General features: G+C 38.9%; 3 protein-coding genes and 1 long non-coding RNA gene across 8 annotated transcripts; 1 reads left to right on the top strand and 3 right to left on the bottom strand.

The window, feature by feature from the left end:
• Nucleotides 1–55,860: 55,860 nt before the first annotated feature.
• Nucleotides 55,861–152,936, top strand: RAP1GDS1 (Rap1 GTPase-GDP dissociation stimulator 1). Of its 4 annotated transcripts, none has more exons than XM_050338509.1 (15): nucleotides 55,861–56,020; nucleotides 90,821–90,931; nucleotides 109,327–109,449; nucleotides 113,303–113,428; nucleotides 126,891–127,037; nucleotides 134,830–134,958; nucleotides 137,287–137,412; nucleotides 140,109–140,252; nucleotides 140,526–140,657; nucleotides 141,061–141,195; nucleotides 142,784–142,909; nucleotides 143,858–143,997; nucleotides 146,503–146,629; nucleotides 148,056–148,184; nucleotides 152,269–152,936. In XM_050338509.1, exons 1-15 carry the CDS (start codon nucleotides 56,017–56,019, stop codon nucleotides 152,394–152,396), a joined length of 1,827 nt encoding a protein of 608 aa, XP_050194466.1. In that variant the 5' UTR covers nucleotides 55,861–56,016; the 3' UTR covers nucleotides 152,397–152,936. The 4 variants fall into 4 exon arrangements, with proteins under 4 accessions (XP_050194466.1, XP_050194464.1, XP_050194463.1 ...); XM_050338507.1 differs by having other exon boundaries at nucleotides 55,862–56,020; nucleotides 90,824–90,931; XM_050338506.1 differs by lacking the exon at nucleotides 55,861–56,020 and adding an exon at nucleotides 90,587–90,619.
• Nucleotides 152,937–153,781: 845 nt separating this feature from the next.
• Nucleotides 153,782–240,236, bottom strand: TSPAN5 (tetraspanin 5). Of its 2 annotated transcripts, XR_007631850.1 has the most exons (9): nucleotides 240,092–240,236; nucleotides 179,834–179,884; nucleotides 168,825–168,971; nucleotides 166,844–167,014; nucleotides 164,867–164,992; nucleotides 161,773–161,820; nucleotides 161,520–161,636; nucleotides 157,890–160,944; nucleotides 153,782–155,345 (listed from the first exon to the last, which is right to left on the bottom strand). XR_007631850.1 is itself a non-coding variant. In XM_050338510.1 (8 exons), exons 1-8 carry the CDS (start codon nucleotides 240,170–240,172, stop codon nucleotides 160,879–160,881), a joined length of 807 nt encoding a protein of 268 aa, XP_050194467.1. In that variant the 5' UTR covers nucleotides 240,173–240,236; the 3' UTR covers nucleotides 155,664–160,878. The 2 variants fall into 2 exon arrangements, 1 of the variants encoding a protein (XP_050194467.1); XM_050338510.1 differs by lacking the exon at nucleotides 153,782–155,345 and having other exon boundaries at nucleotides 155,664–160,944.
• A 2,078-nt stretch (nucleotides 240,237–242,314) lies between these two features.
• On the bottom strand, nucleotides 242,315–250,437 carry LOC126652009 (uncharacterized). The gene is made up of 3 exons (XR_007631851.1): nucleotides 247,177–250,437; nucleotides 244,587–246,391; nucleotides 242,315–243,495 (listed from the first exon to the last, which is right to left on the bottom strand). It is a non-coding gene; the product is annotated as an uncharacterized LOC126652009 (long non-coding RNA).
• Nucleotides 250,438–264,493: 14,056 nt separating this feature from the next.
• On the bottom strand, nucleotides 264,494–288,222 carry EIF4E (eukaryotic translation initiation factor 4E). The gene is made up of 7 exons (XM_050338511.1): nucleotides 288,175–288,222; nucleotides 279,123–279,232; nucleotides 277,420–277,515; nucleotides 275,388–275,451; nucleotides 273,378–273,491; nucleotides 270,724–270,863; nucleotides 264,494–269,637 (listed from the first exon to the last, which is right to left on the bottom strand). Exons 1-7 carry the CDS (start codon nucleotides 288,190–288,192, stop codon nucleotides 269,523–269,525), a joined length of 657 nt encoding a protein of 218 aa, XP_050194468.1. The 5' UTR covers nucleotides 288,193–288,222; the 3' UTR covers nucleotides 264,494–269,522.
• Nucleotides 288,223–288,358: the final 136 nt, after the last annotated feature.

The following is a 288,358-nucleotide window of genomic DNA, read 5'->3' as shown; positions in this document are numbered from 1 at the left end:
GACAGTAGGGGGTTCCACAGTGGGACGACTGAACAAGACCAGCCAGTTCAATCATCAGCAGGCAATTTAATCTAAACTACCAAATATCTTCGGAATAGCATATCACAAATTTAATACACATGGGACCTGAACAGAAACAGGATCGTCCTTCTGCAGATTCAGGTCATTTTTTGTCAGGAGTATTTAAATAGAAAAATAAAAATTCTTACATCTGCAGAAAAATTTTCAGGAAGCTGGTAAACCATTTTTCCTCATTTAAAGAAAAAGAGGTCTGAATAAGATCATAATACAATATAAAATTGTAAAAATTGGTGAAGTGCAACTCACAGCTACGATACAAGCACTTCAAGGAAACAAACATCTAGAGCATATTTCTTGGCCAAAAATAACATGCAATAAAAAAATTGCATAAACAAGAAGATATGATATCCAGATACACTGCAGATTAAATACAGAATTGTGACAGTGGTAGTTCATTTTAACAGCATTTAGTGCTGATATCTAACATGGTATGCCACCCTACCAAACCTGAATGAGAACCTGATTAAGCAATGATAAAAGTAATTAAATGGCAGCAAATAGTATTCACAACAATACCTTTTCCAGGAGGCCTTAGGAGCATGTACTTAAATGAACTGACAAATATCAGCATATAAGATAACTAAAAGTCATCAGACAACTCGCTTTCAGATAATCACCATCTGAAAATTACTAGGGTCTACTATTTACAAGGCAATAGAAAGTTCATTAATACATAATTATTAGTTTCAGTAACTAAATTCATTACAGTTTTACTGTTAATACTGAGGCATTTCAGGTTCTATCAAGGGTCATTACAAAGCCTTTAGTTGGCTTCCAGATTTCCATACCTATTTTTCAAATAGTTACTTGATAAAAAGGCAAAACGTAGAATTTTTTTAAAAATTAAAATTACTGTTGTCAATTTTACAGTCTGTAAAAAGTGTTCTGGAGATACAAACAATGATTAACAGAACTATAGCACACAAGTTATTTAAAACTAATGTTACAGTTGTCAAATACAGATAGCTATAGAACTGAGATTCTTAAATTTCTTAAACACTGAAAGGTAACTCTGAATTTCTACATGCCATTATGAAGCCACTGAAAAGTATTTATCATTCCACTATCCCTTAACTATGAATTACCATGCTAAATGTAAGAATGTTGTCAACACAGTAGTAAAGCACTGCCGTTCTTTCTATTGATATTAACATCATAACAGACGGAGTCAGTGGTTTTAATCAACGTAGAGAAGCTCAAAAGAATGTATCCCTTTTCCCATATTTAAAGAGCAGAATAAAAATGACTTATAATTTTCACCTCTATCAGAAAAGCTGGCTGTTGTAAGGGTAAAAAAAAAAAGTGTTTAATGATGAAACAGAGAATCAGAGATATACAAGGAATGGGTTTAAGAATGAAAGGTCTAATGTTAGTTACCAAAAAAAGAGCAGAGGACTGCAGCAGTGAAAATTAACATGACTAGGAGTCATAGAAAGATGGCACATTTTATGCTTGTATAAAGGTTAAAAAACCTCTACAACAAGCAGCAGAGGAATACTAGAAAGGAAATTAATCACCTGCATTTCAGAACATGGTAAAGAGGATGTGCCACATATAGCATAGAGTTCATGCAGAACAAGGAAGATAAAAAAGAAATAAAGAAAAAGCACTTCACTCAGTGAACACTGTCTATTCTGTATACCCTAAGGCAAGATTCTCTGGAAAACATAGTGTCATCATATAATTAAAGATGGTATCACAAACTACAGATACAACATTGCAGTATTGAGGTTACCTGCACCATCTTAAATCAGAGCCTCTCAGATCATTTTAATGGCTTTTGCAAACAATGTAAATACATGCAAATATTCCAGATGGATACTGAATGTCATCTTTACTGCCAGGTAATCAGAGATTGTAAATACATAGAACACACTAACACAGAATGCTATTTCTCAAAACCTGAAAGATGAATAAATGTCAGTATTTTCCTTAAGATACAGCAACAAGCTTCTGCCACCTCTTTATCATGCACAACAAACACATGAAAAAAATTGATAGAATGTAGCTACTGCAGCAAGATACTGCACTTCTCACAAGAAACTATTACTGCTCCCTTCCATGCACCAAGAAGAATTAATCATCTCTACTGTAAGTAGAAAGTATGTTTTTTGTTTGCTGTCCAATTCATCTGTTACACATAAAACTTCAAACTTTACAGCTTTTTCATTCAAGTGCATTACTTCACTAATAGTATCTTCCACTAAATATATAACATTTGTTTTATTTTACAATTTATTAAACTAAAGTTGTTCCTAATTTTTAACTGAAGAAGATGATTATATTATTTTAAGTTTTTTATATATATAAACAAAAGAGGCAATTCTTATTCTTACATGAGATGTAACCATGGGACGAGATCATAACTTCCTAAAGAGGATGGTCTCTGTTTGTCGCAACAACAAGCACAAGCTCCAGACATATTTTTGCCTTTAAATTCTACTTTGAGTGCCACAAAAAAAAGCATATATTCACACTCACCCACACGGAATAGAAAAAGAACTGGACAACGTTAATATCTATTCTAAAGATATAAATATGAAGAGAGAAATAGTATACTTATTTAAACTTATTTATACTTATTTAAAAACAGCAAACAACTTCCCAGTGAGTAGCAGCTTATTACAAAAAGCTAAAGAAACAAAAATCTTTTGATAATAATTGAAGTACTTCTATAGTAAATACGCCTAAGTGGGGGGTAAGGTTTTTCCAGTAAAGGAGGGAACACATTGGGTACGTTTTTTTAATACAGCAACACTTTCTTAAAGTGGTAATGGGAGCCTTTTTTCACTGGTAAAGGTAGTTCTGGTTTCATTTAGGAGAGCATTCCGGAGAAGAAGCTGGAGGCATAATCAGTCTTTCTAGCTATAATCAGTTTGTTTCACATTTAAGAGTGCTTTTCTTAAACACAGTGATGAAAGGAATTTTCTCAAAAAAACACTCAAGTGGAATATCAGTTATAATGCTTCTAACACTGAAAATACATGTTTAACTGCTTCAAAATTTTTGTAAAAAGGTAACCCATAATGAATAGTTGACTCATAGGGTGGAGTTTTATTCAAAAATGTTTTTAACCATGGTGGTAAAATAGAGTGTAAATTCATGCAGTGTAAAGAGCATGATGAAGTAAGGAAACCAGGCTTTTACTTTTTACTCCTGCAATAGGATTATGAATGCATTTTACCTTCAGCCTTACCTCATAGAGGTCTTTCCAAAAAAAAAAAAAAAATCTTAATTTTTACAGAAAATATCTCAGTTCCAGAAAAAGAAAACAAGATTCTGAAATTGGCACCTAAAGCTCAAATGAAAATTCTAACAGTTCAGCATTGTTATATGCTGTATTCCACACTATTTTTTTAAGAAATAGTCACGCATAATTCAAGTCTATTTCAGTCATACTTTCTTGTTCTCAAAGCTGGTATGAGGTAGAATAAATAATAATAAAAATAAAATCACTAAGCATAAGCTAGCCAGTCTAAAGAAAAAAACCTAAAGTTATTAGACTTATCCTAAATATGTTGTCCCGTTTCTATGAAGTAAATACGCATCTGTGTCCTGTACCAGACGACTTTGCCCGTCCTCCAGGTATGCCCAAAGGGCAGTGTAGGCTATAATGACCCATCTGTTCACTACTGGCAAGTAGCAAACTTCTAATGAAGACAGATGTGGGTCACCCTGTACAAGAAGGCTGCAGGGTGCTAATGAATCCACCTAATGGTCACTACCTGCCACTGCTGACTGATGGATGAGCAAAAGGTTTAAGCTTCAAAAGCACAGACAAGTATTTCAGGTAATCATTAGTCTTACTAGGATATCTCACACACACACTTTAATGTTGTCTTCTCAAACTTAAAAAACCCACACACATTCACAAAATAAGAAAAAAAAAAACAAAACAAAACACACTAGTTTCTCTTTTACTTTAGACCTGAAATAGCCTGAATGGCTGAAACAAGGATCTCATGAAACACTCACTACTGTCATTACCCAGAAAAACCTATTCCTCGTAGTTTATAAACACATGACCTCTCACACTAACAGTAAAACCAAAAAATCTTAAAGGAAATAGCTAGTAGTTGCAAGACCCTACAGGTATTCACACTTCCTAAATACTACAATCTGAAATCTGATAGTAGTATATGAAAGAACCTTTAACAGTGAACTCCATTCACAGAGACCTCAAGGTAATGGGTTTTTTTTTTAATAAAAGCAAAAGCCAATGAGGATTTGAGTCATTCTGACAATTTCTACATGAAGGTGATGGCACCACAAAAGCCAGCTACTCATGACAAAATATTGATTCAAATCCAACCATTCATCAATTCAAGCAGTGAGCAAATGTCAGGAAGAGTTACAATGGGGAAACTCCAGAGAGTGAAGTTCTCTAAGGGGAAAAAAAAAGGAAAAAGAAAAAAAAGGAACAACAACAAAAACACCAAACACACAAACAAAAACCCACTCACCACACCAAAACAATCCTATAGTGAAAAATGTTATGACTTTGCGCTAGTGTGGGGTGAAACCTGCAGAGAACATTACCATCTGCCAGGGTTCACCAGGATTTTTTAATAAACAGCTGCAACAAAGCAAAGTCACAACACTATCCAAAAGTACAGAGAAGTAAGAAAATTATTCATTATTCATGAAGTTAAAACCAGAAATAAGTATTTTTATGTTACAGTTTTTGAGGAGAAGTAGCTCTCTTGCTTTTAGAATCAATTAGTATCTTTTCAAAACACCATGCAAGAATCTACCACCTTCATTTCTGATGTAGCTCTAACAGATTCCTTACCAGATATACCATAAAATACAATAAATATACAATAAAAAACAATCCTGTAGTAACATTAAACCAATAATATGGTGCATCAACAGCTGGTCTTATAAAAATGTGAAAGACATCCTTACTGGACGTCAACATTTTATTCCTTGCCATGTTCATCTGTTGACTAATCCTTAATATACCCTGTAACCTCATTGGGCCCCTACACTCTTAACTGTAAATTGAACATCAGGATCCCAGCACATGAAGTTTTCAAGGTTCGGGGGGGGAGGCCCTGGCATTTTACTGTAAAACCTATTTTAGAAGTAAACGGTATTGTTATATCCTTATCCTAAGCTAAAAATAAAATGGAAGTTTTGTTCGATAGAAGTCATGTAATTTTTACCTAAGCCATAACCTAGTAAAAATTCTCAAAGTTTTGACTTTCAACTTCTGTCACAATCCAATTTTTTAACAGAATTCGACATAGTTGTAAATCTTGTCTGTGTGTTGAACCTGTTTTTTCATCTATATAAAACTAAGGAGCTGGTGACACTCAGAAGCTTACCTTGCATATAAGGCAATGATTTTTAGTAAATATAAGGAAATTTATGCCTACTCTGTGAGGGTATAAATTGCATTTTTGCCTAATATATGCCAAGAGAGACTCCAGTGTAAGTTACCTTTTCAAACAGATTTAAATTCACGGATGATTTACTGTTGTTCCCAGAAGAGAAATGATTAAGCAGCCTCAGAATTTTGCCTGAGGCAACAGAAGCTCTTCAAGATCCAGTAACTCCAATCTATATGATCCTGAGAATTCACTTTTGCAAGAAGCTACTAACATTACACACAAGATGAAACTAACTATGTATAGTCAATTCATTTATTCATTTACAGGTGATTTCACTGATTTATCCTATGAGAGCAAATTAAAAGCAGCAGGGGGTAAACACCGAAACAAAAGAAACCTTTGGGAATGAGAGACATCAAACATAGGTGAAGTGTTGCAAAAATACAGCAATTGTGCCTTCCTGGGACTAGTCACATTTTCACTGGCAAATAAAAGCTATCGTAATCTAGAAATATGTCTTTAATATTTAAAAGGAAACTCAAGTGTTAATATCATCGTAATAGCACGTGTGCAGAACATTTTGTAGGGGACTGCTTTGTTTCCACTCAGCTCACTTGCCATTTGAGGACCTGCAATTTATCAATGAGGAAAACTTATAATTCCAGTCAAATCTTGTTGTTAGACAAACATTGACCTGTGTTCTATTTTTATCCATAATATCCCACTTTCCTTTAAATGTATAATTACAATTGAGAAAGTATAAGATAGTTTTAAAAATTTACAGTCCATACAGAGAAGACATTCCTACCTTGTTGTGTTAAAAATGACAGCAACACAACAGTCTAATAGTATCTACCAATTAAGTCCTCCCATCATCACACTTTTTTTTAATGTCCTCTGGCCAGAATCTCATTTTCCTACAGATGCATCCTTCACCCATGAAGAAAAGAGACTCCCAAATAAGAAAAAAAAAATGCTGCTGTATACCTGAATAGTGAAGCACAGTCATTAAACAAGCACTGAAGGTTAGGAGTACTTAGGGAAAACTCATGTGAGTATTCATGGGTTCACTTGCAGACTGATTAACATATAGAATTCTAAGGTAAAACATGTAATTACAGAAAGGAAGAGTGATAAAAAAGTACCATGAACAAAACTTCTGAAATATGTGGTTACACATCATCTGAAAAAAAGTGATGGTTCAAAGGACACAGCTAATTGCACATACAATGTGGGAGAAGAAAATGCTCTCTCCAAATCTTAATTCATTTCCTTACATCTTCAACTCATATAGAAAAAGCCATTACACATTTCCTACCATCCTTTCACAGAGACCTTCACAGATCCAGAGGAATGTAGTAGATCATTAACTCCTGTCACAAATAGTAACATTGCAGTACATAAGGTACTACTTTTTTTCCAACTATTTTAATTTGAGAAAATTAATCAGATATTTACCAGACTGGCAAAGGATATATCTCCAACACAGAGTCAATTGTATTGGAAGAAAAGTTCAGCTGGGAAGGAGTGTTGTTTTACTCAGTGTGGCAAGTATATTTTTAAACTCAGGATCTCCTGAATTTCATAGGATTATATACATGTTGCAAGTTCAATATATACATATGCATAAACCCAGTAATGGAATGAGAACTAAACTGACAAGCTTCAAATTTTTAAATTATTTTCCATTAAGGCATTAAAGCTAATCAAATGCAAAGTCAGAATTTGCTTTTGTTTTTGCTAGTGACAAAGTATATCCCTCCTCACCTGAAACGTCCTTCTGGATGTTCTTCAGGCATCTGGCCATATTCCCTTTTTCATAACAATGCCACAACGTTGACACACGTACAGCTTAGAGATTGTTGTTCATTGGCATTCTTCAAGGTATTTGGAACAAAGCTACCTAAAAGTCATCAGTGTTAAGGAAGAAACTAGAAACTAGCAACTGCTGTACACGTTTTTCTTTACATTATATTAGTAACACTACCAACTGAAAGTGGGTCTCCAGTCGTTTTTCTGAAATTATTCAGGAAAACATTATTTTGCACTTGCTAGTGAAAGTTATTACAAGAAGTATCTTTAAAAGCCTAATTTCCTAAAGATAAAGTGTCATAGTGATAATATAAATGAAAAAAAAAAAAAAACAAACACAGTTTTATGGACTTTTCAACAAAGAATTCGAAGGTAGTAAGTTTTAAAAAGCATTCAGGTGAATGCTTCACATTTTTAAATCAACTCCTTTTTTTTCTAAGATGGTATGAGCACCTTGCTTCATTTCCTACTTCCTAGTAGAGGAACAGCCTACACATGCTTTTTAATTTATAAGCTATTTCATTAATTCAAAGGTCATAGCACTTTATATAAGCACACATTTAATGAAACAAAAAATTGGCTATAAATACATTAGGATCAACAAACTATTTACAGACTAAGTACTCACAACAAACATGTACATACCTTTCTTGCTGCATAATGATTACTTTCTTGTAATGCAAAGAAATAAATTATACCTCATGAAATGCCAAAATTAGTTGTCTATCAAAGTTTTATGTTTATACCTTTACATACATACAATATACATAAACATTCATTTTACCAAATTCTACATGGAAGTTCTCTGGCATGGTTAGTTTGGGTACCTCTCCTCTCAGCCCTGCACATGGTTTTAGTGACCAAAGTCTGCAGCAACTCTAACTAGGGCATTAACTCTGTTTAGGGTAAGGGCTATGTGGAACCAGAGTGTCTTCAGTGAAATACTGAAGCTAGTGAGTGGAGTGTTCACAAATTTCTGCAGCAACCTACTGAGCACAAACCCTAACATTGTATTTTAAAACACCACTTCTCAACAGCTTTTAATTCAGAAACATCAGAATTTGCTTTTGTTTTTGCTGGAGGCAAAGTATTTCCCTCCTCACAATGTATATCCTTCCCTTTGCTGAGACAACACATTTTCTACCAAGCTCAGCTCTAGGCTTTGAAACATGGTAGTGCCTTGAAAGAAACATTATTTAACAAAGGTAAACTACTTGTATCTTACTTAATTCTTCAGAAAGACCCAGTCTACTTTTACTGAAGCTTAAACAAAGCCAAGGCAATACATTTGCAGCTATTTCACCTTAAGGCACTGAAGTCAGACGTTAATGTCCAAGGAGCAGTCTCTCTAAGATGCTACCAGTTCCATCATACACTGTGATGGAATGCAGCCTTTGTTCAATTTCTATTGTTTTTTCCATACTACATCATAGGATCCTGTTTTGTAGTATTACACAGCCCCTGCTTTATCACAAAATCACAATGCACAATTGCAGTTAACTTTGGTGTAAGTACCATAATTACAAATCTTCAGAAACGTAGCAGGGAAATATTTTGCATGTAAGAATTGTATATGTTCTTAGAACTGCAGAATTCATTAAAGCACATTCATAAAACATTTTAAAAAATTAAAATACTATTTACTTCTTTTGTATTGTGGATGCATTAAAGAAAATATATGATGTCTGCTCTTTTAAAATACATTTCCTCTTCTTTTCAGGACATTATTGGGAGCACAGAGAGTCAGTTAAAATAAGATGAATGGACAGAAGACACTGTAAAGCATTCTATAGTTTGCATCTGCCTATTTTTGTTATTCTTTCGCTCTAAATATAAGCAAAATTAACTTTACAGGTCACTCCATACTTTGAGAGATTTTTTCCCAGCACTTTCAGCATGGCTGTTACAACTTTACCTGTCGATAGATTTCCTACACCAGCAGTCCTACTCTATTTTTAATCTGCTTTAGCTAAAAGATCCAGTTCCTTATAAAATTTGATCTTTATTTTTCCCCTTAAGAAAGCTGAGGGGCCAGGGGGAGAGAAGCAGCTCATTGTGAAACAAAGTTATCATACATAGTTATAAGTTAGCAGTAATTACATTCCAAAATCAGAGACCAATCCCAAAAACCTCACTGCCTCCTTTTATTTTTTATGCATTAAGATATCTATATTAATTTATTAATTAAAAAAAGGAGGCAGGGGAAATAATTATTGACCTTTAAATAAAAATACAATGCATCACAAAGGCATTACACCAAAATCAAGCATTGTAACCTCTGGAAAAACTAATCAAAGTTCAGCTTAAGAAAAAAATAATGCAAAATTTTGAAGACATCAAAACTCTCAATAAGGTAATTTAGGAAATCATTGTCTTTTCAGAAGGGGTACTATGTCAAATACATAGTTACAGCTGCACATTTTACCATTTGTGAATCTAAGTTAGAATGAACTGGTGATTTCAATTTGCAACCTGGTCTTTAGAGGAAAAATCAACATGCTTTTAGATATAAAAGTCAAGTCATCTTTTCTGGTAATTTTGAACCCTTTAGTCAGTCTTGACCAAATTTGACTAAGAACTTGCAGACTCGTTGACATAAAATTCTCACCAACTTTGACAAAAAAAGGGTACTACGGAAGGAGATTGTTCTGATTAATAAACTGCATTGTAAGCTCAAGTTTTATCAGAAATCTGTAAATCCACAGCAAAGTAAGTACTATGAATGCCTTTACAGAAAAAAACCACATAAATTAGCATGTAATCTTTCCTTGACACTAGCAAAATTCAATCCCAATGCTCAGGGTTGTTTGATTCCAAGAGTAAGGTTTCTGGTTACTGCATTCAGTCCCAAAGCACAGGGCTGAGTTCAGGTGAGTGTTCACGTGAATATTTCCCACACACCCACTCTAACCACATGTATCATAAGCTGGTTTTTAGACACTTTTTTACCCAGTCGTGTTTTCCCATACCATGAAGAACTGAGATCTCTTTAAGGTAATTACAACACACTGTCCATCAACTTCAAATTCTGGGATATACTCTCAGCTTTAATTCTCACTTAACACATCTTTTCTCTGATAATTTTTTTTCACAATAAATTTGCATGCATTAGCACTTAACAGAAATCTGAAAAAGAATACTGTCATCAGACATTTAATGTAATTAAAAAATAAACACCATTCATTCATCAATTCTTTTTTGAAATTTATAATCAGATATGGGAAAAAAACAAACAAAAAAACCCAGAAAAAACAAACAAACAAAACCAAAAAACAGTCTCTGTCTCTATCAATATGCAATAATCACTTCCCGCCTAGAAACACCAGTTTTGCCCTCCCTCCTGAATCTATCTGGTTTTCTACACTGCTTCTTCCTTAGTAAAAAGAGTGCTAGGTCATCTCAACTCCTCTTTTTTATCTCCCTTCTTATGTATCCCTTTACATCATTGCTTCTGTTTTCCTTTTGTGTCAAAAGCAGCTTTACACGTCAAAGGAAGACTGAGTTAGTCTATTAGGAGTTAAAAAATGAAGCATAAAGGAGCCAATAAAGTAAAGCCTTACACTTAGACCACTCACCAGAGCATGTTTGATCATATGCCAAAACAAAAGCTGCCTCCCACTAATTCAGTTCCCTCCATTCATGTCACTGTTCAGTCCTTCAGTCTTTACATGAGATAAGGTAGTAATTTCCTCATTAATTATCACCTGAAAGTATTGTAAATAAGAAACCTGGGTTCACAGTGTAGATTTGAAAGACACCCTTAATATTTCAAGAAATCCCATCAGACAACTTTTGCAAGTTTATGCCATACTAATACAGGTAATTTCAGGATTCTCTATATAGTGATACAACAGTCTGGGTTAGAACAGCTTTCAGTCACAAGGTTGTGTGCCAAAAATAGTGATTTTTCTCAGTTTTGCACCTACATACAAAGATTTTCAAAATTCACAAGTCTCACAACTATACTGAAGTTCCTTGAACTTTAAGACAACTTTTCACGTGCACAAAATTAATTATTTGTGGTTTTTTCTCAATACTACAATGTTTCCATCCTTAGAACCAGTAACATCAGTTACTTTTTTAATACAACCCTATTAGCTACTTCTAGTGCTTAAAATTCAAAAATGATCCTTGGCGTTCTATCATTTAAATCACCTTAAGCCGGTAGTATCTATCCAATTTACCTTACAATTCTTTATAGTGACAGTGAATGAAAGTAGAAAAACTAAGAAGGTACAATGACAAGAAATTTTATACCTAGAACACATTTTGCTGGAGACATGGAATATTCAGTCAAAAGAGAAAACACAGTTGGATGTAGTGAAGTATTGATTTTTTTTCAGATTTTTTTAACTGCAATCTCTAAAAATATGAATATCTCAAGTAAACTTTATTTTAAAGTATTTTTTACATAAGAAAAAAAAAAACAAAAACAAAAACAGAGAAGCTAAAGCAGTTGCCTGTAGCTGAAGTCATCTCTTCCCACACATGCCCAAAGGCTCCAAAATTCCATGTTACATAAACGGTCTGAAATATTTCATTTGTTCAGTTTAAAACATAAAGCACTGTTCATTTAGAATAAATATATTTTAATGTATATTTACTGAATTTTGATGAATTCTGAGAGGAGTTACAAGTCATTTGATTACAATTTTGACATATCATTCCAAAAGTTGTGAAAACACAGAATTACAGAATGGGTCATCTATTCTAATCCCCTTGCTAAAGCCAGTCCACCCCAGAGCATATTGCACAGGATTGTGTCCAGACGGTTCTTGAATATCTTGGAGATTCCACCACCTCTCTAGACAATCTGTTCCAGTTTCACAATTTCTACAGAGTGTAAAGAGCTTATGCTCTTAAATTATTGCACAGGATTTACACTGAAGTAGAAGAGGAAAAATAAAAAAGCTCATGAATTTCCATTCTTAATTAGTCGGGGGTTTTTATTATTATTTTCAATGTAAATAGCAGTCTTTCATTCTATTATGAAAGCCTTACACCTGAAGTCTGGGTAAAAATTAGTTTTCAAATAGGAGGAAAAAGCTGAAGAGCCATTACCTCCTTTTCTTCTGTAATTCTATTACTGTGGGAAGAAGAGGTCATATTTTTTCTTGCCTCTTTTTTTTTTTTTTTTTTTTGCTGTTGACTTTTTCATAATGCAGTGCAGTTTTGCTTCAGAAAGTTAAAGGAAAGATTTATGAGTCTTCACTTTTAAATGCTTATCTAAATACATTTAGTGAAAGCCTATTCTATTACAAACAGCTGCTATTTGCAATAAGTAATGAAAGCCAAGATTCCTTACAAATAGGAGGAGTCCCACAATATCGTACAATTATGCAGTAAACCCAAAGAAGCAACACAAGGCTTGTTTCACAAATGGTAAAATTTATTATCACAGGATGACTACAACAACCATTCAATGGAGAAAAAATAAAAAGTTTAGAGAAAAGACAGTGTACAATCTTCGAGGTGTTACCCTAATCTATGTCAAACAAATCTTCAAGTGAGGTATGATTCTCTAATGCTAATTATGAGACCTAACACTATAATTCCCCAAAACAGGTCTAGCTATATCAGAAATTTTTAAAACTCTTGGTAGAAACAAGTCTCTAGAGAGCCCTTTTATTACTAATTTTAGGAAAAAAAAACTTCAAAGGAAATCACTAAAAATACTCACGTAGCTTTTATGACCACTTCACATGTCATTCCAGTAAGTCTGGCCAAGACACTGGAAAGGATTTAAACCATGACAGATACTCACACAGCAAATTAAGACCAACCAATCAACCAGCATGCTGAAGTTTATTTTAAAAACTTGTTTTTCCAACTTCTAATGAATTCACAGCTGCAGTCTGAAAACTTAGGTCAAATCAGTTGCTTGGCTAAGTATACAGATATAATTAATCCTTATTTTTAATTTTATCCAGAAGTGCTATAGGCCTAAGCTTCTGAAATACACATAGAAATTGCTCAGGCACAAACATCAACACTTAATTAACATTATGCTTAAAAAAAGTACTTACAAGGCTTGAGACCCCAAAACTGAAATAGGTGATTCAGGCATCAAAGGTGGGAATCACAAAGATGCAAACTGGCAAAGCTCTGCAGTCATAGGTTTGGAATTTATGCTTAAGTGCCGCTTATAACAAACACAAGAGCATTACTTACCTACATGAGGCAGCATATTGACCATTTTGCTGCTTAAACCAACCAGCAGAATCACCGAAAGAGATTTTAGAACCTTGCTTTTCCCAAACTTTTCCTACTAACATCCTTTTACACTTTTAGTTTGATAATAGGATGCACAATCTGAAACTGGAAGCCTTTTTTTGTTGTTATTTTTAGAAAAAAATTGAGCTGGTCATTTATACTTTTAAGTCACACAGAGGAGGAAACAATGGTCACACACACATTTCCTAGTATCTTAATGGCCCCTCATACAGCAGTAGAAATATATAGTCTAGACTACCTTAATGAGCACCTCCACAGGAAGTTACACACATAAATGAGCTGCCTTCCTCTTCACACAAGGCTACCAGCTCAACTAGGGAAAATACTTTCTTACATCCTTTTTAACAATGAACCACTTGGAAGTCAAGAGAAGGGGCTAAATTAAGGATTAGTGAAATAAGGATTAATTTTACTATTTGCCTTACACGCTTTTCTTGGGATCCTAAATTCCACCATCACTTTGACCTTCAGAGCCCTAAAGAATTCATCCTTTTTCATCTGTAACAAGCCCTGCAGGGCACCCATCCTAGCTCTGACTCACTCAGAGATGTGTTTGACTCTATCCCATAGGGCTGAATGGCCAAGGGGCTCAGGAGAGTTGAGCTGATTGATATTCAAGAACATTCTTTTCAAAACACATTCTAATGTGCAAAAAAGCTATCAAGTGTGGCAGAAGACCAGCCTGGATGAACCAAAAGCTCAACTATGTTACTGAAAGTAGATCATAATTTTTGCAAGCCATCAAGTATAAAGAAAATTGGCTTTCAGTGAAGGAAACCTTTAAAAATGTGTTCAGTGCTCTGAAACCACAGCAAAATTAATAACTGTAAGGATTACATTTCCAGTGAAATGAGCAGAAATGTCTGTGCATATGAAAGGAAAGACTCCATGAAGTATAAGAGTTCAGGAAGAGCAAATGTGCCTTACTGCTGCAAACCAAAAGGCTAAAAACATAAGACAATCAATACATAGTAGCACAATGGAAATAAAACCAAAAAATACAACAAACCAATTCTTAAGAATAAATACACCAATTTTTGAATAAACAGATTAAAAAATTAAATATCCTCATATATTGTTATTTACTGAGTTATATCATATTGCCCAGCCCTGACCCCTCTTTAAAGTTTAAACTCACAGCTTTTTCCATTTAAAATAGGAAAATATATTTCTTTATATTTCAGGGCAGAATAAGTAATGGAAAGAAACATGAGACAAAAAAATAAATTTAAATTCAAAGAATTTTGTAATTTCTTGACCACATTTTTGCCCTATCTACAAAGTACAGCTAAAATATATAATAAGAACCAGCCAAAATCATTGTATAAACATCACTTTGATGCTTGTAGTGAATCTTATCCATAGGGATGTTTGTTGTCCAGGGTTTCTCTTTTATTACTTACACCATAATTACAATATAAACCACACAGCAGTTTAATTTTATTACATTACAAAGGCCTTCAGGCAGATTTTCTCCTTACTATCTCACTCACACATCTCCACCCTCAACCTCCTCAGTCTCACTGTTCTCTGCAAACAAATAGCAGTTGTGAAACTAACAATTCCCTAATACTATCACTTTGTTTCACTAACACCATTGTGATGAGTAATGCTGGCACTACAGAAAACAGTAACTTCACTTCTCAGCTAAGGGGGCTTTGAGAATTCACAAGTACAGAGCTGTCCAGCAGGGAAGCAGCTTATGATTCCAGACAGCTTATTTCACTGCAGAAAACAAAACTTTTTTTAAAAATTTTTTTCAGTTATTCTAATTCGATTTTTCATTATAATCCTTATCCAGAGCTGCTTCCTAAGTCATACACAACACAGAGCACAGATGTGTCTCCCAGAGATGCACTGATGATTGTCCATATCAAGCAGTTAGACCTTAACAGACCACTCATCTATCCAATTACACCTCCTGCACACATCTGCCTAGTCATCTCTTGAGCTGTCAAGCACACATCCAGCTATGGTCTATTCAACAGAGGTTATGGAAGTTAGAGAAGCAGAAACAGTTTCATTTAATGTGAGGTATATAAAAAAAATTTACAAACTTTATGTCCATGGTCTGTTATTTAGTTCTTCTATATGCTTATGTCACCTTTCCCCCCTCCTCAAGTTGAACCTAAATTGTTGGTGTCCAACATGAATACTTTTATATAAAGGCATGAGTTGTTAATGCCTGAATTAAATGTACTAAACTGGATAGAACACACCTACCTTGACTCACAAAGGTCTGTACAAATATTTCCTTTCTTTCCATTACTAACTTTTCAGCTCTACACATAGAGATGAAATTCAGTGGCCTGTAGAGAGAATGTCTTTAAGCATCAGAAAACAACTAGTTCAGTAAACACATTACATATCTAAAGTTTTACTCACTAATTCTAAATCCATCAAAATTATTCACAGCAAATTTTACATGATTTCTAACAAACCTGATACATGGACCGCAGAGAGAACATTCTCAAAGTCACATGTTGTGAATAAGACTGGTTATCAAAGAGTATCATCTTCATAGTATTTTGAAGAAAGGAAAAAAAAAAACATCACCCAAAACCAAAAGAACCCACACTTTGCTCTCAGTAACAGACTGTACATCCAGGATCAGTATGCACATTTCTATAATTAAATAATTTAAGCATTGAAGTCAGTCACATCTCAGGAAAAACTACTCAGTCATATTTTTCCTTCATTATGCAGAAGAAACCAGGATCCTGAAAATATCAGCTAGCATCTTCTTCAGATTAGATTTCTTTTTTACAGATATGTGTATTCCCTATATCCAGTATATGCCTTCTCACAAGCTCACATGAAAAAAAAATAAAATAAAATCACAGGCTAACATACTTCTTTCTTAAAGTGTTACCTTTTCCTAGTCACAAATAAAAAAAAAAAAAAAAAGGTAAAAGTAATATTCTTGCTTATACAATTCCTCCTCCTTCACTACTTAAAGAAGTTTAAGATGGTCATTATTATAAAGGAAGCATAAGAGCTAAACTGAATTTTCAGAGTAAAAGAGTGACAGCACCATCAAGTGGTTCTGTAAGGCACTATTTACTACTGGTTTACTACACAGAATAAAATATTATTGTTCAGATATGTACAGAATGGACTTCTTAAAATTAGTTTTGATTGTGACAGATTATGATCCTGTAGAAATCTAATTTATTTTCAAGTCTATAATAAGGATAATCATATTGAATTTTTATACGGTTAATTTTGTGGAATTACTTACATATGATTACAACACTAATAAAGGAATAGCACAATATTATTATTATTATTAATGAAACAGAACCTTGTCACGGCAGGAAAAGTCTTGTACATTCTAACCACGCTGGTGGGGGTCTTCAAAAGTTGAATGGCCTTGTTCTCTAACATGTCCTCTATGATCTGGGAAAATGTTGAGCTGATAGCAGCCTCACGTCAGTTAGACTTCATTTCTCTGGCAGCTAAAAATGTGAAATGAACACCAAACTGAATCACACCCAGAGGGCATCAGCTCTGAAAAAAGAGAAGGGACTTATACACATAAAGAAATGAGGTTAAATTACTAACAATAAAATGCAAAAAATATAAAGCCCTGCTATGCAGAATAAAATGTGCAGACTGTCATCTTACTATGAGTTTACTTAAATATACATACAATATCTGTATTTTTTTGCTTCTCTTTTCTAGGGGCAACACTTGATAAGTAAATGAACTTTACATAGAACAAGGGTAGTACATTTAGAAACATATCTTTAACAAATTAAACATTTTTAATGTCATAACATTAGTTTCTGTAATAATGAAAAGTATACATTTCACAGGGTATAAAATCTTCTATGTTTTGCAAATCTAAATTAAAAACCAAAAGCAAACAAAACCAAAGTCAAGCAGAGTCATTCTCTCATTTTATGCAGATGTTGCTTTTTTGTGTATATACCCTATTACAGAACAGTAAGCCTTCCGTGACTGAAAAAAACCATTTTGAAATTATGAGCAATTTCAAATATCGCAGCTGACTGCACAGAAGAAAAAGGATTTTCTGATATAAAAACTGAAATACTGAACAAAACATTAGAAGTCATCTCTGCTTTTAAAACTCAAGTCACACGCTACAGTCTTAAGGAAAATCAATTATTTCAATCCCTTTCTAATTCAAATGAGCATATGTTTCTAAATAAAAATAATATGAAAGAAAATTTTGCTCTATAAATATGTCATCCAATCAGGTATTTCTAGCCATATTCTAACACCTATAGAAGAATGCTCAGCACATTCTTACTCTACACTTACTCTACATACTTTAAATAAATTTTCAATTACAAGAAATCATTTTTAACAGAAAGAGATAATGATAATTTGTACACTTAAATTTGTGGATGTGATTGAATAACTAGACCTGAAATGTGTGCTTGCTCCTCCCTAGCAAGCTGTGTACATACATGCTATTAGTGAACATTTTGATATTCAAAAGAGCCTAGGCACCTCACAATCTCTAGATTGAACAGCCCAAAGCCTGTATGATATTTTATTAGGCATGATACAGGAACTGAGAACAGATTTACAGTGAAGAAAGAAACAGATTACAGTAATTAGATCGTAAGGTTTCTTAGTTACAGTTTTGCACATAGTGATGACTCCATTAAAGTAAAATTTCATGGCATAGTAACTCAGTTCTTGAAGGTAAAACAAAAGGAGCATATTCTTAAAGATCTGCTTGAGGGAAGATGGTAGTTTGATCACTTGCTTTTAGCTAGCACTCAGCAAGTCATATTTTCAGTGTATGGAACTTTATTCTTAACAAGTAAAATGTAATACAATTTAGGTGCATCAAATCAGAACATGAAATTTATCACAGAATATTTTTTAAAGTAATGATATCCACTTCCTTTTAAACTCACTAAGATTCTTTTTTTACCCCTTGAAGACAGGTATGATATTACATAAAAACATGAAGAAACAGGAACCAATGATAGTTCCCAGCAAATAATGTGCTTGAATTGGTAGTGTGATTAGGTATGCATCTGGATTAAAAGAATATGCAACATCAGCTTCCAAAAAGACAAAGATGATAAAAACCTAACAAACTGAGAAGTTCAGGGATACTTCTAGTGACAAAACAGATTTCACTACTGCGCTCATTTGTATTAAATACATTGTGGGATTTAAAATGTTCAAGCTAGTCTGCTGTAAGTTATATCTAAAAGCACAGGTGTTTCATGTTATTGTATTATTGTTATTACTAAATTGTAATTATGAGGTTCTAAACATTTCTAAACTATGTAAATTTAACTATTCACCTTCATTGTAGATTACCAAGAAGCATTCATAGAGAATTAATACCTTATTCTATTCAATGATACTAGCAGTGAAATACTAGGGAATGATACAGTACAAGTGATGTTACTAACAGTACAATGATACTACAGTGAAATGAATTTAACCACAATGAAGTGTAAGTTCTGAAACAGTAAAATTCATTATCTAAATATTTATAAATTTCATCATATAAGTGACTTGCAGGCAGCAGCAATGTTACAGTAATAAATTGCATTTCTAGCTATTAAAGCTATTCAATTGTAAAGATGATCCAGTCAAGCACATTTTTGCAAACTTAAAAACAGTGAAAGTGTTGTCTTATATATACATCTTTAAAATCTGCAGTAAAAATAATATAAATTGACTGTTACTTAACTTCCTAACCTCCACATTATTCAGGTAAAGTATCCCATCTGTAATGGAATTAAAAATCTTTTTAAAAATACTGACAAAGACTGAAGAATATATGGATGCACTCTTAATAACTCTAAATCATCTAGTTCTTTATGTCAAGAAGTGTTGACAATACCAACTTCAAGGTCATTGTCAACTTGCTAAGTCATTAGCAAATAAAATATGGCTTAATTGGAGCAAACTCAGCAAGGAGCTGCATTATTTTAAGTGAACACTGCAATATAACTTGAAGAAGAATTACTAATCGCCACTCCCGTTGACAATGAAATGGATGAAGAAGGTGCTTAGTAACTTTTTTCTATGACTTTCCCGTAATTAAATATGGAAATAGATTCCGTGAAGAATTAAAAGTCCCTGAGTGCATTAATTCAGGCACTAATGGACTGCCTTCCAGTGTTACAGCACACAGGTAGTTCCCAGCATGCTACCAACATTAGCTAATGTATCAGTGTCAGACTCCAGCAGCACCCTTTAGTTTAAATACCCAACCTTGTAAAGTAGATTTAGGCCGATTACACACGCTTTTTCAAAAGGATGTATTTTTCATGTTCTGAAATACTATCTGAAACTTTAAGTTTATTGATGAAACAGCTTGAGGAAGACCTGATATACAATTGCTTGAAGATGTATGCACATGTATTACCTACATACAGGGATTATGCAGGCTTTATAGTCATCTCACTAAGCTCTAGCATAACAATTGTCACTAGTTTGAGTTTTAATACTTTTTTTTTTAATATAACACCTTTCAAAAATAACCTTATTTGCATATTCTTCATCTTTCCCAGCACAAACTCCCTTACATAGTCATACAATTGAGGGTTATAATATTTAAACTCAGGCAGTTCCTCTCAGCACAGACCTTTTAATACTGTTGCTTTGTTCACACACTGTTTTCTCACATTATGCCACAGAATTATTTGTTTTCTCCAGCTCTCCTTCCAAACCATATTTTAGGGGCAAGTAGACCTAAATCTGCAGAGCTCCCTGGGTCCCAGTCTGATACACCAGTCCTTGCACATTTTTAAAGTAGCTGCCAATCTTATCAAAGCACAGCAATAACTCCCATAAGAGTAAGAGAAAATTAACAGCTGGTTTTTTAAAAATAATTCTGTGACATTTATAGAACACATATGCTACAATGCAAATATTTTAGCTATTTAAAAATAGGATTTGAATTTTCTTCCCTTTTTTTTTTTTTTTTATTGAGGACTTTGCAGGTCTATCTCTGTACCAGAGGACCTAGCTCAGTAACATCATGCAAATTTGTTGCTCTTCCTTGGCACTGCATGTGGGCACCAATCCACTGAAGCACTTCCATATGTCCATAGCTTAAAATATGTAAGCAGTCCTCCTTGCAGAAAATGCAACAGCTAACTATGTATTTAACTATTAACATCTAAGTGCTTTGCTGGACTGAGGCCTATGTTTGTTTCACAGGTGAAAGTGTGCTTTGGGAATTCATGGCTTATCCAATAGATGTACCCATAGTAAGAAAAAAGCAGCAACTTGGGGAATCTTAGATGTGTGGCTCAAGCTTTGAAGGAGTTCTGACCTAAAAACAGTGGTTGTGTAAAATAAAAATAAGGATTCAACCTGACACCTGCTACACATACTGTCACTTTTCCAGAGAAAAAGTAAGGTCAAAAGTAGCAAGTGCTAAAAGAACACTCAAAATAGTTTATTGTCCACTTAAGGTCTTGTTTATTGTATCTGCTTTTCAGGTTCTTCTTGTTGTGCTATTATATTTTAGCTGTGAAAACTCATTAAATTATTTAAGTTTATGCACTGCTTTTATTTAAGCAAATTTATATTAAACAAATAAAAACATGTGGTAAGGTATGTTTTCCTAACAAGAAAGCACTTCAAAACCCTTCAAAGACAGAATTGTTTTCAGATGGCTCTTTGTCTCCCGAGGATCATAATGTTTTGGTTGTGTGTTGTTGGAGTGTGCCTCTGATACCCTTGATGGCTATTATTGCAAATTATATTATTTATATTTTCACACAAAGTATTAACTGATCCCATTGATACCGTAATGAGTATTATGAGCAACATGCATCTGCAGAAGGTTTTCTGCTAAGTATAACCTTGCAAACAAGTCCTTAGAAATAATGAAAAATTGACCATTTCTAAGAGAAACAGGAAGATGAAAAGCCTCTGACATGATTATCTCTACCCACAGTAGAATTAGAAACATATCAAGAAAAATAAAACATTTTATTAAAATCAACACATAAGTACAGACCAAAATGTTCAATATATGAATAGACTCCATTGAACCACTTAAACATTTTCCATTCTAATCCTAAGTTATGACTACTTTAAAAGTAAGATCTTAAACTAGATCATGATTTCTACACTGAATCAGCTCTGAAGGCTGATTGAAATGGGGCAATGAAACTGAAGTGCCAAAAAAACTATAAAAATCTACAAAGAGAAACCAAGAGGAAGTAGACAAGAAACACAGGCAAATCAAAAATAAACAGGACCATGCTACATTTCTATAATCTATTGATAAGAAAAAAACAGTAGTTAAAGGAAGGACAATATCTGCTAAGCTAATCTACAGTAAGGACCTGTCTTAGAAAAGTACTGACCCACTTAAACACTTTGGTCTGGTTATGGGTCAGTTCCGCTAATAGAAAGTAATAATAACTACTTCAGAAGTAGCCAAAATTTCTTAAATACCACCATTCTAGAAAATAAATCAAATGAAAACTGTCATGGTGAAAGACAGAGATACCTTACAGTGCCAGTATTGGGTAACATCTCTTCCATAACAACATTAATGGTAACAAAGGAATTTGCATTCATATAGAACTCTCCACCAAAGAACTATGAAATTCTTGTGCACTCACATACGCCAGAATACGTAACAAAATACTCCAGTTCATAGATTTTTAACAGTGATTAAACAATCAACATTCCTTAAAATACAGTGGTTTAAATTCCTTTAACATCAGCAGTTAATTTCAAAAATTATTTCTGAATAGATTATGTAAAAGAAACACAGATTTGGAATAAAAACTCCAGTTGCACATTCTGGGACTTCCCTTGACCATTTGTCTCTCCTTGTCTAAAGGATAAAGCATACAAGTAGCTAAAATACTACCTGAAATCATCCAAATCTAGAGATCAAAAGCTTAATTCAGACTGAAATTCTCACATTCCCAACCACATTTTCAGTACACCACTGTTGTGGTTTAAACCCCAGCTGACAATTAAGTATTACAGAGCTGCTCACTGACTCCCCCACCAGTGGGATCAGGGAGAGAATTGGAAAAGTGAGAAAACTCATGAGTCGAGATAAATGACAGTTTAATAGGGAAAGCAAAAACCAAACACACAAGCAAAGCAAAGCAAACGCAGAATTAATTCACTACTTCCCACGGGCAGGTAGGTGTGCAGTCAGCTCCAGAAGAGCAGGGCCCTACCACGTGTGGGAGACAAACACTTGGGATGACAAACACCATCACCCCAAATGTGATAGCTGCACATGCAGAGCCATGTAGTGTGGAATACATAGACACCATATAGTGTGGAATATCCCTTTGGTCAGTCGGGGTCAGCTGTCCCATCTGTGGTCCTTCCCAGCTTCCTTGTGTGCACCCCCAGCCTCTTCACTGGAGGGGCAACAAGAGCAGCAGTAAAGGCCTTGACTACGTGCATGTGCTGCCCAGCAATTAACAAAAACATCCCTGTGTTATCAACACTGTTTCCAGCACAAATCCAAAACAGCCTCATACCAGCTACTATGAAGAAAATTAACTCTTTCCCAGCCTAAACCATCCTAAACCACAACCATTTAATCTCCTTGTGTTAGTTTTCCATTTGTACAATACAATAATTACAGATAACTTCCCAGATTCTACTTTGGATTACTTCAAGACTATGCATTTTACTTGTTCAATGTTGAGAAAACATGAAAACTTGTATTTGTGCAACAGCAGTCACAGAAAATATGATCCTAACAAAAACATGGAATACTAAAGCTCTGGCATCGAATACTTAGAAATGCTTGTGATCTGGGTCTCCATGTGGCTCTGCTGCCCCCTAATGCATTTCTTGGAAAACTAATCATAGGAGGAAAGAGTAACCAAAAAGGAATTCATTATTCCCTCCCCTATGTTGGTTAATGATGAACTATAATTCACTCCATGCAATTAGCACTACTCAAGCATCCCCTCTGTTATAAATGCTATCTATAGCTGATGTTACTCGTGAACAGTAGCTGTTGAGGCCTTTCAAAGGGAAGACACGTTTAATCTGCAATTTATTTGAGAAGATGGGACAGAGACATTAAAGAACACAGTTTACTAAAATATTGCAAAAATACACATCTTGAAACAGAACTCAAGACTTATAACCTAGAGTTTACAGAATTTCAATCTGTCATGTCTCAGAATGGTTTTAAAGTAGAGCTGTTAACCTATAAAAGTTCTCTTAATCATGAGAACATTTTTTTTTCAGTGTAGACTTGACATCAGATTTACAGCATTTCAGCTTCAAAAGTGATTTAACAGTCTAAAAAAAATTTAAAAACATGATAAATTCTTCGAGAAAGCAGTAAGCTGATGTAGAACTAAAAAATTACAGACAGTACAAAAAGACTTTGGAGCAAAGATAATGTGGCAGTCTACAGACTTTGAAAAATAGCCTTTTTTGCCACAGACTGATATAGATCTGTCAAGTGCTTTACTAGCAGGAGTCACACAGTCTAATCCCAGTACCTTTTGAAAAAGATATTAATACTTTACTGACCTAACCTACAATGATACACTTCTAATTAAAGATGAAAATGTCAAGAACTATGCAGAGATAAATATTATAAACAGGAAAATAATCACTTAAAGGTTTTTAGCTGTGGTATTAACAACTCTGCAGGCAGATTTCTTTGCAAGATGCCTTAGATGTGGAACATGTATTTTTAATATTATTAAATTGCACTAATTGTAATTATTCTCAAAAGAGTCAGACATTACAGTAAAATATGGCAACTTAAAGATACTGAAAACATAACAGAATTAAAGTTCATTACTTTTTAAGTCATTACTTCCCTAAAATTTAAAAATTATGAAAAAAATATTTAAATAATTCAAGAATGTCTATGATTCAACAGGTGTCATATACTGTGTCCTTACATGAAGTCCTAGAACTTCAAGATTTTCCTGCAAGAGTCCTCCTGTAGTTCAGAAAGCATATCAAAGAATTGCATGACTTCAAAAGAAATTTTATATTTCACATGTGTAATACATATATATTTCTTCATATATTATTCCCCTTCTTATGAAGGGATTGAAGGGGGAAAAAACATATCTACACCTTGAAATTTTTTGTGAGGTATAGTTAAGAGAAATATTGTCCAAAAAATGGGAAATTTCTCTCAAATATTTTTTGCAAATAAAACAGAGACAAATATGTATTTATAAGGTAGCACTGAGAACATATTCAATATCAGAATTGCATTCTTTCTATTCAGTTTTGCCTGTGATTTTAGAATTCATAGACATATTGGGATTCTTTGAATCAATTTTCTCATGGTTTTGTTATTTTCAGAAATAAATAACTGCAAAAAAGCATAAGTGGGTTTCTTGCAGCCTTCACACCCTAAGTTTCTCTTTTATCACTTGCAGATTATTATATGCCCTTTTTAATATTACCTTTCTGCCCAGGAAGAAAAGGGAATGATTACTCTCTTTCAGAGATACAGGAGGTTTTTCCAAGCCTACAGAAAAGCCTTTGCAAACAGTAAAGCAGGTACTACTTCACCACAGTACTATCAAAACTGCATTACATTTGCATCCATAACCTTCAGAAACATTCTGCATAGCATCAGAAATCCAGTGGCAGCTATTTTATTTTTGTTGTTCTAGAAGAAAGGAGAGCAGAACAGTTTTGGAGGGTTTTTGGAGGGGGCGAGGGCAGAAGGGGTAGAAATTGTTTAGGTGGTGTCATTTAGTAAAAAAATAAAATACAGCACATTATGTACTGTTTTCTCTTCAGTGATGTGCGAGTCATTAAAAGTTACATACAAATAGCGTCTGATAGTGAGCTGGACCCTGGAATGGGTACTGTTCTATAAAAGTGCCATACTCAGCTTCTTCATATTCAAAAGCCAGATCAGGAGGAGGAATGAAGTGGTCATTCTCCTTTCAGCAGATTTTTATAGAGTCTGCAGGTCACTCTCTTTCAACAATTAAAAAAAATATTAAAAACATACAAATATAAATATGGAAACAGAGAAAAACCTTAGAAGATTTCCAAGCAACTAGTCATTAGTGCTGCTACTGTAACTGTCAACCATTGAAAATGCATTTTCTGCATACTTTTAAACTAAGCATCCTTGCTAAATGTAAATTTTTTCAGAAATCAGCTTTTTTTTTTGACCAACAATATCTCACACTGTAAAATATTCTTTATGCAGCTTTACTGTAGATGTGATGGAAAACAGTGTAGCACAAGAATAAATTAACAGAAGTACATAACATATCTCAGTTGCAACATGAAGATGCCATTCCACAAGGCCTGTCATCTGCCAACATTTGTAGATATTGTCCTCCCACTACAGTCTCATAAAACATTGTGATGATCTGCAGCTTCCACTTCAAAGAACTGATAATCCAATAGAAGTGCCAAAGATAAGCGTAGGTTATGTTTACATCCCCAATTTCAAAATACTATGCCTAAAAACAGAGTAAAGGTTTTCATATGTAACATCATTACTTAGTTATTTGTTTTCTTTTTCCATCATAATTTAAGGTTGAGGAAGATTCAGGAAAAAAAGAAAATACATCCTCATTGTTCATCACTGTTTATGATACAGTGTGACTGATTTTACCATTCCAGTACAAAATTTAATACAAACAGCTTTATCACCTTTTCCCACTTGGGAATGTAAATAGTTGTCAACTTGTCTTAAATGATTGTACAGTAAGGAAATACATGACATACATAGGTATAATATGGATTTTTTTTTTTCATTATCAGTTAGCCCCATGCTTTAGACAGTCTAATTCTTTCTGTAGTTTTATTTTATGTATTTTGTAGCTGTGGGCAATGACACTACTGCAGTCATGCTGTGCTCTTGTTTTATAAGGTTTACCCTACATATTAAAGTTCAAAAAGCTGAATTTACAGTTTTCTTCTTGTTATAAGGACTTAATTATACATCTAAAGACGTGTTCCATTTCAAGTTCTAAGTATCACTCTTCTCTGAGAGTAATAAGAAATACTGCCTCAGGCAAACAGCATCCCTGCTCAGCTTCCAGCAGCAAGAGACACTGTTCCCACACATTTATCTTTACTAACAGATTTGAAAAAAAGTGTCAAAAAATCTCCCTACAATGCCTAGAAGTACTCAAGAAAGCATGAGGAAGATCAGACTTCTGCACCATCCCTGGAGGTATTTAAAAGATACGCAGATGTGGCACAGAGAGACATGTTTTAGTGGTGGACCTGGCAGTGTTAGGTTAGCAGTTGGACTCAGTGACATTAAAGGTCTTTCACAACCCAAATGATTCCATGATTCTAAGAACAGGACTCCAACTGCAGCACTTCGTGGCGCAAGGATGCAGAAGTGAGCAGAACTTCAAGTCCACCTCCTTCCACAGATTACACAAGAGTCACATCCAATTCTGACTTTTTCACATGATCCCCACTTCATGCTCCTTGCCCAAAATACCCACAGTCCTTATGGCACTAATCTAAAATCATAACCATCCTTCAGTTTTGAGACCTCACATAAGTGCCCTGGGCAGCTCAGGACCCCAAGCAGGAGAGGGGACACACTGTGCAGCAGCCATGGTGGAAGCTCCCCTACTGCATGTTGAGCAGTCGTACAGGAAGGCATACAAGTATCTTCTGCAGTCTCCGACACATGTTGTTCCTATCCCTTAGAAACACAAGAATGACAAAATTGGATCAACCCAGAAGTCCACATTGTCCTGTATTACTGTCTTCCCTGATGATCTGCTCTAGAAGGGTAAGCAGGCAGGAATATTTATCCTAATACTCACTGCTAGATTCTTGAAATCCACAAGAAAAGCACTTCTTACTAAGGTACATTTAATATCTTTTCAGAATTTCTGCTTTCACCGATTTGTCTAATCTTTGATCACGTCATTGTATACCCTTTTGTTGTGAACATTCCACTGCATAATTTCACATGATACCCCTCATTTTTTGCCTCATAAAGAAAAAATAAATCATGAACAGTCGTTTTCATTCATCTGTTCTATGGAAATCAACACTACGTAGAGTTCCATTATCTTATTTATAACCTTGCCAGGATGAAAAACCTTAATCTGTCTAATGGTAGCTTTAGAAAATGTCCTTTCATATCTATGATCATCCTTGTCTTTCTCTGTACATGTTTTAATTTTAAAATACACTTTCAGAGGAGGGGTAATCAGAACTTCAGGTAACAATGAATCTGCAGGCAAACTATGGCATTTGTACAAAGGTATAATAAGGTTTTATGGTTTGTCTTACACCCCTTTTCTAACAGTCTAATTGCACTAATAGTCTAGTTACCCACCCACCCCCTTTTGTTTGGCCAGTACTGTACTTTGAGTTGACATTTCCTGAGAATGAACTACTAAAATTATAAGTTCTCTCTCAAGCAAAATGTGTCATTGATTTTAATGTGGAAAATTAAGATTGGTTTTCCCAAGTGCTTTTGAATTGCACTGAATCTCACATGCCATTTTATCACTCCATCATGAATTATCGTAAACTCTTTCTACAGTTCCTTGCAATGAGATTTCATTTTTGTTACTTTGAATAAAACAGTATTGTACAAAGTTTACCATCTCTTTCATCTCCTTTTTCCAGATCACTTATGGAGATATTAGGCAGCAAAGAACCTAGAATAAATTCCCTGATTCTCCCTTATATAGGCAAGTCAGCAATTGTTTCTCATCGTGTTTTCTATTTTCTTGACAATTATTAAACCTTGATACACAGAAGTTCAGTTTCTTTCAACTCACTTGGTGACACTAAATCTTATAATAAATCTTATAAATGCTTATAGAATACATCAATTAAATCAAAATTACTTCTTGTTTTTGCTAAAACTCTTCAAAAACACGTCATGCACATCATCATCTGTTCTCCTGGTACTAACCAAATTGTAGTAATTTGCATACCATAATTACTCAAGGCAGTGGTTTCATACATAAGTTTCATCAGAACAAGTTCTGTTTTGTTGGGGTTTAAGGTGTTTTGTTTTGTTTTAGAGTATGTGTAAAACAAAGCAGTAAAAATCTGCACACCTTGGGAAGGTCTCTCAACAGTAACTGGTTTCACTTTTCTCTCTCAGAGACAAGTATTTTATACTTACACATATTTATACTAAATATATATTTATTTTTATTAAAGCCAACGCACAATTCTTCTTTCTTTAGAAATTGTTCTCTTAATATTTCATTAGGCTATAAAAACACTTTTAGCTACAGCATAATCTGTGACTTTAAATAAGTAGCAAAAAAACCATTTAGGAAATATGACAGCCATCAAGAAAGACATAGGTAGAACTCAGATTTTTAAACACCAGATAGCATTCACCTTCAAGGTGTTACATTACAAGAATCTTACTGCAGGGAAAAAAAAAAAAAATATCTATGAGAAGCCGAGAGGATACATGAGATTAAATAATAATTGTAACAAATTGTATCTTTCCTTTTTTTTTCTGGTTTTGGCCAACTTACTTGAAAGAAGAGGTTACTCTAACCAAATCTGTTATGAAATGTCTGCTGATTGTTGCCATCCTGAGAACAAGGTTTCAAACTTCACATCTCCAAATCCACTCTCCCCTACTGTTTACCTCTAAAATTGCCTCCAGTCACAGTAAACCAGAAACAAGTATGGTGATGGTGCTTGGCAACAGCCTCATTCTGCTGGTTTTAATAGGTCTTACCTGGTTCTGTGACCTGTTAGCAATAGAGTAGTGACAGTAGTGGAAATCCCTCAGCTGAAATACCCCATGACCTCCAGAAGCTGCAGGAGAGGTGAGCAGAAAACACCGACTTCTGGGAGATACGTAGCATACCTGGAAAACGCAGCAAAGCTTTCCTCCAGGAAGCCTCAAAAGAAGCCCCTGGAATTGCTAATAATCATAATAATTATTATTACATGTTGTACTCTTTCCATCCTTGTTTCCCAAAATAATCTCAAGTGACAAATGTTGATCATGTAACTTATTTGCTTCCCCACCACAGTGCCTGAGCTACACGGACAGTTTCTAGTCCTGCACAGCACTGATTTGCAAACCACTGACAACTAGCCTCAGTGTTTACTCTCAAAATGCAGTGCTCTATTTAAATATGCCCTCTTTCTGCCTTTATCCCAGGAGCAGCTAGATAAGTTGTTTATTTGCACTAGGTTTACCATTATAGAGCATAGATTATTTCCTAAAGACATTTGATACCACATCTTGGTATGTAATTTCAAGCCATGGAGAAATATGGGAAGATAAACAAAGGAGCAGATGCAAAATGATACATGAGCTGTTTCCCACTGCTGAAAAATGGCAAGCATAGGCAAAGGAGTCACCTGCAAGCAACCAATCATTCACAACCTATTTCCATCAACCCACACCTTCTAGCAAAATTGTATTTATGGAGGACATGTTAAGATTCCAAGTTCCCTATTTAAACATACCTCAGCCTATCCAGGAGCATCTTTCTTACATTCACCCAGAGCACTTTTTAAAAAATGGTGCCAATTCCTAGTGACTGCAGCAGGCAGTGAATTTAGTCCCCATCCTAAAAACACAGTAATAAAATTTAAATGCAGTTATTTAATTCTAAATAGAACTATTTTTCCTTACCATTAGGCAGGCATAGGTGAAAAAATTGGCAATATACAGAGGGTTAAAAGTATTCACTCCCCTTCATTATTACCAACAGGTAGAATTTCTTGATATGGTTTTCAATAATAGGTTTGTAGAAAAGACTAAAAAAGCAGCACACAACCACAGAAAAGGAATACTACAGAGGTAGCTGTAGATGGCGTATCTCCCCTATTTTTCTCAGACTATATGCATGTAACTGAACTCTGCCCACTTCACCATTGCAAACATGATGCAGCAGAAAGCTTTGCCGTTTCCAGTGCTTTCACAAAAAAAAAAAAAAAAAAGTATTTATAAGCAGTACCTTCAGGCTACTGCAGCTCATACCCATACCATACTATCTACTCACATGAAGATATCATGCTCCACTGGCATCCATTCCAGAATAACATGCAGTAAGGATGACTTTAAAAAGCTGCTACAAGTGGAGATCAATAATAGAAGTCTTCTATCATAAGTGATATTGTTCCTGTTTGGGTAAAGTATTCATGACTTTTATTCGGAAACGGGAATGGAAATGGAGCTCTCCCATAAACAAAGTGTTAAATATGCACGAGAAAGATCAGCATTCAGCCAGGTATGGGCATCTGGTTCAGGACTGACAGTGACCTTTGCACCATTAATTGCATCCAATATATAGAAATCTCTGCTTCTCCAGTCATTTCTGGAGCAGGCTTCATGCAGCAAAAACTGCAGAGTTCTGTTCCTTTCTTTTTCTGGTATCATCCTTATCTAAACTGCACACAGACATATATCCCCATCTGAAGCTGGAAAGGAATTTCTCTAGGATAAAAACCTTGTAAGGAGAGTAAGCCAATAAAAATAGATGCAATTATTGTCTCCAGTGAAAATTTAGAAAACTCACACAGACATCCCCAGAGAAAAGCAATCGCACAGCATGAAACTAACAGATAAGAAGTTTGCCAAAATACCAGAATAAAGAAAAATAGCTGTATTTTGGGGTGCATACATGAACAAAAAAAAGGTGCTTTAATAATGCTGTATTACTATTTCTGATGCACCTACTGCCATTTAGACTCTGAATTTAATCTACTCTGAATTCCACTATACAAAGATGCTAATTAAAGACGTCAGTGATAAAGGAGTACATTTTAATGAGGGGGGGGGAAAAAAAGGAGGGGAAGACAGAAAAAATGGGCTTATTACAAAAGAAACACTGATCAGGGAAGCTGGAGATCATCAAATCACCAACAGAATAAATCATAAATGTTTTATGATAATTCAGATGAAATAGTCCAGATTTCTAATCCTAGGCCAGATGTTTTTCTGTTGAGAATATTCCCGAGAGATGATTCTCCTTACCCTAGCATTTCTTTCTACATCCTGCTGCAAATTCTGCATGTTTCATTTTTCAAGCCTGTCATGTGAAAATATCTAACCATAGCTTTCCACCAGAATTCTTTCTGCAGCTCAGACCTCACTCTGCTTGCATTATCTTCTTTGAGTCTGCTGTGAGATTTTTTGATTCATTTCCTTGTCCCATTTCCAAATAGCTATACAGGCAGCTGAAACTGCTCTTACCAAGTGGGTTACTGAATGGACAAATTGTATGTACGATGTTTGTCTGGAAAAAAGGAGATGCTGGTCTGAAGACAGGTCTTGTATAAAGACATACTTGTTGCAGTTGGTTTCTTTAGTTCCAATATTGTCCTCTAATTTTTCTTGCACCGTTTCTATTTATCACTATTTATACGTATTTCAGTTTCCTCCAAACCACCAAATTCAGGATTAAATTTTCCACGCAGTAAGTACAGTTCATACACATGAATATATATGAAGACTTCTGCAGACAGACAAATGCCAATGCCATCACTAGAAAAATTTTAAAAATAAGCAAGTTGCTTTGATAAGTGTGGTTCCAGATTTGCACCTCATATTGCCACAATACATTAGTAACAACTGCACAACACCTAAGACAGGCTGTACAGGTTGAGAAAGGTAGCATATTGTGTTAATGAAGCTGAATATTGAGTGGAAAAAGGCTAAAGAAGTGAGGGTTTTGTTTTCACTTATTTTAGAGGTTGTTTTTCTAAGCATAATGATTCTATGAAAGAAGCTGATATTAGAAACAAAAGCATTATATTACAGCTGTGATTCAGGAGATGTTCTCAGCTTTCATGCCATGTAATACAAACACATTACATTTCGTAATTCTCCTCTCCAAAGGGGTGATTATTACAGATTAAATGCTTTGGAAGTTGCCTTTAACTGCTTAGTATTTTTGACTAACATATGTACTGTGTGCATCTATGTACCTTTGCTATCAGATGAAACACCCCTTGAGAGGAGCTGATTAAAAGCTGGCTTTGTGAAGAATAACCATTTTCTGCTACGGATCATCATTATAGCTGGCTTGGTCCTTTGGAAACAAAATTACCTCAGCTATCTCAAGAAGCAGAACAGTGAACGCTATCAGCCATGGATATATTCTTATTAGTTCAAAGTTTCTAATTATACCCCTTATACTCAACCACGCATATGAAAAAGAATTGCAGGGGGTTTTGCTATTCTGTTATCACATGAGAATTACCAGAAATAACAATCTGTGACTATAAACTGTGGAGTCTCTGATAAATAGCACTGAACTTGGAGTCATATTTAGTAAAAAAACAAAAAAAAATGCTTAGTGGCATCCAAGACTGTCATAAGTACACCCTTCTCAAAAGAAACTGCTTAAACAGCATAACCTACACAGTTAGCTAAATTTATTATGTTCTATCTTTTTTTCCATTAGGAACTGGATAAGCAAACATATACTGCTGATATAAATGTGGTAATCTCATTTGTAACATATTTATTTTGTTCTTGAACTGGTGGCATTTTTTCACTTGCCAGATGAGAAATTTCTTTTTCAAGTTAAGCTTCATACTTCTACAAAAAGGACAAAAAATATTAAAAAGCTACGTTTGGAATATCACTGTATTCAGTACCTCAGAATTTTTCTTTATTATGTTAAAACTATAGGCATTCCAAAAGAGAAATCAATTTATTCTTCCAAATACAACTATTACTGAGTTTTATTAGGCACAAAGAGATTGAGTAAGACCCACTGAAGTATAACATGGAGACCACACAAATAGAGTGTTGAAGACTTTAGTAAGGTTGACCAGTATAGGGGGAAGGGGAAGTCAGTCTTGTCTAGTTCATAATGCAATTAAAGTGAAAAGCAAGTGCGATGAAATCAAAGCACAATTCCATATTCATTGCTATAAATGAGACCAGGATCAAGTACCAGCAGTTGCAAAGTACAGGTAATGGGATCCAAAGTCATTCCCGATCCCATACAGCCAGAAGAAGCCTTAGCAGAAGTCAGTTTCCCCTTGACAACTTTTTAGCAGCTTGTGGGAACTGAGAGCACGGTGCTCTTACTCCAGGTGCCAGTGAACAGCTGCCTGGCTCGGCAAAAAGTAGCATCACAAACTGTCAGGAAGACAAATCAGCAGATTCAGCAGTTCTGTCTGTATCTTACCCTGGAAAAAGCCATGTGGCTGCAGTGTCACACCAGCCCTGAACTGACAAGCCCTTCTGAAATTTCAGCAGTAGTTTAGCTCAGGACCTTAGTGGTACAATCATGTAACTTCAGGTCGGCTTTAAGAGCAAGTTGTGCTTGCCCATGTTTGCCTTCAACACACCTGTATATACAGTGCATGTGCCATTCTTGCCCTTCATCACCTGCCATCAAGAAATCAATGAAGTATATAGAGCATTTTGTTCATTAACCCTTCTGCTAAATGCATACCCACAAAGTCCTGGATAACTAAATCTATCTCCTGTTAAATCTTGAAGTTACCAAACTGAGGCTTTAATAAATCCAAAGCAGGGCTTTTTCTAGTAAATTCTTACCACTGGAGAAACACAAATCTGAGAGCAAGACAGGAGAAAGAAGGAAAATGACTCAACCTTCCAGCTCCTCAGTGTTCTGGGCACGCAGAGGTATCGCTTCAGTGCCACCCAAGATCCCACCCACGTTCAGAAGCAGAATGGATTGCTGAGCCTGAGCTTGGATGTCTGCATTTCTGTTACATTCACCAGCTGCAGGTTTGCCAGGCTGCAGCTTTCATCAACCTTCAATTTGCACTTTATGTGATCGTTCACACCACCTCTATAAATGGCCATCAGTGCAGAATACCTGGGCTCAGTGTTCATGTTGCCCAGCTGAAAACAATCACTCAAACTCTAAAGCTGCAGAATACTTAGGATGACCTGTTTTCAATGGAAAAATTGGATTTTGCCTCAGAACCGAAGCAAGCTGAATTGAATCTTGTTCACCAGGCCAAAAAAGCCTCTTGTACAAGCCTGTGCAAATGAAAAAGAGACCAAGACTTTCCCCTAATAAAGTACCATCAAACCCGACCTTACAGGGCCACCAGAATTCATACTTTGCTGGGTATGTGTCCTGGACAATTAGAGTGTGATTTGCTCTCAGTCCTACACTTATTATTCTATTTTAGGAACTAAAAGGCTTATCCCTTCTTCCTTGTCTCATCAGTGGCTTCATGCAGCCTGTGGCAGGTTTCCATGGTAACTACAAAGACAGGTGGAAGTGTACAGATGCCACAAAGAACTGCACTTCCAGCAGCAGACAGCAAGGGGTCAAGGTGAAAGGACTTCATGGATATGTATTTCTCAAAGCTTTTAGAAGTTAGATCAGCGCTTCAGGGGGGAAAGGAAAAGGCAGGGTCCAAAGCTAAACAGAAAGTGATTGCAAGAGGAAAAAAAAAGACAAAAGATTTTGAAAACTCAGATCCACAAAAGTGAAAAACTAATAGGAGCATAAGGTGGAAAGCTGCAAACCATCTATAGGAACAACATTTGCATCAGCAAAGCCCTGTGTTTGTTCTTTGCTCTGCAAAGACATGTACTTAGTGAAATAAGATTTTCACAATTTGGATTTTGTTAGGTTCTTCCCCTCTATTTATTGTTGGACAAGTTTTTATTTTTAAAAAAGCATTGGTAATTATACAGAGAGGCTTTTACTGAAGTCCCACTGCTAATACTCTTTGGGATATTTGATAGCATGCCAGCTGTATTGTGAGCTCAGGGGCAAGCAATGTCGGCAATTTACACAGCAGGCACTATAGGCCCTACAGCTGCATTCCCTAAATTCCCCCTTCCTCCCCCCTAATATGCAAACAGCACTTTTGGAGACTTCTTTTCCTCTGGGTGGGCCCCCTCCACCTCATTTGTAAATGCTGAGCTTCTTATTCACATTTGTGAATGTATAGCACCATTTGCTAGTTCAGCCCTTAAGTAGAGGCAAAAGTTATATTAGAAATTACCCTTCTGGAAAAGTAATACAAAAGAAACAGCAAGTCAGCACAACTTGCCTGTTCACTGTGGGCTTGAGAGCTCAAAAACCTTTCAGTGTGTTCCAGCTAATGGCAAAGGAGTCTCTATGAGAGCTGGCATGAAAGTGGAAATAGAGTTAGGGTGAATCCAGTGAAATGGTGAAAGGTTGGTAATTGTTCCTCTGAGCTCCTAGTTTTTGCCCTGCCCACACTTACTTCCATCCTTTCCTTCCCTGGAAAATAAAGTATAAATCCTTTTTTTTCCTTTCAGTTTAACTCAGATCTCTCCCAACCAAATCCCAGTTCAATATTAATTAATATAGAAATAAAACTGTAATACACTGTGGATGTATCAGAACATTTACCAAATAACATACTCTGTTATTCCACTAGTATATGTACAAAAAGATACACAGAAAGGAGGACCTACCATATTAACATAAATGTAAATTCTTGAGGGAATGGAAGACCTTAGCTAAGATCTATACATGCTGCTAAAATAGCTGCAATGTAAGCAAAAATAAAGACACAGCAGTGACACAGAATTTAAGATCTAGCCTATATGCCTGCAGACATCTGATGAAATGGGAAAGGAATATTTCTTTCACTTTAAACACACTGTTATAAAGGCCAATGTAAATGTAAATGTTCAAATGTAAAACCTGAGGAATGACTGATAACTCCAATCAGCACTTTCCAGAAGATTGTTCCCAAAATGCTGAGGAACGTTGTGCACTTACAGTGTTATGCTTGGAAAAATACATTATGTAAATATTTCCTCTGACATGAGATCAAACTTTTACAAATATTTTCTGAATTACTGATGTTTTCTAAAAGACACATATGTTTTGCAAAGTGGCTGACTTAATATGATAAAAGCTTTTCTGGATTCTTCCAATTTTGATCTCAAATCATACCTGCAGCTGTTACATTTGTTTCACTTATTTCGTTTTCAGTAAAATGAATGGACTTCTACAGACAGCTTCAGAAACATATCCAACTTAGTTCTGCTTCATTATTTATAAAAATAAAAAAAAACCCCTCCAAAATCTTTTCAAATTCAAGCATAAAAAGAGAGCAATTTTAAACATTGTAAGGAGACGAATGTCCCAGTGATTAAATATGCCTTCATGTTCATGATTTCTTCTCTACTTCTTACTTACTTTTTCTGACTTCTAGTTACCTTCTATGTTTAATTTACCATGGACAACCACAGCTGCAACTTAGCCTGTTCTGGAGTCTGTTTTCTTCTTCTCAAACTAAGTTTCACTTCCTCCCATGCATGTATTCATGGCATGGGAACCCAGGCAAACACTTTTGAGTTTTAGCCATCTTATTAAGTAAAGTAATTTGAGTGTCTCTTCCATTTAGCTTTTAGGAAGGATGTCTGTGTACTTGAACTCATCTTGAATGAAGTCCACAAATGCTTCCTAGTGCCTGCTCCACATAATGCAGTTCCCTCCTCTGCTTTGAGATTCTAGCTCATAATTAGTAAATCAGTGAGCAAAGTACATACTGCTTAGACTCATTTGACCTTTTGCAAGACCTCTGGAAATGAAAAGGATAGTGTACAAACCATGCATATTGTGTCACAAGTCATTAAATGTTACTTTACTCCTGCCCTGAAAACACAGAAGCCAGCTGACAGGCATCCTATCAACAGTGTACAACATCTGTGTTAATAATCTCGACACAGGACTCGCACGGGCAGTTTTAGCATCTGAATTATCTCAAGTGCCCAAAGGCTACTTCAGCTTTGACATTAAACACAGTGAATCAAGGAGTCCTCAAAACTTGCTATGCCTTCCAACTGCCTCCCTCATATGGCTCCTTCCTTCTCCAAATCACGAGAACAGAACAAGCTTCCAGCACTTCCTTGTGCAATGTAACATTACCATCTCATCAGAGAACTGAAAGCAGTCTTCAGCCTGCTCCCAAATAGAAGCTGAACTCTAGAGAAAGTGCTTTTTCTGGGTTGGCATGCATTCAGCAGAACAATTATGGAATGAGAGCTCATAAGTCTAGCTCTTTCCAAACTAATTTCTTGTGATGAGCCCGAGTGGCATGTTCCTTGGGGCTCTGTGCCTTATAAAAGCCTTTACCCGTGAGGTGCATTATGGTGCAAAAGCCTGCAGTCACCTTAGACCCATCACTGCAACCAAGCTAATAAGGTCTTTTTTAAAATCTGAATAGGGAAGTCTGATATTTGTGCACCTGAGCTGCCTGGTAAGAGACAAGAGGAAACCTGGGCAAGGTTTCACAAGCTTTGGTTCTTTGCCAACTCTGCAACATTCTTCACTCTCTATATTTCAACCTTCAATACCTCAATAAGCCAAATTTTTTTTTCATTTGCAAAGTTATACTGGTTCTTTACCAGTATACTATACCAGTATAGAACTGCTCTCAGAAGTTGAGAGCAGTCTGTGCAAGAGATTATAGTCTGGCACACTGTTGACAGGTGACCATGCCATCAATAGAAACAGCAGTTAACAGATTCACATCCTTTTATTTCTCTGTTGACTGGAGAAAAGTGCTAGAATGGCTGACATTTTAATCTTTTTTTTTTTACCTACTTAGAATTAAATACTTTTAATTCAGAACCCCAGGAGCAATGAAGAATTTAATCAACAGAACACCTGAGGTACTGTTACAGTATTTTGGATTCCTTACGGCAGGATTTCCAACTATTTTATAAATTACTCTGCCAGCCCTGGTATTAAACACTGACATTCAGACTCAAGCAAGGCCATACCACATCAGTATTCATACAGACAAAACACTCTCCTTTAATACTCTCACTAGCAGTTGCTTTGTCTTATGTTGGCACTTTTCATCTTTAGCCCTAAATTCCAGTGAACAAGAAATTGGCATGCTACCAATTTACTCTAGAATGCCTCGAGTGGTTTTAGCTATGTAAGGAAGAAATGTCGTTATCATAGCTTTAACACCTGAACTAAATGGGTTTTTTCCTTCTTTCTAGTTCTGAAGTATCTCTTGGTGAACTGAGATGGATGGGTAGCTCTTTGGTGCCTACTACAGACTTGTTTAAGCTTTGGATGATGAGATTTCTTTTCCTGCGCATAAATTCTGAGGCACCCTGAGATGTGGGTCACCTAAGCTGTCTGCCAAAGTTCCTCTTTTTGTCCATTACAGTAAAATAACAGTCACAAGGAGTTTTCTCTTCAAAGATAATGTCTTTTAAACTCAGGCAAATCCAATTTTTTGCCTCTGCTTTCTGCAGATTATGAATAGGGTGTAAAATAGGAGCAGGCTGGGAAAATACCCTTTCTTACCTAAGCCCTTTGGATGTTCAGCATATCTTATGCAGACAGCTAGCTCCTACTACAGTCCAAAATGTTTTTGTTTCTTTGCAAGCTAATTATTTAGTTCCTGCACTACTTACAGTATCTTATCTCAGCATTTTTCAAGTTGACCAGTAGCTTCCATGTCTCTTCCCTTTCCTGGAAAACTTTCTGAGTCATGACAGCCAGGTCACTGAGCACCTCATCAATCTGTCTTGCTCTTACAGACAGAGAGCTCTGTGATTTGGCTTCCACATCACTCAGACACTTTAAACTGCATGGTTAACAGAGTTTTTATCTCCCCTGACAAAGCATTGGAGATCCCCGAGAAGAGACTGGGAAATAATATCTTAATTCATTTTTCAAAATTTCTAGTTCTTTTGTCCCTTTACTTGGACTTCTTTTAGCACTTTTTGTTTGCCTGCCAATGCCCTCATCATCTCTATATGAGTTCTGTGTGGGCTTACTGGGAATATCACGTCAGTAACTTTCTTCCTGGAAACTGATTTTGACACTAGTACATCAAAGTTTAGCCTCCATCTAATGTACCTCCTGTATGGCACAAAGCAGTGGCTGCTCATCTGCAGGGCAGCATTTCTGTTTGGTGTCAGATAAAGCAAGCAAACAACAAAAAAAGAACTCCACACACCCCACAATCACGCAACACTGACCTGTCAGCACGCCTAGTTAAGAATAAAAATTGTATTAGTCTAAGGACTAGTTCTCATCCCAATGAGTCTGGATGAGTGCCACAAGATATTAAATGTTGGAAGAAACTAACTGAATTCTAGTAGCTTACCATTCCTGTAACGCTACAAACTCCAAAGCACTCAAAACCCTCACTTTTCTAATGCTGATATGTTGTTGGCTAATTGCCATCTATATGCAACAGTGCAGGTTATACTCCACTTTTAATATAGATACTCCATTTTCCTGTAAAGCAAATTTGAATATGCCTTTCCTGAACATGGGTAGTCCTAATTATATAGAGATCCTAAATAAGACCTAACCACTAAGAGGCATCTTACAGCTTGAATTTTCATGCTGGAAACAGATCAAGACATCTATGAGATGCTAAAGAGGAGGTATTATTAAGGATCTGTATATTTACCAGCCTAAGAGGAGATAAAGCCCTGGATTAATGTACTTGTCTCTCTTAATTGAAGTCTCTTAAGCCCAATGTTATTTATTGCAAAAGTAAAAAGCAGATCCTTGATCCTTGCACTGAAAGGAGTGCAAGCCCACATTTATTCTCTTGTTTTCACTAAAATAGCAAGACTGGTAGCAAGGCTAAAGTAGTTGTTCTTTGCCACTACCTTCTTATTTAACCCTTTACTGCTAATGGCTTCTGAAATAATTTTTTTGTGACATTTATTTATACTTATTTTTCATTTCTGGCTTGTCCACGCAGATTTTTGTGCTGCTTTAACTAAGGACCAACTGTAACAAAAGAGATACAAAACCACATATATTGGAGGATTCTACCTATGCCGGGGCAACATCAAGCTCTAATGCCCCTAATCAAAATTAATGTTGTCAGAAAATTTACACCGAACTAGTGAATAATAAACAGTACTTACTACTGACACAACTGAACTGTCACACAATTCTTTAGCTTATAACCATTGCTCCTACAAAGACAAATATTCAGTTTCAGCAATCACCTGCCAAGTAACATGAAAATTGTCTTCATTATCATCAGTACCAGAGTCCTTGACATCTTTTAGATCATTTTTCTTCTCAGCCCTAGCTGTAGTATTCAAATAATTTCCTCAGTGCTGTCTGAGGGCCGTAATTATGCTCTGCCTGTGCCTAAAACCTCATGTCCAGTCCATCTAATTTCTCTGACAATCTCTCATGAGGCATAAGTCTGTTTCCCTTGCTGAGCTCATTAGTATCTATTCCTGCTCCAGCAGGTAGATCTCAGACTTCCAGGGTCTTTTACTTGAGAGACTATTTTATTGGCAACTGTATACAAAGAAAAGGATTATTATGAATAAAAGATTAAAGGAAATCAGTGGTTATCGACTATTCACTAAAAGTAACAACACCTATGCCAGCAAAACTTTGAAGTACAGATCTGCTTGACCAAAATGAGTACTACAAACAAATTTGAGAAAGAAAATTGGGTTTACATCCTAAAATGCAATTGATATAGTTAAACAATATCTATTTTACTGGCACACTGATAACAGCATAAAGGTGATAGCTACTGCTAATTATATATGCTTAAAGTATATCTTCCCTATAAAATTGCTTCTACACCAGGCATTTTATCAGTATGCCAGTTTTATATATAAAGAAAAAAAAATCATATATTTATTTACAAGATCAGAGTTACTACTCATAGCACCACACAGTGTTAGGATTTGTTCTTTAAAGGTTTGGGTAAGACATAAATGAAGCACCTAGAAAGACCAGGAAAAACACACTTTCCCTCAGCTACATAACCCTTAATATTTTCCAAGATTTAGACATGCTTTGCTAGTTATTCTGTTTCTGCCCAGAAAAATAACAGAATTTCTGACAAGAGATGTATTTGCATCTCAATATATGTCCTTGATAACACTTGGTAATCCTTTAGTGAGTTTTTCTAATTGAGTTAAAATTCTATGTATGTCTCAAAAGTATGGCACACTCTTGCATTTAAATGTTTGTTAAGTAGTATAATATATACACTTCTGTCTCTGAATTGTAAAGCATTAAAAAAAAGTCTCACAGAGGAATGGAAAAGTCAGACTCTGGGATGGTTCTAATTCATACAGGAAGAGGAATTACTCATCTTTTGTGAAAAGTTATCTGAATGTACTCAGCCAATACCAGCTTCATATCTGTCAGGCTTAGAGAATTTCTGGGAATCTAAAGAGCCTGACATTCTTGTCAGCTCCAACAATGTGTATCCTTAATTAAGATATGCATACATACATTGATGAGACATCATTCCTGTCAACTGATCTGAGGGTTTGTCTGCAGAGAGAAGCTATTCTGGAACACACAACAGTGTGAATATAACCTGTCCACACCAGAAGCTTACATTGAATTGGTATCCTGTGGTAGTTGTTTTATCCTGTTTCCCCTTTAGCCACAGACAAATATGAAAACAATTGGTATTTTTGCTCTTTTTTGTGAACTCGCAGTCATATTTCATGTCTTGTTTATGTCCAGCTCTCGATTCCAATAGGATGCTTCATGTGGTACATAGGGGAAGAATACAGCACTTGAACAAAAAAGGCAAAAAAAAAATCATTTGTGCAAATTAATTAAGACAATAGATTTAGAACACTAATAGAAGTGAGAACACAAACGGATATGTTTAATGGCAAACACATATCACCCCTGGTATTAACTTAAAGACATTTGCAGCAGTACAGAAATCAGTAAATCAGTTATTGAAAATCAAAGACTGGGAAGTTTTACTTGGAACAGCTTGCAGACTAGTCTCTTATATATCTTTTGCAACCATTTATTTTGGATCATTCAAAAAATAAATCTTTTACAGAAAAAAAAAATATCCTGTGTTTTTTTTCCTGGAGTATTTCTTCTTCATTGAACTCTGAGAACTGGAACATGGAAGAGAGTAATTTGATAACCTGAACCCGTAGGTCTGGATTTTCTTCCTCCAAAGAAAATTAAAAGGATAGAGTGTATTTTGTACATCCCTCCAGTCCAGATATTTCTACCTGTGGTGCATGCTCACTCTAAAATAGAAGCAGATGACACAAAATGCCTGGAACACAGGCTGTCTGTTCTTTTTTCTTCGTAATTATTTTCTTGCACTCTCTGTGACGTGATGCAAGTGACAGTCTCAGTTTCAATCTGGAATTTCACTTGAGAAAGCCCAAGCGTGATAAGTGAATTCTGTTATGCAGAATGTTTGCAAAATTATGCTAACTGCTCAAAAATAACATCCTTGATGTGTGCCTTGGCATGGCAACCAGGCAGTAGCCTCCCCTGGCAAGACCACCAAGAGCACAACAACAAATACATACAACAGGCATTACTTTGATGAGTTTTAGAAGGAGAAATGTAGAATGATAAACGCTAACCATCCCTCTCATCTTAATAAGTTAGCTCTATACTACACAGTGAAAAGTATAAGTTCCTTACATATTTCAGGAGTTAAGAATCACTTCTTTTCCTCAGACTTGTTCATCACCATTTTGTTCATTTTTCCCCATATCTAACATGCCTTACAGAAATTTAAGCCTACATGATGAAAAATGATTGCAGTTCTTACCCAACAGGGTGAAAGTACCATAATTCAGCAATGGCACTAAAGAATAGGAAGACAGATGAACTACTATGTTCAATAAAACAAATACAAACTCAAAGGCATAGTAATCACAAAGAACAAGATAGTGAGCATATCATAATGCATGTATCACTATAATGCTGTGTCATTATAAGGATCCTGTCACTTAACAATTACAAGTTTCAGTCTTCAGTAATGAGTTTAAAGCACTGCTACATTAGATTTAATAGCAAATCTGTGTCCACTCTTCCCTGAGCACATTGCTTAAACCACCTAGGATCATACAGACCAGCTACACCTGAAGATTATTTAAAACCAAAACCACAAAAAACCAACCAAACAAAAAAACACAAATCAAAAAACCCCAAACAAACCACACAACCAAGATTATTTCTTGTGCAGGGTTTAAATTAGGAGAAGGAGGGGGAAAAAAAAAGAAAAGCAGGAGCTGATGATTCTGAACAGCATGGAAGCCAAGTAAATTGCCATTTTTTCCTCAATCTCAAGATAACACCCTCCCACCTACAAGGTAGAGATAAGTTCCTTTTATATCGGACTAAAAGGAGATATGCAACCTCTAGTTGCAGGGCTTGGCAACCGTGAACAGAGTAAAGTGTTACAGGTGAGGATTCTGCAGAGAGATAAGACAAAAGAGATGGTTGGAAACTTCCAAGAGTTGAAAAAGTTGACAGAAGAAACAGTTGTAGTTTAATGTATTTATAATTTCAGTATGAAATGCCAAATTTAATGTATACACTTTTATTTCCCCCAAGATTCTTAAAAGAAAAAAATTAAAAAAATCAAGAAGCAATTCTAAGATGTCATGAATGATAATTCATGCAGCTTTTATACACATCAGGTTGGATTCTTGCATTCAGGCTTTTCAAAGGATAAAAAAGGATTTTTTTTTCTTGTCCAAAAACATCCCATAAAATATAGCCTCTGTGTAGATAAAAGGTAACCTCTCCAAAATTACAAATATAAACAGTATGACATCAAATGTAAAAAAGCAAAGTCCATTTTATTCCTAGGCACATCATATCTATTGTGATTATTTCCTTTGATTTAATTGGAATTGTATCATTTTCACTGAAATTAAAACACTGGAAAGTGTGGCTAATTGTCTTTCAATTTGTCTAAATTTTTATTGTGATGCCTTGTCAAACCAAAAATCAATGTCTGCAAACCTGGAAAAGATTAGAAGTGTTCATTCTCCTTCCAGACAAGATAAATCTGAGTCAGTAAAAATGCATGGAAAGTTACAGCAGGTTATAAGGACTCTATGAAGGGGTTATTTGAGCTCATTTTCAATATAGAAAGTGATCATTTTTCACATCACTGGCCAATTAAATGAGTTCAAACAAACCTCTCATGTCCTGGGGCAATGTGAATTTGCAAGAAAAAAAAAATAGCACTCAATCTTAGAAATCCAAAGTAGGAGATCAAAGGAAAACACATAACAATACCACAATGCAAATGAGGTTTTGCCTGGGAAAAAAAAAGCTCTGCAAAAGAGTCCACGACAGCAGAATTCTTAGAGCTCAGGGTTTTATAAAGCCAGTTAGCAAGGTTTGACTCATCTTCTTCGAGAACAAGAGTCTGACCCTGAGGAAAATATCTATGCTGTTGGAGAGGCAGTTTCAGCTCCCCAAAATTTGAAGCTTTGGAAATGCTTAATTTCTGCTAAATATTATGTTGAATTAATTTTAAAGTCATTATATCCTATCTGCCCCGCACAACAAAAAAACTTCGTTTAAAATAAACAAGCTAAGGGACAGTAGAATTTTACAGTCTGAGAGTAAAGACCTAGGGGTCCAAAAGCCTACAAGAAACCACAGTGCAGTATTCTCTTATTTTAGACTCCCTCTCCGACAACCACCTTAATAAATAATGCTTCTAATTTGGTAGAGTAAGACATCAGGGAAAGTGGATCAAATATTCCATTGAAACTGAGGCACAAGTTAGAGTTATTGAAGGCTCTGTTTATTTATGTTCACTCCTTCCTGTAGAACTACCCAAGGACTTTTTATTTTCAAGCCTTTCAATTTATCAGGGTAATATGTTATCACTGTGTCTTTCACCAGTTCCTGCTTGCTCTCACTTCCAGATATTTTATGTAGATAAGCCATTTGTAATTCTGAATTCTGATAAGCCTTGGATCCCACAGGAATCTGTGTATGAGCCCATATGGGGCCTAGGAGGCTCAGCTTAGACTTTGGTGTGCATTGATGTCAGAATGCACAGCTGCTTCAACTGAGCCATGGGTCTCATTGTTATCCTAGAGGAGACACAGAGGTCACCTGGAGTTAGACAAACACAAAGAGAAGAGGTTTCCCTACTAAATGCACAGCCCTACAGAATCTCTGTGGAGAAGGTGAACTAAGGAAATTACAATATATATTAGACAGTACAAGGGGCTGGGAGGGCAGGCGCAGGAGAAGAAAAGGGAGTAAAAAGATGAAGCTGTCTCTCTACACAGTGACGTAGGCACAGATCTCTAACTGTGCAGTTTTAAGCAAGTTTTGCAGCAGAGGAGTTTTCATTTTTTCAGTCCTCCATCTCCGCGTAATTTGCAGGTGAGAAATGTACAGATTTTATTTGCACATACCTCATAGTACATGTGAATTACACTTTCAAATCTACTATTTTCACAGTATTAACATGAATACACAGGTGTGCCCATAGGCCCAGCTCCAGCTAATCCCTGAACTATTCTTGACACCTTATCAAGCAGCAGTGACTATAACGAGTGACAACAGCAAAGACACGATAGCCTTATCTTTCTGGCAAGTGCACTGAAAGCTCCAGAAACTCATCATCACTAATGCAAACCCAAGAAAGGAGGGAAATATGCTTTCACTAAGCAGCAGTCTCACGGGGGCTTCCACTTAGGGTAACATTCACAGGAGTTTAGAAAACTTCCACTAATAAAATAGGCAGTAACGATTTATGCAGGACAAATGTATCAAAGCAAACAGAGAAGCAAATAACTTTTTATTATTTTTTTTCCTGCTAATATTTCATTCATTAATTAGGATTGTGAAAATAAAACAGTTTTGGGGCCTGTTAATTAAGAATACCAGAGACCTTAAGCTGATTTAAAATTTAAAATTTAAAGCTTGGGTAGTTACCAGTTTCATACACAAAGAAAAAAAAAGACATAACCTCAAACTTTTCAAAAAAATCAAAATTCAGCAATACAAAGCAGCATGAGATTACTTGAAACCCTTCCTTTATTTAAACATTCCTGCAGTTCTTATCATCAGGAAGTGCAAGAAGTGCAGCTGTGGTCAGCCCTGCAGCAAGAAGTTTAAGACTTCAAAGATAATTTTTCAAAGGCCTCTCTGTTTGTTGTTGACAACAGTGTTTTTGTTTCAATTCCAGAGTTCCTTAATGACTAAAAGTATTGACATATGAGTACATATATATGGGTGTCCCTGAATGCAGACTAACATCAAGAGACATTTTTTATACAGTAACTATTAACAGGCAAACCACAGTATCATTTGGGGTGCTGGGGAGGTCAGAGCTATAATGTGTATCTAGGAAAGGCAATAGTACAGCCTACTGAAAAACTGCCATTTAAATGAGAAATGTCTCTGCAAGGCTAAAATATAATATACTTCTCATAAAACTTTCGGTTTAAAATTTCCTTCTTTAGATGCCCTCCCTCCCATCACCTCTCCTCCACTTCCAGTTTGCACCCCCGTCATTGTTGAGGGGCTGTATTTCCTCTTACAGATTGCAGGTCCTGTGCCACTGCAGCTCTTCCCACCATGCCAAAAACCATTCAGAGTGCACCAAGTCAGCACTGCAGGCTCTGACTCCTACCTTCCCCTTTTCCCCAAGGGAAATCACTCCAAACCACAATCTCCATTGCCTGAAGATCAAGATATGTGGTAATTACCTTTGTTGCGATTTCCACCCCCACTTGCACTGTTAGGGATGAAGTCTTCAGACATGACAAGAACCTGCACGGTCTTGCAGCGTGTCACAGTGCCTGACAGGCTAAATTAGCAGCAGTGGTGGGAAAAATATGCTAACAGAGACATGCAGCACTAAAATAGGGCAGCTTCAAATCAGCTCTAAGCTTTAAAATTAGAAAGCCTGATGAGTAAAACCAGCATATTAATACCCACTATTAGAAAAAGCGTTGTATCCAGCAGTTTTCAGAAAATAAAGCTGTTACTCTGAACACAAGTGTATGTGTTACTTTTACAACACATAGCCTTCATCTACACTGTTAAATGGTCATGCTCAGCATGCCTAGGAGTGGTCCCAAACATTAGAGGCATACCTGTACAGTTAGTGGAAAATGAGGTCCAAGTTTCATCACGTGGACTCTGAATGTGAATCTGTCACAGTCTCGCATCTGTCCAACAATATTCGTCTCCATAAGGACAAGAACAATGAAAATTCCCACTCTTGAACCTTCCTGTGTTGTGCCAATTTTGAGTTTTCCATACAATGAATAACCCAGACTTTGCCCACAATACTGATGGAAATAATCATTAAATGATTCAACAGTCTAGATTTGATTTCTTTTAAATTTAATTTTATTTTCTTTTTTGTTTCAGTAGCTTGTTCAATAGATAATGAAGACATGGAAATATTAAAGAATCTCTGCATTTCTAATTGCACTGGCATTCAATTCTGTCTATGGTCTGATCCTTTCTTATTGCTGCTATATTGCTGCCAGATGTCTTCTAGCTTAGCAGCTTTCCCTCCACGTCAGAACACTACAGTTAACCACAAATCCCTTTCCATTATGCAACGTAAATGTCAGATTTTTTGTCTCTCTATTGCATTCTTTTCTCTTGATGCATCAGATCAGCTTTCTCTCACTACTTGGAGTATAACAAATAATACTCTTTTTCCTGATCTCAAGTGTAATTTTACACTACATTTGTAAACTCTTTCTGTCTGGTCTGTCTTACTCCTTAGTCCTTCCTAGTATGACTGCTGCATCAGGCCACTGTCATATATACCTGGAATCTTCATCCATCAAGTCCAACCATCCTCACAGCCCTTTCAAGTATCATTCTTAAAGATTCTAGACTAAGCACCACCTCTCCTCTTTCACATTCATCAACAATCCTCATGCCATGTATTATTCATCTGCTTATTGTAAAATTTCAATCTTTCTCAAGGAAGACACAAATCTTACATACAACCTGAGGAACTCAGAGGCAACTAAACATGTTCCCAAAGGCACGATTTTTAACAACAATATTTTCGTATTTCTGGTCCCACTAGGCAAACTAAAAAAAATTTTTGAGCCCTGCAATATCATTATGTTTACTTTTTAGCATGGACCAAAACTTACTAAGGCAAACAAGTGGGAAACCTGGTTCAGTGAACTTGGTTTAATAGTACTTTGTGGGAGATACAAAATTGGCACATTTGACAACTTCTGAGATGTCCTGCTACTGTATTTAGATTAACGCCCCTTTTGAGGAAAAGGAAAGAGCATTAAGGAAGGAGAAACTGACATCAACATTTTGAAGTATCAAGCCCTCTGTGTATGTAAATCCCAAGAAATTTGGAGCATCAAACATCTAGACTTAACTTATCAAGTAGTTACAGACAGAGTGAAATGCTTCGACATCCTGAGAGTAGCTCAGAATTGTCTTTCTGTAGTTCTCAGCACTCAGTGAACAGGAAAGCTTGCTAAGCACTTCTAAAATATTCTGAGGAGATAATCGCCTCACTGCTGGTGCCTAGGTGCAGATTTTTCCTAATTTTCTAGTTTTGGAAGACACTGTCTTTCTATATATATATATATTGCTACAGTTTATTCTTGATGCTTACAATGATTGTGGTTTTTACTGGCAATATCATTGTTGGTACCTAGATTTCAACATTAAAAAAAAAAAAAAAAGAAATGCAAAATTCACAGCTGAGAAATCTGAGAGACACTTGCCAATCCCTTCATGAACACCAGCGTCTTCATTGCCTAAAGCAGCACTTAAAGTTGTTGCTCCATTATGCACCTTTTATACACACCCAGACCCATCCCCTGCCTTTGCTGTTATGCATTAATCACTTTCACAGCATAAGTTGCTATTCCACCTCAACTTCCTGAGCTGCATGGTAGAAGGAAATAAAAGGAAAAGAAGCTTGAGAGCAAGCAGATCAGAACTCAACATCTATCTGAAAATTCAGTCTTCTTCTTGGGTTTACTCAACCCCATGATTTCAGCTACAGAAATCACAGATGCTATTGCAGGTTAAGTTCCTTGCAGAATCTCAGATACACTATGAATTTTGAGAGCTTGTCCAGGAAAAATGACAACTCAAAGAGTCACTTCAAATCCCCAGGTTGCACCTGGAGCTGGCTGGTTGCAAAGTGGGCTCCACCTCTAAGACCCAGGACAACGGGTACAACTAATTATTTGTGTCATGGTTTGCAGTCAGAGAGAAATGTAAGTTGCAGTAGCTCAAGGGTAGAAATGAAATTTTAAAAAAATAAATAAATTAAAAAAAAAAATCACAAAACGCCAAGGCAGGGAGAAGGTAAGCAGCTGCAGCAAAATGCTGCTTTCAGTGGTAATGTGAAGACTGTAACTTACTTGGGAAAATGACTATTTCCACAGTGTTCTAAAATTAAAGCCTAAGGATTTTGTCTGTGGTATTCAGAGTTATTACTTCACATTTGCACAAATGCAAAAAGACCTTTTTTCAGTTCATACACAGTTTATATTTTTTAGATATCCCAGAAATAGCTATGTATGTATATATATTTGTGTGCATACACATAGGCATATACATTAAATATATGGGAAGATATAGACATGCATACATTTAGTGCAAGTTGTTTTTCTGAAATTCAGTAAAACTTTAGCCAGTTTTACAGTTCAGGAATAACAAAACATAGAGGGTTCTGCATATATAAACATACTAAACAATTTTTGCTACCTTAAGATATAGCCTGAATCCCTGTACTAAGGAACCAAAATTAAATAAACCAGAGTTCATATTTCATCTGCTTCAACTAAAGACAGGCTTTAAAAGGACACAGTCCAGGCAGCTGGATATTCCTTTCTCCAAAGTAACACTAGCATCTTGTGGGCAATAATGAGGCAAGACAGTGCCTCAGAATTCCTCTGAAGAGAGTCATCTGGCTAGTACTATATTCCTTTCCTAACTTCAGGCAGAATTAGTTCAGTTGTCACGTGTGGCAAAATTATTTCCTGACAGGCACTAAGCAAATGGAGTCAAAATAAAGAAAGAGCTAAAAAGCACTGGGGAAGCCCAAGCTCAAAAAATTGTAAGGTTGTAAAAGGGTAGAAAGATTTAAATAAGAAAGGCTGACATACACATCTCTGGAAGGTCTTATTTAAATTCTGAAAGCTTACTGATGTTATTAAAGCACTGCAGTATTTCATCTGGCACTAAGGAATACACTATGTGCTAAAGCACTGTGGTTTTTTTCTTGGACTTTTTTTTTTTTGGCTATCTGATTCTAGCAGAATACATACAGTGAACAATAGACCAATTGTTACCCCTCAGTTGTATGGTCATTCTCATAACCATACAATCACAGACTAAAGTTTAAACTTGCCTATACCACCTGGGAAATATAAAAGGTGAGATTTCAAATCGGGTCTTTTTTGTAACTCTACCCTCAAAATGTGCTTTTCCTTGTGCTTCCTTTTAACTGAGATATCACTAATGGTTGAACACAGTGGCATTAGTTAGCTACAGCTTTGCTCTTGCAATTATCACTGCTCAGGTAGAATTGAAATTATCTCCATTAGTATTATCAAGTCAGAAGCTGTTTTTACAATTAGAAGTTACTTCAGACCTTTTATTTGCACTAAGGTAGAGAAATTGATGGAAGCAGAGAAATAAATAGGACATAATTATCCCACTACTAGAGCAGTAACATTATTTATGTAGTAATAAAAGACATTTAAATATAAAATGCTCCATAATGCCAAAATAAAACACACCATAGCAGACTCTGCTGCAGATGTGGGCCCTTCACTGGGTTAAGTCCAAAAACATGTGATTTACACAAATTAAGATGTACTAAAAGCATACAACTAAAAATAAAGAGCAGTGTATAATTGCTTTGTACATCTAACAACCCCAAAATAAACCTTTACGCAAGAATGTGATCACTTATTAGCACTTACTCAGAAGTATTGTGAATCAATAAAAGGTTTTTTCCAATTTATTTCACACTCCTTCAACTTAAGTAAGAAAATTACTAAAGAGATTATATTGGTCAACATTGGGAAGAATATACTTACAGAACAGCTGGTGACATCTGCAGACGAACGCTCTCTGGGATGAATATTTTAACTTGTATCATTTTATAGTATTTACATTTGCTGAAGGAAGTTGAGTTTTCACTTACCTTGAGGGGATATAAACCAGAAAGCTGGTTCACCCTTTTCAACTTTTTTTTCACAGCCCTCTCAGCTCTCTTGAAATTACTTCCCTAAGCATAGTGCCAGCAGAGGCCATTAGGTCACCAGTGTATCATGGGCTAATAAATTTAACCAAGGTATTCCATAATTAGTCTGACTTTACTCACCTGAGCCCTAATAGGATTTAGTCAAATTCAGCTGTGTAACATGACTGAGGAACAGCAACCACCAAGTTCTCCTATCCAAGACAGCTGCATGATTGGATGCTGGTTAGGTGAGATTTACATTGAGTCCAGCTGGCAAACCACCTCCCATAGAGAAGGGAAAGGCAAATAGAGGCAAGGCCCCTAACAGTCTCACCTGGAAGAAAAGTTTTTCCCAAGCCCAGACCTTATGACTAGGTCATCCACATAGATTTTGTACAGACAAAACAGTTTTAGAGCAATTTTCCCCTCCATTTTCTCTCCTATCTCTTCTTGAGGTCTGTACAAAAGCTATAATAAATATAAAACACTAGCAAAAAACCCCACAAAAATAATAAACTACCCAGTCAAATTTGAGGGCAAAGAGGAAAAAATTCCCTTCTGACTGTGTAAGAAACCTCCTTCAGCTCTGACCTGTAAGTCAAGCATACAACTACTGTCTTCATATGTTATGAATGTACTAAATACAATATGCCATTTTTATTCTCCCCATGGAGAAAGTAGGAGATACTGGTCATTAAAAAGCCCCACATTTTCAAGCCAGAAAGGGTTACTGTATGTGTCTTGTAGCATGACACACAGTGCATACAAATTCACATACAGGTGGTTTTTTTCTTCAGCTAGATTAAAGCTTTGTTTTTTGAAAGGTTGGGATTATACAACCTAAAAAAACTCATGAGTTTCTCAGATTTTACTTTCCCAGGTCAGCCATTCTTGTATTTAAATTACACTCACAGATAGAAAGGTGTACCTTAGCTTGGCATTTTCTAATTTCAACTTCCAGAAAGGCTTTATCATGAATACTTACACAGCAGGTATGGGAACATGAATGAATTATAATAGAACAAGGTCAGGTGTTCACTTCTGTATCAATAACTGCTCTTATCCCATGGAAAATCTGAGGCAGCTTGCCTTCAGGGAGAAGAACATCGAGTCAACCCTGGCAACACTCTTCCCTCTACACACTTTTATTGTCTTCCCATTCACATATTAGAGGAAAGTCTCAAGAAGCTTGTCCTATTTTCCATGTGCAAGTTCACAGATAGTTCTGCACTATTTCCACTGCTAGTTTTACAAGAACAGAGATTTCTCAAGGTGCCAGGACTTGAAGGGTTGCCTGTGCCTCTAATAGGAGTAAAGCACTACCCACACTTTTGCTTTCTTTGCCCTTCATTACTAACAGAACAAGTTCTGACAGCCAATTCTCATCAGATTATCTGAATTCCACTAAATTATGGTACTACATCATATTCCTGAAGTATTCAAGCATCCTAGCATGCTCCTGTTGCTCATGTAGATTTCTAACATCAGTACAGAGGCAATTAAAAATCTATTCCTTACATGCGCCTTAGTGCCAAGCTAAATGACATAATGTATGCGAGAAGCTTTTCGAGGAGTTGCTATGTCAGGTGTGAGGAGATGTGCTGAGAATTTGAAACTGGTGCAAGATCTGAGAAAGAAAATTCATAAAGTAGTAAGCACTGGAAGGTCAAAGAAAATTTTCCATTTTCTTGCAGGACGTCAGACATAGTCAATGTTTGGGAGTGCAGAGATAGCTCTTGTTAATAACATCCTAATTTCTGTAGTTTACAATTCAATTTCCACAGCTGCATTAGAACTGCATTAAAAAAGCAGGCATAAGCTGTCCTAAAGGATATTTTTATGAGCTGATCTTTTAGTCTTTTCCCCACTGCTAAAATTAAACATCTACTGAAACCCACAGAATACACTAATATGTGTTTCTACCTGATTTCTATTGCAAAACTCACCAGTAACTCAATACAATGCTCCTAGTTGCCAGTTTTTCTCAAAAACTTGCTTTTTAATTATTTTTACCTTGATGAATACATCAGGGACAATTGAGTTATCTGGATCTGGAACATCCTAAATTCATTGGTTTTAATGAAATATTCTCACAGGTATCATTGGACCACGCTTCGTAGGTGCTGATCACTTTAAAAAAGTTCAGCACCACTGATTTTGTGTATTATCTTGTACACATATGACATCTATGCCTAATGACCCAAAGCTCTTCTGTATAGTCTCTTGGAGATGGACATTCCTCTCATGAAGACTCCTCTCTCTTTTGCACTGTTCCATGAGTAGCCATACATAAAGGATATTGCATTCAACTGCAGGAATGGTAAGACTTCTATTTGGATTTTTTTTTTTTTATTTTACAACACCCCTTTGTTCTGTTGTAAACTTGTACCTAATGAAGAGACTGACAAAAACCAAGTCCTCAGCTTGTTTGGAGCTTTCTCTTTCTCTCCTAGAATTAATTCAGTCAAATGAACACAAGCTCTCCCTAGTTTTGCATGGTTCTTTCGGATCCACCAAAACCAATTACAATCAAAGATGTTCTGTAGTGCCAGGCCTCTTTCTCGCAGTGTTTTGGAAAGCAGAACTCTTTGGAAGTCACTGACCTCAAAATACTTTCTTGGAGCAGGTAACAGTCTTATCTTTCTGGGTCATGCAAAGATACACATGTGCATTTCACTTAAGACATGCAAGTAAACTTGAGAAGCCTGTGTATTTTACAGGTTGCTTTGATTTATCCCAGGTGGGACTTATCCCATATGGAATACTATGTGGAATATCTCTTCCATGATCCCTCAACAACAGATCAGTTGGAAGAGAATTTCACTGCCTTTTTTTTTTTTTCCCAGACAAGTAGAGGAAACATTTGGGACACAGCTATAAAGTCAACATAAAATTTATTGCTGAGTGAAAGAAATAAGGAGACAAAAACATAGGACAAAGACGAATTTCAGACAAGATTTGGAGATAGAAGAAAGTAGAAAAAATACAACTTTTTACCACTGAGACTCATTTAAGAATCTTGTGTTTTATAAAGTACTGAGTTAGACAAAACTCTGCATGTTCTGGTTTGAATTTTCTGCAGTCTCAGTGCAATGAAAACAAAAGTGGTTTAGTTGTCTAGCCAGCATACAAACGTACTGATTTACAGTAACAGTTGATAATAAAATTATATATCTTCAGTGCCAAATTCTGCCTACTGCGGTTAACCCCACTGAAGTCAACTGCAAAAGTCTGCTATGTCCTAAGGAAAGAGCTGGTGAATCAGGGCCATGCCAAAGTAAATGGATAAACCCCATGTTCAGTCTGTACTCTGCAGAAGGACTGATGAATTATTCTTTGCTTGTCACATCATACTGCCCTTTTATAGGCATGAAAGCTCATGGGACCTGTTCCAGAGAGGAAACCCCTGGCAGCTGCTGACTGCTGGTGAAAGGGACTACTGGTGTCACTTGTGGAAGCCACTGTGGGGGATGATTCAACTGAAAGTTCTTTTTGCATCACTCATCTGAATTGTACCTGGCCGATCCAGCTTTATAGAGCAAGGAAACCCCTCTATCACACTGTTCCTACGCTATTTAATCACACTTCAGGATTTACTCAGGTAAACCTGTGAATATACAATGGAAATAATTGAAAAATGTGAAAATGCCACAAAAAACTACTCAATAATTTCACCACTCCCCTCCGCCCCAAATGGTTTGCAGCGGTATGAGGAGAGAGCTGTAACAGCAGACAGTTCCTTATTGTTCCCTGCTATATAGAGACTCAGCACCCCAGGGCAGAACGGAAGAGGCACCACTGAACACGGAGGTTTATCTTCTTGTTAAAAATGCCTTCCACACAGAACTACCTCGTGCCTTTCAGTTTCGAGTGTAAAGCCTGTAACGCCGGTTCAGCAAAACACGCAGCACTCGGACTTCACCTGCAGTTTCCTCCACCGATCCTTCTCCCCACGCAGCACACGTAAAAAAAAAAAAAAAAAAAAAAGCCACTAACCCACCCAGCATAATCCCCTCCTTCTTGCAAAACGCTCCTCCTCGAGTCCGTATCGTTGATTCAAACACCGCGCTCGCCGTGTTTAAAGCACCCCGCCTGCTCCCCCCGGACCGAGGAGCGGCGCGGCGTGACATGGGTGTGGGGATGCGGTGGGATGTGTTGGAGGGCGCGAACCGCAGCCGCGGGCGTGGAGATGTGGTGGGTGTGGGAATGTGCTGGGGACACCACGCCGGGCCGGCGCTCCACGATCCCTCCCTGCCTGCCCGCCAGCCGCCCCACAGCCAGGCGGGCGGCCCCACCCCAGCCCCTCTAACAAAGGAGGCCCGAGGCCGCGGCGAGGGGCGGCAGCGACCGCTCCCAGCGGGGACCCGCCCCTCCGCCGCCTCCTTCCCGGCCGGGGGCGCTGCCGCCGGCCCTGCACCGCCTCCTCCCTGCGCGGCTGCCCGCCCTTCCCCGGCGGCGGCGGCAGTGGCGGCGGCGGCACGGTGCTGCCCGGCGGTCGGGCGGGGTGTCTCCGCGGCCGTGCCCGGATGTGCTGCCCTGACTCATAGCCCGCCGCACGCAGGCTCCGCGCCGCTGCCGCGCCCCGCTCCGCGCCCCCGCCTCCCGCGCCTCCCTCCGCGCCGGCGGAGAGGCGGCGGCTGCAGGAGCAGCAGGAGCAGCAGCAGGAGCAGCAGCAGCAGGAGGAGGAGGAGGAGGCCGCGGCGGCACCATGGGTAAGTCGCCCCAGCCCGGCGCCGTGCAGCCCCTGCCGCCGCCCCTCTGCCCCCGGGAGGCCGCCGCCCGGTCGGCTCCGGCGGGCGGGGAGAGGTGACCGGTGCAACTTTCGCTTCGGCCGCCGCCCGGGAGGAGCCTCCCGACGAGTGCCCCCGGCGCTGCCGCGGCCGCTGCCCGGCCCCTGCGGCGCAAAGTTTGCGCGGGTGCTGCGCCGGTGCCGCCCGCCCGCCGTGCCCAGCCCAGCCCAGCCCAGCCCGGGTGGGCATTCAGGTTAGGGGAAACACTAATTCCCCCGGTGCCAGGGGGGGAACTCTGAGCAAGGAGTTATATAAGGCACCCCCAGGACTCTTTCTCAGCTACTGTTTGCATAATGGAGACAAGTTGGGGTAGTTCGCTTAGGGTGTTTTGTAATCTCTTGCTCATTGTTTGTGGGAGACGAGGATCTTCGTATTTCTCCGGCTTTTAGGGCATTAATCATGCCTAGAAATGCAGCCATGTTACCTCTTCCTTTTTTTAACATAAGATTGTAAATTAAGTAGTTTCACACTGATTGACACTTGTACGGAGTGTCCAACAAATGCCACGAGTCTAGGAAGTATGGTATTTGGTTTTTCTTTACAAAGCTGTTGGTGAATTTGTCTTGCCTTGCCCTCCTCATCCTCTTGCACAAAGCTACAGCTCTCCCGGTCTGAAACAGCCACCACAAAACAGATTTTCCAGAAACCTGGCAGTAATGTAGATCCCAGGAATACGTAGGGGTGCCCACACTGAGCTGCCAAAGACCCAGCCAATCTGCCAGATGTGATGGTGGGATCAAGGTTGTAGGTCCAGAGGGCAAGGAACTGTGGTTTGCAACCAGCGTAAGGAGGTGGCAGTTCCTGAATTCTGCTCGGGGGTTTCACATCAGCACTTCCTGTGGCCTTAGGTATATCAGTACTTTGTTTGCAGATCACATGTATCTTTCACTTTTAACTAGAAGTTTCTATGGAAAGAAGCAGTTGCAGTGCCTCAGTTTTTCTGGTTGTGAAATGAGGTTAAATACTTATTTAACTCCTTTAAAGCAATGGAGAACCTTTGGAGAATGATTCAAGCTAGAAGCTGACAGGGTCAGGCGTAAGGAATAACTGTCAGATTTCACCAGAATTAGGTAAAACTATAACAATGTAGTGATGATCTCTTTTTCAAGACGAGACACCAAGATACAGTTGGCATGTGTTTCCTGTCTACATTCACAAAGTAAGACTGTTAATCTCTTCGTTCTGGTCAAAGCCTGGTTATAGCTCTTTCGGCTTGCAAAAATAATAACTTCAGGACATCAGCTAAAACCTGTTCAGAAAAGCTGGTGCAGAATGAGCGCAGCACTCCTTTTTAGATGGGACTACGCTTCACTTGAGGGCAAGTTTGTAAACAGCTTGAGAAGCTTGAGAATCTGCTACAGCTTGCTGCAAAAGTAAGAGTAGTTATAAATATTTTCAGGAAGAAGGAAATAATTTTCCTGTAGAATGTGTCAGCACCTGTCCATAACTGCCCAGAGATACAGCTTGTGAAAATAACTGAGGAACCTTTTTTTTTTTTCCCCCCTTCTTCACATATCGGGGCCTGATTCCACTGTCTTCAAAATCAAAGCAAACTTTAAGTAGCCTCTGTAGCAGCTCTTGTGAGTGGCAAAGACAGAAATCAGTTACACCTTGGCTAGCAACTCTAATGACTTTTCACTTTTAAGATCTGTGTTTAAACTTAAATCGAGTCAATTTACTCGATTCCCCCATTCAGCTTATAGCTTTCTTTTTGGTAATACATTGCATAAAAGCTGAAAATCCTTAGAATTAAATCAAGGATGAATTTTTTTTTCCAACAGCTTTTATATCTCTCCTGAAATCATGCTGAACAAACAAGTGTTTCTGGCAGAGAGTGCATTAATGTCTTACGGTAAAATATATGGTCTATTCCTTATTTGTGAATGTTGGTGTAGTATTAACTGGTTTCTGTACTGGAGATATAACATGGAAACCCAAGCAGGTATATTCTAACTCCAATCAAAAGACTTCTGTAGTTAAAAATACTTGTTATGTATACCTGGATCTGCATTATCTTTACAGTATAGAAATATCTCTTCTGCTACACTGTTTCCAAGTGTGTAGTTCCTCTGAAGACTTTATCATGGTAGTTGTTTCCTCCTGGAGAAGAGCTGTTTTCTCCTCACTTTTTTCTCACTGGTTCTTTCCAAAATTGTAACTTTTGTTGCTTGCATTTATAGTTTTTAGAGCTGTGTCTGAGTATAGTTTAAACAGTATTCAAATTCTGGCTTCGAGAGGCAAGTTGCCTTGAGTACTGCTCTCAGTTGAGAACTTATAATACTTCAGATGACGTGCACCACCAATTGAAGGCTTTTACATTTAGTAATTTATTAAAAAAGCAACATTTATGGATGTAATGCTTCAGTTTCACAATGAATGGTCCCTTTCCTCAGTCAATTCTTATAACCTCGAAAAATACAACTGGTATACTCATGCAAACAGACTGTATCCAAGAAAATCTTTCTATTTTAGAGCAGTGGCCCATGGAGTGTATTGTAAACTGTCTGCAATTATTCCACAGACATAAATTAATAAAATAAAAATTAGGAACTCAGTTACAATTTGACCACTCAACACTAATCCATTGAACCCAAGTGAGGAGAAACACCATATAAAAGTGTTTGTATGCAGAACACAAATACAGGACGCAATTTTTTTTTTTGTGGCACTTAGAATTTTGTTTGAAGTGTCAGTTACAGTCTGTAATAGTGAAATCTTATGAAAATATTCTTCCATTTTGAGAATACTGGTTTTGTTAGCAGGGAATGGAAGGCAGTGCTCTAGCTTAGGTGTCTAGTTGGGCAACAAACTGCGAAAGCAGCCTGCTAGACTCTTTACAATACCTAGCATTAAGAGCACAATGACAAGATACGTAAGATTCCCAGTCTATAGTGTAGATGGATTTATTTAAGTACTGTCCATTTAGCTACACTGTTGTCAGAACAAAGATTTATATTGCCCTTCTCTGCCAAATATACTCAATATCCTCTCCCAGTTTCCCTTAAGAATTAGCATATGCAACCAGCTCTGAACCACAGAGCAGGGTGTAACAAACCTTCGCCTGTCTTCAGGATGTTACTTCATGAAATAGAGGAGGCAGGAGGGTGTGAAGCTTCAGGCATGGCTGTGTACAATAATGCTTTCAGGAAGATAGGGATAAACCAACATGTTTGTGATTATAAAATTGTAATCAATAGCCTCAAATGAGAGAAATGAAAGCTAATGAGAAAAGTCTTCCATTTTGAGAGCTCTTTTGCTAGTTTTCTTACAAGAAATGCAATTCCAACTAATAAACTGCTTGGAGAAGAGATATGCCAATTGCACAAAAAGATAATTTGTAATTCTTTTGAAGGTTTTGCTAAAACAGCAGGGTTTCGAAAACCACCAACATATTAGTTCTAGACAGCCAGAATACACCAGTTTAAACCAGTGTAACATATTGCATTAGCATTTCTGAAAAAAATAAGGTCGATTTTGACAAAAGTCTTCTCTTCAGAACATGAAGGACACTGCATTTAGAGTGCATCTCTGTTGCTTCACTAATGTTCCTTGAAGTGTAGTTCTGAAGCAGCAGAAAAGTTAGGTTACTTCTGACTGACCTTCCGCAGTGAATAATTGTTCTTTTGTTCAGGCCAGTGTTTGTGATCTTCTGTTATTATGTGAGATTGAAACCGACCAATTTTGTCTTTAGCTTTAGGTTAAAGGATTCTTTCCCAAGTATGTTTCCTGAGAACAGAATATCCAGAGGTAGTTTCAGAAGTCTGTGAGGAACATCCTTAGCATCAGACTAAAAGTGGAAAGAGAAAGGGCAAAAGAACAGCTGAAACCTGAAGGAAACAAAGCAGTAATAATGGAAATGAGAAAGCTAACAAGACAAGAATAGAAGGGAACAAAAATCCCTGAAGGGAAATGTGTGAAGGGAGAGAAATACTAGAAGTAGAGGAAAGATGAATTAATAGAACAACAGAAGACAGAAATAGGAGGAAGAAAGGAGGAGTTCTACTCTATGCCCCTCCCCCCAATATTAAGAAAATAGCTGGGGTAATATAAATAATCAGATAATTTTTACTCTTTTTTTTTCTTTGTAGTAACAATTGTTTGCTGCTGACAGTCCTTGAGAAGACTCATTGCAATTTTCCATCTTCCTCAAGTAAAGCTGAATTATTTCTGAAAGTTCTCAGTATTTAATTATTAATAAATACGTAAAACAAAAAGAAGAGATTAGCATAAACTAGCATTTGCTTCAATAAACGAGAAAGTAATGTCATTACCATTTGACAGAAGAGAAAGCTATGGAGAGTCATCTGTGGCATCTGTCAAGGAGGTTGGTCATTATCCCTTCTTAACTCTATCACAGGATGAAGTTCATGTTTACCATATCAAGGGGACATTAGACAGTGACCCAGTTACTTACATAAGAGAAACCCCACTTTCCACTGTTGACTAGTCCACCTGGGTCTGTTCACATGATGTGTTTGAGAAAACGAGCATTCCTGCTGTCTTGATACTATGGAAGGCATTACGTTTCAGATTCTAACTTGTTTCCAGATTAAAATAGATTAAGAACTCCATCTAAGCTTCTGGAAATTAGGTGTCTTAAAATGTTAATATGTGTTCTACAGCTAATGGAGAATGTTTTTTTAATGGCAGTTTTATTTTAATTAGACAAGGAGCTTTTTCCTAGTAAGGGATTTTATAAGTAGCAACTTTCACTGAAAGGACAATCTCCCAGGGCCTCTTTTTGTTAAATACGGTATGGAAAATTGTTTCTATTTACAAATTTTATTACAATAACAACTAAATGAAACTTGTTTGGGTAGAGTAAAATGACAGGGTTTTTAACTATATTTCTGAATGTTGAAGTTCCTTTTAGTGCAAAAAAAATAAATGATGTATATTAGAATTTACGTGCGCTCCAGATATGCCTAATAGAATTTGTAAACCCTCTGAAACAAATGGCTGTGGTTCAAGGAGCCTCAAAGCTGTGCACATAGCCTGGCGACGTTTGTTCAGCCTGAGAACTGCACAGCTCTAGCTTAGGGAGCTTTGAAGTTGTGCAGAAACCCTGGTGATCTCATACTGTTCCTAAGCTATAGTTCAAGTAGATTATAAAGCTGGCAGATATCCAGAAGAATTTGTCAAATCTATAAACCAGATAACTGCTGTTCGTTTGACTCCAGATAAAGGACAGAATTTAGTGTGTGGTGCTCTGGGACTTGCAAATAAGTACAGCATGCCTGAGCTGTACAGGTGTAAGTGTGTGCGGGCATGGCATGTGTCTTAGAAATATCTCTGACTTGAAGCACTTTCAGATATATCTTCACAAATTACAAGAAATGTCAGGGAATAAATGTGTATACATCTGAGGTAGATGAAATTAACAGTATGCATTAATTGAGACAATGTAGATGCATATGTAAAGTTGTGTTAAACTTTGCAGTTTAAAATAAATTGAATGCTTGCATGATTTTCATTTATAGGTCAGGCAGAAACCTCTTACAGAAATAACATTTACACACTTAAAAGTCAGGGAAAACAAAAAAAATCACACCCTTGTAAAGGAAGTATCTTCAGTGATCCATTTCAGTATTAGGTCCCATTTCCCTAACATTTAACAGCTCCTACAAACTTACTGCTACGTAGTCATGTATTATAGCAACATCTGAGGCATAAGCCAATTCTGAGCTTCTGTTAAAACACTGAGCTATTAATTCATGTTAGTGATAACTCAGGTAGGTTCGTGAAAGTTAATCAGTGTTTGAATTTGTCACTTGGTTCCATCCACTGATACTTACTAGCCTGATGGACACATGATTTTGGAGACATATGCAAAACTTGTGTATAATTTAATTTTTTTGTTGACCCTTCCTGTCAGTTGGCTCAGGTTTGACAAGTCATTTCTGAATAAATCCAGTTAAGCAGGTTGTTAAACCCACAGGGTGAATAGCAGCCTTTTTTTCAGCCTGTGCTCTGCAAATGTGTTTGGGAGTAAGGCTGGACTGAGTGATGGAGACTGAGTGAGAAGACTGTGATTCATGGAGGAGAGCAGCTAAGCAGCATAGGATGGATGGCATGAAGAGAAAGAACAAAATCTTTGAGAAATTTGTCAAGGCTGCCAATGAACCTGTGGGGAACAGGCCTGTGTTTGGGAGACATGGGGATATGACAGCTTAGCATCTCCTGGTAGTCTTGAGTTCTCATATCTGCTGTCAGCTGCCTGTGCATGTGTGGCCTTCCTGATGTACTAACATGGAGCAACCAGGCACAAAACCTGCAGTCGAAAACCTTATCCTTATTACATTCTTTACCTTTCAGTAATTGTCTTTACCTCTAGAATACATCAGTCCAAAAAGAACGACAGATACAACAGAACACTCATCTTTCTCTCATCCTATCTTCTGTACAATCGAGGTCTACAGATGGAAAAGAACTCTTGTACCCAGCACTTCGCAAACTCTGTTCTACCCCTTTTACCCTTAATTATACCCAGACGGGAAATAAAATGGCATTATACCACATGGATTAATTCTATGACAGTGCTTTGTGAATGGAAGCTGAAAATGCTGCAAGCCTAGCTCTTTTTCATAAATATCAGAGACATACCACATGAACATATGCAAGCCTTTATAATCTCTAAGGTTGGGAGATTGTTTAGCTGGGGAGGTCTGCCTCTTACTGATGGTGGCCTGCCTTCTGGCAGCTAGGAAGTCCTCTTGGGAGCATATATAGAAATGCGTCCTATCTTTGACATTGGATATGACAGTCCAGTGATTTAAGTTAATTGGAGTATTTTAGCTCTTCCAACCTTAAATGCTACCTTACACATACATGCCACTATTTACAGGACCAGTATCATACCTTTTCCTTTCTCCAGCCTTGCTAAGTTCATTCCTGTATCCCTTCTCTATGGAGAAATCCCATCGTGCTCACTGTCAGCAGCACCCAGTACCCTGCAGGCAAAACTTAAGTTCAGTTCTGCCAGAAAGCTCTTTGTGCTGCGTGAAGGCAGTGGAACAATTTCCTTAAATCAAAACACTGTTTTATCTTGACAGCAGGAACAAAGCAGGGGAAGAGAAAAGGGTTTGCAAACCGAAGCAGGATTGTACACATCTTTCTTATCTAAATCTTCTCTGTCCACAGAATGTTTAAGTTACCCCTCTTGGGCCTCAGGAGGAACTGACTGAAGTCAGTTTTCTGAGTCTGCTGTACTTGGTAATAGCATCTTACATATCTGGCCACTGTTCCTTCAGCAGTCTTTCACTGCACACACTGGATGTCACTGGATTGCTGGCCATTTTAGAACCCTGCTGTACAAATACCTAAGACACCCTGCCTGAACTTCAGTGAGCAAATTAAGGGGAAATGCAGTGAGTGAACGTGACCATCAAGAGGAGCAGCAGTGAATAGTTAACGAGGCATTTTCATACTTATTGTTCTCTCTTTTTTCTTCTCTCCTAAGTAACTAGTAGCCATTATTTTTCCTCATTCTTCTCCCTTGCTTATGTGTCAATCTGACTTTAGGATCAGGCTGTTGATCTCTGAGAGGGTAGAAAAAAAGGACAACCACAACAGAAAACTAGTCTGTGAACATGTTCATTGTAAAAATGTCTGGTATGATCAAATTAATTTAGAAGTCCATTACTACACTTGATACAAATATATTTGCTCTCATCCTGCAAAACGTAACAGGCTTTCTTACTCAGTTCTCTGCGAAACTCAGCAAGAATATATAGACATGCTGGCTTCTGCCATATGGAATTGGGGAAGAGCAGGGAAACATTGGTGATTGAGAGAGAGAAGGAACATGTTCGTAAGGGATTGCTCACAGGAACCAAGCAGGCTTATGGAGGGTTTTTTGGCCTTTTTTTTTTTTTTTTAAACTTTTACAATAAAAATCCATTACTTGTTTGTTTGCAGGACAATGGTGCTTCAGTCTAGTTAAAGATACTAATCAATACAGTAGTGTCCAAAATACAGTATACACTTTCCAGGCAAAACCCACACTTCTCTATCTTATGTTCCATATACTTACTTTCTTAAAGCTTTTTCTATTTTGTCGAATAATCCTTTCTTACTCTTTGCACTCTCTTTCACAGCTGTCTTATTTCTTCAGGCTTCTTTATTTTTTTGCCTGGTTTTCTACAACAGCTTCCTTCCATTACTTGTTCTCTTCCATCTTTCCTCCCATCTCTCTTCTCCTCAGGTTCTATCTTTATCAGATAAATATATGATAGCTTCTTTTATCATCTATGCTTTTTGCCATAGGGAAAGAATTGAAAAACTGATGCTCAACTTTCTAACTTCAAGAGCTGAAACAGTTTTCTATAGCCAGCTTAAAGTCATGCTCCAGTTTTGCCTAATGCACAGTAAGTGAGAATATATGAAAGAATGTATCTTGGAGGAAAGAAATTGTACAGAATTTGACCCTATTTGTATAAATGCTATTTATACAGCATTCTTGTACCCACACAAAGCCCACAGTAAGTGCCACTGAAGTCACTGGGTTCCTGCTTTTGTGACTGAGCTGTAGTACAACTTAAACTGCCTTGTTTTGGTGAAACCGTGTAAAATGGTGTGTGTCACACAGTAATATTGGCTTTCTAGTTTATACAGTTGGAGAAAGAGTGACAGACATTGAACCAATTTTTACCATCAGAAGCATCTTTTACGTGTCTTTTATTCGTAGGTATGATGCTATACTGATACATGGCATCTGAAGGAAGTTGCTAAATGGAGAAAGAGCCATATTCTGTGGTAAAGAAAATTATTTGATTGACTTGATTTTTTTTCCTTTAAAATTGGTGGAATTATGTAGTTTGTGTAAGTAGTTAGTATAATTCGTTACTTCAAAGGAGAAACCGATTTAACATGAAGATCATCGTGTTAGAACATCCTCCTGTAAAAGGAATAATAAGCACGGTGCCATAAGCTATTAATATACATACAGTGACCTTTGTTCTGTCTTGTAGCAGCATAGGGGAAAAGGAAAAATTGAGTTTTCGGAGCTCTGTTTCAGAAACTCGCTTTGTGGTAGCCATTAGATGATGGCTTTTGATGCTTTCTGATATTCCTGGAAAATGTTAAGAATTCCTTTTTGCAGGAATTTTTTACGCATTATGTTTCTAATCACATATATACTAGTGTGGACACTTAGTTCACCAAAGGTAGGAATGGTGGAAAGAAACAAAAAGCAGTTCAATACACTTCTTCATAATGTGGCTTCATCCCAGAAATGATCTGAAGTGCTTGCATATCCTTATGAAGGCCAGAACTTCTCCCTTTATGAGGTGTCACTGTTCTTTTTTTGGCTGTTGAGAACAAGGTAGGATCTAAGACTTCTCATACTGTCTCCAAAAGAGACAGGTAGGGTTCTCTTGTGAACATAAAATTTGAGTTCTGTGCATGTACCCAGCTCAAAACAGATGGCTGGAGAGAGAAATGCCCTAGATAATACAGCACTTCACGTTAGCAAGGGGTGGCCTGTTTTACATTTTCTTTTTTTCTTTAAATTGATATTAAATAGGCTTTCTGATAAAAAGCAACAGATGTGGACTACTGGATTGTTTTTAGCCTGCTTTTAGCTGTTCTAGTTCTGAACAGTTTTCTGTACTTTGGTGGTCACAACAGTGAGGTATGTCTTGGAAGTGAGCATACTTAGCTAAACTAAACTGCTTTATTTCTAAAATCAGAAGTGGTCATCAACAAAATAGCATCTTTGGCTGTACATAAAGAACTTGCTGGATTTTTTGAAAGCTGGTCAATAGGCGCATTTTAAAAATGACTTAATCTTTGGCAGGTTTTTTGAAACAGGCTTTTCTGTTTGACCCTTTTTATTTCTTAAAAAATAAATAGATGAGCCTATTAATTTTTTTTTCCATTACCAGAAATTTATCTCTTATAATCGAAAATATACTGAGGAGCCTGCTTACAATTTAAGATTGAACTCTCTTTGGGCAGAGATGTAAATCTGAGATCAAGGAGTAGATAGATATCAGACTTGAAAACTTGGGAATTCTTGAAAACTCCTCATTTTTTAATTCGCTTTTGCTCCACAGCTTTATAACAAAAAGGCTTCTTCTGGGTTTGATCACAATTTGGAATTATAATATTCGTATTTTAACAATTTTTGTTTCAACACTTACTTGCTGGAATCTCAAAGAACAATCAGAATAGGGTTTTGATGTCCATTGTGGTTGTTGTGTTTACGTAACAGATTCTTTACTTCTTAGGCTTTGATCTTGTAGCATATGTTGGACTTTCCAAGGCTCAGTTGTTTAGAAGCCCAGTTCTGCTTGTTTAGATGAGCATGCTGTTCTGCTCTGTATTTGAAGAATTAATTTGTCCCCAGAATTCAGCATATCATGTGAATCTTTTAATTTTAGATGTTTCTGCTGCTTCATCTAATGCAATCTAACGTAAAACCATCAGACAAGAAAGTCTGGTTGCTTTGACATGAAAGATCTGCATGCTCAACACAGCTTATAAAGAGGCATTGAGGCATTAATTTAATGAAAGTAAAACTTTTTATTCAGTGCTGAGACATGGCTTCTTTAAATTCAGTACAGCAAAGTCTAACAAATGACAGGTTTAAGTGTGTGTTGTAGACTTAAATGACACTGTATCGGAGTGCTTTAAGTGACCTGGTTGCAGAGCATTTAGAAAAGGTAATCTGTTGAAACCAGCTTTGCTGCTGAAGCCTCTGTGTAGTCAGATTGTAACCTCAGTTCCCCTTTGCCCTGCATTATGCATAAACAGACTGCAGATTTGATTGAAGATGGTAATTGGACCCAAACTGTAGCTTTTATATTCTGCTTGGACATAAATTACCATAGGATAATGGGTAATAAAGTGATGTGCAATAAAATGATGCCTGTGGTGCCTTCAAATTTGAGATGACTTGACGAAGTCTAATGTTTAAATACTCATCATGGTTTAGTAGAATTAACAACTTTAAGACCTGCATACAGGGGTTTTTGCAGTGAGTCACATCTGTGGAAGCCAGAAGAAGTTGCACATGTTTAGTACACTGGAGAATTTGTGGCACAAGGGAATTAGGAGTTCTCAAAAGGCTAGTCTAGTGTATCATGATGTCAGATAAAGATGGAAAAATCTGATATCTCATGCATTAGAGAGAAAAGGTAGACATGCCAGCAGTGGGTGACAAACAGATAGTTACTGAAAAGATAAGAGCACTGAGCTCTGTCATTAAATAAAAAAAAAAAATCCTCTCAGAGTTATCTATAAACACCAATTCATCTAAATAGCCTTTTAAGTGCAAGAGTGAAGATAATATTTATATACAATTTTATCTACATAAAAAGTGAAGCAGGTAAATAAAACCAAGCTCAAATTTAGCCCCCTCCCATCTGTTTCTTTAAAAAAGTGAAAACAAGAAGATGAAGATAGTGGCTTGTAAAAAGTTGCCTTCCTCTCTACTCCCACCCTCATGCAGGATGTAAAGTTAATGTATTGCGCCCAGATGGGGAAATAGAAATTAGGTGAAAACTAGGTTTTTACCTTGAACTCTGAAATGTGAAAGTAAACAAGTAGCATAACAAATGAAAGGCATGCTGTGCAAAAAAAATTGGGTTTATATACGTTAAAACAATTGCTCCTAAATGTAGTGTTCTAGTGTGATATTACATCACTAGAAGAGGTATCAAGGTGTAAAATGTACTGTAATAACACCAGCATTTTCAAAGGCCTATGTTCAGACCAAAACTCCCTTTTCACTTTAAAATCTAAAGTGTATAGGTATTTTGATAATTACTTCACTATATACGTATCACCTCCTAACAATTAATAGTCTGGGAAGTTCCTAAATGCTTGTTTTAATGGAAATGTGGAGAGTTAATATACTTTTGCAGCTCTACTAATAAATAGTTCACAAAATCACCTCTGTGGTGCTTGTGTTCCATTTGTGTCATATATACTGTCATCTCACATATTTTGAGGGTTTTTAAAGCAGAATTTACATTTTTAATACATTCTTTTTCTTCAGAGATAGAAATAATTAATCTTTCCTCAGTATTAAGATACTGTTACAGAAGGCAAGCCTAATTCAAGCTCCTTTTATTTTACCTTTACAACTGAAGACCACAGTGAAAGTGATGAGCCATCTTTTCTATTCTCCAAAGTTGTGCTCAGATCCTTCTGGAGTAATATGAAGGACTTACTAAGTCAAGATAATTTTACAGCATACTCAGCAAGCTGCTTTTTCCCAATAGTAGGACTTATCTTCCCTGGTATTTTACAATAAAGTTTATCTTCATATATGTCGGAATTAAAGCAGTACCAAAAATACGCACACTGTTGAGTAAATGCAACACAAGAATCTCATAATAAAAATTAGTTCTATTAGCAAGTGAAATGGAATAATTTTAGATGTAAAAGGAGTACTTTTTACTTTTGTTTGAGACTTTTCCTTCTTGAGACCCAAACCATTGCCTGTTTTGTAGAACAAAAGGGTACTTAACCTGTTTGGAAAGAAAAGGAAAAGATTTGTTGTTTGAGAGATAGAAAGCAGGAATAGTCAGATCAGGAATTTACCAGTCTGTGCTCTGCTAAATTTTAGTTAGACCAAGCAAGTCATACAGCAAGACTTAACTGTACCTGTAATAAGCATGCCCTACTTGGAGGCACTGTAATAAGTCCTGTGGTAGAAAGAGTGAAGTTGTTTTGAGCTGAAATTTGAACAGATTCATAGAAGAAATACAGAATCATCATTTGGAAAGATTTTGAAGCAAGGCTGTTGGCAACACTTGAACCAGGTCAGCTATGACTTTGTGTAGCTACTACTTGAAGTTTCTGTAGTTTTTGCAAAATCCCTTCAGGTAGCTTCAGCCCCCCCACCCCTTAACCTCCTCTTTGCCAGATTAAAGAAGTCCCCAGCCTGCTCTTACCTGAAGTGGAAACGTGCCCATCTTGATAGCTCTGTCCTAGACTGTCTCTAGTTTTTCACTATCCTTCTTGATCTGGGACATGGAGAACCAGACAGAAAGAATTGTGGGAGACACAAATCCTTGCAGGCATCAAGCAGAGCCTCGATCTGTTGGTCACATTCCTAATATAAGCAATATACACTTTGCTTTATTTACTTTGGGAGCATGCTGCTGCCTCATGTTTTACTTGGCATCCACTGTAACCCCTGTGTCTTTGCAACAGTTTGTTCCCAGCCTGCATTGACACTTGGGATTATTTTGCCTTAGCTGTAGAACTCACCCCTTACCCTTTTTGAACTTAAGGAGACTTCTGTTGATCCAGCCCCCAGGTTTCTGAATGGTGCCTCTGAATTCCTATTTGGTATGCCAGCTGTTCCCCCAAACTTAGTGTTGTCTGCAAGGATTCCAAATGGATATGTACCTTCAGGCTATACTGGTTTTAAGCACGAACTGCATACTCAAAATCTGTGGTTTAACCTGTCTGAATAGGGCTGGTGGACTTACATTTGACTTCTTGATAATAAGTCAAGCAGTGATAAACCCTTCATAACTGTGACTCTAGGAAAAATAAACTTTTTTAACTTATTTTATATATAAAATATAAAAGTTATGAAATTTTATTTATAAAGGAAAATCAAAGTCTGCACACTTGAAAAATTGCCTAGGGGATTTCGTTAGCCTACAAGTAACTGTAACATGTAGTAACTGCACTTAAAAGTAACCACGAGTTACTGTAAGTTAATGCAAGTGAATAGAGGATGTCAGACCTTAATTTGTACACACCCAACAGGCTTAATTATGCAGAATCACAGCGGGGATGAAAGATGGATTATCAGGTGTAGCCTAAATAGGATTTCAGCTCTTTCTGTGCTGCGTTAGATATTTAGTTGGTGAGAAATGCATTGAGATTGACTTGCAGCAGTGATTAATGGGAAACCAATGGGTGCAGGTCTTCATGTGAAAGCCCTGCTGATCGTGCCGTAGCTCCCACTTTGTCTCCATGTTGGGATTTCAGGACTGGTTATATGATTTTATGACATGTCCATATTCCTTTCCAGCTAAGCAGAGGAGAGTGCATACCTTGAGCTTTCTGATGAACCAGAACCCATACTTGGAAGCTCTCTTGAGTCCTGCAGTTTAGTCATATCCAAAGTCAGTCTGTTATGGCCCATATCTATATTAAATGTAGAGGTAAAAGCCTCTACCTAAATTAGGTGAATTTACTTGTGTATTTTTTTTTTCTGCTTTGGTAATAAATTTTTATCAACCTGGAGCAAAAGCAAGCTTTTCCAAGATAGATCCTAACAGAGTTATTTGGTAGTGTCTTCCACAGTTTTTATACTTCTAGAGCACCCGTGGTGTAGACCTGTAGGACAATGAAGACTTCAGCTCAACTAGATCAGAGAATAATTCCTTTTGACAGAGGCATTTAATACTTCCATAGTGGGACATAACCACACTGTTTTTCAAGAGGTTATCACAGTGGATCGTACACAAAGGGAAGACAAACTTCAGTATAAAAGGGTGGTGATGAACAGAGATGTATTTCCTGGGGTATTTTAGATTCTTCAGTGTAGAGTTTTTAGTTCTCTCCCTCTGGGCCTTCCTGTAATCTTTTACATAGAGAAGTCTGGCTCTGATTACACATGGAAGTGCTGACATAGAGTAGGAGAGTGCTTAGTCTGAGAAGGCCTGATGTCTAGATGAGATATAGAAGGAACTATGTGTGTCCTGTCATCTGTTGGATTTGTAGCAGATTTGAAGCTACCAGCAGTGACCAAACTACTATTCATTGTGCCTAGCTGCCTGTTCCAATGGGACCTGAAGAAGGAGAATGACTTTTTTTTATCTTGTGCTTATAGCTAAACCATTAACAGTTTTCCTGATAAATAATGTTTTTTGGATCAATTGCTGACTGTATTAATTAATAATACCTCAATAATATTCCATATGAGGCTTTCATGTGTTTTTTAAAATGGAGAGAAAGAATATTAAACTTGATAATGCTCTTTTAAATTTTTATTTTTATGTACAGCTTCTGGGAGTAAATGGAATGTGGTCAGCAACAAAGCTGTACTGTTTGATGCCTGCTGATCCAGAAGAATCCTGGTCTCTAAGCTTTAGCCCTGTAACGTGTGATAAGTTTTGAGCTATTCTTCTATCCACTTCCCATTTCTTCCACTTTCAAGAGACCAATTATAATTGAAAAAAATAAAGTTTCAGGAAAAAACCCCAATATAATCAGAAAACTTAATAGGAGAGAGATTCTTTCCTCAACTGTGGTCCCTTTGTGGCTGGCGTCTGTGGGAGTTACATATGCTGACCGAGAGGAATTTCCTTGACCTGAGCACTATGAACATATGATATAGAGAGGACTGGGCTGTTCCTTCATGTTGGTGCAAGATGCCTAGTGGAGGATGGGCTAGGGCACATTATTGACATTTTTCAGACTATTGACAGACCATTGTGAAGATTCTTAGTGTCTCTTGGCTGTTAAGCAGTCCATAAATAACTCCTCAGTGCGCTCAGTTATGCTGAAGGCTGCGGCATCATTGTTACATGTAGGAGCTACTTGGGAATCGTCTCAGAAAATCATGCTGAGTTTTGACTTCTGTTCTGTATGTCTCTGCCTTCTGAAGTGTCACTGCTTCTTTCATCCCTAATGGCAAAAGGAGTGGCAGTTGATCAGAAGGTCAGGCCTTCTAAGAGTCTATGTAAAATAAATAACATGAATATCCTGAAATCACTTACTGACTTACTGTGGTGGTAGTTTCTCTGTGGAGGCATGGTTAGGGACAGACTGCATTACACATATGCTCTGGTTTTGATGTGCTGGTTTCCAGTATGGCATTCAGAAACCTGAGCCAGGAGTTTTGGCTGTCTAAATAAAAAATACCTGGAGAGTTGAGAGTAGGATCAGCTACCGAGCTCAGCAGGAAACCACCCATAATTAATATGCATATCATTTTCTGATCAGCATGATTTCTGCCTTAAGCCCAGGACTTGAAATTATTTCTTAGAGGTGGATATTTCTGAGAAAACTTCAAACCTTCTTTTCAAATGTGAATGGAGGAAGAGGCACAACTGAGTTACCACCTTAACCCTCCTTGGGTAAGGCACATGTTTATGCAGGAAAGAACTCCAAATAGCTTTAAAAGTCTAAGCTTTTTCTCTGCCTGAAATTAAAGCTATACCGTCAAACAGACCAGTGTATCAGGCCGGATAGTGGTGTGTGTCATAGCCTGTTAGTTAAGGCATATTTTTTTGAAAGATGGAGATTTTTCATTCCAGCAGTTTTTCCTGTGACTACTCATTTTTTTTATGCATTGATTGGTTAACATAGAACCACAGAATGGTTTGGGTTGGAAGGTACATTAAAGATCATCTAGTTTCAAACCCCCTGCCATGGGCAGGGACACCTTCCACTAGAACAGGTTGCTCAAAGCCCCACCCAATATGAAATATACCTCAACAGAAGAGGTAAGAGGTGTTCCGGTCCTCACATGAAAAATAGGATTCAAGTATGTTTCTGAGAAGTTGTGTTTAAATCCTTTCAGGTAGAGGATAGCATTTGGTTTATTTTCATGTTCAGGCTAATGTGCAAAAGGCACTTTGACATTTTTGCCATGCTCTTTCTGTTGGATACTGGTGCCTTTCTCCAAGAATTCCTGTTGCCTGTGTGTATGGGGCACATTCAAAGAAGGGCCAAGAAGAGCCACACCCTCAGAGATCCCAGTAAGACTAATGCGTGAATTTGGTTACGAAGCTGCCTGAGAGGACTAGGGGAGTTCTGCATTTGGGCTTAAACTGGGTGCATGTGGACCTTCAAAGGAAAAAAATTTCTCCAGAATTTGGTGTCTGGTGAATGGAAGCATGGGAGGTAGGCTTCCTTCAGTCATCTCTGCATATAAACCTGATTTTTTTCCTCCGCTGTGATTTAAGGGTCAGTCAAGATCTGTTTGGTCATCAGAGGGATACATATCTTTGAGAGTATGGTGGGCATTCTTGATTTAAGGGCATAACGTGTGCAGCTGTATCCAGCTGTATCCTGCATCCCTCTTGAAACATAAGGACTTGTTTGTCCTCCCCATCTGCTATTAGCTCTGCCCTTCATCCTTGAGACCTGCAGATTGTATGCAGAGCCTGACCCCTTTCAGTTTCTGTCAATATGACTCTTTACTTAGTCTGAGAGATGGTTATTAAGCAGTGAAAGCAAATCACTCCTCCACTTTGCAACACACTCAGATCCTGCTTGTGGGGGAAGCAAATGACTTGCAATTCAATGTAGCAAGTGGCATTTTGCAGAAATCTTTTGTCTTTAACGATATATTTCTTTTTGAAAAGAAAGAAAGTCCTGTTGCCTTTTTCATTGAGCTTCCTGTAAATATGTGTCTCTTGGGAGCATTTCACTTGTTTTTGGGATGTTGTCCAAACACAGCTGATTGAATAGGGGATTAAGAGTTTAATTAAGAGTCCTGAGATTTAAGACATATAAAGTAGCCTTCTCTTTTGAAGATTTTTTTCCCCGTGATTTGTACTGTCAGATTTTCTCTCTCCAAAGACATATTTTTAGTGGATACATGTTGTCCTATCTCACTCATTCAAATGTTCATCATAGTGATTTGAAGTAATACTTGAGGACTGTAACATTCGGATTACAATTTACCCAGCTGTGCATATGTACTGTAATGTGCTGCCTCAGAACATCAGTATCGTGTTTACTGCATTGTCACTGTTGTATAATTTTTACTAAATAAAGCTCTTAAATGCTGTGCAGAGGTTAATGATCACTTGTAACTGCAGCAACCAAGCAGAATACTAATGGGTTTTGTGGACATCTTTCTTTAAAATAAGGTTATATTGAGCAGTTTGTACACCATCTTAGTTTTGCCATCCAATTCTGCAGTTTCATGTCAGTCTTACGTGAAAACTCAGTTGCTGTTCTACATCCTGTGCATTCATAAGTGAGAACAAATAACTGCCATAATAGGTAAATATTTATCACTAGAGGGATTAACCACAGATGTCTACTAATCGTGGTAACACCAGGTTTAAAGCCATACATGATACCTATAAAAACAAACTAGAGTACGTTTTGGCCCTGTAGTTTTGCTGACAACCCAGTCTTCGGTTTGTGATATGTGGGCACCACAATCTGCCTACAAAGTGCATGTGGTTGATTTGGGGCCATTTTAGTAGTTTTTGCTAAACTGCTAAATTGAAGGACTAGTGGCACCAGACAATCTCACTAGAAGCCTAGAAGCAGTGCTTTCTGGAACTGACTTCATTTCTTTTGGCATTAGAGAATATTAAAAGCCTTTTTTCTCCGTGGCATGAGGAAACTGTCACACTTCTATTATCCCTTCTGTGGTTAAAGGAAATTTTTTAATTACGGGTTTTAACAGTTGTGTCTTCAGTTGGAAAGGTGCATTTTTATGTGACAGTCTTCCCCTCTCTTCCCTCCTTGGGACAAGAAATGGTGAAAGTAATGTTAGTAGGAGAATACAGGCAAACAAGTACTTAGAACCATATGACTTTTTAATTGTAAGATGTTTGTAAAAAGGGGATTCAGAGTCTCTCTATTAGAGTTGCAACCAACCTATTTCTAAGAAACTTTTACTGAAAAGCAAACAATAACAAATGGCAGGTCACTTCCATTATGAACTTGTTTGCACACACTCATCAAATTCAAACAATGTATTTTCGGGGCTGAAAGCTTTCGTGCATGGTTTGTAATTATCCTGTAGCTTGCAATTAAAAGCAGGGACTTCTTTTGTAATTTTGGGGAAAAATAAATAAAAACAAAAGCAAATTTTAAAGTCCCCTGGAGAACAAAATAAACCACCATTAAGACTTCATATCTAAGGAATATGTGTGCTTTGGAGCATCATTGTGAAGTCCCCCAGTCTGACAAGATGCAGAGGCTGCAACTCAGCCTTCTGCTGGGATAGAGAACTGGGGGAAAACTGTATGTTTCCATAAAAAGATAACTGCAGGGATGAGTGTAGTAGATCAGCTGGTTTAGGGATATGTATCTTGTCAAAAAGGAAAATGGAACTTGCATGAGTGTTGTTGTATAACAGAATGCCTTATTTCTTTTTAATTAGGAACCGCTAAGCTTATTTACTTACTACGATTTTTTAAAATTCTTTTATTTTATATTAATATTAAATGTAAAAGAATGGAATACAAAATTGCCTTTATAATTGTATCAGGGTAAATATTTACTTTTCCTTGCTGAGTTTTTGTTTATCTGTGTTGCGTGACCCTCAGCCTTTCAATATCTGTTATTTGTTCTGTGTCAGGTGTCAGAGGTTTCTCGCAGAGCTTAAATGCTGAGGGAACTATTTCAGCACAGGACAGTGGTAGCAAGTGCCATGGAGAAACTTAATTCAGTAGTTGGACCAGGAGAAAATGGGCTGCTAGAGTGCTCTGATCAACTTTGAATTAAAAATTATCTGCTTGAAGATCCAACAAACAAAACAATTTCTTCTCTTGGAAAAGGACTGGGACATACAAGTCTCCCTACTTTAAGAGCTTTCAAAAGGGCTTACCATTCAGAAAGATGTTCAAGGTCCGAACTTCCTTCTAGAATGGTATGCATTTGCAGGCAGGTACAGCACTTCTTTTTCTCATAATCATATGCAAAAAAACCCAGTAGCAAACCAAAGATTTATTAATTTATAAAAGTGTAAGATTTTGGAACAGGACTACAAAAGCAAGTTACATAAATAATTTTTTTCAATGACATCTTCATTTAAGGTGCCAAGATACCTTTAAAAATAGTAACTATGTAACTATAGAATATGTGTAAAAACACTGTTGCATTCTTAGATCTTTTATAGTCTTTCCTTAAATCTTCACAGTCTTTCCTGGATTAGTCTCTATTTTCCACTGCTCAGACCCATTTTATTTTCTGCAGTAGATTGGTCTTTGGACCTCCAAGAGTTTATGCAGACATGTAAGACTACTTCCAAAATACTGCAGTAAGAATTAAAGAGTCACACACTGATAAATAGTGACAGAATCGGTCCCTTATCTCTATATTGAGTTCTTATCTTACAGAGATTTAAGATATAAATTAATTCTCTTAATTTACAGATTTTACTCTTGATTCAGTTAAAAGATGTTGAGGGATAGGAATGAGGAGGGAGTGTTACTAAACCACTTCTTGTAACTGAAATAGCAATTTTCTCTCACTGTGTATTTCTCACATCCCAGACAATTGATTCTCTAGCTGAGAGTCTGGTGGACCGTTCAGTGTTGTTTTACCCATCTGTTTTGGCTCAGTGTAGTGCAGAAGTGAATGACCTAGACTACCTCTGCCAGTCTTGCAACATTTTGAATCCTTCCTGATAGTTTGGCAAGTACAATGATTATTGAAGGCAACAGACCAGGCCAGGCAAGTTCAGTGCTATGTGTTTGTGATGTATACAACCTCATCACATGGAACAGTAGCTTTACACAAAAAATGAAGTCACTGGGGACATCACCTAATACAGCCTCCTGTGCCAAGCTGGGAAACTCTGAAGCTAGATCAGGTCACTCAGAAAGTTTTTTTTTTAGTGGGGGGTGAGGGAGAGGGGTTGGCAAACCAATTTGAATATAAATTACAGTGTGGAATTTATTTTTCTGTATTAAGTACACGTATTTTATCACAGTGACTAGAGAATAAATTTAGAACTGCTTTTGGCACTAAAAGATATATACTTAATATACACTGAGCTTATTATCCATCTGCTGCTGAAATCTCTCTTGTTGCCCAGAGCGGTTCTTGGGATTTGTTTCCCCTGTGAAGGTTTTCATCAGTGAACATTCCTTTAACTTGCTGTCTACTGAGACTTCAACTCCATGTACCTACTCCCATTCTGTTGACTCTGAGCAGGCTGAGCAGATTCTTACTATGTTTGCAGTTTTAGAAAAACTAGGCCCCAAGTTTTCACTTTCGCTTTGTATTTGCCTAATAAGGAACTTGGAGTAGCAGTAGACTGAACAATCCTAAATGTTAGAAAAAAAATGTATAACCCAAGCAACAACCCAAAGCAAAACCTCAGCAGTTTACTTTCAAGGTTAGTTTCATGTTTACATACAAGTAAACTTGTTAAAACCTAGCCATCTGTACACTATTAGGTGCATATTTGACCAAAAAAAAGGTAAATAAAAAAGCTGTCAAATGACTACTGAACATTCAAACAGCTTAAAGGCTCTTTGTGTGGTAATGTTGGCACAGCTCCTAAGTGACCAGATGGAATTTTATTAACACCCAACAGGACAAGGGCTGAGGTTTTGTTTCTTAACTTACTATATTTGAAACGCTTGTAGAGGATGTGTCAGAAAGCTTGATATATTTTCCTACTACGCAAAATTACACATAAACCTTCCCTTAATGCAAAGATGATGACTGCTTCAGAGGTTGTCATTTCTGTAAGGTGGGTAAGAAAAGAATTATGAGATGTGTGGTAATTTAAGTATCACAACCGTTTAGTGAATTTTGAAAAAGTGATTTTATATACACAATTGGTGATCATATTAAAAGCAGAATTTAGAAACTGGCTTTTTAATAAACAGACTTAAAGAAGTATTTTATAAGAAAGAATAAAAAGTATCTAAGTATTAAAATGAAGTTGATTTCAGACATCAGTAACCACTGATAGTAGTGATGTCAGATTTCCATTTAAGGATTCTGGTAAACATATAAGACCATGCAAATTTATGTGACTCCTCCATTGCTATCATCATCATGGGTTTATTTATTGTCAGTAAGAAATATCTGAAAACTGGAAGTCTCCACTGTCTCCAGTAAATTGCATGATGACAATTAGTCCTGGGGAGCAGTGAGTGAGCTGTGTTGTTCAGTCCAGTTTTCAGGAGTGCTCAGACTAGCCCTTATCACTCTCAGCAGCTGCCTGAAAGGAGGTCATTGGAAGGTGGGGGTCGGCCTCTTCTCTCAGTTAACTAGTGACAGGACAAGGGGAAATGACCTCAAGTTGTGCTAGAGGAGGTTCAGGTTGGATATTAGGAAAAATGTCTTCACTAAAAGCAGGAACAGAGCTCCCCAGAGAAGTGGTAAAGTCACCCTCGGAGTGTTAAAAAAATGAGTGGACATGGCACTTTGCAATACTGTTTAGTGAACATGGTGGTGTTTGATCAAAGGTTGGACTCGATGATCTTAGAGGTCTCTTCCAGCCTTAAATGATTCCATGATCCTATACCTTCAAACCAGACAGTTTAAGAACCAAAGAAACAAAATCTGTAACACACTGTGGACTCATGGTTAGCCCTATTCCTTTCAAGTTCTTCCTTTCTATATTTAAGGTTTTCGGGGAACTCATAATAGCTAGAAAAGTGCTGTGTTACAGATCAGCATTTCATAACATCTGACAGAAGAACAGTGATGTGACATACAATTAGAGCTAACAGTACCAATTTTGAGCCTGGGTGTCTTATGCAGGCATAATTCTCACTGTTGCTGGTGAAAGATCTACCTGAGGGCTTTGTACAGAATCAGATCCCATATTTGTTCAGTAACTCAAGCTGGTACCGTAAGTATAGTAATGACAGACGTTGTACTGTGTGCATATATTGTACAATTTATATGTACTTGCATAGTCTAGGCCAGAGGCCAGAATCAGAGCTTGTTGAAGTCTAAAGTCTCAGCTTCTTCTTCAATACTGCCAGTCCTCAGCTTTGTATTGCTTGATTTTAATTTATTTATGTATTTTATTTTTAGGCTGAGTAAGAGGAAAAAGCAATTTTATCTTGTTTATTGAAAAGGCTATCAGTAGAATAATGTTGTTAGATTGATTAGGAACGTATACTTCAAGCCTAAATTTTTGTCCCAATTTTAACATCGTACAAATGCCCATTCAGACTAATTTCTAGCTGTACGTATGTGCTATTTTGTTGCTTAAGAAGCCATATTTTGTACATAACTTGGAAAAAGTGTAGACAATTGGCAGCCCCATCAGATTATGCAAGAAAAAAAATGGTGTTTGTTTTAATAAAACATGTATCTATAAAAATCAGTAAGGGAAATAATTTAACAAAAAAATTAAAAATCTCTATAGGAAAGTGTTTTCCTCTTACTTGTTTGAGTAATGTCTAGATTGGTGTTTGTAGTCCACTAACTTGAATCACAGTAGGATTAAGACTTTTGGAGTAGGTACAGTCAGAAAAGGTAGCACAGGCAAAGATCATCCCAAAGAAAAGGTAAAACTTAAAGAGCTATCAGTTTCAAATGTGCTGTTTCTAGACTGTACTGTTTCTGTAGTTTAATTTTCTTCTGTGTGTTTTCTCTCACCTCTTCTCTGTTCTTGCTGTCTTGACTTGACAAAGTGACTCTTGCTTGCTAGATTAAAAGTGCATCAGGCAGAAATCATCTAGAGGAGCAGAAGACAAAGACAAAAGAACATAATAAAACACCTGAGATTAATGAAAAAATATCTAGGAGAGAGATGCAAGCCTTGCTAGTTGTGTGTGTGTGCATAGACTCATGCACACATGCAGCTTGTCTTTTCTATGCTGCTCCATGTGGTTGCCTATTTATATGTAATATAGCATTGTAGAGAATGATAGATTTGATCATTATTAAGGTTACCTTTTTATTTACGAGATCCTGCTTCAGTCATATTCTTCTGGAAGAGCTGTGTGCTATACCAAGTGCCTGGTTTAGGCTGTCCATTTTAATTTGCTTGGTGGGTTTTTGATTTAGCAGGAGCAAGAAACAGGTTTGGACTATTGTTTGAAATATCAGTAGTCACTTAAGAGACCATTTTGGTCATGTTGGTTTTCCCCTCTAAATTTTTTTCATTCTCTGCGTAGGGTGGGCAGTAATCCAGAATAATCTGGTGGTGGAGACCTTCTGTTGCTTTTTACATTGCAGCACTTTGAAGCTGTGTCACAAAATAAGGAGAGGCGGGCATGTATACAAAAGCACTGGTCTGACAGTTTATAGTTGAGCATTCCCACAAAGAACGGGATCCCCCTCTGTCCCATGTCACATAATTCCAGCAGGAATTCCTGTAGGAAAGTATGATAGGCAGTTTTTTAAAATATAACCCTGGTAATCTGTTATCATATCTCATGCTTTCTTGATACCTACCCATGAAGCATCATAGTCTGCTTTATAGAAGTGCTGAGAGTAATCTGTACCTGCATATAAAGAAAGACTCTGAAAGAATCCAGGCTCCTGAAAATCAGGAGCTATCTCGTTTTGGAAACCCCAAATTCCCACAGAGATACTTATGACCTTAAATTTTTCAAGTTTCAGTTCTCCCATTCACTCACACAGTATATTGATTCTCTCTTGCCTTATAAATACCCTGTGAAAGCAAGCACATTAATATCTTTGAAACACGATGACATAATGTAATGATACTAACTTTATAACTGTCAGTGAGAAAGGAAGTGATCCTTCAGAATACGATTTTTTAGTAGTATCTGGGAAATAAAACTAGAACCACTTGCCAAGAAGGAGGATATGAGAAGATATTAAGTAATTGTTCTTTGACAGAACATCAGTCCTAAAAGAGATAGGTATCCCTTGGATAAAACAGTATTCTTCACATGTACATCATGACTTTATTGTCTGTAATGCGCTGTATTGTCTGGTAAATATTTTACATGGTGAAATATATGTGGGTTGATTTAATTCTGGAATTTTCTGAGTTTTTAAAACCTGAGTATGCAACCTAATATCACTCTAGTAATATTTTTGTTTGCAGTAGTGTGTGTATATACTATATGTATTTGTGTATACACACCTATCTCTAAGATAAAGGAAATCTGGAGATCTTGTAATATGGAAGTCATGCAACTTTGGCACAGATACGTATTTTACTTATTTGGGGAATTATAGTAGTAGTAGTATTTGTGTAGATCTGACCAATGTAAGGCAAAGAGTAACAAGTATGTGTATAATTGGAAAAAAACAACAGTGAAACTTGAAAAGCTCAAATGATGAGCAACATGAAGAAAGTAATTGAGATTGGCTTACAAAGGTATTATTTTGTAAAGGGTAAGCCTTTGGGTTGTTTCTGTTTACTCTTGTAATATCTAGTTTATTTTTTCAAGTTGTTGGGTTTTTCCCAAATGTGAAGGCTAAAAAATGTGTATCGAGGAAATGTATCCTGATATGCTCAGATATTTGAGACTCAGAGAGAGTCATGCCTTTGGAGGAAAATACCAGCTCTTACATGATAATATAGTAACAACTGATTACTTGGGAACTGCATAATATTAGCTGTTCTTGAGAGCTGGTGTGGTAGGCTGCCTAAACCAAACGATTCATTCCCGTAGTTTGGGTTAAAAAGTCGGAATCTGGTTGAAAACAGAAAGAGAAAACTGAGTAACGTGGCTACATATGGTGGCAAACTGGTTGGCTCATTCATCAGGTCAGTTCGTTGCATCCCGTAGTAGCTTAGATCCGGGAAGAAACCTCCTTACTTCTTGATGGTTGTTCTCTTGTCCTTCAGCAAGGACTGATAAGGAGATGAGCAGTACTGAAAGCAAGGTGACCTGCAGCCTGCACTCCCATCTCACGAGCATTTCATCACGTGAGCTGTCACATATTGCATTGCTGCGGATCAGAGGCAGGAGGAGGAGGGAGTGTAACACCCACCACACCCAGCAAGCAGAGGTGTAGTGGTGCTCTTAGACCTTTCAGTGCTTTCAAATCCTTAATTGGATGTTTCTTTTCTTTTTCCAAAGAACCTGTTCAGTGAATTTGTCTAGAGACAGCAAAGCCCCTGACCCTTGTGCATCTACTCCGCAGCGTGACCAGTAGCGTAGGTTTTGACGCAGTCCATCAGAGTGAGAACATTTTATCTATTTAATTACATGTGTTTTTGTTAGCCAGTTACACAGAGTAAGGAAAATCCACATACACCATGATGCACAGGTGTTTCTTGCCTGCATTAGATGTATTCTCAGGATATTAAAAAAATGAGCCCTAACAGAACTTGCTATTTTAAAGCTTAAAGTTGTGATATCCATTTTATAATTTTCTTTTGGTTTTGACATAAATCTATGCCTCAGCTCTTATTTCTGATGATGGTGTGTTTACATAAAGATTGTCTTTATAAAACTTGCCATAAAGTAAGGGAAAAGGGTAAGGTCTATTCTGTAGGGTGACTCTGAAGAAATTAATGGTGATATGCATTAATTTATGAAGTATATTTATAAAAAGAGTCATATGAACATATGAGAATTAAAACAGAGGGCACATTGAAGAATCATGTATTACTTAGGGTGGAGACTATAAGAGATTTTTCTTCCTTTCAGCACCCAAACCACTTGAGATTTGGCTAATTGTGACACAGCACATCACTTAGGATAAAACAGGCATCAACATTCTTTATTATCAGTTTTATAACAGAGCATTGAATAAAGTCACTGAGGTGGATTCAGTTTTGATTACAGATGATGTTGTGTGTTTCTTGCTCACTAAAGCCCCAGTGAGAATTTAAAGGCTTGTGTTTATCAAAAGTCCCAATTAGTATTTTCTGTTATGCCCTGCGTGTCTCCTGGGTTTTCATAATGTGACTCAGTGAAGATCAGGCACTTGGAGAAAACAGACTATGTGAAAATAAAATGTGCAGTTACCTGTCAATTAAATGTAATTCTCTACAAATTGGTAGCCATCTTGTGTATGATTTTTTTCTACTACTCCTAGTAATAATCTTCCAGAAAAGATCTTCCCATAAACTGAGAATGTCTTCTTATTTTAATTAATTACTTTTGTTGTAATTAGTTGGTTTTTTAAACGAAATTTATCCAGTACAGATTCCCTTGATCAAACAAATTTTTTTTTTTTAATTAAGACAATTTATTTCATTCTTTTTTTAAGACTGATTTTAAGCAAGATCTTTTAGGGCTGGTTGTAAACCAGAAAAAGTTATGTTGATTTCACTGAATTTTGTTCAGTTTCTTTGGACCTTAAGATAATTCCAGATCTTCAGTGTTTAATTATGAAATATAAAGATACCTAAATCTGTACCACATTTTCCTAAGGAAGAGACAAAAATCCTCTAAGATCCTGCAAAATCTTCTGAAATGTCATTCTTACAGTCTAGTCTTTGCAACCCATGATTGAAATAATAGGGAAAGGATCATTAGTGTTCAGAAACCAATTACAGCAGCTACTATACCTTGCCATAGTGTAAATATGTTTGTACTACTATCTGTTGTTTATCTGTGACTACAGTAAAAATAATACATGAAATTATTTTCAAACATCCTTCACATTTCCTACAAGGCAGAAAAAAACCCAGAAAACAAGATCAAAAAAATTAATTTTAGCTAATCTCTGTTACTGAGAGAGTAACAGTTGATTCATTTTAATTTTACTCATGAACATGTTATTGAGGGAGTTCAGAAGTAGTAAAAAGACCCCAGCACCCCATCCCTCTTTTTGCTTAAAAATAACCAGAATTCTACAGCAAAATGAAAATTTTGCTTTGGCAAGAGATTCCAAATTTAATTGAATGCTGGCTGATGTCACTTTGCTCAGGTTTCTATGCTGATTTTGAATACAACTGACTAAGTAGTTATTAGTGTGTGTAGGCTCAGCTGATAATTACAAAAAACAATTAGGTAGCTTAGTGCTCAGGTGGCAATGAATCATTGCGTGTCAGTATTTTCAGGTAATAAAAATGAAGCCCTGTGTCAGAAGAACAGACGCAGAAACAAGTGGATAAATGAAAGAGTAACAAGTTTCTAAGACCAGATGGTATATAGCTAAGACTCAGAAAGTGTTTAAGAATGAAGCAGCTGAACTGTTGACAAAAATAAGCACTCTCATTAAAATTAGCTACTATGCTAGAAAAGTAGAGCAAATGTACCTAAGTTAAAGACAGGTTGCAGCAAGAACCCTGCAGTTGAAGATCTATCAGTATATCCCTAGAACTAGAAAATTTGTTGGGGAAAAAACCCATTAACCTATCTCAATGGATAGGGTAGGACAGAAACAAATAAACAGGATTTCTGTTGTGTTGGTTTTTTTTTTTTGTTTTGTTTTGGTTTTTTTAATGTTCCTCCCTGATTAAGAGGTTTGGATTCTTGGATTTAAATGTTAATCTGGTTTAGGGCCAGGATCAGCCTCAGAACCTGTTCAGCACAAAGGGGCAGCTGATAAACATGGGAATTACCTAACTGGCTGTAGAGAAACCACAGAACTCAAAATCTTTTCCAGCTTGCTGGAGCCAGGCAGATGGCCCAGTAAAGTCCAAAGGTATCTGGGTAGGTGTTGTTTGAGCAGCTTCTCTTAGTGAACCAGAGCACTGAGGTGCAGTGTGACAGTGCAAATGCCGTGCCACCCACCTGTAGCCAAAATTCAGTGCACCCAATTGTTCTGTTTCTGACAGTGAATGACCAGTAGCTCATGCCTGGGAAAACAGTGGGCAGGGCAGGGACAGGAGTAGTGCAAGTACAGGGAGGTATTCTCCCAGTTTCCAGTAATCTAGCATGTAGAAATTTCCTAATCCAAAATTGTTACACATCTCATAGTATTAGTAGCCATGTATGGAGTTTAGTTTTCTCATAATTTTTTTAATAACTCAATAAATAAAGTGAATCTGTTAATAGTTCAAGCCTCTTAACTTAAAGTTCCATGCTTTCATTACGTGTGGTGTAAAAATATACTTTGTCCTTTTTAAGTTTGTCACTTGATTATTTAATTTTGATATTTTAGTTGTTGTGTTATAAGAAACAGTAATTATTAGCATTATTTAAACCAGATTAACATTTAAATCCACAAATCCAAACATCTTAATCAGACCTTAGTCCTGTTTCTGATTCCACCCATCAACATCATTTTTTTACCCTGTCATCTTTTTTTATACAGAATGAAGAGTCCTTATCTATTTAACTTCTTGGGGAGCAGTTGTTCCTTACCTTTGCTCAGGCATACCTGTGCCTTTCCCGCAGCATGTCATTTGCAGCATAAGGTGCTAGGAGATGTATGCAGTTAATAATTTAACAGTGGCAGAATAGTTTTCTGTTTCTTGATTGTTTCCCAACAAAGCTGTTGACCCTTGCATCGTCAAAGACCATTTGGTTTTGTCTGTCCTTATAGGTCTCCAGGCATTACTTACCGAAAACTAATTCTTTACCACTGCCGCTGCCCTCTGACAGCATATAGGTACCTCCTGATTAGATGCCAAGTTTAGAAATTTCTTGGATGGACTAAGAACAAAGAGTTTTTATAATGATGGATTTGTGTGGTTTGAGAGAAACCACTGCACACTTGGGAGCACCTGAGTGCAGCTGCTGCAAAGACAGGAGAAGATGGAGCATTTTTTTACGGTAGACTAAGTATGAGAACAAAATTCTTTTGTCCTCAATAAACTTTGCATTTGGGTTATTTTGCATGTCTGTGTGGATGAATGGTTGTATGGGACTAGGTATCTTCTGATAAATTATCCAGGGAGAAGTGTCTTAGTTTTTCTTTATATAGATGCATAAAGGACTCATCCTGTACATTTCTACCAGCTAATTCAATTTCTTGGGAACTAAGGGGCTCTACTAATTTTGGGCCAGTCTTCTGTTTCCTTTGGAAAAGAAAGGGAAGCAGCACCTTGGGGTCATTAAAGACCAAAGGCATGCTGCAGGTCTCACCAGTTGTTGGGCTTTCTGCTCCAAAAAGTAATTCAGGCCAAATGTGCCTACTCTTCAGGATCAACAAACCACCACCACCCTGTGGGGGGTTATCAGGGTTGGGGCACTTGTCAGGTAGTTGTTACACATCACAGGGCACCTCAGGCACCACTCAGTATGGTTTAGCGTGGAGTACTCTGCTAGTGATGTAGGGTCTGCATTAGAGTAGAAACACTGATGGTATCGGAAGGGAAGAGCTTGGCTTGGGAGCTGGATGCTTGCCTAAATGTGTCTGATCTTCATGTCAGTCCCTAGATTCTCAAACAATATAATCTCAGAATACACTTTTTCTCAAAAAAACCTGTGGTGAGTCCATGGTGGATTGCCCATATAGGTTAGTTTGTACTGAAATTCTAGTAAGTTAAAGTTCATACAAGAAAATGAAGTAGTTTCTGAATTCTAGTCCATATGGATGTCTGCACTCAAATTTGTACGAGATTTATGCCATTATAACAAGGAGACCCATAAAATGGCACATTCCTTCTGCTCAGTTTGATGTCTCATTGTTTCCTGAGAGGCAGTGAAACAGACTGAAAAGGCTCTGATGTTAATACAGCCACCATCCCTATAATAGCAGAACTGCTTGAACTTCTTATCTGATCAGCCTGTTTCAGTATGTCCCATTTCAATATCTATTAATTTTGAGTTCCTTATCTGTTAAGTTACATGTATAATGTGATAGTCTCTTTAATAACAACAGCAGACTAAGTGTCAATCAAAAGACACAGGCAACGTTAGTGATATGTTCAAAGTCTTCATTTTTTAGAGAAAATATCTTTACTGGAAAAGTAATACAAATATATGAAAAACAAACAGTCCAGACAAAAGGTGCCCATTTAAATACTCAACTCAGACATTTTAAATAAATTTTTTAACATCAGTCTTTGAAGAGGTCTTTTTCTGTGATTTGGGTGAAGTTGATGTGAACTTACAGCAAAATTAGCAAGTTGGTTCTTGCCCACAGAAGCTACCTGCTGGGTACCTTGTCAGACCTTTTTGTAGTCTAACCAGCACTCCTGGGGTCTTGACCCTGAACAAGGTTGATCAACTACCAGGTTTTTACAAGATGAAAGAATAGTTCTTCTGTATGAAACAAGTTAGTGATTGAAAATAGGAATGAGTCACAGAAAAGCTCTCAGAAAAATAGAGTATGGTGAAATGAAATGGAATATTAAAACATTCACTTATGTTAGTTTCTGACTAATTTTTTTCTGTAAAAATGCCTGCACAAGAGATAGCAATAGTTTGCAAGAGATAATAGTAATACTGTGACAACAAAAGCAATGTGGGCAACCATAGTGTTTAAACCACCTCATTTTTTATGTGTGTTCATGCAGGAGTAGTTATGGGGGAGAAAAATGGAACAGTAGGTGGAATGGGCAGACAGGTCTGACAGCTCTTGACAGACTCCATTTCCTCACTTATCAGTTTGTATCATTAGGATATATAGGATTAAGGTCTGTGGGATTCAGAGCTTTTTTGTCCAGATAACTAATTCTTCTGAAAGCAGTGCAGTAAACCAGATGTAAGTATGAGAGACTCCCTGTGCTTGGGGTCATCAACAAAATAGTTGATACTTCTGTTAAACTTCAGAGTTGATGCCTCAAAAATTCACAATCTGATACCAGATTGTTGAGCAACTGTGCCATAGGGAACATTAGTAGCCTATTTTTACCTTTCCCATCCTTATCTTGCCCATCTTGCATATTGACAAAATCTACTTATTCACATTTCTCTGATACGAAAAGATTCTTTATATTGTTTTTCTCCAGTGAGGTTTTGTTGCTAAGAATCTGATCAGCCCATGCAGTAACAAGCCTACTGGAAACAGCTTCTCTGGAGGAGAGAAAGAGACATTAAAATAAGCAGGAGATGATCACAAGAAAACAACAGGGGTTTTGTACCTGGACGACAAGCATCTGCAGCTTCTTCCCTAAATGACAGGTTTAGGGCAATTGTGAGACTGCAGAAGTCGGGAAGCCTGGTGTGATTTTATGGTGAGAGCCCTCTAGAACACGACAGCCCATTCTCTCTGAATGTCCCTGTCAGTGTCATCTCAGACTGTAAAGGTTTGTTCTTTTCAGAACAACAACAGAAACAAAAATTAAGTAATAACCAAACTCCTGTACCTGTTTAGGGTGTATTTGCATATGTCCAAGATTCTCGGGTTTTGACAGTAACTGTATCTTTCAACATATTGACTTTTGGGAAAGGAGACCGGCTATGACAGAAAGAATCAAAGTGAGCAAATAAATTCTTTCTCAAAGGATGTTCTCTTTCCCTCTGTGCTCTTGACCTTCTGACATTGTATCAAAAGGTTTGTTGTTTCTACGGTATTCCTACTTATGTTTTCTTCTTTAGCGCAGAGTGATTAAATCCCAAGCTGCAAAAAGTTTAGAGTTGTAGGCTTATTAAAAAATCAAGATTATTGTAATTTATTTTAGAAACACACTTTATGCATATGGTTTATTAATTAGTTTCTATTATTATTTTTAAAGTACTTATAGCATCCAAGTATACCTAGTGAAATGACAAGTTTGGCAGGTAGTGCATCATGGTTTCATAAGGTATTTTAAGGGTAATATGGTATACCAGTGCTACAATTGTCCATTGATACTTGAAGTGTGTCTTAATTTGCAGTTTAATGTTTGTGTATGTCAGTGGGATGTGCACATGCTTGGTACCATGAAAAATTGAATTGTTTTTCCTAGGGAATGAAACATTTGACAATTTGACAATTTTGCCCTAAATGCATCATTCCGCATGTCATATGCAATTGGGTAGTATTAAAATAGTGGCCTTCACTCAGAGAAACTTGACATGGCACTGAGCAGAAAGGGGAGATAGGAAGAACGACTGGGGAGACTTTTCCAACTCTATTGCAGGTTCTGATGTGGCGTGAAGTGGAAGAAATTACAGGTATTTGAGATAAAGCATTCATCTCTGCACACAAAAATGAAATAATAAGTGGGATCTTGTAATTTATTGAGTGTGTGAGGTAGAAGAGGCTGTAAGAGAAAAATAAAGTCTGTGTGTGCTCTCTGATTACAATAACCTCTCTTCATAGTCTGCAAAATCTGATGTGAAGGTGGATTTCTTACCTATGCATTTTCTTCTTCCCCAGATTGTAGGAGCCCCTGGTTTTTATATATACAGTAGATTTAGTCCTCTTACTGTAAATGTTGCTACAGTTTCAAAGTTAAGTGTGTGAATATATGGGGAGATGAGATGCCTGTAAGGACGGAAGAGAATTAGTGCTATATTAGCAGAAAACTGAAGATAAGAATATGAGATGGAGGCAGGTGAAGAAAGTATAAGAGGATGTGGAGTGCACAGTGTTAAGTTGTAGTACTGTGGCTGGTCATTGAGTGCTCTACACCTGCATCTCTTGACAAATTCCAGTGTTATTTCCTGAATAATGTATTTAACCAGTGATACTTTGCCGTGCATGGTCAACTTCACTGTTGGTTAAATGTCATTCAAGAAAGGTGCTGCAGTAAGCCTGCTACAGAGTAACGTGAGTATGAAGGAAAATAAATTTAGGGCTTTTTTCCCTTCTAGCTTGTTCCAGGAGTTGGAACTTCAGCATAGTGAGGAGAGGTGGTAGGGAGGCAGGTTTAACATCTTGAGGAGAACAACCAAGTGCAGTTGCCCTAGAGCTGCCAGTACAGTGCTGGCTCTCTGCATTTAGGAGTAATGGGAATCCTGGCTATAGTGTTGCTAAGAACACGTTAATTAATTAATAGACTGGTCATAGAAACATACAAACAATTTCATATATAAATACTGAGCACTTTAAAAATTAAGTACTTTATCTGTATGGGATATTGAACTACAAAAGCATGTGCTAATAAAAAATGGACATGGAACAAAGCCACAGCTTTGGCTGAGAAGCAGAGCAGTTCCAGGAGTGAGATTCCACTCTCTTCACGGGATGCCTGCTGTGTTTCCACTCCTTTCCTTTGCACCATCCCATATGTAGGCAGGTGAAGAGGAGGCAAAGCACAGTAGGTGCCAACCTATGAAAAAGGGCTTCCTATGTTGGTGTTAAGCTCTAAGGCAGCACTGGCTGCCGTTCAGGCTCAGAAGATACCAGTGATGCTTTGCCAAGAAACTGCACCTATAGTTCGGTTGGGTTTGGGTCAAGGCTCTTGGATCGGCCACTGGGAAACAAGAGACAGCTAGACACTATTTAACATTATTTGTTTTGAGTAACACTTTCTGCTTACTGTCAGAGTTGGCATGGAAACTGAATCAGCACTCATTTTTAAAAGAATAGTCCATTCAGAGTGAGGTTAGTCATCAGCAAGCTTACCAAAGAGACTCAGGCTGCAGCTGCCAGCACTTAAACCTTGCTCCTGAATAGACAGAATATTCAAAATGGTGACAGTTCTACCACCCCAGCCTTGATGTGGAAAAATGTGCATCTTTTGAGAATAATACTATGTCATTTGCATTTGGGCGGTGTTTTTTTTAAAGTGGGAAGGGTTAATTATCTGAAGTCCACAACAGAACTTTCTTATTTCAGGAAGATGCCATCTGTTTCTATGGATCAGTTGACTTTAAAGAGTTAACGCAATAAAACACATATAAATATAAGCAATGATACTTGTAACATTCTATTTGGAAAATGGCAAAATATTTAAAAGGCTATAAGCTTAGCACTAGGAATCTGTGAATGTATAACCAAGATGAAAGCCTACACAGCATGCAGAAATGGAAATTTTCAATTATTTTTCCTCCATTGATTAAAAAAATCAACATATGCTTATTTTCCTTCTATGTTATTCCCACACACAAAGATAGATGCAAAGACATGGCTGATGGTTTTCTGCACCAAATAGGATGAGAAAATACTGATGGCTAAATTGCTGTTCGGTGGCATTTCATAAAGTGCCTGGTGACATCTTTTCTCAGATGCAGAATGGTAAATGTATATATAAACTTGACAAGTTTAATTTCATCTATAACCTTTGACTCCTGTCTTTTTGTATCCTCAGAACACAGACCATACATGCCTTTTCATTGATACAGAAATTCTTTATTTTACACTATTTACATTCAAGGCTTTAGTGCTGTTACCAAATTGATGAGAGCACTGATTTCTCTTTTCTTTGTATTTACCAAGCAGATAATTTAAGTGATGCCCTGAAAAAGCTGAAGATAACAACCACTGACAGCACAGCAGATAGCTTGGAGGGATGCTTGGACTGTCTGCTTCAAGCTCTGGCACAAAACAGTAAGTTGTATAAACCTTTCAAATTTTAAATCATATGAGATCACTGAATAAAAATGGAGGTATTAAAACATGGCAGAAAGGCTGACTCAAGCAGTAGGCTGGTGGATTGGCTGTTCTGAGGGGGTATTTTTAACTCATGTATCTGTAACATTCAGGTAGCAACGAAGACAGTGGCAGGTAAATACCTCAGTATTTGGAAAAGCTGTAGTCCAGTCCTTTGTCCAATATGATGAAGTAGCACAATTACTTTTCTAATTGATCATTCAAGAGAAAAAGAACAGAGATGGAGAAATAAGCCTGATAAGATGAGGAGAGGGATAAGGGAGCTGCTTGCTAATTCTGGTTGAAAGAGTATAATTTCCTATTTGTGATGTATTTTGCCTCATACTTCTGATCACAGATGTCTTATTTCCAGGAGTTTCAATCAGCAGAACTAGGCTGGATATCCAAAGATAGTACAAATTTGATATGTAGTATGATAACAAAAATAACATTGGAATGGAACAAGATGTCTTTTTCACCAAAAACTGTAGAATGCATGTCCCCACTCTTAGTAGACAGTAAGATAAGGTAAATGAAGATGACAGTTTATAAGACTTTGCTGAGTTCAGCTTTCTTAGTGCTTCAGATTGTGGCAGAATTAAAATACGTGTACAATTTCAGGTTGAAAGACCTCTCGGGATAGATACAAGCCATGATTAAAAATTCTTTATTTAAAAATAAAAAATTGAGTCCTTTGGAAATATCAATACACTCAGAAGTACATACTATTAATAAGTCTTGTTTTTTTCCTGTGATAGTATTCTACAAATCACAGCCTTTTGGCTTAGTTGGTGTAAAGTGCTTCATGAGGTTTTTCCAACTGAATATAAGCACCATCCATATCAAGTAAAAATGGATTATAACAGCCTCTGCATTTAGTGATAGTTTTTAATTATGATTATTTTGTAAGGGAATGTCAGCCAGGAAGTAATAAAATATTTGGGCTTTAGAATAACCCATTTTTTTGAAGATGCTGAATCATTTTTCATATGGATTTATTTATGAGGTATATCCAGTACTTTAATCCAACCTCCAGTTAGCTTTGGTATTTCCAGTACTTTTATGTCTAATACTTAAACAATAAGTACTAAAAGAAGATGTCATGAAAAGTGAGAACATACTTGTGTAACTAACAGAGTTTACTCTTTTGCCTATGAAGGTCACATAGATGTGTCACAGGATAAGTTTGGCAGAAGCACAATAATTTTGATTAATGTTTGGAAAACTTACTGATGCTTTCCTTCAACCGCATGACTCTCTATCCTTCTCAGTTCTAGGGCTTTGCTCTTCCTTCCAAAAATATTTTCTCTTTTAGTCTTGTAGCTGCCAGATCAGATAAACAGATTATTAGGATTTTGACATCTCGCTTTTGGGTAGTTTTAGAAAATTTAATCCCTCCATCATTTACCAGGCTCTTTGCATGTGAGTCAGTAATATGAATACAAACCTGCTGAGCTGCTATATGATACACATCTTCACATATTTTCAGCTGCCCAAGATTGTGGGCAACTAAAACAACTGACTCTGGAAACTAGATGGGTTAGATAGGACCTTTATTTCAACAACTTCCTGGTAATTTAGGAACCAGTATATTGATGCCCTTTCAAGGGTATGGGATACTTCCAATACCGAAGTTTTGCCGAGTCTCTTTGAACAATGGACATTATTTCTCAAGGTGGTCTGATTATTTGGGGAAAAAAAATCCTCATAGAAGACAGACTCCTGGTCTGGGGTAATTTTGTGAGAACAGCAGTACATTCAAAAGACTTCATAGATTATGAGGTCAATTGCATGTAACAGATTGGTTCAACAAATAGATATAGAATCAGCTTTCTAAATGCTTTCTTGTAGTTCTCATCCATCCAGTTAACATCTTAAAATAGATTTGATTGATTTTTAGTTACAGTCTTTATTATCATATATATGATATATAGGTATGAGACACACACTGTACCTCTGTGTCTGTGTATAAATTATTATACAATAATTAGAAATCGATTTTAATATGAAAGAATGTTAATTGTAATGCAGAAATAATTTAAATAATATTTCTCAAATAGTTATTCTACTCTCTTTTATTATGTCTCCATGTGTATGGTTATATTAATGAAGTATACATTCTGATTATAGTTCAGTAAGTTATCATATTAGAGTAACGCTAGAGAAATAAGCCATGCAAGGAATAGAGTTTATTTGAAAATAATTTTATAGGACTGTGATTTGATTGGGAGTTCATGGTGGTATTGTAACTCACAGAAGTTAGTTTTATTCATTTCATTAAGAAGACTTGGAGACAAAAGTATTATTTTATCTTATGTAAAGTTTAGTACATTACTAGTACAGTAACGCAACCCACTCCCATCTACTGCCAGCCAAGATCAGCAGTTAAACCCAGTGTTAATACAACACTCAGGTATCGCGGGTGGGGTTCGGTCCCGCGACAGACCCAGCGGCACATCTTGTATGGGGGACAGGACACACACACACACAAGTGTATGTGACCCACAAAATGGCGTTTATTAAAACAAGAAGACAGTTTATATACAGGGGGATACAGAAGGTTCAGGAATAGAGGTGGGTTTCTTGCTGTGGAACCTCGAATCCCGTGAGCTAGTGATAAGTGAACTTGGAGGGATAGGCTGCATAGAATATGTCTGGTCACGCCAGGGGAAGGGAGAGCTTAGGGAAGAATGGAAGGATTGTCCTGGGGGCAGAGACATGGGAATCTGCAAAGGCTGCAAGGCTGCGGCCTTGTAGCTGGGTCCCAAGCAGTTCTGCGCAGCTACAGTTACTAGGAGACTTCGATAGAGATCTCTTCCTCTGAGCCTTCTTTGTAGTTCTTTTGCATCTCTCGCCACTCTCTGTAGGCCTCTTCTGGTCCACCCCTGACATTTCCCCCTTCTCTGTTTTGGAAGACTGGAAAAGCTTGGGAAAAACTTTTAGTCATGGATTTTTTAACACAAAAAATTAGACAGGGAAGGAAGACAAGGATGGAGAAAGTGATAATTAGAAACAAAATGATTCCTTTAACAACCTTGTTGGCCCAATCAGAAAGAGAAGGAAAGTGAAGCCAGCTAAAGAGACCTGAAAAACCTTTGTCTTGGTTTATGGTGATGTCATTAACCAGTTGTTTTAGAGTGTTGATGCTTTGGAACACACTCTCAGAGTGGTCTGAGAAGTTCAGACAACACAGCCCTTCAAATTCTTGGCAACCATGGCCGTGGGCAAGAAGTAAAAAGTCAATGGCTGCTCTATTTTGGAGAGTAGCTTCTTTGATTTTCAGGGTGTCTGCTAGCAGGCTCCCAATGGCGAGGGAAGTGGCATTGGCTTCACTGGCCATCCAGCAGGCCATGTGGGCTAGAGTGGAGAGGGCTTTGGCTGCACCAATGCTGGCGAGTGGAAAACTACCCCAGAATCTCTGAGTATGGGACCAAGTTTGAAATTTGGGGTCACAGTCTGGTGGGACATGGATGTTTAGTTTATCCTCCTTGGCTGGATTGTTTTGAGGGGCCTTGCGTGCCCGTGGTTTAGAATCAGGTACGACTGGGAGTGGTCTAGATTTGGTGCACATTAAAATGTAGGATCTTTTGTTTCGAATGAGTTTGGGTTTGTCAGAAATTTGGTTCCTGATTATTTGCAATTTAGCTGGGTTGTACAGAGTAAGTTTTCCAATGGTACATGGCCCTCCCACTGGATTTTTCGGGATGCTTTGCCACGTTCTATTGCCACAGATAAGAAAGTAGGTGGAAGGCAGTTTTGTGGGTCTAGAGAAACGTTCAGTGGGAAGAGGGTAAGGTTGGGAGTAATTGCACCATGCGGTGGTGTTAGTATAGATGGAAGAATTGGGGGATATGTTAGGTTCTAGGGTAAGGCGATTAGTAGTGGGTGTGAAGTTAAAGCAAGTGGTAGCTACAGATGAGCCTAAAAGATCTAATTCTTGGGGATCTGTATCTAGGGTACCTAGACGTAGGAGAGTTTGGGAAATAGTGTCTGGGGAAGGAAGGAAATTATCTACAAGGGAAGTGTTTTGGATAAACCTGTTCCACTCAGGTATACCCATGAGACAGCTTTTAAAAGGATGACTCATGCTGTCGAGGGAAAGGCACATTGTGTCTGTGTTGGTGGCTTTGGCTAAGGTGATTGTCATCCCTTGGCTCGGATGGGCTCCCCATCTCTGTTGAAAATGGAGCGGCAGTAGCGTGCCCAGTGATACCCCTTCTTGCATATGGGACACAGGGTCTTAGGAAACTTGGGTCTAGGATCTGGGTTAGGGCAGTCTCGTGTAAAGTGTCCTGCCTGCTGGCATTTGTAGCACACACTATTAGCTCTGTGTGCTTCCATGATTGCTTCTGTGATGGCTTGCACTCTGACTGGTTCTGCTTCAATCAATGCATCTGCTATTATTTTGCTTTCATATTTGCTTGAGCCAATGTCTTTACAGGCTTGTATCATGGACATGGGTGTGGGGTTCACCAAGGAACGGAGAACAGGCTGACAATCTTGGTTGGCCTGTTCTATAGCTAATCGGATAAACAGGGCATCTTGGGCCTCTAAAGGTTTCACTTGCCGAGCTATTGCTTCCCTCAGCCTGGTGGCAAAGTCATAAAAGGGTTCTTTAAGGCCTTGCTGTATGTGTGCAAATGAAGGAGAAGTGGTGGTGGCCTCTGCCACAGCCTTGATGGCTTCTAAAGCCAGGCTTTTCGTTTTATCTAGCCTGCCGAAGGGTATCCTTGCCTGCATTCTGCTGGAGGAGTAGGGACCCTCCCCGTACAATTCATTAATTAAATCTTCCACAGGCACTCGCAGTGCATGGTGTGAGTTCTCAGCATATTGCCTTATGAGTTTTTTCCACTCTTGTTCAAAGAGGGAATACTGCATTAGGTTTAAAATCCCCTTTGTAATTACCCGTATATCAGTTGGTGTCAGGGTGTATGCTGCAAACAAGGAATCTAGCATTCCAGAAACAAAAGGAGAGTTTAAACCATAGTCTGTAACCGCTTTTTTCGCGTCCCGTAGGATGGGGTATGGGACCGGTTCCCATTCGGGGTCCCGATTGCTTTCTCGGAAAACCGGGAAAACTTTCAGCAATTCCAAGTCCCCTGCATCTTCTGCCTGCTTTCTCGGACCCTGCCACTTATTGGTTGCGGTAGGGGAGTCACAGTCTGTGTTGCTACCGGCTGGGGTGTCTGTTGTTGCAGGGTTTTTACTCGCGGCACGGGATCCCTGGGCGCAGTCAGAGAAACGCAGGCTCCGGCTCCTCCCCCCGGGGCGGGCGCTGCATGGTCTCGGGGAAAGAGGGGGCGTGAAGTCAAGGCTAGAGTCACTTTGTGCGCTGACCTCATCCCGGGGTGGGGGCGTGCCTAGCTGTTTCACGCGCTTTAGGGTAGGGGGGTGGCTCTCGGCGTTATCTTGTGAGGACGGTGGGCGGGGTTTGGTAGTTTTTTCGGGCTTTTTGGACGGAAGAGTCGGGCTTTCGTCGTTACTTTTGGCATGTCTCTGGTTTTTCAAATGTGGAAGGATGGCACGCCACGACATGAGAGCGAGACCTGCATTTTTATCGCCCTGTTCAAAGGCATGTCCCAGCGTGTCTCCTAGCTTGTACCACCGCCGATAGGTTAATAAATCTGGGGAAATGAGCTTGTTCTTTGAAAGCCATTTCGTTAAAGCTTTGAGGGACTTTTTATCTATGGGGTGACCCTCAAAAAGTAGTATGGCTTTAATGCTTTTATAAAACTGCTTTTCTGAGTTGGAAAGTGTGTTGCCCATATTGAAAGTAAAAGAAAAGGGTTCTGGGATCACTCACAGGCTATCTTCAGTGAAGCGGTCCTCCAAACGCCGTCTGACGCTGGAGCGGGCTGCGACTACGATTCCCAGCGGCGTGTGCGGGGGCGCGGGGATCGCGGGAGCCTGGGCGGTTCCGCTGAGGTGTTGCTCGGGTCCCGGCGCGGGGGGGTTCTGTGCGCTGGTTCCCGGCGCGGTGCGGTTCCGCGGCGGCTCGGCGTGGCGGTGCCGTCCGAAGCAGCGGCTGCCCGGGCGGCAGGGAGGGGCAGCTGCGCTGCTCGGGTGGCGGCGGCGCGCGGTCCCGGTTCCTCTCGCTCAGTGCGGGTTGTCTCAGCACCGGGGTCTCACGCAGCTGGTTTCTCGCAGTAACAGCGGCTGAAGACTGAGTGGGCAAAGCCCACTGGTGGCTTCTGTGAGTGGGGTCTTTGGGATAGACTGGACTCCGGAAATCCAAGTCTATCAGTAGCTCACGGGAGCTGAGATCTCTCTTAATATAAGAAAGATGAGTTCGAGCCCCATGTTGGGCGCCATTTATCGCGGGTGGGGTTCGGTCCCGCGACAGACCCAGCGGCACATCTTGTATGGGGGACAGGACACACACACACACAAGTGTATGTGACCCACAAAATGGCGTTTATTAAAACAAGAAGACAGTTTATATACAGGGGGATACAGAAGGTTCAGGAATAGAGGTGGGTTTCTTGCTGGGGAACCTCGAATCCCGTGAGCTAGTGATAAGTGAACTTGGAGGGATAGGCTGCATAGAATATGTCTGGTCACGCCAGGGGAAGGGAAAGCTTAGGGAAGAATGGAAGGATTGTCCTGGGGGCAGAGACATGGGAATCTGCAAAGGCTGCAAGGCTGCAGCCTTGTAGCTGGGTCCCAAGCAGTTCTGCGCAGCTACAGTTACTAGGAGACTTCGATAGAGATCTCTTCCTCTGAGCCTTCTTTGTAGTTCTTTTGCATCTCTCGCCACTCTCTGTAGGCCTCTTCTGGTCCACCCCTGACACTCAGGTTTTCAGCAAAGGAAAGAATCATTTGCACAATTTCAGTTCTGGCATATTGCATATACACAGGAACATTTCAGTGACCATTACACTGCTTTTAATTGGTACCTATATGCATAGGGTTGTGGTTGCTGCAGAAACGGAAGTTCCACTCTAACAATACAGTGACAATTATAGTTCCATTTACTTTGCATGCAATCTTTTAAATTTTCATCATGTTAAAACATTACTTTCTTCTTATAATGTCTACTGTGTAGAAAGAGATGGCAAATTTATGGTGAATATTGGAACTTTTCATTTCTTTCTATGCAAGCTGATGCTTTTTCTTTTGTTTTTCATGCTCCTTCATCCTAGACAGGATTATCAAAACATGAGACCTCCTGTCTGACTTTACGAGGTATTATGCTATTTGTCACGCCAATCAAGTTAAGCTGTATGCACACACACGCTGTACTACACAAGGATGAGTCAAATAGCCGAATGTGATAACTGTTGGTAAATATTTGGCAAACCAAATTCAAATTGTTTTAGCTACTCTTTGTCTAGGGAGATAGTTGTGTAGCCCTTCACATTGCAGATGGTTTCCTTAGGAGACATTGTTTGGAAATGTGTATATTCCTATTTATGTGAGTATTTTAGTTTTTATCTGTCACCAGCACTTCTGGCTGAGGCCAGTCATGTATGGCCTAGCTTGAGGCACTAGGTAAAACTGAGGAGTTCAAGATGAAAGAGGCAACGATGACAGAAGAATAGAAATTAGAAATTATTTTGGATAATAAGAACATACCTCATTTTGTGTGGAGTTCCTTCAGCATTCCCAGTAAAGTTAAGGAATATTTGATGTCTCTCCACCTGCCATTCACTCTCTCTAGATTGCTAAAATTTCCGTAATTCAGATTTTTAAGAGAAGGCTTGGGTACATGATCCATAAGTAATTTTAGCAGCAAAAAAAACCAATCAGCCTTGCACTGAATGAAATACTGGCTTCTACTGAATCAAGAGGTGAAATTCATATATGGCATTTGTTTTCTTTTACCAACTGTATATATTAAACAAGTTGCTCCAATATCTGCTCCACAGAATTTGGATTCTTTCTATACAGACATGGTTTGATTTGTTATTGTAAAGAAAGAATTTTGCTGATCTGGAAGCAGGCTGTTTACGGTGATATGGAGTGTAAAAATAAATGCTTTATTTTGCATCTCACACCAAAAGAAAAATATGGGTATGTACTATTGGATATTGAGAACAATTGGTTATCTTGCATAAGGAAATGCAACAGAAAACAATATTGGCCATCATTTTATATCAATAAACATGTATACAAATTTATACCTGTTAAGAGTAATTTCATAAATACTGTGTCTATCAAAAAAATACCATTATCCTAAGACCCCCAAATAGAGGTCTACAAGAAAGGGCTGCCTGAGAAAAGGAAAACAAAAAGGAAATAATAGAGGTTTTCTTTTAAACCACAGACTTTCTAGGACATAACTATGGCAATAACAAAAAAAAAAAAAGTTATTACTAGTCCAGACATGCTTTGTTTCAGATACAAGAATTTATAGCAGACATAAATAACCCAGTTTTGATAAATGAGAAATCTGAAAAATCTGCTGAGAGTGATATTTTTGGCTCTGATGTACTCAGTGTGAGAGGCTGAAAATGCCCACTAATCCCAGCCTTCAGCACCAGGCTATGAAAATGTCTAAAATGTAATTGAAGTGCGAAGACTGGCACATGCATTTGAAACATTTTTTTACTTATACTTTTTGGGACACTAAGAGTATGAGTCTACATTTTATGTGTAAAAATGGTTAAGCAAAATCACACCAGTAAAGAAAAAGTTAAGTGAGAAGGCAGGGCCCCAGTTTTGAGGGGGATTTAGAAATGTTGGAAAGCTTTGAAATAATACACTTTACCTTAAAGATGTGGTTGCTAAGATGCCTTATTTTCTATTTGTTGAGCTATACTGATACCTGGTAACTCAAAGAACCATCAGATGACCCATGAAAATTATGAATCTATGTTTGAAACTGGAAATCTCAGCATTATTCAAAGGCTACATTAGTATGTTACTTTTCTCCCTGTAATGAACACAGTTTCTTAGTAGTATTTTGTTTTGCCCCAGAATGTGTTTTGACTGTATGCTGCAGCCTGGTTTTGTTCTGAATATACTCATTGTGTTGTATCAGAGAAAATATTCTTACAAACTCAGTGAGCAACTGCTAATAAGCCTTTGCCATCACTTCCCGCTGTTCCAGCTTTATGGTGTTGGAATCATGGACTCAGCCCCTCCTACCTTAACCACCTTGTAGGTCTTTAGTGACTAAGCAATAGTCACTTCATCTTTTGTTTTCACAATCCTCTTACATGTTGGCATGAAAGTAAGACATGCTTTTACCCACCCCAAACTTAAGAAAAATTAAGTTGTAGAAACTTTTGTCTTAGCAGAGTTATTCTAAGTCACAAACATTCCTGAAATCGCTTTCATTTTTTCCCATTGGCCAGGCATTTTAAGCTTTCTCCATTCCTTTTCATAGCATGGAGAAGGAACTCCACATTTCACGGCTTGCTCGAACAAAGATATCCTTAAACACCACCAAACTAACCTTTCTCTCTTTTGAAGAGGCTGTTTGAGCAGAATAAGAGTAAAAGCAGGTGAGCGTAATTTCATGCAGATCGTGGCCAAGTAACAATGCTTACTTGATTTTGAGTGCTTGCATAGCATTATAGCTTAAAACAAAGTATCTTAGGTTCTATTCTGACCCTCACACGTAGGATTAACTTTTGGCTACAGTTGTTTCATGTAAATGAAAAACCAGCTTTCAGCATCCCCACAGCTTTACTGCACTTGACTAGTATGTAAGCTGTGACAACACAAGCCAGTGCAAAAGCACATCACGATATCTTAGCACAAGTAAGTGGGTAGAAAATGCTACTAATCGGATTAGCGGCCTATTAAAACAACTGACAGCAAGTAGAACTAAATTAATTGACAAATAGCATTTCCCTGCTTTCTTATTCCTCTTTGATCTTCAGCATCTGCCTTTGTTCTTAACAGCATTCTCTCATCCAGGTGGATTTTTGATCCTCCTTGGATCTGCCCTCCAGTGATCCCTAGTATATGCCACCCACCTGTGATCTTAGAAGGAGAAGGAGGCCAGCCATGGATGTATACTCAGACACAGCAGACACGTGCCTGAATGTTGGTCCTGACACCTAAGCATCCCAGCTTGAATGTTCCAACAAGCAGCAGACACATATGGTGTATACCCACAAAGTGGAAATATGCAGATGAAAGTTAGAATATCCTCCTCCAAAAAGATAAAACAACAACAGTATTATTGCTAACTGTCTGCTAAAATTTATAGTTATCTGCTGAAATTATAGTATTCTTTAGGAAGACAGTGGTCTTAGCCCATGACAAAGATTTTAATACTTCATTATTCCTAGTTTGTCTTGGAAACTACAAAAATATTAACAGCAGCACTGAGCTACCCATAGTACCCTGTATGATTTGTTTTCTTTGCATATTGGAGACATGAACTGGTGTCTGTTTAGCTTCTACTAAATCTTGATCCAGCTTCTTTGAACTTAAATGGTGTGGGGATAATGCATTTAATGCCTATTCAGACCAAAGGAGGGAGAGGCAATAGGAATGAAAAAGAAAGAAACGAAACTAAGGGGAGGAGTAACAAGGACCAAAGTAGTGCATAAGATACATTTTTCTAGAGGAATGAGAGAAATGGAAGAAGGGAGAAAAAGGTTTAAAGATAACATTTTTGAAAGAAAAAACCAAGCTAAATGTGGGTCCCTAAGTGGTGATGGATGCCATCTCTCTGTGATTCCCACTGCCTTTTGCAACAGCTGCTTACACTCAGATTTCTGTTGAGAAAGTGAAGACAGTACATAAAACGCTGACGAAGGTTTTATGTTCTGCTGCTAGGGAAGGCTTAGGCCTGTTTTTGCACTAGCAGGAATGGAAATCGTCTTAGTACAGTGGCAGTTTCTGCAGTACCTTACACCATGTCCCTCAGAAAGAACAGACTTTTATTATTTTTATAGGTTTTGGCAATATAGCTGCATCAGCAGTAAGGGTTTTCTGGTAGGAAGCCATCAAACCAAAACCCCACATCTTAGAAACAGTCTACTCATACAAGCAAGAATTTCTAGTCTGCCTCTGACACAGATAATCTCTTGTAGCAGAGCCAGGGGTTCAAACTGAATTGGGCCAGCTCAGTCAGTCAAACTCATTGCAGGTCATTAAGCTTACCTGAGAAGACTTCTAGTCAAATGCCCAGCTAAAAGTTGGGGATCCTGATGCATATTTTTAAGAGGGAGTTTTGGCTCAAATACTGTGTTATGAAGTGTTCCTTCTCTTTGCTGAAGAAGGATGCTTCTTTCATCTTAGCTCATGGAGCTGTTGCCTTGTCATGGTGCTGTATACAAATAATCCAGAAATGTTTCATCATAAGTTCTGTGTTATTACAATGTAATACACTATACTAAATCGAGGTGACTGCTTTTTATTGGACTGTCTCCCAGTAAACTGGCTTACCCTAACGATACCGAATGGTTAATCATCACCAGTTAGTGGGATTATACTTTACATAAATTCCCTTTAATAGTGATGTATTTAGTTAGTGCCAGATAGTTAAATGTTTATCCAAAGGTTAAGTTCCAAGTGCTATTCATTAAATACACAATGTGCCAAATAAAGATTAACTATTACATGTTTTTTCTTTGCAGAAAGCGTCAGTGAATAGCAGTTCCAGATAATAGAATTGACATATCTTTTTTTTTAGGTTGTGATTTTGAAATGCAATACAGAGGCAAAGGAAACCACCTGCTTTTTTTAAAAAAAGAAGTTATATTTAAACATCATGTAATTCACAATTTCAGGTCTGAAATTTCATTCTTAGTTTTGCTCCAGTCACTTACATCTTATAAATGTGATCTTTTTTAGATAAGGCTTTCCTTCAGCTACTTTGACAGCAGAACTTATTAAAAATATCGGTAGCTAAAAGATTCCTTTAAATATAGACCTACTCTTTCAGTAAGCACAGGATGGAATTTTACATCAGGCATTTCAGCTTGCTCAAGAGCACTCTTAAGAGATTGCTTAAAAGGACCATGAAATGTTTCCTGCATATATAATGCTCAGCTTTCAAGTTTGATTTGATGTTCAAACTAAATCGAGTTTGGAAAAAGGATTTTACACTATAGGCCTAGTATTTCTGTTACAGACTTTGAAAAAAATAAAGCATCATGGTACCCTTGAGTACCAGAGGAGGCTGATGAAAATGTCCACACAGGCTGAGTATAAAACATAAAGATGCTGAGGCAGAAATGTCAACCTCTTCTGTCAGCTTTGCTACTGAAGTGGTTACATCCTGCAGAGGGTGAGTCAGAAAGAGGAAGCAGGGGAACAGGTCAGATAAATCCACCAAGCTACATGTCAGGGTTCTAAACTGGATCCAGTTCTGAAACATGAGGCTTCTGAGCTGCCTAACTTTAATATTCTGCTTTGCACTGTGACATATTTGTGAAAGTATTGATATGCATATTTCTTCATTGAAGGTAAAGGTGGCAAGTATATTTATTAAATTACTTCATTGCTACCTGCAACAGGCTATTCGAGGGGTGGAATCTCATCCTGAAATTCACTTTTTTACTTTGGATGTAGCTTTTGGAGAATTTAATCAGTGGGAATCCTGCAGCTAGTTGATTGATGAATCTGTCTCTCCATCTGTCCTTCCTTCCGTGTTAGAACTGAGATTTTAATTACAAACATCTGTGTACTGTCTCTGTTTCTTCATTAAAAATAGGAATTGAAGTTGCCCTGTAGCTGCTGACAGAGACAGAACAGAGCAAACACCATGATGGAAACATTTGCACAGCTAAGGGAGAATCCTCCCTCCCTGCCTCATAGGTGTCTAATTTGAAGGATAAGTGAGCAAGCAGATTATATGCTGGGTGATTTTCCCATGTGAGGAGGAATGTGCCAAAAAGAACCCAAACTTATACAGTTATTTTTATATATAAATTGTTATTAAAGGACTTTTTTTCTCCTGTAAAACTAACTCTTGGTGACTGGAACAGCCTGTTTGGCTAAGGTATGCTGAGCAAAAGCCTCCTTATCAGTGGTGCATTCTTTGTTGTATGAGAGCACATAATTTTACTGAGGTTCTTTACAACTTACTTTTTGTGCTCTTGTAGTCAGACTAAAATCTTCATTTTATGGTTTGAGAAATACAGTAGGAGGCTATGGAGAGAGACGATATTTCTTGAGGGAGGCTGTATATGGAGAGAACATCACTACTTACTCTTGGTTCTTGTGAACCTTTTTACTGTGGTGGTTAGGAGGATGTGCCAGTTTGAAAGATATCCCTTTTTCCATCCATTCTCTTCCCTTCTGCCTCCTGAAAGTGCAGATGGAAGGTTCCTTTCATGATCTGTGTGGCTCATCATTTATTCATGTGTTCATCTTTCTGATGAGAGTACCTGTAGGAGGAACATTATAAAGCCAAGGTAATTTTCTGCAGTAGTTTCAGTAGGTTTATAAAACATCTTTGCAGCTAGAAAGACATATGTTTTTCAAAAGAGTATGTGGCAAACATGGTTTCTTTAAGAAAGAGGACACTCACAAAGGTGTTTATCTACAATTCTGAGCTAAGCCTCATTCGTGGTGTGAAGCTCCACAACATGGGAATTATTGCAGTGCTAGCCATCACTACTGTTAGGTTACTAACAACAGTGTAACTTAAACTTGTTGTTTATAGAGAATAGTAGTGGTGAACCTATAGCTTTCTTCTGCTAGCAAGGGCATAGAATAGCACTTCTGACAGATGCAGCTTACCTTTCCCTCCTCTTCCCCATTTCTGCTTTTTCTTTCACTTGAAGTTGGACAAAATGATACAGAGAGGAGAAAAGAGTGAATAGAAGGAAGTGAAATTTCAGAGGAATTGGGAGAAAGTGTAGGATTTAACTGGGACACTCATTGAATTTTTTTTCTTATACTGATTTCTGCTACTTAATTAAGCAGTCTGATAGCCACGGTGCTCGGTTCTCCAGCTCTGATCTATGGCATTAAAAAAACTTCCTGCCCACACGCTTTTTTATTCTGACTTCAGGCACTGCAAAAACCACGAAAAGCAAGGCTATTGACATCTTAATCACCCAGCTATGACATTAATAAGGTTTTGACACTACGTGATCCAACATACCCTTTGTCTTGATATCTAGTGATATAAAGAGACATCTAAAGCTACAGGTTTAACCTTAGAGGGTTATTCCCCCAGTTTTGCTTCTGTGGCACATCACTATTACATTGTGTGCAGAAGGGCTGTTTCTAAAGCAACATAGTCTTACAGTTTCATTGCTTTAAGACAGGGGACAGTGGGTGCTCCATGGGTGGGCTGGTGCAAGCAGGCTGAAAATCAGGCTTTAAAAGAGAGCATTTGAAATCTGGACGCCACATAGAGCAAAAGGATTTTGAGGTGTAGCACCCTAATGTCAGGCTACCTAGATTTCTATGTTTCTTTCAGACACAAAATTAACAGATTTGAAAAGGGATGCAGTTCTGCTAAAGGAATGTTGGCTCTAATTTCCTTTTAGGCCAGTACAGAAAGCACAGAAGGAGAATGTGTGGTGGAGATTTTGCCTAGATCTTTCTTGCTCCTAGAGAAATTTTTTGGTTTTATTTGCTCCTGCTACAGTGCACAATATATTGAAATAGCAATTCTAAAGATGACAACTGAAATAAGTTTTCAAAATAATTTAGCCTCTAATAATTTACTAGGAAGCCCAGAATGAAACTAGCATGCGGAAGATTCATATCCTTAATAAATAATACCTCTTTCATGCATACATACCCACAGAAACAGGGAGCCAGTCAGGCCTTCTCCAGCCTCTGAAGAGAACAAATGCAGGCAAGAATTGAGGGTTGCCTTTGCTAAAGACACTAGCAATTTATAATTCTCTCAGCAAACCCTACAGTATTTCTGCCAGGGCCAGGCAGTGGTATGAGCACCAGCCCTCTGGCAAGCATTGGTTTGTGCTCTTTCAGCCTCAGGTTCTGTAGAAGAAACGCTGACTCATGGTTTTTACAATCATGGTGATTGCCTGTAAAGTCTTCCTCCTTGAACATAAAAAAATAACAAGCAAAAATGCTATATTTAACAAGGCAATTAACAATTTAAATAAAAATTTAACAAGGTGTATATGTAAGACATCTTGTTCCAATTAAAATACCCTTCCTTGTGTAAGCATTTCAAAGCTCCAGAAAGATTGGTTTACTATAACTAAAATATCTACTAATTATATCTGACTTAAGAAATTAATTTGAATATTTCAGCACAGTCTTTTTTTTTTTCCCACCTTCTTTAATAGAACTCTCATGTGATGAACACAGAATCCCTAGGAGGGAAAAAAAAAAAAAAGGATTTATTCTGCAGATACAAAACAGAGTAATGTGCCTGAGGATGTAACAGTAATTTTCTTGGCACATTCCCTTAGGATGCCTTATATGGAGGTTCTACTATAAACTACTTTCAGAAGTTTAATGTCATACTGTCATTTCTTTATTTTGAAACTGGATTAATTTGTATATTACACCAAGTGTAAATGGTAATGTGTTCTGCAGAGGAAGAACTTAGGTAGGGCTTAGGTAGACTTGGAGTAGACAAGCTGAAGCACCCTGTGGCATTTTTCACACCTAAGGCAATTCCTGGCAAAAAATGCCTCAGAAAGCACTGTGGGCTGCATGGTTAGTAGCAATTTTTCTGCCTGATGCCAAAGTAATGTGCTTTTTCCCAAAAATAATTATGCTTAAACACACACCCAGGGTAGAGCAGAGGTAAGAGTGTCCCTGCCCAGTGACAGGTATACTCACTCACTGCTGGTCAAATAGATCAGTCTTCCCTCCTTTATGACTAGCAAAAGTTTGACATTGGTACTCAATTTGGGTAACAAGAAACATTCAGATATCGGTTTGAAGGGGAGAGTGTATGCAGGTGTGCCTCCTCTATTGTATAAGAGTAAGAAAAGATTCACTGGTTTGATTTCATTCATGTGATCACACCTAGCTGATCTCCCAGTTTCTGACAGGCCTGTTGAGGTCTGTGCTTTTATTGGTGCTCACTTGCTTATCTTAAGAAAATAAATCAGGGGGTATCTGCTACACACCACTTGCCTGGAAAAGCATTTAATTTTATTTTCCCTCTTCTTGAAGGATATATTTAGTTCTACTTACGTAATTTATGCTTTGCACAGTAATGAGTCCATCAAACTAGAGATTATAAAAATGAGACTAGATACTGTATATCTCAGCAGCATGACAGGAGAAAGTGCAGTAATGTTTCCTGCTTATTAATACAGGTTCACAGGTACCTGTATTTTGAATTTTGAATTCTGTACTTTGAGTTTTGAACTTAAGGGAGAATAGGAAAGCTAAGATGAGCAGACAGCTAAGATGTCTGGACCAGTCTGTAGTCCTGATATGATTTTCTCTGAATTCAAACTTTTCTTTCATCTGTATATATCCACAGAAGAATATAGCTTCTAAATATATGTTATATGTCAGAACCTATAAAAGCTTCCAAATAAGCCATAAGCTTCTTTACATTATATCTTTTGATAGTCTTTCTCAGTGTATTTCAAAAATTGCAGTTAAGTAAATTGTAAACAGGTTAATAATAATTAGCTCTTACATTATGCATGAGATGTTGAAATTAACCTTTATGGATACCTAATCTGTTTGTAATCAGATGTCATCAATGACATGCTGTAGATGAGCGGTTCTAGCCAAACACCAGCATCCCCAGTTGGAACTGAATACAGAAATAGGAGGCATAGCAGCAATCCAGACTTGAAATTCTCTCTTTTTAGTCTATTTTCTGGCATCTAGACATAACCAGCTCACAGCCACTGAAGCACGTACATACGGTATGTGGGCCTCAAAACCCACGTGGGTCACCTCTGCCAGGCTTGTACTGGCTTCTCTTTGGGGTCAGCTTGAGTGGATCTCTCCCATCCTGGGAGGCAGCAGGATGGTTCTGGGCTGCCACAAGTCAAAAATCAATTGCAGCCTTGAGAGTGGGGAAAGAGAGGAGGAGGAGAGAGGGAGTGGTGAGTCCAGGGACATGTTGTTACCAGTTCATAGGTGAAGCACAGCTAAAGAGTGTTTGCAAACTGCTACTCTCTGTAAGACCAGCTGGTTGTGGTGCACAAAATATGTGTTTACTTGTTTAGGGGGAAAACAGAGGATGTTGACTTGAAAAAGCTGTTGGATTAGTTTAAGGTTCCTCCTTTGCTGTTCAGGAGTATGGAGTATCCCTCACTTTTCTCACAGACTTGAAAGATACTTTATAAAACCAAATTCTGTTGATTTCTAGTATAGCTGCCCGCCCTGCCTTGATTCTCTTGATGGCTCTTACACCAGAGTAAGGGTGCTTCTAAGAAGCTGCAGAGAGTGGTGCTCAGAGGACTGTCTGTTCAACCCTAAAAGGTCTATGTCTGGTTCTCACCAGTACTGGCAAGCTTAGTGGTATTTTAAATTTTAACTTGCACTTACTCTCAACCTTTAATTTTAAGTGATGCGAGGGGGTTTGCGCATGTTGTACTGCTTAAAAATGGCCCTGTGAGACAGGGTTTTGGAACAGCAGACTTGCATTCAGGTGGATTTGTTTTGCTTTGTGAAAGGCATCAGTTGGAGCTTCTCACAGTCATTTTTGAAGAATGCAAGCAACTTCCACTATAAATGGCGTAAGGAGCTATGCTGCTTTCTGAAATGACAGTTGGCATCCAGTCATACTGTTATGTCACACTGATATTCTTCTTGAATATGCCATTGTTTAAAGCATTAGCAAAATGTGGTATAGCATCTAGTACCTTGTCTTTTATTGCAGTTGAATCAGTGTTAATTTTCAGTTTGTCACAGAACTGTTGGCCAAAAATATTAGGTGGGGCCTTGTTATGGAGCAGCTGTACAAATTCTCTGCTACATGCAGAGAGAGGAAAGGTTTAGTCCCAAGTCTTTGATTTCTGCTACAGGAAACTCAGTGTTCTTTTCCCCTTTCCCTTCCACTGATTCCACACTGGAGCTACTCTTCTCCAGTTTCTGATTCCTGCACTGCATTAAGCTGTACCCTCAGCTGTAGGAACGTCCCCCATCATTCCTTGAACATTTTCAATAGTTCATCACTTCAGAGTATCAGTCCTTTTACAAAGTACCTTAGTCTGCTGCATATCACTCTGTGACCTCTAGTCTTTCTACGAGTCTCTCCAGTACTTTCCCCATATATGCATAAGTTTGTATCGTATTTACTGATATAGCAGTCACCTTATAAAGATCAGTTGGCTGGGAATGGCAAAGTATTAAGTTCTAAAAGCTCATCAGATAAAATAAATATGGTTACTGAAATAACAGTTGGCTTCTTATATGGGAAAATAATGACTTTAATAATTATTTTTGAGAAGACTTAACTTCCCTTCTGCTTTTCTTTCTTTTCGTCCCCGAAGCAAGTTGATGCACAAGTCATTTTTGTGTCATGTGTTTTTCAGATATGGAGACAAGTGAAAAAATCCAGAAAAGTGGAGTTCTTCAGGTGTTCGCGAATCTGTTGACGCCACAATCTTCCTGCACAGCAAAAGTAGCTAACATCATAGCAGAAGTAGCCAGAAATGGTGAGGTTTTCTACAAGAACTTTTCTGCTGGAACATCTTCAGTTTTTCACCTCACTTGTCAGTATGTTTTACTTCATTTATGTTTTCATTTTATAGATTAGACACCTTTCATGTCTCTCCCTTTCACTCCTTTTGTTTTGTCAAATTATTTTTCTCTACTTTTTAATACAGTCAAAACAGCATTTGGCCTTCTGGGATTTTTTTAGCTCTTCCTTTCAGGGTATTTAGTTTTTAAGACAATAGTGCAATTTATTGGGCAGAAATAGCACACCACTGATGAAATGCATTTCCATATGCAATACATGTAGAAAAAAAGAAATGCACCATTTGTGCAGCCACTTATGCATAGTGCATGTAGTTACAGCAGTAGCATGTGTACAGGTAGTTAAGGGGTAGCAGATTATTTCTTTGGTCTGAGATTTGTGATAAGGTTGTTGCCTTTATGAGGCCTTTGATACCACACCGAAACCAGTTACTTCTACCGAAAGAGCATTTTATGTGTTAGAGTCCAGGGTCCCAAATGAGAATCAGGGGTCCATTTTGGTAAGTATTATATACATACAGTGTATGATATTACATAGGAGATAATCAAAAACCATTTAAATTTTTCTTTAGAAAGAATTATCTTAAACTCACCCAATGCCCTGCATACCTTGAGCTCAGAAGAATGGCCTCATATCTGCAGGCAGGCACTATGGGCAGACCCTGTGGTGAGGGTAGAGGCCGACTTTTCTCACCCCTGGACTTGCTGCTGTCCCAGCAAAAGAGGCAGAGATTGCATTTTGGACTTTCCTTCCAGGGAGGCCGGGTAGAGAAAAGTAGGATGCCTCTTAACTGCTGTCCAGGCAGCCTTATCTCTCTACCTTTGTAAACTCTGATGCTGATGCCTCTTCAGAGAAAGGGATACATTACTGCTGACTATTTCCACATTTCCATTTCCACCTTTTCTTTGGAATCACAATTCTGCAGCTTGTTACTGGTAGCCCCATGGTGACCTTCTCCACACGTTTTATTTTGAGACAGTGCTGTATATGGACATTCTGAAATGACATTAACAAGAAAAGAAGATATATATGTTTAGTTTTTAAGTGTTAAAATTATTTAGATAAATAGCCAGTAAAAAATGTAAACATAGAAATTTAAACTTAGAAATGTTTCAGAATTATAGGGATTTATGGAACAGTATTACATGTTTTTTCTGTAATTAATGAATTCTCAATAAGTGTATTTAGAATATCATAATCAACTGTGTATTCTCATAGTTATTCCTTGTAGCTCCTACCTGAGGAGTAATAATCAATATTCACAGTAGCTAAACTGATTACTATGTATTGTTTCTTGAGATCCTCTTACAGAGCATTTTAGCCAGTACCTTTCAAATCTGAAATAATTCATGAAATGTCTGAAGTTTCTAATATATCATTTTTCTTGACAGCTTTTAAACTGGTGTTATACGTACACTCTTCAGAAAAGCTGGCATTTTACCTGGTTCATCATACAAAATAGCTTTTGTCTTTCTTTTAGTCATTAGCAGGTGTAACAGGAACCTGTCAGCCAAGGTTAAAGTGATAGTATTCAGAAATTATTTAAGGTAACCAGTGCTTTCAAGACCGAGGTCATCTGGGTATTTCTCATTGTATTCTAACTCTGTTGAAATAGGTGCTTAGGCAGGATAGCAAGGAATACCTCATTTGAATTCTGTTTTTTTCTTTATTTTATTACATAAAAATACAAGAGTTTAATGCTTATACTGCACCTGTTTTCAACAAGCTTCAGGAAACTTTGAGAAATTTGAGAAATTTAAACCCAGGCACTTGAGCTCATTTCCCTATGGTCACGCCTTCCAAGACTGACAGAGCTGGGAGTAGACCTCTGACTTTGGATGTTACTGATAAAAGAGCATCTTTTCCTTCCTCACTTCTTGTTTTCCTTTTGTATTCCCCTCATCTGGTCTTACACACACACAGATACATACATCTGGTCTCATCAAATCCCTCTACTTGCCTTAGTGGTTTTGTTGTGTTTCATCTCTTTCTTTCAACCTCTTGGTGCTCTTGCTGCTTCACCTCTTCAGCCCACATGACTCTTCCTTCTGCCAGCATGACCTCATGTTCGTCTCTGCTGTTTTGAATATCCAAACACACAAAACTCTTGTTAGTCGTTCTTATTTCTCCAGCTACAGCTATCTCCCTTTCAATTGTGAGCAATCTGAAGGCTCAGATTCACTTGTTACATGGAGTTTCTCTCCCCACTGTGCACCTTTTAAACCCTCTTCCAAGGTCGTTAGTCTCATCGGTGCAAGAATGAGAACATCGTCTTCACAGTCTGTAAAACTAGATCACCATCACATTTCGCTTTCAAAATCTTGTCCTTTGGTTTATGTTACTCTGTCCTTGGTGCTTCTCCTCTGAACTTCTTAAGGATTCTTAAGGAACTTCACAGGATCTGCTTCATTTCCCTGCCACGGTAGTGGGAGCTTTCTAAATGAGTCTGCTCTCGATTACTTTCTCTTTCTTCTATTGCTTCTATGTAGTGTCAACTGCAAATGTAGTTGCAGTTATCATATTTTTTTCCTGTTTCACAGATCTATTTTGCTATATATGGCACCATTTCTTCTTGCCCTTACGTGACCTTGGTAAATACAAGTTTGCTCTGCATATTGCCCAGTTATTCTGTTGCTGAATGAGAACCTGAAAACTTCTGCGCACTCCAAATGGAGTGAGGGTGGAGAAAGGGCTTCTTACTGTTTTTCACCATGTGAGGAAGAACCTAAACAAACAGCAGAACAGACTGAGACCTCTCAATCTTTTAGGAGAAAAAAGGTTTCATTTCCTGTTACAGACTAGGAGAAAAAGATAAATCTGAACTTTGATGATGTAGAGACTATGGTAAAGTAGCGGGTGTAAAAGAAAGTGCTTCAGGGAAAGCTGAGGAACAAAGAAAAGCTTTTACAAGCAATTGAGAGGAAGAGGCTGAGGGGACACAGAAGATAGGAGGAAAATACAACAAACATTGCAATGAAGATGAAAGTGGGTGATACAGAAATAGATTGAACATTACAAGGACATGGCAAGACCAGTTTTAAAGAACAGATATGCCTGATATTTGTTATGTTCATTACAATGGATATCATCACACTATAGGATCTGAATCATTCTCTGTGACTTGTATGGGTGTGAAATAATACTTTGGTTCTCTGTGACACAGCAGGAAGAAAGGGCAGAAGGGAAAAGAGCTTCCCAAGGGATGGGTCCTGTACCTTTTCTCCCATGGTGGGTGTCAGTTGGATTGTGGAAAGATACATGCCTTTGGGCTCACAAAATCTCTTGTATTTCTCATTCTTTCTTTTTCTGTTCCTTTCCTTACCTTCCTAATAAAGAGCCTGTTACTGAGCCTTAATTTAATTTTTTTAAATTGTTTTAAAGCAAAAGCTTTTCAGGAGTTCTGATTAAGGAAATAGAGAGTGAAAAACACTGCTCTAGAATACTAGTTTTAAGTCAGTTTTTGTGTTATTTAGTAATTTTAATTTATGTTGAATTTATTGTGAATTCACTGTTCTTCTCAGCACTTCTTTGTGATGCTAAAAATATTCACAGTCTGAACTATGTTAAATTAGTTTCCATGGAAGTCAATTAAATACTCTTAATTCCTTTTAAATTAGCAAATGATGGAAAGAACTAAGCCCTAATCCCGATTTGGGCTTATTCTCTAGAAACTTTCATGAGAATTTACATTGTTTATCTGTGCATGTGTTTATTCACACAAAAGGCCCAGTTGCCACGCCAGTGTAAGTAGAAAAAAATGAAACTGAAAACAGCTGGCTCGCTTTTAACAGGCTTTGTGTTACTTGCAGAATTTATGCGGAACCCATGTGTGGATGCTGGGTTGATCCCTCCTTTGGTGCAGCTGTTAAACTGCAAAGACCAGGAAGTGTTGCTGCAAACAGGACGTGCCCTGGGCAATATATGCTACGATAGCCGTGAGTGTTGAAATATGCCCTATCTTGTAGATGCTCTTGTAGAAGGGAGGGGAGTGTTTTGGTGTTCCATACATTATGTACTAGGGGATTATTTTCCTCTTTTCCTTGATTTTTTTTATTTGCCACATGACTCTTCTGATTTTTTGGGAAAATTGAATGTCACACTTGGATTATGCTTTTGTGACAGAAAGATTAAAAAACCTGTTTCAATATTGTAATACATCTGGATATAAGAACAGAAACGATTTGTGATTCTGGGTTTGGGTTCTTTTAAACACAATGAACTAGGTTTTCAAGGAGCAGGTGCTACATATGCAGAGGCCTGAACAGTTAATTTTTCCTCAAACAGAATGTCTTGGAAGGGACCAGAGTCAGAAGCAAATATTCATATTCTGCCAGTCCCAAAGCTGTGAAGAGCTGCATATGTGGCTGAAATGGTGCCTGAACTATGTTGCTGATTCTCAGTATTCTTGTGTGGCCACTCAATTGCCCCAAGATTACATATTGGTATTTTTGGTAGTCAGGAGTGATGGAGGGGGGAGTTTGGTGAGGTTTTTTAGCTTTTTATGGGTACAATAAATTTTAAACTGAGAAGTAATTGAGTTTTGAAATGCAGTTGTGACTCCATGTGTTGATTACACACATGGATGTGTCATCTGCAAAACCAAACCAGTGGTTGCAGTGTTTTGAAAATGTGGCCTCATTATCCCTTACTTTAAATATTTTGATAAAAGCCAGTGCACAATAATTATGGAGCAGAAGCAGAGACACCAGGAACATTTTTTCATGCACATAAAGGATTTAGAAGGCTATGGATGTCTGCAGATGGGAAGTGAGATGAAATTGTGAAAGCATTTTGTTATCTTGAGTTTTAATGCCTTATTTCATATGGCAAGACATTTTCTGTGTACTGTGTTGTAGTTACTAAAAAATTTGCTGTTCTGAATACTGTCTGTTGAACAAAAAATTAATTATTTGTAGCCTTTCTCCTTGCTCCTATTTTTTTTCATCTGAGTTTGAAAATTTACATTTTATATTGTTTTAAATTACCTTACCTTTGACCTCAGGGAAGTTAATCGTATTTTCCATGCTGGCATTTCCATTTACAGACAACTACTCTTGAGGATGTTAATGTTTAATTCTTTCATTTAGGATTTTCTTTAAGGTGACCAATCACTGAACAACTGCTTCCCCATGGAAACTTCCAACCAGAAGCTGTTGAGTTTTTCTGTAACATAATTTATTTACTATATTTTATTTCAGGATCATGTGTGACATAAAAGGTCACTCTCAAGTGTACTGGTTTATTTCATATAAGTATATGTAATCTATGTAATTATTCATGGCATTGTTGTCCAATTCACATCTCTTTATGAAATACAGTAAAGGGCACACAAAAATGGTTTTGTAGTATTAGGTATTGTTGACTACTGCTTTTACAGTGCAGGATTTATTCTGTACAGAAAAGCTGTATTATTCACCTTCTGTGGAGCAAAGCTGGCACTGACAAAATCTGCAGTAGGGCAGCGATGTGTTCTGTGTGCCATGTGTTGCTGTGCTCCTGTGGGAGGACAGTCAGTACCTTCCCTGTGTATTTGAGTAAGATTAATGATTAAAACCTTGATTAAAAAAAAAAATCAAGATTAGCGTATTGTATTTGAGTGGAAGAGGCTGTTTACAACACCTGGTTATCACAGCCACCCTATCTGACATTATTTTGTATGTTAGCTTAATATTTATATTAAGCTTAATTGTGATGTACCCTATCCTAAATTCTTATTTAGGACAAATACTTTCACTATGTTTATTACTAGAATATTTAATATGTCTTAATTTATCCCTATTGTTTTTCCTAACAAGGAGCTATAAAGTACAACAAAGACAACATGTGGAAGCCAATAGTTCTAATTAAAAATGCTACATATTGATATTATTTTTCTTTTCAACTGAGACAAACTCAGCTGTTGCCCTTCTGAAAACTGGGATTTATATAGGAATCTGAAATACATCAGTGACTATATTTTACCATATAGATGAGCATTTTTTTGCTTACACAGTTCATGTAATTATACTATGCAATAATGAGGAATGTCTTTAAGTCCTAAATCAATGTTAGAATGAAACTATGAAGTAAAGCCCATATTGGATGGCTCATAGCAACTTTTCTATTTACTGAAAGCCCTGGTTGTCCTGTATTACCTCCCAGCAAGCATGCATCACTTGATTTAGTGACAGTTTGTACAAAAATGAGTTAATTGAGTCTCTGTTTTTGAGAGAAGTTTGCATGGTGCAGAAGGAAAGTTGTGGGACAAATGGCTTTTTCTGCAAGGAAGGGCCCTTAAAAGTGGCCTTGAAGAAGAGAAGGATTGCCTGGAATTTTTTTCTTGATTAAAGGAAAATAGCAGTCGTTTTTTAGTGTTGACAGATCCCAGAGTTGCTGACATGAGGACAAGACCATTTCCACAGAAGTTCAGGAGGGGGCTAGTCCTGGTACACAGCTGCTGTGGAACAGTAATTCATAACGCAATCCCAATGCTGAAAGAGGTTTAGTACCTTCCACAAGGTAAAAGCAGAACTACACATTTGCTGGCCAAAGACCTCACTGAACAGATTCATCTTCTCAGAAAAAACATGAAATGAAAACCTGTTGATTTACTGAAGATTTTCTTCTCTATTAAGTTTGAGGTACACATGCCACAGTGTTTTTGTCTGGGTTTTCATCAGTGTTAGCCCTCTAAAATAACACTGAATCACCTATTTGAGTATGGAAGAAAATACAGAGAATTAAATGCATTTCATAAACAGTTAAAGAGGAGAAAATAGGTCAAATTTATAGCAAGCAGCCATAAGAACATCCTTTTTAAAGTATTTGTATTGTGAAGAAATCTGCATTAGGTGAATCTCTGAACATCCAAGAATACAGGCAAATAGAATTACAAAGCAGAGTAGAAGGAAGATTTGTAGTAGTGATGAGTCTTCTAGTCACCCAGCCTTTTTTATGTATGCAGAGGTGAAAGAAACTGTTGAGGCAGATAAAAAGATCTGAAGTCAGAAGCAATGAGTTGCAGACTGTCAGAAGCAACAGTATGCAGACTGTTCAGAGCAGTCCTACAGTTTAAGAACAGATACATGACTGCATGTTCTTGTACAGCCTGTAATTGTTTTACATGCATGTTCTAGTAAATGGCACACACACCTCAGCCCCCAAATTTTTGTCAAAGCAGAAAGTGCAAAGTAAGGAAATGGAGACATGATCTCTCCTCCTCTCCCTCCTGCTTTCTCCCCCACTGTATCTACAGCCTGTGCCAAGTACAGCTGCTTGTACTTCCATATCCCCAGACAGTGGGTTCCTCAGCCTCCCTCGGGGGCAGAATTGTATCTGAACTATAGGACTAGATGCAAAGCTCCTAACCTACTCTTTCCTTTTAACCACCAGTTATGGTTTTTTGCTTATAGTCAAAGCTAAATTCTTAGGCATTGTCCAGTCAGAGCATAGGAGCTGTCCTTCTGCCTGCTTCACCACTCTTGGTCCATGAGCCAAACTATAGCTGCCGTCCTACTGTATGTCTTTCCAACCCCTCCTGTCATTCTCCTCAGTGTTTTTTCTTTAGTAAGTTTGTTCCTTAAGGGCTGTTACAGATGTACAAATGTTACAAGTAAAGGATACCTCCCTGCACCTGGGCTCCACATGCATCCTAAAGATCTCATCTCTATTGTTTGGAGAAGGTTATGTTTAACCTAACATGTTTCTTGCTACCAAAAGCAGTGTCTTAAGTCAGAACAGAATGGCTAATTCTGCTGTAGCTAAAGCCTAAAAATTACTTTCTCCTATCAGCTCTGGCAGTTGAGGTATTGAGCTATAGAAAAACATCCAAATAGCAGCTTGTGATCAATTAATGAACAACCTGGTGGCTAGTACACACCTCTCCTCTCTCTGTGGGCTTCTTTCCCAGTAGACTGGGCAGACTCTGGTGACTTGACTCATGTGGCTGATTGAATGCCTGGGGGACAGGGAGATTGAGACACAGTTTTCAAGTTAGGTCTGCCTTCTTGCAAGACCTATATGACAATGTGGGAAAAAGACAAAACCTTTCTGTAGCCAGGTCTCTATCCTACTCTGACACCGCCCACACCAGTGCAGTTTGTGTAGATGAAAGATCAGGCCAACCAAATAAATTTTATCAAGAATTTTAATGGAAAATGATGCTATATTAAATTAGTATTATTTTCTTAGCTGATAATAGCCTCACAGTACTTTTTGTCATTGTTTGTGGTGCACATGCTATCTTAATCTCAGTGATCTTTCCACAGGTAATTACACACATCAGTTCTGAACTGACTGACAAACTGCTTTCCTGTGCTTTTGTATAGCATTGTGCATACGATAGAGGCTACCATAATTATACTATAAAAGTGATAATTCTAAGAGGAATCAAAAGGCTGGGATATTTAGACCCTGGTTCAGAAACCATACAGACTAGAGGCAGTCATTCTGATTGACTCATCTGAGATTAGATTAGACTCTTGCCCATTAGTAAGTAAGTCCTTCTTGCTGTTTAGAGCATACGCATATCCTGCAAGCTGACAAAGGGACGTAAGCTCTCTATGTATCTTGTAACAGAAGTGAAAAATTTCCCATTCTGCCCTTCCACCATATTCCTACTAATGGTAGCATGTAGAGACCTCGTTGAGGAATCTCAAAGCCATTTCTTTTTGCTCCACAACATTGTTTCTTCATGAAACCACCAGCCTGGGTACGTGTCCTCAGCAACCATACGTCATGAGATAAACAGCTATAGTTGGGAAGAAGCTAGAAACGCCAACTCATTCTGTGAAGGCTCTCCTCTGACAGCTGCTTATCTACCTTTCTCAGCAGGAAATGTGTTGGATCATTTTCTCATTTCCCAAGCTGTATATTTTTCAGTTATCTATGCAGTGTTACTTGTGTTGATGGCAAGACACCTAGCTGAATGTTGACTGTGTGGCCTTTCTCAGGCTCAACACTGGAACATGAACATTATACCACTTCTTGTTAAAAAGATTTTACACATGCTATAAATTCTGAGCTGCCCATCTTATAAGGATGTACAGACCTCTTGCAGAGGTCTGCGAAGAAAGGCTAAGCACAAAAATAATAAACTACTCAATTGCAGTTAAGTCCGTCTCCTCTCAGGAGATAAGATTGATTTCAGGATCTAAAGCAGAAAGCCAGTCACTTAAGAAATTAAGCCTACTTGGAAAGAAGTCAAATTCAGTTTTCTTTAGAAAATGGCATAACCTTTTTCATTACCATATGGAAAACCAGTAGAATCCTAGAACACAACTGGTGTTGATAACAGCACACTACTGGCTAATCATTTTTATGATTCATGCAGCATCTTACCACGATTTTTCACTTATCATTGTACTAGATCCCACCAAATGCAAATGCCACCTACTAAGCTGTTTCCCAGGAAATACCATGAAATCAAGACCAGAGTCCTTAAATTGTTGCTTGAAAACTGTTTTGCTTGCAGAGAATTAAAATTCTAGGATTTGATTGTAGAGGAATAGTGTTTTACCTTTAGGTCTGTGCTCTCTGAGGCGTGTCACAGTCTTAGAAAATTATAGCATTTTTAGGTTAGAAGTCCTTAATAGTGCAGTATTTTTCCCAAGGCTCTGCAAGCAAGGATTGCATCAGCTAGAAACAAAGCATACCATATCTATGCCAACACATACTTTCTCAGTAATATTTAGTACTTAACAGCAATTAATCATGAATGTTCTTAAGAAGCTATTAAACAATATTATTCTCATTTACTTATGTTATAGCTGGCCTAAATAGAATGAGAATGATGATGAAATCTCCCTAAAACATCACAAAAAAGCCATTTGAGAGGCGATACAAAACCCATGAGTTCCTATTCTCAGGCTATTACTGGTTTTAAAATTTACACTAAATATTAACTCTACAGAAACAAGTGGCAAAATTCTCATTACTTAAACCAAAACTTCACAGAAGCCCACATTGGAGAGTTTGTGTGTGTGTGAAAACCCAACTCAAATTGCCACAGATTGGGAACTCTTCCTTCCTTTAAGATGAAGCTATGAGGCCTGATTTTCTGTTTATTTTAAATATAAGTATTATAGGTCCTGTTTATTTTCTGCGGGGAAAATACTTTTCCTCTTCCTATTTTTTTCAGGAAGAGTATTTGAATAAGCAGAATAAGTAGATAGCTGTTCTGTCAGTACAGGTACAAAGAAAATAGTATCTAGGAAACAAAGCAGATTTTTTTCTGATTACTTCCTTTCTTCCTCTCCAGCATTTAATCCACAGTCTGTCAAGTTTGTGTAATGCTCATATTACAACAGGCTCAGAGACACCTGCTTAATTAACAGTCAAAATAAAAGCCACAAGCAAAAAAAAAAAATTAAAAAAGGAAGGTATTTCCAAGGTCTTAAAAAAGGTCATGAGCAGACTTAGAAAGAAACCCTGTTTTATTTGCTAGATCTTGCTGTTACCTTAAAAGCAAATCTAAGATTCAAACTTAGTTAAAAACTGACATATTTTTCATGCTTTAAAGCTAGACAGAGTAGGAAAGCAAAAACTTGAAATTCCCCTAATATTTATGATGCAAAAAAAATCTTATCAGGAAGAAAAGCATTTAGAATTTCAGTAACTATAAGTGAACAACCCAAGGTGGGTAACTGCCTCCTCTCTTTTCAGTTCAATCTCCCTTTTCATGTCATTTTTCACTTTGCTGTTTAAGATACTTGAAATGTTTCATATTTACAGATAACTGCACAGTCATATTGTTGATTTCTTGCTTCTCAGAAAACAAAGCTTTTTAGTTGAGCATCTCAACATGGGCAAAATGTCTAGCTTACTCTATTTAGAAAAGTAGGCATTATGTGACTAGAAATATCAACTGTCACTAAGTAATGGTAGAAAATGATAACTATTTACTATGGAAAACAGAAGAAAGAATCTGTTGGTATTTTGCTAAGCACTGCTTATATAAAATTGGGACGTGTTTATTAATTTATTTTCTTTTTTTAAAGCTTGCAGCCATTGTTCTCCTTTTAACTTTGTGTTTTAATACAGTCTAATTATGTAATGACAGCTTCGTAAATAATACCGGAGAATATAATTTCATTGTACTCTCAGATCCACTTCTGCACATTTTTGCAACACTGTGCACCATGCATGTATTGCATTGACCAAGCCTTTTAGTTGTTCATATGATAGCTACACAGGCACCTGGTTTTATACATCATTTCGTACAGTGCAATAACAGCACAGAGATAGCATACTACATGCAAACCACTTCAGTTGAGTTACATTTGCTGTCTTCCTATCTAAGGAATACTGTGTAACTCTCAGAAACAGAAACCGGACATAACTGTGGTGGAACTGTGTTAGTAAAATCTATCCTTTAATGCAGTGGAGCCCTTAAATGCCTCAGCCAGGGAACCAGGACTCTGTTTAATTAGAGAGTTCGAATAATGCTGTTTGTACAGTAAAATACAATCAGGAGACTAGATCCTCTAGTGCCCACTAGAGGAAGTTGCAGTTTAAGTATTTGGCAAAAAATGGTGAGGAAAGAGTGAGTTCACACTACACATACTCTCAAGGTGGTTTGTGTTAGGAACACGAGGTGTCAGTGCGTACGAGCAAAGTTGGTCTTTAAGCCTCCTTGATCCTGAGGCTGCTGTATGTCTGGCTAATTGTCCAGCCAGCAGGATGGCTTGAGGAGTCAGGGTAGATGCCTTGAACACCCTGTCTACAACAGCATTCACATTCCCCTTAGAGAAGAGTCACTTACCTAAGACAGTGTCCAGTTAATCAACCCTGTCTTGGTACCGCTTGGCCTCTTGAGCTCAGCCTGTTCTGCAGTCATCGTGCATTGCCAGTTGCCCTCTGGTCAAATCAGTGGGTTTCCTTCTGTTAAGGAAGTAAAAGGCTTCCTAAAACAAGACGTTTTCTGGTCTTTCTCAGGCTATATCCTCCCACCTTTCAGATACAAGAATCTTCTATGAGTCAGCTCCTCTGTGCAGGCTGCACAGTAACAAGTATAAGTCCACACGCTGTTGCTCAGATTTGCTTTGCAAGGCCAGGTCCTCTCACTGCCCCTAGGCTTCATGATTTGGGGCAAGTAGCACTGACCCTAAATGCAAGACTTGCCCCAGCTTTTCCTAGATCCCATGTCCATTTATTAATTTTCAGTTCTTTGACTAATTTTCTTTCTTCCCAAGACCTAGTAGGATCCACAGATACGCATTACAGTGGATTCTTTTGGTTTTGTTTTGCTTTTTCCTTCTTGGGCTTTTCCTAACCTACTCCATATCCCCATGGCTCACACTTTCTGTGGCTGCTCCTCTGGCTGCCTTATGGAGACCAAGCTCCTTTTAGCTCCTTCAGAGAGCAGCACCACCGTCACACAACATCAGCCCGAGCCTCTTGCCAAGCTGCTTTCAGCAGCAGTCAGCAGCACACCTCTGTTCTGCACCAGACTGTGACCATGCCATGCTCGCTTCTCGCCCTTGTTCTTGGATGGTTTGAAACTAAAAGACAACATTTCACTGCAGGTCTGGGAGTTAGAATTCTAAATTAATTGTGGTGTGCAGGTTTATTCTGTTAATAACATGAGATGCTATAAATGCCTATTTACCAGTATAGAAAAACTGCCTGCTGTTTTAGTGTATAATTGGATTCTGTGATTTATTTCATGCTGTATGAAATAATAAGCACAGGCTGGCTCTGACTTAGGCTGACTTCAGCTCTGACTTATGCTCTCATAAACCTAGAGTAATTTGTTTGACTGCAATAGAATTACTGAGGAGTTTCATAGAGTTATAAAATCAACTGAAGAGTCTGCTGTAAGTCTATTGCACACGAAAAGGAAGACAAAGAGAACTGCTAGACTCAGCTCTGAGGGCGTTTACCTGAGTTTTGTATATCTAAGTAGAACATTCTCATACTACTTGGCTTCTTTAATTTCAAATAGAATTCAGTAGTGGTAATTACTACATTTTGATTACACTCCTAAGTATCCTTGGAATCCAGAACAAATAATTTGCCAATACTCAGACTAGTAGTATTGTATGCCTCATTGTTGATAAAAACATTTCTGCTGCTATATTGAAATCTCTGGTCCACTACTTTTGACTGGAAATGAACTATTGAAGTCTTGAACAGTAAACTCATCACTGTTCTTTTGTCTGAAAGCAGAAACACATGATTTTTCTTGTATTTATCTGACATAAGAGGAACACGACAAACAAGCAAATTATATTGAAATTAAATTGTAGAGTTGAATCTGGCTTGCATTTGACTGCTGCCTCAGCATAACATTAGGGAGATTGCAGTACTGGCACATTTAGCTTTCCCTTCAAATGTTCTGCCAAACTTCTGATTCTGTAGACAAAAGAAATCATAAAAGAGTTTAGGGCTTGTGGACATTGATATTCTGTGGTCCACACATTGAACATATTATGAGGAGTCTACCAAAAACACCCCTACATCTCTGTTTGGATACAACATTTAAAAACTGTGTGTGTTTGTTAGAATGAACTAGTTGCATAAGAGGGCCAGTATGCTGCTGCAGGGTTGTCATTACCCAACAAAATTGCTGGCAACAGTTTTATCCAAAAAGATCAACGCTACCTATTTTCAGTCCTTGAAGAGACTGTTAAAAGACAACATTCTGCTATAGCATTTTCAATGTACTAATTACATATTTATTACTTTAGCATTTTAACGTAACCTTACTACAGGACTAAGCAATATTTTGGTCAAAAAAATGCAGGATTGTAGCCAAATGCAATAAAGGTGTAGTAATTAAATAAAATGGCAGTTTGTCACCTAAATGATGAGCCCATTGCAGAGTGAAAAGAGTTTTAAAAACTGTTTTTACCATGTCACCAAAATTTGCTGTCTTGGCAGCTTGGTTTATACAAATCAGGGACCTTGATCATACAAATGATCCTTTCCATCACCGAATTGCACTATTTATACCAGTGCAGCTGTTTACACCAATAAACTTTTGCAGAACATGAATTGGGGAAAGAGGAATTCAGGTTTCCAGTTGCAAGACAAAATCAGAACATTTCGAATCGTATACTTCAAGCCCAAAAGATAATTTTTAAAAAACGCTGTCAAATAGTTTTCTAGCTGATTATCTGAGAAATGAGACTACTAATTCACAGAGACTGCTGTGTTGAATTGGGCTAAAGAACATTGTGGAAATAATAACTCATTCTGTAATAAATCTTACTGCACATTTTACAGGGAAAAAAATCCCTCTGGACTCCTGGGTTGTCATTCTGGCATCTTTCGACAGTATTGCATGTACTTTAAAAAAAAATTACGCAACAGCATTGCCCTTTGTGGGCTGTAGTGAAGCATTTTTAAGCAGAAATGTGAATGCTCTCATTAAACTGTTCAATCAGTGTTCTCTTAGGAATAGCAAATGTTTATTTAAAAAGGTCACGGGAAAAAAATTCAACACAGCTTCTGGGAGGCTGGAAGCACGTTAAGTGTGGGAGTTCATAGAGCTGCTGAACTGCAAGGTAATAGTTGGATTGAGAACAAGACACGGGAACATGCTGTGGGCTTGTTTTGACTGTAAATGATTTGGACTTCGATGAGTATTCTTGTGTGCAAGATCCGTTTCTTAGCGACGGAGTAGTGAGAAGTAAGTTGGCAATACGGACACGAAGCATTCTGAGTCAGAAGTAGCTCTTTGCCTGTGGATGCAGCGGGGTGTCATAGCAGTGCTTGCAATGAGTAGTCAGGACCTTCAGAATTTTCCTCCTACATCTGGTACAGGATTCTTTGTGGCCCTGCACTAATGAGCTGAGTTAATCCTCTTGGGCAAAGAAGGCAGCACCAGGAGATCCTAATTATAGCCCTAGCCCAGGTCTGTTCTTCCCTCAGCCGCTTAGGGCAGAGAAGCAGCTACACCAGGTGAGCTCTAGCATGGGAAAGACACAGAGCAACAAACTCAGTTAAGGTATCTCGTTTACAAGTCTACCAGCCTATGTAGTCCTGTCAAAGTCTTGCACTCACAGCCTGCCACCTTCTTGGGAGGGGATCCTGAAGTTCATTTGTACTTAACTTTTTGACTGTACCATAGAGACAGAGACACTTCTTGGAGTGAGATTTGTTTCTGTCTCTTTCTGCTTTACTTTTGCTGACTCTGCAGTGGAAGTGTGACTATCAGTTTACCTAACAAAAATACCGTGTTGATAGAAATTTTGTCATGTATTTGAATTGAGAGACTTAACACCATTTTTTAATATATAACTTCTTTCACAAACCAGAGAAAATGGAAGTTAAAGGATATATGGCTTAGATTTTTAATTTGTTTTAAAATATTACCACACAGTTATTTTCAGTGGAGTTCTGCCAAATTCCATCCAGGTAAGGAACTTGGCTTGTAACCTTTTTTTTACTTTTTTAACCCTTGCTTCCAAACCCTCACCTGGCTCTACTTTTATGTTATTCTTTGCTTACACATTTAACGTGTAGTTCCATATCATGACATAGGAACGAGCTTGACATGTGATCCTTATCTGAAGTTTATCTTTATTATGGTTCTAGTTTGTTGATTTCAATTGCATTGTAGTAATCTGAGGACCACATTCAGCCCATCTGATCCAGAATCAGTGATTCAGTTTCATTTTGCACACTTGTTTTGGCTCACAAAACAGGTGAGTCAAATACAAAGTCATGTATTTGCACTACTTTTGTAATAAAAAATACCAGAAGAGGATACATAAAGCAGAATGCTGTAATATTCCAACCAAATTTGATTTTATTCTCTGCTGATTTGGTAAATGTAAGCACCGAATCTGAACACCTGGCTATATTGTTTCACTATATTTTGTTGTAGGACTTCCTTTCATTTCAGCATTATGGCCATGTTTGCTATGACATCAAATATGTGAGAAGTTTCTTTTGTATTTATCCTTTTTTTTTTATAGCGCTTCCTTGACACAGAATCTAACCTTGAATTTGTTTGAGTGTAAATAGATGACTATCTCCTTTTTCAATATGGAGTATAACATGCTTGGAGCAAAACACAGTCTTCTGATACCCTGATCCTGTCCAAGGTGGAAACAGTCATGGCAGTGATGTTTTTCCTCTGTTTCATGTATCTCAGTTATTCTGCAAAACACTTATCACTTTGATTATAATGCTAATAGTTAAGATCCACCAAGAATTAATCTTCTTTCTACTCCACTCAGCAAATTATCTGAAGTTCCTGTATACAGTACTTATAATCCTGGGTTTTATATCTAGCATAAGGGGTATATGTGCTTCATAAATAATATTAACAAGAACTGGAAGATTTAAAAAGTTGTTTTTGCAGAGTTCTGGAACACTTTATAGTGGAAGATCATATTAAAGATGTGTGCAGCCTTGGTTTTCATGCTAAGTACATTGCAGAATGATGAAAATTTGGTAGCTGGGCCTCCACATATGATGGGGAGAGAGAGGAGTGATGGTAGAGTGGTGAATAACAAGGAAAACAGGAGGTTTGCTTTGGGACCATTAAGAAATTGAAGAGAGGATTTGTTTTTTTTCTTATTTTGCAAAAACTTTTGTTTTAGTGCTTTTTCCCAACAAAGTTTTGTTTTCATCCAGATTTTCCATTTGATTCCAACTGTAGCTCACGTGGAAATATCTTTTCTTTTGGAAGCCCTGGAATTTAGGTTATTGACTGTTGAGTATTGCTGATTGCCTGCTGGGAAAGAAAGCAGTATTGATGATTAATGTAATAGAAGGCAATTGTTGCAACAAATTCTGATTTTTTTATGTAGGAAGAGTTCCATACAAAGATTGTAATGTGTTATTTACAACACTTAAGAACACTGTAGCCTTTTATAAATGTAGAGCAAATTTTTCTTTTAGCCATACAAAAAGAATCTGATAGTCTTATGAAATTTCAGCCATAGAAGCACAAAGAATATGCTGTGTGACGGAGTGAGTGCATGAACAGAGTTCGTCACTGTGAACTAGTACCTCTGTCTGCTTTGTCCTTTTTATTCCTCATTTTGTTTTTAAGTAACCCAAGCAATTTATTTTCTGTATTTCAATTTCTTAAGTTGCATAATGGTAAGAGTGATTTACCTGTATATGGACTAGGCTTTGTGAAGTGCCCAGGAACTCCCTCTGGCAAAACTGAATGTATATTCAGAGTTTTATTTATCATCTCCAGCAGCTCTGCCTTAAACACTGAACTTCTTTACAAAGGTATTAGTGCCAGGTGGTTAATCGCTTTTGTTGTAGGTGTTTTCACTTTCCAAGCTCTGTTGCACTAAAAGCTGGCCCTCGAGCATCTCTCTAGATGAATTTGACTACACTGGAAGAATGACATCACTCTGTTTGAAAACTTCATTTTGTATGATTACTGTTATGTTTGGGATTCGACGGCTTTGGTTTCGTTTTTTTTTAATGTAACTCTTTGTTTTACAGATGAGGGCAGGAACGCAGTTGACCATGCAGGTGGTGCACATATTGTAGTAGACCATTTAAGGTCACTGTGCAGTAAAACAGATCCAGCCAGTGAGAAGCTCTTGACTGTCTTTTGTGGCATGCTGATGAACTATAGCAATGAGAATGGTAAACAACACCGAAAATTTGCTTTATGTCTGCCAGGAGAACAACCCCAACAAAAAAAAAAGATAAAAAGTTAAAGTCATCTTTAGGTTTACATTGTGGATACTAACACTAAGCTGTTCTGAAAAGATGAAGGACCTCAGTTCACATATACAGTTTTCTGTTTCAGTAAACTCTGTTCCCAAAAATAGTAGATATATTCCTGACACAATTCCATATAGCATATTGTATAAAGTTTTAAGATCAACATCTGGAATTTACTTCTTTGCCTAAAAGCGCAACCTGAAGATGTATCGTACACCTTAGGAAAAAAGCAGATTACAAAAGTTAATTAGAAGGCTACATTCAGTCCTCTCTTTATCATTTAGTACCAAATAAGACTAATTTGTTGCAGACATGCAGTGTTGTTAATGATTTGGGGGTATGTATGCCAAACAGTTAATAATTTTTCTCCTTGTGAAATGTAGATAAAACAACATGTTATGTTCTTCTGAGTTAAGTGGGGAATCATTTATGGGTATGGTCAACACTGTTCTGTGTCTACAGATTACACGTTCATGTTCTATATCCCATTAATTGGAGATGTTTAGGGGCTGGGACAAAAACCGAGATAGTATCTTAAGTGAGAAACCACTGAGAGTAACAAAATAGCATTCTACATTAATTGTACAAACTAGTACCTAATTTGCTTCTGCACACAAGTATGTTAATATGCCAGAGCATATTTATAGCATTCACACAGTTTCAGGCTTTCAAAATTTGAAGAAATTTGGGATAAGTGAGGAAGGCTAAATAGGGGCTACTCTCTTGACTTGCAATGGCACAGATTGCAAATGCAGTTAGTAATCACTTTGTTTCTTCAGTCATGCCCATTTCCTGAATTCTTCTTAGGAAGAAATATCTTCTTTATTAGCTACTCACCATATCCTGAAAATATCATTTGCTATAACTTCCTGTAACTCACTTTCCACTCCTGTGTTCCTAAAACTCTTCCAGTTTTCAGAATGGTTTTACTGTATACATTTTTAATCTGCTTTATCATCTCTAGCATAGTTTCCATGTGTGTTTTCTGTGCCATCTCTGTGGAGACCTCATCTCTTAGTGTTACTCATTCACCTACAAATACAACTGTTGTATGTGTCTCATCTCTTTCTCTTGTTCTTGCATTCTTTTCTTTTCTCCTCTTTTCTTTGTATTACCTAAAAATTCTTGTTTCCGGTACTTCTTCCATCTTCTCTCAAGAGCAGCTTTCTAGTTTCTTTATTTCATGTAGTCTTCAGGAGCTATTTTGCTTGATGTCTGCATGAGTGTCACATCTATTACATTTCATAGTGTTAACTCCATGTTTTCTTTGTTAAAATATTTGGAACAAATAGATATTCTCACCTCTAAGCCACTGGAATCCTGTGTATTAATTAAGACTAACGAGCATACAGTATGCTTGGTAGCTCAAGGCAGACGAGTCCGAAAGCAATGTGTAGAGATACTGTTATCAGTTTTGCTTCAGTGACCAAGCTCCCAGCAGATCTTCCCTAGGAAAACTAATTATGAGATAAATCTCCCAAACTAGCAGCTTCTGAACAGCTTAACTGTTCTGAACATTGAATAAGTTACTCATTTCATCTAGTTAGGTAGCTTATTCTGATGCAATCAGTAAAGCAGTTGTGTAGTTCAGAGACTACTAGGAGGGATTCACTAGCTGCTCTCCTCTCTGCTAAAGAACATCTTTCATCTCACACACTGACACAATATTCACAGGAGCTGCTGAAGCCAATGTCAGAAGTGAGAAATGCAGGAGTATTCCCAGCTCTTGGATTTGGGTGCATACCACCACGCTGTTCTGCTGCCACATCAGGGAGGAGTGCTGGGGGCTTAGCAAACCTTCACCCTACCCCACATGCTTGGTGGTCCCTTTTGGTAGGAACTCAGCATGCATTTGGCCCAGCACCCATGGGTATGCTGTATCAAATTTGCTCATTGACTGGGGCAACTACTAAATTGAACACCAAATAATATGCCAAATCAATATTAAAAAAAAAAATAAATAAAAAAAAAGAAAATTAATAAAAAAAAGGAGAAAAAAGGATTTAGAGGACTAAATTTTTAGAAGAAAATTCAGTGACCATTACTATAGCTTATGAATGGAGAAATGCATAGTTGGCCTGTCTTTCCAGTTTTGTTTTAGGAATCACAAGTACAGTTGGACCACAGTTATGAACTGATCAAAAATGTCACTTGTGGACCATCATAAATTTTCAGGACAGCAGTCAATGTCAGCTAGGAACCCGAGATAACCTGTTACTTCCATGCATTACAGCATCAGGTGGATAGTATTCTGACTAAATGCAGTTCTTTGCTGATCTGTTAAACATCAAAACTGAGATTGCCTTGACAGTTAGTTGTGGTCACAGATTAGTGAATATCATTTTCAGGTTTTACTTGCAAAGGTTTGGTCCCAGTTACTTACGAAGAAGATAAACACTGCATTGGTTTTGCTGAAGGATGAGCAGTATGGAATTGCAGCCTAGCATCACATTCTTTGTAGTTATGGAAACCAATTGGACAAAAATAAAAGGAAAAATATTAAATAAGGAGGAGGTGTTTCAGTCTTTGAAATAGCACTTCTACCTTCTTTTTTCATATTTCTTTAATCTTTTCCAGCTTAGCACGCTGTGTTACAAAATCACAGCTGGGGACTTTGAAGATTTCTTTACTGCTCTTAATGACTTGCACTCTTTTTAAATTGCACTAGCTATCCAGACAAGGACCATTACAGCAGAGTTGGCTCCTAGTTGCATCTAATTGTCTGTGAACACCCTAATATTTTCCAACTATTAGCATTTTATGAGCAGAGAGTATATAAATTGTTTTATTTGATTCTAAACAGTTTGTCATTCCCAGTCAACCAATTGCCCTCTTTTTCCAAGAGCTACTACTTTATTAGTAGTAACTATCAACTACCTCATTTTTTTCTTAACATGAGAGACTCATTCTTTGGTATTTTCAGGGATTTATCACACGTGAGTTATACAAAAAAGGCAACTAAAGAGCATCTACAAGTAAGGTTTTCTTTTTCTAAACAGAGCAAATTAATGGAGCATACTTGTATCTCATCCTGATTCTGGACACTCGGCTTGCAGTTGTAACTCCACTTATAACACTGTTATCTAAGCTTTAAAACTAAGATTCCTTTCACAAGGTTCTTGTGTCATCTGCTTGTGTTCAGGAATTATTTTTGCCTGCTGTCTCTCAATTCTTTCTTTGCTTCCTTGATATCTTATTTCATTAGTAACTACAGTGTGAGGAGGACAAACTCAGCTTTGGCATCTCTTGCAGTTCTTTCAGCTGAAAGTGTTGATATTTAATTGCATTGATAGAAATCAGAGGGTTTTTTTCTGATGGAAAACATCCCTTTGCCTTCAGCTCAGGTTATCTTGACCCTCTTGTCATAATTGTATTTTACTACGCAAATTCAGTGGGACACAAATAGTTCATTCCAGCTTTCCATTATTAGTCTCTGTGTAGCTATGAATCTGCTTAAGAGCAAGAAGCAAAACAGGCTTGGATAAAGAGGGAAAAACTAATTAATAATCATATGCAAACACTCAAGTAAAAGAATTAGAAACACGAGTAGTTATTCTGCAGATCTCATAATCCTGTGAGCCAAGACTATTTGCAATTTAATGGGATCAGTCTATAAGGTAACTAATTGTCTCTTGAGATCTCTAAAACAAACCATGAAAGCCTTTTTAAAGAAATGCAGAAGTTATGCAAGAACTAGGCCAGTTGGCTTATTAGGTAGTCAAATTGGAGATCGGAAGTTAGCTGGATACAGTATGCATGTGTGAAAGTATACATACATTTATACATATGGGCATATAGTAGATAAAAATAATTATGTTTATAGATTCCTTCATCATTTCATTTCATATTAAACTTCAGTCTGTCAAGGTTGTCTTTCCTTCAGTGCCTTTGTTAAAAGTGACATCCTGATGTTAAATCATTCGACTGCCAAGCCTTTCTTATTCTTACACTCTTAGCAACTGGAATGAATGTTGGGGGCTGATGTGCACTGTTGACCATCTGCGGAAGTTATGTAAATACACGAGAAAAAGAAGGGAGATTTATGGCACCATTATTATGGTCTAAAAGCAATATTTCAGTAATGCTTCCTCCTAAGATTTACCTTTGCTAATTTTCATGCTTGCCGTGGTTTTTGTTTCATTTACATCACAGCTAAAGATGTCTAGCATGCTTTCAAGACCTAAATATACTTAAATGCAAAGTAACCTTAAGTATGTAAAAGCAGATAAAAAGTATGTTCCTTATGATAGTGAGATAATCAATACAATCACTCTTATGTTATGTGATGATTTAATACAGCTGTGGGGATTGCAAGCAGGTTTCTCTAGGGTACGAAATCATGCCACCAATTTGTACAGAACTTATTTTCCTTCAGCATTATAATCACAGTAACTTATGGGACGCAAATGATGAGTTGTTCTCTGAAATTCTTTTCAAAATCATGAACTAGCCTAAATCAGAGTTTTTATCTAAAATGCCCCCAATAAAGTTCTCAATTTGGGATATTCTCCCCAGATCTTACTCTTTGGAGTTTCCATGTGTGTCACCGAAGGACATGGAGCCATTGAAATTCAAGTTTTAGGTAGGTAATTCTTTGTGCTGGCGCATGTATTGATTGCCTTTTATATACCTGTATATGCATCTGTACAGCATCACTGTCAGTGCTTCTCACCCCAAAAGAACACAGAGGCATTTTACTAGTGCAACATGTGACAGCAGTGTAAAATGTGGCTTTGAGTCATAAATTCAGAAGAGGCATTCAGTTTTTCATGCTTCCTGCTCACTGTGCATAAAGTTCTGCTTAGGAAGCTGATGGACGAGCTGTTTCATCCTGAGACACAACGTTGCCTGGCTTCATGGCTTGCTTTAGTCCTGTGTCAGGCAACTGCTTGTAGGATGGATGCATGTGTCCCCTGAATTTGTCTCCTGCTCTAGTAAGGCATTAACACTTCCTGCAGTGAAAGGCCAAGATACACAGTTAATCCAAGTTACCCAGTCTGAGGTCTTTTTCTAGGACAGATAGAGAACTGCTGGCAGTCCCTTCAGCTAAGACTGAACCAGTGAGATGTTTTTAATTTCTCTGAACAAAAAAGTGCTGTAGGTCTCAATACCAGTGAGATGCCTAGTACTTTTCTCTTGAACTGCATGATAGACTTTGCTAGAGAAAGAGCCTCCTATTGGTGGTAATGACAAATGTAAATGTCAAGTCCAGAATTTGTATGGCAAGCCCAAGCTTAAGTATAAACATTGCAATTAGCTGCTGGCAGCCTTTTATTTTCAAAGATCTCGCCTCCTATGCAGCTTTGTGACTCACGGGGTTGTCCTACCTTTGTCGAAGGAGAAAATTTATCCTTTCGCTTACTTAGGCAATGGTTACCCTATTGACAACTCTTGTAATGCCATTCTTACCACTGGAGACAATTCCTGTACTCAGGCATCATCCTTCTACTCCAGGGAAATGAGACTGGTACGGAGTCCGGAATAATACCTGACCTTTGACCCAGTATAATTGCTCTTTCTTAGTATATGGGGTTTTTTTCCTTTTTTTCTTACTTGGAAATTCTAGAGGGCCTTTAGTCAGTGCACTCTGTGCTCTCTTGACCAACAGTATATCTTTCTGTTTGGCTCTAAAGGCTCCTGTTTCCTTTCAAAGATAGATGTGGTTTCCCTTTTTCCACTCGTCTTCTCCTCCATGCTTTTTATATATTTTGTATTAAGAAAGAGACAGCAGGTAAAAAAACCCTCCTCAAAGTGGAGAGTTTATGCTTCTGATGTCAGAATGAAGTCCATAGAGATTGTCTCTTTGTCCATTACAGTTGGAGAAAGTGATTTTTAGAGTGACTAAAGGTATAGTCTAGTAACAAAGCAATTTCTTTCCACATAATGTTCTATGGCATTTGTGGTTTGTGTCTTTGTTCTCCCACTCTCCATGACTACCAGTTTTCCTTCAGAATTTTTAAGTGTCTGCAGGGGACAATCACAAAACAAGGACAAAAACAGATTATTTACCAGTAACTTGAGTTCTCCTACACAATAATTTTCTCCACAGAACCATTCCATCTCCCCCTGCTCCAATTTTCCTATTCAGAGACAGATTTCTACAGTCAGTTTGGATTGAAGTAGGAGGGTGTAGTAGTGACTCACACATCTGCCAGAGGTAAAATGGCATTCAATGCATGCGCTAGTACAATTTGTACTTACCTGAAATTTGACAACTTCAACAGCTCTTTGGTGTCTGACATGGCGTTCTCATAAATTTCACTAAAGACCATGAATCTGTGGAAGAGATAATCCCTCCCCCCAAAAAAGGAAATTCAGTTACTGGTAAGTAATACAGTTTTATTAAAGATGTCAAGGCATAAGGATTCCTGCTCATCCCCACTAACCTGTAATAACCATGGCTTTTACTTGCTTAGTGTACCAAATTGATAATTACTATAGAAGTCTTTTATGCATAATAAAAATGAGCTAAACATTCTGGAATATTTTCATAATTTTTATTATATTAAAATTTCAAACACATTTGGCAGAATTTTGAGGGCAAAGAGTTTTTTGAGAGCATGAGATGGTACTAAATTTGTTAAACTTAAGATGTGATATGTTTTTATCTCCCTATAAAAATCTGTAATTTTTATGGCTCTGATACCACAGATATAAAAACTCCAACTGATTTCAGTTGCCTAGCATGAATTCCTTAAAAATGAAAACAAAAAAACCCCAAACACAAAAAACTCCCAGAATTCCCCTGTAGGGCTTGACCCAAAGCTAAATGAAGTAATACAGTTCTCTTAATTTCATTGGGCTTTGGATCCTTGTCTTTTGAGTCTATAACATTTAAGCATAGTCAAAGTGCTTAGAAACAAAGGAAAAAAGATGCTTAGGAAAATTACTAAACAACATCTGGTGTGTATATTGAAGTCTGCTTCATTCTATTCAACTGTAAAACAATGTTTTTCTTCTTTGCTGTGTTATAGGTAAAATGTGTAAGAGAAAATATCGCTTTAAATAATCTTTCAAAACAATCATGTTTCTGCCTAACCATCAAAGCATCTTTCTATTTGCAGACATCTAGGAGCAATAACTTTCTTACTTGTAAATACTATAAACTTTCATCCTATGCAAGTAATTATCAGAATGGCTTCTAAGGACTTTTCTTAAACCTTCCATTTTTTGTCTTTATTAAACTTTCTTTTTTCTCAAGCTCCTCATAATCTACATTGTGACTTCCTGTGTTTATAAAATTTTCCGTGTTTATTTCAGTGCCAGTTTATATTCATCCTAATTTTAATTTTCCAGTTTTGATCTTTAATAATAAAAGAGTATGTAGAAAAAGCTCTCAGATAAATAACTATTTCACTGACCTAGTTTAGGTTGATTTCAGTTGGCTCGTCTCAGTGAGCCCAGAATCAAACCTGACATGTATTAAGAACTTGATAACCACAAAATTGTCAGTAGCTGCATAACTCACTATACCCTATGACCAGATCAGGAAGGAATATTTCTGGGAATACATCCCATTGCCAGGGACAAGGAGAATTATGAGTCCATATCTCAATTCTGGACCTGATTGTAGTGTAGCATAGTAGAGAAGACAGACATTTAAATGCTGCTTAGCCTAGACGTTGCTTTGTGTGAAAAATGCTTTTTTGGTTAAAGGAATGGTACTACAAACAGAAATGCTAACTCACTGTTGTACTTTCTTTTTATGTAGATACGTTGCAGTCACAGCTTATCAATATGGGTGTTATTCCTACGTTAGTGAAATTGTTGGGTATTCATTGCCAAAATGCAGCTCTGACAGAAATGTGCCTTGTTGCATTTGGCAATTTAGCAGAACTCGGTAAGTCCATGATATTAATCTCAAATTTACATCCAGTTAAGTTTTAGTTAAAGACTAACAAAAGCTTTCTCTGCTTATTTTCTGTAGAATCTGTAAGTGTCTTTTTTTTTTTTTTTTTGCCTTCAGTAACTGAAATTTATTTGGGTGCTTAATACAATCTCATGTTTTATGTTAATGTTCTTCAGGGCAACTAAGCATGTTTTAAATCATCCAAACAGTATTTCCATGGCACTGCTACTTATGTGAATTATTTATTAATAATATAAATATTGTATCCTGGTGTAGGTCCACAGAGTTTTATGAGGATTAACTTTGACTCATGAAAATCTCTGAATAAAACTGAGGCAGGCACAGTTCAGTAATCTGCCTATACGATATTGTTTTAGGTGTAGAGTTTTAACATGTTCTGGTCTAAATGCTTCCATGTATAAATCATGAATTGATGTTATCTTTAGCAATTTTAGTTACAACTTCCTTTAAATTGAAGTTTGTCGCCCTGCTTTGATCCAGTGTCTTTGCAAGCGGATTAGTTTTCCTTGGAATTCAACCAAATGTAAATCAACAGGTTGTTACGGCCTGTGTTTTGTTATTTTGCAGACCTATTCTGTGAAGTTTTAGTCTTACGAGGTTTTTTTGCACTGCAGTACAATAATATAGCAGTTATGATATCATGCTGGTTTTCTGAGAACATTCAGCAGTTCAAAATACGAAAAACATATCTCTGAGTTCGTAGTGTTTGGTGGCCTAAGTTCATAGATTCCAAGGCCAGAGAGCCAAGGCCAGATCATCATATCTCATGGTCTGATCGTACACATCATATCTTCATTTACAGTAGACAAGTCCTCTTAACAACTCAGCAATGGAAAGAACCATCAAAGTAGCACTAAAGAAGTTAATAGATCACAAGTCTTCAGGGTGGGCACGGTGTACTGTGTCTGCACAACAAAAAGTATAATGCACTGTAAATCCTAGTGCTTAAATGCAACTAAAACCATAAGGATATTGAATACAAGAAAGGGTAGCCTCACAGAGAACTACATTGCCTTTCCCTCTTTGGAAAGATCCAGATCTGTCCTGTTGAGGAACAAGAACCATGGGAAGGAAGCTTAGCAGCAGCTGCTTCCCTTCCTGTTATATGATGAAAAGGTCCTTATTCTTTAAGATTGGCACAAAATTAATTTAGTTTGTAATACTTTATTGTCCCTTAAGCAATAGCTTAGTCAATCACATTGTAACTGTATTATTTTATTTTTGCCTTGGAACTTCAGGGAATATTTTGGTGGAGTTCCAGTTTGCATCACTTAAGAGACAACTGCATTGCACAGATCCCATGGAAAGCATTATATGACTCTTATTCTCTGTCAAAGCAGGGCACAAACCAATAAAGAGAGTGATGAATCTGCTTTTAAAAATACTGGAAAGATCAAAAATCCACTTAGAATGTGCTGTGCAACTGTGCACAGTGAGAGAAAACAATAATGGAATGTGCACAAAAGAGTCTAGGTCTTCAGTTGATGCTTTTCCCAAGTCCTTGGGGTCAGTTCTACATTAAAATAATCCCTAACCATCCATCAGAGCAATAGCAAAGGTGCTGGAAGGTTTTCTAACTACAGATGGCCCTCAGGAGGTGGCAACTGGAGAATGCAGAACACCAGCCCTACCACCTGCATCCCTTGTAATACTGCCAGTGAGGAAGAATATGATACAGGCAGTGAAATAAGAGATGCTTTTGTTGAATGTACATTTGAAGATCTGCTGGCTAATCTGCTGGTAGGAAGCCCACCCATCTGTACAAGCGGCTTTATGCTCTCTGTGCAGGGTGAGATGGCCCAGCAACAACCACACACAGATTTCAAAAGAAATGTCAACATCGTGAAACCACGTACATATTAAAGCGTTGAGTGCAAATCTTCATCTCTCCCATAGAAAATGTGGTATATAACCTGCTCTCCTTCCTGTTAAGATGAGGGAAATCAAAGACTTAATATATATTTTTGTACTGTTACTGTTTCTATAGCGACCTTCACATTTTGTCGGGCAAAACCAGCCCCAACAGCCTTGATCGTATATTTATATAGTTTTAACAGCCTTAATCATAATAAATTCAGGTCAGCACATTTATCTGAAAGTGTGAGACATTTATCTTTTCATTTTGTGACAAGCATGAGTCTATTGTTCTTGTCTGTCAAGAGCACTATTAGTCATCTTACCAGTGAATAAACAGTCACCTTACCAGTGAATAAACCTGGTAACAAAGAGAAAAGAAATAGTCTTACCTTTGGATGTGGTTTGTTTACTTCATACTGAATTTTTCCTTTTGCTTCACAGAGTCAAGTAAGGAGCAGTTTGCCTACACAAACATTGCTGAAGAGCTTGTGAAACTGTTCAAGAAGCAAATAGAGCATGATAAAAAAGAGATGATTTTTGAAGTTTTGGCTCCCCTGGCAGAAAATGGTGAGAATTTTTCTCTTACACTATCTTTTACTCATTCCCTTATGTGTATTTTGGTATATTGGTGTCTCTTTCAGGGACTAAATGCAGAGTAACTGGCTGCCTTGTTCAGAAGCCACAATGGCTGATCCTTGTGATGGCAGTTTCATGCAAAGTGAATAGGTCGTCATTGTCGAGCATGTGACAGGAGCCGACATTGTTGATGCTAATTCTGTCTCTGATTCACTCTGTATATGTTATATTTTATTTCCCTATGCCCTCAGTGGGAATATCAAAAGCTGCTTTTTAGAGGGCTTTACAACATTTGTCTGCAAACGCTGGCTCAAGCATGCATAGACCATTGCAGCACCAGGACATCATTTCCTGGAATCACAGAGCCACTGGCAGTTCCATTTCCTGTGGACATCATTTTTGCTAGGGGCATGTTAATTGCAGAGCTAAGAGATGGATGCTCCCTTTAATGCTTGTTGAGAGATCATAGGAATTTAATTTGGGTGTTTGGTGGCATATGCTGTGGTAGCCCCAGGTGGCCTCTGGGACTTACATTCACTGTTCAAGCCAGAGCAGGACGTGATGTACACCTGATGACCCCTCTGAGATGTTCCTCCCAAAGGAGCAAAGGATCTTACAGAGGTGGTTTGTACAATTTATCATCTGCCCTTAGTGGAAATGGAGCTGGACTGAAGTGGGAAACAGTTCTAAATATGGAAGACATCACAGTATTTGATAGCTGTATAACTTTGTTTTAACCATCTCAGCATTAAAGCTTGTTTGAATTGAAAAAATTGTTAGATAGAATTGCAAACTCTAAAGATTTATGTTTTGTTCTACTCTGTGTACATACACACTCTGCCTGTGTCTGTCTTACCTTGTATAAATTAAGATAAACTTTAATTTAAAAAGTTATTTTGACTTTTAAGTGGTATGGGAAATAAATTTCTTTTTTCAGTTCTAAAGCCACACATTTTTTCCAAAACATATTCATTATATAATAATTAGCAAGTTGCTCTGAGTTATTCCATTCTCAGAGACTTGACATGGAATAGGGTTGAACTTTTTGTGTATTTGATGTATTTCAGTTTGAATGCTTAATTTTCCCTAGATTATGTTTTTTAGTTGCCATTAGATTTGAGAAGTTCCCTGCTGCTGACCATAACTCAGGTGCTTGCATGTAAGAGGTAGTCAGCTGAACAAACATTTCCACTGTGGGTTCAAGTCATACTTCAATGAGTTCGCTGTCCTGGTACTATTTAGGTGCTTTTGATTGCAGACAATTAGCAATAGGTCAGAAGGGAAAAACATCTAAATTAAATATTTGCAGAGTCTGGATTTTGGCGGTTGGGGTGTTTTAAGCTTGTTTCTTATTTAGTTGTTGATTAAGCACACTGGTGTATCAATTTCAAATCACAGAACATCTGCTACCCAGTATTCTGGAACTAAGGGAATTCTCTATTTTTTAAAGCACCTCAGTGCAAAAAGTGCCTATCTTAAAAAAATCCCGACTGGATATTTTGCATTCCCTAACAAAGTTCATGAGAAGGTCAGTCACTCTTAGAGGAACAATGAATTCCACTCAGGCCAGAAGCCCACTGACACCAGGAAACTGAGAGTCAGACACATCCTTCACCAGAGGTAGAATGCGCTTCCTCTTCCATCTGTAGTTTGTAAACTGTAAGAAAAAAATACTTCCAAAGCTTTGGCCTTTACAAATACTTTAACTTGGGTTAAACAGCTTATTGTTAAAACACCATTTCATGAGGAAAGGTGAGAGAAATCTATTTCTTTGCACACTTCTGCAGAGCTTTGTGACTGTGTTTTCCAAAAGCAGCATGCAAAAACTACCTGAATCACTTTCATGTGTGAAAAGACTTAATAACAGCATCAGACGACTTGCCATTCCCTCTTAACAGAAAGGGAATTTAGGCATGTAAGGAGATTCTCAGCTCCAGGTTCACAGGGAAATATCTGTTAAAGATTTTGTTGTTGTAGAAAAAGGAGATAAAATACTGTTCTCAGTTTCTGTGTCACCACCTGAAAAACATATTTATTACCTTCTTGAGCCTTGTTTCCAGTGACAACTATGAAATGTGTTTGCCTCATCAATTTCCAGTTTTTCTTCAATCACAACAAACTTCCCTCCAGACCCAGCCTTTTGGATTTGGCCTTACTGTACTCCTCCTGCAGCCCTTTCAATGAATGGCAAAAGTACTGTCTCAGCTAAAAGAAATTGGTCTAAGATTTCATCAAAAAGTTCTGTATTTTATACTTGTTTGTCTCAGTGAAGTGAGTAGCGCTTCTGTACATGAAACGGAGTAAGAAACCCTAAGTTTGTTTTGCAGCACAGTCCAAGGTCTTTGGAAAGCTTGAACACAGCACAGTCCTTATGAGTCTGCCGTGTCGTGACTGAGATGCCAGAATTTTGCTGTAGAGAAATCTCCGCGTTTTTGAGAAGTGGAGAGCTCCATAGAGCTTCAGTGTATGGTTGTGCTCTAAAGGCAGTCCAGGGATTGCCTGTTAGATGAGTAGTAACAGAAGTTGGCCCTAAGAATTTCAAATAAAGGAGCTGCAATTTTTTGTACACAAGCAGTCAGTGAAACCATTGGCATCACTACTTCTTCTTGCAGTCTGTCCAGCGTGTATGTGCGGTAGGTGTATTTAAAATCCTGATTCTGACTCCCATTATCCATGCTGTTCTTCAGATGTCATTAAACTGCAGCTGGTTGAAGCAGGCTTGGTGGAGTGCTTACTTGAGATCGTCCAGAAGACTGTGGACAGTGACAAAGAGGATGATATTGCAGAGCTTAAAACAGCTTCTGATCTTATGGTTCTGTTACTGCTTGGAGGTAAGTATGGGCTGTCACTGTCTTCTGCAAAGCAGCAGCAGATACTTGTAACGCTGTTTGGCTGCCGTTTATTAATTTTCTAAATAACCTGTATTTATATGGAGGCCCTGCTCCCACCAGGCAAACAAACATTCAACGGGTCAGATTTTGTCCTCATCCCATTGCAGGACAGTATTAACTGTAGTGGAACCAGCATAGCTTCACAAATATAAAGAGAAGTTTCCCTAACAAACACTTCTTTGGTTTGCTGACTGTCTGTGCTTTTTACCCCAGATGAATCCATGCAGAAGTTATTTGAAGGAGGAAAAGGCAGCGTGTTCCAAAGAGTGCTTTCATGGATTCCTTCCAATAGTCATCAGCTACAGCTTGCAGGAGCACTGGCTATTGCAAATTTTGCCAGAAATGGTAAGAACATGCCATAATAGCTTATGTAAATTTATGTGTGCCCTTCTATCATGCTCTGTCTGTACAGCTACAAACAAAACCTGTGTCACAGTAAAGCTGGTGTTTATACAGCAACATCAGTAGTTTTATACTTTACAATCCTGAAAAGCATTAAGCCTACTTTAAAAATACTGTTTTGCATTTGTGGAGGGGTATAGGGGGTTTCTGCCTTCTTCAGTGTTTCTTCTATCACTCTTCTAAGTTTTGTCATGAGCACTGCAACTCCCATTGATGATGGTGGTCAAATTCTAAACAATGAAATCTGGAAAGGAGGAAGGAAATAACCCTTCCATTCGTAAGACATTATCATAAAAATCTTAGTAATGATCTTCCATTCACAAGTGACTTGTCTCATCTCTCACAGACGGAAACTGCATCCATATGGTGGATAATGGCATAGTTCAAAAGCTGATAGATCTGCTAGACAGACATGTGGAGGATGGAAATGTGACTGTGCAGCACGCTGCACTGAGTGCGCTCAGAAACCTGGCTATTCCTGGTAAGCCTCTCTTTGCATTGCTAACTACCCAAAGGTGACATTCTGCTCTCCCACTGCACCCCCCAGGGAATGAGGGTGGGAGAACTGACTGACAGTCCTAGAGGGAGTTCACACTGCTGCTTTTCATTATGCCCCATCATTGCTTTTGTGTCTGTTGCACAGCAGTTGTGACAAGCAGTTCAAAATACATCACAGGCCTAGTGACTGTCCTTTGCCACTTTGATCCCACTGTATCCCCCACCAACAAAAGAGCAGCTTTGTAAAAGGCAAGGAGGTGAGGAGGCCTTGGATATGATTTCTCAAACCTTTTTGTCCAGAGCACTGCGTTATGAGTTTTTTCGGTTGCTTCCTTTGGGATCTGTCTCACAGCTGAGGATCCCCACCAGAGAACAGTGCCCACTTTGTTGAAACAGTGCACCTTACTGTAACTTCTGAGACTTCAAAAATTGCCAAATTAGATTTGGAGGTAGACTGTTAGAATAGCCAGCCTATTGCAGTTAGTTATTGTTTGTAGGCAGTGAACTGAATGCGAAGTTTGTCATTTTTAATAACTTAATTTGTATGAGTTTTGATTACCCAAGCATAAAAGGTAGAGCACATGGACATAAAAAACAAAGCAAATCTGTAATACCTGTGGTATGCTTTCTTGTGCCAAGCCAAAAATAAGTCTTTTATCCATTCAACCTTATTTTACTGGTTTCAGTTTTGACAAACCATAACTTTTTAGAAATGATCATGCATACATAACTAAACCCACTCTGCTTTAGCGGTATGCAGTTTGCTTACCTTTCTCAGGTGAGTCATTCTTCTCACTTCCCTCAGTCAGCTTTCCTGTAGCCTGGGCTCAGGGCTGTCTGCCAGAGACCTAAATAAGCTTTCCTGTACATTATTACAGAAAAATGAGCAAGTAATAACTGACCTCAGTGATAAGCTGCTTGTTAAAACACTGTTTTGAATATCAAATAAGTACTTTTTTCTAAGTACACTGTTGGGCAGAATTTGCACCTTAAATACATTTCAGAGAGCTCTGCGGAATTGGAGAGCATAGACTAGTGGAGGGCATAGAAGAGAGGTTGAGGGAGGGTAGGGGCCAATAAAAGGACTACAGACTCCAAACATGTCAGGCCAGTGTTGTTCTTAGAAAGTACTGGAACTGGGTAAGAGGTTATTCTGCTGATTAGATGCTTTAGTTCCTTTGCCCGAGGAATGGAAGAGTATTGTTGGGACTCTGGGAAGTTTCCTCATAATTCGGGGTGCAAGCATTAGCCTGGGCTTCTACCTGATGCATTTTGTGGAAGATGCCGTTCCTAGACCAAGTGGAGAAGTTTAGCCCTGAGTTTGTGTTCAGGCTGAACACTGAAAATTAGATGTGCATGCCAGGAAAAAGCACTTAATTTCGCAGCTGTGCCTTCGGATCCGTGACATTTCTCCATAACGCAGTATCACCAGCGCACACTCATGTTCCTGAAGTCTGTGCTCACAACCTATTTTTCAAACCATGTCTGAAGATTTGCTTCAAGACCATCTTGGAAATAAATTATCTTCCAGAAACGTTCTTGAGATCAACCCCTGTTCTTTATTCATGCAGTTGTAAATAAGGCTAAGATGCTATCAGCTGGCGTTGCAGAAGCTGTATTGAAATTTCTCAGATCGGAGATGCCCCCTGTTCAGTTCAAGCTGCTGGGAACATTAAGAATGTTAATAGATGCACAAGGTAAAAATAAACTGTTCTCTCTGTTAAGTGATTCTCTTCGGTTCAGTCTGTGATACGCTGCCAAGATTCTTAAAAGAGAGAAGCAGGGAATTTTTTTAAATTTTATTCCTGAAGTCTTGGAATAAATCTAATGCATATGCAAAGGGAGAGGAATGTGGGTTGATTTTTTTTTTTTCAGAACTCCTAAGCTGACTACTAGGGACCCTCCAAATAAGTGTCAAATGCTTATTTACTTTTGAACTTCTTTACACTGTCACATCACAAGTATGTATTGAGGCGTGAGTGTTTTAAGCAACCACTCGTGTTTTGCTGTTCACTTACCGCATTTCCTGGCATTTCCTCACTCTTTGGAACAGGCTAATACTCTATTAATTGATAGACTGCAATTTCAAAAAGAACAAGCACCTTTGAGTTAACAGCTTGTTCCAGGATGAGGATTTATAAAATCAGAAGTCTGCTAAAAACCAGAAGTAGTTAGTGAGGTAAATTAGCTGCATATGTATTTTTTACCCAGTCCTGCAGTTTTTTTCGAAAGATCCATTGTAGTTCTAGCAAAGCTATTAGATGTGAAACAGAAATTCATTGAAGAAACTTACATGACTTACTCTATCAAACCTAATATAACTGGTGACAGAGCTCCCTTGTGGCAGTGGTCCCTCCTGGTTTTAAATTTCTGAGCTAGCTCACAACTAACCTGGGGGTCTGACATCATCTGTATTTTCCCTGCTCTTAATCAATGCATAAGCTTCATTAACTGGGCTGATAAGGTGTTTCCATTTTGACTGGCTTTACTTGCTTCAATGCAGCCTAGAGTTGTGCTGTTTTAGTGCAAGCTAGTGAAGTTCTGTTAATGCCTTCTAGTTAGTAACTTTCAGCTTGTTTTTCTAGCACTTGCTTAAAAAAAAGTGACAGCTTTTTTGTTGTGTTGTTGGCTCCGGCATCGTGTAGCAGAAGCAGCTGAACAGCTGGGCAAAAATGTAAAACTGGTGGAACGATTGGTGGAGTGGTGTGAAGCCAAGGATCACGCAGGTGTGATGGGAGAGTCCAACAGACTACTTTCTGCACTTATACGACACAGCAAATCAAAAGTAAGTTAGTGGTGAAAAAGGTCAGCTTGTTACAACTAAGATATACTCTGCACTTGCTGTCAGTAGCCGACCCTTCAGCACGCAATCCTTCTAGAGAGAGAGGATACTCGTCTTAGATCTCCCTTGCCCAAGCCTTGACTCATTTTTGGTTTTAATGTATCCTGCAGCAGTTCAGCATGCCATATTTTCCGTATTTTAGTGATGTTATATGTGAAGAATCATTGAGCTCAGTTGTTATGAACTTGCTATATATTTCTATAAAAATGTGATCCAGAAATAGTCTGTCCCCCTGCTTTTCATATGGCATATTTCAGAGTTACAAGATTCTGACGGATCATTAGAAATCATAATTTATCCCTAATTCTAACAAAAGCTTGCTTGCACATGGCCAAAGGTAAGATATCATTTGTCCATCCCGTCACCTTCAATACTTTTCAATCAAATACCTTTACCTAAACAGTCCAAGTCCACTGTCCTTGTTCAGGAGAGTATTAGGCAGAACATAACCTTAGAGGGGGCAAATGTATCTCCTCTGGAGACAAGCTATTTCAGGCTCAGACTTCCTTCAGCATATTCACTGATATGAACACAGACTGCATTACTGAGCTTAAATAGCAAGTGTCATTTGGAGAACTCGGACTGTAACAGTGACCTCTTCATTCATGTATGGCATTTACAAAGTGAAAAACGTAGTGCAGGCCTGATCTATACTGAGCCTCTCCAAGAACAAGTCAACAGGCCTTACAGGGATTTAAATCTTTCCTGATTTCTAATATTACCTCTCTCTAATACTCATTCTCCATTTTATGTTCAGCCTCTAAAACTGATCAGGTTTCATTTCTCTGAGTTCTCATTTTTTTCTACACCCACCCCCTACAATGCCCAGCATGCGTGGAATGGCAAATGCCACCACAGATGCAAGGTTTTATCAGTATTCTCTACAGGAAAACATAATTCATCTCTAAATATGGAGACACTACGGATGGCATGAAATAGATATTAGTACAGAAGTTAACAGAATTGTCACAGGTGAATTTTTGTGTGGTTTATGTACTCATAGTCGAAACTTCACAGGAGGAAGAAAACAGAGCTGAAGGGGTGGGTTTTTTTAAGCTTTTGCTGCCCTCTAGGTTTGAATATGAGTACAACTGTATGGTTCGTTACAGCATGTCAGTTTTTAATTTGGCTTTCAGCTTGAAAGGATTTGGAGTAATATTTACAAAGGTAACAGTAGTTTAGTAGTTTGGTTTTAGTCATTTCAGCCACACTAGCACCAAGCCTGTTGGCTGTCATCTATTTTGCCTTTTAAAGGGTGATGTTCACCTACAAAATAAAAAATTTTGATGTCAAAGATGGTGACTGATTCTTAAGGCTTATATAGCCAAAATTCCACACCAATTCAGATAGCACTGAGCAGTTCTAGATTGTCTCAAAACTACTTTGGAGTACCACCAGAAAATCACAAATAAAAAACAACATCATTGCAAGAACGATATATAAAAAGGATATATATCACTATAATATATATATATAAAAATACTTAAATGCGTGCATACATTATGTCATTTAGGGAGAAAAGGGTTTTAAATGTGTTACTCTTGAGTTACTAGGCTGTAATTTTTGGGACATAAAATGGTGAAAACATTAGATGCAAAATCACTTTTAAAATTATAACTGACAAGTCCCTGCAGAGACCAGAAATCTTTATTCATGCTTTGTCACATAAGTAAGTTGGATCAAATTTTGGACTTGAAAACAGAATCCCAGCTGTGTATTTTTGAACTGCTTTAGGGGACATTTAACCCAGTCAACATTTTAATTTCCTATATACTGGGCAGCAATATTGGCCAACAATTCATTTTAATGGCTGGCATTAGAACAGAAACCAATGCATTGGTATCCCATACCTACCTTTTCCTTTCCTGCTTTGTATTTAAAGGAAAATTCCACAATATTTAAGAGACACCTGCTCATTTTCCTACCCATTTCTAAATATATTTTTTAAAGTACACCATTTCTGTTACATAGTAAGGTGTAATAGTTGAGATCTCACCTCTCTGAACATTTTGAAGAAAGTCTTGAAAATTCATGGAGAGAGATGAAGGATGTTATAACTTTATTAAAAGTATGTTCTTGTTTTTCCCTATCCCAAATATGTGGCTCATTGGGTACTTTGAACACCTCACTGTTTGGTGATTGATGGCACATCGTGAGAAGTTGTGTTACACTATATGACCAGGAGAAGAGTTAGTTATGTGTGTCTTAACTTACTTAGTCAGTGATTTACTTGGCTTGATTTAACACCTCGTATCTTACAATTGCAAAGTAGTAACAGATAACTTGCAGGCCCGTGTGTGTACATTTATGTATAAAGTGATTCTATGTGCATAAAGCCAATGAGTAGGGTCCTTACCCAAAGGTAACATAGCCTCCGTGACAGTTTCCTTATTTAATACAGTTTGTATGCAATACAGATTTTTTTTATCTTTGTGTTATTTATTTTAGGATGTAATTAGGACCATTGTTCAGAGTGGTGGCATCAAGCATTTAGTAACCATGGCGACCAGCGAACACGTAATAATGCAAAACGAAGCTCTTGTTGCACTGGCATTAATAGCGGCATTAGAGTTAGGTGAGTATCCCAGCAGTTCAATCCACCTCTTCCCTTTCCCAAAGTCTGTGACCAAGAGAAGCCATAGAGGGAGAGTTGTGTGAGTTTCTTTGGCAGTGTAGAACAGCCTCCTCCTTCCACCTGCCCTTGGGTAGCACAGCAATACATGGCGGTTCATGAAGACACGGGCAGGCTGTCACGCTGTGCAGAAAATTGGAGGGTGCTTGCTGGTTGTACAGTATCTGCTCCATCCTTCTGATAGATTATGACATGAGTTAGAAAGGCCCTTCAATTTAACTTTCAGATTTTGGGTAAAACCCAAAAGAACATCCTTTACAGTGGAGACTGTATGACCTGACCATGTTCCTACACTGGAATGATCACAGAGCACAGAACGTTCTGAGCTGGAAGGGACCCACAAGGATTGAGTCCAACTCTTAAGTGAATGGCCCATACAAAGACTGCACCCACAACCTTGGCATTATTAGGACCATGCTCTAACCAACTGGCCTAATGAAAATAAAGCTTTCACTTACCTAATTAGTAAGGGCTACAGAACACACAGAGATGGATAATGCCTCCAAAATGTCTTCATTAAATTCCACAGAAATAGGTGCAAGAGTTGCCATGTGAAGGCAGAGATGATTACGTGGCTTGACTGGCATTTGTAGTACCTCAGCTTTCCAAACAGAAAGGTAAATGGCCAACAGAGGTTCTGTTTATCCTTCATATTAACTAAGATAAGGAACTAAACAAACAACATTAATTATTTTTGCTTTTGATTTCATCTATTGCCATCACGTGCATACTACCAGAATGGTCTGTTCAACTTCCAAATCACTGCCAGTAGATCAGGGAATTGTTTTAAATAAGAGGAAAGATGTTCCTAGTCACATCAGTCATCTAACTCTCTTGTCTTCAGGCATTTAAAGGCTAAGCCGCAGTTCAATACCTAATGTTTCTTAGATAGCTACAGAGGTAGTAACTCACACTGTGATCTTAAAAGGTTTTTCACAGCCTTTATAATGGACCCTGAGCTCCCTCTACCATGGAATCAAGGACTTCACAATCTGTATTTACTCAGACAGAATTTCCAGAAGCAAATTCAGGCAGTGTAAGTCTTGAAAACTGAAATATTGCAAATGTTGGCCTAAAATAGCTGGAAAACCTGGTAGCTTTTCCATCAGCTCACTGCACATTTAAGACCAGATTTTGTTATTAAACTCTGTGGCTGTCCTTTCAAGCACTTAGGTAACTTCAGTTTTTATAGCAAGAGCTGTGATTCTTGTCATCATACTATCAATTATGTGCTTCAGTTTTATACCAATGAGTTATGTACCACAGCACCCCTTTCACTGCAGTGAGAGATCCATGCTTCAATAAACAGATGATGGAAGCATCAAAGCAAGTGGCACTTACAGACTTAAAAATTTTCACTTTATTTCAGTCACTGCTGAAAAGGATCTTGAAAATGCTCAACTTGTTCAGATTCTACACAGACTGCTCTCAGACGACAGGAGTGCTCCAGAAATAAAATACAACTCCATGGTGCTGATCTGTGCTCTTATAGGATCTGGTGAGTATTCAGGAGAGGCTGCTTTCTGAGATTTATGGATGCAAACTTGGTTCCCTTCTACAGCCTGAACATAGAGCAAATGCAAACACAGACTGCTTTTCTGTTCACAATGAATATACATAAAAAGGTTCCAGTTTACTATGACACCTCGATAGTGTTTATAGTCTCAAAGAAGAGGCTGTTAAATCAGTTTGGGATATTGACTGCAGAATCAGACTCTGGCTTCTGCAAGGTGCAGCAAGCTCAAACTTTGACTGGAAAGAAATTACAAGATCAGGTTGTCTTTGCAAATATGCAGGTAACAAGAACTTTATTTTCATCCTATTTTACTATAATTGATGTGCGATGGTGCTTTAGGAAGGATCCTCACACTTACCTCACGAGGATCCTTCCCTCAGCAGCCTCTTGTGCTCAGCCCACCAGGCAGAACTGTTTAGGTTGCTTTGAAAGATGAACAAGATGTGCATTAACACATCTCTCATCTCTCTGAGCTCACCCTCTGCTAAAGGTCAGGCTGTTTTCAGGGTGGTAGCGCAGGCTGTGGTTTGATACTGCAACTTCCCACTTGTGTGCAGGCAAACAAACAAACAAACCAAAACAAACCACAAACCAAAAAAGGGCAAGGTGTCATTGAGGGGGGAAATTTGATTCCCAGCTGAGGTTTCAAGAAGTTGCTACATTTCTTTTATTTGGTTTTTTAAGAAGTCTGTGGAAGAAGAACTAATTTCATTCCATTAAGGTTTCAGGCATTCACAGACAACTAAGATGACAACTGGATTAAGTACAGAAAGTACTGAGTAAACTCAAGAGTCTGTCTGCACATGACTTCCCAAGTGTGAAACAAACACTTGAGGTTTTCCAGAGATGAGTTCACAGCAATTCAGTTTAATTGATTAAATGTTACCATAGCTAAGCATGTGCTGTCTCTGTAAACAGAGGTGCTTTTTTTCTTAAACAGAGTTTTTGCCCACTGCAAGTGTAATTCAGGGGACCTGTACATCCATGAGCGTGAATGCTGTATTACTGCCATCTTATAGGAACAAATACTTGGTTTTAGAGAGTATACACATATCAGTGTGCAAAAGTTGTGCTCAAAATCTGCTAACCAGCCTCAGCTCCAAGTAAGCATTCATTTTAACGTTAAGACATGTAAATATAATTGTTACTCACTACCTCCTAGAGCTATTTCGTGGTTGGGATTATCCATCCATTGTAGAGCAGAATTCTTTTGCCAAAGGTTCCCACTCAGCCTCACTGTGATGTTCTGTGTGTATTCCTACCTGCTTCCAACTAAAATATTCATCTTCGAAACTTCCCCCTGACAGCTGCGTTTTCCCTTCCTTGAGTCTTGTCACCTGCAAGACTGACAGAATTATTTAAAGTCAAATACCGGTCTCTCTAGTCCACCAGAGAATGAACCAGTCCTATCTTAGGGTAGGTTCATTAGGATTATCTGACCTGCAGAGTTCAGTCTGCCACCACACTGTAAGCTCTGCTGAGACATGAGGCTCCTTACTCAGCTCCCAGAGAACAAACAGCACATCACTGCATTATGCAGCTGTGAAGTTTAGGCCCAGCACTTGACTGATCCTGTGTTCTCCCCTGCTTCCTGATGAACAGACCTGCGTAAAATCAGTGAGAACACAAGAGCAGCAGCTGAGCAACCCTGGTATTAACTTCTAACCTTTTTTTTTCTTTTTTTTGCTTTTTTTTTACTATTTTAACCAAGGAGAGGAGGATCAAAGAGCCAAATGCTCTTTACATATTATGTACATGGGAAAATACTAAAGTAAACCTCTCTTCCAGTTCTGTTGACTCTAAACTTTCATCACTGTCTCCACACAATGAGCATTTACATTTACATGTTCTGTATTCTACTGTCAACAGACTCGTGTAGTCATTTTAAAGTAATTGACCCCAGTATAGTTCCATAAACACTAAGAGCGGTTCCACTGGTTTAATTATTGGTAAGTTTAATTCTCCAGTGACTGCTGTTGTTACTTTGCTTTGTTACAGGGTATCTGGCATCACATTTAACTTGATATTGCCAACAACTGTGTTCACAGTGGGTCATCTGGTCCAACGTCCCTGCTCAAGCAGGGTCATCCTAGAGCACACTGAGCAGGATTGTGTCCAGACTGTTCTTGAGTATCTCCAGTGAGGGAGACTCCACAACATCTCTGGGCAGCCTGTTCCAGTGCTCAGCCACCCGCACAGTAAAGAAGTTCTTCCTCATATTCAGGTGGAACTTCCTGGGCATCAGTTTTTGCCTATTGCCTCTTGTCCTATTGCTTGGCACCATCAAGAAGTGCCTGGCTCTGTCCTCTCACCAGTGTCTCTTCAGATAATTATATATATATTCAGGAGGTCCCTTCTCAGTCGCCTCTTCCCAGCTCCCTCAGCCTTTTCTCATAAGAGAGATGCTCCCATCCCTTAATCATCCTTGTTGCCCTCTGCTGGACCTGCACCAGGAGCCCCTTCTCCCCCTTGTGCTGGACACAGCACTCCAGAGGTGGCCTCACCAGGGCTGAGTAGAGAGGCAGCATCACATCCCTTGACCTGCTGACAGTGCTCTTCCTAAGGCACCCCAGGATACCATTGGCCTTCTTGCCCACCAGGGCACAGAGCTGGCTCATGGACAGCTTGTTGTCCACCAGGACCCCCAGGTCCTTCTCCACAGAGCTGCTTGCCAGCAGGTCAGCCCCCAGCCTGTGCTGTTGCGGGGGCAATTCTTCCCCAGGTGTAGGACCCTGCCTTTGTTGAACTTCAGACAGTGTTCAGCAGTAGATAGATATCTACCTATATGTGATTCTTGCCATCTGGAAGTTTCTCTTGCAACTGAGTCAATGGATAGAGAAAGAAAAGTGAGAAAAATGAGAAATGGAAGAATCATCAAAAGCAGAGCATTCGTAGCTAGCACAGTCACTTCTGTGTGCGAGCGTCTCCAGGAAGGTGGATGTTATCAGCCGCTGTAAAACACAGCAAAGCGCCTGCATAAACATGTTGATATCTCAGGAGAAAGAAGGAAGTGCTTACACAGCATAACCACCCCACCAGCCTCACTGACATCACTCTGATGACATCACATACAGGTTCTCAGGTGCAAAGCAGCATGAGAGTTCCCCGCTCTGACAGGGTGGGGGATAAACTGCATGAAAACTGAAAATATGTGAACAAGAAAGTAGGTAGGGATTAGAACAAATGTCAAAGTCTGCTATTCAAAAAGGGGGAAAAAAAGTAAATAGCACAGCCACAGCATAGCTATCTGAAACAGGTTTGTTTGGGTTTTCTCCTTGGAAATTCAGGGATCAGGCCCACAGCAGCACGTGGAAAGCAAAAATATATGTAGGCATTTCTTGCTGAGTGGGATTTCACTGGAGTTGCCTGAACAGAGCATGAAACAAAACCAACTGCTTTGGATCAAAACTGTGAGATTTATAGAGTACAGGGCTTTGATTTTATGAGTCGCTCGCAACCTCTCCTTATTAAAGTACCATGCAGTCCAGGATCAGACTCATCAGATAGTGTCTCTCAGTTTTGAGTAAAACATGAGCAGTGTATCCATATGCACAGCACTGGGCAATGCTCCATGCGTTGTGTTTGCATTAACTTCAGAGCTGAGCTGTGAATGAGCAGCAAACAGTGACCAGGTGGTGACACATCCATTTAAAAAATCCATCCCCACACAACCAGTAAGAGCTGGTACGCACAAATGATGCAGTGAGCCTGTCAAGGCTGAGATCTCACTTGGTCAGGCTGGTTTAAAGAATAAACCAAAAAAGTGTTTTCAGTAAAAATGCTTGCAAAGCCTCTGTTTTAGAAGGCAATCCAGGTGGATGTTCTTAACTGCTGTTCAGCAGTTTCATCGTTCATAATTACCTGAAATCCATGGAGTTTATGCATGCCCCAGGCCTTGAAGGGTTTTCTCAATCCTCAAAAGCAATTCAAAAAAGTAAATAAGCAGATTATGTGTACACACAGAGCTATGTGCATATGTGTGTACAGGGTTCAGGAGAAAAGTTTCTCAGTTTTCTGTTCTTCTGCCCATCTCATATAAAGCACTGTTTCATATTTCTTTTTCTAGAGCCTCTTCAAAAGGAAGTGCAGAGCATGGCGTTTCTAGAAGTCATATCAAAACTCCGCAGCCATGAGAACAAAACTGTTGCCCAGCAGGCCTCGCTAACAGAGCAGAGACTTGCTGTAGAAAGCTGAGGAAGGTCTTGTTTCCAGTGCATCCCATCACAGATTCCACCTTTGTCCTCCGTCCTGCTGCCGCTCCTGCTGTGTTTTCCACTGTATCACTCGTGCATGCGTGTAACGTTCCCACACAAATTGATGAACTGCTGTAGGTACCCGTCCAAAAAGGTTTCTACAAATTCATAGGTGGTGTTAACATGAACCTGTCTCCACCCGTAACTGTTCTACTTGTATTCTTGTTGCTTGGGCCACATAGTAGAATGTGCATGTTGTAGTCCTATGATGATGTAGAAGTGGTACTACACAACTGACTCTTTCCTCATGCCCCTTAACTGCATAACAATGTACTACTAAATTAGGGACAATACGAGATGCAGCAAGTCCAGACTAGTGTGCTGACTATAGGATTAAGAAGTAAATCTAGCTCAGATTTTGGTGCTTTGGAGATTCAGGTTTGAATGCAATGTACTGCTGCTCATTCACTGGTCTTGCCTATTAATGTCAAACTCGTGGTACCTAGAGGTAACAAATAAAAATTTCAGTGCTCTCACTTTACCCTGTGGTTTGACCTCTTTTGTAATCCCACGCAGAAGCTGCGACTGCACCACTGTGCACTGGCGAGGAGTTGGTTTTGTTCCTGGCTCTGGCCCGACGCAATCACTGCCTTGCAGCTGAGCAGATACAAAGGGAACTATTCCAACCACTTTCGCTGTGTGTGCTCACACAGAGGCACTGTGTGGCGTAACAATCATGCACTTGAGCAGCAGTGCATGATACAGTCCTTATCCTATAAAGCCACGTGCGTACGAGTGCTCTTGGGCTTGCTTGGGATTGCTTCTTTGTTTACTAGGGTGTTTTTTTTTAAGATGGAATTATAAAGGCATATCTTGCAGCAGTTTTTCAACAGAAGCCTTTCAAGTGAGAAATGGAGGATGAAAGACACTTCCTTTTTTCTCCTTTCCTAGGTAAGGGAGGTGGAAAATTGCCAGTTTGAGCATCGTATCTCACAGCTGCTCTTTTGTAGGTTTGTAACATGCCCGTGAGCAAATCAGCAGACACCATTTTGGCATAACAAGGAGCAGTTGGGATAGCAGTTTCCAGCAAGCCAGCAGATGTTATTTTGGACTGTGTGATACCATTGCCTAGCTTGATCAAGCCCACCATGCACGAAGGTCATAAGATCTGTAACATTTTAAAGTGAATTCAGCATTTCCAGTGCTGAAGTGCCAGCCTCAGAAGTTTCAGGCTCCCTTTTTATCAGCAGAGGCAGCAAACCCAAAGTTTCAGCACCCATGAGATCCCCATACCAGGTAATTGAAAAAATGCAGAGGCTGCTGCAGGAGCTTTCACACTGCAGAGATTCCACATACATTTAATCATACAATCCAGTGCCAGAAACATCCAGGAAAAGCCTCTAATACCAAGCTGTACAACAACAACAGAAAAAACAAAGCCACATATTCAAAAAGGCATTTGCTAGCAATAGTGCAGTGAAGCCACTGGCAGAGTGCAGAGCTGTTAACAGAGAGCAGGACCCCGTGACATCAGGCCCCAAACAACACAGAACCTTTGCACTGCTGCTGAACATAACCAGCATGTTTACAGTCACAGGTCATAGGCCCTCATGAGCCCAAGTTTTCTCAGGCACAGAAACTGACTTAAACAGATCCCAAAATATATTTGAAAGGCCAGTTATCAATGACCTACCTGGTTCTAGAAAGAGACCATTCTTTTTGACATTGGCATAAACTGCAAGTGCTCACACGAGCTAGTTGCAGTGGACAAAGTTGTGACACTGACAAAATTCCCAGTTGCCTGGTTGTCTAACTAGAGCTGTGGTTAGGCATTAGCCGTATTCTCATCACCAAACTAGGGATACCACTGTCACAGCAAGCACAAGCACAGGCCAATGGTGATTGATACCCAACTTTCAGATGGTTTCCCTGGATGGAACATCAAATGACTGTGCTAACCCTAAGAAGGAAAGCCTGCATAAGGGCAAAGACGGGTGTTAAGTCACAGTAGAAGGAGGTAATTGAGGAGACTGTATCTGGCCACACAAACACCGCACTGTCCTGAGGCATGTTGCAGCCTGCAGGTCATTTCTACGTAGCTGGTAAATCATTTACCTTCTGAGCACCTTCAAAAACAGAAATGGGATCTAACAATGTTCCTATCGCATGTATTTCACTACTCACTTGACTGGAGGCAACAGAAGTGAAACTGCTGACATTAATTCCAATTAGATGTTCACTAGATAGATTGCATCTCAGCAAAGCTCGACATCTGCTGCTCAGACTGTTTTCAGGATGGCGATGCTGGACACAAGGCCTTTTCTTCTGTCTTATTGCCACCATAAACCAAGCTAAAGCCATCCCTGTGGCCCCACGACACAGGGCAGGCAGCACCTGCCTCGTGTGTTACGCCTGCCTGCATCTGTATGAAGTTTGCAAGACCTAGCATCACACCAGCCAGGAAGATAAAAAAACATCTGTATGTTTTTACATTTCACAGTGTCCTTATTACAAGGAGAATTTTCACTTTGGGTAAGACACAGATTCCAATAATATGGATCCTTGGATCCAGAGCACCCACTTCAACCTGGATGTAGAGACATGCTTTTAAATTGGTCATGGTGGTGGTCTGTGAAAAAATCTACAGTTTTTGAAACACTTTACAAAAAAAAAAAAAGGGCTGCTTCCTCCTCTATCCAAAGAAGCATAAGATATCATTACCCATTTTTACCTGCACGGAAAAAAAAAAGCCAGCTCTCACTACTTCTATTTAAAGACATGTTGCACATAGACAAGTAAAATTCCCACCTCCCTTTTCTAAAGTTTAATTACGTTGTGACGAACCCCCTTTGTGCTGCTTCCTGCAAAGCAGCAACTTATGAACACTTCAGGGTCACCAAAATGATCCTGGGGAGAGAGCAGCCATCGCAGCCCAAGGAACACCAGCAACCTGTTGGAAAGAAGCAGGACATGTTCATTAGCCAGAGACTTCAACAGCAGCTGACAGCAGGTATGGGGTCTCTTCAAGTGGGGACGTGCTCTTCACATATTAGGTTATTATTAATTTAAGGGCAGCCACTTGTGGTGTGATAATGTGTTTAGTGACTTAATTAGAATACAGTATTTTATACTGTAGATGAAAGACCTGGGGATTTATTTCCCCTGCTACTTTGGAGGAAGAGAGGTAGGGGTTGCTTTCCTGGAGGAATTTTACATGAATGTATCCTTGTATTGTTAAGTGCTACATCAAGAGTACACATTCACAACATCATATTTCACACAGTTTTATTTATAAAATTGTAATTATCTAACAAATTGCATATAAAATGATTTACTTCAAGTAAATACAGAATACTGCACGACTATTAAAACTATTGTATTGTCCATCATAAGTGTATTAAAACATTCCTAAAAAATGCCTCTATTAAAAAACAAAAACCCAAGAACACAAGTAGCATGACCAAGACCACTTTCAATAGCTTAAAATGAATTACCAGGAAGTTGCATTAACTTCCTAAGTAGACTCCAGTTACATCCATTGAGATCAGCATGTGATACAATACCACAGTCTAATGCTAAAGATGACAAGTAATACATTATGCACCTGATCTATGCTTTTCTCCTAGACTGAAGGGAACCAATCCGAAATCAGAAAACTAAAGCTCAAGTCAAAACTCTACTGGGCATGCAGTTCTGTCATAGTGATACTTTCAATCGGTAAGTGTAGTTGGCTTTTACAATCAATTTTACAACTGATAAAAAAAAAGGAACACAAGAGAATACATTCGTATAAAAAGGAATGATACACAAAGGGTAAATATCGACACCTTGCCGTACACCTTAGGATGAACCAGAAAAAGAGATTCAGCCGGAACTAATCTGGAATATACGTATCAGAAATGGGTCTGAATCACAAAACGCAATCTCCCCAGAGCTCAAGGTGGTATTCAGGTCCATCTCTACTATGTACACAGCGTGAACATGAACACACGTACGCATAGAACTTTTTATTAACACACTTATATTGCCAAAACACAAAAGACAGCTAGCAGTGCTGCCTGGTGCACGCTAGTAGTCACAACACTTCTTTGTATCCTGCATATTAAGGGAGACTGATTTTTTATTTCTTCAAATGGTGAAATTTGATAGCTAACGGGGGTAGTATTGTTTTGTTTGCTACAGTTTCATATGAGTATCTGAAAAAGATTCAGAAAGAAAACAAAAATGGGAGGAACTCAAACCTTCAGAAGTGCTTGACACTTTTTAAAGTCTAATTTCCTTCCTAGGTATTTGCAGAACTGCCATTTCAATGCACCCAAAAGGCACACACAGCAAGAAAGAAAACAGAATCAAAAACTCACACAATAGTTTCTCTTGTTACCAACCATATTAATCAGAACCAATTTTACCAAGGGCAACTCTAAAGTAGTAAAAACACAGATTGACGTCTGGGACACTTCTTATAGCACCATGTTTAGTCCTGCCACAAAGGGATGGCAACCTCCCATAACTGGTAGGGGGTGCTGACACCGACCCTCCACTTGACAGTCTAATGCTGTTCTGATGCCAAGCAGCAAAGGGAAAAGGCAAGGGAGGTCCTGCCACTGCCCAGAGCCCGAAGGGACGGCCAGGGCTCGACCTTTCTGAGGTGCTGCTGCCCGCTTGCCCGCTGGGTAGACACGCGAGGGCAAGCGGCTGAGGCGCTCAGGCTGCACCCTGGGTGTGAGGGACAGCCTGGACCACCACATGGGACTCACCAGCAAACTATCATGGTGGACACCTTTCCTATCCACAATAAACACTTTCAGGGTGAAAAGCAGTCATGTGCAAGAATCATTTAATCTGCATGCTACTATTTACATTTCAAACACTATTTACACACCAGAACTACAATGAGCATCTCTCTCAAAGGGGAGAGAAGAAGGCTTTCAAGACAGAGCACACTTGAGCAAGCATCCCCACAGCTTCAAACTCTAAGGGGCACAATCAAAATGAGGGATTTTGAAACAAAGAGATCCTACTGCTACCAAAAGAGTCACACAGAGATGAATCAAACATTTGTCCATTAGGCTATTAATTAAAAAAAAGAAAAAAAATCAAACAACAGAAAGGCCTGTGAACACAGAGTATTTAGAAAGCAGAGGAGCAAGGACTGTGATACCCTTTTGGCAGAGCTCAATGGGGTATATGGAAATGGCTTTAAAGCCAGTGCTGCTGCTGAAGCTACCAGACTCCTCATCGCAATGCCACCATCCCACAGGAATCACACAGCAAACAGAGCTGTTTCACACTCTAAAAGGGCCATAAGCTTAACAACAAACCTCTGAACAACTACTGCACATTAAAGAAAATTAGACTGACCTCTGACCTCACATCTACCCCACCACTATACCAGGCAGGCTAGAAATTGTCAAGGAGTCCTTGCACCTATCATATCTTATTGCTTTAGACACTGAGCCCGAGTAGCAGCAGTTGTGCTTTAGGTGCAGCTCACCTGAACTTTTCAAAGTTTTCTGGAAGAAAGCTTGCTTGTATTCGGCAGGCTCTAACAATAATACATTGATTTCCAAGGCCTCCCCTCAAGCTATCCAAACTGGACACTTAAGCTGCTGAGTAGCTCAGCTGCTGATGGGCGTTACTAGGACATCTTACCTGATCTGTAGACAAAAAAAAGTGGGATTTAAATATGCAATATAGACAGCTACCCCTGAACATTCAGTATACATCCATCAAACTGTGAACATGAGGAAAATAAGTATCTCTTGGGAGTGGGGAAAGGAGGAGGATCAACATCTGCAGCAATAAAGACAAGCTCTAGAAAAATAAGTTATTTAGTGGTTTTTGTAAGAACAGTCAGTCATTCCGGGATTCAGCAGAAGTGTTGCACATCTGTGTGTACACATGCAAGTAGTGAGAACAAGATTTGCTCACCTCAGAGCATCTACCCTCCTATCAGTCTGACACTGCCAACAGCACATCCAGCAGACTGGAACTGAGAGAACAGCGTGACAAGACAGAAGGCCAATACAGTACAACTGCAGAAATTCAAGTAGAAGAACGAAGCTGTCTTCAGAAGCCCAGAGCAGCAACAGTATTCAAGATCAGTGGCAACAAGGAATGTTTCTGTAATTAGGCTCTTTTCTCCTCCAAACCAAAGCCCTGGGTCACAATCAAGGCTCTTTGGTGGAAGGGTTATTTCCTCAACCCTGCTTCCTTGATTCCTCCCTGCCTCATTTTGTTTCAATGCAGCAATATCAGTGCTGATGATCTGCCTGTCCTGCCGCTATCAGGCAAAATGGTGTGCCCCTTTTGGGGAAAAACAAACACCAGTAACTCCTCAAGTTGAGGAGTGGCTAAGAAAAACATAACACTGTGGTGAGGTGGAACCAACTTTATTATGGACAGTGAATTATAATTGCTTTCAAAGGCTTTAAAAAAAATACTCTGAGTCATGGCTGGCCTTTAACAGCAGATAGCAAGGGATATGGAGGCTGCCTGATTCAGAGCCAGTCAGTGGGAGTTAACCAGAAGAGGATGAGGTAATGCTCAAAGACAGGAGGACAAAGGGTCTGTCTGTCTGAGGCATCTGTGAAGCGCTGGTGTGCCTATCACCAGCCTTTAGAGGGTAAAAAAAACCACGGCCAACTAAAGCACAGAAAGGCAAAATGTGCAAGGGTATGTATACTCATTTGTTTAAGAGTCCCAGGACCAGAAAGGGCCTTAACAGGTCATCAGATCAGCCTTCTATCCATCCCCCAGAACAGAGAAGCTTTGAAAGCAATGCATTCATCTCTTCTACTCCATACACCTCATGTTTTAGGAAACTCAACTCAGAAAGATGTTAAGTTCTTACAAAGAGATGCTGCACACCCTTTGTCACTGTCTGATCAAAGCAGGAGCTGAGAACCCACAGCTTTCAGAACTGGTTCTGCAGACAGTGAGAAGGGTCATACAACAAGCTTAACTTATACAAAGTGCAATAAAACTACCCAAGGCATGGTCAGGTCTGTAAGTTCACTATTGTTAGTGAAGAACAAATCAAAAACCCTAAGCTGGATGGAGCCTGATGTAAGCCTTCTTCTACTACTTGTGCTTTATTCCAAATTCTACTCTCTTTTGCCCAATTCAAAAGAGTCTGTCTTGGCTGATCCTAATAAACACTTCTATTTTAAAACTTTTATTCCATTTTTTCAAGAAAGATTTTTGTTGCCTTTAGAGTAAGAAAGGGAGACATCTCCATAACAAGGATTTGTTCACTGGAGGTACGCACTTACTCTGGCAAAAACTGTTCTCTCCAACTTCCAAGAGAATGGGATATGATCTTTCCATAATCACATGCATTTACCAATAAATAAGTTTGGATTAGACTGTATTGAAACATATGCACGTATTTAAAGCACTGGAGTGTCACAGATTCTTACTCCACAGCTCATGCAAGTGAAAAGAAAAAGAAAAAAAGAAAGATCAAAGCCTCAGCTAGGAACAGACCAAAAAATGAAGTTTTGCAGGAGTATGTCAAAGCATTAATATCAGCAAGATCCCTAAACACATCAGGTTACACTAAACTTCAGAGAAACAGAAGATTTTGCCATATCAGATACATATGTTTTGGGTTTTTTTAAGTTAATATATAAATCATTCTTTGAATATTCTTCTTCACTTGGACCAAACATCCACACTGCTTTCATACATTTATACAGTTATATCCCATCCTTGCCTTAAAAGACTGATGTCCAAAGGTATGGCAGCAATCAAGGGCTCTACAACCCTTGTTTGTCAAATATAAAACTCCTTTCCCTTCACACAAGGGTGGAGAAGGAAGAAGGATCTTGATAAAATTAGGCAATTCTCCCTGTAAGCTTGCTGATTCCAACCTCAAAGTACTACAGGGAGATGGTTGGAAGCTTGTGTAAAAAAAATTTCCCTTGTTTTAAAAACAATTTCTTTTACTGTACAATAGATGCATAGAAAGTTACTTCCTGCTTCATGGGTTTATGCCTGTAGCTACGTTTAGCTGTGAAAACAAGAAGATTGCTCCTTTATGGAGTGGTGAGGAGATAGACTATCTCAGAAATATTTGGCAGCTACCAAAGAGCTCATGACATGAAGAATAAACAGCATATCCACAGACTACAACGATGCAACTCTGTCTCACTGAATACACCAATTTAAAAAAGTGTCCACTTGTTACTCAAAATCCAGAATACAGTAGAGATTCACGGCTCAACAGCTTTCAAAGTGGTGGTTTAAAAGAAAAAAAAAAAAATTGTCAGTGAGCAGCAGATTTTCAATAGCCCACTCTTCTCTCCCCCACCCCAAAGAAACACGAGTTCACTGCAATACCAGGAACTTAGACTTGAGACTACTCTGGAGAGAAGGCTTCCCTGTCACCCATGTCCATACAGCTTGGTGTCGGAGTGACACACTGGAGGTTTCAGAGGGTTTCGGTTGTCCAGTGTCTTGTTGTGGTTACTTCAGCAGTTTTACCAGCTGGCTCTGACAGCCTCAATGTCACTAACCAAATTCTGGGCTAAGCATATCCCAAATATCTGGAAGAGACAACAGTTTATTCATTTGGAGCATAAGACAACTCTTCCCAAAGTCCAGTTCCTTAGGTTATACAGAACTTAGGTATGAAAACAAGAAACAGAGAGTTAGAAATCAAATTAACAGTAAATGGCAAGAAGGAAGAATATCACAAAACTCCTGTAATGCCGGTATTTTTACAGTGCCACTGGGTTTCAGGAAACTGAACAGTTCTAGTCTTGTTTCAACAAAAGCAATTCTAAAGGCTTTCTGCTGCTCATTTAAACACCATTAGAAACAGTAAGTCTGTAGGGACTAAAAACTTCTACCTAAGCTTTATCTAACAGAGTGTGACCTACAGAGAGTTGAAAAAAATGCACCCCTATAGATAAAAATTAAATACTCCTTAACACAAAGAAAGCCTCATACATTTAGTTCCCCTCACTAAATCCAGCACATAATATTTCTAAGGGCACCTGACACCGTATTTCCAGTTCTCATATACAGTTTCCCCCCTCATATATTAATTTTCCCCCCTCATATGTTAATGTCTTAACGTTATTCCTCTGTGTGACATTACAGGGAGCATGATGTTTACCTGCAGCAATGCTATCCCAATGAATATACCAGCAACTATGGTAAGGTTGTCCTGCAACCATTTCTCAAACTGAGGAACACAGCCTTTAGTGTAGATAACAGTCTGCTGATCAACTTCCTGCCAAGGAGAAGAGGGAAGAAAACAGAGATATTTACATTCAACTATCCCATCATTAGAATAATCTGCTCTTGCAACAAGGATTCAGATCCTTAACATACCACATTAAGAAGAAAGAAAAAAAAAAAAAGCTTACTGGTTTTTGCCTTGCATCATAGCCACACTGAGTATTAATAACATCTTCCTAGAGGGGGGGAAGAAAGAGAGAGAGAGAGAGAGACAATTAGTGGAATGTCTCCCAAACACCCTCTCCCAGCTCCCTGGAGTTGGTGCTGTATGTAAATAAGACAATCACCATAACTTTGATTAGCATATTGCTTTAAAACAAAGCCTTCCTCTTCCACTCAGTGCTATTATTTGCAACAAACAAAAGCACACGGTCAAAAACCATTTTCATCATTTAGTCAGCAAGCTGGGAAAACCAGCCCTCCACCTGGGTGAACTCCATGTTCCAGATACAAGCATTCAAAAGTCAAAGCAAAGGGAATAGGGAACATCTATTTTAAGTGGAAGAACCTTCTGCTGTAAAGGTTTTGTCTATACTAAAAAATATATGCCAAGAATACTGTTAATATTTTCAGGGTTCAGTCTGTGCAGAATGAAGAGGTGACAAGGGGCAGTTCTGTTGCAGAAGCTGCAAGTTCTTTCTGGGAATGTCCCTAGAAATATATACAGTATCTAATTCCTCTCCAAAATCCAGAAAGAAAAAAGAACAGATGGGATAACGTGTTCTTACTGCCTGTTCATTCTTACAGGAGTTTGATACCAATGGGAAAGGAGGGGCTTTTTTTCATACTTCCTTTCCTTTAGTACTCCCAAAGCACAGGCAATAAAACTCTGGAAGACTTTCCCTAGTGAACAAGTGCTATCCATTGACAGCTGAAGATGCATTTTTACTTTGTACGCAATTATTTCATGTCAATAAAATGAAGCAAGTGTCATCCACAAAGGGAGCAAAATATTAAGTTACTGCCTTATCATACAATAACAATGAGTAGAAGAAGGAACTACTCGAGAAAGTGAGAAAATCAGCCAACCTTAGCTAGGTGTACTAAACACCACAATGTAATCAAATTGTGGGAAGTGAGAAAGGCAGGCAGTGGAGAAATGTATTTTAAAAAGCAGCCATATGGAAAAAATTATCTCCTATCAGCACTAAAGCTCCTCTGTTTCCTCACTTTGCAGGAAGTACAACACCAGGTTGCATTCTGTCAGCTGCCCAAACTGGATTCCCTTAATGGACCTTTAAGATTTGAACCACTTGTATCTTTCAATGAGATGAATGCTTCTGTTCCAGGATCAAAGTGCCAAGCTGTTCAAGGCTGTAAAAGTACCTAAGATACCGACAGAGGGATTTTAAGCTTTTTTCCTTATAACTGAATGCTTCATCATTAATGCCTTCTGCCTTTAGCCTTCGAATTCATTAACTGAAAGAAAGCATGAAGAATGCAATGGAAATAAACAAACTTGACTACATTTGCCTGTACAGGAACCTACTAAACTATAGCAAAGTGAACTACAGGAGTCAAAATTTGTTTTAAGATACTTATTTTAGTCTACCTTAAACTTACCAATTCCTGATTCAAGCTAAACTAAAAGCAAGCTCTGTTCAAGAAAGCATCCACATAACCCTTTGCATCAGTCCAACACTGAATACTAATTCCAAAAGGGACAAATTTGCTTTTCCACAGAATAAACCTCCATTTAATCACTGCAACTGACCCAGTCACAGCTTGTTTACAATTATATCCATCATATACATGACTTCTAATACTTTTAGTCTTTATTTTAAAGGCAATTAAGTGTGTTGCTTCCTTACAATGAATGAGATTAATCTTTACATTTCTGGTTGCTGCATCACACTCTAAGAAACTGCAAAGCCATATACACAACAAATAGAGAGAGAGAACTTTAGGATGGATTATGTATTTATAGGATTACCTTGTACTGCTGTCACTGGTTTGGTTTTATAACAACTATATTTTTAAAACTGGGTTGTGATGACCTCTCTGTGTGGATGGGAGGGAATCCAAAGCATAATGTAATGCTTGAGCCTAATCCACGTTTTGTTTTAATATCCCATTGAAACATTTTCAGCTATGTTTGTGAGAAACATTCAAATTACTGTGAAGACACATTCACTGCAGAGGAACCAGAACCAGCTTGCACAAGTGACAGTGACTTATCAGGAGAGGGGGAGTGCAGCAGCAGTGACTGGATGCCGGGAGCAGTGACTGCACTGCATTAGCAAGACAGGAAGCATCTGAGGTGCCTGTTGGCAACTTGCCTAACTTCAGTCAGTGCTACGCTCATACATTCAAGGAACTCTTAAGTCATTCCAGGTGGAGAAAAAGCCACAGCTGAATTGCTAAATAATGCAAACTCTCAAAGCCAGCTTCTTTCAAGCTATACGAAAGCCAAATGTACGCACTGTTAGGCACATAACAGTCTCCATGTACACACCCATCCCTGTTCCAAGCCTTTCACTGTTAGCGAATGCTTCCTTACACTTTCCTCTTCATTCTTGATCATGTCCATACTAGCAATGCATGGCTCCAAGATTTTGTGCTTGATCCAGAGCTATAACTATTTTAAAAGACATGAAAATTTACCAAAAAGCTGCTCCCTCAAACAATTTCTGACTTCTCAAGTCTGATTTCAGGTGACTGAAGGACAGGCAGTAATATTACAGGGGAAAAAAAGAGGATGTGAAGATGTCTATACCCAACTCCAGGTACTAATGCAAACATGTCAATTCTTCAGGGCACAGACCGACATTCATTACTGTACCTGGAACAAACTGGGTCAAACTGGTTGCAGCCTCAGGACACTGCATTAAATAATGAATAATATCTCCTTCAGAGTGTCTGATTTAAAGAGTTGCTGTTCTGATGATTTTCAATTGAAAGCTCATATCCTTCAACTCATTAAGAGCTTCTGCTTTTTATACTTGCTAAAATTAACATTTACATTCAGTCAAGCCCATGGTTCTCTCATTCTAATGAAAAGCAACAGAAAACAAACAATGAAGACTTAAGTTAGCTTAGGACTTTTGCTGCCTGCAGAAAAGTTAATGGTAAGCTGAGCTGCAAGAACAAAAAGAATACAGGTTAGTGAGAAGGTAATGATTATGCATGATTTCCAGACAAAAAAAAAATAGTAAAAAAATCTTGAAGAGTGATTTAGAATTAGAACAGCAGACCAATCCTACCCTCTTGACCGTCACTTACAGCAGGGTCTTTAGTACAGCAAGAGAATGGCACACCACAGCGCTCTCGACTTGCGTTGGAATCTGTGCAGTTGAAGTAAATATTAAGGTTCCAGTCATCAGCTCCAAAAGCCCCACAGCACTGCCACTAGAACAAAGAAAGGAGAGCTTCTTAACTTTCAGAACAAAAATCTCAGCATTAGTAACAAGTATCACTGCTGCCAGTTTCCCTCTAGCTTTCAAAACAAAATCTGACACTCCCACTGGCTTCTTTTGTTTGGTTGGTTTTTTGATTTTTTTTTTGTTGTTTCTTTAAAGAGCATTCCAAACCTGTAAGTTGTTCTAAAGTTATCATGTGACTAAAGTTACGCTCACACCCTGCTATGCTACTCCCTGGAGAGAAACCCGTGGAGTGAGCTGAAAAGCCCAAACAACACCACAGAGTTGCACAAGCCTACAAGCTCAGGCCCGAGGGACAGTAGAGCCAAGAGAGTGACATTCTGTCCAGTCTAATGTGTCCAGGATTCTCAACAAAACTAATCAGCTCTGAGGGCTACACTGGTACAGCTATTCCTTTAGCCATTTTGGGGGGAATTTTGCCATCAGAGTGTATGAACACACTGTTTCCTGAGCAGCACACACTTCACAAATAACATCTTTACTGAATCCTTCAAAGAGTACATTTGCCAAAAGGCAGGCTTAGTCTCTGGAAAAACATGCTGAACACACAAAGAACTGGTGTGCTTTGCTGAACTACGAAGAATGGACTGGAGATCAGTGGAGCACTGATGGTTTACAGCATTTAAGAAGCTAGCCCAACAAACCCATCTGTGTCAACTTAAAAAAAGTTTTAAAATGTAAAACCCCACAAACAAACCACATTTTTAAAAGCATTGTAATAGCAATTCTCTCTTTCTAGATGTAGCACAGTTCTCTTTGCAATACCTGAACATATTGCCTTCAAGCACTATCTTTACTGGCTGAAAAACTAGCTGATCTCCAGACTTGTCATGACCCTGACTTATCTGCTAAGAGTGCTAACCCAATAAGGAGAGAAAGCTTCATGCAGTGACTGCAAAGTTGGACTGTAGGCTTTTGGTCACATACAAATATGGACCACTGCTTTCACATGTAGTGACCTCTGACCTTCTCCCAACTAGACAAAATTCCAATCAGCGCAAGTATCCACATCCTGTTACTTGCTGTCTTTCCCCCAGGCACATAGAAGCAAATCAAATGTTGAAACTACCTTAATTGCAGAATGCACAAAAATTAGTAAACATGAAGTCAACCAACACTTAACCATCTTAGCCACACAGGGTCAAATGCAAAGAAGAGTTCATCAACACAGGCCAGAACCAAGTTCTGGAGCAAGAAGGTACTGACAGAATAATGTGTGTGCAAAAACCAGTGCAATTCTCCTTTACACACACTGTTAAGTTACAGAGCTTAACTCTCACAAGCAGGTGCATCTCTGGCTTCACCCCTCCCTCCTAAGTGCAGATGTAGCGTCACTTAGAGAACAAGAATCACTTAGAGAATTTAGAGTCACAAGAACTCTATGAGTGGCCCAATTCCACTAAGTCTACTTCAGAGGAAATAACACTGTAGTTTCATTTGGACCAACCAAATATCTCTGCCACTCTGCAGTCTGGTGTAGCAACTCTAATGTTGCTAAAACTACACCAACGTTCATCTTAGGACCAAATTAAACTTAGAAAAGGAATAATTTTTTTAACAGGTGTGATAGCTCCCACAATAAAATATTTCAACTTAATGCATTTGCCACACTAAGTCTTCCAGCATAAGCCACCCCTACTCTCCACCTTGGTTTACTAGGTCATATGTCAACAAATAAACCACTATTCACAGGTGCTGTGCATTTGTAAAAGTTCTGTAAAGACAAATATACATATATATACACACATTCACAAGTATTATATGCTAGAACTATTTCTTTAAAGTAAGTTTTACAAAAAATAAACATAGTCCAACTTACATATTCCTGTGTGAAGTCTATGAGGTTTTGCAAATCAATGTCATCTCGGTATGCTCTGATGTTGTTGTTTATAAAGAAATACAGCTGGTCCTTTATCCAGTCTTTGAAAACAAATGCTAGAACACCAGCAGTCAGCTCCAAGAAGAAAATAATTCCAAGAAATACAGAAAACTATGAAGAAAATAAAAAAAGGTTAAAATTATTTTCCTTTATGACCAAAATCTTTTCCAAGGCTCATAATTGTATCCAGTGATAAAGCTTTATTTGTTTCAGTGCAAGTTCAAGCCATTCTAGCACACAGGAAAGTTTAAATTAAAAATACACCATTTCTTATTAGGGCTGTAGTACAGAAATCTTAATTCTAGTCTAACAAATAACAGAAATGCCAACAAATTCAAACTTTGGACATTTCACTAGGATTTTCAAAGAGGTCCAAAAGAATTCACTGTAAGTTTCAAGAAAATGGATAGTCATCACATATTAGGCCCTTGAAAACCCATCTTAAATTTCTACAGAGGCACTTAATATTTTCAAAGGCATGAACAACAAATAGTGCCAGTAAAATGCTTTCTACATAACTTCTTCTTCAGCTACTCTCACTGGCAAAGCTTTGCCTAAGCAGACAAAGCAAAAATTGGTAACAGCAGAACTTAATTAATGACTAAGTCAGAGCGGAATGTCTATGAAATGACTCACATCCACATTAAAACCAAATGAGGCTGCTATGATTAATGCAAATGCAATGGATGCCAAAGGCATTACTAATGATCTGCCACTTTCTCTAAGCATTTCCACTGAGTCTACACTGTTTCAGAACACACAGGGGGTCCTGGTATACTGGAAGTCCATCCCTTTTGCAACTGCGCCTTTGAGTTTCATTTTAATATGCTCTCTGTGTGTGTTCAGATGCATTTTTAATTTCTCCTGCAGCTGCTGTATGGGGAGCTATTTCTGGTACAGCAGATGGGTTCATTTTAGGCAAGCTAAGAGAAGCAAGGAAGACTAAAAAAAAAAGTGTTACAAGCTGCTTTATAAATGCCTCAAGAACTGTAACTCTCAATTGCCTCCTCCCCATATACAACACGTCTGTGGGAGCCAAATGTGTCACTTGGAGGCAGTTATTTACCTGAAAGCATTTTCATGCATATATTAACTGTTAATGGCTATGAGACACAACTATTAACCAGGATGTGCCCACCTCTGGAAGTGGGCGTGGTGGAGGAAAGAATCTTACATTTTTATTATAAATCTTAAATTTATCTAAAATGGAACTATCATCCTCATCTTCAAAGCTCACAGGAGGAAGGCTTTCAAAAAACAGAACCAAGCTACTTAGCCAAAGGAGTTCTGCACACTGAGGTATGTTTGCATATCAGCAACTCCTTTCCTAACCAACAGTCCAGCATAGAGTTCTAGAAGACAAGCTGCATTTTCTTTACACATCCTGGGCACATTCTCCTCCCTTCTTCCTTCTCAGGCCCCAGCACTGAAAGTAACCAATGAAGCCTTTCCAAATCAGCTAAACAGCACAGACTGAGGATATCAGCAAGCAAACCCTCCTAAAAGTCCTATCTCCTCTGTACCATGGGGGGCACTTGCACAGCAGAAGCCGCATGGGTCACATTCAGGGGTGTATCTACATCCCTCATATTTCATAGGCAGCTTATGATGGCCTCCAAGTTGAATACACAGATTCTCTTTTTGTGACAGGAAAGCAAAATATTAGGCTATATCCATATTCCGTATTATGATTCTTACCACCAACAGTTTTGAACCTTAAGAAAACACAACCAGTAAGCACTACAGACTGAAGAGCTGTAAAGTGTTAAAAGTTAAGTGCTTTTGTGGTACTCTCACTCAGGATAACACAAATGTATTTCCTCCCCAAAATACATTTTAAAAGCTTTACACAGTTAAGCAGAACAGATAACATGACATGCTGGTGTAAATGATGTACGCCAGAGTTGCAAAGGCTACTTACAAATTTGAGGAGAAAAGTATTTTCTCGTAAAGCTCCAATGCATCCTGCAAATCCCAATATGAACATTACTCCTCCTACCACTAGGAAGAGCCAAACAGGATCAAAGCCTCCCAGGTCGGTGATGGAGGAGATATTGGACAGCACTCCCTGGGAAAGAGACAATGCCAAGGGATAGTAAGCACGTTTAGCTTTCAGTTGTACAAATTCTGCCTGCATTTTTCTTTTTGAAAAGATAGAAGGCTACAGCAAAATAAATGTTCTGAATTACAGCAAGAAAACACAATTAAGAAAATATTTGCATTCCAAAAGAGATAAAAAGTGCTATTATGTACAATGTTTCTAAATCAACATGTGAATGAACAATAAAACGTGCTTCTAGAGTCTTCTGTGAGAAACCCATAGAGCATTTTCTGCTTCTGTAGCTATAAGGAGTTGTCTTCCAGAAAGTCAGAATAGATATCTGAACAAAACTTAACTCAATCTCATTACCCATGCTGAGGTGTGTTTTACATATCATATACATCATTTATACAGTTACACATGCTATGACAGAAAAGCAGTCAATAGCAATAAAACCACCCTGAATTTAGCATTTTTGCTCAGTATTTACCACAATCATCAGAAATTAGAAGTGATGTCCTAGGTTGCAGCATCTTGCAACAAAAAATTTTACACCCAGTTTGGACAAACTACATACCTGGTCAATTCAGATTCAGGCATTTCCACTGCCAAAACCTCATTCTAGAAATAATGTGGCTACTGACTAATTACTTAGGAGGAAAAATTTGAAAATAATGTAAAGTCTCTTAGTGGGACATAAGACAGTCTAAGGACTTGTCTTGGGATATGGTTTACACTAACTTAGGTTAGACCTATCATATGTTAAATCACATATGCTGTGTTTTAGATATGACAGTCAGCACAGTCTGCTTGTAATGCCATTTTCGCCTTAGAAGCAGAGCTTGGGTTGTGATGCCAGTAATCCCTTGGCTGATGCTGAACAGATGGGTCATATCAAGAAGCAAGTACAAAGTCTCCCTTATTCCAGTGTGTTTGCACAGGAACACTTACAGTTTCCTAAGGCCTTTTGGCAGAAGAAAATTGCTGAAGTGTTACTATTTCTTCATTCCCCTCCCTAGTGCTGTAGGTCAATGCAAAGCACTCTGCTGCATTTCCTCAAAGAAGCCTGAACCCAGGCTGAGCACTATGGACTACTGCTTCCTACTAACTCCTGATTATTTCTGTGGCTTGAAAAGCAGCAATAATATAGACCTTTACACCTACAGCTCCTTATTTGCAGAATTATTAGGTTCTTCATACTTTTCCTTTTTCCTGTTTGTATCCCCTTTGTTTCTTTGAAACAGTCCCAAAATAGCAATAATTTAGAAGGAAATTATTATAACCTCATTTCCAGAGGTTGATATTAACATTTTTAATAGATGACTGTTCACAACTGTGGCTTTAGAACTGTGATTATTTTATATATATAAATCAATTTTGGGCCACTCAAAACATATCAATTGTCATGCTACCAATATTTCTAACACATTACTTCACGTAGTCTGCAACCACTTTCACAGACTTTCCCAAGCAAAACTGACATTGAGCAAGTAGTAAATGAGCACAGTACTCAAAGCTTTTTAATTCTGCAGACAAGGACAGAATAGATAAAATGTACACATGAATTTCTCCAATGCACACACCAAGGAGCCTTAGCAAAAGGCCAGCAGGCTAAAAGCAAAAGAAAAACCTGAGTACAACTCAATCCTAAAGTACAAACAAGAATCTAACAGCATGAATGACATTCTCAAAGCGGATTCTTCTCCCTCCTACTACAGAAGACTATTGCCTGACAGAGAGGGATGAAAAAAAATTGAAAAGAAGAAAAAAAAAATCAGATTCTTCACTTTCCTCCTACATTACATATAGTACTAGCCTTACTGTCATTCATTAAAAATGCAAAAATAGATGTAAGGAATGACATAACACAACTCAAAGCCAGGACTGCTATCAAAGGAAACCAGGTGGCCCGTCCCCTCTTCTGGGACCATCTCAGTGAAGAGATGGTACACACCAGGATGAAATGAACACTTACCTGCCATTAACACTTATATCAACTCGTGCAAAATTTTCCCACGACTTTCGCTTCGCTACACTTGTCATAGAAAGGAAATCCAAGACAACTTTCTGGCTAACAAGCAATATAAACAGTATAATCCAGTAACACACAAACCTTTGAAAAAATCTGGGCCTTTGGCTATGGCCATAAACAAGACAGGAAGCGTGAGCTCTGCCTCAAGGGAAAAAAAACCTACTGAAATGATGTCTTCACAAAGTTTTAAAGTCCTTTCTTCTGTGCCTATATAGTTACCACAACATGAGAATAAATTCTAACTTAAAGCAAGCACTACTAGTCTTTTCTTTTAATATTAGCTGATTTGAAGTTGATGGACCATAGAATAGTAGAGTGTAAAAACAGTCACTGGAGAAAGGATGTTGCCTTTGTACTATTTGTATTAACTTAAAAAAAATCCAAGATGGATGAACAGCCATTTCAGTGTCTCTTTATATGACACTTGATCTTTCTTTCAAAAAAACACAAAACTAAATAAATCAACAAAAAACCCAAAGAAAATTAATATGCTAAATCAACCTCTTTCACATATGAAAATAGTAAAATTCAAATGAAAAGAAATCCAGTTGAAATTCAGCTCACATTTGTGGACAGTACTCTTAGAGAAACTAGTCATAATACAAAGAAGTGTCGGAAGAAACACACTACTTTGCATTTTGCCACACTGCCATGAAAGTCAATGGTAATAAAATTTATTGAACCCTTCCCCACTTTACTTGATTTTCTAGCACAACCGGGCTCTTAGGACCATGGCATGCCACTTGTTGGCCGGCCACCTGGCACAAGTCACTTATCCCATCTCTCATCTCTTCCAGGTTCCAGCTCCTCAGGGTAGCTAGGATCTGACATGCACTGAAATAGAACAACACAAGCTTTATCTGCCATTGTTTGCTATCCTTAGAAAGCATCTTATGTGCATCTGTTGCTAATGCACACATGGCTATCATAAGCCTACTTTGGATAAATCCCAAATCATACATCCTGACAATGCAAAGCACATACTGTGTAATTCTCATTTGTACTGCATATGAACCCCAAGTTATCAGTATTCTGGAGGGATATCTCAGGATATACAATCTTCAGAGAGGCTTTGGCAATAAAACAATAGCCAGCAGCGGGAATGAGAAACACAGACAATGCTCTGTGGTTACAGCTAGAGATGCACAGGGGTAGTCTGATAGAAGACTGTTGCTTACTGCTTGAAAAACAGTTTTTCAGTCTTGTTTTCTGGACACTTACAGATAATGTCTCTGAAGATACAGTGGTGCAATACCCTGAAGAAAAGCATATTTTGCTTCAAGCAGCAGGGCAACGACTGCGGAATATTCTCTTGCTTTATACTGTTAAGAAGAACTAAACATACAGTCCTCTAGGCACATACTCTTCCTATCCACCACAGGTTTCTATAACGCCTAATGTACCAACTACCGCAATATTCAGTATTGTTTGGCTGCAATGGCTACTGCAAGGGAAAGTTTGACAGAGATGTAAAAACAGCTGGTAGTGACCAATTCTGTCTTCATCCCATCTTTAGCCAAAAGCAGAAGGAAAAGTTTCCAAAGGTGTTTGAGCAGAGGATCAAGAATCTCATATTCTAACACTGCATCCTCCAGTGATCTGCTCTGAATCCTCAGGCTGAGCAGTCAGTCGTGGAATATGGTGACTATCCACTTCTCTCTTGCATCAATGCAAGATCTAAACAAATCACTTGTAAACAGTTTAGCGTCAGGCTTTCTACAAATGCAAGGTATTTTTCCTCAGCAATGCTACTGCAGTTGCCCACTTCAGCCTTTACCGTTAAATAGTTGCAGGTATTCTGATACCTTAACTTCTAAAAGGAGGAACTATTTTTTTTCCTCTAAACAGACATTCTCATTTTGGAAGCATGGTTATATTTGAGGTACGTGCACATCACTTTCTTAGTAGTTTAGGCACGTGTGTAATCTGTATTTGGCAGGAAACACTTTGTTTGTAAAAAGCTTCACACTCAAATATTTTTCTTCTCCCTATGGTGTCAACTTAGGGCTCTGCTGTAGTCCCACAAGGAGAGCCAGTAGGACATGTTCCCTGGTTAATCTCCAGATCATCTGTTTGCTCTGTTCCTCCACCCTCCTTGTTGTACATAACAGTGCATGAGTTGTTAATTAATCTTTTAATCCAACACAAGTCAAAATTTGTTTGGGGTAGTGAAACAACAAAAGTATCATCCATAAGTGAACTAAAATACATAACAGTGAAGTTATGAAAAAAGTTCCTTTATTTGTGAAATGTATTTCACTTCAACCACTAGGATGCAACCATGCATGGATGGAACAGGAAAGACTGACCTCATATTTCTACCCCACCCCAAATTCAGCAGAGAAAGTCAAATAAAACAGTAGGACCTGTTCTTTTCTCCAACAAAAGGGTGCCTTCTACCCCACAAAGAAATATGAGACAACCAGGCCAGGCCTAACAGAAGCTCCTGCAGAACTAGAGTCTTCTCCTTATGGTATGTGAGCACAGGCAGAAAAAGTCTGAGAAATTCCTGACAGGTCCTCTGTTGTCATGCCATGTTTTCCCCATGGCCAGAGCTCTCCGCACTACAAGTAGGATCTCATGTATTGCTCAAGGCCAAGGAAAACTGCTGGTCTTGAACACAGGAACTAAAGAATTCCTCTCCTGATATTATAGCTGCGCAATTGTCTACCTTTATCCCATCAGTAAAGAATACAAAAGCAACAGTCCCATGCAAAAGCAATAAGGGTGCACACCTCACCCCGTCTCCATTTTGCACTCTTTAAGATCATCAGAACAACTTGTACTACTTTCCAGAGACAGGTTCCTGTCTCCAGCTCCTGCCTTTGGTGCACATCTACTTTAATATTTCAGATCCAGCAGTTCATTTGAAGTGATCACGCACCAGCTGTGCTTCAGTTCACACCAGTCCCAGAGCACACAGACTAGATTACTTACAAATGAAGATGTGCCCCTGGAACATAACTCATGCTCCAACCACTAGCAGGCATTCAAGTTCATGAGATCACCCTAGAACTAAGCTGAAGAGAATTCAAAACCTTTCAAAACCTGTAGAGTTTACAAGCTGGAACTTCAACACCATTTCGTGTCCTATTGGTCCACACCGTCTGCATTTAGCAGGTACAGCCTCTGAACACTGAACCCAAAGCAAGACAGTCACCTTGGCTGGAGCAGTGCCTCAGTGCTGTCACATCCATACAATCTGATGCAATCCTGGGTTCCTAATGAGGCCAAAGAGAAGTGAGTCACAAGTGCACTAACAAACTAGTGAGATTTCCAGACTGTCTGTTGTTGTGAACAGCTGCTGATTTAGCAGGCCCAGTACCACACTGCAGGGTAAGAGAATGGCACCAACTGAAACACCAGGCAGCAGCAATTTTGAAAAGCTGATCCCGTAATGAAAATTCAAGGCATGCTGAGTCAGAGACACCTTAGGAGAAGCGTCATCCTAGGGAACAAATGAGTAATACACTGTGAGAATATATGGAATTTGGCCCACAGGAATGCGTATAAAGGAACAAGACTCAACACAACAGTAGGATGGGAGAAATCAGCTACTTTTTATTTTCCATTTCCTCCAAGAGGGGGGAAAAAAACTTCTCTGCTGCAGAATTCCATTACTGGAAGGACAAATCAAAAAGCCCAGAAGATCAAAAAAAGATTCATTGACACAGGATCTTTTGAAACATTTCTTCTTTGCAAACAGAGGTTTAGCATTTTCACAGGCTTGTCTGCGGGACTTAGAACCACTGGCAAACAGGAACACGTGGGGGTGATGGTAAATAAGAGTATTTCTAAATGCATGATTTTAAAATGGAAAAATGTCTCTCTGCTTTGTTAGTCATAAAATCCATGCAGTTTCCCCATGCTGCGCATCTGAATGAGAATGGGGAATGGAACAATAGTCATTGAAACATGCCAAATTAATTCTACTTCAGAATTTTGTCTCTGCAAGCAAGAAACTAGCTGGGGGATGTTTACAAATCTTATTTCCTTGATTTTTGTTGGTTTTGCATATCCCACAGCAAGCAGTAAAAGCAACAGTGTCTAACAAAGGAGAACAACTAGTTTTGTTTCTTGCTCTGACAAAGAGGAGTTCAATAGGTGAATAAATGGCATAAACACATTACAAGATACAAATTTTTAGATTTTTCAGGATTCAGGGCTATAAAGTGTTGGAACACTAGTAAACTGTTTAGGATCCTGTTCAGATTACTCATCTTTATGTACTGAAATTTAAACAAAATGTAACAGTAAATATTAGTTTCCCTCACTCTCTTCCCCAATCATGTAAAATCCACACACAGCCCTGACATAGAGGCAAGATACATGCTTTGGGTATCCTTCAACCCATAAGGAACCACAGGATATGCACACAGTTTCCTTGTTGGCAATAGTTTTTAGAAGAACTGTGTGATAGACATGTATATAAAACAATTATGGAGTGAGTAGTGTATCACTCCTTCTTGATGTCTGCCACTCACTGGGACAGCAAGAGAAGTGAGAATTTTTTCCTGAAAACAACTGTGGTTTTCACTTCAGGGCAAGGAGAGACAGACTTGGTCTGACAAATTGTGACTGTTTCTATGTAGGGAGTTTGGCCTGTCCCAGAACACCAAAGCAGGCCTCACCTTATATTAACAAGTAAAAGTCTATCTTAAAACTTGAGATCCAGATTTAGAGCTCCTGCTCACTAAGAATACTATGCTGGCACACAGAGGTACCATACTGGTACTCCAAACTGCCCACTTGTTCTGAGCTGGAGTGTCTTCCACTTATGCTGATTCAACAGGGAAAGCCTAGAAACCAAACTTATGCACATAATCAACTTCTTCCACTTCTCCCTCTTCATTTTAGTAAACTTAATACACAAACAACAAAATTTGCAAGGATCTGCAGATTTCTTCCCTACTTTAGTATCTCTACTTTTGCTACCTCCTAAGGAGTTTACCCCAAAACCACAGTTCTTTCCTTCTAAAAAGTCTGTCCCCACGGACAGAAGACATAACAGCAATTCATCATTAGGCTCACTACTCTTGAATATAAATCTCCTGCAGGTAGCCAGGAAACTTATTTTCCAAAGCACCTACTGGCATCATACCATGAACAGCCTTAGAGATCTCAGTATCTAACATATACAACAAAGGAGGGAAATAGACATTTTGTACAAGTCTAGTTTATTTTTAAAAAGTCAATAGAAGGCATGACTTGAAGTGGTTAAAAAAAAACCAGTGAAACATAAATGTTTTCCCCTGCTGCTGAGCAAAGGTAGTTTAAGTTGCTGGGGCTTAGTACAGATTCTTTTTATGTTAACAGTGTTCATGTCACTGTTGCAGGGAGAAGGGTGGAAATTAGCTGCCATAGATGAACTATTTTATGGTACAAGCCCAAGTCTAGCATGCCTGAAAACACTGTGAGGCTGTGAGCTATACAGTACAACCATGTATAGATCGCTTTATTCATCCTCTGAGTTTATTGCCCCCACCCACCCCAGCTCTCTTTCAGGTTCATGACTCAGAATGCTAATTGCCCAGTTTTTGTTTAGGGCTGGCTGACTGGCTGTCAAGCCAATTCTATTGCCTATTTGACAAATGAGCTCTTTTGCCTCCCTGCAAAGGCCGTAAGGAAGGTCACGAGACTGTATATTGTGCTTTTCTTCTTTACAAGAAAGTTTAAAGGGGAGAATTCAAGCCAACTTAGCAAAAAAAAAAAAAAAAAAACCAAAAAAAAAAAACTAGCCACCAAGTTCACAAATCTACCACAAACTAGTTTTAGCCAGCAGCAAACGGAAATCCTATAAAGTGTGGATTATTTGTTTTTGTCCTGCAGTTTTAATGTGGCCTAGAACACTATCTTTTTACCTTAAAAAGGTTCTGTGAAGTAGCAAAAGTATATACAAGTTTATGACCAGGCTATAAAACCACACAGCTGGATATAAAGTCACAAAATTCAAAACAGAAGTAAATCAAAATCTTCCCCACCACCAAATGAAGTAGGAGTCCTTCTGAAAACCCACTCCTGCAAAAAAACCTTACAAATTTATGTTTATACATTATACAACAACAGCATCAAGTTCAACTTTGATAAATACTTAGTTCATTGGGCAGCAGCAAGTCTTCGCAGAAGGCTGAGGTCATCTGGTCACCCAGATCTGGCTGCCTCGGACCATGTCCTGACTCTTTTTGAAAAATCTCCAAAAAGGAGGACTCCAAATCATCTCTGGGCAAACTGTGCCAGTGCTCGGTCACCCTCACAGTAAAAAAATAAGTGTTCCTTCAGGTATTTACATACATTAAGATTCCCCTGAGCCTATTCTTCTCTGGGCTGAACACTCCTAGCTCTCTTAGTCTTTTCTTGTAGAAGAGATGATCCAGTCCCTTAATCATCCAGGCAGCCCTTTCCTGGACTCTCCAGTATGTCAGCATCCCTCTTGTACCGGGGTGCCTAGAACTGGCTTAGGTGTGGCCGCACCAGTGCTGAGTAGAGGAGGAGAATTCCCTCCCTCGACTTGCAACACTCCAGTACAGCCCAGGACATGATTAGCCTTCTTTGTGCAAGGACACAGCGCTGGCTCACGTTCAACTTTGTGAACACTAGGACCCCCGTGTCCTTCTCTGACAAGCTGCTTTGTTGTCTTACAACAGCCCACAATGCCTAAGGGATATCCAGTCCAGGCTTAGGCAAGAATCAGTCTAACTAGAGAAGTGCTTTTCAGTTAAGATACAGATCTCTCAAACCTTGGGCGTCACCTACTTGGCTTTCATCTCTAAATCATCATCTGCAGTAAGAACAACTCTGGGATCTAACTCATCTGCCCCCCACTAAGTTACATAGAGCCTATGAGTATCTGGAACCTGATCCTGCTGACTGCAGCTTTTGGCCAATGCCTGTCCTCTAGAGAGCTGAGTGAAATAAAGGACTCAAATTAGCTTGACACAAGTCCATTTTTCCATACCTCTTGCTACAAAACTGTAGCAAGAACTCAAATCTGTCTGTGCTCAGGAGCTCTGTGGTTCAGCAACACCTATATGGTATTTTGTTTGTTACAGCCATGAACTGAAACAGTCCACGCTAAGCACTGCAGCACACAACAGCTAAAAAAGCTGGGAAAAGATGCTCATTTTCAAGGAAAAAACTGTGCTTTAAACCAATAAAGAGTATTTTATTTATTAATTTCTAAAGGAAAACCTACTGCATATGGAGCCTGAGCTAACACATATTAAACCACTGTAGGTGGTTTTATTTGCTTGTCTTAAAAACAACGTGGCATTTTCTTCCACTTTCAGAATCTGATTAAGAATGGTTTAAGATGACTTGGTAACAGATGTCCAAATCTCAAGTAAAAACATGAGCTATGGCTTCTGGCTATTAGCAACTATGAATTGAATACATTTTTCCTAGGAAAGGGTGCATGCTTTCCAACATAGAAAATACGTAAACCCTAAAAAAACCACTACTCTGCCAGAACACCTTCTAGCTGTAGGACTGGCATACTTTAGACTTCAAACACTAGACTATAGCTGTTTTTCCTTTGCCTGCTCATTGATTCTAAAGAGGAATCACTTCTGTTACCTACTGCAATGAAACAAAAATGTCTAAATCTCTTCTAGAAAGTCACTCCAAAATAATGCTGTTCTCTTTGGCTTAGACACAGGTACAAAACTCTGAGATTATGCTCATACTATTAAAAATTACATGTTTTTGCACCTTTGCTGAATGGAAATAGACACAGCACCTCTTTCCAAGCCTATTCAAGCTATCAAACTATCAGGCTATCATATGGTATGTAAATATACATATATATAGGTGTGAGTTAATTAATATCCCATTACTATTTGTATTATTTACATTCAAGGCATATGCAGAGAGCAATCAAGATTTAAGTTAACACCTCAACTTTGAACCAGCAAAATTTTATGTGAATTTTTAATTTCTAAAACTTCATACTGGGTTACTTCTTCTGCTGCAAGCACCAGTTATAATGACTTAAGTGAACATCAATTTGTAACTTAGTGTTTTCCATTAAAAGAAGAAAAAACTATTATGTAACTGAACTTCATAGCTCCATTGTTATCAGCCAGGTTTTATTATTTTCAATTTTTTAAACAAAGAAGAAAAGGAAACTCTGGCTTTCATTTTAGTTGTTGTCTTTTAGCAAGCCAACTCTTCATCCAGTAACCCCAGACATACTGACTTGTTTTGTATATTATGTCTTGATATTTTATCTTCTTCCCAACTTCTGCAGCAAGCAAACTGAGAACTGGGCTTTGGTTCACAAATGTTTTCTCTTTCCCTGCCCGCTCCTCACACACACACACGTCTCATTTCGAAGATGATTTTACAGTCTTGGAACAGAGAGTGTTCCCCAAAGGTTTGCCTTGGTTTTCAGGGTTCATTTTGTTGCTCATTTTTTTGTTTTTGTATTTTTAACAGGAACAGCAAGTAACAAGCTATGTTAGGGTAAAGCCAAGGAGGCCTATTTTCAGGAAGCTGCTCTATAAGACATGTAGGCTCCCTCTCCATTTCCTGGGGACACACAGCATGGAGACACACTGTCAGTACTGCCTCAGTAAAGGGTTCTGGTATCTGAGCTGCAGTTTGAGTGTGCAAGGACCGAAATGGTTATTTTATGTGCGAGTGTTGGCCATGACTTCTTGGCAAGGTATTCTTGGGAAAAATGCCAATGATGTTCCTCTAGGTGACCCAAGCCAAGGTTTTATTTGACAGAGAGGCTTGATTCTGTTTCAGTAGAAAATGTTTGTGGACACAAAATACATAGCATATTACTATTTCAACATTTCATCAGAAAAAAAGAGATAAAGAGGAAAAACAAAGTTTGGTGCTATATTCAGCTTACCTTCTCATTCCATGCCCACAATCCAATCCCAAGAAACGCTATACCAAGGAACTAAAGGAAAAGGAAAAAAAAATATCAGAGCAGGAACTAGAAATTTATGGTGGGTTTTGTACAGGGGTTTTTAAGGGGGGGAGGGGGCTTCTTGTTTTGTTTTGGTTTTTTTAACATAAATATTGACTCATCTTCTCTGTTGGAGAATCAATTTTATCAGGACTGAGAGACATTTATAATATGTATCTAGTTGTTTATTTCACAACCATTGTAACTTCAAGAATTTAAAACTTGCACAACTCAGGGATGTTCCACATAGGAATAGGAAGTGCAGTAAGTGTCACTTTATCAGTATTGAGCAAGTTATTTTTGAGTTTGCCAGATTCAAAGCAGACTCCACCATCAAGCAACACATTATTTTATTATTGTATTACCACCACCTGCACAAAGTATCTGTCCTCAAAATGCTCTCCCAGTGAGAGATTAAAATAAAGTCCTAAACACACATGCATTATCAGTTTTAGCAATGTTGTCCACATAAAATAACCTATGACTTGGTGGGGGGGGGTGCAGGGGAAATAATAAAAACAATACTGGTGTGAAAGCCTAAGAATTTTTAAAAGCCCTGAAGCCAACATTTTATAGCTTTTCTGATACTGAGTGTTTCTCTATTTCATAAAGGAAGTTAACATTCCCTTTCTCCTCCAAAGGACTCAAAAGCTCCAAACTCAAAAGACAGTCTTTCCTCCATTATGGAAAAGGGAACAGAGCCCTAGATTTTGTTATATCCCTGTATTTCTCCATTCCACTGAATAGTTTAGAGTGCATCACCTCCTTCCAAATCTACATACAGGTTTCCATACAAAATCTACACTAAAGATCAGTGAGACAAGCAAAACAGGCAGAATAAGCATTCCATCTCCCAACATCATTCCTGCATATTTGGCATGATACAGTAGCTATCATGTAAAGTGTTTAAAAAACATATAGCAAATGTCCATATAGCACATCTCCAAACGTCCATCTGTCCAACTTGCATATCTGGTTTTTAAAACCTAAGCGCTGACTAAAAAGAAAACTATATTCACTGTAGTTTTAGAGCATGTAATGGATTGTTCATTGCTCAAACATAAAACTCTGGCCTTCTTTGTGGTTCCTCCACCCTGTGGTGGTACAGACTTATTCTGGCACACAAGTACACTTTCTCTTAGGATCTGTGTAAACAGTTAAATGTCCTAATGATTTTTATTTTGCAAAACAGGACAAAAGTGGGTTTCTGTTGAAAAGTGTGAGGAGGCAGGAACATAAACTATAAAAGCTTTCCTAGAAGTTATTTCAACACTTTCAAAGAAAGATTCCCTCTTCCTTACATGCGCCTTTTTTTTTGAAGGGCCACTTTTAGCTTTGTACCACAAAAATATCTGTAAAGCATAACCCAATATCCAGTGGAATATGCTCACTGCAATGCCCTGGAGTTCCCTAACACTCGCTGCATTTCTGTGACTTTCTCCTCCAAGTGTGCTTTGCCAGCTACCCAAAGGACCATGCATACTGGGAATGAAACTTTTTTTTTTGACTAAAAGAGTCATGACTATAAATTTAAACAATGCTACAAGTCAGCATTCTTCAAAGGAAACTGCTGCAGGCTTGGCCACATTTTAACACAAGATAAACAGAAATTTTTCCTAGATGGAAAAATATAACTGTTGGTCAAGAAAGTCTTATTTCAACAGCCTTAATTTTCATGAAGTATGAAAGGTGGATTTGAGAAAGTCGGTACAGCCTCCTGTGATACACCACCTGAGCCAAAAAAGGTCATCTTACCTGTAGCATGACTGCTTTTTTTATTATGGTTATAAAGCTTGCCAGAAGAGTGTGTGTAATCCTCCTGACTGCAGTGATTATTTGAAACTTGATATAAAGCTGTTCAAGTTTCCAAATCTCTCAGACAAAGTTCTTTTTTGCAGCAACAGTCTCCTTTTCTTCTTTCTTACACAACCAAAGGCACAACAGTTGAAGGAACAGGAGTTGGGGTGGGGCTAGGGGTGGAAATAGCTATAATATTATAAAAATCCTTAAGTTGCATTTGGAAATGGCAAATTGTTATTTGTAAAGAGGTACAAAACATTATGTTTTGCACAAAGCTTAATATGGCTTTGAGCAGAACAAGTGTGGAAAACCAGAATGAAAGAATTTTATCAGTGCCTACAAATGTAACTTTACAGCCACAAACCTCAGCTGCAAGTCTGGCTCAGATCCACTCGCTTTAAATACTTAATCTAGTCAAGCGTCCTGATCCTTCACCAGAAGTTTAAACTTAAGATTACCTCGTAGACTGTAAAAGGTGACTTAGACTACAGGGTCTCAAGCCAGGCCTCCATTTACAGACTGGGTAATCAGACTGTACCATACTAAATTGAAGGACCAAAAAAACTGAGATTGTCAAGCTTCTGTCAAGGGGAAAAAAAAAAAAAAAATCAGAAAAATGAATTCTCTGAGTTTTCAACAGACTCAAAGAAACAGAAATGCTCTTTAGAGCAGACAAGAAACAGGAACAATGAACAAGATCCATTAGTTGAAAAAGGTTTAGAATGAAATCATGAACTCTATCACAGGATGCAACAGAAATCAAAAGCTTAATGGCATTCAGAAAAAAGAGGTTAGCTAAATTAACGGAGGATCCATAGCTATTGGAATGCGATTCTGATGCAGCTCCTGGCTCAAAGTTTTTATGCTGTTGCTCACTGGGAGATTATAATCAGGAAAAGATCTCTGTATGCATGCTTTTTGTTTAAATGTCTCTTGCCTTGGAGAAACTCTATTTGCATTACTTGAGACAAAACACAGAGGCAGACAGACCACTGACCTAAGCCCCTACAGTCACGCCCTAGAAAGGCCCACCTTTGCAGAAACACAGCCTGCTACGGCGACACAGGAATCTCCACTGGCAGAAGACAGCTGCTCATGAGAAGACTTACACCTCTCACCAGCATTAACTTTGGATTTTCTTGACAATTATGAAAGAAATTCCTGCATAGCCTAAAAATATCTGGAAGTGCTTAGCAAAAATCCTTCTATTTGCTCTTAGAACCAGAAGTAAAACTGGACACATATCCTGATTATCTTGCAGCCCTTCTGCAGATGCCTCCAAGACAGTCTTGTTCTGCTTGCTTGTAACCATACAGAAATTCTCTTTACATCTGAAGCACATGGAAAGGTGGTGAGATGGCATACACATAATCTCAGTTAAGTCTGGAAAATTTAATTTATATCCACTAAATTATTCCAGTGAGCAATAAAAAGGTGGAAGTTTGCCTCATTATCTACAAAACACTTAACAGAGAAAAAGTCTCAGTTCTCCACAGACACCAAGTAAGACTATTTGGTCTAACTATAAATGGTGCAAAGCTTGTAAAATCTTGATACTTTTCCTTTTTATAAAATAATTTGCAGGAGAATATTAAAACATTCCTCTGGAATATTAGCCTTACCAAAAAACAGGCATAGTACTTTCTCAGCCATAGATTTTCTATTCACAAACATAAAACAAATGCGTTCCAACTTTTTCTTCTATAAAGACTATATGTATTTTAAAACAGAACATGTAGCACTACATTTACTGTTACCCTGCTTGTAAAATTCACATGCAGTTTTCAGAATTGAATTGATCAGTGCTGCATTTTGAGCTGCACATATCTTATTTTCAGTCTTGCCTTCATGGAGGAAAAGGATTCTTTGTTGCTAGGGATGCAGCATCATACAGCACAGCACTGCACTTAAAAGCTGCTGGGGCAACTACTAACACAAATGCTAGAAAAACTTTGAGAGGAGTTTAATTGTAGAGGGATCAGACAATATTTCACATACTGAATTTTTCATCTCAGCTGACATTCTTAAACAACTTGGCACCAGTTTTCAACCAAAAGGACGACAGCAGCAGGACAAGCAGTAAAAGGTTGGTTAATGTGCTGCATGTACAAACCAGTGTATGTACAAGTGTGGTTAAATTAAAGACTTGTGAGGGATGGAACTCTAGTGCAGCCACATAATTTCACCTTCCCTATAATAACACAAACACACTAGTAGAAGCCTGCTAAAATTGTCAGAGTTCAGAACTAGAGCTTACTTACAAGAGCTTTTTCGGTTTTTAGCCCCGTATTTTGGCAGTGTGAAAAACCTCCCACCTGCCCTTCCCTGCAGGTGCAAGAACTTTGTGCACAATGTTAGCAAGGACTGTTAGCAAGGAGATCTTTCAGGATTCCTATGGGCACTCTGGTGTTTCTTCCATGGCAATATGCTGTAGGTTATTCACAGAGCAAGACTTCCTTCTGTGCAATTCAAGCCAGCACAGCAAGGGAATACACGGTACAGTATTTCATTGACAAGCACAGCGGTGATCAGGACAACATGAAGTGTAGTATTTCACATCCTGAAATACAATCAGGAAAACACAGGACTTCTGAGCTTTGTGTATATATATATATATATATAAAGCAGCGCTGACAAGTTCCTGACTCCAAAACCCCAGATGAACAATTTTTGCCTAAGCATTTCCTCTGCAGCATTCTGTGCTCAGACTCAGAGACATTTCAGCCAGAATACTCACTGCCTTCTTTAAAGTACTTTATGCCAAATCAGTCATTTTGCTTTTGAAGCCAGGGCAAAAAGGAGCTCTGTCTGTGTCAGAGCACAAAGGGTTTTGTTGTTTGTTTTGTTGCTTGTTTGTTTTTAAGTAGCTCTGACAGAAAGAGCACCAAGCCAGAAACTAAAATGAAGTTTCACACAGTTTTTTTCTCCCCTTCATGCCACTGATGTGTACTCTGCTTAAAATATGTCAGCTAGCATTCTCGCAAAAAGAACAAGTAGGACATCCTCTCAACTCTACAGCTTTTGCCTGAACCAATATCACACTGGAAGGAAGCTACCAGAAGTCTGTCCTTGTTTCTTTTTCTATACACCCCAGTTTCAATAACTTTTCCATTCTCAACACAAACTGTTACAGTATTTCATTTTCACGTGGCTAAACAAACTTGCTGATGAAAGGAGAGGCAAACCTCTCAAAGCATACATACACATTTACACATTATGCTAACACTTACAAAGAATGTATTCTCCTAAAGCCTATTTCTTGTTTGCCTTGAGACATCACCAGCAGAAAAGCTCCATGTACGACAGTCAGTGAATGAAGATGCTGTGCAGGTGACTAATTACCATTTTAGTTCATGGTGACATTCAGATATAGACTACAGGATGTCAAATATATTTCCATTTTATGTGCAGCCTCTAAAAAACATTAAACCACATTTCACAGATAACTGTCTCAGTAATACCTTTTCCCTCCTGATACAAAACACACACATGTGGAAGAAAAAAGGAGATCCCAATTTCCACACATCTTGCTCAGCTAAATCAGAGACTTGACTGATTTTATAGAATTATCCAGAATAGAAAAGCAGACATGAGAACACAATGAGAAAAGCTGTCTTCTCCATCTTGCAAGACTCTTAGTATGATGTTCTCTAATGAAAAATTAAGCGCATATGACCCAAATTTTCAAAGCAAGATGCTATTAATATATGTTTCATTTTCATTTTGACAAGTAAGCAAGATAGATACATTCCATCCCAATGCACAGTCAATTGCCATTGTTTTCTTACTGCCTTCTCCAGTTCTTTAATTGCAAAAGCAAGACATCTGCTTTCTGTTACTGTTGCTCTGTGTATTTATTTTATTGCTTTCTGGTGGTGCAGTTGTAAGCCCTGCCAATCGGCTTGGAGCAAAAGTCCCTAAAGACTGAAGTCCCTCTCCTCTAGTCCATAGAAATTGATATACTAGAAAACAGAAAAACAAGAATGAATTGGACCCTATTTCCCCTGCTTCAACTTTTCAGTAACTCCCCTCAAGCCTAGAAAAAATAAATTTAACTCTTTCCAAATGCACACAGACTCTTCAAACTCAGGTCCTGATGTCTAATGAAAATATTCGTTGGGAGCAGATTTATTTTAAAGCACACAAAATTTATTCATCGTAGTCACTTCTTAAATTCTTCTATTAAAGCTTTTGGGAGTTTAACATTTTTGTTTCTATGGGATATAGCTCATTTCTTAAAACCAGTACCTTTTTTCCCCCCAACAAAAATTAAAGACCATTAAGGTCTTTGGTAGACCACCACTGCCACACAACATTTAAAAAGCCCATAGAATTGAAGTAACAAGACATCTTCATTAACTGTCCCTTTGGTACATGCATCTGGCACAGTTCCTATCCCTTCTCTTCTACTCTTCTTTACACTGTCAATTGGTCCTTGTTTCACAGGATTCTCTTTCTCTACTCTTCCTGAGCCCAAAAGACTTTGTGGAAAGACTGAGAAATTCTGCTGCACACACCTCTTCAAGGACCTCTTTCCCACGTTCAGTTCTGAACTACATTAAGTGCTCCATGACTCTCTACTTTTCCTGTCCAGTCTTGTTCTCCTCATCAATACTGTTCTATCTCCGGCTCAGTCCTCTCCACTGCAGCTTCTATGCCCAAAGTCAGTTTCTATTTTTAAAACCATCCAAAATTACGTAAGTGGTGGTGTAGCAGGATATGAAAACAGAATGGGCTTAAAACACAAATACAAGCAGCAGAAAAGTATAAAATAAAAATAAGATAATTGGGGGGAAAAAAACTAAACCTGAATTCCACATCCTCTATCAGTACACTCATTATTTCTTTTTGGCCATTTTTCACAATGCAAAGACATAAGTCTTCTCATTCTGGCCTGTAGGTTAAGGAAAAGTATAAAGGCAAAGAAAGCATGCTTTGCTTCAAGATAAGGTGAAGGAAAAGGTCTGGAAGCAGTACTGCAAATGGGTCATTTTCCATGTCTGTTGTGCTGTCCAGGACTAGCAGCTTCCAGTCCCAGAGGACAGCTAGACCTCCTCTGGCTGTCCTCTTCCTGCCACTGAGCCAATCTCATTCATCCCAAACCACCCTACCTGAGCTTCAGACTATTTAGGTGCAGCCCCACCATGATACTTCTTCTTTTCCTGAAGCTGCTGTTCCAATAAAAGTAGAATTTTAAAACCCAAACAAAAAACCTCACCTCAACAAAACAGAGCATACATTGAGCTCTCATAGGAAACTGATATACGAATATTCACTTATTTCAGCTACAAGCAGTAAAGTAGTAACATCTAATTCAAGCATTTGATACAGCAAACTGAAACAACCCGAGCTAGTCATTTTCCTTAGTAACAAATTGGCAATTGAGTTGCGTACACAATTGATTGAAGCCTCCGAGTACCTCAGCGTGCAGAGCCAGGAAACACAAATAGGTAGGTTTGTCAACACAGCACGATACTCTGAATGCTCAGCATTTCCTTTTGAGAAAGCAGTCTCAGCTCCTAGCTGTGCTCGTAGCCGAGACTGGGATGAGAGAGAGTCCCAAGATCTTCTATCCCAGCTGCAGAAGCTGCCGCATCCCCAGGCTGTTTCAATGGGCTATACTCAAAGAGATTCATTTCCTTCACTTTGCAGGGAAACAAGCGCAGATGGAGGATGAGGGAAGTATGAGAACACTGAACCAGTCTGGACAGAGAGGGAATGAACCCCACCAGCTTTACAGACAAACCTGGCCTAAACAATGTAAAGAGTGAGCATGGAGAAAAAGGTGAAGATGCCCCCAACGTGCAAGTTCACACAGAACTTTTCCTAGCAAATTCCTTAATAGCTTTATTGCCTCTTACCTTCACCAAATGCTCATTCCTGGTTATTTTTAGGGTCCCGCCCTCCCCCCCCAATGGTTTTAATATATTTAATATATTTAAATTTAATATATTTAAATATATTTAAAACCATTTACAAAAAACCATTTACAAAGAAATCAGTATCACCTACATGAAGAAACCACAGCTTGAAAAGGTAGGAAGTGAGTCACTGTAATTTAATAACATGCCCAAAGCCAAGTTCGGGTATCCAAAATCCTGACCCTGATATGATATGACTGTATAGCCTATCACACCTCTCCCCTGAACAAATCTGACTCAGAACTATACACACTACAATGACAAACACACACATGTACGACATATATTAATACACGAACTAAATCAACTTCCAGTAGTCATAGCACCCAGTGCTGGAGGAGGCAGCATAGAAGCAGACACCAGGAGGGCTGTGGTAGGTTTATTAAGAGTTATTTAAGAGCCTAGTAACTCTTCACTTTACGAAGATGCAGCCATCTTACGAGATGTACAGAGACCATCACTACTTTGTCAACACAAACAAAAGCACAACCTCAAAAGTCAGACCAGCTGTGTGCATACCTATGCATACCTTGGGTTTTGAGAGAAATGTGGGGAAAACAAATAAAGCTAAATGCCAATTAGACACGTATAAAAAATTATTTTCCAATACCTGCACGCAGTTACTACCAGCAATCCAGATGCACAAAGCCAAATTACAAGACAGATGTTGTGTAAATACTGGCCAAAGTTCTTTATTGCTTTGCACCTTGTAGTCATTGCAAAAGAGGGGAATGTCTCCAAACACAACAGTATTTTTAGTCACTGTCAACATTTTCTGTGTACAGAAATTGTAACATTGTAGTTACATTCTAACTGCTTAGAGCTAAAAAAAAAAAAAAAAAAATTATGTATTAGAAATGGTTCTATGGACCTCTGAATGCAACTTCCAGAGGCATCAGAGCGTTGAAAAACTCAGTTCCAGCAATAAGGTAATTCAGGTCTGCATTTTGTCTTGAAGTGCACTGCTTTTTATTAACTCTAGAGGTTACAGTGTATTCCTGATGTAGATGACGCAAATCTATTCACAAAATTAAGCTTAAATTTTTACCTAAGTCAACATTAACTCATGCTTTATTAGCTATTTTCATACTACTTGCAGGGGGCAAAGTAAACAAAACTGATTTCTTTTCAAACATAAGTGACATAGAACAAACAAGAGGAAATAAATGGCCACAATGCCATTTACCTGAAGGTTTTATTTCTAGGCAAAATTTCCACAGTTTGGGAGGGGGGGGGGTGAGGGGGAGAAAAAAAAAGCTATAAACAGTTGCTTGTCTAAATGAAACAGACTGCTGCCCCTTTTGTCTAGTTTCCAGGCAGTGTCAAAAGCACCTCTATTATTTGTCATTCTCAAAAGAGGCATCTATGTAGACAAAACCCTCTCCCCTTCTGTAGAGGTGCCCCTTCAGATCACAGTTGCTTTAGGTGATATGGCAGCCTGGGGTGGTTTGGCTGCTGACACCTTTGCTGGACTTGTGCTGAATATAACCTACAACAGTATCACTGCAATTTAATTTGAGGGTATTGAACTTCCTTTAGGAATAAAAGCATTGAAGAAACAGAACCATACTGGAAGATTTCCAGTTCACTACAACAGAGCCTACTCTTATGTAATTTCAGCTTAAGCAAGTATCACCTATATCATATAAAATGCTCACTTGCAAGTGCAAACCTTTATTCCCAATTTTATTGCCACTTTGAACTACGTTATTTCCATAAACTATAGTTCCTGATGAATCCACTACCTTTGCCTACTGTTTGCACAAACACCAATAGCTCATCCCTCTGTCGACACCTAGTAGGAAAACAAGGATTAGAAAATGTCTCTGAGGGATGTGGAACTGGAGCTGTAGTACATATGGATGGCTCCCTAAGAGAAAAGCTATGAAAAGCAAATGATGCCCTATCATTAAGACCCTTGTGCTGCACAGTTGTGCTCTTGTAGTCAGTCAGTCTTTGCCTACCACTCTTTCTGGAGGAAGGTGATGTTCTGGTACTGCAAAGATAACTTGCAGCAGAGAGCGCACATGACAACCAGATAATCTCATTTTCTCCCTTAACTGAAAAAACAGAGCAGCTGTTTTTTAAGATCCCACCTTACGTACTTGTAGATAGTCATTACCAAGGAGGACAGTAACTCAAGACCATTTTTAAGAAAGCCTTGGAAACACCAGTATGATCCTCAAAGTAAAGTCTTCATGTCACACCTCAGTATCCAAACAGGGGTCCACAGTAAAAAGAAAACAAAAATCACACAAAACAACACCCCAAGAACAAATACCACCAAAAAAATCCCCAAAAATCATGCACAGAGAACTGGATTTGGTTTGACCTTATGCATTCCTTGGTCCAATGCAACTCCTCATTCGCAGGAAAAGCATTTTCTTTCTTTCTGTTCAGCCCCAGAAGAGTTTCAAGGTACAAGGTATATGAGCAGCACAAAGCAGCCATTTAATCATAAAAACATGAATACTGGATAAGTTTCCATGCCCAGCTGGACATTGTTATAGAAGAGAATAAAAGAAAGCATTTATTTTTTACTACTGATTGCCAGCAGTAAAACTCATTTAAACAACTTTAGCTGTTTCCTCATGGAACAGTCACCCTGCATAGAATCTCAAAAGGGACATCTGCAATCCACAGACTCTCAACTCGAGCCTTACAGGCAAACACACTACAGTTGGCTTGATCAACTGGAAGATTATACGGCTGTCTAGAACTCTGTCTTTAAGAGTCCCATGGGGTCTTGTTGGAATGGTGATGCTTTGGGCCCATTACACAATACCAATGTGTTTCGGCAAGCAGACCTGTGTCAGACTGAGAGGTTCAGGCAGGCTCACGACCACCCCGATAGCAGATTTCTCAGCACAAATATTAAAGTCAAGGATAGGAAGAGATCAGAAAATGTGTGTTTTAACAAACATGTCATAGAAATAAGGGTAAAAGCACAAAACAGTACATTTTCTCAACTTTGCTTAAAAGGCTTTATTTTCTAAAGGAGTATAACTCCACACTACATATAGCAGATAATTACACATTTATACAGCAAAGAAGGTTTATCTCAGCTGCTAACCAGAGACAATTAATTCCTGCTAAAAATACCAGTGTCAAGAAAGTGTCCTGGTAGAGCAAGGGTAAAAACTTGAGCACAAGTATAAAGAAGAACATGTACAGCATCAAACTGCTAAATCAATTTTGACACCTCCCTGCCTGCACTGCAATTTGAATCCATGCTAGAAGAGAAAATAAACATTTTGCAGCACAAAAGGGCAAGCATAACAACTTATCTGAAGGTTTTCCCTCACCTGAAAAACACTGTTGAAGTTTTACCCAAAGACAAGAGTGTCAGTTTCACTTTCCAGCCACTAATTGTGACAAACACACAGGCAACAGGAGAGGAGACAACTTAAAAGGCAACAGCATGCTTTCCCAGAGAAAGGTTTGGAAAGGAAGTCACTCTTAACATAGCTTCTCCAGCTTTCAGTCCTGCTTTTGTTTATGAACAAGTATATTTGGAAGCCAAATTCTTGAGAAGTAAATGCAAACAAAACAAAAAAAAAATTAATTGAGCAAGGAAAAGCAGTATCAAACATATTTTTCCTGTTTTTCAGTAATTTCATCTACTGACCTCTTTGAAATAACTGAAACTATTTGGATCTTGACTAACATGCCCAGGAAAATCCAGAATGCTCTTCTTGCCTTCACCTCGAATTCCAGCCTAGGAGATTTCCCCATTAACCTGCGCTGCAGTACATCCACTACAACGAAGTAATAAACCCTCTAGAGTACGAATTATTTTCCTTTAACTGTATTTGCCTACTTTTAGGTATTTCTTTATTTGAGCTGAAACATCGGGAGACAGAAAGAGGCCTTCAACTTTGATCCTCCCCTGCTGCACAAACACTGCAATTAAGCCCGCACTGAGCTACCCAGAGACAGAGTAAGAGAAGAGGTCTTCAGCAGAACACAGCTGTACAAGCTGTCACCACGACTGTGGAGACATCAGCAAGAATCCTTCCCTAGTACCTCGTGTCCTTTCCTTAACTTAGTGAAAAAAGGTGACCACAAACAAACTGGAACAGTAGGAGGGCTGAACATATGGGACACACAGATGGAATGAAATTTAACAATCCAAACACAGTATCATATACTTAAGGACTATGAAAATACCTGCTATAAGCTGAAAATTTATTCACTGGGAACACAACAGAAGACAGCTTTGAAATTGCATGCATCAATCTGTGAGCTAGTAAGTTGATGAAATATAGAAAGGCAAAATAAATTTCATGACATTTAAGAAAACATTCTCAGAAAGAATCTAATTGCTCTCTAAGCTTCCCTCAATTCTATTATCTCTGCAAAGGTCTAGAACAGCACCATTAGTACAACTGTAGCCTGCTAAATGATTGTGGGCTCTTCTTTCAAATGTCACATCGCCACTGGCAGCGCCCAACTCTAGGAGTTACAGCATATGGATTACAACTCCTGTATGAGACCCCACTGCACCCCATCAGCACTCAGCAATGCAACTGAGTTCTCAGGATTTTTGTACATGGACCATAACACTTCATAAATAGTTGGGTATGTCAGCATAAAACTCATTAACTACACTTCAACCTGAACAACACTAAGGAGACAAGGTATCCCAGCCAGGGTACATTAAAGCGCAAACACACGAACATACAAGATTACACCCCCAGAACTTTAGGGTGGTAGTTTTTTTTATCAGGGAAAGTCTTCAGCAGATCCTTGCGTGACTGCTTAAATTCTGCTCTCCCTGGTAGATCATCTAGCTTGTGTCATACAAACAGCAGGTAACTGGGTTTTCTAGGACCAGGCCCATAATTGCTTTACTCCAAAGTCACTCCAACTTTCATTTGAACCTTCATTCAGCAATCCACAGTCAGCCCTTCCCACCTGCCCTGGAAGCACAAAATGCTGTTCGCAGCACGGGGTGGGGTTCATCAGTGTGTAACATTTAGATGTGTCTGCATAAAAATCACCAATTAATTCCATGACATTTGGTACAGCACTGACCCTTATTCAGACAGAAGGCATGAAAGGAGCCCAGTGTAATGCGACTGCGTTCCCGGCACTGCCACGCTATTCTGGCTGCACTCACATGACCTCTGCTTGGTTTCTGTCACTGCCAAATGGGCAGAGAACAAACAAGTGCAGGGTGGCATGTCAGATCCTCTCTCTCTCCCTCGATGCACCAAATCAAACAATTATACTCTACAGCATTCCCCCTCAGGGCACTAAAAAGAGAGAGCAATGGGAACTATGTGTGTGAAGACAGAGACACCAATAGCTTTTTGTCTCTCCTTCAGTTAATACAGTAATTAGCACTACCAGATCTTGCCTCGAGTGGAGCAGAAGGAAAACCCATGTATGTGTTGAAATTATATGCCCCAAATTAGGAACAGAGTTATTGCCCTGCCCTGCCATTACAGTAAAGACATATGATTTTTGTATAACAATGCAGGACAACAAATCTATCCTATAGATTTCTACACTGTCAGTGTGGTCTATCACTGACTCGTTCAGTGCTCCTACTCCCGCCTCTCCTACACAATTCCTACAAGACACGGATGTCTGAGGCTGTGCTATAACAACTTATAAGCCCCATTTTGTAAAACAAGCCACTGCACTCTCAACTAACATAATCACATATAGGCACAAACAAAGAGCTTCTGATCAGCTATGAGGCCGTGTGGAGGCTGAAGCTGTGAAAGAAGCAGCAGAAGGAGAAAGCCCACGTCCCACAACGTTCCAGTGACTAGGAGATTAGTTTGGCTGCTGGCTGAGCTGACTGTCTGTCCCCATAAGACACTGCATCTATCTAATTATCCAAAAGTATGAAACGCAACAAAAAATTTTTGTAATGTTTGAAAAAATTAGGCAAAATATGCACAACAATCAAGATATACAAACATACTTCATTAAGGCACAATTCCCTCTAATTTCCCTTTTGACTTTTAACAGTAGCCAAGAACTACTAAAAGCTTTCTAAAATTCTCCCTATAATTATTGCTAATGTCCACAGTACTTGACTTAAGATAAACAATTTATTACCGTTCCTGTAGATAAAACTAAGAAGTGGACAAAATAGAAAAGGAAAAAAAAAAAGAAAAGAAAAAAAGAAAAAAAAAAAAAAAGGAAACCAGTAGGCTTTCCTTAATTCAGTTACCATTAATTCACATCATAGAATCAGAAGGCTAAAAATAGTACCACTGCATCTGAAGCCAACTGCTCTACCTCCTCTTTAATTATTTTAGAAAGACAAATTTCCATGAGAATGCCCACCAGCCTTACCATATCTTCTGTTACTTAAAACTGCAAGCAGTCAGTTTTACAAACGAAACTGTTTTATATCTCCATCTGAGAATAGCTACCTGTGTTTTTGTATTCCCTCACACTTTACTTTTTTAAATAGTTACCCTCTTGCAAAATTAAGGCATCTTACAGATCACAGATTCCCTGGAGATAAAAAGATGCACCATGAATACAGATTCCCCTCTTTGCATCAGTTGAAGGATTCCCTCAGTTCTTGGTTACCAGTAAATATGAAATAATTTCATCCAGTTTGAGTCATAAGATACTCATATATGCTTATTAAATACATCAATTTCTTTCTCAACAACCACTGATCAATGTAACACAAAACAGAGATCCTGGTGTTCTTCCTATTTCTGTCACATGAATCAGCAATAATTGCGGGAACAAAACCAAAGACCCTAAGCTGCCCCATAGTGTGTCCTATGCACTGGAGAAAACAATGGAAGTGTCTTTTTTTTGCTACTTCACTATATTTCTATGCAGCTTTTCCATAAGTCAGGACTGAAAACACTGGAGGCTTGCACAATGCAAGGGGACAGTTACTCTGTGGGTCAATCTCATCTGACAGGAGCAATACAATTAAGAGCTCAGCTTAAGCTCTGACATACACTTTCTACTTAATTCACTCTTCCAAATCCCGTCACAGAGGGCTTTCTGAGTAACCCAGCCATTCCATTACTCCTGGTATATACAGGAAAGGCAATAATACAGCTGATAAAATCATCAGGAACACATGTATGTATATACTGGTCATAAGCATACATTTAGAACTTTGTACAAAAGTTCTCCCCTTACACAGTCTTCTAGGGTAATGATAGATATCAGTAAATGCAAAACCAGAACTTTGATACATTTTTATAATAATATTTTTCATATTGATCAGAGTATTTTTCTAGCTTTAAAAGACAAAACATGATCAGACACTAATAAAAATACTACCTGGATCTCAGGATCTTCTACGCTTCGCTTTTTTCCTCTCTTTTCTTTAGAGTGTGTAGCCCTGAGTCCTTCCTAATAAGTGCACTGCAGCTAATCTTACAAATTGAGAATTTTATTCCTGTGTTCAATGATGTTGAAAATTGCCCACTTGTAGAAGTCCCCTCAGAATGATACCAAAGCTACTGCTATTCTTGGCACGTACAATACACGGTACAATAAGCTGCATGGTAAGCATCCAGGTAAGTTTTCTTTAGCAAGATACCTCATTTCATAATGAAAGTTAACATACCACCCTGCCTTTAACTCGCAAAACAAAATTAAAAATTGGAAAAGCAAACCCAAAAACAAATAACCTGAAAAATGCAACACCTGTTTGCAAAAGCTGAGGAGGTAAGCTGTGCTCAGTTATCTGCCCCAAGTGTTTCATGACATCTGCCAGTCCCAAAGCAGCATCCTGGATGTGCTCCATTTTCCAAGATGGTGCATAGCATAAGACCAAGTAGTCTGCATAAGCAATCAGTGCAGCACAGTCCGTCTCATGATTTAGAAATCATAAGTTGTGAGGTTTTTTAAATGCATCCTTGTACCACAATTTTCACTTTAGATTTTTTTACCCTGAACGTGTACCTTTGAAACTTCCTTGATTCACTATTAAGAGAATAACAATCCATAATACTGGCACGTTGTCAAGGGTGATACAGTTTAACCACTGGTCCCTCATCTATCCCCTTCATGCCTCCAAGAAAAGGCACTGAGGAATGCCTTCTAACAAAACTATATACATTTTTATCATTCAAATTGTAGACAGACTGCTATTTTTAATACTTCTGAATAAGAGCACAACTACTGATTTTGCATAGAAAAAAAATTCCTTATGGAAGCAAAATTTCTTTCACTCCAACAGCTGTCATCACTTGGATTTTTCTACTGAAAAAGAGCTGCCAAAAAAATGTTTATACAGAAACAACCTCATGTCCCCATCACCTCTCCATTTAGACAAGAGCAAGAACTTTGCTATAGAAGCATGTGTATGAGCTCAAAGCCACCAAAGTTTTTACATAAGACAAATGATCTACTTTTCAGTGACTATTCTTTGAACAAGCTGTGTGTCCCATAGTACAGACAAACTCATTTCCATTGACCTTTCCTATCAATTTTTCAATTCCATTCCACAAAAGGAAGGCTGCAACTTGGAAAATAAAAAGGATCAAGAAGCATTAATTGAATTAGCAAGGGGAATTCTTCACTGAACTATTACTCAGTGAATATTGAACATCCTTACATCAAATTACAAAAAATAGAGCACATTTCAGTGAAATTGTATACTGTGTTTTTTTAATCCCATAGATTTTCCATAAAGAGGGATTAGGAGCAATAGATTGAGGCCATTACGGTGGAGATAAAAAAAAGTGTAGTATTTTTCATGAACAGTCTCACATCTAACACTTATTATGTATTATTATATATCATTGCTTTATTCTATCACTGAAATTAATAACTCAAGCCTTCTGTCTTAGTTTAATGACAATATATTCAGGAGGGGAGACCTCTAATGACATGAACCTTTCTTCTTTTATTACTTCTCTCCCCCCAGCATATAGAGAATGTAAAAAATTACAAGGAGTCTGAATGAAGGGGGCAGGGGGGAAAACAAACCAAACAATTTTACTAAAAATGAAGAAAGAAGCAAAATAACCACAATAGCAGAAAATATTACCTACTTCCCCCTAGGTTAAAACAAAACCTGGAAGGATATTTCGCTCGAAAAAGTCCCATGCTGCTGGTGTGGGTTCCAGCACATCACACCATGTGTGTGTGAATGCAGTGAAATGGCTGAGGTGGCAGGTGACTCTGGAGAGGGAAATTCCTGGGCTGGCAGTGGCTCCCAGGATATTGAAAAAGTGCTTCAAAAAGCAGCACTATGGTGGTTCCCAAGTCTGAGCTCAGCCGAACAGCAGAGGAAGGCTGAGCACTCTGGCAAAGACTCAGAGTCCGCAGTCTTCCAGCGGGCAAAACTCAGGTACCGAGAGAGCAGTTCCGGCCTGCTTTGATCTCCTGTCTCTCAAGTTCCTGGGATGCTCCACACCAGGGACCCACCTTTCCATCGGGTCTCAAGACCCCCAGGGACAGTCTTTTCCCCTATCCAGCTCAGAGAGGTGTGGTCCTCATGCTCCGAAACTATGTGGTGGTATGAAACATTCATCACTGAAAAATCCTTTCTATTTAACTAAAACTACAACATCTTCTTACAAAGTTTCAGCTAAGGTTCTTGTAAAACTGACGTGAAAGGCAAAACCACTATAAGACAACGAGTACAGTATCTAATTGATTTAAATTTGCCTGGAGGAAGAACTAAAAATAAGCCTTTTTTGTATTCCCCTGTTCCATTTAACATTTAGAATGCTTTGCGCAATATTCAAAAGCATTATCTATTTATATTAATCTGTAATCCTTTTCATTATTAAAATTTTGTCTGCCTACCAAATTCAGCTAACTGAGGTTAGGCCAATTAACTGTAAGTATATTTCCCTTCAAAATAAGAACAGCACAAGCAGTAGCACTGGCAACTAGTCTAAGCAATATGAGAAAAATAAACTTTCAGCTATTATTAATTTCTTCTATAAATCCTAAGAGAATTTATTTACCACAAAGTTCCATTGGTTTTATTCACTTTTTATTGTCATTTAAGACACCCAGGACTAAGGCTGTAGCTTATTCCTGAGAACTGTTGTTTCCAAAAATTAGTTTTCATTTTCACTGTGGTACGAAACACGGAAAATGGCAACTGCATGAGGACAAGAGACTGCAGTGGAAATTCTGGGGGAGCTAAACTAACTGTGGCCATCTGTACTTGTATTCTGCACCAAAACTACTACACACACAATCCAGGAGCTTCTTTCAGTTCTGGTTTGCATACCACAATCTGCCTTGGTCCCAGAGCTGTTTTTAGAGAAGGGCTCTGAAATTTCTCTAATTTAGATGCTCTCACACCTTTAACTGGAAGAGGGCTGACAAGCAAAATGCAGTTTGTCTTGATGTACAGAGAAGGATTCTGGTTTTTATTTAAGACCATCTAAAACATTAGAAAGCGAGAGTTAATCAGTTTTGCACATGTGAAGACAGGCACAAACTGCAACTTCTGCACGGTGCTTATACTCTACATAAAAAATGGGTATGAGTTTACTACCATTAAACAAACAAATCCCTAAAACTATGTGCATACTGTTTAAATCCTTATTATGTCAAAGGAACTTGAAACAACTTTGAGAAAAAAATCACCAAAAAGAGGATTACAGCACAACATATGGAAACTGTTGCAGGCTTGGCAAAATTGAACATTAGCAGCAGTAACTTGAATCAGGAACTTCTATTAGCAGTTCCTAAGGTCATGAACTTCTATTTCCATACCAGACTGTTTCCCATGTAGTGTCAATAATCTGCTGATTAAAGGTCTCTCAAGTCCCACAGACACGACAGACCATGACAGCTTAATGACCCGCTTATTATAATCTGGTGTAAGATACTTCTACAAATTAACATTTTCTCATCCCAAATTAGTCTTTGGATTTATGAAGAAGCTTAGAAACAAGCTGAGAGACCCAAAGCTACATAGTAGACGATGAACTGAAAGAACAGATATGACAGCACCACCCACAGAGTCAATGAGAAGCTTGACCTTCAGTACACGTTGCAAGTTGATTATCAGGAGTGCCTGGGAAGCGGCAGCCCACAGCGAGCGTTGGCTGACCCAGCCATGAGACAACAGCTACAGCACACGAGTTCTCACCATGGTTTTGCCACTGACCTGCAACAAGACCCCACACAGGTCATGTCCCTCCTGTGCCTCAGTTTTCCCTATCATCTATTGTCTTGTCTAAATAGACTGAATTCTTCAGGACAAGGCCTCTCTCAAAGCTGACTGTTAAGTACAATACTATCCCTATTGTACAGACAAAAAACCCAGTAGTTTCTCAGGCTCAGAAAGGGTAAAGTGTTGATGAAACACTGGTTTCTTATTGTTCAATTAAACAAGACTGGATTTGGGGGTTTATGACAGATTATTGCTGGTTGGCTTCCACTCAAACATACTGAACATACAAGAAAGAACATAGCATGTGAAAAAGCATTCAGCAAAGGTTTCATTTTAGCAATGCTAAATTGAACACTCATTTGCTTTGGCCATACACTGTTACACTGGGTTACAAATCCACTGTTTGATAGATTTTATTAAGTCCAAAAGGAAAGGAAGAGAGGGAATAGGGAGATAAATGCAGGTGTAAAGGAGTAGCACTACTGTCATATGATAAAAGTATCTAGGAAAAACCCAGAGGAGACACAAGAGAAATGCAGAGACCCATCTTTTCTAGTGGTCTGTCTTAAATGTCACTAGAAAATAAACCTAACAGCAGCCTTATCAACCATTCACACATGACAAACTTTCATCAGCATCAGGACATTAAAGGCTGTTTTGGTACCTTTTAGTCACAGCCGACAGCTATACTTTAAAAGATGCAATTACCTTGTCTGACAAAGCCAGACACTTCTTTTTTTTCCCAATAAAAGCCTGAGCATCAAATGAGGGAGAAAAATAAAGCAAAGAACATAAAAAGCAGGATAGAGGGGATTCATGTGATTTGTGCTGTCTAGTTCATTTTCTCCTTGCCTGTCCTAATTAAAGTGCATTTGGGATCAACACAATTAAGTCTAATAATGCCATCGAGAATCCTAAGAGAGCAAAGGCACTAAGCTTGTTTGCTACAAGCTGCATGTCCTTGTCCTTGCCAGAGTAATCTGAAGTGCTGACTAGACTGAAAATGCAAATTGAAACCTGTGATATTTTTTGCCACTCTCAGACATCACAAATGTAACTCAGGGAACTCCAAGCTGGTAGGGACCAAGACCGCAGATGCAGCCCAGACAAGCCAATGAAGAAATGCTAACAACAATGTGGAAAAAAAAAAGAAACCCCAAAAGTGTGTTAACATTTTTCTCCGTGGCAGGACTAGCTACCCGCTATCTTGTCTGTTCCAGATTTCCTCATCTGTTTTGCATGTCCACCCAGTTCTCAGAAGAGAAATTCCCCCATGAAATGAGGCTTGGAGCAAAATCCTTGTTTTGCTTGAAATCCACTCGAAGCAGATTTCATCCTTTTCATTTAGATCTCATACAGATTGCATTAGTTGCATTAGATTATTTTAAAAACAAAGAGAAAACCCAAGAAACAAGAACAGAAGCTTATTCCAATGTGCTTTTAGGCAGCAACCAGCTTTAATCGGCTCCTCCAGAGAAACAAAAAGTAAAAAACACTGAATGACTGCCCCATGCACTGCAACATGACATCTTATAAATCTACAGTTCAGTGACAAAATGTTCATTCTTTAATGTTCTCTGACAATGTTATTAGCAATGAAGACAGTAAAACAGATTTATCTAGAGTTTTCCATGTGAATTACCAGTTTCAAGCGACTATTACTAATTCATGTATTTTCAACTGAATACTTACTGTGCAGTGCCAGTGGTGTTTAAAGGACATTTCCAATTAGAATGTTCTTGGTCTCTTTATGTTGCAGGCTAGATTTTTTTGGGGGTTTTGTCTTTGAATAGGTTTTTGTTTTATTTAATAACAAAAAAGTTCCACTTACAAATACAAGGATTTCTAAAAGATTCACATTTCTATCCCGAAATGTTGACTCTGCTCATTCAGATACTTTTACTACTCTCCACAGACTGTCAGTAATGAAAGGACAAAGTAAATTTTACATCAAAATTGGCAGAGTAGTTAAAGTAAGCGAGCTGCTGTGTGGCGCTTTAGTTGCCAGCTAAGGTTAAACCACAGTATATCAAAGACATGAAACAACTCTAAATTTTTTAAAGCTTGAAAGCTTCAGAAGGTAGCATCTCCTTAAATCACAAAACCACTTCCAGTGTTTTACTACACTCACTGCAAAAAAACTTCTTCCTTATGTCTAATCTAAATCGATCGTCCATCAGTTTGAACCTTCATCCTATTGCAACAGGATCTCCTAAAATGTTTGTCCCCACCTTTCTTATAGGTGGACCCTTTAGGTCCTGGAAGGTTTCTATAATGTTTCCCCAGAGTTCTCTTCTCCAGATAGAACAGCCCCAACTCTCAGCCTATCTGCACAGGAGGTGTTCCATTCCTCTGATCATCATCATGGACTCACTCCAACAGGTCCATGTCCTTCCTGGACCAAGGACCTGAGAGCTCAAAACAGTATTCCACGTGGGGGTCTCATAAGAGCATCCTTTAAGACATTTTTGGGAATCAGTGGAAAAAGGATCTAAAGTTGTGTTACTGTTTGCCAGCTTACAGAATCAGAACACAGGCTCCTGATGACAAACTTTATCATGTTTGCCACATACCAGGGCAAACCTCTGCCAAGCCCGGCTCCACTTGAAAAAGCAACAGAGTAACCATTAACTCAGATATTTATCAAATTTCCAAAACCAATAATGGCTCTGAAAGCAAATCAAATAATGAAAAGAAGCTTCTTTTCCTCCATTCAGAGGAGGACAAACATAACCCATTTAAAAAAAAAAAAAGAAAAAAAAAAGAAAGAAAGAAAAAAAAAGGCCTGGAAACTGTCTTTGTATTCTTTATAGAATAAAACCTGACAGATGGTGGCCCTGCCCAAGGCAGGGGAGTTGGAACTAGACGATTTTTAAGGTCCCTTCCAACCCAAACCATTCTGAGATTCTATGTTGAGAAGACTATTATTTCATGCTACAAGGCTGCACTTCCCCTGTGCACTTTAAGTGCTCTCAATGACACCCACTACATTTAGATCAAAGAGGTTTCCCTGAGGACACTGACACTGCAGCTGTGCACTGTACAGCTGAAATTATTTTGATTAATGTCAACATATAAAGTGAAAACCTCATTTTTGCAGCAATATCCACCTACAAGTTCTCTTGTGCCTGTCCTGGGCCCCATTACCTCCAGCAATACTAACTAGTCTTGGACATTTTGAAGGAATTTGAATTAAGAGGCTCTTATTATCAAGTTTGGGTAAGCAGTCTTAGTGAATCTACTAGGATGACAGTGAGAATGACGAGAATAAACTAAGCAGGTGAGTAATTACCAATACCTCCCTCCCAAAATGGAAGGACATGGCAAGTTATTTCCAGGTGCCTGTCCTAAGTCTAGTGCCATTCAATATTTTTCTTAACAACAGGATAAAAGACGACAGCACATTTAATAGGTTTTGCTACAGCAGTCAGAATGAGACCTCAAGTTTATTTTAACAGAGTACAGGGATCGAAACAGAATGAAATCATCCATTCATCAGGGACAACATTCAAGGAGCTACTCAGAAGCTGACACACTCAAGTGCAGAAGTGCAGTGCAGAGAACAGCACGTGGCAGTTCCTCACAGAAAAGGATCTAATGCAGGATTATTCAAATAGCTGACGCTTGTTAAGACTCTCAGTGCAAGTCAAGTCTGCCCAGACTTGAAGGTCTCAGCTATTTATACATATATATATACATATGCACACATATAACACATAGGAGGATCCCCCACTTCTCATCCTTTTCCTCACTCCAGGACAGCAACACCAAGGCACTGCTGCAGTTTCAACCACAATAACTTTGTGCCTCTGTGGCAAGTCCAGAGTCACACATTGCTTCCTTACTGAGAGGGTATAATTTTAAAAAAATGAAGATTAAAAATAAGTGTTTTAAAGATCTAAGGTAAATTGTAAGTTGAGTCAACAATAAAAAGCTACTAATACAAACCCCACAAGCTTCATACAGGAGCTTAAAAATGAAGTAATATATCCTGCAAAATATAGGCAGTAATCTTTACGTTCTACTTAGTCCCTGTAAAGCTTAGCTGGGTGTTACATCTAGTTTTCAGCACTTAACTTTTACAAAGACATGGGGCCCTTATAGTATCTAAGAAAGCAAAGAAATGACTGTTGGCCTCAAAAGAAGAACAGGCTTACGATCTTTATTTACAACACAAAGGACAGCAAACTGTTAATAGCCTTTAACCATTGCATAAGGAAAAAAGAATAACCTGTACTCTGTGTTCAAACAGAAACGCTACATTCAAACAGAAAGTCTGTTATTTAATCAAAGAGGATTCAGATGGGACATCAAATAAACCTTTCTAACAGCACGACAGTAGAACACTTCAGCTTCTCTGGGAGGTCTCTGTCGTATTGCTTTCCCGAGGCCAAGAACACTGAATACTTCAGCCTTCCCTGTATGATCCATTATTAAGTTGTCTCCCTATTCAATAACTTAGCTGTGTTTTCAAAGAATTTTCTTTTTGCTACTGGTATACTTGTAGAGGCCCTTCTTGGCAATTTTTTATGTCCCAAGCTAGTCTGAACTGCAACTAGGCTTTGGCCTTCTTGGTAGAATCCCTAGGGTCCATAGGATGCTTGCAGGAACCTCTGCCTTCCCTGTCCTTTCTTATATTTCTTCTACGTTCTCTTTATACATTTGAGTTCATTAAAACTCCTTGCTTAACTAAACATCCCTTCTTCTGACATTTTTAGCACTCCTACACACTGGAATGATTTGTTCCTTAAAGACCTCCATCAAAAAATATTAGCAGCTTTCTGTTACCAAGTATCAATAAGGGAAGCTGATTTGGTTTCAAAACCTTTTTTTCACCTTTCTGAAATTCAAGTGACAAGTCACAAGGTGGGGTTAAAAATTCCAGAAAGGAAAATACTTCAAAGAAAAGAAAAACTTGTAAAAGTAAGTTATAACTGAAGCTAGTACAGACCAACTTACAAGCAGTCATTGTAATTATTTTGCTTTGTCTCACCCACATCTTCAGTGAACACGCATTCTTTGCTTTTGAAAGCTTTTTTTTTCTTGTAGCAAGAACAAGTTGAATGCATTGAAAGGTTTTGTGAATGAAACAAAAAAAGTGCAAACAGAAGAGACAATTTTAAGACCCCCAGACTTAGCAGTGTACCCTAAGGATAATAAACCTTTACACCTCAGCACTCTCAGTGTTATTGTTTAAGGTTGCGTATTTTTTATTTCCTCACTATAAAAGGCTTAATATCATGCTGCAAATGATCACTTTAGGGAAATCTGTAATGCTACTTTTATTCCTAGGCTGGAAAGGGAACTAGTTCACTCCTCCAAACCAGCATCTTCCTGTGGATGTAAGTGCCTCTGTCCTCCAACTTTGACAGACAATAGATCCACTTAAGAATCATGGGCACTAAAGGCCTAAAACAGTTAAATAGATTTTCATGGTGTGTAAATCACATACCAACTAACTGCAGCTTATAATTTTATTCCCATGAACCTTGTACCTTCCACACAATACAATGGTCTAGAATAGATGAAACGTTAATGCAGTTTGCCCTGTAGTAGCAGAGATTTTAAAAAAAAAAATTATCTGACTCCTACTGCTAAAGAGGCAAAAAGGCTGCACCAATTGGAGAAAGCTGAAAGAATGTTCTATTGCAAACTGCTGGCAAGTGTCACTTCACCATCATAATATCAACATCATAAACTCTAACTCTCTTTAGCCATTCTCCACAAAAGAATGAACAAAATATACTCTCAATTTTAAGGATCACATAAGAAACACAAATATTAGCTATAAACTTTATTTGCGACATTTCACTGCTTTATCCCCTAACGCCTTTCTTTGGCATGCAGTCCCCACTGCCATTAGCATGCTGGTTTTGGCTGGGATAGAGTTAATTTTCTTCACAGTAGTTAGTAGGGACTATGTTTTGGATTTGTGCTGGAAACAATGTTGATAACACAGGGATGTTTTTGTTACTGCTGAGCAGAGTTTGCACAGTCAAGGCTTTTTTACTTCTCATCTCATCCCACCAGCAAGGAGGCTGAGGGTGCATAAGGAGCTGGGAGGCAGCACAGCTGGGACAGCTGACCCCAACTGACCCAAGGGATATCCCACACCAAATGGCACCATGTTCAGTATATAAAGAGGAGGGAAGAAAGATGAAGGGGAGGACATTCAGAGCAATGGTGTTTGCCTTCTCACGTACCTGTTAGATGTGATTGAGCCCTGCTTTCCTGGGGATGGTTGAACACCTGCCCGCCCAAGGGAAGTGGGGAATGAATCTCCTGTTTTGCTTTGCTTTGCTTGTGCCTGTGGCTTTTGCTTTACCTGCCCTTATCTCAACCCATGAGTTTTCACACTTTTCCTGTTCTCTCCCCCATCCTGTTGTGGAGGGACTGAGTGAGAAGCTGCATGGGGCTTTGGTGCCAGCTGGGGTTAAAAGCATGACAATTAGGAAGGTTACATTACAAAAAATTACATTTAAATTACCAGAAGGCAATAAAAGAACTTGCAAACATGGCAGATGTCTGCTACAGTTACATTTATAACAGAACAATCGGGACTTTTCCCTCACTTGAATGAAAAAAAATAATTTATAAAGAAAAAAACAAACATAACATAGCCTGGTTGAAGGACAAAGCGAATAAAGTTGAAAAAAATGCAAGAAGAAGTGTTAAGCAATTTCTGTGATATAAAGCAATTTAAAAAATCTGTGTGTATATGTATGTATATATAAATACACTTATCTATACATGCATTATTCTAGCATAGCTTGAGGTTATTTCAACATTAATCACTGAGAATTTGCAACAGTCTCTGAATTAAGGGACAACAACAGCACCTTTCCAGGCAGGATTTAATGCTCAAGAACCTTTCAAGAGGAAGAGGAATTACATCATCTCAGACTTTTCCAGAAAACAAAACAGAATAAAGTTTAAACTTTTCTGACTCCTATTCCTTATTCAAAAAAACAATACATACCCACCTGCTTAGCAGGAATATCAATGGGGTTTCCTACCTATTGAGAAAGACACTGGCATTCTACTCCTTCAGGTCACCACTAGCAATACTACTTCAGCTTAGAACCTTTCTTTAATTCTCAGTACTAGAAAATTAAAATCCTCAAAATAGAGAGGCATCAACTTTTCCAAGTGTTTTATGGACCTCTTTGTAATAAAGTTTTTCCACTTACAACTCTAACTACTTGTAACTGTTAGCTTTAGTTAACTTGTTATTTGTTACTTGAGAGTCTCTGTTTTGCTTGGCTCACTGGTTTTCACAAGCAAATAAAAATATAAAAATTAGGAGTTCAAAATTCCCACTATATTAGCTTAAATCATTACTAAAAATCAAGTCTCACATCTTGGAGCCTTGATATTTTTCAAGGCTTGCACTGGCAATGTTAGAAACCACCTTACTGTGACTGTATTTTATCACTTCATCTTACTGGAGAGCTGATGCTTTTATTAACAGATAAGAAAACAATCCTATTATGTCTGAGGTCAACCTTCTCTTGAACTCCTATGGCCCATCTTAAGAAGGGCAAATAATTGTCAGCATAGGTAATGCTCGTCTCGGCATCTCAAAGCTCTTTACAGGACATGCACAATAATTAAATATTTAATAAGCATGTAATTAGTACGTGTAACATGTTAAGCAACAAGGTAAGACGTACAATTTCCATTTAGTGCTACAAAAAGTCATGACACAAAAGCTGTAACAATAAATGGTTCATGTCTAGAAGTTCTGGGAAAAGTTTCCTGGATCCCTAGTGATCCTATTGCACTCCCAGGTCTTGCAGCAGAGGACTCAGAAGAAGAAAGATTTCTGCTGATCAGAGGTGGCCTACTCCCAGCCACAGGTCTCTCGGAGCAAATAATGCAAATTACCATATGTGACACCGAGACACACACACACACACACACACACACACACACACACACAAAGACTATGAAGTTTTGATGTGCAAGATTTGTGTGCTTATTTGTCCAAGCACCAACCTGATCTCCATATAAGAGAAGGACAAGACGGAGAACAGTGGTGTCATTTTAACAAGTGAAGCAGGACATGGAAAGAGATGAGGAGCAGCTCTCCATGATAAAGGGAATGTAGGTAGCTATACCACTGGTTCAGAAACACTGATTTCGAATATCTTGGAATACCACAGAACAAATGTTCAATTAAAAAAAACAAAAGAAAATAAACAAACAAACAAACAAAAAACAGTCCTGACAATAAACTGGGGAGGGAAAAAATAATTTAAAAAAAGGCATATAAAATAATTTAGGCCTGAGACAGAAATCTCACTGCCTTTCCACAGAATTCAGTCTTTAATCCTTGAATATGTATCTTAGACAGCCACTATCAGTCATATTGCTTTTAGTTAATGCAAATAAAAACAATCAAGACAACAAACTGCACTGAGCACTGTGAGCAAGCAAAGGCCAGGGGCTGATGAACAGGGAAGTTGAGACTCATCATGAGAAACTGCAATTTTATGGCCAGGAGCAAGAAGGAACTCCATGCCAACTAGCATTCAGAGGGCTTCAAGGGTAATCCATTAGTCAACTGCATTAAAAGCAGGGATGCTGTCCTACCCAGGTGAGCAATGACAGCACCCTGCTCTCTCACAAGCAGCTAACTTTGATGATTCTCTTGCACTACAAGAGAAGGACTGCTTAGGAATGAACTAAAAATTCAAATAGACAATGTGAAAGAAGATCTTACAGTTTTAAAGCAAAAACTACACTAGACCCGGAAAATAAGACATTTAAGTGTCCTGCAAGGGTCCTAAAAACATCCAGATCAAGAAATCAACACATCTCTTTGATGGATAACCATGAAAGTTATCACAGAGTAATCAAGAGTCTAGTTGCTCAGAAACTTGTTTAGGATGCTAGAGACATCTGTTCAATTTTTCAATTTGTCTGAGCCAGGGGCTGAATCTGATCTGAATCTGTTCTGCAGACAAAGTGATGAAATTAACCATATTACCAGCCAACCAAACAATTCCATGTTGGAAAAAGGCTTTCCTCTAAAAAGAAATGAGAAGTAAAAAATAGACACTTTCTAGTAAAAGCTTTAACAAATTGACATTTCTTTATTAATAGATTGTGAGTAAGTTGGTTGACATAAATCTCCTTAGAAAGGGAGATTTTCCTTAATTTATTATTACTGAAATGGTTTAATTTAGTAATTTACAAAGGTTATCAAAGACTCTTTTTTTCACATAACCCTAAACTCCAGAATATTTTCCCCACCGGTGCTTTTGCAGGTGAATGCCCAGTTTCCAGGATCGTTGCCTAGACAGATACAGCCCCAGCAAGGAGAAGCCTTTGATCAGCTTCCAGTTTACTGCTGGAGAGAATTTGTTTAGGGCTGATGCTCTCATAAAACAGCATGGAAGTAAGTTATGCTGTGCACAGGGTCCCATAAGAAACACTCATTTTCAGAGTAATGACCTGGCTAACACAAGCAGTCTCTACTACTTTGCAGTCCTGAGCTGCTCTTGCTATAAGGAACTTTCCTGTAACTTACTGAAGTAAAATTGCCAAGGACCAGACTCATATCTACCACTGAGAATGAATGTAGTGTCCCAAAGGAAATCAATATTAGTAGTTCTCCAGATGAGAAACCATGGCATTTACTGAAGTACTTTTGCTGCTGTACTTCCTATAATTACTTCTTCAAACCCTCATCTGTTTTGATTGGTATAGGTCCATGGCTAGCAAGGAAGCTATCAAGGTTCCTTTGGGGAAAGCAGGGATACAGTTTCAGACAGAGTCCTTTAAGTAAGAAGTACACTTTGCAGACAAACTGGTCAGTGCTCAATATATGCTTCTACTTTTGGTTAGCACTGCTTGAAAGGTTGGGTTAGCAGAATTCTGTCTCTCCCAAATTTAACATGTCCCTAATCTTGATCAGTCTGTTTAAAACATCACATATATCGGGATCCCTGCCCTGTATATTACCTTCCATAGAAAAAGGAGAAATCAGCACGGACATGATATAGGCAACAAGCTAGGAAAAAAAAAAACTTTCTCTTTCCCTTCCCCCTAAAATGATGCCAGTCAAGGAGCAATCTGCGGCTTGTACAGAGTTGGCAAACTGCCCCTTGGATACAGAAAGCAGATAGGTTATGAGCTACTGGACACTAAAGGGCTTAGACTTAGAGAGGGAAGAAAGGACACTGTTTGTTAAATCCACTCCTTAAAATTCTCAACAAAAGAAAACTGTCCTTTGCTAGGAGGCAGTTCATCTTGATGTCAGATCAATCGGGGCCACTGATGCTTCAAAGGCTGCTACACTGATGCCTCAGTAGTTGTCCAGATCATTCCCAGTTTTAAAAGCCCTCTTCCTGCAATCTGCACAAATTCCCAGCCCATTCAAGAGTCATGCAAGAAACAGCCAAGATAACAGCTGAAGAAATGGGTGCAAAAGCTTGGATAAAAGCCAGCAGTTCCCAGAAAACAGATCTTAATTCTAAACTCCATTCCTTCCAGGCAGACTGCAGGGCAACATGCAGTAGCCAATTTCTTAGGGGAATGTTAATGCCTTTGGACAGAGATTGGGAGGAGTAAAACACGGGGAGTTCAGGAAGGGAAAGAAAATAATCCTAAAAGAGGTAGATGTAAGAGAGAGGTGACATTTTCAGCTTTATCTCACTTGATTGGACAGAAGCACACATCACTTGGGCCTTTTGTCAAAAACAAGGGAAGACTTGAAATGACAAGGTAAGTGAAAAAAAAAATAACCTAGACTAAAGAATAAATTCACCCAAAAGTTTAAGTGTGGCTAAACTAGATCCCTGTACTATTTATGTAACAGAAAAATATTGAAATGATTGGCAATTTATGAGTAATTATCACACCTATTATAAAAAGATTTGTCAAGGGAATTTTGGCTGTTATATAATTATTCTATGGGACACCATCTGTCCTTAAGTCTTCATAAAACTACACGTATGTTATTTTCACCAACTGCTGCTGCAGACTCACATTCTCATCCTGCTTACGTGCTGCAACATAAGAAATCTATTCATATCACTGTGAATATGTCAGAGCCAAATATCAAGCAGTGCTCTGCCAGCAGTTCCTTTAGAAAGCCAGGCCACCTCTTCCTATGTTCAACTAGTAACTTAAGGGTGCAGACCTTGAGCTAACTCATCGTTAATTCTTGCTTTGCTGCAGCTTTTCTTTGGCAACAGAGTTAGGATCTGAATAATAAGGGATGTTTCAGTTATTCTTAGTTTTTTTCTTTTTCCCTCTTCTCCCTTTTTTTCAAGTTCTGGAAAGGATAACTCAGAATTTTAACTGCTCAAAGAGTTCCTGTCTATAAAACAGAATCCTCTGCAGAAGGTTCCTACTCCATCCCTTTGGATAAGGTGTTTGGATAAGATCAAAGGCATATATTCATTTTCCCTCCAATAAATATTGCAGATGTGGGCCAAAGGGTTTCAGAATTGTTACAGAGGAGGGGGTAACACATTTAGGTCCTTACTTCCTCCGTATTCTTGCCAACAGGTCAACATAAGTTTGACGAATGGTAGTACAAGAATTGTCACAGCCCACCGGTACAGGATCAAGATTTCGCACAATTCAATATATTCCTCCTCTCCCTCAAAACAAGATAAGTAGTTAGAAATTATGATGGCTGTTTACATATGCCTTGCTATTTTGGGATATCAGCATAACAAACAATAACAAAACAATAACAAAAACCAAAAACAAACAAACAAAGACAAAACACAATTACTGGTTGAATCGAGGAACTGCAGGAAGAGCCTGCTGAAGTCTCCAGGTGCAGGATCACATACAATGTAAAACATGAAACCCTATCCTTTACCTATATCTCCATGTAGTTTTCGACTCAAGAGCCCTCAGAAGCAGACTATGCATCAAAACATCAAGCTAACAGTGCTGCTGAAAACAAGTGAAAGTTCAACCCAAAATATATTTTATCAAATAAAGCTGGATCTTCACATCAAGTCTATGTTTATATTTCCTTTTTTTCCCATAAATACAGAAGAGTCAATACAATTTCTCATAGCCACTAGGACAATTACAACACAATAAACTGAAGTGGACTGTCCCTCTTTTCAACTGCTCACAGAAGGAGCAATAACCTGAAAAACAGGACAATCAAAGTAATCCGATTTCATTCTTGCAAAAACCACAGAATGATCACTTTCTTTAAAGTGATGACCGGCAATTAAAAAACTGCCAGATATAAAATAATCTATTAAAAATTGAATAAACTGTTGATTTGGCATTATAATTGAACCATTAACAATTTAGAACTGATAATAAGTCTTCCAAATGTAAGCTTTGCACAGAAATTGGCTACAAGGCCTTAAACAAAAGATGCGCGGTACAATGCAAAATGTTATAAGTGAGATAAAACAACAGCCAAACACTGGACCCTTTAGGTAAGATTTGTGAAAGGTGTCATACAGATCCACACATGTTAACCAGTACTGGGGAACGTTACCATCATGAGCCACCACCTTCAGGTCTGAGAACACACCATTTACTTTGTGTAGCCACGTACACGATTATTAAGTATTTTTAAAAGCAGCATTCCACTCAACTGAGATGGAAAGGCACAGTGTGTGTGTGGCAACAGCACTCAGCCCATTTTTGTTTTGCAGGAACAAAAGGAAATTACAGGGGCATAACCCAAGGATGGAGCAAGAGCTGCCTGGGTGCTGAGCCTGCCGCAGGTGGGTGAGCAAGGCCCTCTCAGGTTACCTGTAGTGCTTTCCATCCAAACCTGACCAACTCAAAACACTGTAGTTTCTGTTACTGGCACCACATGGCATAAACCTACACACAGTGCTCACCTCACACTTTCTGCACAGTCCAGCAAGTCCTGTTGTGTCAAATACATAGCTGGGTGGTAAATAGACCAACAGAGTAGCTCTTTTACCCTTCATCAGCTCCAAGTTGGGGCAATAGCAATCCCCAGATGTGAACTCAACTGAATCAGCTTGGGCTCAGCACTGGGACACTTGGCCCCATGAGACCCTTTACTTCATTTGAAAATGTTTTTAAACTAATGAACGAACATCATAAACTTGCTGAACTTCAGATTTTCAAAACACATTCCTTGTAGGTTTCATTCTCAGTTACAATCACACTGAATTCCCATAATGCAAAGCCTCTGGAACGCAAACTGTTGTGTGATGAAGGGAATTCAGGAAAGCCCATTCCTCTGCCTGCTGCTGCTGCCTCTCCCCAGCCACAGTGTTGTCACAGTAGAGCAAAGCAGCTGCAGATCCATCTGGGGACTGCCAGCTTGGAGCAGCTCCACTCAAGACAATAAGGAAATGGATACTGTATGACTTTTGTATTAAAGTTCCATCTTCAGTGCTGATACATACACTCAAACTTAATCAATAAGCATAGGACTGGAGCATAGTAATATTTCTAGTATATGAACAAAATCAGCTCAAGTAATTGAATATCAAGGAACAATACTTAGACTTAGCAATAAATCCATTGTTAGGAAAAGATTATTTATCACTAGCTTCTAGGAACGTATTTTGAGGAGCTCCTGTTTGCTGATCTTTAAATTGCTTTGCTTTCCTACAGATTATTCAAAGAAGGTAGAAAACAATTTCTTTGAAACACAACCCAAGAAAAAATTATAGTGTTGGATCTCAGTTCTTTGTGAAAGGTTTTAAAAGCATTCACCTAAATTTACTATTATGCTGTCATGTAAAATAGGCTTTCAATAGCATCAGTGTGAGTATATCTCCCATAATAAAGCAACTTCTAGCAGACTTAAAAGTACAGTTTCAGGAAGAAAATATTAAGATAAAGTCTCACTTCAGCTGATAAGAACAACCCATTCACTATAAAAGCCTTTTCACATGAAGGTAGCTCTGCTGCTCTTGTATATGATAAACAAGTTCCACCACATCACTGTTCACAGCAGTGCTGCTTCTTTCCTTGAGGTCTGCTGAAAGCATGAGCAGCTGAGTAGTTAGTGAAGGTGACAGGAGTACACCTAACCCTACCTGAAGAGAAACTCAAATTCATGGATCAGCTAGCAACAAAAAAACATTTGCAACAAAGAGTTTTCCATCTGCTGCTTCAGGAGCAGAGGGTCGTATTTCAAGTCCTTGCAGGAAGAGTTTATGCCTAAGAACAGGGCAGGAATGCAGTGTTTGAAGCTAATCAAGGAAGCACTGTAAGGGAGTGACTCACGAGTGGGTACAGATGAGCATTAACCGCTCCAGCCTCCAAGTGCAGGCAGAACACAAAGATGGTATATTCTGGTCAGTAGGTTTGGGTGTCAGTGTCCCATGCAAAGAGCTAATAAAAGTGAAAGGGCAGCACATCAGCTACACAGCATTTCTCTTGGCAATGTTCATGCACTTAATTCATGATCATGGCTACACTGCAGCAAATTCAAAACACCAATTCTCTCTTTGCTGCAATGTTGCTAAGAATAATCCTCTAAAAGTCGAACTTTTCTGTCCCATCCTGTGTGGTATATGTGCACCAGTCACTGTGGTAGCAAAACAAAATGAAAAATCAAGCAGTAATGCAGTCCTAAAAAAAAATCACAGAAATTTCAGGTTAAAATAACCCAAACCACACTTCTTACTTTGCAGGTCAGTGACTCAACTCTATTTCTAAGGTATACTGTAAAATGCAGGCTGCATTTGAAAAAAGTTTAAAGCAGGTTGCAAAACAATGCTGAAATGCAGAGATTTACATGGCATAGAGAACTGTTGATCGACAGCAATGAAGCAAGGAACAAAATAAAGCTCGTTGTATAATTATACTAATATACAGCAATTTATTTGAGAGAAAAAAAGGATTATGTAGTTCTGCAGCAAGCCACTTGCATTAAATGGAGAGGAAAAAAAAACTGAGGAAAAGCAGGAACTACAAGTAGCTAAAAAGCAACCAAAGCATAAAAGATTGGTACTCCCATTGAAAAACAAAATCTTCAACAAAATTGGTTGATGCTTGACATCTGCATGCAAAATAAATCTTTTTAAGGTTCTACCATTTCAAATTCACTGCACCATTGCATTTAGCTAGCAAGCAGAAAACTGACACCACCACAGAGCAGCTCTACTACATTCTCTTACAGTTGATCCTGATTTCCTTGCAAAGGTCATACGTGTGCCCATACTGACTGGCTCTCTGGGTAGGGTTTCATCTGAGGTTATGCAAGTAATTTTTCACCAGCAACAGATCTTAAGCCTCAGATCTTACCTCCAATGCTCATTTCTCCTCCACCCTGGGACAGAGGTTGCTTCTTCTTCAAGGCACTAACACTACTTTGTTTAGCTGTTCTTTAAACTGGAACTATGAATTATGTCGTTTTTACAGGAAACAAAATAAGGCATAAAAACAAAGGAGATTTTCGGTATGTTTGCAACCTGTATCATTTCACCATTTCAGTTTAGAGAGCTGTCAAACCAACAATCATGCTAGTACAATTAACAGTGTCACCTACCAGCAGATGGTGAATCTGCCACCAAGACAGTAATTTCATATTACATGTAGCTGAAACTCACCAGAATTTTTCTGAAAGTAAGGATGCTCTTCAAAACAAACTAAGCATCATTAAAGGGGTCAGGATTTTCTATTTTCTTCTGCAAGGAGTTACTGAATGCAACTGAAAGCACCAGGAAAAAACAGTATTACTATATGAATATTTGCAACTTTGCAGCCCTAATGACCAAGTACTTAGAATTAAAGCAACAGACACCATTTTGCACCTCACTGCTCTTCTGCTGATTTATTCTGCAAGGCCTAGAACATACTTGACAATTATCTAGATGCATTACCTAAGGATTTTTTTTTGGACACACAGCACTTTAAAGTTTTGACCAACATATCACAGTCATCAGTGGTGTAGAAAACAGAACCAGCACAACTGAGAAGAGTCCTTGTTTTCTGCTTCTCATATCACCACCATGTCCTTCAACACTCTAGAGAGAACCCCAGGGAGGAAAACAATCTTTCCCAGTAGGTACTGTCACATGCAATTCACTCCACACCAAGGGACCCCACTAACACTGCAGCTCTTGTGAGAATACACTCCCACATCATCAGTGCCAGTTTACATCAACCTGGGACAGCCGTAGCCACTGCTTGATACTGCTCTTTTAGCTGGCCACCAGTTTCCTTTCAGAGCACCTGAGGTTTTCCAAAACCTCAGGCAAAAGCCACTTTTAGCAGTGGTGAGTAATCTTAACAGATTTAAGAAACTCTGTGATTATGTTACAAATCAAAGCTGAACTTCTTTACTCGAAGGGGGAAAAAAATGGATGACATTTCGTATGCCCATGTCATTAAATATATGATGAAAAGCATAGTAAAACTAAACAAAATTGTAACTGTTGTAAGAGGAAACCACTCTACTGCTGCATCAGAGTTCCTTTGATATTTACACTGCACTGTGGAACAGCTAGAATGACACTAACATACAAGGACAACTCCTCTACAAGTTTTTGGTTTTTATTATGAGAAGTGATTTGAATAACAATAATCAGATGCCCTAGTTATGTAATGAACTCTTAAAACATTTCCACATGTATTTTCTACAACAGTTGAAATCTTGCCCTAAATGACACGTTTAGCTGTTCCACAGCAGAGAGTGCCTTTACTTTGCAATCACGTACACAATCAAATACTGCTTTACACAAGAACCTCAAATACACTACACCACAGAGTTTTTATATTTGCATACAAATGCTCTGAGAGCAGCAATGGATGTGCATGGCATGTACTACTAAGGAAAAAAACACTAAGTAAATGAAAGAAAAGAAGTATTAAAGATCCAACAGATAGGAATGCTTAATGCAAAGACAGAAGTTACAGCCCTATTTGCAATTGTCATTCTGGTCATCTCAACCTCCTTTCACCTTGTCTCAAAAGCACTGGGTTTAGGGAGTGGAAGGCATCCAGCATTTTCAAAGAGTGCAGCTTGTAACAGTGTTAACTAATGTACCCACAGAACAGGGACTCTTACGGTTAAATTAATATGGCATGCTGCAAAATTTGCCATGGTCACCACTCACAGGCTTTAACTTAATCCCAGCTGGAATTAAAAGAAAGATGTTCCCTCCCTAACACTTGGCCTCTCCATGTTTTGCAGTTTTAGTTGTTGTATCCACGGATGTCAATAACTGAATAGTCAAAACACAGAGTTCTCCCCTAGACTCTTCCACCATCACCAGTGGAACAGCAAGCTACCCAGCAGCTTCTCATTATTTCATTCACACACTGAGTACTTATTATGCAGAGGGACAGTTCAGCAAGTCAGTTAACTGACTTGAGTCATATAATCTAGATCTTTTACTACTTCAAGAGATCTATGGCACCTAGATCTATTTTTGCTCCCCACTCCAGTCCTTAAGATGAAAAACAACCTTAGATGCTCTGTGTGAGAACTAGCAATTTTTATGCTTTGCGTTGAAACCTGAAGTTGTTTGTCTGTGTCTGTGTGTTGAGAAAGTCTTATTTTATGTGCACAAAGTTAGACAAGATCAACTGTTTCACTGACACACAGCTCTTACAAGAGGTCCAGATCACATTGAGTACAGCTGCTTTTTAAAGAACTTGAATCAGTTACTTGGAGAGATGGTTAAATAATGCTTGTGTCTTAAAAATGTGGTTTCAATTTGAGCAGCTTCCCTGGTAAGCAGTGAAGAGGTGCAGTGGCATAATGTGCCCTCAAGTCAGAAAAGCTGGCATATGAAGAGTTCAAAGACTTGTAAAATCTTTCATTACTAACAGTCAGTATCTTTTTGACCAAGCACAAGTAGGAACAGGTACTCATGAACAGCAGTTGATGTTGGTATTGAACATCCAGAGCAATGTCAGTTATTTACTTTCTCTCTGCAAGGTAAAACCTTGCATGATAAATCACATGACAACCACCTGGGGAGATCACCATCTGATTCGTCTGCAGAACTCACCACACAGAATCTGAACCTCCCCTTGACCCCAGAAAGAGTTTTTTCTTAAGAAAAATCATAATTTCTTTCCCTATATGAAACATGCTCTGTTGTTTGAAAGTTCTAACCCTTAGAGAATGCAGGAAGTACACATTATATCCCTACTACTGGTAAATATGGACAAAGAATTAGCTCTGTTGGATTTCAAACCCAAAAGCAATTCTAAACAAACAAGCTCCATTCCCCAACACATCCCCTTATTTTGCTCAGGATCACACACTGTTACTGTTAGCAACCTGTCCTTCCCTCAGGAAGGGGCTGAATAAAGGGGCACAAAATAAACCTCTGGCAAGAAATTAAAGAGCTGTATGGATTTCTCTCATCCTGCCACTATTCCCTTCTCAACATTCAGTGGATCAACGAAAAAACTATAGAAGTAAAGAAGATTAGCAGAACAACAACTATCAAAACCTTGCAGCACACAGCTCAGGTTACAGTGACATATGTATTTGAGACTGACACCACGTTCTACACACTCAGTTCAAGCAGTTCAGAAACAGCAGAATAAGTCACAAATTACAGGAGATACGGTTGTAAGTTACCTGCCCCAGTGATCATTGGTCCTTATGTGAGTTTTTGAAGTCTATATAAAAAGACCAAAGGGGAACCATGCAGCACTTTCAACCCACAGAACACATCCCTATTTGTCACATGTTACCAAAAGCTCACAGATTCCCCCTTATTCTTTCTCTCCCAATTTGCTCAGTATTCTCAAACTCAACAACACTCTCCCCACCGTTCTTGTTACTTAACCAGTTTAACCACTGAGCTAGTTTGTTTTCTTTCACCACTCAGTAAGATTCAGCATTACCAATCCCAAAACCATGCCAGCATCAAATTTAACATTACAAAAATCACAACTATTTTTTTAACATCACAAAAATAAACATTGGGCTAAAAATAAAAACAAGAAATTAAAGCCCCACAGCAGCATAGCAAACTGCAGACAATTTTTACATCTAAAAGGTTCCTCACTCCTCTCTTGACCTACTAAAAAATATTACTTCATGAAGTCTACTCGACCCTCATATTCTGCATTATTGCTTCCATTCTACATAATTCAAAATAAAACACTTTTAGAAATATGCATCTACATGGTGCTCAGCAAGGATAAAAAAAACAACCATTTATTAGTTACTCATTCAGTTTATTTTGGTACTCCTACTAAAAAAGAAAACCAAACACATTGAGGAGTTGCAGAGCAGCGTGAAACACATCCTTGTGCTATTCTGGTTAATAAAGATGTTTTTGAAAATTCCAGCTCTTTCCCCTTTAAAGCCTTCCACCTACAAAAGAACAATGCTCACACGGGCAGCAGTCTCCATACAATAGATGCTCTCTAGTATACCAGGGTATTTGTTTCCTAGGAAACAAGCTAAAAAAAAACAACAATAACGACAGAAAGTATCCAGTATGTTAAATATGCAAATAAAGTCGGTCACACCAGTTATATTTCACTCAGTGAAGTAAAGAATCCACAACTTGTTATATTCTGGAGTACGGGATTAGTTTTTCAATAACTGCTCAAAACTAAATGATCTCTATTTTTCTACAGGCACCTCTGAAGTACTCTGCTTTTTAGGAACAAATGCAAGATCAGCAAGAAAGGGTTTTACTTTCAGTATGAAAATACATATTGTTTTAATGTCAAAATATTCTTAATGCAAGTGTATTCCAGTTATCTGTACAGCCTACAATACTCTGAGCAAAGCACTGGCAACAGCAAGTCACACCAAACCAAAGTCTGTTATTCCAGTTCAGGACATCACCAAATTTTAGGCAAGTTCTGACTGTCATTGTCTACAACCCTAAGAAGAGCTCCAGTCAGAGTAATTGGCTTCTTAACACACAAGCCAGGCCAAGCTTTACTGCAGCAGGAAGTAGAGGAAACAGAACAGAACAAACTACCCTTTTGAACAATACTTGTCAATGTCCTGAAGGTAATGTATCAGCACAGTTGTTTCCCAAGCTCCCATGAAAAAAATGAAGAAGGTCCTGGGAAGGTTGAGCAGGTCAGTCTCAAAAAGAAAACAAGCCAACAGCTGCATGGTTAATTCGTTCTTATTAACATGTTCTCCATTATTACACTTGAAATGACATTTCAAGAATATGCTTGGTTAGAACAAAAAGCATAGTTATTTATATTATTACAGCACTCACAGGGAACACAGGCTAGTGCAGTGAACCCAAAACAAGTGTCAAAAAACTCAAAATCTCATCATCAGCCTGTTTGAAATCTTGGCAATCACCTAGCACAATACTAAATGAACAAAGCATCTTCAGTTGTGAAAGGGCCATGCCAGCAAGTGTAAAAACCATCAGCTGAATCATACCAGTGTCAGTTCAGAGAATAATGAATCCTACACTGTAGCTTCACACTCCCTCTCTGACATTGAGCTACTGCTAAAAGTCTCTTCAGCTCATAATAGGGAGCTGTAACTAAAGTGCACTGGTCATAACTGAGGGCAGAAGGAACACTGCCTGGGAAAAAAAACCCTCCACCAATGTTATTTGTATTGCTTCTACAGTCTTTGTAAATCACAGCGTGATAGCAGGCAATCACAGTCTACCTTCAGGTACTGTTCCTATTTTCTTATTTTCTAGCCTGCAGAAGAGACCAGCATGAACAAAGGTGCCCTCGTGATTCACATGGGTTTTGTTAGTTTTGGTTAGTCTATTAAATAGAAGAGGATGCAGATATGCTTCTCAGTCCTCTTCCTCAACTTTAAAGGATAACACAAACACAAAGGTATGTCAAAAATTCAGGAAAGTGTTATTTATTAAATCAGCCAGGAAAGGACAGGGAAGAGCTTTACACAAAAGTCAATCTTCTGAACCCACAAGCAAGTCAAGTGACAGTGATTCACAACAACACGTTCAAGGATGATACAATTTCAGAACTAAAAAAAGAAGTGAGTACCATCACCTGACAAGAATGGTAAAATTCCTACAATTAATTTTGAGTCCTTAGCAACTTTTTTGGGTAATCTCACCACACTCTGGACTCTTTCTACCAGAATATTCTTGGACTGATCAGAATTCAGCAGAAATCGATCCTCCTTCACACCACCACAAACAGCAAATCACTGCACAAAATATTTCTCATTCTCTCCAAGGAGATGGCTTACTGTTTAAAAGAGAAAAAAGGAGGAAAAAAAAAGAAATGAAGAGTCAACACTCTGTTACAACTGCAACTCTCCAGAAGAGCAGGTGACAAAGGAAGACCAACTTACTCAATTCAAGCACTAGCTGGCAAGTTCACACCAAAGAAGAACTACTGTTTGTACCAGCTGGGGTGGAGTTACCAGGAAAGAGCTACCAACAGCTACAGAAGTACCCTGGCACTGCACCTCGGCATGGATGCCGCACAGACGCTTGCTTTCCCATTCATCCTGCTGTGACATGGAAGTACAGGACGCCAGCTTACAGGACTACTCATCTGGCATCTGCTACTAGCACTAAACTTCCTGAAGGAAAAACACACATACATTTTTCCACGTGTGTGTTTTTGCTTTCATATAACAGTTTATTTGTGCAATATTGTCTCTAGCCCCACCACCAAGGTAGCTTTCAGTTGCCTAATCAGCATGATAAAATGAACAGCATGAGCAAGTCCCAATACTTCCCTCCCTCTAAATCCATAAAGTCAATTACATAAATCAAGACATTTTAATGTAATGTGGATTAAAAGGTTCTAAGCTTAAGCATGCTTTGCTTTTAGGCTTTCACAATGCAGAATATTATTTAGTATGACAAAATGGGATAGCCTGTTTATTCATTCAGGAGAGCTATTTGAATTACCACTGACATTTGTTCATTGCTTCCAGATTTGGGGAATTAGACAAAGAAACACAGTCAACAGCTTGATCCTGAACACCATTCAGATCCTTTTAGTGAATCCTCCCACTCTCCCTGTGAGCAAGGAGTCACCAGTCCCACTATAGTCCTCCTCACCCAACCTAACAGCAGGATAATTCTATTCTGGTCGATGGGTACTGAATACAAATTTCAATTACCATATGAGTAAAACCTGCTGTAAGAGTAATTGATTCATTCAAAGAAGTTCACCTAAGGAGGGGTGGGAATGGGTGGGGAGGAACGTTTTTCTCACTGGTCTTGGAAGAATGTTCACTCGAATTCAAGTTTAAAGAAGGAGAACTTTCCATCCTGCCTGTCTGCCATTATAAGCATCACACATGAAAACTGTGATTAAAGATACAGGGACATCAACCCTGCTCCTCTTGAATCTCATTACTGCATGCATCTGCATTAGGCATTACTGATGACGATCCAGACACTAAATATACAGGGAGGAAAACAACAACCCCAACAATCAGCTACTCCATTAGCAGGCAGTCTGGCAAGGCCACAGTTTCATTAAGCAGCAACAAAGCAGTTAAAGCACTTGGTAGTTGATTTCAGACGTATTTCATTCAAAGACATTAAAATAAATCTAATTACAAAGGTAGTAATGGCATTTTGTTCTTGTTAAATCCAATTGGTAGGCAAAACAGCAATTCCACCATTGGTCCCATGATTATTTCCAAACATTACCACATGCTTATACAATTTCCATAATAACTATGATATTTTTAAGGAAAAATTTTAAAACAGGGTAAGTTTGCAGAGAGCACTTAGATGAGCTATTAACATTTAATATGGACTTTAGTCTGCTGTATTATCAATGAGAGATTCTCATCAGCCTACATCAGCCTGAAGCCATTTGTGAAGATGGCCACACCTTACACCACTTCAAAAAGTTTTATCAAATTCTTACTTCAGAGAAGTAAGCAAATTAGGACCCTTTTCCACAGTACACAAAAGGCAGTGCCACTGATTTAAGGTAAGACTCTCTAAGTGCTTGAAGCCTGTTTTTGTTCAGCTAAGGCCTAAATAACTCTTTACAAAAAAAATTAACCTGACAGTTACACTTAACTTCATCAAAGAACCCTGGAAAAACGTTGTTGAGACTGTTCCCTCCAGACCTGCTTCTCCACTCAGAAGACGCAGATAATCAGAGCAATGCTTTGATGAAATACCCCAACGGTCCAGTCAGAACTTAAAGCACATAATGACATGCCAGAAGAGGATTGAGGGGGGAGTGTCCACCTAACTTGAAAACACTTCAATTTTTAAGAAAATGAATCATCTGGAAAAGCGTCTGTGGCTTAATGTGCCCTCCCAAAATTTGAAAGAGGATATGAAATTCACGCACAGTGTATCAATACATTTACACTCAGATGCCCATTAAGCCAAACCAGTTTGTGGAATCCAGAGCAGGAAAAACCAGAGGAGGTGGGCATAGTTCCTTTAACAAAAAGACTAAAAATAATCATCATCCTCATCACTTATCACCTCTACAAGGAAGGGTCCTCACATTTAAGTACACTGAGCCAAAGAACGTCTCTGCTACGTCAGACACACACAGGGTAAATACAAAACAACATCCTCACAAAAAAAACATGGTTGGGCCAGAAATTCTGCATAGCCAATTTTGAGGCACGGCATTCCACCCACCACTAAGCAGCTCCCTCTCTGCCCTTTGGGAGTTAAGAACCGATTTACAAACACCAGGCTTCAAAACAATAAAAACCCATTCGAGAAAACGCTCCACTCACCGCTGTGCTCTAAGTCACACACACAGCACACAATGGCAACACAATGGCTCTGATGTTTCTAACTCTCCGACTGACTTCGTGGGGAGAAGAGTTAGCCCTGTATCTTCAGCAGCCATGAAAAGCACAAAAGTAGCATGCCTTCTCCAGGAAGTATAAAAAGACTTGAGCTTTTGGTGAAACCCACATTGCTGATTCTTTTCTCTGCAAACTGCTCCAGTCACACAAGTACATAAAACATTTAGAGTAACTGGACTGCTGCTGCTATTCAGCCCAGTGGTAAAAGACTGTGACTGATACAAATGCAGAGGAAATTCCTGAGAAAAAGAAGAAAGTCAAGTGAAGATGATGTAGGAAGGTCTGATCTGCCATTGCACTGTCAGCCAAGAGTGGCCACAGGAGACCTTTGTGTTTTAATTCATGCTCTCTCAGTCAGGCTGAGGAGCAGCAGCTGCTGCAGTAAGAGCAGAGAACGCACGGCTGTCAGCAGGGCAGACAGGAGGGCAGTCCTGATGCCTGATACCCTGCAGAGAGAAGAAAGATAGCAGGAAAAGAAAGACTTCCCCAGCAGGGACCCCTCACTGCAAAAACAATTCTGGCTGGCAAGAGCAAAAGCTGTTCTCTTCAATGAGCTTCAGCAGTATTGGTATGGAGAAGAAGTGGAAAAACAGAACCAGGTAAAACCATTAAAATATATATATATATATACACACACAAACACACTTTATATAAAGTAAGCATCCTAGCATACCCTGCTCACACTGGATTTTTTTAATGCTAGTAGAAACCATAGTTTTCTAGCAATTACACCTTTGGAAGTATACCTGGCCTACAGCATGAAATTCAGTTTGCAGGATGGGCTTATTTCTCCTTCAGTAGAATCTATCATATCAAAGATTGGGGCACAATGCCAAACACAGTTATACAGCAAACACCAAGGATGGGGGTAGAGAGGGAACCACTCTTTGTTGCTGCCAAGGAAATGTTAATTAATCCAAGTAGTTCACATATATATAACAAAACAAAAATAAAACCCACACACCCCCAAAAAAACTACACAAAACCACACACCTAAAAACTTAAGAAAACCAAAACTATCAACCAAACAAAATAACGCACCTTTAAACGTGAAGCCTTAAAAGCACTTTGTTCCATTGTACAAGTTTTCATTGAAGTACTTCTAGAATAGATCCCCATGCAGCAAATAAAACATATTTCAGGATGAACACCTACCAAACTGTTTTCTCAGGCCTTCTTCCTTTTTTTTTTTTTTTAGATTTCCTATAGCAGCAGGAATTTAGACTAAGTTGTTTATCTGGAAATCCCATTCCCAATGGGATCAGATCATGGACCTGGGCCCTGGGAATAAGGACTTACAAAGGCATTTAGAAGCATTCATTTATTATTTCTCAGTAAAACAAAAAGTCTTAGAACTCTGTAAGCTTTTTTTTTTCCCAAGCCTAGTAAACTAGCTTAAATCTAAAGTCAGCCTCTGCATGGTCAACTAGATTTAAAGGATCTGGTATTTTTTGGCAAGAACCATACCACCAGGTTATGTAGCTCTCTTGCCTATCTTTTGTCGTCTCTTTGTCAGCCAGTAAGTATTAGCAGTCACCCATGACACTTATGCTCTTCCTCCCTTCCCATGACTACTATGCAAATAAACAAGAGAAGCCTCACATTTCATTTACCAGGTGTCAAATGCTGTGGTATAACGTAAGGTGACTTCTGTAAACTCGTCTTAACAAATTTGCTTGGGCTACAACACAACCTTAGGGATGTCACGCTTATACAGCACTGCTGACTCCACTGTACTGTCTGGCCACTGATTTACCTTATGCAACCCCTCAAAGTCGTACTCCTAGCACAGCATTGGTCTCTGCTTCAGAGACAGCCTGGGCAGCAGGCAGCACTGCCCAAAAGCCACAGACTTTCTCATGGAGTTTTTCAGGCCCAGACAAGAATGGAATTTCCCACCTTTCCTTCCAAAATACCAGGCGAGTGCTACATTTGAGCTTTTATGTTAAAGCTTATTAACCTACCAAAATAGTAATCAAAGGACGGATTAGTCTGGCACCTGCCTCAGAACACCCTTCAGATTCACCTGCCTATCACAGAACTCTCAGTCCTCGTATACTATACTGTTACTTAATAAGGATCCATCATAACCAATGTCAGAATTAAATAAGGACTCTGGGAGTGCAGACTTGCTCATTTCTTCCTTTTGGGAGGCAAGGGAAAGAGAGGATGAAAAAGGACAGAACTGCAAGCAATTGCAATCCTACATTAAAACTGCCAACTGTATACCTTGCTGTTAAACGTGGCCTGGGCTGAAAATGGTTAATTCATTGTAACTGGAGGAGCTGTGTAAAGATCCAAGTAGGTCACCATCTGGAAACTTAAAGCTCCTCTTCCCAGCAGAAAGCTTTTTCATCTGTGACATCCAGCTGTAGTTGCCTTGGACTGCTACACTTACTTGACTTTACACGCCTCCTGCATTTGTAATTCAACCATCTGAACCACTGAAAAGGAAGGTATCCAAAATTTGTTTCTTAGTGGTATTGTGTGGAAAAGCCAGGGGCAGGATACAGAGGGAGCAGATAAAAGGTGTTTCAAACTACATTCTTTAGATGCAGGATTTTCATTGTGGTTTCATAGAAACTAAGCAGATGAACATGAAAGTTAATTGACTCCAAGCTGCAGAATGCTTTATTAGATGCCTGTTGGAACTCCACCTCTCGCAAAAGTAAGCCAATACTAATAGGGAAAAGGTACAGCTAATAACTGGATGTCACACACTTCAGAAAGTCAGACATTCAAGGACCAACCAGATAAATTCACAAAGAAAAATCTATATAGGGACTCCAAGTACAAAGACACTAATTCTGGATCTGAAAGGCTGGGGATTCAGAGCATATTCCCTAAGATTTATCACTACCTGCCTTGTTTCTCATACTTATTACCAGCTGGCCACTGTTCTAACAATATTTACCTTAAGCAAACCTATTGCCTGGTCCATTATGATCACTCATATGGTCTCTGTTGCACTTCTAAAAAGATGATATTTTATTTTATTCTATACCAGGAATTCTGTATCTTATTTATTCTATACCAGGAAATGCTTTGATCCAAACATAATGTTAGATGTCAGAGAGGAAAGACTAGAACAGCTCACAGTACTTCACCCATAAAAGCTTCAAAACAACTTTCTGTCCAACCCTCTGCAAGTTTTCATCTTGCATCCTATCCAAACCTAAGAATGTTCCCTTTTATTTTAAATGCAAAATACCCATATTAAAAGGAAGACACTGACTTAAGTTTATCTGAATTTAAATGAATGCTTTAATTCTACATATTCTCATTAAAGTAACAATTTCTTGAAAATTTCAGAGCTACCTTTATAACATTCACAAAATTACTTCCAATATTACCTTTGAAACCTAAGAGTATTTACTCCTTTTGCTTCTAGTTACTTTACTGATGATTATAGTTTGTTGAGAACATTTCACAAACAGCAAATACATAACTCATTCTGAACACTGAGAATTCATTCTGAAATTTTGTAACAGTTTACAGACCATGCAGTCCAAACTGCTGGCATTATCTCAGCTTAAGCCTGAAAGAAGAATTTTCACTAGACACATTTATCCCAAAGCTCAAGGGAGAAAGAAAAGAGTATACCTTTACCACCCTTCAGTAAAGTACAGCAGAAAAACCATTCCAGACAAACTCCTACTGGCTCATACCAGACCAGTATTATTGGTCCATAAGTTCTGTAGTAACACTAGCTCTGCAGATTTCAACATACCTTTCACAACTTAGGGTTTCTTAACTCAGCCTGGGATCAATCAAAGATATCTTGAAAACAATAGGGAAATGACAACGTGTCCACAGATTTCAAAGCTAACTAAGATGAATATTTTCAAGGGACGTTGCTCAGTCTACAGTGTTGGTTGTTTGTTTTTTTTCCAGATTGGGTCTGTCCATAAAAATTACTAATTATGCCAAATATTAATTGCAGTGTTGGTGTTTGACATGGATAACATTCATATAAACAAAACCTACATGGCTTTAACCCGAGGTGGTTAAACCAGATAGGTTTTTCAGTAGCAAAATGGTCTCTTTAGTTCCCCTGGTCACATCCTCACCTTAGTGGAACTGTTTTCCTCCCACATCACTCTTCACCAGCCTCTCAGTCAGTTTATGAAGCCATACCTTACACTGGCCCAGCTGTTTTAAGCTGGTTTAGCTGGTAAGGATACCATCTTGAAATGCCCTCTGGGACAAAACCATCAAACCTCCAAACTACTTTTGATCTGTATGGGACCCCATCTCAAAATTAAAGACTATTCAAAAATGCCTTCTTATCACATCTTTCACACTGTACGAAACACAGTCAAACATATCTTAAAATAAAGCCGTTCTAGATATTTAAAAGTTGTCAATCCACACAAAAGTAACAGAAATCCAGACTACAGGATCTTCAAACTTTTAAATCTGAAACCATTAAAATTTTAACTTTTTTAATAAGAGTTGTAGATGCATTGATATATTGTTTCTTCACACACTAGAGAGAAAGAAAAGAGCAAGATTCTTTCTCTTGGGGAACTCCCTTGCATTGAATCTAGTCAAAAGGGAAGGCTCAGCACATCTCCAAAACCATGAAGCAACTTTTGGCTCTGGAGGATAATGTTTCATTTGAAGGTGCATGACAATTTAGCAGATTAAGGATTCAGCGCAATAGCTCAAAGTTCTTCATCTCCCTTAGTGGTACAATGAATCTAAAAGCAGAGATTGTTAACTTTGACCTTCTTTTTTTTTCCTAAACCATCAATAAGAATCAGTTTCACAGTTCTTTAAAGCCTTCCTTAAAGGCAAAAAGAAAGGTGACTCTTACTATTTACTTCTAATAGTATTGAAACCATTTATGACTACCTACTCATACTGCTTTTCCACAAAGTGCTGAAACAATCCAATAGTAGAAAATAAATGCAATATACATCAAGTTCTACACTTAGACTGTTTTTACTTTTTCTTTATCAATTGCCAAAGCATAAACAAAACTAGACTGAGATGTTCAGTTCCCATTCAGCTATAAATTGATTTTCAGGCTTGATTTATATACATGGCTTCTTTTATGCTTTGTTTACAGAAATTATTTTATCTGATACACGAGCTTACTTGATAAGACACCATTAGCAGTAGTGGAACATATTTCATGCAGAAGCCATTATCTTTAGCTTAAGATGCTGTTGAAGTTCAGATGCCATAAATAAAATGTGGAGATTTCTTATGTGGCTAATGGTAGACCACATAAGTAGTGGTATTTCAGAGCTGAGCATTAGCAGCTCCACTGGACAAAGATTTATCACGAAGTTGCTGCTGTTATGTACATGCCTGGCAAAAGCAGGACTCAGTGCTCATTGAAGTACTACAAATTGCTAGTTATAAAAAACGACGGTGGTGACCAGCTCACTGCCCAGACTGGTGGCAAGGCACATAGCCAGCAGAAACCACTGTTAAGTGGTATTTCAGCACATGTAAAGCTGTTTCATCCAAGCACACCACTACTCTACAACTAGAGAGAGCACAGTCACAACTGCTTGCTGAGGACAAACTCCACGTGCTTCATCGGCTGAGTTCTCCCAGTGCTACAAGTATTAGAGTCCCATATAGCTTCCCCATAGGGGAAGTTACCACCTAAAGGCTGGTCAGGCAGGATACTTACTCTGAAACACAAATAAGTAGGAACACTGCCTGATAGGCTCCACTGTTCTCTGCCAGAGTTTTTAGTTAGACAACTGTAACACCCTTTCTGCCAGCTCTTAGCTACTTAGGCAACTGAAGTAATTGCTCTAGCTCTTATGAAAGACTTCTCAGTGTTTTGTTTCAAATACTTCTTTGAGCTTTCCCACACATCCTCCCTTTTTTGTTTTGTTTGTTGGTTTTGTTTTTGTTTTTGTTTTTTTGTAAAAAACTACATTGTTTGAAAAACAATTATACAGCTGCCAACAAGTGATTCCCACTGAAGTCAACAGGATCTGCTCTTACGCAGAGGGTTGTAACAAGTGCCCAATCCTTTACAGTGCTGAAAGCCTTTGTGCTCTATACCCTAAGTGGATGAAGGGCAATGCAGGGGGCTCATGTAAAATTAATACCACATCAGGAAGTGGATGAGGGAGAGGGAAGGTAGTTAATAATTGATCCACAGTTTGTTTCTCGGAATTCTGAAACATCTTTATGGACGTTTGTTTTGGTTTGCCTTTGTGGTTTTTTTTTTCTAAGGTAGAAAGTTTTTAAAGTTCTACTAACAAAACAGAGTGAAACAATAACAAAGGAGCTCCCAGAACGGTGCTCTGATAACAATAACTGCAGAAAACTATCTTCGCAGAAGGCAACATGGAGATACAACAAAAAACAAGGCAGTGTTTTTCAGACAAAATATGACTATTCTCTCACTTTTAGAAGACTACATTCTTAAATTTAAATACCTCCTGCTTTATGAAAAAGTGGTGTATTCTATTCCCACTCTTTTTGTAGAAAGTTACAGGTTTTTCTTCTCACTATCATTTAAACAGAAGTCCAACCACTCCCCACAATGCAAAGTCCACCCTTCCAACCTATAAAGTCCTTCAAACTCCTCAAGCTAGGTGTCTAATACTGCTCACTTGAACAATTTTGACAACACAGCTACACCTACACCAAAAGTGTTCTACATTGCTCTATAAATATCCTCTGCAGTCATTTTAAGGACATGTTACAGTGGCAGATTGGAGCAAGATAGCCTTTTAGAGTAAATGAAAATCTGACCTTGGTACATTCAGGAGGTTTAAACAAACTGCCCTTCTTGGAGCATGGCATCCTCCATGTAGAGGCTTCTGTGGGCTAAGAGCACAGACTCAGCTGAGCTTTCAACACCAGGTGACAAGAGCAAGAGACACCAATACATGTAAGACACAAAAAGGGCTTCCTTGGAGAATGGAACAGAGAGAACAGTCTCTGCAAGTTGGAGTACAGCAAAAACTGAAAGGAGGGCAAAACCAAAAAGAATCAGGTAACAAAAGGCACAGTAATTTATCCAGGCAGTAGTAAGCTGCTATTGACAAGAAAGCCACAAGTAACAGGAGAGTACATCATCACTGTCATTTATTAGGTATGACATTTAAAATAATATATGAAATACTGGATGATAGAGAGTTCACTGGAAATCACACACAGAAATTTCTGGGATGGGAAAAGTTGAAGACACAAGCTACTGTTGCCCACAGCTGTCCTTTTGCCTCTGTCAGAGGTCAGCCCCTCTGCAGAACAGCTGATAGGGTCATGAATCTATGGGGTAGAGAAGAGTACTCAGAACAACAAAAATGGCCAGATGGAAGCCATAACTCATTCACCTGTTACACTGGCACAAACCCTTCAGTGTCAGTCTCATCAGGACTGGCAGTGGTTTTCTTTAATATGCAAAGTTATTAACTGCATCTGTTCAGGAGCTACTTTCTCTCCCAGAGAGAGTATTTTAGGAAAAATGAAGGAAAGCAGAAGTCAACAAGCATGTAAACCATGTAAAACCTTAACCAGCTTATGTTCTTGAGTCAAACACAAACTTACTTGCATGGAAAAGTGTCTGCAGAATAAAACTTTGATTCAAATATCACCACAAACCACTAGACTTACCCAGGAAGTGGTTTTGCCTATCTTCAAAACAAAGAAAACAAAACCAAAAAAAAAAAGCAACGTTTTCAAACCACACCCAGCCCGCACAGCTGAAGTGGGAAGACAACTGGTGTCCATGCCAGAGCTCCCAGCAGGAGCAGAATAGTACAATACAGTCAGAGGAAGCAAAAAGTTCTTTGCCCGTAACAGCAATTAGATGGGTTTCCAGTCCCTTCAAGTGCTGTTTTTAGATACATAACAATGGATACGTAAGTTAATAATAAACTTCTGCTCTAGCAAGTAAAAAAAAATTTTTTTTAGTGCTGCATTATTTTATGTACATGTAATATATACATATATGTCCATGCATAGTGTTTTATATATATATATATATAAATGTATCTCCAACATTAAATGCATATTAACCTTTTGTTTGTAACAAAGACACTAGAACGGATACTACTTGGGAATGGATAATTATGACAAACTCTCTTCAGAGAGATCATTTGCCACCCCATCTAACAGGCCACTCCAGTGAAGGACTGGTATTATTACAGGGAGTGGCATGGTGTTTGGAATAACATTTATGGGAAGGAGAAGAAACTTGAGAGGTAAATGATGGAGCTGTCCACTTAACCTTAAGTTCAAATTAAGTTCACATTACAATAAACTTGGTAGACAATCACTGCTCTTTGTTTCTCCAACGTCACTGAGCACTAAGGAGAAAACAGATAACCACCATAACTCTTATAAAAACAGAGATCAAAGTGCACCAGAGGGGTATTCCCAAGTAGCCAATGCCTACATAGCTCACTCCAGGAAGGACTGTTATCTATTAACACAGCAGCATGTCTTACACCTCTGTGTACTCCAGAGCCCAAAACCACTTTACCTAGAGTTGAAAGAGGCCATGCTTATACAATCATTTAAGTTGATCTGTGCAGGGAAAGGAGACAGTCCTACCATTTTCCCATACTTCATTCTTGCAGCCAAACAACAAGTCAACAGAAATTGTCCCAGATGAGAGAGTTCTCAGTCAGATCAGGTAACTAACTTCTATCAGACCACTGAAGCTGTATTAACACATGTGGTTCTGCAGCCTTGTGCCAGCCTCAGCCACTTACAGCCTCCTGCTTTCATTCTGACATCAGAATTTGCAAGACAGCACACCAAAACCAGCCATGAAACTACTGCCAACCAAGGTGGGGAAGTGGCCCTGCTACAGAAACAGGTCCTCCTAGGTATTCAGAGAGAGAAAAGAACAGAGTTAGGCAACACCTAACATCTCCCCTTAATGCTCACAGAAAGAAAAAGAAACAAGGGAATGTTCATTATATCAATATATCATTATATCAATATTGATTAGAAACTGGACCTTAGTTATTTTTTAAGCACAATCATACATATTTCACATTTACATGTACACATTTTTATAGTCTTCACAAGCCAAACGGTTGAATTTTCATCTAGGAATTAATTGGGTAACTCCTTGGAAAAGGGGATTCTAACTTTACAAATTTTACCTCTTCTTTTTAAATGATTTTAATTTTATATTTCTTTTTTTGACTGACTGACTGAATTCATACATGTTCTTTTTGACATATACCCACATTAAGTCAGAAGACAACTTTTACCAAATGCAATCTTTTACCCACAGGGAACCTTTCTGGTTTTATATTTAGGTGGCAAAAATTAAAATTAAAAAATCTGAAAGCCTTGTTCTGTGCATAGTAGAACACCCCCATATACTCCCAGCTGAGAATAGCTCCGGATACTTGCCAACCCTCCTCCTCATTACCTAGTAGGACTCAGTGTTTTGAACTGTCACCATTTCCAAATTCTGTTCTCCAGCCTGAAACACTCTAACCTCGTGGCATTGCAAAGACAAACTTGACAGTGATCTTCCTTCCACAAGGTGACAGTTAACTGAAGCAATGCATGAAGCAGCAAAACCTTTGCCATACATTATCTGTGAACATTTTTCCTCAGTATCTCTGCTTTTATATACAAAGTATTTACAGCACAGAGAAGGAACTCCCATCAAGATCCTTTTAAATCACAGCTGGTTGGAACACAGAATGCAGCAGAAGACATGCAGTTCAGTGTGAGGGAAGCACAGAGAACCTAGCCTCACAAGGGTAAATACATGCATATGTGAAGCTTACACGGGTACATAAAGCAAAGGTGTCCAACAGGCAGAACCTGTGATGCAGGCTCTGACAAAATAACAGATACCAGGTGGATCTGTTTGGGGTGACACCCCACACAAAGCACTACCTCATCCTTGCTTAGGGCACCAGAGCTCAGTTGAGGGAGTCTGCCCTCTTGACACAGAGAAAATCCTGACATAGAACAATGTTCCACATCATGGAAGTTTTGCCCCTAAATCAAAGTAAATTAAGCTGGGCTCTCATCAAATGTAAGCTACTAACACCAGGAAACACCCAGTAGGCTGAGTTATTTCAAGCATCCTTGCAGTATAATTTCTATAATTTCTATCATACTCATTACCCTTTAACAGGAGCTAGGACAGGAGACATACTCTGGTTTTTATTCATTAACACTATGTTCAAGAAAACAAACCAGAAGCCTCTATGAACCCAAAATATTGCATGTATCTAAAGACATCTAGTCTCCTTTTAATGCTTTCTTTGAATTTAATATCACAAAGAAGGACCAAACACTTTAAGAAATAATGTTACTTGCTTATTGAGGAGAAAAAGAACCTACTTAAGCAAAAGTTCCTATAATTCTTTATTTTTTTCTCCAAGAATTTATAAAAACCAGCAGACAAAAGGTACAGAACAGATATACAAAGTGTCTTCATAATATGTATTTGCTTTGCTGCAAAAAGAAAAAAGCTCTTCCATCACCATACATCAGGAACTTTGCCTGAAATGATTTTCAATATTATTCAATGTAATGGAGTCTTCACTAAGAGCAGAGGGATTTTCAAGGCCTGGAAGAGGCATATTGATTTTTCCCAGTTCTGTGGAAAATTGACAGTTCATTCATAAGATCCTCTGTGTGTGCTGAAATACTTATTCTAAATTCGTCCAGAGGAAAGTGACTGGGAAGTTGAAACATTAGCAGAAGAATCTGATATGGAGACTGATGTGTATTAAAATAAATACTCGTACTGCCGTTTGGCTCATTTATTTTATAAAGCTAAAGGAGTAGGATCTGACTGTTTTTAGCATCTCCGCAAGTTAGGCCATCTGGAGGTTATATGAGATCACACTGAGTCAGAGTTTGATACCAAATCAAGCACCCCTGACTGCAAGCCTCAGTGTGTTAGTGACATTTTTAAATGCCAGCATAAGGAGAAGGCTGAACTGCTCTAGATCTCTGTGTACATTACAGAAGTAGCTACACCGAGCACTGTGCCAACAGTGACATCCACCCGCAACAACCCTTAACACCTGTACAAAATACTGCTGAAATCAGTTAAATTCTATATCCACAGTGATCTACGAGATAGGATATTTTGTGGCAGGAGCAGCAGAACAATCACAAAAATGGGATGTTTGCCAAACTCACACAATAGTACAATGAAAAAGAAATAGATTATTCTTTACTGATTTGAGGCCTAATGTTTTCCTAGATTTCGCACTGTAAATCTGTCATTAAATGCAAATCAGCACATTCCTTAAAAAATGGATAAGCTTTTTTTGTTTTAATTCTTTACTGCATTGCAACAATACTTGCTAATTCTCGTGAGAAACAAAGACAGAAACTGGTACAAGAGTACAAAGTCACTATGAAATGCTAGCTAATGGAAAAGTCAGATATTAAGAAGAGTTTAAAATATTACCATACTGGAAGGCACTTTTAGGGCTAATACTGACAGTGACTTCTGGGTCATCTCTAACATATGGGTTACTTCATGAGCTGTTCAGCTCCTTGCTCCTGTCTATATCAATAAAACAATGACAGTCCTGTTGACAAACTACTAGCCATGCATTTGAGAAATGTGCTGCATATTTTGGGCAAAGCCAAGTCTGAAGGCTGATTCCCTCCTACAGCATTATGGTTTAAGATTAGAATCCCCTAACTGGCAGAATTAGGTTAAGCGATTTCTTTGGGTCAAAATATATTCTCTCTCACCTCCAGTTTTAATTGAAAGCAAAACATTATACTCTAAATGTTCACAGCAAATCTTCACAGGTTACTGCTTTCGATTTATGGAGCATAAACTGTTGAAGTATCTAGCCTGAACACTTAACAACACATCAGCTTCTTGCTCCAAATTTATTACTAGCAGTAGCCCAGGTGCCAAAACCAGTTTATAATGCATTTTCAACATAGACTTCAAAAAGTCTATTTGTAGGAATGGGAATCAAAAGAAAGGGAAGTAATGTTTCACTAACTGTAAGCCCAAGTTTCTCATCCTCTAGTAATCATTAACTTGCATCTTACAGAGTTTAAGGAAAAAAGAATAAATTAAAGTTCCCTAAGAAGTACATCAGGATTATTGTAATCTATAGAACTAGGTCTTAGAGAACATTCTTAAATGGCAGCTTACATACATACTTTCAAACTCCTGTCCACTGGAGAGGATAGAGAAATTCCTTGCATTTTTCTTCTTTCTACTCTTCACAAAAAAAACCAACAAAAAAAGACACCCAAACCCCTCCTTCCCCCCGCCTCCAAAAAAACTTTCTCCCCCACATTTTCCATCTGAAAATTATCCTACATCTATTGCACCTGGTATGTAACTTTTTTGTTTGTTTACAAGAATATGTTTTCTGAGTTCCTATCCTGGAAAAAAACCTTTCTTCTCCAGTATAGCTGATGCTTGCCTTCCCTATATGCCTATTACATCATACACTGCAGTTGAATATGTACATATTCATATACATAATCCATACACCAAAAAGTTTACAATTACAAGACTGCCTTACAGAATTAAGGTAGCATGTCCACCTTCATATTCACTGTTACAGAACATGGATTTGTTGCCTTTATTAAGGAAGTATTATCAACATGGAACAAGGATGATGAGATCAGGACCTATGATAACTTCTTTTTGTACATACAAATATCAGTAAGATGTTTCACTTGCAGAAGTTTTCTGTTGGGGCTCCCTGTACTCTGCATGCCATTCACATTTTTCTCTGACTGGAACAATAAAGATTCAAAATTGACTCTTCATACTTTGAGATAGATGAGCAACCAGGAAAAACTTACTGTGACAAATCAAGGTGGGAGACTGGTAAATATATTTACCAAATTTATCTTTAACAGAGAAGTACGTAAGCTGCTTATGATAGTTCCTATAATATTCTCTTGAAGTTCATTGACATTAAACAGAAGTCACACAATCAATCACAATGAGTTTTCTCTAGCTCTTGTGCCTTTATGCTTCTTCAGTCTTTTAGAAACTAGAAACACCAAAGAGCTTAAAACAGTAACATATTAACACCTAGTTTTGGAAAACAAATATTTATGAGAAAGAAAACTATTTCATCCATGTTCCTTACCTATTTCTTTTTGTATGACCAGTGACACAGCCTACCATCAAGCTATGAGGGCAAGGAATAATTTTATTCCATGAACAACCTCTACAAATATGAAGCAAGTCCCCTGGAGCCAGCAGCTACTAAATTTTTATATGCAATTGAAATACTGGGGCTACACCAGCTGAAAGAGACACCGAGGAATTCAAGAATGACAAGCTCACAACAATGCATCTATTTCATCAATATATATATCACATCAATATAGACTTCACTGTTACAAAACAGCAGGATACTCGCTCGAAACAAGCATTGTTTTGCTTCTGGCAAGACCACTTGTGGAATGTTTAGCTATCTGTACTATTAAGAAATGCAAAATAAAAATAAGAATCATTTGATCATAAAAAGGGGAAGGGAGGGAAATGAACAGAGTGCTTTCACTTCCACTGCAAGGACATCTTCTCAATGCAAATTTTTAAAGATCAAATGCTACAGAATGCATTAGAAAACTGCATGGAACAAACATTGATTTGTTTTGGCAAGGGAAAATTACATAATCCAAACTTCCTTGTGGATATCTGAAAACCAGCTGACATAAAAAATTATCTTTTCCCCTTTTGAAAACAAACTATCAACAATGTACGAAATTTAATAAGCAATCTATTGGTTGTCCTTTAAAGGTCAGTGCACTTTTCCAACACTTTTCCCATAACACACTTACATAACCTTATTTTCTTTCTGCTATCTCTCTGTAATTCAGAAGACTATTTAGACTCCCATATGGTTGCCATCAAAACCAGCAGATGCCAAGCAAATTAAAACACAAGTTATGACTTGTAATATGCTGATGTATCATAACTGCAGCATAGCTCACAACTTACAGTGAATCACCAGATAAAGAAAAAGTTTTTGAGTTGTCAGTGCTTTTTATATCTTTCTAATTAGACTAGGGTCACTGGAAGCAAATGTGGATTGAAATTCAGAGTTAAGCAATAGTATATATATGCAGTTTCCATCAAATATAATAAAGCACAGAGAACAACTTAAAACAGCTCTTGGAACTAAAACTCAGCCTAAAACTGTCTTTCAAAAGTAGAGGGGGAAAGAGGGGAAAATGGTTCTTGCCTTGGGAAGCTGGGTGGCCTACTTTGACCTTTTGCACTCTACCTTTGACAACGTTCTACATGGAAATCTAAGGGGAAAGGAGGAAGGAGTATCATTTGTTTTCTTTCTTTAACTAGAGAAAAATGCTTTCTGTTACCTTATACTACAGCTTGTGGTTTACCTAGACAAAAACAGAAAGGTTCGTAAAAAAGCACTGTCTATTCCACCAGCTGCCAGCCTAGAAAGGTAACAAACCATGTGGTGCTTTGCACAGGCATTATGCTAATCAAGTTAAAGCATGGGTGTGTGCCCCATGAACAACCAGCAGATGGACAGCAGCCGAGCAATGCAAAGGGAGGCTTAATATTGAGTTCTAACTTTCGATTTAGATGTATTTGTGCCTATTAGTTCTCCGTTCCTAAATCTTACTTTGACCACTGCAATATGAGGTTCCCTTTTCCACAACAGCATAGTAGTCTCATAAAGTTTTTCTGAACAAACACTTCCAGTGTATTTACCAACATTAATACTGAACTTCCAAAAAAAATTAAGCTTGCAAATATACCTAAAACATTAATGATGCATAGACTCAGCAGATAATATCGTCTTCTACAGTAGTACAAAGCACATATTTAGGCAAGAATGTCTTACCTAGTGTGGTGCAAGTCTGAGAACTATCTTCTGAAAAGCATACTGTTACCTTTAGTCACAACTACATACACAGCATTAGAGTGCAACTTTCCCACAGTCATTGTTCTAATAATTCAGTAGTGGTTTTTAAAGAAAGAAATATCTAACCAGCACAAAACCAAAAAGACAAAAAGGCCTGGTAATTTATTTTGCCCATATTCTGTGGCATTTAAAACCTCAGATTTTTGTAATAATTTCAGTTTAAGTAGCATGTACAATCATTCTCCACATCATTTCAGCAGATCTATAACATTCCTCTATTCGAAGCACTGACAATTTTCTTGTCAAAATCATTACTCTTCCAACTCATTCTCTTTTAGTCCATTGGTTTATGATGCAGAACAAAGAGTATTTCCCACCTGTTTACAGTAAAATGTTAAAAGGTTGTGTCAAAATCACAATATAACAATGCTTAGGTAGAAGGTCTATCAAAGGTGTGCTACGTATCTCCACATTTGTAAGATCCTGGAGAGTGTCATGGGGTTAATAGGACAACCTCTTCATCACTTTGACATATTTAAAATTACTACATTAGTGGTTATTTTTGATAATTACTTTCTGTAAACAGCCAACTGAATTTGCAATTTTCATTTACAGCTTTTCTGGCCCAGTTTCATCATAGACTATTGTAGGATTTGCTATTAATTCAGTAAAAACAACATTAAAATGTATTCTACAAGAGTAACTGTCTATATTTTCACTCCAAATCATGAAAGACATGGTAATAAATGCAAGCTTTCTCGTAAAGAGACTACAATATTCTAAAGAAATTACTAAACTCTTATAAAGTGCTTGGTCTCTGTGAATTTCAAGAAGCTTTAGCCAGGAACACAAATGAGATGATTAGCATTTCACAAAAGAGGAAATCTGCAAGCAAGGGCCACACATCAAGCAAGTGGCTCAGTGGGTGACATACAATTATATTTTTTCAGGTTTTCCGATTAGCATTCCAACAGTATAAAATCCCTGGCCTAATGGAATATCCTTTGGCCCATTCAGTTACAAGAGAGGCACACCTGCAGAAGTTGTGCTGCACCAGCCTCAAGAACACAGGATTAGAAAACGAGTAAGCTACAGAAAACCTAAAACATACCACTTGCACCCTCCACACATTAAGCTTCAGAGAATAAAATGAAGGAAATTACAGGGTGTATAACCTCTGATATACTGACAGTGCCTGAAACAGCAACTGAACACAGTTATGTAGATTTCACCATAATCTCCCTCTCTTAGTCCAAGGACACCGCACTCAAGTGTTCCTCACAGTACTTGTTCCCTGCTGAAAAATATTCATGCTCACAGCAACATATGCCGAGGAAAATCCAAATAAAGAAACAGACAAGTGAAAAGAACCATGTCAAACTCAACCACTAAAAATTGAGTGGAAGAGTACAATCAAAACAGCTCTGTCGGGTCAAAATACCACAAAGCTTGCTACCACTCATCTCCAGGGGTCGGTCTGGGGCCAAGTAAACACCGACATAAAGCCACAGTCAGGGGTTCACTCTCGCAGCATACCTTCTTGATTAAGGAAAGGTATTTCAGTATAAAACTGTAATTAATCAAAAATCCCATCCTTTCAAACATCCTCTTCAGGTATCTTTATTCTCCAGGAACACGAACCTGCTGTTCATGTAACCAACCTCTGTTCTCACCAAGGGGACGATCAGAAGCTCAGTACTGCTTAGAAGGTTTTTTCTCCTCTGTTCTTCCCCACCTTCATCTATGAAACTTCAAGGTGGTGTGGGGTTTTTTTCTCAACTCTCCTTTCTAGTCCAAACAAGCCACTATACTGGATATATATTCAACTTGTTTTCAAAGCCCCTCAAAAACACATTCACCTACCTGGGTTTATGCATGTTTCTCATTGCTATGTGGAACATCTCAGGAAAAGAGGGGGATTGTACACGTAAGAGCCTTCACTCGACTTGGACGTTCTATGCAGTGAGAACACCTCATCATTTTCATGTGTGAGAGAATGCTCACACCCTCCCCCTTTGTGGTTCCAAAATTTGATATGTATATCCAAAACCAGCTGCTTCTCTTTCAAATCCAACACATGGAGAAGATGCTAGAAGTACTATTATATGCAGGTTACATTTCACTATACAGTTCTGCCTACTCTACAGCCAGAGCGGCGCAACACTATACAGGCAGATCACAGCCAGAATCCCAACAAATGCCCAAGGAAGCCTCCAATGGGGTTGAACTTTAGGGATGGTGGGAATACTGTTTCCCCTCTCCTCCATTCTGATTGCTACTACTACTATGTGTTAATAGCTAATCATAACAAACCCTTGCCATACTCAACTTCATCACTGTGCAGTCATTAAACATCACTGGTCAGAGAACCTGAGCTGTGATTTTTCGTTATTATTATTATTTGCATTTAAGAGGGATGTCAGTGTGAAAACATGCAGATCAATTCGTTCTCCAGGCCCGGGTGTCTGGCTGCTCCCTCCCTCCCCCACCACAAAGCAGAGGAGGGAAAAGGAAGGAGGGAACAGGAAAAAAGGAGGGGGGGGAAAAAAAAGGCACGAAATCCTCTTCGCACCTACAACAAAAGCAATTAGGAGGGCCGGAAGGGAAGAGGAGCCGGCATCCCCGGGAGGTGGAGGAATGCAGCACCACAACTTGTCCGGGGAAGGGCTGCCGGGGAGGACGGGGGGGGGTGGTTCGGAGGCGGCGGCACCCCCTGCCTCGCACCCGCACCCCATCCAAAATCCCGCCGCGGCCTCGCACCTGGCTGTCACACGTCCCTGTCGCTCCCGACCGCGGCCCGACCAGGGGCGCCGGCGGCCGGGATGGAGGAGAAGAAGGAAGGAGGATGAGCTGGAGGTGGCAGAGGAGGACACGAAGCGCCGCGCAACCGGCTCCGCTTACCCAGAAAATGACATTGAAGCCGAAGATGAAATATTTGATGCAACAACTGACTTCAGGCCCCTTGTAGTGCTTCCCGGACATCCTCTGCGCTCATGAAGACGCTTTGCTCGCGGCCAGGGTGAGAACCAAATGGGGGCGCGCGGGGATGGGGGGGGGAGGGGGATTAAAAAAAAAAAAAAAAAAGGAGGGGGAAGACTAGGAGGAGGGGGCTGGGAAGACTGGAAGGAGGATGGGGGTAAGGCTACCAGGAGGGGTGCGGAGGCGGGTGCGGCGCGGCGGGCAGGGCTCAGCGCCGGCTCCGTGCCGCGGGGAGATGCGGCAGCAGCGGCGCGGCGGCGGGTCGGCTCCGGCTTGCCGGGCGCCGGGGATGGCCGGCGAGCAGCTCCCACCTCCTCCTCCTCCTCCTCTTCTCCCGCATGGAGGAGGCCCTCGGCTGCTGGCGGCGGGAGGGAGGGAGGAGGGAGGGAGGGAGCGAAGGAGCGGGAGAGGCGCCGGCGGGGCAGGATCGGCTCGGGCAGAGGCCGGAGCCGCGCACTGCCCCGAGCGCGCCCTCGCAGCGCCAACGGCCGCCGCGCGCGCCCGGCCCCGCCCCGCTCCCCCCCTCGCCCCGTGATTGGCGTCGCTGCCCGCCAATCAGGCCGCGCGGCCGCCCGCCCGCCCCGTGTGGGCGGGGAGGGGGCGGGGAGGCGGCGCCGCTCCCGCCGCGGCCGCGGCCGGGGTGTTCCGTGCCGCTGCCCTCCTGGTATCCCACCCTCCCTCTCCTCCGGCGTGACACAGGCCCGGGAGTGCCGACACGGCGAGGAGTAGCCCCGCCTGGCACGGAGGACAGCCTTCGGGTTCCAGGCTGGCTGCGGTAGAGAGCCACACCGTAGTTGCACCGTGTGGGCTGTTCTGAATGGGCTCCCCTGGGATGGCGTCCCGCGGGACCTTCGTGTGCGCAGGGACGCGTGAAGAACCATTTTACAGTGATTGCTAGGATTTATATTTTAACGTACACGGGGTTTATATTGAACCTGACAGCTATAAAGTTACAGGGCTTGAGTTGTATTCGTATGCTGTTTGGGATTCAGGAGTCCACATGGTCTGGCATTAACAGCATAATTAATAGCATTTCTTCCCTGAAGAATATAATAATGTCAACCAATCAAGTCTTCAGAGTTTCCTGGTCCAGCTCTAAGAGAGAGCTGCAGAAGAGAAGGCTCAGGAGCGGCCTTATCACTCTCTACAGCTACCTGAAAGGAGGTTGTAGCCAGGTGGGGATCAGTCTCTTCTCCCAGGCAACCAGTGACAGGATAAGAGGACATGGTCTCAAGCTGTGCCAGGGAATGTTCAGGTTGGACAGTAGGATGAATTTTACACAGAAAGAGTGATTAGACATTGCAACAAGCTTCCCAGGAAGGTGGTAGAGTCACCACGCCCTGGAGGCATTTAAGGGAAGACTCGATGTAGCCCTTGGTGCCATGATCCAGTTGACAAGGTGGTGTTACATCATAGATTGGACTCAATGAACTCAGAGGTCTTTTCCAACCTAATTGATTCTGTGATTCTGCAAGTGCAACTCTTTTAAAAGATGGAATATTTCTTTGTAACAAATTACATCTCCCATCTCTAGAGGATTGCAAGATAACACACTTCAGAAGCATGATACTGTTAGAACTACAGAAGAGAGTCTTGGTTCAAGATCATTTCATATCGGTTATGAGGCCTTGTCATATGTCTTTTTTGAAAGAGGAGGGAAATATTTGTCATATCTGGTAGACATTAAGAAGAAAAACCATCTGCTGAAACAGATCCATGAAAATAAACAATGTTATTGGTAAATGAGAAATTAATGCAACGCTAACTATGACTGTATAGTTTATCACATGAGCCTTCTCCCTGTGTCTGTTGTTAACACTGTCTTTACAAGAGCATCCATGGCAGGAGAAGAGAAGGGTGAATCATCAGTAATGCATATGTTCCATACCAGTGGATAAAGGCACAACAGGTGCCATACAGTAGGGTATGGTAATAATGTGTTATATTTTAAGGTGCTCTTTTTATAAGTGGATTCAAATATTGGTGACAACTTATCATACTTAATATTATAACATTTATAATATTCCTGTCATAACACACTACTAACATCATGGGTTGGCACCCCTTAACATTTTAATGCTTCACAGGCAGGAGGAAAATATTGTAAAGTAATATTTATTACAATAAATTCAGTAACAATCTCAGATGTTTTACCTATTAATCCATTCATTCCCAATCAACAACTCCAATTGAAACACAACCTACATCATTTATAGCATCATATTACATGACTTCACTTGCTTTCTCAATCAAGCATAGTATTATCATTGCCAAGTGTCTTTTTAAAGCCCAAAGCTTTAAAACTTTATCCCATCATCTCATCAGCTTAAGAAGAACTTGGGATGTCTGGTGTTAAGGGTTAGACTGCTCACTCAAAGAGCATATTCAACGCAGAACCCTGCTCTTTTTAATTCACTTTGTGTGTATGGTTCCTGTGCAGCCTCAAAAATAAGCAACCAGACAGCAAAGGCAGCAGAACAGCTTTGATGTAGGTAATTGATCTTTCAGAATGCCAGCTGTAACAGAGTCCTCTACACCTGCAGCAGCCTCTCTGGTTTACAAACACATATTGTCTCCTCTCCTAAACAAACAGGGATTAAAAAAATCCCCATCCTTTAGTTTTGTGCCATCTCTTGTGGATTGCTTCTTACATGTTTTGGCCACCTAGAGAAGCTGAGCACGATGAGTGTGACAGCACTTTAAATTCACTGTTAGTTACCAGTCAACACTGAATTCTAGTGTGCTCTTTTAGCACAAAAGCCTGAGGCAATACTAAGCAGGAGCAATATTACCTTTCCTTGCAGTAGGGCAAGACAGTCACTCAAATTCAGTTAGTTCATAATTCATCTGATGAGTCAGAGGAGTACTAATGGATGGTATTTCAATGACAGAGCAATGTTTCTAGTAGCACACTGCTTCATAACACTGGGCAATGCCTTGATTTCCTACTGACACTGGAGAAGAATCCCCCTCCAAATGACAATCTACTTCCCATCTCTTAAGATGTAGACATCAATGGATTTCTTCTGACTAAAGACTGGCCAATTCTAATGCTAATAAGTGCAGCAAGTTTGAGAAGTCTTAAAAGAGGTAGAGTTGCAGACTCTCAAATTCTTACTTTCCACCAAGAACTCTCATCCCAGATCCTCAATCATTTCTTAGATCCAGCACCTCTGTCTTTGCATCAGCTCCCAGTTTTTGATCTATGAATTCTTTGACATTTTCCAGGGAAAAAGAAATGCAAGCCTGAGTGACTCAAGAAGAGAAATGGCAGAGCAGCACACTAAAGACTGTAATTCTGGGAGTTATCACATTGCCAATGCCACCTGTAGTGAGACAAAGAGTTGAGGTCTAAGAGAAGTTCAGTGTCTGTGTCCATAAGTTTAAGTATTTCCTAGACACTTTATTTTAGTAGGAATTCATACGAGAGCAATCTTTTTTTGTAAGGAAGCCACAGAGCTTTCTGACATAAAACAAGGTTTTTAGTCAGAGGTATTACCTATCTCAAAACATTTATCAGTCTGAATATCATACTAGCTTGTAATGCCATTTGTGTTCATTTGATAATTTTGCAACCATGTTTTCTGCTTAGCAACTCAGTGACCACTGATGAGGGGACTATTTTTAGGTTCAAAAGGAATTCTGAGCTAAGAACTTCATAGGTCTAAACTCAAGTAGTGATACAAGTTGTATTGGCCTTGGTGGAACTACATGCTGTGTCCCAGATGTGAACATGACTTCAGCCTCCCTTAAGGATAACACAAATATATTTTGTTAATTTACAAGTGCAATTACTGATTAATTACTGTTATGGATAACACTGGTGAGTAGTGAGCTGCTTTTTCGTATGAAGCTCTCAGTATTTTCGTATTTAGCTCTCAGTATTGAATAATATCATCTTGCAGGACCAACCCAACATCATTAGAATGTGATAACAACAACATTGTTACAATGATTCACAAAGCATTAAGCATGTCTATACATCTGCAGGGTTCCGGGCCAGAATCTGAAGCTAAGGCATACCAAATAACAACCAATAACCAATCACATGATGTCTGATTTTACTTTCCCATGAGAATGTGCATCTGAGCCTTTATTATCTTTCTCAAAACACTGTACTTTTTGTGTCAGGCACCTCGAGGCTGCTACCTCTGTTGCTTGGGGGAGGAAGGAGTGGGAGTGGTGGCACACTTCCTCCCCACACTCTGCACTCAGAGGCAAAGGAATAGCCGGGGCCCCAGCTGCACCTCGCTGTTGCTTGGGGCAAACAACCTGACACACAGCTCTGTTTCCGTAGTGCTGTGCCTCAGCAAGCCCCTCTTCTGGAGTGTTTTACAGAGCCCTCTCTTATCGGACATTTATCAGGAATTATCCCAACGAGTCTGTACAACAGTAAAGCAGGAATAATATGACGTACCTGGTCCATAGCTCACTGTCACACAGTGACTCCAGGTGAGGTTCCAAGCACTCTTACAACCAAACTGGCTCCGAAGTGCATTAATTATGAGGTACTTCTTACCACCATTTTATGCACAGGACAGTGACAAGGCTTAATGAGATAAAACATATGCTTTATTCTGCAAAAACAGACACAGATTTACAGTTCTAAATTAGGGCTGACTGCAATCAGAGTATGGGTAGACACCTCTCCTTTCATAACTGGTGCTACAGGACCATGGTTGTTAATATGGATATAAATTTAGATTCCAGTGTCAAATTAATCCTTCTAACTTTATATTGCTAAAAGTACTGGACAAACTTCAAACTTGGAAATTGTTCACTTCCCAAACACAGACTACTGCTTGTGTATACCTGAAGGTTCAGGTATAATTCTTGACAGTGCTCTGTTCGAAAGAGCAACCAATGTTTATCCTATAACAGAACACCATATGATTTTCTTAAGATCCATTAGGTTTTTCAAGGCCTTCTGAGGAGTTTTCAGCAATTCTTCATCATATAACACAGGACATCCTCACTCAGACACCTCCAACTCAGAGGTTTAACAACTGTTTCCTCTGTAATACCACTCAGAAGACGAAGCGTGAGAACAAGCTCCTCTGTGTTTTCAATGGTGATAAGGTTTTCTGCAAGTCCACTATTTTAAGTAATCTTTGCGCATGGTTCCCTTCAAGGGTTCCCTTTACTCAGGCCTAAACCACCTGAGCTTCTCCCATCCCTCCTCCTGTTTAAATTTTTGGTTTTTCCTGGGAGCCTGGATCAGAGTTTTCCACATGAACAGTCCCTCGGGAATCATTCTGGCATCTCTGACCAGGAAGATCTGTAAACCTGTCAGAAGGTCAGGGAGTGGAAGCAGGAGGAAGGATGAGAGAGTGCACACCTGCAAATCCGGTTGCTGTAGGCTTTAACTGTAAGTTGCTGCCAGAGTGGTAGGAGGAGAGGTTGGCAGAACAATTCATCTCAGAGCTCAGCTTTTAGAACAATTTGCTACCATGGCCTGACCAATAGTTGAGCTAGAAGGCATTGGAGCACATGTTTGGCCATCGTGGTCAAGAGTTCAGCCCCCAGACCTCCGTGAAGTCCTTAAATCATCTCGCTGAGAACAGAATGGGAAAAGCCAACTGTGCCACAAGTTCTGATTTCAAATCCAAGCAACACTTTCTCCATTGCTTTTTTATTTGAATGGCTGTAGAGATGCTGTGATCTGAAGGGACTCTATGTCACTGCCTTCACAGCAGAGAGCTGATCCAAAACCCTCCGGCGAGAGTGATGAGGTGCTCAAGAGAGTCAGCATCTGCTGGGGGAGTCTCTGGATATGCAGTGCAGCACCTCCCAACCTCTGTTAGGAACATGCTTGCTCATGTGAGCTATGGCAAGAGCCGTGACAAAAGGGGTGCCACCTTTGCTGTGACATTGGTGTCAGCTGTCTAACTACATAACAGGATGTATCCTGGGCCTCTAACAGTTTTTTAGGACTATTCTGCAAAAGTGAGCTGATAATCTCAGAGGAAGGTGATTGAAATGTTTAGGCTGACTTCCTCACAATTTTTTGTCTGGTTCTTCATACACACCTTCTTTATTCACATCTCATGACAGTTACCACATAGTTGGATCAAAGATACCTGTTTCCTTTACCTTGGCATTGACACCTTTAATTCCTCAGATGTTATGCAGAGCTGCCACAGCAAACATAGCACTTGTAATGTCACCAGTGAACAGGTATCTTACAGCAGTAGTCTGTAGAGTTTTTAATCACTGGACCTGCTTAGGAACAAGGTAAATAAATAAGTTTTTTTAAACAACCCCAATAGCAGTACTAGAGTGATTACAAAGCCATGCTTTGTTGGCTGGGCTTTTTACTTCCTTTAAGTTCATAGGAGGAATACACAATGCCTGAGATAATGCTACATCTTAGGCAGACAATCTTCTGTGCTCAGCAATAACATGCTGTTTGTGACAGAATCAAGTACCAGAACTAAGCCATATGATTTCTCTACTTACTTTGGAACTTCAGTATTTTGAAGAGTTCAAAGAGCAAGTAAACTGGGTCCAGACTACTTCCAGGCATGAAGTTGCCTGGAAGTGTTTCATAAATAACCTGCACATTACCATTCAAGCACCTTTAAAAAGAAACACTTCAGAAAAATATATAATTTACTTGTTTGCAAGTCCAGTGAGTGTAAATTTCCAAGCCTTTCTTACTCTTACCTTTTGCATTAACAAAACCAGAAACCTTCCTGCAGATGAGAACAGAGTAGCAACCAATATTCTTGTTGGGTTTAACAACTACTTTTGAAGCTTGTTTTTTCAGAGGTTTGTCACTTGCTGTATGCCTCACTACCTATGGTTTTTCTGTGAGTGTGGATGGGTGGAGTTCATTTTAATTTCCTGTTCTTCTTCTAGCACACTAATTATACTATCAGCCTTTTTTTTTCTTTTTGCAGTCATAGTGCTTTAAGAAAATTGAACTGTGAAAGACTGATACTGATATTCAAAAAAATTAAAGAAAACCCACCCCAAACCTATTTCTAGATTCATCTCCATCTTACCATTTCATGTATCACCTTCTTTAGGCACATCTTCAGGCTCTCACAAAGCTGTTAACATGCCCTAAGATTTCCAGGTTTGATATTTTAGTTTATACTACCTTGGAGGCAGGGACCATGACTCCTCCATGTTCCTGCAAATGGCAAGTATAAAATGCTAGTGTTGTGACAGCAAAGCAACTAATTTTATTTTAAAATATCCCTCTCTGTTGTTTGCAACTCAAAGGATACAAACACGTCTGTAGACATACAATGTGAACCCAGTAAATACAAGTAAGAGAGCTGAAAATGTGAAGAGACTGATAAGGGAAAAAAAAATGATATCTTCAAGAAACAGATGTTTACTTTGTCTACTCCTCTAGTCTGCTTTCAGGCAGGAGAAATCTTCCTTTTGAAGTGGGCCTTCTTGCTCTGTAGGATGTATCAGTCTGCAATCACCAGCAAAGTCGACATTTTTCACTCAGAGGTATCAAAGTTTTTGAAAAGACTGACTATGAGCAAAATAATTTTTCTTAAAGGAAAGACATTTCTGCCCCAAATTACAGTGACATATATGTCAGTGTCTAAAAGTTCTACAGATTTTACATAACCAAATTCACCAGATCAAAGTACGTGGCTGTGACTACTCAGGACATCATGATGTTATATCCCAGTCTGAGTGACAAACTGTTAAATGTGTCCCACTTGTGCATGCATGTACGAAATAAAAGACTCAGTGAATGTTGTATTACACATGTAATGAAATGGAGAAAAAAAAAAAGTAGAATAGGAGTAGGGAGCTTTTCCTTTTCATCTTGCAAAATAGCTATAATTTTCCTAGATATTACCACAGCTCTTTCAGTACATTTCAAAAGTTTGAACTATTCATCATGAAGGCAAATCTGCTAAAAGCATCAGCTGTTTAAAAATGTTAAGCTATAAAGTGGGTGGGCAGAGAGCTTACAATGAGTCCATTGTTCTGTACTAAGCACAGTCATGCTGAGCCGGGAACAAAACTGAGCTGGACAATAAGGAGGTCCAGCCATCTAGTGGTAAATTACCCCGCTGTGCAGCCTGTTGGTGTCAGCCTTCCATGGGGATACTCACAGGGCCTCCATGTGCTCCAGGGAGGGAGAAAGGGACATGGCCCAGATTTTAATAGGTGCAGGATGTGGCAGCAGTGAGACATCTATAAAGCAAGCTAGGGTGCACAGGACCCTGCAGCCAAACTGGAAGACAGACAGGAGCAGTAACCATATCAAACACGAGGTCAGCTTTGGCTGGCTGGACAAGGAGGAGCCTGCAGTCAGCGTTCTACACTATGGAAGTACTCCTGCTTACAGCGCTTATTCAGTCCTTCCTTCAGAATACATCTTTGTCCCAATGAGCTTACACTTGCCACCCTGCCTGCACCTGTATAGCAGCATTCAGAGAAAAATTTGGGCATTTTTCCATAGTCCCATAGCTGAGAACAGCATGTCCAGTATATAAGCACAGTAAAACAGTGCAGTGCACTCCACGTCACACAAGGAAGAGAAAGGTGTAAGCCAAGTTGTCCCAACTGAAACAAGAATGATGCAATCAGTTAAAGAAAGAAAGCCACATGATTAGCCCTAGCCGGGATACAACACTTTCTGAGAGTGAACTGTTTTGTATCTTCTATAGATACAAAGTAATAGAAAAAGCTTAATCTTGGCAAAGCCTGAAGAGACATCAAAATAGGAAACCATTAACTACTTCAAGGAAAGTTTAAAAACTGAACGATTTGTATGCCTGAATACCTTTCAGTATTCAGCCCAGTATGCCAGAGCTCCCACTCCAAAAACAATCTCAGTGCTTAGGAGCCCATATCTACTTAAAAGCAGTCAGCTGCAAGTCCTGCAGGGCCTGGTCTGCAACTTGCTTAGGCATTGAGAAGAGATATCAAATGGGATGGCATAAGCAATTTGAACATTAAATGACCATTAGTTTCAATGTGAATTGAGCCCCAGTAAAAACAAAGCAAATCATCTGTTTACCTAACTGTAAATGTAAGTACTTTACTTAAAACAGGCAATATTAGAGATACAGCCTCTTACATAGTAACAAGCAATTGATTCCCATCTGTTTGTTAACCTATGGAGCAACAGCACGATATTCAATTCCCTGTTGCTACATTTTATTCCAAGCTAATTCAACTCTTTTGAAATATCAGATTTTGTCCAAAGCACATCCCTTTCTTGGTTAACATACATATGAAACTGCATTGCAAGCTGCACTCAGCTACCAAACACTGGCCAAAGTGCAGCTGGGGTTATACCAGGCATAGCCAGGTAAATACGGAATAATTCTGCGAAACTCCAAATAGTTAACTTTGTACTGTAAGGGAGAATTTTTATAACTGAAAACAAAGATTTGCTCCAAGTGGTTACTGCAGCATGAACTGATTTTAGCAGACACATTTGTTCTTTATCAGAAAACACAGTACTGGAGGGAGTACAGAGGATAATGCTTCCCTTGAGGTAGGGGATATCCAAAGTCAGCTCAGTGTTACTTGCTGACAGCCACTAGTGCAGAAAAGAAATACAGCTGTTTCCTACTAGATTGATATCAGCTACTATATATCAAACTCTCACTTCTATTTGTGAAATGTTTCTCTTACCCACAATGGGTATCTAAAAAAGCAGGAGGGAAACATCTGGTTGCTACTTTGAAGTGGTATTTGCATTGATTTTCCTGTGAAAAACTAGAAAACAGATAGGGATGAAAATTCCTCATGAATGTTTTGTCAAAGTTCTGTTTTAAGGAGAGGATGAATCGCCCAATGCACAATTATGCTCATTTTTCATCTGGTCTTTATCAAACATGCTCTCTTACCTGGCTAACACGAGAAATTAACTGCCTGGTGCCTGAAACATTGTGTTCCCCAGTGGGATGCCTCCTGCCATCTGGCTTTACCCCTTCTCATTCCACTAATGGACCACACCTGATACTTGCCTTGAATCCTACACCACAGCACTTTCAGAGCTGTCTGAAACCACAGACTTTAGGAAGAAGGCGAGTACAAGAGTTGTGCTTTTCACTTCTGTTTTACCCATCGGGAAGCTGAACCAACAGGTAAGCTGTAATGGACTTCCTCACAGCATCTCAGTATATCAGTGGCCAGGTTTGCTGCCTGTTCCTGTAGAAAGTAATCACTAAGAGGCTAGGACAGAATGCTGGATATGAGCATCCAGCTTCAAAATCTCTCAGCCTGCCTTTTTTTTTTTTTGTTTTTTTCCAGGTGAACAAGGCCTCATCTTTGGGATGGAGTAGTATTCAAATCTGCATTCCTCTCCCATACCTTCTGGATATTCATTGAAACAGGGTTATTTCTTTAACACTTGAAACTGGAATTTAGAAGCTGCTGACTTAAGAGAAAGGGGTCAAGAAGGAGAGCAACAGAAAAGGGATCAATGTTCTCAGGCAGAAAACATGGAAACAGCACCTCCTTTCATTTGTAAAACACCCCCAGGGGTCAGGATGGGGTGGTTTAGCAAGGAGTACAAACGTACACAATCCTGTAAACATTTGGGGCTATCTGCACTCAGAGCACCACTGCTGTCTTACTTTCTACTGCTCTGCAGGTTGCCTGTTGCACTCTGCAAACACACTCCTCTCCTGCAGTTATTTTTGAAGCAGCTCCTTAAATCAGATGTCCTCATATGTGTGTCTTCCCTAGTATATGAATAACACTTTGCATCATGCTCCTGTCATCCTTTTGAACTAAATTAAAAAAAAAAAAAAAAGAAAGAAAGAAAGAAAGAAAGAAAGAAGAGTATCCTTATCCACTGGTGATTTCTGTTGTAACTTTCATGGCACTGTCCCTCTGGGGCATGTGTTTTCTTTGTACTCTTCACAGAATGACCCACAAATGTTTTTTCCTTCTGGCCTTCTTCCTCGTCTTTCCCCATATTCTTCCCTATTTAGTGTCTTTCAACTCTCTGCCACTTCTTTGACTTCTGAAAGCACTGCAAATACCACAGGTCTCACAGAAACTTCTTCTTGAGTGCCAGTTACAATTTTTCCTCCTGCACATTATTCTTGCAGGTAACAGTACCACTGTTTGGCACCCAGGTATGCCTCCTCTGAGCATCTCAAACTTTTCCCTTGGAAGGAATCATTCTTCTTAAATATTTTGTCCTTCATTTCTCCTCACAATATTAACTTTGGTATATTCCTAAAGAAGCAAATTGAACATGTGCAGAACAGAGTAGCTTGCAGATGCATGGATGCTGACATTCCTGCGAACCTGACAGAACCAAACCAGTAACACCACCAAGAGCCAGCTGATCACATCAGTGGAAAGAGTAGAACCAAACTACAATGCTCCCTCTTGGTCTTTCTTTACAAAAGAAGTCTGGTACATTCTTGTCAGCTTATCAGAGGATCCTCTCTGCTCTTCCAAAGCATAAGCCCTGACTTGGACTTCTCACTTCCAAAGAACATGCAGAGCAGCCTTAACTCCAAGATTATGTAACTTTTAAACATTTATTTTTAGGTGCTGAGTGTAGAGGAATCAGCCAAGCAATCAATCAGCCTGTCCATTCCAATGATTAAAGCGTGTGCTGAGTTGTGGAAAAATATATGAAGTAAAATATCCCTGATAGGATATTTGGCCTAAATGTCATTATCTGGTACCTTTTATGCACACAGGGAGTGATTCTGCTAGCCTGGCTCACTGAGTGGCCAGAAAGTATCCTTATGGGTTTAAAGAGATCTGATCAATAAAGTATTTTTCATGAGCAGAGGAGGCAAGCACAAGCCAGTAGAGGTAGAAGCAGAGGAATTACATAGGCCTATGAACTTTGAGCCCACATGTGAAATCCTAGCACTGAGAAAATCATTAAGAGTTTGGGGATTTTGGGGGTAGAGAGGCTTTACCACACAGTTTATTGGGCAATGTTCCTACCAAAGTGCAAAACAAAACCAATTTGCAGAGTCAAGACCTTAGAGCGAGAGAAGAATATTTTCTCCCGTAGCCAAGGCCCTATGTAAAATCATCAGTGACACCTCTGGAAGCTAAAACAAGAAATTACAGTCTATAAATTCTCAAAAACAGCCCTGGTGGTATAACAGCATTCCTGAATAGCTGTTGTAACATTGTCAACACGGCCTCTGGAATGCCAAGAAAGCTTAGAACAGTTGTTAATGTCACTCAGTTTTATTTGCTTCTTTCTAGGGGACTGAAAAATTATCAGGCTGTCCATTTCTACTCCTCCTCTTTGCCTGATGTCTCTGGGAGCAAGGTCCTACAATCTTGGGTACCTGCAGAAACTTTGTTACTGGTGCCACAGGGATTATAAACAGGCCACTGTGTTGGGACAGGGTTTAATTGGACTCATAAGGTTCAGAATTTTTTTTCAGTTTGAATTTTTTTTTTAAACATGTAGTATCTTTCTCTTAACAGCTGTGCTCCCCCTAATGCTAGAAAAGGAAAATAGCCTTCTACTATTCAGTGCCATCTAAGAGGAGACACAAAGATGCTTGACTTGCAGACAGGCCTTCCACACCCTGTGGAGGTTTTTTGGCCTTAAGTTACATCTCCCAGCATGACCTGGCCAACAGAAGAAACCGAAATTGTGAGTGTTGCCTGCCAGGCACAGCTCTGTGTGATGCTGTGAACTATTACATCATTGCTGCTTTAAGAGGGAAAATGGATTGCAGTCGTGATTTCAGGAGGAGGCCCTTGGCCCAGCTGCTCAGTAGTGGAAAGGGGAAAACTTTAGCTGCTACTCTGCCAAAACAAAACAAAAAAAACCAAACCCAGCTTGAGCTGTCAGAAACATTTAAGCTCTTAGCATGTTATTGAGAGAGCTAAGGAAGAGAAGGTAGCAAAGGCACCTCAGTGTCCTTACCCCTGAAATGGGCAGGGGCTTAAAATCCCCAACATACCTGTTTCAATTACAACTCAAAATAAATAGCTCAACTATCAGTGCAGGGGATGAGAGGAGAGTGCCAAGAGGAAATTCTCTTTAGGGTAACAGATTGAGGATGGTGGACAGCAAAGGACACCTGCAGTTGCTGGTACACCACCAGCCCCAGGACATGCATTCCCATCCCCATCAGAGTAAAACCTTTCCCTCCCTCCCTGATAGTACAGACTTCACCTCTCTTGTACAGCTATTCTGGCAGCTGGGAAGATAGGCCAGGAAAACTCATTCAGGATGGACAGAGCACCATGCCTCTGGCAATGGAAAGAGCTTGCTGCAGGTCACATCTCTCTTCACACTGCCACAAAAGCCTGAGCCACCTCCTCCAGACATCTTCTGTCCCCTACTGCCACCAGCTGAGAGGAAAAAAAAGACTAGTGCTGTTTTAGTTAATTTTAAACCAGCAAAAGCTGATTACTGCTTAGTAAGCCTAATCCATGCCTGCTTTCTAAATACAAAGGGAAGAGTTTATATGTTTTCCTTTATACAGCAAAGAGGAGTAGACTACGACAAGAATCTGTTCAGGAACTATGAATCAGAGGACTTGATGAGAGCTGTCCCAGTTTGATCCTCTTTGTTTCTAACTACCATTGCAGCCAGGAGTTGAAATGCTGCTGCACTAAAAGCTTTCAGCACGGTCTGGTCAGCTATGTACTATCAACACACCCATCCTGCAGGCTCACTCACACTTTGAAAAAAAAGTACTTCTGCATGTCAGAAGCAGTAAATTTCAAAAGCAGTGACCAATGAAAAACCACAGAAACTTCGGTCCCTATGACAGCTGGGACAAAGGTTTAGCAATACATGTCACACTGACTGCATCAAACCACAGGCAACAGGTGTACTTTGACACCAAATCCTCTTTCTTCACATTTAGGTGTATTAACTGTTTGAGTAAAGGGCTTCCTCCCACATACCTATTTTCCATCGCCCTTAATGCATGACATTCTGCCACCTTCTTCGGGTCACAGAACAACTACAGCTATGCTTGCAGCTAAGCAGTCTCCCAGCTGCCACCACTTGAGTCTCACATCAGTTGAAGCTGATTTAAAGGCAGAAGACATCAGGCAAAATTGATCCATTTCTCCTGCAAAAATTACACAGGGAAAGGCCAGGGCAGGCAGTAGATCTTCTAAAAGAGTTTGGTGTAAGGAGCAGAGTTGCACTGAAATGAAAGCAATGCAAGGAGTCTGACAGGTTTGCCCCCATACCCTGGAGACAGGGGAACGTAGCAGCTTCAGCTGCAACCATTACCTGTCTTGGCCCTCTGGCAATAAAACCAGAGAAAAAATGCTAATACCTGATCTCTGGTTCCCCTTCTTTCTTTCTGCAGATGGCAAATACTGAGATTTTCAGACTGCCTTTATGGCTTCCCGTGCTTCATCACAGCAAGTATTTGCAGGACAAGCAGTGCTTCTGTTTGAGCCATCTCCTCCTTAGACCCATATTCTCCTTTCAGTCTCTTCTGCTTTGTAGTCTTTGCTTTTCTATTTGCTGGTTTGCTGGAAGGATGAAGGTGTTGCTCTCCTTACCCTGCCTGTAGTGGTGAAACCTGACAGGTTTAACCTAATGCCATCACTTCTCTGTTGCTGTCATTGCAATAAGAAAACAGATCTCCACTCTGCTTCTCAGGGTTTTCATTATAGATGCCCACCAGATAAATTTGGTCCACCTGTACAGGGTTGAATAACAGTCTTAAAATACTTGAGTCCCTTAGAATCTAATCTACAATACAATTTTTAACAAGCAAAAATGTCACTGGCAGGATCTCATAGGTCTATGTAATCCCTAACTGCAAAAGCTTATATTAATCCTGCAAAGCTTAAAATCAATTTCAGATAAAGATTGAATGGAGTTAGTGGAACCAGCAACTCTATGGATCCAGCTGCCTCATTCTAGGGGTATGCATCTTTTCTAGTACAGGCAAGATCTAACGAGTAACCTTTCAACAAACATCACCCGGACTGGTCTGGAAGGAGTTTGTTTATCATTTGGTTTGTTGCAAAGAGCCACGAGAGTTTCTTGTGAGCCTGCAAACCAACGCAGCAATTCTGATGAGAATAAATTAACAAGCATCTGGGGCTTGATGGCACACACTGACAGCAGAAAAACTGCAGATGGGTGCCATCACCAGTAACAAGATGTTGGAAGTGTTCCTAAGTTTGTAAGCGCTTTTCTTCAAGGGTAGTCATATGCCAGAGCAGTACTAGTCTGCTCCCCTACAGCTATCAGCATCTTCTAATCATCTTCAGTGCAGTTGCTTTATCCTTATCAGCAGGGCCCACAAAATTGTTTACAGAGGAGCAGGCTGGTCAGGTTATCTGGAAGCCTTAAAGCTGTCTCCTTCTGACAAATACCACACGTTCTGCTCTAGGAAGGGGCTAGCCCTTACTTGGAACAGTAAAACAAGCCTAGTGGTAAATAAAGCTAAAGTCAGATGCCATGAATATATCCAAAGGGAAACTTTGTAGCGTCAGGCGGACAGGTGAGTTTGAAACCTGAACTTTCACAAAATAATAACTGATAGGGGCTGCAGACCAGAGCTGTCAGAGCTAGCAGGAGTCATGTGCACTTTAAAAGTGGGCTTTATATTTGGTTGTGAGAAAAGGAGTGATCTTAGTTTATACTCAAGGACAGATTACTAAGGCAGGTGAGAGAGCAAGAAGCTTTATTTTTAACAGGAACTAACAGGATGAAACATCTGACTAGCATCATGCAGTGCTTAGTCCAGCATGACTCATACCGAAAGGGCAAACAGCTCTATCCTTGAGAGGGTATGAACTACCACACACTAATAGCATCTCTTTTCCCCAGCCAAACGTGTGCCCACAAAGTCAGAAAACAGGAAGCACATCCTTCCCACCTCGAGTAAACCTGCCTGAAGGCAAACAACATCTATTGCTATGCAACTTTTTCATGAAGCCATTTTCTATGGCAGATACACATTTGCAAGAGGACATCCTGTGACAGATACCACAAAGGACTGATTGGGGCAGAAAATACTTTTGTCTTTAGGTTTCATGTCCCTTTTCCACTGGCTTTTCCAGAGCACAACTGAGTTTTAACCTGACTGGTTATCAAAAGAAAGTTCATCCATTTGCAGTTTACTCATATCTAAGTTGTATTTTATATGTGTTCCCAGATCCCTTGGCAGCAATGGCAGCTTTCGCTGCAAGAGTGCCTAGTCACATTTAAGAAAAATTATAAAGCAAAACTTTGGGCACCAATGTTGAAGTCAATGAAAATTTGTTTACACCCCAGTGATATCTGACAGCAAAGGAACTGTTCAGATTGCCTTAAGAAGATGCTCTGCACAGAGTCAAAAAGCCAAAGCCCTAATTACAGCACCAGAAACCCGACAATCAGAAGCCAAATTCTTTCCCTTACTGTCAGCTCAGAGGCACGGCAGGTTGAGCAGGAATCAGACTGAGCACCAGTAGTGCCTGCAGGACTTCTTCAGCCTTACCTCATTGCTCAAGAAGATGCCCTGTTCCACTTTGAACCTTCATTAAAGCTAACCAGGCTGAGCTGTCAGCATGACTCAGCAACAACCACCAGTATCCAGTTTTCACATTTAGCATTTGAATCTCGTGCACAGAGTTTACCGCTGCGTTACAGGTCTCTCCAGAAACTTTATCTAAAGTAAAGACACCAAACACAGCCTATGCATTACAATATAGGTCTATAACATAGATACAGTTATTTCAATTAAATCTGAGGACTGAAATAAAATGCAAACTTGGCATATTTATAAAATCTTGCATTCTTCCTCCCTACTTTTTTTTTCCAAAGGAAAGTAGGTTAAAGCTGGAATTTTCTGTTATTTGAGCCTGTCTTCTATCAGTTCTTGTAAGATTTATATCCTCTTACTCTTAGAATATAAAAAATTTATCTTGAGGAAGTTATTACGTGGAATGGCTGGTATTTTTGTAAGCTTATGAAATAAGAAATTTTTTATTAATAAGTTACAGTAGACATGTGTGAAAGTTGACTTTACAGATGCAAGATGAGGGATATTTATTAAACTTCCCTTACTGGCAAAACTTGTGCACAAATAAAGCACAATTGGTTTTGGAAGTGTTTTTATCTTCAACTAAATTTGTCTAGAAAGGAGTTAAGTTTTTCAGGAGGCAACATGATACATCAAATAAGATGTTTCTTTGGAAGAGAAAAATTACCAGTTTTATAAAGAAGAATTGTAGCAATTACATCAGGGTCAGGCTTTTACTTCTTTGCAGACACAGACTCTCTCAACAGGGAAACTCCATGCACCTGAAATTCAGGCTCCAGTAACAGGTCAGATACCCTAAAAAGTAAAATTTATACCTATGAGAGTGAGGGTCTTATATACATTAGTATTTATCAGGAACAGGAGTTCCTTCCTTTCTGCAAGCTTCACCATGAATTAATTATTCTAGAACAATCAAAGGAAAAAATAAAAGACCCTTACACTCAAGCACATCTGAGTTTTGCTCTTGTGAATTCAAACTTTGTTACATTTCCAGATCTGCCATTCTGTCATCCCAGGATAGACAAGATCTTAATCAGTGACATAAAGAACAAGCAGAAAAGAAAGAAGAAGTAATCAGGACCTCCTCAAACACGCTGACAGCATTTATTCCTTTGCAGGTCAGCTTTAAAAGAGCGAGCTACCTCAAAAGCCTGTGAAGCATCTTTTTTTTTTTTTTATGGAGGAGGGAACCTGAACTCTGGAAGAAGGCAATATGAAGACACAGGCATGTGCTCACCCAGGGAGATGCTGGTCCCATGGAAAATACACCTCAAGCTGCAGAGTGAACTGACTTGCACACAGGGCCCTGCTGGTTGAGCTGGTGTGGTTCCCGGTCTGCAGAGCCCAGAGAGAAGGCAATATATAAAGCTCCCCCACCATGACAGAGAGAGATGAGTTTACATGATGCGTCATCTCTCTCTCTCTCAGTACCTCTTCAATTTGACAGAGTTGCACCAGCTAACACTGACTTTCTATGGCAAAATGCCTGACATGACAAGATTAGGCTGGCTTTGTTTATGGCTGTTTCATTTATGAGATCACAAGGTTCCTGAAGTAATTGGGAACCCATGGGGCTGTTTGAAAACAGTTAACACAAGAGGCTGGAGCACAGGAGAGAAGGTTTCTCTGCAAATATACACCATTTGCATTTGTTTACTTTTAAATGAAACAGGATTTACAGCAGCAGCAAAGTGAAAAGCCCACAGTACCTACAGATAGCCCTGCCAAGTGACACCTGGACTTAATGATCTAACTATCACCAGGGTCAAAAAATAAAGCTTGCATCTGAAACAACCCTGTCTGCTTTATAAGGTGAGGTAGACTCAGAAGGAGGCAGATAGAACCAGTTTGGAAAAGTCATGCTAATTATCAGGAGTTGCTCCCTCACCTTTTTTTTTTCAATTTGAGGAACAGATTTTCTGCTTCTGCAATTCCATCCTTTCTACAGCACAGTCTGCTAAGTTGCAATACTTTTATTTACATACTGTAACTGCACTGTTTGCATTGCCCTAGGTGGAAGAAATTAAGTTGTTAACCCGGTTTCCAGTAGTCAACAACTGAAAACCCACCAAAATATGCAAGCTAAACCATAAACTGGGACTGGAAGAGAGCATAGGTGCTTTGGGTTTTTTTTAAAAACCCTAATGCAAAGACAAATATCTCCACCTCCTTTGTTAAGTGGTAGTTTTGACATGTCTGACACCAAACTGAATTGAAAGGGGAGGTTCAATCTAAGACAGGTTTGTTTGTGGGAAGCTGCTACAGAGGATGACACAGGCGGAACTGCCTCCTCACAAGGCATCGCTACGCTGGAAATTCAACTGCTGTTACAACTGTGAAGAACAGTAGTATAAACTCATTCATAAAGGGACTCACCAAATTAATGGAGACAGATCAATCAGGAGCTATTCAGTACGATGGTCTAAGCACAGGTTTTTTTGCCAGAAGTGTACAAGGTGTCCCAAAGCAATGATTACACTACAGATCTTTCATTTCTTAAACTGTTTCCTAATCATCTGTCAGAAACAGGACACAAAGTTCAGTCAATATTTTAACCAAGTCAGGAGATAGGAGGACACCTTTGCTGTCAGCCCCAAGTTTAAAATAAGCACGGTCAAGAATACAGTATGTGCCAAAGGAAGGCAAACAGCAGAGCTCCTGCCTCCCAGGTGAGCCAGAAAACTAATTTTCTGCATGGAATGCTCCAACTAATAAAGTATCTTTAAATCTCTACCAGCAGCAATGAAACACCTGCATTTGGGGGATTTTTTTTTTTGGTTTTTATGTTTCCTCTAAAGAATAAACAGGTCCTCAATTTCACCATATGTCAAAAGCATATCCCCTTTTTAGTGACATTTTAGTCTATAGAATGTAAGTTCTGTCAGCCCAGTTCAGTGTTATAGTTACACGTAATTTAATTTTCCTATTTGTAACACAACTCATAGTAATAGATAACAATATGAACAGAAAATGTCACATTTTTGTCCTCCTGCACTGAAGGGAGAGCAACAGTCGCATCAAACTGCATGCTGAAACCCACTTTCAACAAGTTCAAAACCATCTACCATGGTTTAAAGAGTTACCTTTCTAATCCAGGCAACTACAGAGAACTGCTGTAATTGTGGCATTTCCTGCTTTGGACTGTGGCAAGGCACAAGAATCATCTAACAGTTATTTTCCTCTTGCACATCTCATGCCGCTAGATAAATAAGGTCTCTAAAGGGCTCAGTGCAAGAGCCAGCCCATTCCCCATCCCCCTGCAGCTGAAGTCTATTGATTTTTCCAACTGTGTTAAGTCCTTCTTGCTGGGGCAGATACGAACAGCTGTACAGGAAAACATGCCCAAAGTGGTTTTTTTAGGTGATCCTAATCACAACAAACACAATACCAACTGTTGTGAAAAGGGAAGGCACTGCTGGTTTCTGTCTCACTTTTTATTGGAGTTCTGTTTGGGACACGCTTGCCTACTGCTGTAGTGCAAAATGTCTCCCTCCACGTGTGTTCACTGCTTGAAATTTTTTATGCTACCACCTTATTACTGCACGAGGGCAGATGATAGCTGGAGGCCAGCACCTGGAAAGTGTGTGCTTGCAAGTATTTGAGTTAGCATCCAATCATCTCAGCCAGGAAGGAGGTGGGAACAGGCCCAGCTGTTAAGCCTTTCCAGAGCATATCTGGAAACAATACACACACCTGGTGAAGCTCTCAAACACTCCTTTGTGTGCCATCCACAGCCTGCTGCAGGGAAATACATGGCCACATGCCCTCAGCAGCGCAGCCACGAACAAAGCAGAGAAAGGAGGATGCCTAAAAGCCAGGGATGGCACTGGAGTCAGAGAGGGAGCCTGCAGCCCAGCTGGACTGGAGCTGTTCTAAGCTGTGCCTCCGGCATACCACCTCCCTAAGGGAGCACATCATCCTGCTAGCTCTTCCTAATATCTTCCAGTTCTGTGCCACTGAGGAGCTTTTTCCAGGGTGAAATTCTTAATCCACACATTCCTATCCCTGCCCCTTTCTATAGCCTCTGCTGCAAAATCTAAACCACAGCAAATTGCCCCATGCTGCTTAATGACAAAGCGCAAAAGAAACTTCACTGAAAGGAAAAAAAAAACCTCCAACAAGCTAAGTTTTTTTTAAGCTGTCAACTACTGTTTTCTCCATGGCCAGAACAGAATAGACCAAACACCACAGGCCTGAAAAGTTACTGGAAAAAAATGCAGATATTTTCAAAAGAAAAAAAATCATAAAAAAACACACAAAACCCCAAAAAACCCCACAAAAACCCCCACAAGACTCAAAGTCTCACTAAATGACTGAAACAAAAGATTTAAGTAGCACCTTATCTGAATTTTTTCCCTTTCTACAAGATCTCAAACTCCATTGAATTCTTCCTCTGTAAAATATCACATGGACAGAGATAGGAAACAGAGAAGTCCATGGATTGCATTTTCTACCTCAGCACTCCCCACACAGACATGAAGACCAGGATGGACTCTAGCAGACTATCAGGAAGTGACAAAAACTTGTTTTTCTCTTCCTTTACTACTTTCATGTTATCCCAGAGCCATCTGCTAACCCTGAGGTGAACACTGGACCACTGCAGAAAACTCCATCCACAGAGCAAAAGCCTTTTCTAGTCTGGTTGAGGACTGATGTTTATATGGGGACTTTGCTGAACAGAACTGCAAACTTGTTTTCTACTCCCATTTAGACTTCTGCAGTTAAAAGGCCTTTACAGTCAATTGTCTCAAGACTCAAGGGACAGCTCAGACTACAAACTGAAAAATAAGAACTGCCCTGTCCAACACCACCGTTTCAACTCCAGTTTCTCTCTGCTGTAGTAAAGGAGCAGCATGGGGTAAATTGGAAATCCCAAAAACATAGCATTAGCGTAAGCAATAGTACTGACCTCACAGAGCAGCTGCTGTATCAAAAGCATTTGATGCTGATTGAGGGCAAGTTGTAAAACTTGTTCAGTTTCTGTTATATCTGATTTCAGATTCAGCATCTGCCCACGGTCCAGGGAAGCGCTTTGGCTCAGATGCCTTCAATTTGTCTTCATCACCACCAATAATATTTGTTTTCTCACTGGTGTTAATATGGAGATGGTGCTTGCTGAATACACTGGCACGAAAACTACAGCACAGGTTACCCACCCCCTAATGCCATTACAAGGTATGGAACAGCTCACACATGCTGTGACCCTGAGCTACTCTGAAACTTCACGTCCAGTAAAGGATTTTTGACTGCTTACAGCCCAGCAGCTGTAGCTTAACTAAGCAAAAGACTACCTGAAGAGGAAGAGCACAAAGGCAGCTGGGAAGAGCTCAGTGCCTGAGGCATTCTGGCTGGCATAAACATGCTCTACACACAGCTCCTCTTGAGCAGAGCAGCACCCCCTCACAGAAACAGCTTTTGCTACCTCAGCAGAGGGGCATCAATTGTACGAGCACAGCATACACCGGCCTCTGAAACATGCAGAGCAAAGGCTGAACTGTTTTCTGAAGTATTTAGGCTCAGACCTATGGAAAGAAGGAACTATAACACTTAGGACAAAACCTACAAGTGTTAATAGTATTTTGGGTTGACCTCTTCATATCCAGGAGAAGCTGCCTCACTGACCCAGTAGCTCAGTCACTTTTGAGTAACAGCTTCACTGCCCCTTGGCACATTTCCATGAGGCTGCTCCTCTTCCTGCTGCTGGCCATCCCCTCTCCAGGAAGATATTAAAGGGCTCAACTGAAAGGCTATCATAGCTATGTGCACTCTCCATTTTATTAGTATAGCTCAGCTTTGGGGAAAAAACTCAACCAATCAATCAAAAAATTAAATAGATGCACAGGCAGCTGGGAATCTCTTCTCTCCTTTTCCAAGTGAGCCAAGCCCAGCTGCAGCCAGCATGCAGGTGCATTAACCAACATGAGGAACCCGAGCTATTAAAAAGTCTTGGCACTCTGATGTTGCCAATACAGTTACCACTGAGCACAGCTCAACAGTGCTGGGGAAGTCCTCAGAAACTGTGATAAAACAGGCAGAACTATTCTCACGCATAGTTATGCACCTGTACAAACCTCTCTACAAACTCCAGGCTCAGCACTGCAAGGCACAGCAGCTGGCAACAGGACAGCCCACTGCCAAGGTGTTTTATTCCCTTCCCTTGCACATGTCAATTCTGCTGCAAATCCCAGTAACTGCTTCCTTTAGGGGGCAGGAAGGCAGGCCTAGGCTGCAGTTGAAGCTTACCTGTATTATAACAAAGGTAGATATACACTCCAGCATTTCCAAAGAGCTCAGTCTCGCTTGTTAAAACCTAGAAAAAAAATTAAAGACAAGGAGCAGGACCAAGTCACCCCAAGCTAATTTAACTAGAGATGACCCTAAACCACATCACTTCCAGTGCAATTAAGCTGTAGCCTCAAGAGCATAAAAGAGGAAAGATTGTTTGGGCTGTATTCAATCCAGAATTAATCCTGTTCTGGCAGACCACCTAGAATTTCACATGAATATTCATCCTGGATTACAATCCCAACCTTGAAAGCCATACAAGTGAGGGTTAGTGCAACAACATCAAGTGCACAGAACCAGGACTATATTTTTACACTATAATACAAATACAGTTGGAGGAGGTTATGTCAGAGGGTGGAAGTGAAAACTTTATGTCTCAGTCCTGGGACTTCCTGAAGGTAACCAATAGCACCCATAATGAAAGCTTACAAGAGAACCAGCTCCCACTGCTGAGAGCTCTCTTAGTCTGGGTATGCCCTCAGCAGTGCCCACTGCTCCCACTGTGGTGAGACCCCACTGCACACTGCAGGGGGATGGTTGGACAGCACCACATCTACTGAGGAACAACGCCCAAGGAAAGGCATCAAATCTGTTAGAAAAAAATCCAATTCCTCCCTTTGGATCATTTTCACATTTCACACAAGTGTGAAAGAACCATCTATTGCTTAAGAAGCCATCCATATCCAAACAGTTATTTTTTTGCAGTACATTACCCTAATAGTTACTGCTGTTACAGCTTAGTCTGCACCACTTTACAACCCAACATGGCCTGAGAAAAATCTCACCTCGATTCCCACCTCACCTCACCAACCACAGGTTGCTGTGTGCAGGAAGACACACCTCTGTCAATGAACACTTAGGAGGCCTTTTCCAGTTTGTTTTTACCCAACCACTCTGGAAAACATCTGTCCCTGGACAGCAGCCTGCAGATATTTCTTCCCTGCTTTAAGGGAATGAACTCAAGGAGGGATTTTCCAGGGTAACTCTGAAGCAGCATCTCCAGCTCTGGACACTGATAGGCACCACTTTGTCACTATACACGAGGCACTCCCACTTCAAACACATGAGATAAACTGGGGCCAAGTAGTGAAATCAATTTACAGCAGTCAAACATCTATTCTTGTTTCAAAAAATAAAAAATCTCAAGCATTAAGTGCACAGTTGTGCAATGACACACAAAACAGACAAGTTCTTTTTTGCCACAATGGACAGCAGAAACAGATCAAAACCCCTCCTGCAAGTTCAAGACACCATCTCCAGTTGTTAAACATCACCATGGTGGCACAACAGGAGCTCCTATTAGGAGTCCACCCGCAGTTTCCTGCTAGCTGGTGCCACTACACTAACACATTTAGACTACTCCTTCCTACCAAAGAAACTGTGGCAAAACAAGGGGAGAGCAGTCAGCAGTGTTTTGCAATCATGTCACTCCAGTTCTGTTCAGAACAAGGCTCGTCTGTGGGTGAGTGCAAGAGCCCCAGCTACACAAAAGCTCCAAATTGAAGAGTGAACACACATTTCCAAGTAGCCCCATACTCATTCATCATCGATCTGTATTTCTCTACATCCCAGACAGAGTCAAGAAGCTGAGACATTAGTTCCTCAGAAACTTTATTTTCATTCAAGCTACAGAAATAAAGTAGTACCTTCCAATTTACCATCATATTTTCTGTGTATTTGTACGGCTCAGGGTGAGATGCACTAGGATAAACTACCCTGTACATACGGAGGAAGATAAGGCTCAAAAACTAGCTTTACTTTAAAGAATGCCAAACCTTACCTAGGAGGTTGGCTCCAACTCTTTGATAACATTAATAGGCACAACATAGGAAAAAAAGATTATCTAAACTACCTATTGTAAGCAAAATCCAATAATTCATTACAGAAAGTCAAAGAAACCTTTCAGAAATAAAAAAACAATTTTCTACTTTGAAAAAATAGATGAGTAATTTTTGCTTTATATATGATATATTCACACACACACTTTCAAGTATCATTTTCACTATTATCATACTTACATGGCTAGAGATAAGAAAATGAAATCCCATAAGCAGATTATTATGCCAAAGAAGTCACACAGTCTTTATCTGGGTTTAGCAACACCTGGAATTCTCCATGGTATCACATTGACTGAAAAAGCAGTGACTAGACTCAGTGTAATTTTTCCCTTTATTAAACATGTTTTAATAAGGCTTGAAAAGTATCAGGATTTAGAAAAACGGAGATGAGAAAAGCAGAGGCAGTCAAACCCCACGCAGCCTTAAACCCCACAAATTCTCAGCTAAGCTTGTCACACGCTCAGTACTAGCAGGGAGTAATAAAAAAAAAATAAATCTGAGTAATGTTTGGTTAGCAGGCAAACTGGTACCAACAGACAGACTTCAACTAGGATATTTTTACATTTAAGGCATCACACAAAACAAGTTAATACTGGGAAATTTAACAGTCATCATGTGCACAGCCACAGTTCACGTTTATCTCTGGACATCAGAACCTGCTTTATTTCAAAATAGAAAGACTAGAAGGGAATCCCATAGTCTTCTGGGAAAGTGCCAGGCAGCCACCAGGCAAGAGCAGGAGTAACCATGGGTTTTATCACAGGGGAAGGAATTTAAGTGCTTTTTAAAGGCTTTGCTGCGGTGCCAGAGCCAGATGACTGAAAACAAGTTCTGGTGGAATACAAAACTAAGAGCTAAGAGGCAGAAAAATCTGTTCAAGCAGCTAAAGTGAATGGGTGTCCCACAGAAATGAAAATGGTAAACCTTCAAGATTTAACAGCTTCTGGAGCTTGGAAGTGATGGAGAGGTCCAGCAGGTGCATTCGATAGGTCTGGTTCCACACTGCTAGTTAATATGCTCTGCACTTCTCCTCTCTGATTTGGATAGACAGGTATGAAATGTCTCAAAGTGAACCAGGTATAACTATTTTCTTACTGGTCACGTCATTTTCATTTGTCTGTTTCTTGCCCAGTGTGAAAAGGCACAAATTTTGCATTAGAAAAGTTTATTGTAAGACCTAACTAAAACCTAATCACAGAAGAATTTTGTAGAAACTATTGACTGTTCTTAAGAGGGCAAAGCCATCTAAAAGTGAAGTGCCAGTCTGAAAACTTTATGGGTTTAACTATCAAGCCCAACTATTTGGTTGAATACTTCAGTGAAGGATATTCTTAGAATCTAGTTTTAAAGCCATCAGGCCTAGACTCAAAGATAAAGCTTTTTGGAAACATGGAAAGTCATATATCGAAGGGAAGATACATGTCACTTTTACAGACTGAAATGTAACAAATTTATTTTTTCTTTTAGTAAGGGCCCCATGGAGTCCCGAACATTTTTTTCCAAGCATTTCAGAAGGAAAAGATTCCATTAGGTAGGATGGAGGTTTTGAGCTCAGTCCAAGCTTGGCTAAAAGCTACTGTTCCAAGTTTCCAGAGTTTGGCTAACATTAAAATTAAGTTTCCTGAGCTAGAGACAGCCTGAAACACAAGACAGTGACAAGCAAAGCAAGACAAACAGGAAGTGACAATGAAAAGCATTGCACAGCCCAAGACTTCCAGTACACCCAAAAGCTGACAATTCACACGTACTCCTCATCTGTTACCCATCTTCCCAGGCTGTATTTCGGCACGTTCTTACACCTCTTCAAACACAGCAAGTTTCTGCTTTCCTTGCTCTGCTGGTTTCGTATCACACGAAACCGCTTCTGAATGAAGATGGTTTGGACTCTTTAGTCTTCCCAGGCTTACTAAAACCACACACTGACAATGGCTACTAACCCTTCAGAGTTTAACAACATTGAGTATTTTGCATCAATATTAGATACTTAAATGTTTACTCCTTTTTTCCTCTCTTGAGCCTGTGGCTGTTTTATTGATACACAGAATGGAAAGCTCTCAGTTTTCTCCTGTAGCACAAATACAAACTACACCATCATAATCAGAAGAACATTAGTATGCAGCACAAAGTGATTTGCAAGCTGGAGAAAACTAGGTTCATGGTTATTTACTTCTCCTAACAGTGAATTAGAGGCATAGGTTATATATTTGATAAAGCAACTATGCCAGCTAATTTTCTCTCAAGTCTTCTAGAAATATCACAATTGTTATGGGGGCAGCAAAGAGCCTCGAATCAACCTACCTGCAGTTTCATATTACAGTGCAAGTCAGTTGGCTGCCTAAAGAGGTTCAGGCTGAAAAACCAGAGACCATACCAAAAGAAATCAATCGCTTTTCTAGATGAAAAAATGCCACTGCCCTAAATAATATTCTGTTCAGACTTGCAGTGAAATGAAACAAAACCAATACTTATGTGCTTCTCGTAACAGCATTCAGGCTAATCTCAGCGCTCTTTACAAAAGGGAAGCACTACCAGCATTTCTGAATGACACTCCCTTTAGTGAGCCTGGCCACAGTGCTCCCAAATTACACACACAAAGACAGCTTAAAGTCACCACTCAGGAAGCCGATTCACCTTTACATTCCCATGCATGCAAGCATTACTGATGATTAGCTGAAGCTCTAAGCTGGAAAACAGACAGGAATTGCCATATTCTACTATCACTGGTCTTATTAAACAAACCCGACTTGCTTTGCACACCTGCAGAATCAGGACAGGCAATCAATTTCACAGGATCCACAGAAACTTGCCTTAATAGCTCTCTCCACATCCAACACCTATCCTGGTTAATGACCAATACTGAAGGCATAGTATCATTGGATACAGATACCTACTCTAAGTGTTCCTATTAAACAGCCATAATAATGATCCAGACATTACTGTAATTAACGATCTAGACCTTTTTGGTATTGTCTGAGATGCTCTTTATGACACACACATTTCTGATAAAATGTGCAAAAAAGTGTTCAAGTCTATTTTAGCACACAAGAGACTTCAGTGCCTTAATTGGGCAGATCCAACTGAAGCTTTACCGCCACAGTGACTAAACTTGCTTTAAGGAGTTATCGAAGATCAAACCCCCAGTAAGCACCTGCCTTAACATTTCACTGAAGAAAGGCTACACTGCCCTGTCAAGACCTTTACTCACACACTAAGAAAATAAGAAACAAGCAATAAAGCACTGATTTTGCTGCATACTCTGCTTTAAATGAGTGGAAAGAAAAGCATCTCATCTTTTGCTCAAAACAAGTTAACTCAATGACTCTCAGTTTCCCCCCCATCCTGCAAGTCAAGCAAACTTACAGCTCCCACAGCAACTTTCAGAGGGTGAAATGAAACTTCAGTTAGCAACACTATCTAGATCCTCACACGCTTTCATTTTGTAGCCATGTCTCTAGTGTGCTTTACTTGTACTTTGTAAAGGAATTACATCCTTAGAGCAGAATCACTCACTAAAGCACTTTTAGTGTAGCTCCTACCTGAAACTAAACAGCTTTCTATGTACCCTTGAAATTCTTGGTTGGCACAAAACAAAGCCAAAAGAGAAACAATGCAAACTGTTATCAAACAGACCAACCACTAAGAAAAAACAGTAGCCACATCAATATAATTTCACTTTGATATAGGGTGCTATCTAATAGATTTATTAAAAGTTTCAACAGACTATAGCTCCAGACTTTACCTTTCTTGGAAGACACTACTACAATAGAAGCCACAGTAGAGACTGCCTTGTCACAAGAGGTACAAATACTTGCTGTATAGATGGAGAAATAAAAGGACAAATCTAGTTGTCTAAAAGACAATTCACTGTACACATTTTATTTACAGTTTTGTACACTGTCTTAATATGAATGGGACCGCTTTTCTACTTGAGCCATTTTAACCAAAGCAAAATAACCTAAGTAATACAAAGTGTTAAAATACAGCATAAGATACAAAAACAGACATACTATTTCTAGTAAGGAATGTAAATTATGGTGTTACATAAAAAAAAAATCCACATTTATGTTGAGGAAATCACACAAACAGATCACTGATTTGACTGAAATGCATAAGTTTGTAGCAAAGCTCTGATGTTACAAAAAACCAAAAAAATTACCAAAGAATGCACAAAATTAATGTTTATTCCACCTTTGTCATATTCCCAGATTCTTCACCAAATGTTACATGAGCAAAAACAACTGAAATCAAAAATATCACTAATGTTATCAAATAGGGAAAACAAATAAATTAATCTAGCAGCCATCAGCATAGGTTACAGCAAAGATGATGCTGTATAAAAAAATTGCTAGAAAACTGTATGCACCATACTCTTTTCCAAACCAGCAAAATGTTACTGCATACAATGCAAGTGTAGAACAGAGTAATTTCCTGCAGGTAGAGAAATGCAACTTCTTTTCTGAATACTGTGGATAAACAAATAATTTTTTTTGTAATAGTAATGTTTCTACCAAGCTAATACAGAGTGGGCCAGAAACACACTTATGGGTTTGGGGGGTGAAGTGTACTAAAATTCCGATTGGTAATGGTTACTTCAGCCAAAATAGAAAAATTGAACACAGAAGTACAAGACAAAGGCAAATGAGACTTCTCACAAATCTTAGCAACATTTAGATGGAAATCAAATTTAAATGTAGTCCACTCTGCTTTTGAAGAGGCTTTGGTTCAGCTCCCAATCTCGATTGCTTGACGCAGTCTCCTATGAAAGAATACTCAGAAGGTGTCGTCTTAAACAACAAACCTATTTTTAGTGGTGGAGCCGCTCTTAGTAGCTGTGTCTGCATGGGACTGATAACCAATCACTATCTTTGGAGGAAGTCCTAATCTTTCCTTGTATACCCTCCTGGAGGAAAAAAAAAAAAAATAGAACAACAGTTTAAGCAAAGTCCTTAGGAAGGAATTTAGTATCAGGACACCTGCTTTTAACACATGCTGACACCATCAAAAAGAGTTAGTTGCCTACTTGGAAACAATTTCTCAGATGTGAATAAAGGACTTGAAATATGATTCTTCTAGCTTATTGCATCTGAAACCCACTTACAGTTTTATAAAATGACTTACCACATATAATAAGACAAGCCCTTGCAAAAACTTAACAGGCTTACATAAATATAGAACACAAGGATTCTACTCCATTCATATGAGTATCATTGTTATCAGTAAGCAGCATTCCCACATGCAGGAACAAAATGGGCATGGAGAAGTCATGGTCCAGGATTCCAGAACTAATGAGATGATAAACTCACCTGAGCCAAACAAAGCAGTAATTCCCTGGAACAGTCAGCTTTAATCAACATGCACACCTCCACTGCAGAGTTGCTGTCTTTGCTTTAAGTACTGATATAGAAAGCAGCCCCCCATGGTACTGACCCTAATCAGCTACTCAACAGAAGCTTTAAGAAACCAACAGCAGCTTTAAGAAAAATCAGCTTGGACCTTATGTCTTAAGAGAAAGAAGCAGCAGTACCTCCCTTAGGCACACACACTGTGTTCTTTAGTATGCTAAGTGAGTGAGGTGCAAGACACTAATGGCCACTCCTGTCTGGAGTCGTGGCAATATGACAGCTGATGATCAACACAACTTACCTTGCTGCTCTACTGTCACTTACTTTCCACCTTTACAAACAGACAAGCTGCAACAGAACCCACATTATCTACAGGTACTAGGTAAAACAAATGAGAACTTCTGCCAAGATTTGTGTTCAATTCTTCATCATTTCTTATCTACAGTGAAGCAGTACAAAGTAATTACTAGCACATGCCCATACAAAAAACTACACCATACTACAGATTTGGCACAGAATTACTTAAGCTTGGGATACAGCTCCGCAAAGTCTACATCTTCCTGAAGTGCATTCTCTATCAAGTTAGCTGGCTTTAAATGAATGGTTACACTTCATATATTCAAGACACCAATCACGTTACTTACCCTATATGTGTAACTGCATCCCTGTTTTCACATTCAGTTGTCCATATTGCTATTTTATCACCCTTAGTTCTAACATTAACAACAGCACCACATACATCATCACTGTAGTCATCAAACGACTCCCCAATAAGGCACAGCAGCTAGAAAACAAAGCAGTAGTTCAGAGTCAGAATCCTGCTCCATAGACAAACACTCAGTGTACACAAAGACTGAGGAATGCTACATTTTATTGCCTACAGCCACTTGCCATATAGCAATCATTTTCTGTTTATTGCAGTGTCGTCTTGAAGTTCCAAATGTTACAAGTGAATGTCAGCTCAGGTGTAGTAGGACATCTTCCTCTGATCCTGAATTTTCCATTCTTCCTCCTCCTGTCCCGCCAGTTACAAGTCCTGACATAACTGATCATTTACAGTGTTGCCTCCTACCCCATCCTCCCAATCCAAAACAAGAATTAACAGAATATCTTCTTTCTACAGAACATTTAACATGGTAGACAAATCTGAAATTTTAAGTGTTTCCCTCCATTACCTAGGAAGAACCTGTAAAGAACTATTTGCATAATATCAGCCACGTAAGGTTTAACTTCAATGCTGAAGTCCATCAACGCAGAGGTAAATCAGACTGCAGCCAGATGAGAAGTGCTATTCAATCAAGTGTTACTTCCAGCAACACAGTCAGGAAGCTTCAGTGTTTCCATAAACTCTACAGTGGGCATCAGTGCTCCTGAACAGCGTTCAACGCAAGTGCACCAATATAAGTGTACAAGTAACTCAGGATTCTTCCCAACAGGTTTCTAATGGTGAAGCTTGGAACTGGCAGATGTATTATACTTCAGGAACGTCATACTGAATGGGATCACATCCCCATGCAACAAGCTAACTGTGAAAGGGATATTGAAAATCTTCAACTTGCAACCTAATCAAAACTTACAGTTTTTTGTGTTTGAGACACCCATCTAGTCCATGCTGAATTAAAAATCCTTCTACACACTGAAGTACTAATCTCTGAATGAACACCTGTTCAATTCACTTGCACAGTACATTAAATACAGTGTTATTATATCAGTTTTCCAGAATCACTTATAACATTTGGAAATTCAACACATTCGCAACTTTTCAAACAAAGCAGGTCTTCCAGTATTCACGAGACCTACAAGGGCTGGCTTCATCAAGGAAATACAAAAAGGACACAGTGTGCTAATGAATAAATCAGGTATAACTACTTATGCTTTAAATGCTACACCCAACTGCAGGCTGCACACACTCGATGAGTAACGCAAGCCATAAATGGCTAAGATTAAACCACACACAAACATGCTAAATATTGATCAACAGCCTTAGTACACACGCAGGTAAAGATGACTACCATGTTTAATAAACACCAGGCAGGTACACTCTTCATGAATGTTGCACAACACGGAAGAAAGTCTTCTCAACTCAAGTTTAATTTACAGTTAAGATCATTGTATTATAATAAAAAATTTGTTCCAAAAGGGAGTTATAAAGGCTCTGATTTTTACTGGAGAAAATTGGTTACATATAATTACTGGAATTAGAAGTGACAGGGTTGCTTTAGAGCACATATCAGTCACCCAGGTATTTAGGCTCTGTGCCATTGCTTGCTGCTAAACAAAAATCAGAGCCCTCTAACCTTAAGTCTACTCAGACAACCTACCTGTTTCCAAGCCACATGTAATGGCTGGCAGGAATCAGGACTCATACACACGTGTAGGCCAAATGCACACAGCAAGATGTTAATTTACTCACCTGCAGTCACACTGCTTAGTAGTGTAATGCTCCCACTCAAGCCTCACTTCAAATCACAACTACAGTGACTAGAAAAATCCTAAAAGTTCAGGTGGTTTTGATACCTCTGTTTTCAGAATGAAGGCCATTTCTCCCTTTTGAAGGGATGCAATACTTCTTGCCTCTCACACAAGCAAGGAAGAAAGATCAGAGATTTGCTAAGACTGCTGTTGTTGCCCTGTCTACAATCCATGTCCCTAAACCTAGATCACAGCAGATTGTTTTAGGCTCTTCCCAGTCAGTTCCTAGACAATGCAGTCATATCCTTTTCTACAACATATTTAATGCAACCCACAGTCTCTAGAAATATATTTATCACTCAGTTAAATCCATTCCTAAGAGAGAACAGCAGTGGAAAATGTATTTATAGTGTACATACAGGATGAACATACCTATCCTAGTGTCAGGATAAATACAGAAAGGACAAAAATAAATCAAAGTCATTTGTTTCAGCAAGGCCCAAACCTGAGAACTATTCACTTTTCCAGAAGTATTTGTAAAACAAATTTTTATATTTAGGCAGTTGAATCTGCAAGTTACACTCAAGACAGTGTAGTATTTTCACAGTAGCTCAACAGCTGTTCTGTACATTCCACAGGAAAAGGTTAGCCTGTCCTGCAGAGATCTCTGCCTGTTGCAACAAAGCATTGAAGAGAATACAACTACATTAAAAATCACTATTGAAAGATCACATTTCAAATACAGCCTGTCAGTCAAAGCTTACAGGACACACTACTGACAAGAAGTTGAGGAGATTAGTGAGGCACACAAAGATCAAACCAGTTAAAACATTTTAATGCAAACACAAGACTCCTCAGCTGCAACTAGTCAGGCCATAATGCTTACTGTCTCTAGCCAGAAGCGATCAAGGTCACTTCGTCTCTGCTGTTTGTTTAGTGTAATTAGCCATCGTCCTCCTCGCTTGTTTTTTTCATCTTCCCACATGGGTTCAATCCCATCCTGCAAAAAATGGTCAAAAGTTACATCAGACTCAGTCTGTATTTTTCCTAAAGAATAACCAAAAGGCCAATGACAGCTGAAATAGTAAGTTAAGAAAAAAATGTATAGTTTAAGAGTATTAAACGCTGTCTCATACCAATACCAATGTTCCAAAACAGCATAACAAGTGCACTTTCTCTAATTAATCTTTATTTCTACAGAAGAACCACAGCCCAGGCAAGTCTTAGCTACATGTGACATTAAAAAAACCTGAGGCAACAGGCAAAGTCAACCACCCACTTTGCCTGCATGAAACTAGAATGTAGCTGCTAATTTTATCTGGAGTCCTTATTTTATGTCTTGGACTCAGCGCAATGTGAGCCAAGTGCTTCACTTATGCGTACAGATTATTTCACTGAAACAGACACCTTTGGCAGTCTATCTCACTGACTTTCTTCATGCACAAGGTGAAAATAAGAGGGTTTTCATCGTCAGAATATTAAAAAAAAAACCCAACAAAAAAACCCAACACATCATTTCAAAGCAAACTCTGATTCACATTTTACCAATGGCCCTGGCACTGAATTAAATTACTCTGGATGTGCTGACCCACCAGCTATGTTGCACTTCAGAAGGTCGTTCAAAAAGTAAGTAATTGTCTAGACAAAGGAATTTGGTTAAGAACTGTCCATTAAGAGAACTGCACTACAGAACTTAGGTTGAAAACAAAAAGTGTTCAACATGCAGGATGGAGTGGTGTCAGCTCACTTTAAATGTAACACCCTCACTGGCAGCTGCAGATCTTAAACTACTTCAGCACCTTTAAGAGGCACTCTCAGGAGGTCACAACTGAAGGACAACAGTAAGAGATGGCTCATGAATCTGCAACAGTTGCCAATTTATACCTGTTTCACACAGTTATATAACTAAGTTTTTACTGCTTGATGATAAGCAAAGACAGGATAGATACACGTACTTAAAAAACAAATTTAAGGTGCAAAAAATACAAGCATGATCCATAGGTATCTTACCCCCTGAAGGGCTTGCAGCTTCTAAAAATTCTAGTAAGGTTTTCCAGTCACCTAGAATATCATTACCTTCCCAAACCCAAGCAGCATCACCTCTTCACTACCTAAAGCTGCGGGGGTTTACAAATGAGGTACAGTCTGCTGAGGAGTCCCAGCCCATTGCTGTGCTTTACGAGCAGAGGAGGAACCAGGCACCAGTACTGCAGGGACTATTTAGGTATTTGAATCCAGAAAGGAAGCTGTGTGTTAGAGGAACTTCCAAGAGGTAAGGATTTAATTTAGAGCTCCAATTCAGATCTCCACCCCAGCTGAGGCATGACTTCATGTACCCTTTCCCATAAGCATTTTTCTATTCACCAGTTTGGGCACTTCCTCAGCATGCTTCAAGTGTCCATGTTGAGCACAATTCTCTATTTCACACACAAGTAACAAAGCATTTAACTGGCGTGAAAATTAATAGGAGCGTTGTCCACCTGGCTAGTAGAACCCATAAAGAAATTCCATATTGGAAAAACACTGCTGCCTCCTGTAGACATTTTAACTCATTTCACATCAAGTGACAAAGGTGGAAAACCTTTCATATTATAAAAATTTACAGTTACTTGCACAAATATCTCAAATGTAGATTGGAGACAAACAGCAACACATTAAAGCGTACTGTCTGTGATGAGTGTTAAAGCAAGTACTTGCATTGCAGAAGTTAGTGACAGCCTGATTTTCAGACAGCACATATTTGGGACCTCCTAAAAAAGATTACCACCTTTAGGATATTCCCAACCATGTTCCTAAATGTCTTAAGTGAAATATTTGGACAATATCTTGCTTGGTCAAGAAACCATCCATAAAAATCCAAAACTGAAAAGAAAAAAAGGAAGATTAGCAAGCATACCTTAAAGAGCGAGTAGTCACAGCCAGGCATTAAATTACTAGAGAGCTGGATATGGTTGTATAAACTATTGGAGGGAAAAAAGCAGGATTAAAAACTAAGCATCATTTTACAGTACAAAATTTTTAAAGAATTTAAGACATGACCAAACAAGACCCAAAAATTAAGGAGCAATTAAGTTATTTCAAAAGCACTCCTACTTCTTAAGTATTTTTCAACAGTATAAAAGCATCCGCTTTAAGATGTTCTGGACTTAAAGCAGCAGAACAGAAGCCAGTTTATGAACACTTGTGGGGTTCCTCTACCAATGCTCCTTTTAAACCTAGTTCTAACAAAGTTATTAGGAACATAACTCACTGAGCTTTCATGGCAACAAGTTCTGCATACATGTGTATTCTGGACGTATACATAAATAGAATAATTGTTTATATTTCTAAAGCTAATCTCACTGCAGAGAATGTTTTCAAGAGAAATAATCAACTTTGCTATTTAATACAGTTCTCTAGGTATGAATGCTTTAGGCCCGACAGTTTGAATTAAGGACTCAAATGGAAGAACAGATGATAGACAACGAAACAAAATATATATTCAGAATTAAATTTACAATGTGCAATTCAGAGAAACACACTGAAAAGAGTACATACTGTCTCCTCCTCTAGCAAGGAGACAGATTACTTTTGTTCCCTCCTGTCTGCACATATTACAACAACCTGCAGCCCAAGACTAACTAACATTCAGGCACAGTTCAGCACCAAAAAGGAAATTAATTAGTGTGATGTTCTTACAATGAGAAATCAGGCATAGGAATTTACAATGCCAGTTAAAAGAAGCAAGTTTTTAAATGTGTATCTTAACCATAACATTTTCTTCCTAGAATAACATACTTATTCCTTACTCCAACCACAAAGGAGGTATAACTTCATAGTTGCTTCTGACTGATTTTATACCCTCACTGCAGACACCTCCATTAAGCACTTCTTTTCATTACCCAAACAATCCTGGTTATAGGAGTTCAAAAACTTACCCTTAACCAACTTTAATAGGGCAGCTAAATTTGTTCAAAGCTCACATCACATACCCCAAGTCTGCAAACTACGGTTCACTCAACTATTAATCACCCCCAGAGTAGGAATGGGAAAGCTGCTTACAAGCCCAGAATCCCATTTTCCTCCCTGTGACAACTGCACTGATAAAGTTACTGAAAATGTAGAAGCATTTTTCTCCGCTATTGGTGCTAATTAGTCATCTTATTCTGCTAAGGCACCGTGTCTTTCCCTTGCTGATCACATCCAAAAAAAGTATGCAACAAAAACTTTAAAAACCCTACCACTCAATGTAGCATGAAACACTAAGAAAGGGATAGTGCTTTTTTTCACCCTCAATTTCATGCCACTTGCGTTTTCTCCATATTTTCATCATTATGGCAGGCAAAATCTTTCATGCCAACCACTCAAATCTGACTGAAGCTACTGTTTGGAAAGTACAAGCCTACCTTCAAAGGCTTTGGAAGCCTTTCACAGACCTTCAAATCAGAATGAAGGTCGTTTCTTCTGTAACCTCTAACACACTTCTTTCAAGGATGCCATTAATCTGCACGAATCTCAAGTACTGTGCTCCAGATTCAGGTACCCTTGAACATGTGCAGTGAGCCAGCAGCCTAAGAATTTAATCAAGGGGTAAAATGTAGGGCCAAGGAAGTGACAATCAGCTGGTCACCAGAATTTACAAGTTCCTGCTTTTACGAGATAGCTACTGCACAAACGAGATTCTCTACACGTGTGTCATGTACGTACGAATATGAGCAGTGTTGCAGCAAGACAACGTGCATTGAAAGTGTGAACAACTTTTCATTCACGTTCTCTTCAAAGGTGACATTCTCCCACAAGGCATAGACTTCACCTTCAATTTCACAGATATTTCAGATTACACCCAAAAATTTTTGGTTAATGGGAGTATTGATGGGGTTTTTGACTTTGACGTAAGCTTTGCCAACAAATCCCAGAATTACCACGCAGATTGAAAAATCTTTACTTACGCCCAGAAGTCTTCAACAGTATCAAACTTTGAGATAAGACGAAGATTTGCTTGCCAAGTTTTGCTCTTGTCATTTTTAAAAAACCAGAGTGCCCATCTAAAGAAAAATAAAGTGTATAAAAAATGTAATTATTAGTATTGTTATATCCAAACTAATTGCAAACCTTAAGATATTAACCAGCATGGAGGTCAGTTTTCATCCATAAGCTACATGATAAATTCTGTTCTCTAATACTTTACAGATAACAATATTTGTGTTCACATGACAAGAATCATGGCAGACTTGATCTATCCATTTAGGTAAATATCTTAAATATTTTTGGAACTTTACTAAGACTCTAAGCTTCACATGTTCCATTTCTCCTTGCAGCCACTGCTAAACTGCAGTTGCCTACCACAAATAACTGATTATGGTCTAAAACAACAACTATTCAAACCAGAAACACAGTTCCCTGTCCAGTAATTTCCTTGTAAAGGTTACATAAGCTAGTTGTATCACTCCAAAGCTATACATGCACATACAAGGAAAGCATACATTATAAAAGGGAAGTTGCCTTAAGCTTACTAATGGCAACAATCTTAAACCCCCACAAGTTCATTGTTTCAAGTTCTAAAATCAGCATATATAAAGACAAGACTAAATGAAAAAAATCATCATCTCCGAGTACAAATCTCAACACATTACAAATTGAACCTTTCACGCAAAGATGCCCTTTCTGGATCTAAAATGCATCATTTAAAAAGCTGAAACAGAATACCTGATGAGGCATTTAACCAAACAAGTTTATTTTTCACTCCAATCATTCCAGTAGTGTTGAAATCACTCAGGTTTGCACTGGAGTAGATTTATCTTCTCAAAGCAAAGAACTCTAAGTCACCAGATATCAATCTGTTGTTCTGAGACCCTTCCTGACATTCCAAACCTTGCATTACAAGTTTATTCCTTTCCAGCAATAGCCTCACTACCACTTGTAAAGGAGCGTCAGTACCAATTTAATCAAGGCGTTTCAAGGAAACAGAGGAAGGATGGAAGCTGAGAGACAACAAGGAAAATGGGATGCATGCAGCATAGCACTACAGGGTAGTACGGTTTTCCACACTTACTCAAAACTTAGGAAAAGAGTAAGGTGTCACTTGGTAAAAGGTTCACTTTGGGGCAGCACCTACTTACCAACACAAAGCACTGAGCATCCCACATTAACTCTCCAGCTGACTTGGAGAAAATTACTTCCTAGCTGGTCTTTTCGAAGCTGGAGGAGGGCTTGGATTTTTCACTAACTTTTAACTACAAGTTTTTACGACTGGCACCTTAATTTACTCAAGTATAAAGCAAGGTTTTCCAGTTCTGCTGGGCAGCAACTTCAGCTCAGTGTCAGACTATTAAAATACACCAGACAAAAGTAACAAAAGCTCTGCTCACCTCCAACTAAAAGCAAAGCCATGCTCTTTCCAAGTACCTGGCTGCATTTTGAAAATTTGCAAAGACTTGACTTTCGGCTTCTATAACTGCACTATCTGAAAAGACTCTGAATATTAAAAACTGGATCAAATTTTATTTCATCTGCAACCTCACTGCAAAAACCTTCAAAAAAGCCCCAGAACTCTCAAAATGCTCCTAGAAACTGTAGGGTAAACAAGAACTGCAAAGCCATAGGCATTTTTCTGTCTTTGGTAAAACTAGAATCACGCTTCTGTACTGTTTACCTGTTTTGTAGTGGATGTTTAATATACTGTTCAGGGCTGGCAACCTCCTGACTAGGTGCTGGCTCAGTTTTCTCCTCTTCTGCAGGTTGAGGGGGGTTGGGAGTGGTTTCCTGTTTGAAGAAAGGAGTTATTAATGCATTCCTTCTCAGTTTTTATTGAAGTGATTTTATTCTTTGAAGTAACTTTAAGAAGGCTGAAGCAAAGAGTTCCTACAATTAATTTTGATTAGAGGGCTTAAATCACATCACGGAAGCATAATTTGTATCCCTTTATTCTTCAACATCTGAACAGGCCCTACAATAAATCCTAACTGCAGGAAAATTCACATTTTGCTGTTCAGTGATTTGCTTCATATGTCATTTGTTTCCAGAATGGTTTACTTTACATACTTGTCTGATTTTGAAACAGTTTTGAGAGTTACTTCAGAAATATACAATATACTATGTTATCCAGAATATGCACATCTAAAATAAATTTAGAGAGCAATAATTTCAGAAGGAAAATTATTTTTCATTAGTTTCTGACAAAGTATTATTGGAAACAGGTGTACAGTCCCTGTTATTTAGAAAAATCTAATACAAGATAGACCTACTTTTCTGAGGTCTGAAATCCACTATTGAAAGCAGATAGAAGCCAAGCCAGTTTGTAGTTATTTTTGTATTTGCAACATCATCACCAACCAAACAGCAGAATTTAAACATGCATAGCTTCTCAAATTTCAAACTGAAATAAATGTAATTACTGGTTTAGCACAGATTAAACTGATTCCAGGTGTTATTTTTTCAACTCTCTAGTTTTCAACAGTGATAGAAATGTTAAAGATAATTAAACGAAAAACAGTAAAATATATTCTCTTTGCATGCAAACTCCCTCAGGCTCATCATTCAGTTTGAGAAGCCACTGTGTCAGGTTTGAAATTCTAATGCCATTCCTTCAAACCAGGGAATACAAAGGTTTATTGTAAGGCCAAGTGTCCCTGCCAGTTACCACCGTCTCTCCCTAATCTAGAAAAATCACAGAAACATGGAATGAGGACTATAGCTCATTCCCTACAGCTAACACAAAAGTGCCTATACAGCTGACCCCATGAAAGAAAAACCACTTCAGTAATACAAACAAAAGCTAACTACAGCAGACCCAAAGACTCCAGACATTTCTAAATGCGGCAATGCAAAAGTAGTATTTAGGGAAGTAATTTAAACTTTGTGGTCTTAAAGAGAACAAATTAACATAGGGGTGGATTAAGTAATGGTAAGTCATTTAATTAATGGAACAGTTTACTCCAGGCTTCCACACAACTCAGTTTATCATCACACCAAAGCTGCTGAAAAAAAGTGGAATGGATTGGAAGTGATAACACTGTTCAATCTTCACAGACCCAGCTGGCAAGCTCTTCTGATAACACCTAAAGATCTGCCTTAACAGGGATTTTCTTTCCATTATCAACATATTTAGCATTATTAACCATGATATGTTTTACATCAGAGAAGCTACACTTTTATAGTTGAAAATAACCAAGTATGCTTTAGTTTAACAGCTCACCTAGAAAAACACCTCAGTTCAAAAGCTGGCTTACATCACATTTCAAATACTTTCACATGCACCCATGTCCACTGCAAACAGACTGAAGTGTGAAGGCCTAACAGGAGCACTAGGGCAGTGCTTTGATTTACACAGTACAAGGGGCATATTCCTGCCTCTTAATAAAACTAAATGCTTTCTGAAGATTATCCAAAGGCATTATCACTAACAAACCCATAGGAAAGCAGTGTTGAACAATCTGTCATATCTCCTTCAGTGTAATACTGTAAAAAGCTAAACATATCTTCAAAAAAGTACTATGTCCTTCAAATTCTATCTAGAATAAAATTCACAAAACCACCCCACTGAACAAATTAAGTTACTCAATACACAAAAGCTGTGGAATACACCAAGGAAGCACTTCAATATTTCCTCCTTCAGTTTATCATCTGCGTTGAACTACAAAAAGCCAAGCACAGACAACTAAAGTTTGTTGCCCCTTCAAGGACTTCTAACTAGAAGATTCAGAAAAATTACATGTGCAAATACAGTGACCATACAAGAAAAGTCTTGTTGATATTTTGGAACAGCACTAGGTTTTGTATTAAAGCTTGCTTTCATTCACAATACTCTGCAGTTGTAACATCTAAAACTTACAAGTGATTTACAAGCGCTATTACACTAGAATTTTTACAAATAGACTCACTCTTGCTGAATGCAGACTATCTTTCAAAAATAATTTCAGTTGAAAATCTCATTCATGTTTGCCCAGCAACTAGCTTTCGATACACAAAGAGCTAATACTGAAGTCTACCTGTCACTCTTCCAGAAGTGTCATAACTACATAAACTGGATCAATACAAAGCCACTGAGCACATGCAGGGCTATGCTGTTTCATAACTTCCAATACGAGACAACATCAGAAAGGATTAAGGTAGCACCTCCAGATTAAAAAAAAAAAAAAGGCAATGAGCCTTAATACCTGCCTAGTACATCAGCAGTCCCCCTTCACACAATTGCAAACGAAAGACATGTGACTCAGCACGTTTTAGTTAAGCCACAACAATAACAAGTCCCTTTAGATATTTCGAAAGCTACAAAGCACTAATGAAACTCAGACTAACCATTATTTCAAGCTCTTGTCCAAAAACAGAACGTGACAGCTCACCTCCAAGGCCCACCTAACTATGACCTTGACTCAGGACTGTGTCATTCCCCTCAAAAACTAACCCAGCCAGAACAGGCTTTTTTTTTTTTTTTTCCCCCCTCCAACATCAGGCTGCCCGATCAAGGACGGGTACAGATCTACACGCCAGGTGTAAAGTTGGAAGCAGAGCTTATTATCACAAAACAGTTTTCTGGCTGGTCTCAGACAGAAGCCTAAAGCAGGTAGTTTTCACTTCCTTATATTTCCTACAGCCATCAAGGAAAATGAAAAGTAGTATTTTCATTATTGGTTTGTTAATCATTATCAGCTCTTATTTCCTTTCATCTTGCCTTTATCTCACTCTTCTGACTATGACACTGAAGTGCTTGCATATGAAAGCACTTTTCATTATTAGTCAAAGAGGAAGTATGTAACTTCACTAACTGTCATTCAAAGTCCATTCCTGGTATCCAATAAATTGTACAGGAAGTTATATAGAATTCTATTCTATAGATACTACATGAACTAATGTTACACTGTCCACATTTTACCAATTCACACCTTGAAACCTTAAAATTGCAACACTATTAACCTAAAGTCAGACTGACTCTACCAGTAGTTTCTGGACTACTAAATTTAAAATCTTTCTTAATACTGAACTACTTGCTCACAACTAATGCATTCTTTAACCTAAAATTGACTTTGCATCTCGAACTAGACGAAGTAACTATTTGGTTTGCTGCTTCTAAAACATATGTAATAAAATAGGGTAGCATTACCAGATAAACTGGAAAGCTTCATATGGCCGATCCCACTTCTCATACACAGGACAGCACATAATTAAAAGTGACATTTATTCCCTACCCACGTGGTTTTTGATGTAGGAATCAGCTTGCAAAAGTCCATGAAGCATCTGCCTACTCAGCATTTAATGACTGTATCTTGGATTCTGACACTTGCCGATTTAATTGGTGCTATTTACTCTTTCTCCACAGCACATAATGACCAACATATCAAAGGAAGGTGTGCATGTCACCAGGACAGGAAACAAATAGCATTTACAGTAAAAACTGCCTCATCAGGTTTGTCTATTGAAGAGAACAACAAGCTTGACTAGGTTTTACCAAGGGTTTTCAGATGCTGCCCAGACCACGTTCACGTCATTAATTGTCCACGGAAGTTGTTCAGCAAGACCAGCTGAGGGAGCGCAACATTTATTGCCTAAAAGGATGTAACCCGGCACTATTATGCGGTCTTGGTGAAGGCTAAGAGAATTAAGTGGTGGAAGAGGCTTCCAAAGTCTTCTTGCACTAAACCAAAATAAGTTACATTCCAGAGTCCTCATTTTCTCATTTAGGGTTTACAGCAGAATGAGAAACCTGCATGTCCCAGTTATCTCTTGTATAGGGAAAAACACAACCACTATCTGCTGGTTCTTCTGCTTCTTACACATAGCTCCTGCTATGCTACAGTCGGGATAACAATTCACAAGACCCAAAATCAAGAGCCATTTATTTAAAAATATTCTGGACAGAATAGAAAGGATTAAAGGTCACTCAACAAGCAAGTATTGTGTTCTGTAAGAAAACAAAGCAAGTGACGATCTGATACCCAACTCTGAGGAATGAGCATACAGCAGTAAAAACCATCGGTAGTGTGTGTAAGAGCAACTGGAAAAGAGGTACTAATAAGCACCTGTTATCAATTAAACAGTGTGAAGTAGACTTCCAGACACCAGGACAGAGGAAAGATTCCTAGATGTGACATAACAAGGCCTAATACAGAGCAACTATCCCAACAGCATACAGCATTATTTAGAACACCACAGATTTTTAGGAAGAACACAAACAGTAGAACCTGATTTTAACTGAGTGACATCCCTTCAAATTACAGCTGACGTGCAACACATGTACATGAGCACAGGAACAAAAAAGACTTAAGTAAAAAAGTCAGAGGTTTTATAGTAAACATCACCTCAGCTTTAAAAGATACAAAGAACATTTCTAACCCTCTTGACTTCTGAAAAATGGGTTACATACACTTGAACGTACCCATTTAACTCACAACCCCCTGACTAGCATTATCAAACAAGTTATGAGGAATTATCAAAACACTTCAATATCTTTGTGATTTTGTAGCTGCCCAAGCAAGATGCCCTTGTGCTAACACCCCTCACCCCAGTCATCACTCTGCCACTGCCTTTGCTACTGGAACACAGAATCTATCCACTTTGCACATCTAACATTTTGTTAGTTCTAAGGCACTCTGACAAGGAAACAAGAACCTCCCAAAACGCTGAGGCGAGCAGTTCAGATGACTCAAAGGACAAAAAACCCTCTAATCTCCCCACACACCTCTACACGAAGCCACTCCAAATTTCCGTGAGTATACTGAGTCACTGGTACAACCAAGCACAGAATTTTCTATCAGATGAAAAATTAGAAACATTCAATTTTCAGGAAAAGAATTCAAAACAACATATAATGTCAGTGGTCAAGAGGTCCGCCTTCAAACAAAAAGTGCTGGACATACTACTGGTATGCCTGATGATTGTAAAGGATGCAATACACACAAGCTACTCTGATAAACTGCACTTAGCTGAAGACAGACTACTATTTAATAGATCATTCATTTAAACAACAGCTCTGTGCATTTAGAAAAAAAAATTACTTTTAAACAGTTAAAATTTTTCTGCCTTGTATCCACTATATAGAATCAAGGACAACTGCCACTTTCAGGCAGCTAACAAGACATTTATATTACACAGTACACTTACATCTGTAGATCACACACTTGCTACCTTCACAGCGTGAACACTTTATAGAGGAAGAGGTTTGGGAACTTCAAGAAATGAGGACTGTTCAAGCTAAAAACAGTTTCTAAACTCAAGTTTAGCCTTGACTTTAGAACAAATCAAAAGTGAAAGAAAAATTTAGTTAAGGAAAAAGTCGCACAAATTCAAAGTCTGCACTTTTCTTCCTCAGTGCCAGCTCTCTACAAAATCCCTTATTTGATTCTCCTCTCTATCCTCCCAAAATTCAAACTAACCATTACTTTACTGCTGTCAAAAGGGGCACATTTTCTCATCAAAGTTTCCCACGTACCTCCACACCTGCAGGTAGTATTGGTAAATGAAACACAGCTCAGTCTCATATGCTATTTTTATGAATTACCTTGAAATTAGCTTGGTATTTTATATGCTGTGTGAAATGTAATTTTTCAAAATTGCCTTTAAAAAAAATATTTATCTCAAAAGATTTAAGTTGTCCAACATACTACTCCTCCTCTTAGAGGAGGTTTTGTATTCAGACAAATGTAATTTACAAAAGCTTATGACAGATATTCTCAATTATTAAACAGCATGACAGATACATCTATCCTGTATCATTTCAGAAAAATGTAATGAGCAAGCAGCTGTGTTCATAATGCTGCAGCTCAGTGCTGCACTGACTTCAACCACAGCAGGTCACCGACTATTACAGCAGAAACACCCAGCAAAAGAGCAAGTCTAAAGTTAATACTCAACTTACATGCTATCTGTCTGCAAATAACACAAAAGAAATACCTGTCAGCCCACCTTGAAGGAGCTATTTGAACTTTCCAGAATTTCAAGGCCTTCCACCACTATATAAGCCCTTGAGATAAGTTTCATTTAAAATAAGTTTTGAGTCCCACCTACTGATAATTAGCTGCTTAAACAAGTATTTTTTCAAATTCTAGGTAATTGAAATTTCATCCTTGTATCCTAAAGCGTGGAGTAAAATTCCCAAGAATTGCACTTAAAACAGTAACTTCCATTAAGTAAAAATATCATAAAAGAACCATGACACCCATTTCCAATTTGAATGATGAGGGATCAGATTTATATGCACCTAAAAGTTACAGGCAGCTACAATTTAAAGTCACCTTTGGCAAACTACTATTTACTAAAGCATTACTACTGGTTTTGTTGTTGACTTCGTGGACTTTTGCAGTGTGTTATCTGATCACATTTAATCCTCAAAGGTTACAGTGAGAGCACTTGAACAGGAAACACTCCTGCATATTCTCACAAATTAATCTAGAATATTCTTAAGAGAAAAAAATCTGGATAACATGAGTAAAAAAAAAGAGTTTTAACCTGTCAGTGTTGCAAAGGGTTAAGTCTTCCCTGCAGTGGAGAAGTAAAGTCCCATGCAGTAGGTCTGTATTTTCTTAGAATAATCAATCCTTTTCTTAGCAGCTTCCATGGGACTCTCTACAGAACTTCAAACTCAAGTTTTCATATTTGTGAAGAGTTTGAAGAACTTTTCAAGCTTCTTAACAATTTGAAAGCATAGAAGTAACTAGAAGCAATGATTTTAGTAGGAGCCTACTTTAAACAAGCAAACAAACAAACCCACACTCAGTCATATTTTGCATTTCCCCATACACATTTTTACACCAGGGAAGCATCACAGGTGACATCTCCAGAAACCCATGTCCAGATTTTGAAGGTCAGGAACAGCAAGGCTTCCCTATGATCAAGAGGTAATCCTAACCACACATGCAATTAAATTGTTCTAGTGGAAAGCACACAGCATTTCCGTGACATTGCGCATCTCTGACCTCGGTCACAACGCAAGCCTAACTCTAAGCTTGGGCAGGAGAAGTGAGCCACCTAAAAGGACAACAAACAAAAACTTTATTATTTCCTTCGATTTGAAAACTAGCAAGCACAACCGATATCTGACTCCCGAAGTCAAACACCCTTCAGCTACAGCAGAACACTGAACAACTGCATTACTTGAACAGTTGTGTTGCCCCGTCTTCCACTTCTTACTGGCTCAGCGTGACTGCTCGGGGTGAGCTGGATCTAGGAAACCAATCCTGCCGGGAAATAGCGCGGCAAGATCAACTGTTTACTTTTGGCTAAGTTAGGGCCCCGTCTACCTCAATGTGCAGCTTAACACTGATGGATAAACAATGGAGAAAGTGATGCAAAGACAGGCTTGTGCCAGCAGCGGTGGAGACAGCCCCACACAGCCAGGCCTTTAGAGTGATTTCAATATCTAGTGGCTCTGAATACTAAAAGTTATTTATCGCAACTCCTGCTAAGTTAAACAGCCATAACAGAGCACTGCACTGACAGGAAGATCTCATCTTCAGGTACATGGGCTACAGCTCAGGAAGACTGGCCTTTGGATGGCAAAACAACTGTGGCTAGAGAACACGGGAAGGGTGCTGCTGGTGGTCTGTCTTCCTGTATTATTAACTGACATTCTTCTGTTCAGAAGTGCTGCCAAGGAATTTATAAATGCTGACCAACTTAAATCTCTTCCTTATAGGTAAAAACTTTTTCTTTTGTTCACAGATAAAAATCATCAAGAGAAGGACCAATATCCCTTACACAGAAAAGTAAGGTTAATCTTTATGTAAACCCAGGGATTTTCAAACTGAAGCAGTTTTTTTCTAAATGACAGAAAGCACCTCCATAGAATGGACTGGTTATTTAACCACGGGCGGTAAGTGCAGCAGAAAGAAACCAGCCTTCCCTAGCTGTGTTTTCTTGAAACCCTAACACCCAGCTTTCTGCTGTCTACTCCTCATGATACACAATCATGTGGGATTAGAATAACAACTGTACTTGGATCACTTCCAGATGCTTCAGCTCATTATGGAAGGACAGGCTGGGGGCAACGTTTGTAAGGCAGAGCATAGTACCATGAACATAATGTAATACCCAGAAAAAGAAGGAATTACTTAATTATCATAAGAGGTGTGTATATATCTATATATATATATTTAAACTTGAATAAAAATGTAACTTCGACCCAGAAGGAAGACACAACCTGAAAAGGGCAATTCAGTCTGCCGAGGCTCAGCAGGCACGCTGCCGCTCCGGCTGCCCCAGCAGCGTGCCTGGGACTGACCGACCCCTCGCCAGGTCCCCGCGGGGCCCCTCGGTCCCTGTGCGTGCCGCTCCGGCAGGAGCCGCCCCGCGGTTCCCGGCCGGCCGCGGCGGCGGGAACCAACATGGCCACCCCCACCGCGCCACATGCGCCGGCCGGCCCGGGCGGCCGCCGGGCCCACACACAATGGGCGCCGCCGGGCCGCCCAACCGCTCCCGCCAGGCCCTCCCGGAGCCGCAGCCGCACCCCCCGCAGCAGGGCGGCGGTGCCGGCACAGGCACAGCCTCGGCACAGGCACAGCCCCGGCCCCGGCCCCGCCGCCCCTCCCCGCCCCGGGCCCGGTGAGCATGAGCTCCTCGCCGGCCACCCGCCCGCCCCGCCAGTCGCCCGCCGCGGCCGGCGGCGCGACGGCTCTAGAAGGAAGAGGAGGAGAAGAAGAAGAAAGAGGAGGACGCGGATGCGGCGGGAGAAAGGCGAGGGGCGGGCGTGCGGGAGGAGGGAGCGCGGCACTCACCGGCTCCACCGCCGCCATCTTACAGCGCTCGGATCGCCGACGCGCCGCGAGGCGGGGCGGGGGCGGGTAAAGGCCGCGGGCCGCGCCCGATTGGCCGCCCGGCGGTCACGTGGCGCCGGCGGCCGTTTGGGGCGCGATGCCCGCCGGGAGGTGTAGTCCCCGGGGCGCAGGGGGGACGACGGGA

Source organism: Myiozetetes cayanensis, unplaced genomic scaffold (genome assembly GCF_022539395.1).
Source record: "Myiozetetes cayanensis isolate MyiCay16 unplaced genomic scaffold, myiCay2020 scf7, whole genome shotgun sequence".
In the NCBI taxonomy this organism is placed as follows: Eukaryota; Metazoa; Chordata; class Aves; order Passeriformes; family Tyrannidae; genus Myiozetetes; species Myiozetetes cayanensis.
The sequence above is the reverse complement of the archived record's forward strand: the minus strand, read 5'-3'. Positions and strand labels throughout refer to the sequence as shown.

Coding starts and splice junctions, on each gene's coding strand:
- RAP1GDS1 (XM_050338506.1), top strand. Junction 140,658..141,060: donor TGCAAATTTTGCCAGAAATG/GTAAGAACATGC, acceptor CATCTCTCACAG/ACGGAAACTGCATCCATATG. Junction 146,630..148,055: donor AATAGCGGCATTAGAGTTAG/GTGAGTATCCCA, acceptor ACTTTATTTCAG/TCACTGCTGAAAAGGATCTT.
- TSPAN5 (XM_050338510.1), bottom strand. CDS start 240,172: ATGTCCGGGAAGCACTACAAGGGGCCTGAAGTCAGTTGTTGCATCAAA. Junction 167,015..168,824: donor ATACTTTTCTCCTCAAATTT/GTAAGTAGCCTT, acceptor TTTTCTTCATAG/TTTTCTGTATTTCTTGGAAT. Junction 161,637..161,772: donor ATGATGCAAGGCAAAAACCA/GTAAGCTTTTTT, acceptor TCTCCTTGGCAG/GAAGTTGATCAGCAGACTGT.
- EIF4E (XM_050338511.1), bottom strand. Junction 273,492..275,387: donor GTGACTACTCGCTCTTTAAG/GTATGCTTGCTA, acceptor CATTTTTTGCAG/GATGGGATTGAACCCATGTG. Junction 269,638..270,723: donor GATGCAGTTACACATATAGG/GTAAGTAACGTG, acceptor TTTTTCCTCCAG/GAGGGTATACAAGGAAAGAT.